Genomic DNA, 288,358 nt, shown 5'->3' with positions numbered 1-288,358 from the left:
TACTTTACTTTTATTTTATATTAGTCAGTTACAGAGGTGTTATACCTTTACTTTATATTAGTCAGTTACAGAGGTGTTATACCTTTACTTTATATTAGTCAGTTACAGAGGTGTTATATACCTTTACTTTATATTAGTCAGTTACAGAGGTGTTATACCTTTACTTTATATTAGTCAGTTACAGAGGTGTTATACCTTTACTTTATATTAGTCAGTTACAGAGGTGTTATACCCTTTACTTTATATTAGTCAGTTACAGAGGTGTTATACTTTACTTTATATTAGTCAGTTACAGAGGTGTTATACCTTTACTTTATATTAGTCAGTTACAGAGGTGTTATACCTTTACTTTATATTAGTCAGTTACAGAGGTGTTATACCTTTACTTTATATTAGTCAGTTACAGAGGTGTTATACCAGAGGTGTTTTACTTTATATTAGTCAGTTACAGAGGTGTTATACCTTTACTTTATATTAGTCAGTTACAGAGGTGTTATACCTTTACTTTATATTAGTCAGTTACAGAGGTGTTATACAGAATACCTTTACTTTATATTAGTCAGTTACAGAGGTGTTATACCTTTACTTTATATTAGTCAGTTACAGAGGTGTTATACCTTTATATTAGTCAGTTACTTTATATTAGTCAGTTACAGAGGTGTTTACCTTTACTTTATATTAGTCAGTTACAGAGGGTGTTATACCTTTACTTTATATTAGTCAGTTACAGAGGTGTTATACCTTTACTTTATATTAGTCAGTTACAGAGGTGTTTATACCTTTACTTTATATTAGTCAGTTACAGAGGTGTTATACCTTTACTTTATATTAGTCAGTTACAGAGGTGTTATACCTTTACTTTATATACCAGTTACAGAGGTGTTATTACTTTATATTAGTCAGTTACAGAGGTGTTATACCTTTACTTTATATTAGTCAGTTACAGAGGTGTTATACAGAATACCTTTACTTTATATTAGTCAGTTACAGAGGTGTTATAGAATACCTTTACTTTATATTAGTCAGTTACAGAGGTGTTATACCTTTACTTTATATTAGTCAGTTACAGAGGTGTTATACCTTTACTTTATATTAGTCAGTTACAGAGGTGTTATACCTTTACTTTATATTAGTCAGTTACAGAGGTGTTATACCTTTACTTTATATTAGTCAGTTACAGAGGTGTTATACCTTTACTTTATATTAGTCAGTTACAGAGGTGTTTATACCTTTACTTTATATTAGTCAGTTACAGAGGTGTTATACAGAATACCTTTACTTTATATTAGTCAGTTACAGAGGTGTTACTTTATATTAGTCAGTTACAGAGGTGTTATACCTTTACTTTATATTAGTCAGTTACAGAGGTGTTATTTACTTTATATTAGTCAGTTACAGAGGTGTTATACAGAATACCTTTACTTTATATTAGTCAGTTACAGAGGTGTGAATACCTTTACTTTATATTAGTCAGTTACAGAGGTGTTATACCTTTACTTTATATTAGTCAGTTACAGAGGTGTTTTACCTTTACTTTATATTAGTCAGTTACAGAGGTGTTATACCTTTACTTTATATTAGTCAGTTACAGAGGTGTTATATACCTTTACTTTATATTAGTCAGTTACAGAGGTGTTATACCTTTACTTTATATTAGTCAGTTACAGAGGTGTTATACCTTTACTTTATATTAGTCAGTTACAGAGGTGTTTACTTTACTTTATATTAGTCAGTTACAGAGGTGTTATACCTTTACTTTATATTAGTCAGTTACAGAGGTGTTATACCTTTACTTTATATTAGTCAGTTACAGAGGTGTTATACCTTTACTTTATATTAGTCAGTTACAGAGTGTGTTATACCTTTACTTTATATTAGTCAGTTACAGAGGTGTTATACCTTTACTTTATATTAGTCAGTTACAGAGGTGTTATACTTTACTTTATATTAGTCAGTTACAGAGGTGTTATTTACTTTATATTAGTCAGTTACAGAGGTGTTATACCTTTACTTTATATTAGTCAGTTACAGAGGTGTTATACCTTTACTTTATATTAGTCAGTTACAGAGGTGTTATACCTTTACTTTATATTAGTCAGTTACAGAGGTGTTATACCTTTACTTTATATTAGTCAGTTACAGAGGTGTTTACAGAATACCTTTACTTTATATTAGTCAGTTACAGAGGTGTTATACCTTTACTTTATATTAGTCAGTTACAGAGGTGTTATACCTTTACTTTATATTAGTCAGTTACAGAGGTGTTATACAGAATACCTTTACTTTATATTAGTCAGTTACAGAGGTGTTATACCTTTACTTTATATTAGTCAGTTACAGAGGTGTTATACCTTTACTTTATATTAGTCAGTTACAGAGGTGTTATACCTTTACTTTATATTAGTCAGTTACAGAGGTGTTATACCTTTACTTTATATTAGTCAGTTACAGAGGTGTTATACTTTATAGAAGTTACCTTTACTTTATATTAGTCAGTTACAGAGGTGTTATACCTTTACTTTATATTAGTCAGTTACAGAGGTGTTATACCTTTACTTTATATTAGTCAGTTACAGAGGTGTTATACCTTTACTTTATATTAGTCAGTTACAGAGGTGTTATACCTTTACTTTATATTAGTCAGTTACAGAGGTGTTATACCTTTACTTTATATTAGTCAGTTACAGAGGTGTTATACAGAATACCTAGTCAGTTACAGAGGTGTTATACCTTTTTATATTAGTCAGTTACAGAGGTGTTATACAGAATACCTTTACTTTATATTAGTCAGTTACAGAGGTGTTATACCTTTACTTTATATTAGTCAGTTACAGAGGTTTATTAGAATACCTTTATATTAGTCAGTTACAGAGGTGTTATACCTTTACTTTATATTAGTCAGTTACAGAGGTGTTATACAGAATACCTTTACTTTATATTAGTCAGTTACAGAGGTGTTATACCTTTACTTTATATTAGTCAGTTACAGAGGTGTTATACCTTTACTTTATATTTACAGAGGTTTTATATTAGTCAGTCAGTTTACCAGAGGTTTATACAGAATACCTTTACTTTATATTAGTCAGTTACAGAGGTGTTATACCTTTACTTTATATTAGTCAGTTACAGAGGTGTTTATACCTTTACTTTATATTAGTCAGTTACAGAGGTGTTATACCTTTACTTTATATTAGTCAGTTACAGAGGTGTTATACCTTTACTTTATATTAGTCAGTTACAGAGGTGTTATACCTTTACTTTATATTAGTCAGTTACAGAGGTGTTATACCTTTACTTTATATTAGTCAGTTACAGAGGTGTTATACCTTTACTTTATATTAGTCAGTTACAGAGGTGTTATACCTTTACTTTATATTAGTCAGTTACAGAGGTGTTATACCTTTACTTTATATTAGTCAGTTACAGAGGTGTTATACCTTTACTTTATATTAGTCAGTTACAGAGGTGTTATACCTTTACTTTATATTAGTCAGTTACAGAGGTGTTATACCTTTACTTTATATTAGTCAGTTACAGAGGTGTTATACCTTTACTTTATATTAGTCAGTTACAGAGGTGTTATACCTTTACTTTATATTAGTCAGTTACAGAGGTGTTATACCTTTACTTTATATTAGTCAGTTACAGAGGTGTTTACAGAATACCTTTACTTTATATTAGTCAGTTACAGAGGTGTTATACCTTTACTTTATATTAGTCAGTTACAGAGGTGTTATACCTTTACTTTATATTATCAGTTACAGAGGTGTTATACCTTTACTTTATATTAGTCAGTTACAGAGGTGTTATACCTTTACTTTATATTTAGTTACAGAGGTGTTATACCTTTACTTTATATTAGTCAGTTACAGAGGTGTTATACCTTTACTTTATATTAGTCAGTTACAGAGGTGTTATACAGAATACCTTTACTTTATATTAGTCAGTTACAGAGGTGTTATACCTTTACTTTATATTAGTCAGTTACAGAGGTGTTATACCTTTACTTTATATTAGTCAGTTACAGAGGTGTCTTTACTTTATATTAGTCAGTTACAGAGGTGTTTATACCTTTACTTTATATTAGTCAGTTACAGAGGTGTTATACCTTTACTTTATATTAGTCAGTTACAGAGGTGTTATACCTTTACTTTATATTAGTCAGTTACAGAGGTGTTATACCTTTACTTTATATTAGTCAGTTACAGAGGTGTTATACAGAATACCTTTACTTTATATTAGTCAGTTACAGAGGTGTTATACCTTTACTTTATATTAGTCAGTTACAGAGGTGTTATACCTTTACTTTATATTAGTCAGTTACAGAGGTGTTATACCTTTACTTTATATTAGTCAGTTACAGAGGTGTTATACCTTTACTTTATATTAGTCAGTTACAGAGGTGTTATACCTTTACTTTATATTAGTCAGTTACAGAGGTGTTATACCTTTACTTTATATTAGTCAGTTACAGAGGTGTTATACAGAATACCTTTACTTTATATTAGTCAGTTACAGAGGTGTTATACCTTTACTTTATATTAGTCAGTTACAGAGGTGTTATACAGAATACCTTTACTTTATATTAGTCAGTTACAGAGGTGTTATACAGAATACCTTTACTTTATATTAGTCAGTTACAGAGGTGTTATACCTTTACTTTATATTAGTCAGTTACAGAGGTGTTATACCTTTACTTTATATTAGTCAGTTACAGAGGTGTTATACCTTTACTTTATATTAGTCAGTTACAGAGGTGTTATACCTTTACTTTATATTAGTCAGTTACAGAGGTGTTATACCTTTACTTTATATTAGTCAGTTACAGAGGTGTTTATACCTTTACTTTATATTAGTCAGTTACAGAGGTGTTATACAGAATACCTTTACTTTATATTAGTCAGTTACTTTACTTTACTTTATATTAGTCAGTTACAGAGGTACAGAATACCTTTACTTTATATTAGTTCAGAGGTGTTATACCTTTACTTTATATTAGTCAGTTACAGTTATACCTTTACTTTATATTAGTCAGTTACAGAGGTGTTATACCTTTACTTTATATTAGTCAGTTACAGAGGTGTTATACAGAATACCTTTACTTTATATTAGTCAGTTACAGAGGTGTTATACCTTTACTTTATATTAGTCAGTTACAGAGGTGTTATACCTTTACTTTATATTAGTCAGTTACAGAGGTGTTTACAGAATACCTTTACTTTATATTAGTCAGTTACAGAGGTGTTATACCTTTACTTTATATTAGTCAGTTACAGAGGTGTTATACCTTTACTTTATATTAGTCAGTTACAGAGGTGTTATACCTTTACTTTATATTAGTCAGTTACAGAGGTGTTATACCTTTACTTTATATTAGTCAGTTACAGAGGTGTTATACCCTTTATATTTCAGTTACAGAGGTGTTATACCTTTTTATATTAGTCAGTTACAGAGGTGTTTATACCTTTACTTTATATTAGTCAGTTACAGAGGTGTTATACCTTTACTTTATATTAGTCAGTTACAGAGGTGTTATACAGAATACCTTTACTTTATATTAGTCAGTTACAGAGGTGTTACCTTTACTTTATATTAGTCAGTTACAGAGGTGTTATACCTTTACTTTATATTAGTCAGTTACAGAGGTGTTATACCTTTACTTTATATTAGTCAGTTACAGAGGTGTTATACAGAATACCTTTACAGAATACCTTTACTTATATTAGTCAGTTTTAGTCAGTTACAGAGGTGTTATACCTTTACTTTATATTAGTCAGTTACAGAGGTGTTATACCTTTACTTTATATTAGTCAGTTACAGAGGTGTTATACCTTTACTTTATATTAGTCAGTTACAGAGGTGTTATACCTTTACTTTATATTTAGTTCAGAGGTGTTATACCTTTACTTTATATTAGTCAGTTACAGAGGTGTTATACCTTTACTTTATATTAGTCAGTTACAGAGGTGTTATACCTTTACTTTATATTAGTCAGTTACAGAGGTGTTATACAGAATACCTTTACTTTATATTAGTCAGTTACAGAGGTGTTATACCTTTACTTTATATTAGTCAGTTACAGAGGTGTTATACCTTTACTTTATATTAGTCAGTTACAGAGGTGTTATACAGAATACCTTTACTTTATATTAGTCAGTTACAGAGGTGTTATACCTTTACTTTATATTAGTCAGTTACAGAGGTGTTATACCTTTACTTTATATTAGTCAGTTACAGAGGTGTTATACCTTTACTTTATATTAGTCAGTTACAGAGGTGTTATACAGAATACCTTTACTTTATATTAGTCAGTTACAGAGGTGTTATACCTTTACTTTATATTAGTCAGTTACAGAGGTGTTATACAGAATACCTTTACTTTATATTAGTCAGTTACAGAGGTGTTATACCTTTACTTTATATTAGTCAGTTACAGAGGTGTTATACCTTTACTTTATATTAGTCAGTTACAGAGGTGTTATACCTTTACTTTATATTAGTCAGTTACAGAGGTGTTATACAGAATACCTTTACTTTATTTAGTCTTTATATTAGTCAGTTACAGAGGTGTTTATACCTTTACTTTATATTAGTCAGTTACAGAGGTGTTATACCTTTACTTTATATTAGTCAGTTACAGAGGTGTTATACCTTTACTTTATATTAGTCAGTTACAGAGGTGTTATACCTTTACTTTATATTAGTCAGTTACAGAGGTGTTATACCCTTTATTTATATTAGTCAGTTACAGAGGTGTTATACAGAATACCTTTACTTTATATTAGTCAGTTACAGAGGTGTTATACCTTTACTTTATATTAGTCAGTTACAGAGGTGTTTATACCTTTACTTTATATTAGTCAGTTACAGAGGTGTTATACTTTACTTTATATTAGTCAATACAGAGGTGTTATTACCTTTCTTTATATTAGTCAGTTACAGAGGTGTTATACCTTTACTTTATATTAGTCAGTTACAGAGGTGTTATACCTTTACTTTATATTAGTCAGTTACAGAGGTGTTATACCTTTACTTTATATTAGTCAGTTACAGAGGTGTTATACAGAATACCTTTACTTTATATTAGTCAGTTACAGAGGTGTTATACCTTTACTTTATATTAGTCAGTTACAGAGGTGTTATACCTTTACTTTATATTAGTCAGTTACAGAGGTGTTATACCTTTACTTTATATTAGTCAGTTACAGAGAGGAATACCTTTACTTTATATTAGTCAGTTACAGATACCTTTACTTTATATTAGTCAGTTACAGAGGTGTTTATACCTTTACTTTATATTAGTCAGTTACAGAGGTGTTATACCTTTACTTTATATTAGTCAGTTACAGAGGTGTTATACCTTTACTTTATATTAGTCAGTTACAGAGGTTACTTTATATACCTTTACTTTATATTAGTCAGTTACAGAGGTGTTATACCTTTACTTTATATTAGTCAGTTACAGAGGTGTTATACAGATACCTTTACTTTATATTAGTCAGTTACAGAGGTGTTATACCTTTACTTTATATTAGTCAGTTACAGAGGTGTTATACCTTTACTTTATATTAGTCAGTTACAGAGGTGTTTATACCTTTACTTTATATTACAGTTACAGAGGTTTATATTAGTCAGTTACAGAGGTGTTTATACCTTTACTTTATATTAGTCAGTTACAGAGGTGTTATACCTTTACTTTATATTAGTCAGTTACAGGGGTGTTATACAGAATACTTTTACTTTATATTAGTCAGTTACAGAGGTGTTATACCTTTACTTTATATTAGTCAGATACAGAGGTGTTATACCTTTACTTTATATTAGTCAGTTACAGAGGTGTTATACCTTTACTTTATATTAGTCAGTTACAGAGGTGTTATACCTTTACTTTATATTAGTCAGTTACAGAGGTGTTATACCTTTACTTTATATTAGTCCTTTACAGAGGTTACTTTATATTAGTCAGTTACAGAGGTGTTATACCTTTACTTTATATTAGTCAGTTACAGAGTGTATTTAGTTACAGAGGTGTTATACCTTTACTTTATATTAGTCATTACAGAGGTGTTTACAGAATACCTTTACTTTATATTAGTCAGTTACAGAGGTGTTATACCTTTACTTTATATTAGTCAGTTACAGAGGTGTTTATACCTTTACTTTATATTAGTCAGTTACAGAGGTGTTATACCTTTACTTTTATTAGTCAGTTACAGAGGTGTTATACCTTTACTTTATATTAGTCAGTTACAGAGGTGTTATACCTTTACTTTATATTAGTCAGTTACAGAGGTGTTATACCTTTACTTTATATTAGTCAGTTACAGAGGTGTTATACCTTTACTTTATATTAGTCAGTTACAGAGGTGTTATACCTTTACTTTATATTAGTCAGTTACAGAGGTGTTATACCTTTACTTTATATTAGTCAGTTACAGAGGTGTTATACCTTTACTTTATATTAGTCAGTTACAGAGGTGTTATCAGTTACAGAATACCTTTACTTTATATTAGTCAGTTACAGAGGTGTTATACCTTTACTTTATATTAGTCAGTTACAGAGGTGTTATACAGAATACCTTTACTTTATATTAGTTCAGAGGTGTTAGTCAGTTACAGGTGTTATACAGAATACCTTTACTTTATATTAGTCAGTTACAGAGGTGTTATACCTTTACTTTATATTAGTCAGTTACAGAGGTGTTATACCTTTACTTTATATTAGTCAGTTACAGAGGTGTTATAATACCTTTACTTTATATTAGTCAGTTACAGAGGTGTTTATACCTTTACTTTATATTAGTCAGTTACAGAGGTGTTTATACCTTTACTTTATATTAGTCAGTTACAGAGGTGTTATACAGAATACCTTTACTTTATATTAGTCAGTTACAGAGGTGTTATACCTTTACTTTATATTAGTCAGTTACAGAGGTGTTATACCTTTACTTTATATTAGTCAGTTACAGAGGTGTTATACCTTTACTTTATATTAGTCAGTTACAGAGGTGTTATACCTTTACTTTATATTAGTCAGTTACAGAGGTGTTTATACCTTTACTTTATATTAGTCAGTTACAGAGGTGTTATACCTTTACTTTATATTAGTCAGTTACAGAGGTGTTATACCTTTACTTTATATTAGTCAGTTACAGAGGTGTTATACCTTTACTTTATATTAGTCAGTTACAGAGGTGTTATACCTTTACTTTATATTAGTCAGTTACAGAGGTGTTATACAGAATACCTTTACTTTATATTAGTCAGTTACAGAGGTGTTATACCTTTACTTTATATTAGTCAGTTACAGAGAATACCTTTACTTTATATTAGTGTTACAGAGGTGTTATACCTTTACTTTATATTAGTCAGTTACAGAGGTGTTTACAGAATACCTTTACTTTATATTAGTCAGTTACAGAGGTGTTATACCTTTACTTTATATTAGTCAGTTACAGAGGTGTTATACAGAATACCTTTACTTTATATTAGTCAGTTACAGAGGTGTTATACCTTTACTTTATATTAGTCAGTTACAGAGGTGTTATACCTTTACTTTATATTTCAGTTACAGAGGTGTTATACCTTTACTTTATATTAGTCAGTTACAGAGGTGTTATACCTTTACTTTATATTAGTCAGTTACAGAGGTGTTATACCTTTACTTTATATTAGTCAGTTACAGAGGTGTTATACCTTTACTTTATATTAGTCAGTTACAGAGGTGTTATACCTTTACTTTATATTAGTCAGTTACAGAGGTGTTATACAGAATACCTTTACTTTATATTAGTCAGTTACAGAGGTGTTATACCTTTACTTTATATTAGTCAGTTACAGAGGTGTTATAGGTGTTATACCTCTTACTTTATATTAGTCAGTTACAGAGGTGTTATACAGAATACCTTTACTTTATATTAGTCAGTTACAGAGGTGTTATACCTTTACTTTATATTAGTCAGTTACAGAGGTGTTATACCTTTACTTTATATTAGTCAGTTACAGAGGTGTTATACAGAATACCTTTACTTTATATTAGTCAGTTACAGAGGTGTTATATAGAATACCTTTACTTTATATTAGTCAGTTACAGAGGTGTTATACCTTTACTTTATATTAGTCAGTTTGTTATACCTTTACTTTATATTAGTCAGTTACAGAGGTGTTATACCTTTACTTTATATTAGTCAGTTACAGAGGTGTTATACCTTTACTTTATATTAGTCAGTTACAGAGGTGTTATACCTTTACTTTATATTAGTCAGTTACAGAGGTGTTATACCTTTACTTTATATTAGTCAGTTACAGAGGTGTTATACAGAATACCTTTACTTTATATTAGTCAGTTACAGAGGTGTTATACCTTTACTTTATATTAGTCAGTTACAGAGGTGTTATACAGAATACCTTTACTTTATATTAGTCAGTTACAGAGGTGTTATACAGAATACCTTTACTTTATATTAGTCAGTTACAGAGGTGTTATACCTTTACTTTATATTAGTCAGTTACAGAGGTGTTATACCTTTACTTTATATTAGTCAGTTACAGAGGTGTTTATACCTTTACTTTATATTAGTCAGTTACAGAGGTGTTATACCTTTACTTTATATTAGTCAGTTACAGAGGTGTTATACCTTTACTTTATATTAGTCAGTTACAGAGGTGTTATACCTTTACTTTATATTAGTCAGTTACAGAGGTGTTATACCTTTACTTTATATTAGTCAGTTACAGAGGTGTTATACCTTTACTTTATATTAGTCAGTTACAGAGGTGTTATACCTTTACTTTATATTAGTCAGTTACAGAGGTGTTATACCTTTACTTTATATTAGTCAGTTACAGAGGTGTTATACAGAATACCTTTACTTTATATTAGTCAGTTACAGAGTGTATTATACAGAGGTGTTATACAGATATTACCTTTACTTTATATTAGTCAGTTACAGAGGTGTTATACCTTTACTTTATATTAGTCAGTTACAGAGGTGTTAGGTGTTATACAGAATACCTTTACTTTATATTAGTCAGTTACAGAGGTGTTATACCTTTACTTTATATTAGTCAGTTACAGAGGTGTTATACCTTTACTTTATATTAGTCAGTTACAGAGGTGTTATACAGAATACCTTTACTTTATATTAGTCAGTTACAGAGGTGTTATACCTTTACTTTATATTAGTCAGTTACAGAGGTGTTTATACCTTTACTTTATATTAGTCAGTTACAGAGGTGTTATACCTTTACTTTATATTAGTCAGTTACAGAGGTGTTATACCTTTACTTTATATTAGTCAGTTACAGAGGTGTTATACCTTTACTTTATATTAGTCAGTTACAGAGGTGTTATACCTTTACTTTATATTAGTCAGTTACAGAGGTGTTATACCTTTACTTTATATTAGTCAGTTACAGAGGTGTTATACCTTTACTTTATATTAGTCAGTTACAGAGGTGTTATACCTTTACTTTATATTAGTCAGTTACAGAGGTGTTATACTTTACTTTATATTAGTCAGTTACAGAGGTGTTATACCTTTACTTTATATTAGTCAGTTACAGAGGTGTTATACCTTTACTTTATATATTAGTCAGTTACAGAGGTGTTATTTACTTTATATTAGTCAGTTACAGAGGTGTTATACCTTTACTTTATATTAGTCAGTTACAGAGGTGTTATACCTTTACTTTATATTAGTCAGTTACAGAGGTGTTATACAGAATACCTTTACTTTATATTAGTCAGTTACAGAGGTGTTTACAGAATACCTTTACTTTATATTAGTCAGTTACAGAGGTGTTATACCTTTACTTTATATTAGTCAGTTACAGAGGTGTTATACCTTTACTTTATATTAGTCAGTTACAGAGGTGTTATACCTTTACTTTATATTAGTCAGTTACAGAGGTGTTATACCTTTACTTTTATAGTCAGTTACAGAGGTGTTATACCTTTACTTTATATTAGTCAGTTACAGAGGTGTTTACAGAATACCTTTACTTTATATTAGTCAGTTACAGAGGTGTTATACCTTTACTTTATATTAGTCAGTTACAGAGGTGTTATACCTTTACTTTATATTAGTCAGTTACAGAGGTGTTATACCTTTACTTTATATTAGTCAGTTACAGAGGTGTTATACCTTTACTTTATATTAGTCAGTTACAGAGGTGTTATATACCTTTACTTTATATTAGTCAGTTACAGAGGTGTTATACCTTTACTTTATATTAGTCAGTTACAGAGGTGTTATACCTTTACTTTATATTAGTCAGTTACAGAGGTGTTATACCTTTACTTTATATTAGTCAGTTACAGAGGTGTTATACCTTTACTTTATATTAGTCAGTTACAGAGGTGTTATACCTTTACTTTATATTAGTCAGTTACAGAGGTACCTTTACTTTATATTTCAGTTACAGAATACCTTTACTTTATATTAGTCAGTTACAGAGGTGTTATACCTTTACTTTATATTAGTCAGTTACAGAGGTGTTATACCTTTACTTTATATTAGTCAGTTACAGAGGTGTTATACCTTTACTTTATATTAGTCAGTTACAGAGGTGTTATACCTTTACTTTATATTAGTCAGTTACAGAGGTGTTATACAGAATACCTTTACTTTATATTAGTCAGTTACAGAGGTGTTATACAGAATACCTTTACTTTATATTAGTCAGTTACAGAGGTGTTATACCTTTACTTTATATTAGTCAGTTACAGAGGTGTTATACAGAATACCTTTACTTTATATTAGTCAGTTACAGAGGTGTTATATACCTTTACTTTATATTAGTCAGTTACAGAGGTGTTTACTTTACTTTATATTAGTCAGTTACAGAGGTGTTATACTTTACCTTTTTATATTAGTCAGTTACAGAGGTGTTATACCTTTACTTTATATTAGTCAGTTACAGAGGTGTTATAGTCAGTTACAGAGGTGTTATACCTTTACTTTATATTAGTCAGTTACAGAGGTGTTATACAGAATACCTTTACTTTATATTAGTCAGTTACAGAGGTGTTATACCTTTACTTTATATTAGTCAGTTACAGAGGTGTTATACAGAATACCTTTACTTTATATTAGTCAGTTACAGAGGTGTTATACCTTTACTTTATATTACTTCAGTTAGGTGTTATTATATTAGTCAGTTACAGAGGTGTTATACCTTTACTTTATATTAGTCAGTTACAGAGGTGTTATACCTTTACTTTATATTAGTCAGTTACAGAGGTGTTATACCTTTACTTTATATTAGTCAGTTACAGAGGTGTTATACCTTTACTTTATATTAGTCAGTTACAGAGGTGTTATACCTTTACTTTATATTAGTCAGTTACAGAGGTGTTATACCTTTACTTTATATTAGTCAGTTACAGAGGTGTTATACAGAATACCTTTACTTTATATTAGTCAGTTACAGAGGTGTTATACCTTTACTTTATATTAGTCAGTTACAGAGGTGTTATACCTTTACTTTATATTAGTCAGTTACAGAGGTGTTATACCTTTACTTTATATTAGTCAGTTACAGAGGTGTTATACAGTTACAGAGGTGTTATACCTTTACTTTATATTAGTCAGTTACAGAGGTGTTATACAGAATACCTTTACTTTATATTAGTCAGTTACAGAGGTGTTTATACCTTTACTTTATATTAGTCAGTTACAGAGGTGTTATACCTTTACTTTATATTAGTCAGTTACAGGGGTGTTATACAGAATACCTTTACTTTATATTAGTCAGTTACAGAGGTGTTATACCTTTACTTTATATTAGTCAGTTACAGAGGTGTTATACCTTTACTTTATATTAGTCAGTTACAGAGGTGTTATACCTTTACTTTATATTAGTCAGTTACAGGGGTGTTATACAGAATACCTTTACTTTATATTAGTCAGTTACAGAGGTGTTTATATTAGTCAGTTACAGAGGTGTTATACCTTTACTTTATATTAGTCAGTTACAGGGGTGTTATACAGAATACCTTTACTTTATATTAGTCAGTTACAGAGGTGTTATACCTTTACTTTATATTAGTCAGTTACAGAGGTGTTATACCTTTACTTTATATTAGTCAGTTACAGAGGTGTTATACCTTTACTTTATATTAGTCAGTTACAGAGGTGTTATACAGAATACCTTTACTTTATATTAGTCAGTTACAGAGGTGTTTTATATTAGTCAGGTGTTACAGAGGTGTTATACCTTTACTTTATATTAGTCAGTTACAGAGGTGTTATACCTTTACTTTATATTAGTCAGTTACAGAGGTGTTATACCTTTACTTTATATTAGTCAGTTACAGAGGTGTTTATACCTTTACTTTATATTAGTCAGTTACAGAGGTGTTTATACCTTTACTTTATATTAGTCAGTTACAGAGGTGTTATACCTTTACTTTATATTAGTCAGTTACAGAGGTGTTATACCTTTACTTTATATTAGTCAGTTACAGAGGTGTTATACAGAATACCTTTACTTTATATTAGTCAGTTACAGAGGTGTTATACCTTTACTTTATATTAGTCAGTTACAGAGGTGTTTATACCTTTACTTTATATTAGTCAGTTACAGAGGTGTTTATACCTTTACTTTATATTAGTCAGTTACAGAGGTGTTATACCTTTTTACTTTATATTAGTCAGTTACAGAGGTGTTATACCTTTTATATTTAGTTATTACCTTTACTTTATATTAGTCAGTTACAGAGGTGTTTACAGAATACCTTTACTTTATATTAGTCAGTTACAGAGGTGTTATACCTTTACTTTATATTAGTCAGTTACAGAGGTGTTATACCTTTACTTTATATTAGTCAGTTACAGAGGTGTTATACCTTTACTTTATATTAGTCAGTTACAGAGGTGTTTACAGAATACCTTTACTTTATATTAGTCAGTTACAGAGGTGTTATACCTTTACTTTATATTAGTCAGTTACAGAGGTGTTATACTTTATATTAGTCAGTTACAGGGGTGTTATACAGAATACCTTTACTTTATATTAGTCAGTTACAGAGGTGTTTATACCTTTACTTTATATTAGTCAGTTACAGAGGTGTTATACCTTTACTTTATATTAGTCAGTTACAGAGGTGTTATACCTTTACTTTATATTAGTTTACAGAGGTGTTATACCTTTACTTTATATTAGTCAGTTACAGAGGTGTTATACCTTTACTTTATATTAGTCAGTTACAGAGGTGTTATACCTTTACTTTATATTAGTCAGTTACAGAGGTGTTATACCTTTACTTTATATTAGTCAGTTACAGAGGTGTTATACAGAATACCTTTACTTTATATTAGTCATACCTTTACTTTATATTAGTCAGTTACAGAGGTGTTATACCTTTACTTTATATTAGTCAGTTACAGAGGTGTTATACCTTTACTTTATATTAGTCAGTTACAGAGGTGTTATACCTTTACTTTATATTAGTCAGTTACAGAGGTGTTATACCTTTACTTTATATTAGTCAGTTACAGAGGTGTTATACCTTTACTTTATATTAGTCAGTTACAGAGGTGTTATACCTTTACTTTATATTAGTCAGTTACAGAGGTGTTATACAGAATACCTTTACTTTATATTAGTCAGTTACAGAGGTGTTATACAGAATACCTTTACTTTATATTAGTCAGTTACAGAGGTGTTATACAGAATACCTTTACTTTATATTAGTCAGTTACAGAGGTGTTATACCTTTACTTTATATTAGTCAGTTACAGAGGTGTTATACCTTTACTTTATATTAGTCAGTTACAGAGGTGTTATACCTTTACTTTATATTAGTCAGTTACAGAGGTGTTATACAGAATACCTTTACTTTATATTAGTCAGTTACAGAGGTGTTTATACTTTATATTAGTCAGTTACTTTACTTTATATTAGTCAGTTACAGAGGTGTTATACCTTTACTTTATATTAGTCAGTTACAGAGGTGTTATACCTTTACTTTATATTAGTCAGTTACAGAGGTGTTATACAGAATACCTTTACTTTATATTAGTCAGTTACAGAGGTGTTATACCTTTACTTTATATTAGTCAGTTACAGAGGTGTTATACAGAATACCTTTACTTTATATTAGTCAGTTACAGAGGTGTTATACCTTTACTTTATATTAGTCAGTTACAGAGGTGTTATACCTTTACTTTATATTAGTCAGTTACAGAGGTGTTATATACCTTTACTTTATATTAGTCAGTTACAGAGGTGTTATACCTTTACTTTATATTAGTCAGTTACAGAGGTGTTATACCTTTACTTTATATTAGTCAGTTACAGAGGTGTTATACAGAATACCTTTACTTTATATTAGTCAGTTACAGAGGTGTTATACCTTTACTTTATATTAGTCAGTTACAGAGGTGTTTATACCTTTACTTTATATTAGTCAGTTACAGAGGTGTTATACAGAATACCTTTACTTTATATTAGTCAGTTACAGAGGTGTTATACCTTTACTTTATATTAGTCAGTTACAGAGGTGTTATACCTTTACTTTATATTAGTCAGTTACAGAGGTGTTATACCTTTACTTTATATTAGTCAGTTACAGAGGTGTTATACAGAATACCTTTACTTTATATTAGTCAGTTACAGAGGTGTTATACCTTTACTTTATATTAGTCAGTTACAGAGGTGTTATACAGAGGTGTTATACCTTTACTTTATATTAGTCAGTTACAGAGGTGTTATACAGAATACCTTTACTTTATATTAGTCAGTTACAGAGGTGTTATACCTTTACTTTATATTAGTCAGTTACAGAGGTGTTATACCTTTACTTTATATTAGTCTTTACTTTATATTAGTCAGTTACAGAGGTGTTATACCTTTACTTTATATTAGTCAGTTACAGAGGTGTTATACCTTTACTTTATATTAGTCAGTTACAGGTGTTATACCTTTACTTTATATTAGTCAGTTACAGAGGTGTTTATACCTTTACTTTATATTAGTCAGTTACAGAGGTGTTATACAGAATACCTTTACTTTATATTAGTCAGTTACAGAGGTGTTATACCTTTACTTTATATTAGTCAGTTACAGAGGTGTTATACCTTTACTTTATATTAGTCAGTTACAGAGGTGTTATACCTTTACTTTATATTAGTCAGTTACAGAGGTGTTATACCTTTACTTTATATTAGTCAGTTACAGAGGTGTTATACCTTTACTTTATATTAGTCAGTTACAGAGGTGTTATACCTTTACTTTATATTAGTCAGTTACAGAGGTGTTATACCTTTACTTTATATTAGTCAGTTACAGAGGTGTTATACAGAATACCTTTACTTTATATTAGTCAGTTACAGAGGTGTTATACCTTTACTTTATATTAGTCAGTTACAGAGGTGTTATACCTTTACTTTATATTAGTCAGTTACAGAGGTGTTATACCTTTACTTTATATTAGTCAGTTACAGAGGTGTTAGTTACAGAATACCTTTACTTTATATTAGTCAGTTACAGAGGTGTTATACCTTTACTTTATATTAGTCAGTTACAGAGGTGTTATACAGTTACTTTATATTAGTCAGTTACAGAGGTGTTATACAGAATACCTTTACTTTATATTAGTCAGTTACAGAGGTGTTATACCTTTACTTTATATTAGTCAGTTACAGAGGTGTTATACCTTTACTTTATATTAGTCAGTTACAGAGGTGTTATACCTTTACTTTATATTAGTCAGTTACAGAGGTGTTATACCTTTACTTTATATTAGTCAGTTACAGAGGTGTTATACCTTTACTTTATATTAGTCAGTTACAGAGGTGTTATGTTATACCTTTACTTTATATTAGTCAGTTACAGAGGTGTTATATTACCAGTTTACTTTATATTAGTCAGTTACAGAGGTGTTATACAGAATACCTTTACTTTTATTATTAGTCAGTTACAGAGGTGTTATACCTTTACTTTATATTAGTCAGTTACAGAGGTGTTATAGAATACCTTTACTTTATATTAGTCAGTTACAGAGGTGTTATACAGAATACCTTTACTTTATATTAGTCAGTTACAGAGGTGTTATACCTTTACTTTATATTAGTCAGTTACAGAGGTGTTATACCTTTACTTTATATTAGTCAGTTACAGAGGTGTTATACAGAATACCTTTACTTTATATTAGTCAGTTACAGAGGTGTTATACCTTTACTTTATATTAGTCAGTTACAGAGGTGTTATACCTTTACTTTATTTATATTAGTCAGTTATACCTTTACTTTATTACAGAGGTGTTATACAGAATACCTTTACTTTATATTAGTCAGTTACAGAGGTGTTATACCTTTACTTTATATTAGTCAGTTACAGAGGTGTTATACCTTTATTTATATTACAGAGGTGTTTATACTTTATATTAGTCAGTTAGTCTTTACTTTATATTAGTCAGTTACAGAGGTGTTATACCTTTACTTTATATTAGTCAGTTCCAGAGGTGTTATACCTTTACTTTATATTAGTCAGTTACAGGGGTGTTATACAGAATACCTTTACTTTATATTAGTCAGTTACAGAGGTGTTATACCTTTACTTTATATTAGTCAGTTACAGGGGTGTTATACAGAATACTTTTACTTTATATTAGTCAGTTACAGAGGTGGTGTTATTAGTCAGTTACAATACCTTTACTTTATATTAGTCAGTTACAGAGGTGTTATACCTTTACTTTTATTAGTCAGTTACAGAGGTGTTATACCTTTACTTTATATTAGTCAGTTACAGAGGTGTTATACCTTTACTTTTTACTTTATATTAGTCAGTTACAGAGGTGTTATACCTTTACTTTATATTAGTCAGTTACAGAGGTGTTATACCTTTACTTTATATTAGTCAGTTACAGAGGTGTTATACAGAATACCTTTACTTTATATTAGTCAGTTACAGAGGTGTTATACAGAATACCTTTACTTTATATTAGTCAGTTACAGAGGTGTTATAACTTTACTTTATATTAGTCAGTTACAGAGGTGTTATACCTTTACTTTATATTAGTCAGTTACAGAGGTGTTATACCTTTACTTTATATTAGTCAGTTACAGAGGTGTTATACCTTTACTTTATATTAGTCAGTTACAGAGGTGTTATACAATACCTTTACTTTATATTAGTCAGTTACAGAGGTGTTATACCTTTACTTTATATTAGTCAGTTACAGAGGTGTTATACCTTTACTTTATATTAGTCAGTTACAGAGGTGTTATACCTTTACTTTATATTAGTCAGTTACAGAGGTGTTATACCTTTACTTTATATTAGTCAGTTACAGAGGTGTTATACCTTTACTTTATATTAGTCAGTTACAGAGGTGTTTATACCTTTACTTTATATTAGTCAGTTACAGAGGTGTTATACAGAATACCTTTACTTTATATTAGTCAGTTACAGAGGTGTTATACCTTTACTTTATATTAGTCAGTTACAGAGGTGTTATACCTTTACTTTATATTAGTCAGTTACAGAGGTGTTATACCTTTACTTTATATTAGTCAGTTACAGAGGTGTTATACCTTTACTTTATATTAGTCAGTTACAGAGGTTTATATTAGTCAGTTACAGAGGTGTTACAGAGGAATACCTTTACTTTATATTAGTCAGTTACAGAGGTGTTATACTTTACTTTATATTAGTCAGTTACAGAGGTGTTATACAGAATACCTTTACTTTATATTAGTCAGTTACAGAGGTGTTATACCTTTACTTTATATTAGTCAGTTACAGAGGTGTTACCTTTACTTTATATTAGTCAGTTACAGAGGTGTTATTTACTTTATATTAGTCAGTTACAGAGGTGTTATACAGAATACCTTTACTTTATATTAGTCAGTTACAGAGGTGTTATACCTTTACTTTATATTAGTCAGTTACAGAGGTGTTATACCTTTACTTTATATTAGTCAGTTACAGAGGTGTTATACCTTTACTTTATATTAGTCAGTTACAGAGGTGTTATACCTTTACTTTATATTAGTCAGTTACAGAGGTGTTATACAGAATACCTTTACTTTATATTAGTCAGTTACAGAGGTGTTATACCTTTACTTTATATTAGTCAGTTACAGAGGTGTTATACAGAATACCTTTACTTTATATTAGTCAGTTACAGAGGTGTTATACCTTTACTTTATATTAGTCAGTTACAGAGGTGTTATACCTTTACTTTATATTAGTCAGTTACAGAGGTGTTATACCTTTACTTTATATTAGTCAGTTACAGAGGTGTTATACCTTTACTTTATATTAGTCAGTTACAGAGGTGTTATACCTTTACTTTATATTAGTCAGTTACAGAGGTGTTATACCTTTACTTTATATTAGTTTATATTAGTCACTTTTACAGAGGTGTTATACCTTTACTTTATATTAGTCAGTTACAGAGGTGTTATACCTTTACTTTATATTAGTCAGTTACAGAGGTGTTATACCTTTACTTTATATTAGTCAGTTACAGAGGTGTTATACCTTTACTTTATATTAGTCAGTTACAGAGGTGTTATACCTTTACTTTATATTAGTCAGTTACAGAGGTGTTATACCTTTACTTTATATTAGTCAGTTACAGAGGTGGTGTTATACCTTTACTTTATATTAGTCAGTTACAGAGGTGTTATACCTTTACTTTATATTAGTCAGTTACAGAGGTGTTATAGAATACCTTTACTTTATATTAGTCAGTTACAGAGGTGTTTATACCTTTACTTTATATTAGTCAGTTACAGAGGTGTTATACAGAATACCTTTACTTTATATTAGTCAGTTACAGAGGTGTTATACCTTTACTTTATATTAGTCAGTTACAGAGGTGTTATACCTTTACTTTTATATTAGTCAGTTACAGAGGTGTTATACAGAGGTGTTACCTTTACTTTATATTTATATTATACCTTTCAGTCAGTTACAGAGGTGTTTATACTTTTTACTTTATATTAGTCAGTTACAGAGGTGTTATACCTTTACTTTATATTAGTCAGTTACAGAGGTGTTATACCTTTACTTTATATTAGTCAGTTACAGAGGTGTTATATTAGTCAGAATACCTTTACTTTATATTAGTCAGTTACAGAGGTGTTATACCTTTACTTTACTTTATATTAGTCAGTTACAGAGGTGTTATACAGAATACCTTTACTTTATATTAGTCAGTTACAGAGGTGTTATACCTTTACTTTATATTATATTAGTTATACCTTTCTTTATAGTTACAGAGGTGTTATACCTTTACTTTATATTAGTCAGTTACAGAGGTGTTATACCTTTACTTTATATTAGTCAGTTACAGAGGTGTTATACAGAATACCTTTACTTTATATTAGTCAGTTACAGAGGTGTTATACCTTTACTTTATATTAGTCAGTTACAGAGTGGTGTTATACCTTTTTACTTTTTATATTAGTCAGTTACAGAGGTGTTATACAGAATACCTTTACTTTATATTAGTCAGTTACAGAGGTGTTATACCTTTACTTTATATTAGTCAGTTACAGAGGTGTTATACCTTTACTTTATATTAGTCAGTTACAGAGGTGTTATACCTTTACTTTATATTAGTCAGTTACAGAGGTGTTATACCTTTACTTTATATTAGTCAGTTACAGAGGTGTTATACAGAATACTTTACTTTATATTAGTCAGTTTATATTACCTTTACTTTATATTAGTCAGTTAGAGGTGTTATACAGAATACCTTTACTTTATATTAGTCAGTTACAGAGGTGTTTATACCTTTACTTTATATTAGTCAGTTACAGAGGTGTTTATACCTTTACTTTATATTAGTCAGTTACAGAGGTGTTATACCTTTACTTTATATTAGTCAGTTACAGAGGTGTTATACCTTTACTTTATATTAGTCAGTTTATATTAGTCTTTATATTAGTCAGTTACAGAGGTGTTATACAGAATACCTTTACTTTATATTAGTCAGTTACAGAGGTGTTATACCTTTACTTTATATTAGTCAGTTACAGAGGTGTTATACCTTTACTTTATATTAGTCAGTTACAGAGGTGTTATACCTTTACTTTATATTATCACAGAATACCTTTACTTTATATTAGTCAGTTACAGAGGTGTTATATACCTTTACTTTATATTAGTCAGTTACAGAGGTGTTATACCAGAATTTACTTTATATTAGTCAGTTACAGAGGTGTTATACCTTTACTTTATATTAGTCAGTTACAGAGGTGTTATACCTTTACTTTATATTAGTCAGTTACAGAGGTGTTATACCTTTACTTTATATTAGTCAGTTACAGATACCTTTACTTTATATTAGTCAGTTACAGAGGTGTTATACCTTTACTTTATATTAGTCAGTTACAGAGGTGTTATACAGAATACCTTTACTTTATATTAGTCAGTTACAGAGGTGTTATACCTTTACTTTATATTAGTCAGTTACAGAGGTGTTATACCTTTACTTTATATTAGTCAGTTACAGAGGTGTTATACCTTTACTTTATATTAGTCAGTTACAGAGGTGTTATACAGAATACCTTTACTTTATATTAGTCAGTTACAGAGGTGTTATACCTTTACTTTATATTAGTCAGTTACAGAGGTGTTATACCTTTACTTTATATTAGTCAGTTACAGAGGTGTTATACCTTTACTTTATATTAGTCAGTTACAGAGGTGTTATACCTTTACTTTATATTAGTCAGTTACAGAGGTGTTATACCTTTACTTTATATTAGTCAGTTACAGAGGTGTTTATACCTTTACTTTATATTAGTCAGTTACAGAGGTGTTATACCTTTACTTTATATTAGTCAATACCTTTACTTTATATTAGTCAGTTACAGAGGTGTTATACCTTTACTTTTATATTAGTCAGTTATTAGTTATACCTTTACTTTATATTAGTCAGTTACAGAGGTGTTATACCTTTACTTTATATTAGTCAGTTACAGAGGTGTTATACAGAATACCTTTACTTTATATTAGTCAGTTACAGAGGTGTTATACCTTTACTTTATATTAGTCAGTTACAGAGGTGTTATACCTTTACTTTATATTAGTCAGTTACAGAGGTGTTATACCTTTACTTTATATTAGTCAGTTACAGAGGTGTTATACCTTTACTTTATATTAGTCAGTTACAGAGGTGTTATACCTTTACTTTATATTAGTCAGTTACAGAGGTGTTATACAGAATACCTTTACTTTATATTAGTCAGTTACAGAGGTGTTATACCTTTACTTTATATTAGTCAGTTACAGAGGTGTTATACCTTTACTTTATATTAGTCAGTTACAGAGGTGTTATACAGTATACCTTTACTTTATATTAGTCAGTTACAGAGGTGTTATACAGAATACCTTTACTTTATATTAGTCAGTTACAGAGGTGTTATACCTTTACTTTATATTAGTCAGTTACAGAGGTGTTATACCTTTACTTTATATTAGTCAGTTACAGAGGTGTTATACAGAATACCTTTACTTTATATTAGTCAGTTACAGAGGTGTTATACAGAATACCTTTACTTTATATTAGTCAGTTACAGAGGTGTTATACCTTTACTTTATATTAGTCAGTTACAGAGGTGTTATACAGAATACTTTATATTAGTCAGTTACTTTACCTTTATTAGTCAGTTACAGAGGTGTTATACCTTTACTTTATATTAGTCAGTTACAGAGGTGTTATACCTTTACTTTATATTAGTCAGTTACAGAGGTGTTATACCTTTACTTTATATTAGTCAGTTACAGAGGTGTTATACCTTTACTTTATATTAGTCAGTTACAGAGGTGTTATACAGAATACCTTTACTTTATATTAGTCAGTTACAGAGGTGTTATACCTTTACTTTATATTAGTCAGTTACAGAGGTGTTATAACTTTACTTTATATTAGTCAGTTACAGAGGTGTTATACCTTTACTTTATATTAGTCAGTTACAGAGGTGTTATACAGAATACCTTTACTTTATATTAGTCAGTTACAGAGGTGTTATACAGAATACCTTTACTTTATATTAGTCAGTTACAGAGGTGTTATACAGAATACCTTTACTTTATATTAGTCAGTTACAGAGGTGTTACTTTATATTAGTCAGTTACAGAGGTGTTATACCTTTACTTTATATTAGTCAGTTACAGAGGTGTTATACCTTTACTTTATATTAGTCAGTTACAGAGGTGACCTTTACTTTATATTAGTCAGTTACAGAGGTGTTATACCTTTACTTTATATTAGTCAGTTACAGAGGTGTTATACCTTTACTTTATATTAGTCAGTTACAGAGGTGTTATACCTTTACTTTATATTAGTCAGTTACAGAGGTGTTATACCTTTACTTTATATTAGTCAGTTACAGAGGTGTTATACAGAATACCTTTACTTTATATTAGTCAGTTACAGAGGTGTTATACCTTTACTTTATTTATATTAGGTGTTATACCTTTACTTTATATTAGTCAGTTACAGGTGTTATACCTTTACTTTATATTAGTCAGTTACAGAGGTGTTATACCTTTACTTTATATTAGTCAGTTACAGAGGTGTTATAGTCAGTTACAGAATACCTTTACTTTATATTAGTCAGTTACAGAGGTGTTATACCTTTACTTTATATTAGTCAGTTACAGAGGTGTTTACAGAATACCTTTACTTTATATTAGTCAGTTACAGTTACAGAGGTGTTATACAGAATACCTTTACTTTATATTAGTCAGTTACAGAGGTGTTATACCTTTACTTTATATTAGTCAGTTACAGAGGTGTTATACCTTTACTTTATATTAGTCAGTTACAGAGGTGTTATACAGAAATACCTTTACTTTATATTAGTCAGTTACAGAGGTGTTATACCTTTACTTTATATTAGTCAGTTACAGAGGTGTTATACCTTTACTTTATATTAGTCAGTTACAGAGGTGTTATACCTTTACTTTATATTAGTCAGTTACAGAGGTGTTATACAGAATACCTTTACTTTATATTAGTCAGTTACAGAGGTGTTATACCTTTACCTTTTTATATTATATTAGGTGTACAGTTACAGAGGTGTTATACCTTTACTTTATATTAGTCAGTTACAGAGGTGTTATACCTTTACTTTATATTAGTCAGTTACAGAGGTGTTATACAGAATACCTTTACTTTATATTAGTCAGTTACAGAGGTGTTATACCTTTACTTTATATTAGTCAGTTACAGAGGTGTTATACCTTTACTTTATATTAGTCAGTTACAGAGGTGTTATACAGAATACCTTTACTTTATATTAGTCAGTTACAGAGGTGTTATACCTTTACTTTATATTAGTCAGTTACAGAGGTGTTATACCTTTACTTTATATTAGTCAGTTACAGAGGTGTTTACAGAATACCTTTACTTTATATTAGTCAGTTACAGAGGTGTTTACAGAATACCTTTACTTTATATTAGTCAGTTACAGAGGTGTTATACCTTTACTTTATATTAGTCAGTTACAGAGGTGTTATACCTTTACTTTATATTAGTCAGTTACAGAGGTGTTATACAGAATACCTTTACTTTATATTAGTCAGTTACAGAGGTGTTACAGAATACCTTTACTTTATATTAGTCAGTTACAGAGGTGTACAGAATACCTTTACTTTATATTAGTCAGTTACAGAGGTGTTATACCTTTACTTTATATTAGTCAGTTACAGAGGTGTTATACCTTTACTTTATATTAGTCAGTTACAGAGGTGTTACAGAATACCTTTACTTTATATTAGTCAGTTACAGAGGTGTTATACCTTTACTTTATATTAGTCAGTTACAGAGGTGTTATACCTTTACTTTATATTAGTCAGTTACAGAGGTGTTATACCTTTACTTTATATTAGTCAGTTCAGTTTATACCTTTACTTTATATTAGTCAGTTACAGAGGTGTTATACCTTTACTTTATATTAGTCAGTTACAGAGGTGTTATACCTTTACTTTATATTAGTCAGTTACAGAGGTGTTAGTCAGTTACCTTTACTTTATATTAGTCAGTTACAGAGGTGTTATACCTTTACTTTATATTAGTCAGTTACAGAGGTGTTATACCTTTACTTTATATTAGTCAGTTACAGAGGTGTTATACCTTTACTTTATATTAGTCAGTTACATACCTTTACTTTACTTTATATTAGTCAGTTACAGAGGTGTTATACCTTTACTTTATATTAGTCAGTTACAGAGGTGTTATACTTTATATTATCACCTTTACTTTATATTAGTCAGTTACAGAGGTGTTATACCTTTACTTTATATTAGTCAGTTACAGAGGTGTTTATACCTTTACTTTATATTAGTCAGTTACAGAGGTGTTATACCTTTACTTTATATTAGTCAGTTACAGAGGTGTTATACCTTTACTTTATATTAGTCAGTTACAGAGGTGTTATACCTTTACTTTATATTAGTCAGTTACAGAGGTGTTATACAGAATACCTTTACTTTATATTAGTCAGTTACAGAGGTGTTATACCTTTACTTTATATTAGTCAGTTACAGAGGTGTTATACAGAATACCTTTACTTTATATTAGTCAGTTACAGAGGTGTTATACCTTTACTTTATATTAGTCAGTTACAGAGGTGTTATACCTTTACTTTATATTAGTCAGTTACAGAGGTGTTTATACCTTTACTTTATATTAGTCAGTTACAGAGGTGTTTATACCTTTACTTTATATTAGTCAGTTACAGAGGTGTTATACCTTTACTTTATATTAGTCAGTTACAGAGGTGTTATACAGAGGTGTTACCTTTACTTTATATTAGTCAGTTACAGAGGTGTTATACAGAATACCTTTACTTTATATTAGTCAGTTACAGAGGTGTTATACCTTTACTTTATATTAGTCAGTTACAGAGGTGTTATACAGAATACCTTTACTTTATATTAGTCAGTTACAGAGGTGTTATACCTTTACTTTATATTAGTCAGTTACAGAGGTGTTATACCTTTACTTTATATTAGTCAGTTACAGAGGTGTTATACCTTTACTTTATATTAGTCAGTTACAGAGGTGTTATACAGAATACCTTTACTTTATATTAGTCAGTTACAGAGGTGTTATACCTTTACTTTATATTAGTCAGTTACAGAGTGTGTTATACCTTTACTTTATATTAGTCAGTTACAGAGGTGTTATACCTTTACTTTATATTAGTCAGTTACAGAGGTGTTATACAGAATACCTTTACTTTATATTAGTCAGTTACAGAGGTGTTATACCTTTACTTTATATTAGTCAGTTACAGAGGTGTTATACCTTTACTTTATATTAGTCAGTTACAGAGGTGTTATACAGAATACCTTTACTTTATATTAGTCAGTTACAGAGGTGTTATACCTTTACTTTATATTAGTCAGTTACAGAGGTGTTATACAGAATACCTTTACTTTATATTAGTCAGTTACAGAGGTGTGTTATACCTTTACTTTATATTAGTCAGTTACAGAGGTGTTATACCTTTACTTTATATTAGTCAGTTACAGAGGTGTTATACAGAGGTGTTATACTTTATATTAGTCAGTTACAGAGGTGTTATACCTTTACTTTATATTAGTCAGTTACAGAGGTGTTATACCTTTACTTTATATTAGTCAGTTACAGAGGTGTTATACAGAATACCTTTACTTTATATTAGTCAGTTACAGAGGTGTTATACAGAATACCTTTACTTTATATTAGTCAGTTACAGAGGTGTTATACCTTTACTTTATATTAGTCAGTTACAGAGGTGTTATACAGAATACCTTTACTTTATATTAGTCAGTTACAGAGGTGTTATACCTTTACTTTATATTAGTCAGTTACAGAGGTGTTTACAGAATACCTTTACTTTATATTAGTCAGTTACAGAGGTGTTTATACCTTTACTTTATATTAGTCAGTTACCTTTACTTTATATTAGTCAGTTACAGAGGTGTTATACCTTTACTTTATATTAGTCAGTTACAGAGGTGTTATACCTTTACTTTATATTAGTCAGTTACAGAGGTGTTATACCTTTACTTTATATTAGTCAGTTACAGAGGTGTTATACCTTTACTTTATATTAGTCAGTTACAGAGGTGTTATACCTTTACTTTATATTAGTCAGTTACAGAGGTGTTATACCTTTACTTTATATTAGTCAGTTACAGAGGTGTTATACCTTTACTTTATATTAGTCAGTTATACCTTTACTTTATATTAGTCAGTTACAGAGGTGTTATACAGAATACCTTTACTTTATATTAGTCAGTTACAGAGGTGTTATACCTTTACTTTATATTAGTCAGTTACAGAGGTGTTATACCTTTACTTTATATTAGTCAGTTACAGAGGTGTTATACCTTTACTTTATATTAGTCAGTTACAGAGGTGTTATACAGAATACCTTTACTTTATATTAGTCAGTTACAGAGGTGTTATACAGAATACCTTTACTTTATATTAGTCAGTTACAGAGGTGTTATACCTTTACTTTATATTAGTCAGTTACAGAGGTGTTTATACCTTTACTTTATATTAGTCAGTTACAGAGGTGTTATACCTTTACTTTATATTAGTCAGTTACAGAGGTGTTATACCTTTACTTTATATTAGTCAGTTACAGAGGTGTTATACCTTTACTTTATATTAGTCAGTTACAGAGGTGTTATACCTTTACTTTATATTAGTCAGTTACAGAGGTGTTATACCTTTACTTTATATTAGTCAGTTACAGAGGTGAATACCTTTACTTTATATACCTTTACTTTATATTAGTCAGTTACAGAGGTGTTATACCTTTACTTTATATTAGTCAGTTACAGAGGTGTTATACCTTTACTTTATATTAGTCAGTTACAGAGGTGTTATACCTTTACTTTATATTAGTCAGTTACAGAGGTGTTATACCTTTACTTTATATTAGTCAGTTACAGAGGTGTTTATACCTTTACTTTATATTAGTCAGTTACAGAGGTGTTATACAGAATACCTTTACTTTATATTAGTCAGTTACAGAGGTGTACCTTTACTTTATATTAGTAGTTACAGAATACCTTTACTTTATATTAGTCAGTTACAGAGGTGTTATACCTTTTACTTTATATTAGTCAGTTACAGAGGTGTTATACCTTTACTTTATATTAGTCAGTTACAGAGGTGTTATACAGAATACCTTTACTTTATATTAGTCAGTTACAGAGGTGTTATACCTTTACTTTATATTAGTCAGTTACAGAGGTGTTATACCTTTACTTTATATTAGTCAGTTACAGAGGTGTTATACCTTTACTTTATATTAGTCAGTTACAGAGGTGTTATACCTTTACTTTATATTAGTCAGTTACAGAGGTGTTTATACCTTTACTTTATATTAGTCAGTTACAGAGGTGTTTATACCTTTACTTTATATTAGTCAGTTACAGAGGTGTTTATACCTTTACTTTATATTAGTCAGTTACAGAGGTGTTATACCTTTACTTTATATAGTCAGTTACAGAGGTGTTACTTTATATTAGTCAGTTACAGAGGTGTTATACCTTTACTTTATATTAGTCAGTTACAGAGGTGTTATACCTTTACTTTATATTAGTCAGTTACAGAGGTATTAGTTACAGAATACCTTTACTTTATATTAGTCAGTTACAGAGGTGTTATACCTTTACTTTATATTAGTCAGTTACAGAGGTGTTATACCTTTACTTTATTTATATTAGTCAGTTACAGAGGTGTTATACAGAATACCTTTACTTTATATTAGTCAGTTACAGAGGTGTTATACCTTTACTTTATATTAGTCAGTTACAGAGGTGTTACCTTTACTTTATATTAGTCAGTTACAGAGGTACCTTTACTTTATATTAGTCAGTTACAGAGGTGTTATACCTTTACTTTATATTAGTCAGTTACAGAGGTGTTATACAGAATACCTTTACTTTATATTAGTCAGTTACAGAGGTGTTTACAGAATACCTTTACTTTATATTAGTCAGTTACAGAGTGTTTACAGAATACCTTTACTTTATATTGTCAGTTACAGAGGTGTTATACCTTTACTTTATATTAGTCAGTTACAGAGGTGTTATACCTTTACTTTATATTAGTCAGTTACAGAGGTGTTATACCTTTACTTTATATTAGTCAGTTACAGAGGTGTTATACCTTTACTTTATATTAGTCAGTTACAGAGGTGTTATACCTTTACTTTATATTAGTCAGTTACAGAGGTGTTATACAGAATACCTTTACTTTATATTAGTCAGTTACAGAGGTGTTATACCTTTACTTTATATTAGTCAGTTACAGAGGTGTTATACCTTTACTTTATATTAGTCAGTTACAGAGGTGTTATACCTTTACTTTATATTAGTCAGTTACAGAGGTGTTATACCTTTACTTTATATTAGTCAGTTACAGAGGTGTTATACAGAATACCTTTACTTTATATTAGTCAGTTACAGAGGTGTTATACAGAATACCTTTACTTTATATTAGTCAGTTACAGAGGTGTTATACCTTTACTTTATATTAGTCAGTTACAGAGGTGTTATACAGAATACCTTTACTTTATATTAGTCAGTTACAGAGGTGTTATACCTTTACTTTATATTAGTCAGTTACAGAGGTGTTATACAGAATACCTTTACTTTATATTAGTCAGTTACAGAGGTGTTATACAGAATACCTTTACTTTATATTAGTCAGTTACAGAGGTGTTATACCTTTACTTTATATTAGTCAGTTACAGAGGTGTTATACCTTTACTTTATATTAGTCAGTTACAGAGGTGTTATACCTTTACTTTATATTAGTCAGTTACAGAGGTGTTATACCTTTACTTTATATTAGTCAGTTACAGAGGTGTTATACAGAATACCTTTACTTTATATTAGTCAGTTACAGAGGTGTTATACCTTTACTTTATATTAGTCAGTTACAGAGGTGTTATACCTTTACTTTATATTAGTCAGTTACAGAGGTGTTATACCTTTACTTTATATTAGTCAGTTACAGAGGTGTTATACCTTTACTTTATATTAGTCAGTTACAGAGGTGTTATACCTTTACTTTATATTAGTCAGTTACAGAGGTGTTATACAGAATACCTTTACTTTATATTAGTCAGTTACAGAGGTGTTATACCTTTACTTTATATTAGTCAGTTCCAGAGGTGTTATACCTTTACTTTATATTAGTCAGTTCCAGAGGTGTTATACCTTTACTTTATATTAGTCAGTTACAGAGGTTATACCTTTACTTTATATTAGTCAGTTACAGAGGTTTACCTTTACTTTATATTAGTCAGTTACAGAGGTGTTATACCTTTACTTTATATTAGTTACAGAGGTGTTATACCTTTACTTTATATTAGTCAGTTACAGAGGTGTTATACCTTTACTTTATATTAGTCAGTTACAGAGGTGTTATACAGAATACCTTTACTTTATATTAGTCAGTTACAGAGGTGTTATACCTTTACTTTATATTAGTCAGTTACAGAGGTGTTATACAGAATACCTTTACTTTATATTAGTCAGTTACAGAGGTGTTATACCTTTACTTTATATTAGTCAGTTACAGAGGTGTTATACCTTTACTTTATATTAGTCAGTTACAGAGGTGTTATACCTTTACTTTATATTAGTCAGTTACAGAGGTGTTATACCTTTACTTTATATTAGTCAGTTACAGAGGTGTTATACAGAATACCTTTACTTTATATTAGTCAGTTACAGAGGTGTTATACAGAATACCTTTACTTTATATTAGTCAGTTACAGAGGTGTTATACAGAATACCTTTACTTTATATTAGTCAGTTACAGAGGTGTTACCTTTACTTTATATTAGTCAGTTACAGAGGTGTTATACCTTTACTTTATATTAGTCAGTTACAGAGGTGTTATACCTTTACTTTATATTAGTCAGTTACAGAGGTGTTATACAGAATACCTTTACTTTATATTAGTCAGTTCAGTTACAGAGGTGTTATACCTTTACTTTATATTAGTCAGTTACAGAGGTGTTATACCTTTACTTTATATTAGTCAGTTACAGAGGTGTTATACCTTTACTTTATATTAGTCAGTTACAGAGGTGTTATACAGAATACCTTTACTTTATATTAGTCAGTTACAGAGGTGTTATACCTTTACTTTATATTAGTCAGTTACAGAGGTGTTATACCTTTACTTTATATTAGTCAGTTACAGAGGTGTTATACAGAATTTACTTTATATTAGTCAGTTACAGAGGTGTTATACAGAATACCTTTACTTTATATTAGTCAGTTACAGAGGTGTTATACCTTTACTTTATATTAGTCAGTTACAGAGGTGTTATACCTTTACTTTATATTAGTCAGTTACAGAGGTGTTATACCTTTACTTTATATTAGTCAGTTACAGAGGTGTTATACCTTTACTTTATATTAGTCAGTTACAGAGGTGTTATACCTTTACTTTATATTAGTCAGTTACAGAGGTGTTATACCTTTACTTTATATTAGTCAGTTACAGAGGTGTTATACCTTTACTTTATATTAGTCAGTTACAGAGGTGTTATACCTTTACTTTATATTAGTCAGTTACAGAGGTGTTATACAGAATACCTTTACTTTATATTAGTCAGTTACAGAGGTGTTATACAGAATACCTTTACTTTATATTAGTCAGTTACAGAGGTGTTATACAGAATACCTTTACTTTATATTAGTCAGTTACAGAGGTGTTATACAGAATACCTTTACTTTATATTAGTCAGTTACAGAGGTGTTATACCTTTACTTTATATTAGTCAGTTACAGAGGTGTTATACCTTTACTTTATATTAGTCAGTTACAGAGGTTTATTAGTCAGTTACAGAATACCTTTACTTTATATTAGTCAGTTACAGAGGTGTTATACCTTTACTTTATATTAGTCAGTTACAGAGGTGTTATACCTTTACTTTATATTAGTCAGTTACAGAGGTGTTATACCTTTACTTTATATTAGTCAGTTACAGAGGTGTTATACAGAATACCTTTACTTTATATTAGTCAGTTACAGAGGTGTTATACCTTTACTTTATATTAGTCAGTTACAGAGGTGTTATACCTTTACTTTATATTAGTCAGTTACAGAGGTGTTATACAGAATACCTTTACTTTATATTAGTCAGTTACAGAGGTGTTATACCTTTACTTTATATTAGTCAGTTACAGAGGTGTTACTTTATATTAGTCAGTTACAGAGGTGTTATACAGAATACCTTTACTTTATATTAGTCAGTTACAGAGGTGTTATACAGAATACCTTTACTTTATATTAGTCAGTTACAGAGGTGTTATACAGAATACCTTTACTTTATATTAGTCAGTTACAGAGGTGTTATACCTTTACTTTATATTAGTCAGTTACAGAGGTGTTATACCTTTACTTTATATTAGTCAGTTACAGAGGTGTTATACCTTTACTTTATATTAGTCAGTTACAGAGGTGTTATACAGAATACCTTTACTTTATATTAGTCAGTTACAGAGGTGTTATACAGAATACCTTTACTTTATATTAGTCAGTTACAGAGGTGTTATACCTTTACTTTATATTAGTCAGTTACAGAGGTGTTATACCTTTACTTTATATTAGTCAGTTACAGAGGTGTTATACAGAATACCTTTACTTTATATTAGTCAGTTACAGAGGTGTTATACCTTTACTTTATATTAGTCAGTTACAGAGGTGTTATACCTTTACTTTATATTAGTCAGTTACAGAGGTGTTATACCTTTACTTTATATTAGTCAGTTACAGAGGTGTTATACCTTTACTTTATATTAGTCAGTTACAGAGGTGTTATACTTACTTTATATTAGTCAGTTACAGAGGTGTTATACCTTTACTTTATATTAGTCAGTTACAGAGGTGTTATACCTTTACTTTATATTAGTCAGTTACAGAGGTGTTTACAGAATACCTTTACTTTATATTAGTCAGTTACAGAGGTGTTATACCTTTACTTTATATTAGTCAGTTACAGAGGTGTTATACCTTTACTTTATATTAGTCAGTTACAGAGGTGTTATACCTTTACTTTATATTAGTCAGTTACAGAGGTGTTATACCTTTACTTTATATTAGTATACCTTTACTTTATATTAGTCAGTTACAGAGGTGTTATACCTTTACTTTATATTAGTCAGTTACAGAGGTGTTATACAGAATACCTTTACTTTATATTAGTCAGTTACAGAGGTGTTATACCTTTACTTTATATTAGTCAGTTCAGGTGTTACTTTATAGGTGTCAGTTACAGAGGTGTTATACCTTTACTTTATATTAGTCAGTTACAGAGGTGTTATACAGAATACCTTTACTTTATATTAGTCAGTTACAGAGGTGTTATACCTTTACTTTATATTAGTCAGTTACAGAGGTGTTATACCTTTACTTTATATTAGTCCTTTACTTTATATTAGTCAGTTACAGAGGTGTTATACCTTTACTTTATATTAGTCAGTTACAGAGGTGTTGTGTATACCTTTACTTTATATTAGTCAGTTACAGAGGTGTTATACCTTTACTTTATATTAGTCAGTTACAGAGGTGTTATACCTTTACTTTATATTAGTCAGTTACAGAGGTGTTATACAGAATACCTTTACTTTATATTAGTCAGTTACAGAGGTGTTATACCTTTACTTTATATTAGTCAGTTACAGAGGTGTTACAGACCTTTACTTTATATTAGTCAGTTACAGAGGTGTTTATACCTTTACTTTATATTAGTCAGTTACAGAGGTGTTTACAGAATACCTTTACTTTATATTAGTCAGTTACAGAGGTGTTATACCTTTACTTTATATTAGTCAGTTACAGAGGTGTTATACAGAATTTATTTACTTTATATTAGTCAGTTACAGAGGTGTTATACCTTTACTTTATATTAGTCAGTTACAGAGGTGTTATACCTTTACTTTATATTAGTCAGTTACAGAGGTGTTATACAGAGGTGTTATACCTTTACTTTATATTAGTCAGTTACAGAGGTGTTATACAGAATACCTTTATATTAGTCAGTTACAGAGGTGTTTTACTTTACTTTATATTAGTCAGTTACAGAGGTGTTATACCTTTACTTTATATTAGTCAGTTACAGAGGTGTTATACCTTTACTTTATATTAGTCAGTTACAGAGGTGTTATACCTTTACTTTATATTAGTCAGTTACAGAGGTGTTATACAGAATACCTTTACTTTATATTAGTCAGTTACAGAGGTGTTATACCTTTACTTTATATTAGTCAGTTACAGAGGTGTTATACCTTTACTTTATATTAGTCAGTTACAGAGGTGTTATACAGAATACCTTTACTTTATATTAGTCAGTTACAGAGGTGTTATCAGTTACAGAGGTGTTATACCTTTACTTTATATTAGTCAGTTACAGAGGTGTTATACCTTTACTTTATATTAGTCAGTTACAGAGGTGTTATACCTTTACTTTATATTAGTCAGTTACAGAGGTGTTATACCTTTACTTTATATTAGTCAGTTACAGAGGTGTTATACCTTTACTTTATATTAGTCAGTTACAGAGGTGTTATACCTTTACTTTATATTAGTCAGTTACAGAGGTGTTATAGAACCTTTACTTTATATTAGTCAGTTACAGAGGTGTTATACCTTTACTTTATATTAGTCAGTTACAGAGGTGTTATACAGAATACCTTTACTTTATATTAGTCAGTTACAGAGGTGTTATACCTTTACTTTATATTAGTCAGTTACAGAGGTGTTATACAGAATACCTTTACTTTATATTAGTCAGTTACAGAGGTGTTATACAGAATACCTTTACTTTATATTAGTCAGTTACAGAGGTGTTATACTTTACTTTATATTAGTCAGTTACAGAGGTGTTATACCTTTACTTTATATTAGTCAGTTACAGAGGTGTTATACCTTTACTTTATATTAGTCAGTTACAGAGGTGTTATACCTTTACTTTATATTAGTCAGTTACAGAGGTGTTATACCTTTACTTTATATTAGTCAGTTACAGAGGTGTTATACCTTTACTTTATATTAGTCAGTTACAGAGGTGTTATACAGAATACCTTTACTTTATATTAGTCAGTTACAGAGGTGTTATACCTTTACTTTATATTAGTCAGTTACAGAGGTGTTATACCTTTACTTTATATTAGTCAGTTACAGAGGTGTTATACCTTTACTTTATATTAGTCAGTTACAGAGGTGTTATACAGAATACCTTTACTTTATATTAGTCAGTTACAGAGGTGTTATACCTTTACTTTATATTAGTCAGTTACAGAGGTGTTATACAGAATACCTTTACTTTATATTAGTCAGTTACAGAGGTGTTATACCTTTACTTTATATTAGTCAGTTACAGAGGTGTTATACCTTTACTTTATATTAGTCAGTTACAGAGGTGTTATACAGAATACCTTTACTTTATATTAGTCAGTTACAGAGGTGTTATACCTTTACTTTATATTAGTCAGTTACAGAGGTGTTATACAGAATACCTTTACTTTATATTAGTCAGTTACAGAGGTGTTATACCTTTACTTTATATTAGTCAGTTACAGAGGTGTTATACCTTTACTTTATATTAGTCAGTTACAGAGGTGTTATACAGAATACCTTTACTTTATATTAGTCAGTTACAGAGGTGTTATACCTTTACTTTATATTAGTCAGTTACAGAGGTGTTATACCTTTACTTTATATTAGTCAGTTACAGAGGTGTTATACAGAATACCTTTACTTTATATTAGTCAGTTACAGAGGTGTTATACCTTTACTTTATATTAGTCAGTTACAGAGGTGTTATACAGAATACCTTTACTTTATATTAGTCAGTTACAGAGGTGTTATACAGAATACCTTTACTTTATATTAGTCAGTTACAGAGGTGTTATACAGAATACCTTTACTTTATATTAGTCAGTTACAGAGGTGTTATACCTTTACTTTATATTAGTCAGTTACAGAGGTGTTATACCTTTACTTTATATTAGTCAGTTACAGAGGTGTTATACCTTTACTTTATATTAGTCAGTTACAGAGGTGTTATACCCTTTACTTTATATTAGTCAGTTACAGAGGTGTTATACAGAATACCTTTACTTTATATTAGTCAGTTACAGAGGTGTTATACCTTTACTTTATTTAGTCAGTTACTTTATATTAGTCAGTTACAGAGGTGTTATACCTTTACTTTATATTAGTCAGTTACAGAGGTGTTATACCTTTACTTTATATTAGTCAGTTACAGAGGTGGTGTTATACCTTTACTTTATATTAGTCAGTTACAGAGGTGTTATACAGAATACCTTTACTTTATATTAGTCAGTTACAGAGGTGTTATACCTTTACTTTATATTAGTCAGTTACAGAGGTGTTATACCTTTACTTTATATTAGTCAGTTACAGAGGTGTTATACCTTTACTTTATATTAGTCAGTTACAGAGGTGTTTATACCTTTACTTTATATTAGTCAGTTACAGAGGTGTTATACCTTTACTTTATATTAGTCAGTTACAGAGGTGTTATACCTTTACTTTATATTAGTCAGTTACAGAGGTGTTATACAGAATACCTTTACTTTATATTAGTCAGTTACAGAGGTGTTATACCTTTACTTTATATTAGTCAGTTACAGAGGTGTTATACCTTTACTTTATATTAGTCAGTTACAGAGGTGTTATACAGAATACCTTTACTTTATATTAGTCAGTTACAGAGGTGTTATACAGAATACCTTTACTTTATATTAGTCAGTTACAGAGGTGTTATACCTTTACTTTATATTTCAGTTACAGTCAGTTACAGAGGTGTTATACCTTTACTTTATATTAGTCAGTTACAGAGGTGTTATACCTTTACTTTATATTAGTCAGTTACAGAGGTGTTATACCTTTACTTTATATTAGTCAGTTACAGAGGTGTTATACCTTTACTTTATATTAGTCAGTTACAGAGGTGTTATACCTTTACTTTATATTAGTCAGTTACAGAGGTGTTATACCTTTACTTTATATTAGTCAGTTACAGAGGTGTTTATACCTTTACTTTATATTAGTCAGTTACAGAGGTGTATATACCTTTACTTTATATTAGTCAGTTACAGAGGTGTTATACCTTTACTTTATATTAGTCAGTTACAGAGGTGTTATACAGAATACCTTTACTTATATTAGTCAGTTATTAGTCTTTACTTTATATTAGTCAGTTACAGAGGTGTTATACCTTTACTTTATATTAGTCAGTTACAGAGGTGTTTACCTTTACTTTATATTAGTCAGTTACAGAGGTGTTATACAGAATACCTTTACTTTATATTAGTCAGTTACAGAGGTGTTTATACCTTTACTTTATATTAGTCAGTTACAGAGGTGTTATACCTTTACTTTATATTAGTCAGTTACAGAGGTGTTATACCTTTACTTTATATTAGTCAGTTACAGAGGTGTTTATACCTTTACTTTATATTAGTCAGTTACAGAGGTGTTATACCTTTACTTTATATTAGTCAGTTACAGAGGTGTTATACCTTTACTTTATATTTAGTTACAGAGGTGTTTATACCTTTACTTTATATTAGTCAGTTACAGAGGTGTTATACAGAATACCTTTACTTTATATTAGTCAGTTACAGAGGTGTTATACAGAATACCTTTACTTTATATTAGTCAGTTACAGAGGTGTTATACCTTTACTTTATATTAGTCAGTTACAGAGGTGTTATACCTTTACTTTATATTAGTCAGTTACAGAGGTGTTTACTTACCTTTACTTTATATTAGTCAGTTACAGAGGTGTTATACCTTTACTTTATATTAGTCAGTTACAGAGGTGTTATACCTTTACTTTATATTAGTCAGTTACAGAGGTGTTATACAGAATACCTTTACTTTATATTAGTCAGTTACAGAGGTGTTATACCTTTACTTTATATTAGTCAGTTACAGAGGTACCTTTACTTTATATTAGTCAGTTACAGAGGTGTTATACCTTTACTTTATATTAGTCAGTTACAGAGGTGTTATACCTTTACTTTATATTAGTCAGTTACAGAGGTGTTATACCTTTACTTTATATTAGTCAGTTACAGAGGTGTTATACAGAATACCTTTACTTTATATTAGTCAGTTACAGAGGTGTTATACCTTTACTTTATATTAGTCAGTTACAGAGGTGTTATACCTTTACTTTATATTAGTCAGTTACAGAGGTGTGAGGTGTTTATACCTTTACTTTATATTAGTCAGTTACAGAGGTGTTATACCTTTACTTTATATTAGTCAGTTACAGAGGTGTTATACCTTTACTTTATATTAGTCAGTTACAGAGGTGTTATACCTTTACTTTATATTAGTCAGTTACAGAGGTGTTATACAGAATACCTTTACTTTATATTAGTCAGTTACAGAGGTGTTATACCTTTACTTTATATTAGTCAGTTACAGAGGTGTTATACCTTTACTTTATATTAGTCAGTTACAGAGTGTTATTATACCTTTACTTTATATTAGTCAGTTACAGAGGTGTTATACCTTTACTTTATATTAGTCAGTTACAGAGGTGTTATACCTTTACTTTATATTAGTCAGTTACAGAGGTGTTATACAGAATACCTTTACTTTATATTAGTCAGTTACAGAGGTGTTATACCTTTACTTTATATTAGTCAGTTACAGAGGTGTTATACCTTTACTTTATATTAGTCAGTTACAGAGGTGTTATACCTTTACTTTATATTAGTCAGTTACAGAGGTGTTATACAGAATACCTTTACTTTATATTAGTCAGTTACAGAGGTGTTATACCTTTACTTTATATTAGTCAGTTACAGAGGTGTTATACAGAATACCTTTACTTTATATTAGTCAGTTACAGAGGTGTTATACAGAATACCTTTACTTTATATTAGTCAGTTACAGAGGTGTTATACCTTTACTTTATATTAGTCAGTTACAGAGGTGTTATACAGAATACCTTTACTTTATATTAGTCAGTTACAGAGGTGTTATACCTTTACTTTATATTAGTCAGTTACAGAGGTGTTATACCTTTACTTTATATTAGTCAGTTACAGAGGTGTTATACAGAATACCTTTACTTTATATTAGTCAGTTACAGAGGTGTTATACCTTTACTTTATATTAGTCAGTTACAGAGGTGTTATACCTTTACTTTATATTAGTCAGTTACAGAGGTGTTATACCTTTACTTTATATTAGTCAGTTACAGAGGTGTTTATACCTTTACTTTATATTAGTCAGTTACAGAGGTGTTATACCTTTACTTTATAGTCCAGAGGTGTTTACTTTATATTAGTCAGTTACAGAGGTGTTATACCTTTACTTTATATTAGTCAGTTACAGAGGTGTTATACCTTTACTTTATATTAGTCAGTTACAGAGGTGTTATACCTTTACTTTATATTAGTCAGTTACAGAGGTGTTATACCTTTACTTTATATTAGTCAGTTACAGAGGTGTTATACCTTTACTTTATATTAGTCAGTTACAGAGGTGTTATACCTTTACTTTATATTAGTCAGTTACAGAGGTGTTATACCTTTACTTTATATTAGTCAGTTACAGAGGTGTTATACCTTTACTTTATATTAGTCAGTTACAGAGGTGTTATACCTTTACTTTATATTAGTCAGTTACAGAGGTGTTATACAGAATACCTTTACTTTATATTAGTCAGTTACAGAGGTGTTATACCTTTACTTTATATTAGTCAGTTACAGAGGTGTTTATACCTTTACTTTATATTAGTCAGTTACAGAGGTGTTATACAGAATACCTTTACTTTATATTAGTCAGTTACAGAGGTGTTTATACCTTTACTTTATATTAGTCAGTTACAGAGGTGTTATACCTTTACTTTATATTAGTCAGTTACAGAGGTGTTATACCTTTACTTTATATTAGTCAGTTACAGAGGTGTTTATACCTTTACTTTATATTAGTCAGTTACAGAGTTATACAGAGGTGTTATACCTTTACTTTATATTAGTCAGTTACAGAGGTGTTATACCTTTACTTTATATTAGTCAGTTACAGAGGTGTTTATACCTTTACTTTTATATTAGTCAGTTACAGAGGTGTTATACCTTTACTTTATATTAGTCAGTTACAGAGGTGTTATACCTTTACTTTATATTAGTCAGTTACAGAGGTGTTATACCTTTACTTTATATTAGTCAGTTACAGAGGTGTTATACCTTTACTTTATATTAGTCAGTTACAGAGGTGTTATACCTTTACTTTATATTAGTCAGTTACAGAGGTGTTATACCTTTACTTTATATTAGTCAGTTACAGAGGTGTTAGTCAGTTACAGAGGTGTTATACAGAATACCTTTACTTTATATTAGTCAGTTACAGAGGTGTTATACCTTTACTTTATATTAGTCAGTTACAGAGGTGTTATACCTTTACTTTATATTAGTCAGTTACAGAGGTGTTATACCTTTACTTTATATTAGTCAGTTACAGAGGTGTTATACCTTTACTTTATATTAGTCAGTTACAGAGGTGTTATACCTTTACTTTATATTAGTCAGTTACAGAGGTGTTATACAGAATACCTTTACTTTATATTAGTCAGTTACAGAGGTGTTATACAGAATACCTTTACTTTATATTAGTCAGTTACAGAGGTGTTATATACCTTTACTTTATATTAGTCAGTTACAGAGGTGTTATACAGAATACCTTTACTTTATATTAGTCAGTTACAGAGGTGTACCTTTACTTTATATTAGTCAGTTACAGAGGTGTTATACCTTTACTTTATATTAGTCAGTTACAGAGGTGTGTTATAGTCAGTTAGAGGTGTTATACCTTTACTTTATATTAGTCAGTTACAGAGGTGTTATACCTTTACTTTATATTAGTCAGTTACAGAGGTGTTATACAGAATACCTTTACTTTATATTAGTCAGTTACAGAGGTGTTATACCTTTACTTTATATTAGTCAGTTACAGAGGTGTTATACCTTTACTTTATATTAGTCAGTTACAGGGGTGTTATACAGAATACCTTTACTTTATATTAGTCAGTTACAGAGGTGTTATACCTTTACTTTATATTAGTCAGATACAGAGGTATTATACCTTTACTTTATATTAGTCAGTTACAGAGGTGTTACAGAGGTGTTATACCTTTACTTTATATTAGTCAGTTACAGAGGTGTTATACCTTTACTTTATATTAGTCAGTTACAGAGGTGTTATACCTTTACTTTATATTAGTCAGTTACAGAGGTGTTATACAGAATACCTTTACTTTATATTAGTCAGTTAGAGGTGTTATACCTTTACTTTATATTAGTCAGTTACAGGGGTGTTATACCTTTACTTTATATTAGTCAGTTACAGAGGTGTTATACAGAATACCTTTACTTTATATTAGTCAGTTACAGAGGTGTTATACCTTTACTTTATATTAGTCAGTTACAGAGGTGTTATACAGAATACCTTTACTTTATATTAGTCAGTTACAGAGGTGTTATACCTTTACTTTATATTGTCAGTTACAGAGGTGTTATACCTTTACTTTATATTAGTCAGTTACAGAGGTGTTATACCTTTACTTTATATTAGTCAGTTACAGAGGTGTTATACCTTTACTTTATATTAGTCAGTTACAGAGGTGTTATACAGAATACCTTTACTTTATATTAGTCAGTTACAGAGGTGTTATACCTTTACTTTATATTAGTCAGTTACAGAGGTGTTATACCTTTACTTTATATTAGTCAGTTACAGAGGTGTTATACCTTTACTTTATATTAGTCAGTTACAGAGGTGTTATACCTTTACTTTATATTAGTCAGTTACAGAGGTGTTATACCTTTACTTTATATTAGTCAGTTACAGAGGTGTTATACCTTTACTTTATATTAGTCAGTTACAGAGGTGTTATACAGAATACCTTTACTTTATATTAGTCAGTTACAGAGGTGTTATACCTTTACTTTATATTAGTCAGTTACAGAGGTGTTATACCTTTACTTTATATTAGTCAGTTACAGAGGTGTTATACCTTTACTTTATATTAGTCAGTTACAGAGGTGTTATACAGAATACCTTTACTTTATATTAGTCAGTTACAGAGGTGTTATACAGAATACCTTTACTTTATATTAGTCAGTTACAGAGGTGTTATACAGAATACCTTTACTTTATATTAGTCAGTTACAGAGGTGTTATACCTTTACTTTATATTAGTCAGTTACAGAGGTGTTATACCTTTACTTTATATTAGTCAGTTACAGAGGTGTTATACCTTTACTTTATATTAGTCAGTTACAGAGGTGTTATACCTTTACTTTATATTATACCTTTACTTTATATTAGTCAGTTACAGAGGTGTTATACAGAATACCTTTACTTTATATTAGTCAGTTACAGAGGTGTTATACCTTTACTTTATATTAGTCAGTTACAGAGGTGTTATACCTTTACTTTATATTAGTCAGTTACAGAGGTGTTATACCTTTACTTTATATTAGTCAGTTACAGAGGTGTTATACAGAATACCTTTACTTTATATTAGTCAGTTACAGAGGTGTTATACCTTTACTTTATATTAGTCAGTTACAGAGGTGTTATACAGAATACCTTTACTTTATATTAGTCAGTTACAGAGGTGTTATACAGAATACCTTTACTTTATATTAGTCAGTTACAGAGGTGTTATACCTTTACTTTATATTAGTCAGTTACAGAGGTGTTATACCTTTACTTTATATTAGTCAGTTACAGAGGTGTTATACCTTTACTTTATATTAGTCAGTTACAGAGGTGTTATACCTTTACTTTATATACCTTTACTTTATATTAGTCAGTTACAGAGGTGTTATACAGAATACCTTTACTTTATATTAGTCAGTTACAGAGGTGTTATACCTTTACTTTATATTAGTCAGTTACAGAGGTGTTATACCTTTACTTTATATTAGTCAGTTACAGAGGTGTTATACAGAATACCTTTACTTTATATTAGTCAGTCACAGAGGTGTTATACCTTTACTTTATATTAGTCAGTTACAGAGGTGTTATACCTTTACTTTATATTAGTCAGTTACAGAGGTGTTATACCTTTACTTTATATTAGTCAGTTACAGAGGTGTTATAGTCAGTTACAGAGGTGTTATACCTTTACTTTATATTAGTCAGTTACAGAGGTGTTATACCTTTACTTTATATTAGTCAGTTACAGAGGTGTTATACCTTTACTTTATATTAGTCAGTTACAGAGGTGTTATACCTTTACTTTATATTTAGTTACAGAGGTGTTATACCTTTACTTTATATTAGTCAGTTACAGAGGTGTTATACAGAATACCTTTACTTTATATTAGTCAGTTACAGAGGTGTTATACAGAATACCTTTACTTTATATTAGTCAGTTACAGAGGTGTTATACCTTTACTTTATATTAGTCAGTTACAGAGGTGTTATACAGAATACCTTTACTTTATATTAGTCAGTTACAGAGGTGTTATACCTTTACTTTATATTAGTCAGTTACAGAGGTGTTATACCTTTACTTTATATTAGTCAGTTACAGAGGTGTTATACAGAATACCTTTACTTTATATTAGTCAGTTACAGAGGTGTTATACCTTTACTTTATATTAGTCAGTTACAGAGGTGTTATACCTTTACTTTATATTAGTCAGTTACAGAGGTGTTATACCTTTACTTTATATTAGTCAGTTACAGAGGTGTTATACAGAATACCTTTACTTTATATTAGTCAGTTACAGAGGTGTTATACAGAATACCTTTACTTTATATTAGTCAGTTACAGAGGTGTTATACAGAATACCTTTACTTTATATTAGTCAGTTACAGAGGTGTTATACCTTTACTTTATATTAGTCAGTTACAGAGGTGTTATACCTTTACTTTATATTAGTCAGTTACAGAGGTGTTTACAGAATACCTTTACTTTATTAGTCAGTTACAGAGGTGTTATACCTTTACTTTATATTAGTCAGTTACAGAGGTGTTATACCTTTACTTTATATTAGTCAGTTACAGAGGTGTTATACAGAATACCTTTACTTTATATTAGTCAGTTACAGAGGTGTTATACCTTTACTTTATATTAGTCAGTTACAGAGGTGTTATACCTTTACTTTATATTAGTCAGTTACAGAGGTGTTATACCTTTACTTTATATTAGTCAGTTACAGAGGTGTTATACCTTTACTTTATATTAGTCAGTTACAGAGGTGTTATACCTTTACTTTATATTAGTCAGTTACAGAGGTGTTATACCTTTACTTTATATTAGTCAGTTACAGAGGTGTGTCAGTTACAGAGGTGTTATACCTTTACTTTATATTAGTCAGTTACAGAGGTGTTATACAGAATACCTTTACTTTATATTAGTCAGTTACAGAGGTGTTATACCTTTACTTTATATTAGTCAGTTACAGAGGTGTTATACCTTTACTTACTTTATATTAGTCAGTTACAGAGGTGTTATACCTTTACTTTATATTAGTCAGTTACAGAGGTGTTATACAGAATACCTTTACTTTATATTAGTCAGTTACAGAGGTGTTATACCTTTACTTTATATTAGTCAGTTACAGAGGTGTTATACCTTTACTTTATATTAGTCAGTTACAGAGGTGTTATACAGAATACCTTTACTTTATATTAGTCAGTTACAGAGGTGGTGTTATACCTTTACTTTATATTAGTCAGTTACAGAGGTGTTATACCTTTACTTTATATTAGTCAGTTACAGAGGTGTTATACCTTTACTTTATATTAGTCAGTTACAGAGGTGTTATACCTTTACTTTATATTAGTCAGTTACAGAGGTGTTATACAGAATACCTTTACTTTATATTAGTCAGTTACAGAGGTGTTATACCTTTACTTTATATTAGTCAGTTACAGAGGTGTTATACCTTTACTTTATATTAGTCAGTTACAGAGGTGTTTACAGAGGTGTTATACCTTTACTTTATATTAGTCAGTTACAGAGGTGTTTACAGAATACCTTTACTTTATATTAGTCAGTTACAGAGGTGTATACAGAATACCTTTACTTTATATTAGTCAGTTACAGAGGTGTTATACCTTTACTTTATATTAGTCAGTTACAGAGGTGTTTACAGAATACCTTTACTTTATATTAGTCAGTTACAGAGGTGTTATACCTTTACTTTATATTAGTCAGTTACAGAGGTGTTATATACCTTTACTTTATATTAGTCAGTTACAGAGGTGTTTACAGAATACCTTTACTTTATATTAGTCAGTTACAGGTGTTAGGTGTTATACCTTTACTTTATATTAGTCAGTTACAGAGGTGTTATACCTTTACTTTATATTAGTCAGTTACAGAGGTGTTATACAGAACCTTTACTTTATATTAGTCAGTTACAGAGGTGTTATACCTTTACTTTATATTAGTCAGTTACAGAGGTGTTATACCTTTACTTTATATTAGTCAGTTACAGAGGTGTTATACCTTTACTTTATATTAGTCAGTTACAGAGGTGTTATACCTTTACTTTATATTAGTCAGTTACAGAGGTGTTATACCTTTACTTTATATTAGTCAGTTACAGAGGTGTTATACCTTTACTTTATATTAGTCAGTTACAGAGGTGTTATACAGAATACCTTTACTTTATATTAGTCAGTTACAGAGGTGTTATACCTTTACTTTATATTAGTCAGTTACAGAGGTGTTATACCTTTACTTTATATTAGTCAGTTACAGAGGTGTTATCAGAATACCTTTACAGAGTGTTATACCTTTACTTTATATTAGTCAGTTACAGAGGTGTTATACAGAATACCTTTACTTTATATTAGTCAGTTACAGAGGTGTTATACCTTTACTTTATATTAGTCAGTTACAGAGGTGTTTATACCTTTACTTTATATTAGTCAGTTACAGAGGTGTTATACAGAATACCTTTACTTTATATTAGTCAGTTACAGAGGTGTTATACCTTTACTTTATATTAGTCAGTTACAGAGGTGTTATACCTTTACTTTATATTAGTCAGTTACAGAGGTGTTTATACCTTTACTTTATATTAGTCAGTTACAGAGGTGTTATACCTTTACTTTATATTAGTCAGTTACAGAGGTGTTATACCTTTACTTTATATTAGTCAGTTACAGAGGTGTTATACCTTTACTTTATATTTAGTTCAGGTGTTACAGAGTCAGTTACAGAGGTGTTATACAGAATACCTTTACTTTATATTAGTCAGTTACAGAGGTGTTATACCTTTACTTTATATTAGTCAGTTACAGAGGTGTTATACAGAATACCTTTACTTTATATTAGTCAGTTACAGAGGTGTTATACCTTTACTTTATATTAGTCAGTTACAGAGGTGTTATACCTTTACTTTATATTAGTCAGTTACAGAGGTGTTATACAGAATACCTTTACTTTATATTAGTCAGTTACAGAGGTGTTATACAGAATACCTTTACTTTATATTAGTCAGTTACAGAGGTGTTATACCTTTACTTTATATTAGTCAGTTACAGAGGTGTTATACCTTTACTTTATATTAGTCAGTTACAGAGGTGTTTATACCTTTACTTTATATTAGTCAGTTACAGAGGTGTTATACAGAATACCTTTACTTTATATTAGTCAGTTACAGAGGTGTTATACCTTTACTTTATATTAGTCAGTTACAGAGGTGTTATACCTTTACTTTATATTAGTCAGTTACAGAGGTGTTATACCTTTACTTTATATTAGTCAGTTACAGAGGTGTTATACCTTTACTTTATATTAGTCAGTTACAGAGGTGTTATACAGAATACCTTTACTTTATATTAGTCAGTTACAGAGGTGTTATACCTTTACTTTATATTAGTCAGTTACAGAGGTGTTATACAGAATACCTTTTTATATTAGTCAGTTACAGAGGTGTTATACCTTTACTTTATATTAGTCAGTTACAGAGGTGTTATACAGAATACCTTTACTTTATATTAGTCAGTTACAGAGGTGTTATTATACCTTTACTTTATATTAGTCAGTTACAGAGGTGTTATACCTTTACTTTATATTAGTCAGTTACAGAGGTGTTATATACCTTTACTTTATATTTAGTCAGTTACAGAGGTGTTTTACTTTATATTAGTCAGTTACAGAGGTGTTATACCTTTACTTTATATTAGTCAGTTACAGAGGTGTTATACAGAATACCTTTACTTTATATTAGTCAGTTACAGAGGTGTTATACCTTTACTTTATATTAGTCAGTTACAGAGGTGTTATACAGAATACCTTTACTTTATATTAGTCAGTTACAGAGGTGTTATACTTTATATTAGAATACCAGTTACAGAGGTGTTATACAGAATACCTTTACTTTATATTAGTCAGTTACAGAGGTGTTATACCTTTACTTTATATTAGTCAGTTACAGAGGTGTTATACCTTTACTTTATATTAGTCAGTTACAGAGGTGTTATACAGAATACCTTTACTTTATATTAGTCAGTTAGAGGTGTTATACCTTTACTTTATATTAGTCAGTTACAGAGGTGTTATACCTTTACTTTATATTAGTCAGTTACAGAGGTGTTATACAGAATACCTTTACTTTATATTAGTCAGTTACAGAGGTGTTATACAGAATACCTTTACTTTATATTAGTCAGTTACAGAGGTGTTATACAGAATACCTTTACTTTATATTAGTCAGTTACAGAGGTGTTATACCTTTACTTTATATTAGTCAGTTACAGAGGTGTTATACCTTTACTTTATATTAGTCAGTTACAGAGGTGTTATACAGAATACCTTTACTTTATATTAGTCAGTTACAGAGGTGTTATACCTTTACTTTATATTAGTCAGTTACAGAGGTGTTATACCTTTACTTTATATTAGTCAGTTACAGAGGTGTTATACCTTTACTTTATATTAGTCAGTTAAAGAGGTGTTATACAGAATACCTTTACTTTATATTAGTCAGTTGCAGAGGTGTTATACCTTTACTTTATATTAGTCAGTTAAAGAGGTGTTATACAGAATACCTTTACTTTATATTAATCAGTTCCAGAGGTGTTATACCTTTACTTTATATTAGTCAGTTACAGAGGTGTTATACCTTTACTTTATATTAGTCAGTTAAAGAGGTGTTATACAGACTACCTTTACTTTATATTAGTCAGTTACATCTGCTGACACTTAAAGTAAAAATTCCCTGTCTTAGGTCAGTTAGGATCACCACTTTATTTTAAGAATGTGAAATGTCAGAATAATAGTAGAGAGAAGGATTTATTTCAGCTTTTATTTCTTTCATCACATTCCCAGTGGGTCAGAAGTTTACATACACTCAATTAGTACTTTGTAGCATTGCCTTTAAATTGTTTAACTTGGGTCAAACGTTTTGGGTAGCCTTCCACAAGCTTGCCACAATAAGTTGGTTCTATTTTGGCCCATTCCTCCTGACAGAGCTGGTGTAACTGAGTCAGGTTTGGAGGCCTCCTTGCTCGCACATGTTTTTTCAGTTCTGCCCACACATTTTCCATAGGATTGAGGTCACGGCTTTGTGATGACCACTCCAATACCTTGACTTTGTTGTCCTTAAGCCATTTGAGTGTAGGTAAACTTCTGACCCACTGGGAATGTGATGAAAGAAATAAAAGCTGAAATAAATCCTCTCTACTATTATTCGGACATTTCACATTCTTAAAATAAAGTGGTGATCCTAACTGACCTAAGACAGTGAATTTTTACTAGGATTAAATGTCAGGAATTGTGAAAAACTGAGTTTAAATGTATTTGGCTAAGGTGTATGTAAACTTCTAACTTCAACTGTAGGAATGCACTTATGTGGTGATGCTGTGCTGTGGTTTGCTGAGATGCAAGACAAATGCATTATAATTTTAACAATTTATTCCAACTTCATAGTGTGGTAATATACACTGAGTATACTTGTCACCAAAAGCACTCACAAACTTCTACAGATGCACAATCGAGAGCATCCTGGCGGGCTGTATCACCGCCTGGTACGGCAACTGCTCCGCCCACAACCGTAAGGCTCTCCAGAGGGTAGTGAGGTCTGCACAACGCATCACCGGGGGCAAACTACCTGCCCTCCAGGACACCTACACCACCCGATGTTACAGGAAGGCCATAAAGATCATCAAGGACAACAACCACCCGAGCCACTGCCTGTTCACCCCGCTATCATCCAGAAGGCGAGGTCAGTACAGGTGCATCAAAGCTGGGACCGAGAAACTGAAAAACAGCTTCTATCTCAAGGCCATCAGACTGTTAAACAGCCACCACTAACATTGAGTGGCTGCTGCCAACACACTGACTCAACTCCAGCCACTTTAATAATGGGAATTGATGGGAAATGATTTATAATATATCACTAGCCACTTTAAACAATGCTACCCAATATAATGTTTACATACCCTACATTATTCATCTCATATGTATATGTATATACTGTACTCTATATCATCTACTGCATCTTTATGTAATACATGTATCACTAGCCACTTTAACTATGCCACTTTTATTTACATACTCACCTCATATGTATATACTGTACTCGATACCATCTACTGTATCGTGCATATGCCGCTCTGTACCATCACTCATTCATATATCTTTATGTACATATTCTTTATCCATTTACATTTACATTTAAGTCATTTAGCAGACGCTCTTATCCCCCTACACTTGTGTGTATAAGACAGTAGTTTTGGAATTGTTAGTTAGATTACTTGTTGGTTATTACTGCATTGTCGGAACTAGAAGCACAAGCATTTCGCTACACTCGCATTAACATCTGCTAACCATGTGTATGTGACAAATAAAATTTGATTTGATTTGACAGTAGGAACATCTTCTTAATATTGAGTTGTACTGTAACGGTTTTCTTGAGTTGAAGGAGAGGCGGACCAAAACGCAGTGTGGTTATTATTCATGGTTCTTTAATAAAGAAACTATACATGAATAGACTAACAAAACAAGAAATGTGAAAAACCAAAACTGGTGCAAACACAGAGACAGGAACAATCACCCACAAAACCCAACACCAAACAGGCTACCTAAATATGGTTCCCAATCAAAGACAATGACTAACACCTGCCTCTGATTGAGAACCATATCAGGCCAAACATAGAAATAAGACAAACTAGACATGTAACATAGAATGCCCACTCAGATCACACCCTGACCAAACAAAACATAGAAACATATAAAGCAAGCTATGGTCAGGGTGTGACATGTACGCCCCCTTTTGCCCCCAGAAGAGCCTGAATTAGTCAGGACATGGACTCTACAAGGTGTTGAAAGGATGCTGGCCCATGTTGACTCCAATGCTTCCCACTGTTGTGTCAAGTTGGCTGGATGTACATTGGGTGGTGGACCATTCTTGATATACACGGGAAACTGTTGAGCGTGAACAACCCAGCAGCATTCTTGACACAAATGGGTGTGCCTGGCATCTACTACCATACCTTGTTCAAAAGGTAATAAACTATTTTGTCTTGCCCATTCACCCTCTGAATGGCGCATACACAATTCATGTCTCAAGGCTTAAAAATCCTTCTTTAACCTTTCTCCTCCCCTTCATCTACACTGATTGAAGTGGATTTAACAAGGGACATCATACAGTGCATTCAGAAAAAAATCAGACCCCTTCACCTATCCTACATTTTGTTACATTACAGCCTTATGCTAAAATTGATTAAATATTTTTCCCCCCCTAATCGTTCTACACGCAATAACCCATAATAACAAAGCAGAAACAGGTTGACATTTTTGTAAATCTATTAAAAATACAAAACTGGATTATCAAATTTACATAAGTATTCAGACCCTTTACTCAGTACTTTGTTGAAGCACCTTTGGCAGCGATTACAGACTCGAGTCTTCTTGGGTATGACGCTACAAGCACGGCACACCTGTATTTGTTGAGTTTCTCCCACTCTTCTCTGCAGATCCTCTCAATCTCTGTCAGGTTGGATGGGGAGCATCGCTGCACAGCTATTTTTAGGTCTTTCCAGAGATGTTTGATCGGGTTCAAGTCCGGGTTCTGGCTGGGCCACTCAAGGACATTCAGAGACTTGTCCCGAAGCCACTCATGCGTTGTCTTGCCTGTCTGCTTAGGGTTGTTGTCCCTTTGGAAGGTGGACCTTCGCCCCAGTCTGAGGTCCTGAGCACTCGCAACAGCATGATGCTGCCACCACTATGCTTCACCATAGGGATGGTACCAGGTTTCCTCCTGATTGGCATTCAGGCCAAAAAGCTCCAATTTGGTTTCATCAGACCAGTGAATCTTGTTTCTCATGGTTTGAGTGTCCTTTAGGTGCCTTAATGCTGCAGACGTTTTTTGGTACCCTTCCCCACATCTGTGGCTCGACACAATCCTGTCTCAGAGCTCAAGGGACAATTCCTTCAACCTCATGGCTTGGTTTTTGCATTGACATGCACTGCCAACTGTGGGACTTTATATAGACAGGTGTGTGCATTTCCGAATCATGTCCAATCAATTGAATTTACCACAGGTGGACTCCAATCAAACTCTAGAAATATCTCAAGCATGATCAATGGAAACAGAATGCAACGGAGCTCAATTTCGAGTCTCATAGCAAAGGGTCTGAATGCTTATGTGAATAAGGTAATTCTGTTTTGCATTTTTTATACATTTGAAAACATTTCTAAAAACCTGCTTTCACTTTGTCATTATGGTGTATTGTGTGTAGATTGATTAAAATGTGTGTAGATTGATTACAAGGCTGTAATGTAACAAAATGTGAAAAAAATGAAGGAGTCTGAATATTTTCCAAATGCACTGTAGCTTTCACCTGGTCAGTCATTGCCATGGAAAGAACAGTTCTTAATGTTTTGTACACTCAGTGTATATAAAACACAGGAAATCACATGTTTGACTGAACTGGGCCTTTAACATATTTCCATATTGGAATCCCCAAAGTAAATTATCTACCCCCTCTCCTACTGGTGGATCACTCCCACTGAAATTGAAAATACCAGTGGCCGATAGCGGGTCTCCGCCCTCAGCTGTGTCTATAAATGGCATGTCTGGGATCCTGGGCTTTTAACTTTGTTAATCATGTAAATAAATAAATAAATGAGGCGTTATTGGGCAAGGATCCCTGCTTCTAAATTAGATGCCCCCTCACCAATTAAGCCAATTGAACACAACAGAGTTCACTTTGGTAACTGTTAAAGACAATAATGCCATTTAATGAGAACGTCCCTTTTATATATTTTTCAAATGTATTTAACTAGGCAAGTCAGTTAAGAACAAATTCTTATTTACAATGACGGCCTACCCCGGCCAAACCCTAACGCAGGGCCAATTGTGCGTCGCCCTATGGGAATCCCAATCACAGCTGGTTGTGATATAGCCTGGAATTGAACCAGGGTCTGTAGTGACGCCTAACACTGAGATGCAGTTGCGCCACTCGGGAAACCCTAAGGTAATAAATGTTTACACCACTTTATCATAACAAGTTTTGCAAATCTGAACATGCCCCTCACACAACAAAACCATGCAGGCCAATGCTTAGTCCTGCACTAGTTGGTTGGAATTTCCAATGACTAAGATAAGGAGTAGCTACTGTAGACCTTTATACTGCACCATGAAAATGTTTAGAAGAAAATACACTATATATACAAAAGTATGTGGACACCCCTTCAAATGATTGGATTTGGCTATTTCAGCCACACCTGTTGCTGACAGGTGTAAACACATTTTTTTGAAAAATTCGAGCACACGGCCATGCATTCTCCATAGACAAACATTGGCAGTAGAATGGCCTTACTGAAGAGCTCAGTGACTTTCAACGTGACACCGTCATCAGATGCCACTTTTCCAACAAGTCAGTTTGTCAAATGTCTGCCCTGCTAGAGCTGCACAGGTCAACTGTAAGTTCTGTTATTGTGAAGTGGAGCAACAAAGCCCAAAGTGGTAGGCCACACAAGCTCCCAGAACGGGACCGCCAAATGCTGAAACGCGTAGTGTGTAAAAATTCTGTCCTCTGTTGCAAACTGCCTCTGGAAGCAACATCAGCACAATAATTGTTTGTCAGGAGTTTCATGAAATGGGTTTCCATAGCCAAGCAGCCGTACTCAAGCCTAAGATCACCATGCGCAATGCCAAGCGTCGTTGAAGCTCGCCGCCTTTGGACTCTGGAGCAGTGGAAATGAGTGATGAATCATACTTCACCATGTGGCTGTCCGCCGAACGAATCTGGCTTTGGCAGATGCCAGGACAACGCTACCTGCCCCAATGCACAGTGCCAACTGTAAAGTTTGGTGGAGGAGGAATAATGGTCTGGGGCTGTTTTCATGGTTCGGGCTAGGCCTCTTAGTTCCAGTGAAGGGAAATCTTAACGCTACAGCATACAATGACATTCTAGACGATTCTGTAATTCCAACTTCGTGGCAACAGTTTGGGGAAGGTCTTTTCCTGTTTCAGCATGACAATGCCCCGTGCAAAAAGCGATGTCCTTACAGAAATGTTTTGTCAAGATCGGTGTGGAAGAACTTGACTGGCCTGCACAGAGCACTGACCTCAACCCCATCGAAAAGCTTTGGGATAAATTGTAACACCTACTGCGAGCCAGGCCCAATCGCCCAATACGAGTGCCCGACCTCATTTATGTTCTTGTGGCTGAATGGAAGCATGTCCCTGCAGCAATGTTCCAACATCTAGTGGAAAGCCTTCCCAGAAGGGTGGAGGCTGATATAGCAGCAAAATGGGGACCAACTCTATATTAATGTCCATGATTTTGGAATGATATGTTCGACGAACAGGTATCCACATACTTTTGGTCATGTAGCGTATATCCCGTAACTGAAAGTTTAAGGTGAGGATTATCGGGTAATGGAAATGACAGTTGTGGCCAAATATATTGGCACCCTTGCACTTTTTTCAAATAATGCACCATTTCTTCCATACACCTGTTCAAATTTAAACATGTATTTTGGTATCCACATATGTATGTCTTCGGTGTGCAGGGGAACAAAACAAAATGTTAAAAAAAATATCTGAATCTTAGCTTATTCGACAAAGAAATCCTAAAATGGCCCAGATAATATTATTGGCACCATCTAGAAGTAGTGAGAAACAATTCAATTTCAAGCAGGTGATTCTCCATTACTTTCGATTTGAACTCACCTGTGGTGAGATGCAGGTGCCTACCATAGAAAAATCACTACTTCAACCAGTTTTGTCTCACTGTGTGTACCGAATTGAGCATGGAGAAAAGAAAGAAAACCAGAGAATTATCTGAGGATGTCAAAGTCAGACACAAGATTGTTGCCAAGCATGGACCACCTCAAGGCTACATGTCCATCTCCAGACGCCTTGATGTTTCTGTTTCCTCCGTACGTAATGTTATCAAGATGTTTAAGGCCCATGCCACTGTAGCCAACCTCCATGGACGTGGCCACAAGAGAAAACTTAATGGAAAATTGCAGCTAAGGATTGTTTGAACGGTGGAGAAAGCACCTCGGCGAACTGCCATGGCAGGAGACCCAGGAGGACCCCACTGCTGAGAGAAAGACACAAGAAAGCCTGACTGCAATTTGCCAACACATACATGAACATGCAAAATCCTTCTGGGAGAATGTCATGTGGACAGATGAGGCCAAATTAGAGCTTTTTGTTAAAGCACACCATCTCTGTTAACAGAAAACAAAATGAAGTCTTTAATGAAAAGAACACCTTCCCTAAAGTCAAACATGGAGGAGGTTCAGTGATGTTTCTGGGTTGCTTTGCCGACTCTGGCACTGAATGTGTGCATGGCATCATGAAATCAGAAGAATACCAAGACATTTTGGAGTGCATTGTCGGACCCGGTGTCAGAAAGATGGGTCTCCGTCGAAGGTCATGGGTCTTCCAGTAGGACAATAACCCTAAACACACTTCAAAAAGCAACCAGGAATGAGTTCAAATCTAAATCCCATTGAAAACTTGTGGAGAGATCTTAATACAGCAGTTGGGAGAAGGCACCCTTCAAATCTCAGTGAACTTGAGCAATTTGCACTAAAGGAGCAGGCCAAACTGCCAGTACAGAGGTACAGGAAGCTCATCGATGGCTATAGGAAGCGCTTGATTTTAGTTCTTTTGAACAAAGGTGGTGCTACCAAATATTAAGTTTAGGGTGTCAATTTTGTCAATGCCATTTATTTATTTTCAGATTTAAATGAATATATTAAGATCTGGATCAAAAACAAAGGTTCTTTAATATTAAAAGTGAAATAAAGAATTGTGGAGACCAAATATCTAGTTTAATTTCAACTTATTTTGGGGGGAAATTGTGAGTTACTTTAAAAAAGTGCAAGGGTGCCAATATTTTTGGCCAGGACTGTATATGGAATGGAATGATTGACAGACAGTTGACATGAAACTGTCTTGAATCAGATGGACCAGCCGAGAGCTCTAAATTCTAAATAAATCACTGACAGTGTCACCAGCAAAGCACCCTACACCATCACACCTCCTCCTCCATGCTTCACGGTGGAAACCACACATGCAGAGATCATCCGTTCACCTACTCTGCATCTCACAAAGACACAGTGGTTGGATTGACTAACCTTCATGTCTTAAAGTATTGATGGACTGTCGTTTCTCTTTGTGTATTTGAGCTGTTCTTGCCATAATATGGACTTGGTCTTTTACCAAATAGGGCTATCTTCTGTATACCACCCCTAACTTGCCACAACACTACTGCTTGGCTCAAATGCATTAAGAAGGAAATAAATGCCACAAATGTACTTTTAACAAGGCACACCTGTTAATTGAAATGCATTCCAGGTGACTACCTCATGATGCTGGTTGAGAGAATGCCAACAGTGTGCAAATCTGTCATCAAGGCACAGGATAGCTACTTTGAAGAATCTACAATCAAAACATATATTTTGATTTGTTTCACACTTTTTTGATTCCATATGTATTATTTCATAGTTTTGATGTCTTCACTATTATGCTGCAATGTAGAAAAAAAATAATAAAGAAAAACCCTTGAATGATTGTGTCCAAACGTTTTACTGGTACTGTAAATGTCAGTTGTTTTGCTCTAGGAAGCCCACAAGCTCCACAAGACTCATCTGAAGGTAGCCCGGTACCAGTTTAAAAAATGAATGGAAATATACAGTATATGGAAGTAGTTTAGTGCCAAAAACAAATTGGTTAAATATGGGTAAAAAAATGTATAATTATAATTCCATGATTTTCTTATATCTTTCAGAGATAGGACAGACACCTAAAAACAAACCATGTATGAATGTTATTTAATGCGTTTCTATGGGCTAATAGCAGTAAGGGCAAATTAATTTGTTAATGTTTTGTTTTTATACCTAAAGTGGTCCTAAAATTCTACATCAAATAGCTAAATGATCATTGGTATGACCATCTTAAAACAATTCCATATGTTAGCTTAGTAGTAGAACCATTTTTTTGTCATTTTCATTTTCCATACTTCACACTAATGTGTGGTATCATATCCCATGGTCTTATTAATATACCTGCTTGGTCAAAGAAACTGTGGTCTGATTCCATGGGGTTCCATAGCTGGCTATTGGCTTATTGAGGCCAGAACCAGGCTAAATAAATGCTTGTGTGGTAAGTTACCAGGGAACTCTTGCGAGTCAGTCTGGTCTAGCTGTCAGAACCTTTATAGAGCAGGGGGTTTAGTCAGTCAGAGGGATTTGGTATGTCAGATTGGTAGGTTATGGTAAACATCATCCACATGAGGGCCCACACACTGTCATGAGGAATAGTTGTGGACGGATTCAGACCTTCTTTAGACTGGGTCAAAGAGCCATCGGCTGCAACCTAAACGTTGACAAACAAAATCAAATCAGAGTCAAGGAAATGGGCCATGAAACAGTGATTGCACTGCACATAATGCCCCTTTATCAATAGCCTAGTTAAAGAAGCATGGGATTGTGCCCAGAGATGCTGACTTCACTGCAAACATGACAATTGGCTCCACACAATCGTGAGTGTATAATCAAATCAGGAACATTGATACAGGGAGTGTACACATATCTATCTGTAAGTTGGAACACTGGATCTTTGTTCCATATAAAAACTGAGAACAGCCATGGAATGGGAGAAGGTAGAGCACCTCTACGGGCTCTCAGAGGCTGTGCTCAGCTTGAACTTTTTTGAGCTTTTATTGGATAATTTAGACATCAGCAGGGCCCATTTAAAATTACTGTGAAAATGATTGTGAACATGTGCATTCCCACTGGGCAAAAAAAGGATTGAATCAATGTTGTTTCCACGTCATTTCAACCTAAAAAAAATCTAGGTGGAAAACTAATTAGATTCGCAAAAAGTCTAAAACGTAAGGGCATTTAGTCTTTTTTTCCACCAAACTTTTAACCTAAATCCAATGACATGGTGAAATGTTATGTTGATTACATGTTGATTTCACTTTAGTTTACAACTCAACCAAATGTAAATCAAAACTAGACGTTGAACTGACTGTCTATGTCCAGTGGCTTGTCACAGCAGGTTTGCCTAGGATTGATGGTGGAGACTAGCTCAACAAAGGAACATGTTCAAATGTAACTTGGGTATAAGTTATGAAATGACAAGAGCCCTTAGTTTCTGACAATGAGACAGACATCCTCTGATGAAGATTCTTGGTTTGAGAGAGACATCTCATAAGAAACACACTGCCTTGTCCATGATCTCTAATTACACCACTATACTCCATTGTCTTCAGTTGAGAGAGAGGTCAGCCAACCCCCCCACCCCAACACCTCACCCATATCATACTTGTCCCTGGGCATCCACTGCAAGACATATACATCTCTTTAAATCCCGGGGACGCCAATGATTTCCCTAACCGATGGTAATGGGTTACCCAAGAAACAAGGAAACTACATCTTGTGCTCTATCTAGAAGGTTAGTTCTCTACCATATCACCATGACAGACAGTCTTTGATGGCTATTATTGCTGGATGGTACGATAGCTTAGGGCTCTCTAGTGCAGGTGTGTCAAACATATGGCCCTAAAATTTAAAATTTAAAAATCAATATACTTTAAAATGACAAAAAACAAAGTTTCTTGACTGTCCATCTCACTAATAATCACTGTGCACAGCCAATGGACCTATATTCATACAGTTTCTTGAGTGTTCAGCTCGCTAATAATCCCTAGACAGTCAGGGAGCATCAAAAATTCCCAAAACGATTGATAGAGGATTCTTTTGTTCAAATTTTGACAGCAAGGAAATATAACCAATTTTCAGTGTAGCCCTCCGGACCTCGTTGAAGAACGAGTGCGGCCCCCAGGCAAAATGAGTTCGATACCCCTGCTCTAGTGGTAGTCACCCACATTATCTTAGTTTAAAAGCCCAAAGTAGCCAAACAGTGCACATTGAAATTTAAGGAGACAGTGGTGGAATGACTGTGGGAAGCTTTCAAGCTGAGGCTTGAAGCCAACAGAGAATGTTGGGGATTCCACTCCATGCTGATAAATGTCCTTTGCAAGTAGGCAGAGTCAGCGCACGAGGCCCCTGCTGCACAAGGCCTGGAACTGCCACCTCTACTGCTGGGCTGGCTGAATCTGATTACAGGCAGGCCCTGAGGACAGTTGGGTCATTGAGTGCCCAGAGATGAGCAAACAATAAGATATTATCTGAAGGAATCTCTAGCTTTCCAAAGGAAAATGGTCCTTCTCAGTGTCACATTGACGATAGGATCCTCAACCTGACATTGAATCAGTCATTTAAGAAGAATAAACACTGCCACCCATTCATAGATACTCACTAAAATAATGAGAGCTCTTTTTTCACCCTTGTTTAAGACATATAAAGGGAAACTCATGGGGCTTTGCAAGACAAGGCTGTGCAGAAATTGGAGCATGCAGCTGACTCACAGATGAATACGCCTTTACAATGATTGGATATTAACTTAACAATCCCTTGGTCTATCACCATGGTACTTGACAAAGCTATATAGAAAATCTAATATAAAGCAAATGTATGTGGTTTCTGCAATTGAGTGTGCGTGACTATGTAGTGTAGCCTATTGGCTAAATGATTTGCACATTTCAACAAAACCCTAACAACTTACATAACTGCTGTTTTGTATAATACAGAAGAAACAAAATACACTGAACAAAAATATAAAAACAACATGTTAAGTGTTGGTCCCATGTTTCATGAGTTGAAATAAAAGATCCCAGAAATGTTCCATACACACAAAGGTTATTTCTCTCCAATTTTCTGCATACATTTGTTTACATCCCTGTTAGTGAGCATTTCTCCTTTGCCAAGATAATCCATTTCAATTGACTGATTTCCTTATATGAACTGTAAGCCGGTAAAATCATTGAAGTTGCTGTATGTTGCGTTTATATTTTTGTTCAGTATAGAATGCATGCACATCTGACTCTATTCTACTCAAGAATGCAAGGCGAATATAGATCCACCATAAAATAGGAAATGGAGCTATATCCCAAAACTATAAATTCAAGGTGTTTATACATTTTTTTATTTATTCATACAAACTTTGGATCCACAAATATGTTTCTTTCCCCCAACAAATATTGTTGACAAACTGATAAGCTCAAGCTATGAGTACAGTTATGTTATTGGTGTGCATGAATCGTCAGATGTGTGTTTACTGTGTTAACTGTAGTGCTTTCCTTACCATCTTAAATAAGCATGTCCCATTCAAAAACATAGAACCAGGAACAGATATAGCCTTTGGTTCACTCCAGATCTGACTGCCCTTGACCAGCACAAAAACATCCTGTGGCATACTGCATTAGCATAGAATAGCCCCCGCGATATGTAACTTTTCAGGGAAGTTAAGAACCAATATACACAGGCAGTTAGGAAAGCAAAAGCTAGCTTTTTCAAACAGAAATTTGCATCCAGTAGCACAAACTCCAAAAAGTTCTGGGACACTAAAGTCCTTGGAGAATAAGAGCACCTCCTCCCAGCTGCCCACTGCACTGAGGCTAGGAAACACTGTCACCACCGATAAATCCACGATAATTGAGAATTTCAATAAGCATTTTTCTACGGCTGGCCTTGCTTTCCACCTGGCTACCCCTACCCCGGTGAACAGCCCTTTACCCCCCACAGAAACTTGCCAAAGCCTCCCCATTTCTCCTTCCCCCAAATCCAGATAGCTGATATTCTGAATGAGCTGCAAAATCTGGACGCCTACAAATGAGCTGGGCTAGACAATCTGGACCCTCTCTTTCGAAAATGATCTGCCACAATTGTTGCAACCTCCCTCTTCAAAGGGGGAGAGACTCTAGACCCAAACTGCTACAGACCTATATCTATCCTACCCTGCCTTTCTAAGGTCTTCAAAAGCCAAGTTAACAAACAGATCACAAACCATTTCGAATCCCACCGTTCTCCGCTATACAATCTGGTTTCCGAGCTGGTCATGGGTGCACCTCAGCCACGCTCAAGGTCCTAAACGATATCATAACTGCCATCGATAAGAGACAATACTGTGCAGCTGTATTCATCGACCTGACCAAGGTTTTCGACTCTGTCAATCACCACTTTCTTATCGGCAGACTCAACAGCCTTGGTTTCTCAAATGACTGCCTCGCCTGGTTCACCAACTACTTTTCAGACAGAGTTCAGTGTGTCAAATCGGAGGGCCTGTTGTCTGGACCTCTGACAGTCTATGGGGGTGTCTATACAGGGTTCAATTCTCGGGCCGACTCTTTTTCTGTATACATCAATAATGTCGCTCTTGCTGCTGGTGATTCTCTGATCCACCTCTACTCAGACGATACCATTCTGTATACTTCTGGCCCTTCTTTGGACACTGTGTTAACTAACTTCCAGATGAGCTTCAATGCCACACAGCTCTCTTTCCATCGCCTTCAACTGCGCTTAAATGTAAGTACAACTAAATGCATGCTCTTCAACCGATCACTGCCCACACCTGCCCGCCCGTCCAGCTTCACTGCTCTGGACGGTTCTGACTTAGAATACGTGGACAACTACAAATACCTAGGTGTCTGGTTAGACTGTAAACTCTCCTTCCAGACTCACATTAAGCATCTCCAATCCAAAATTAAATCTAGAATCGGCTTCCTATTTCGCAATAAAGCATCCTTCACTCATGCTGCCAAACATACCCTCGTAAAACTGACTATCCTACCGATCCTTGACTTCGGCAATGTCATTTACAAAATAGCCTGCAACACTCTACTCAGAAAATTGGATGCAGTCTATCACAGTGGCATCCATTTTGTCACCAAAGCTCCATATACTACCCACCACTGCGACCTGTATGCTCTCGTTGGCTGGCCCTCACTTCATATTCGTCACCAAACACACTGGCCCAAGGTTATCTATAAGTCTTCGCTAGGTAAAGCACCGCCTTATCTCAGCTCACTGGTCACCATAGCAGCACCCACCGTAGCACGCGCTCCAGCAGGTATATTTCACTGGCCAATTCCTCCTTCGGCCGTCTTTCCTTCCAGTTCTCTGCTGCCAAAGACTGGAACGAACTGCAAAAATCACTGAAGCTGGAGACTCATATCTCCCTCACTAGCTTTAAGCATCAGCTGTCAGAGCAGCTCACAGATCACTGCACCTGTACATAGTCCATCTGTCAATAGCCCATCCAACTACCTCATCGCCATACTGTTATTTATTTTGCTCCATTGCACCCCAGTATCTCTACTGGCACACTCATTTTCTGCACATCCATCACTCCAGTGTTTAATTTCTATATTGGCCTACGGCCTATTTATTGCCTTACCTCCCTCATCCTACCTCATTTGGACACACTGTATATAGACGTTTTCTATTGTATTATTGACTGTATGTTTGTTTATTCCATGTGTAACTCTGTGTTGTTGTTTGTGTCGCTTTGCTTTATCTTGTCCAGGTCGCAGTTGTAAATGAGAACTTGTTCTCAACTAGACTACCTGGTTAAATAAAGGTGAAATAAAAAAAGGCCCTTAAATCAGCTGGCTCTGATTATCCCTGAAGTAAACAGGGACATCTTGTGGACAGAGGTGTGGTTGATTAAGTTGTTGTGTGTGCGCCTGCTGGCTAAATGATTTCCCCTTTAAATGTATGCCTAGTATGGTTATTTTGTTTGAGCCCTCCATTAAAATTAATTTGAAAATGTTGTACCCACCTCATCCACATTTTAGAGTCAGAGTCTTGTTGGAAGGGGATCAGTCTTGTTGGAATAGGCTTGATGTTGAATGTCTTTGGCATAGTGGTCCAAACAGGATAACAACTTCGAAAACAATTAAATTAATGTTTGGTTCTTCTTATCCAGCTAATTATGCACAATAATAATCTGCACCACGCCTGACCAAAATAAATTACGAATCAATAATTACAAAATTATCAAAAGGATATAAATGTTCTTTCTAACAAAGGTATTGCAATCAATTAATCGATGGTCATGTGTAACTGCCTTCATTGTCAGGAGATAGGGTACTTAATGGCCTAAATGAATTTCAATCAAAATAACAAAAAATTGTCAGCTGCCCAATTAATTCCTTGTCTCGCGATATTCTGGAAATGCTCTCCAGCAGCAGATGCTGCCAGTGAGTGGAAGGAGAGAGGGGGGTGAGAAACCTAACAAAACCGCAACCTTCTACCGTGGAAACTGCAGTTTTATTCGAAAACACCACGATTGTTACATTATTTATATACACACAACGTGACTGGTTTGAAAAACATCGTAATTTAACCCAAGGTATCTGTGCCAAGTGTATTATAGACCCATATCTAATTAAACTAGCAATGGCGTTGAAAAGAATTCAAAAGGTGAGTTTTTGTTTGCTTATTTCTTCCTGCGTTGCAACTAGTCCGCTAAATTGTTAACTATGTTTACAATAAGTATGGTTCTCCAAAATAGTTTGCCACATTTCATGTAACAAGCACTTGTTTGTGCTCCCCTTGAAAATACTTGGCAGATAGACAGACAAAGACGAGAAACCAATGGTGGCCTTTTGCAATTGACGCATTTCATGCTGCCTATGCTAAGCTGTTAGCTTAAAGGGACATTATTTTTTTTGCTTGCTAGTTAGCTGTCCTCACTTAACGTTAGCAGCTAACTAATGTAACGGGCCTGTACCTACCTAGCGGCATTTGGTTGGGGTGCAAGTAATATGACCACCATGTGAGTGTAAAATAAATAAGCAAGTTAGTAATGTTTTTGTGTCTGGCGACCCGGGTGAGAAAGTACAATTTTGAAGCTAACGTTAGCTTGCTAATGGTACCTATCTTTTGCCATCTTGAATGAATGAGTGTGCTGGAAGGTAATGCGCACGCGTGACATATGACAGCTGTTTGCTTGTTGCCAAATGCTTAACCCCAATGTTGCCATATATGGAATAGCAAATGGGGCGCTGTGACAAGCAAGTGTATTTATAACAGAATGGACAGCGTTTTCATAAAATGTTAGCTAACTAGAATATTGAGAAAGTTTACTACTTTATGTACAACAAGTGATGTCATACTATATTACCTCAAATGGTACACGGTTAGTGGACCATAACATTTCAAATATGTCATTTTGGTGAACAGTTGAAACAACGGTGGTCTGTTTGTATTTTGTCTGTATTGTCAATGTATTAAAAGTTGAGTAGGGATACTTGGCATGGTGTAACAACTTCACAGTATGGTACAATTAAGTCAGGGCCTGTGTAGTGAAACCAACCTGGACTCGGGGATAGATGTGAAATGAAGCCCGAGACTCTCCAGTTAGTATATGTTACCGTTTGTATTGTATGTATTCATTTGTGGATGTCCAGCCATTTTGTACAAATTCGCAAAACGTATGTAATGTTAAGAATTCCAATTTGTTGTGGCTAGTGTTAGCTAGTGGTTAGGTTATAGGGGAAGGATTACATAACATGTTAAGTAGTTGCAAAGTAGCCAAAAGGTTAGTGGCTAATTAGTTATAATGCTAATGTTTTCCGTGATGAGATTTGAACACGCAACCTTTCGGTTGCTAGATGCTGGCGTTATATGCTCACCCATCCACCCCAACCAACCACCTTCTGTCTTATGTAGCCATATCAAACGTAACATGCAGTGCCTTCGGAAAGTATTCAGACCCGTTGACTGTTCCACATTTTGTTACATTACAGCCTTATTCTAAAATTTGCATCTTTTAAAAAAGATCCTCAGCAATCTAGACACAATACCCCATAATGACAAAGCGACCAAATGTTTGCGCATTTATTAAAAATATAGAACAGAAATACCTTATTTACATAAGTATTCAGACCCTTCGCCATGAAGCTCGAAATTGAGTTTAAGTGCATCCTGTTTCTATTGATCAGCCTTGAGATGTTTCTACAACTTGATTGGAGTCCACCTGTGGTAAATTCAATTTATTTGACATGATTCTAAAAGGCACACACATCTGTCTATATAAGGTCCCACAGTTGACAGTGCATGTCACTGCAAAAACCAAGCCATGATGTCGAAGGAATTGTCCGTAGAGCTCAGAGACAGGATTGTGTCGAGGGACAGATCTGGGGGAGGGTACCAAAAAATGTCTGCACAGTTGCCTCCATCATTCTTAAATGGAAGAGGTTTGGAACCACCAAGACTCTTCCGAGAGCTGGCTGCCCAGCCAAACTGAGCAATTGGGGAGAAGGGCCTAGGTCGGGGAGGTGACCAAGAACCCGATGGTCACTCTGGCGCTCTGTCAGACTTCCTCTGTGGAGATGGGAGGACCTTCCAGAAGGACAACAGTCTCTGCAGCACTCCACAAATCAGGCCTTTATGTTAGTGGCCAGACCGAAGCCAGTCCTCAGTAAAAGGCACATGAAAGCCCACTTGAAGTTTGCCTAAAGGCACCTAAAGACTCTGACCATGAGAAACAAGATTCTGACGAAACCAAGATTGAAAACTTTATCCTGAATGCCAAGCGTCACGTCTAGAGGAAACCTGGCACCATCATTAGGGTGAAACATCATGGTGGCAGCATCATGACGTGGGGATGTTTTTCAGCGGAAGGGATTGGTAGACTAGTCAGGATCAAGGCAAAGATGAACAGAGAGTACAGAGAACCTGCTCAGGACCTCAGACTGGGGTGAAGGTTCACCTTCCAACAAGACAACTACCCTAAGCACTCAGCCAAGACAATGCAGGAGTGGCTTCGGGTCAAGTCACTGAATGTCCTTGAGTGGCCCAGCTAGAGCCCAGGCTTGAACCCGATCGAACATCTCTGGAGAGACCAGAAAATAGTTGTGCCGCAACGCTCCCCATCCAACCTGACAGAGCTAGAGAGGATCTGCAGAGATGAGTGGGAGAAACTCCCCAAATACAGGTGTGCCATGCTTGTAGCGTCATTCTCAAGTCTTTTAATAGCTGCCAAAGGTGTTTCAACAAAGTGCTGAGTGAAGGGTCTGAATACTTTACATGTGATATTTCAGTTGTATTTCTTTTCACAATTCTAAAAACCTGTTTTTGCTTTGTCGTTGTGGGCTATTGTGTGTAGATTGATGGGAGGGGCGGACACACATACATTTTTAGAATGAGGCTGTAACGTACCAAAATGTGTAAAAAGTCCAGGGGTATGAATACTTTCCGAATGCGCTGTATTATACTAATTAGTGTCCCGGAATTACATTTACTATATTACGTCTAGTTTATGAGACGAGTCTGAATAAAACTGGTCATGTAAGCCTAAATGTCAAAGTTGAGGAGCGGCTTTGGTTGTTAATTTGGCAGTGACACCCTTCACCCCAACTCCGTGCTCAACCAGACAACTGTCATCAAACTGATGTAGGGTTAGCCTATTTATTTTTCCCTATCTGAATGTCAGTTTTGTCACATTGTTGCTCAGTGTCTGAATCAGGGTTATATTCACTACAAATAGACTGGAACTGGGAGGGACTACCTGAACTTGTGCAATAAGAAATGTGAATTTGTTGCAAAGCAACGGTGTGCACTAGTGAATATGACCCAGATGTGACTACCTATGCAATCTGTTTATAAAATGTATAGCAATGACAGTTATACCCTCTTTTACGCTACTGCTACTCTCTGTTCATCATATATGCATAGTCACGTTAACCATATCTACATGTACATGCTACCTCAACCAGCCTGACTAAGCGCTGTCTGTATGTAGCCTCGCTACTGTATATAGCCTCGCTACTGTTTTTCACTTTTTTTTACTGTTTTTATTTCTTCACTTACCCATTGTTCACCTAATACCTTTTTTGCACTTGGTTAGAGCCTGCAAGTAAGCATTTCACTAAGGTCTACCTACACCTGTTGTATTCGGTGCACGTGACAAATAAACTTTGATTTGATATCCATGACTGAATTTTCTACTTCCTGGCCACATCATTTAGTAGTGGATACAAAGGTGAATTTTAGACACTGCTTTTTATTTATTATTATTCTATCTCTTTAGGAACTGACAGATTTGCAGAGGGATCCACCTGCACAATGCTCAGCGGGACCAGTTGGAGATGATTGTAAGTAGGGATGAGCTAGGGAATAAATGCTTTATATTAATGTCATATTTGCCATGTCGGAATGTTTTTTTAGAACAGTTAGTTCTAGTCTGTCAGACATTCAGTATTGTGATTTGCACAGATGCACAATACATACATTTTAGGCAACTTTTGATGGGCAGCAACGTGATGGGCGAGGCTGTGACATTGCATTGTTCGGTATTAATTGTAACCCATTTGTAATTTTATTTAGTGTTTCACTGGCAGGCAACAATAATGGGTCCGGTATGTGATCTAACTTCCCTTTCTCTTATTAGCACATAGCTTAGCATCAATAAACTTTAAGGGTATTCTTATCCTCTTTCTAAACATGTTTTTATTTTATTTTAGAATGACAGTCCTTATCAGGGAGGAGTGTTCTTCTTGACTATTCACTTCCCTACAGATTACCCCTTCAAACCACCAAAGGTGAGTAAAAAATCACATAAGATCAGTTGACATTAGGAAACACAATTCATAGTGCTAGAAGTAAGTGCTGGTTTATAAAATACTTAATTAAATTGCAGGTTGCGTTCACGACAAAGATCTACCACCCTAATATCAACAGCAATGGAAGTATTTGTCTGGATATATTGAGATCGCAATGGTCGCCTGCACTCACTGTATCAAAAGGTAAGCCACTTTGAATATTGGTATAAGATCTGACATGGGGTTGGAATGTATCTTTATGTACATATTCTTTATCCCTTTACACTTGTGTGTGTATAAGGTAGTAGTTGTGGAATTGTTAGATTACTCGTTGGTTATTACTGCATTGCCGGAACTAGAAGCACAAGCATTTCGCTATACTCGCATTAACATCTGCTAACAATGGGTATGTGAGAAATAACATTTGATTGATTTTAATATTTCCTGTCATTACATGCAGTATAACTATATAGTCATATTATTCATGGACAATACATTTAAATATAATGCAGAGGACCATTGGTTTTCATATGACAGCCAGACAGAATATTATCCCTCTGTCTTATTTTAAAACTAAGCATACAAATTTAGGTGGTTTGTTAAAAAGCAGTCATTTTATATTTTTAAGATTTGGCCTAACATTTTAAAGAAACAATTGTTTGACCTAGTCAATGTCTCTCCTGGTAATAATGTACAAGACTACTAGGGATCAAATTCAGCAATCCATTATTGTTTTATTTTCTACTTCAAATAGTTGTCAGAATAATAAATGTATCATTTTTTACTTGAAAAGGGCAATCATCATGTGCCACTTTATGGCTCTCAGATAGAGGTGGTCAACAGTAATGGTTGTCATAGCAATATGGATGTGAGCTGTTGGTAGGTGTATTAAAGGCGTATCATTCCCCTTAAAGAACATGCATGGTTAATTGGTTTACTTTTTGGATAATAAAATATATTGGATATTTTTTGTTGACTGTTGTCATGTATGTCTGCAGCTGGAGGGGGTTTAGATGCAGCTATCTGAAGTTGATTGTTTTTATTTTCCATTCCTTATTAGTTCTCTTGTCAATCTGCTCTCTGCTTTGCGATCCGAACCCAGATGACCCGCTTGTACCAGAGATTGCACACACCTACAAAGCTGACAGGGAAAAGTGAGTGTGCCATACAGTATTTGATTCCCTTGCTTTGAAACTCCAGCATACTGGTATTCTTGAATAGGACCTAGTCCACAAACAATTAAATATCTTTAATTTCAAAGTTTTGGTCAATAGACATTAATTTCTTCCCAATGTTTCAGTCAACCCTGGTGAAGGTCTTTTCACCATAACATTGGTATTAGTAGATAGGTTTCCATCCAACTTGTGACAGATTATCATATGAATATTTTAAAATCTGCATAAAAACAATGTGAATTTTCCCACCAAAGATGTTTCCATCAAATTGACCTGTTGCGGATAGATAAAATTAACTTTTGTGGTTAAATTACCTGAATAATGTACTAAATAAAAAACACAAGTTAAATGGGTTTCCATTGCATTTTCAACTCTACTGATGTTTTTGTCAGAAAATGTTGCGTTACATTGCGAGTGTGCCCACGCTGGTCTTGGCACGTGCGCTCTAGCCAACAATTCGCAGATACGGTGTGGGTAGGATAGCCTTCATGATGAGATTATGGACAAAAGAGCAAGAATATTATTATTTCTTTTGTCAAACAGCAGCCAAGCATTGATCATCATGTCACCAGAATAAGACCCTCTATATTTTTGTAAAGGAGCATCATCACTCATTACCGTGCACTTTCACCACCCTGTGAAGTTCATTATAATTTATTTAATCTGTAGCGTCATAAACTGCATGCTTTTCCGAGTTGTAGTGGGAGGACCACACATATTGTGACTCCCAAGTTTACTTCAAGATGATGGTTATTATATCAATATTTGCACATAAAGGCATTGCCATCGTCTTCTCGCATAATTAATTTTAGACAGTAAGATCTCACCTTGTCTCGTGTTTTGTTGACATTTGGAATGTGTTTTATTTTTGGGGGCTGTTCCATCAGGCCTGTCTTGAGTTAAAGTTCTTTTTAAATCTGTACTTTCCAAAAAAGGTTGTATGGAAACCTGGTTAATGATGCATTAAATTATTTGTGGAATATTCAAGAATACAGGTGTGCTAGTTTTTTCTGGTATCGTGCAAACCTTCCATTTTGTTTTACAGGTACAACAGACTAGCAAGAGAATGGACACAGAAGTATGCAATGTGAAAATGCCTGTTAAATTAAAACACTAAAAGAAGAAAATAAACATGTTTAATATTAACCCAAGGCAAAGGAACAAGAGGGGAAACATAACTAGACACTCGGGTTGGAGAAGGAAGTGATAAAATAAGGGACAGTGCAACCTGGCTGCTAAGTGCTGAGCTGCTGCCATTTGCTGTTCTTCATGACTTGTATGGATCTGCTGAGGAACTCCTGAAAGCACTCCCTTATGGAATACTGGAACCTCCTCATGTTCCAAACCACCACACCCAGACTTTAACTATTACTACTTCTATTGTGACTATTATCAGTGTTACTATTCATACTCTTATTATGATCACTGTTGTCATTATCATAATGATTGTGTTCTACTGAATGCTGAAACATTGGGTTTGAATTTGGAGGGGACTAGTTAGCGGCTTGGTTCTCCCTCCTTTCAAAGGTACTTTCTTTGTCCCTCTGGATGTCTTGTTCATGTATTCAGTGGCCTTGCTGTATTATTGTAATAACCTCTTCTCAGATGTTAGCTGTGAAATTGAGGTGGAGTGCTCAGCACAATGGTGCATGGCTATATCCAGCAGCGTGGTTCTATTGCCCACAATCTTGAAATACGGTCTCGGGTTGGTCTCAAACCCAGACATAATGTAAGATAAGTAATTTTGCTTCCCCCTGAGCCAATTTTGTTTTCACTCAATGCATTTGGAAAGGTCCCAAATGCAGTGACAGGTGGTCTTTGAAGAGCCTGGAGAGAGGTGCAATCAAGGTGAGCTGGACTGGTATCTGTGCTCATGGGAAAGCGACCAGGGAAAAAGTTCTGAAACTGCCACTACTTTTATCACTTGTCATCTATGTCCCCTTTTCTTGTCCTAGATCCATCCAGGGCTAGCATCTTGCCATATAACATCCAACTGTAAAGACACTTAAACCCTGGTAAAGCTCATCTCTGAGATTAACTCCTCCCAGCCATACAATGCCACTTTCTAAATACAGTAGCTCAGGTATATATCCAACTCACCTGTCTGAAATGGCACTGTAGTGAGAGAAATGATCAGACCTGTTTTGCACAGTGAGTTACTGCTTTAATCCAGAAGTTGTGTTTTTGGATGTCTGACATGGGTCATTCATTAGCTTTCCCCTTCTCAATTTATCAAATTGTTTTACTGTACAACACTGATGTGAATGTTTTCAAACAGGTTTTGTTAATGCTTGGAGAGACTGCACATGCTTATGTTTTGGATATGCCATTGGTAAAAAAAATAAACTTTTTTTTAAAATCTCCATTAGATGGGAGCTTAAAGACTTCCTTTAATGAAAAACTGTTGCAGATTTATGAATAAACATTTAGTTTTGTTTTTAGTTTGACTAAATTCAGATGTATTTGTCAGCATGGTTTATTGTGAAGTTTCACAAGGTGTTTCACACGTTTCCTGTGCCTTTTACATCTTACATTGTAACAAACTGTAACATGAGCTCTAACCTGGATCTTGGCAGCTGCATATTTGTTTTAGCAGATGTCTGGAGATTTTGTTCTCATCATTGGAACCTTACTTTCGCTTTATTTTTCCAGAGGGTCTGCAACAGTGTGCGTGTGCAATGCATTAGTAAACTAGTATTCTGCAAGCTTGATTGTAGTTATGCCATTAGTGATTAATCTGCCATTAGTAATATCAAATTCAACGTCAACATAATCCTGTGCAGGTGCTGGATTATTTAGATTGCATCTGTGTTGCGCCATAGACTGATTAAAAATAAAGTATAACTGTCTTGCCGTGGAAAGGGAATAAAAAGTCATGGGGGGAGGGAGTATAAGACATTTGGCCGTTGACGTGTTAATAAATCGATTTCAAGAGGCGTTTTAAGATTCAGAAGAAACTTCAGGAACTTCCATATATGGGCATTGTCTTCTGTATTGGAATGTAGACTTCGAGCAGGAACTCCATATATGGGTACAGAGCTCATATTGAAATGTGGCCCTGAACAGGAATGCCACACATCGGCATCAACATTAATATTGCAATGCACCCCCTGAAGCAGGAACACCATATGGGCCCAGACACACATTGGAATGAGGCCATTACCAAAACTCCATATATGGACATAGAGCTGTGACCATCCCAATTTTCATCCAATCTTCATTAGCCACAACCTGAATCCCCTTGCTTAATCAACCACCCTCATAGTATTTAAATGACATCCATTGTCATGCCTTTACATTGGCCTAACAAACAGGCTGTACTGCAAGTTTGTGATGAGCCATTGGCCCGCCACACTGTTGAGTGGCTTCCTGCACAATGGTGGGCCAGCTCAACCCTGGTCCATGATGGGGTGCTGGCCCTGCCATCAGGCTCAGCACAACCACAGTTCACAACTAGGGGTTGACTCTATCGGGAAGCCAGGTACTAACCCTGATGCTGGCCTCCCTGTCAACAATCCACTACAAAACCCTCATACCAAACTCGATCAACTTACTATTCCTTCTGAAATGTTTGTCAGGTGGAGAGAAGCCAAACTTGTGAAATGCTTGATATTGTCGCAGTGACGGTCTTTCCATAGATTTAATGAAGGATCAGTTAGGTTGACTGGGCTGGAAAAACATGTTCTAGACTATAGACTGGTTTTTTACTTACTATGGAGCTCAATGCATACGTTCTCATTATGACATTTAGAATAGGGCATAAGGATATGATTTTGGCACAAAATGCCTTTTCAAAATTGTTCTACAATTTAGCTGCAATGGATTGAATATCGACTCTGAATACATCAGAATCATCTGGCAGTAAAACCAATTCTTAAAAAGACAGGCAGTCAGTAATGCCACTGGACAAAACTTGGTTGCTGATTTCGCTCTTTGTATTTGTTTGGTTATTTATTTATTCTTAATCTGTCTTCCAGTTGTCATTTTTTAGTGCAATCAGCATCGATCCATCAAATGTTCCTTTCAGAATAACATCTTGGTTTGATCTAAAGAGATACAGACTAGAATGATCTCAATGGAGGTCATGATAGGCAGCTTGGCATGCTTTGCAAAATGGAGAACCTTTTCACAGCCATTTGCCAGATATCAGGGATTTATTTCTTTACAATTAATTTGCCTGACACCTTTAATTAAAATCTTAGCCTTTACCATTTTGTGTATAGATAATGTAAATTGCTATCAGGGCTTGTTTTCCCCAAAGGGACATTTATTTAATTTGATCAGTAGATACTTGCCATGTAAATTGAAATACATCTACAATTTAAATTTTTTAAATGTACAGACTTGCTAACTTAAAATTCAGGACCAGCCTTTTGAAATAAATGCATCTCAAATGTAGTATCTGTATGTGATTTTGACTTTCCAACACCATAACTAATTTCTTGACTATAAAAATATTTAATCAAATCAAAGACCATTCTTGATACACAAACTGTTGACTGTGAAAAACCCAGCAGCGTTGGAGTTCTTGACACAATCGGGTGGCCCTGGTATCTACTACAATACCCTGTTCAGAGGAAAATAAATCATTCTTTAACTTTCTCCCCCCCTACATCTACACTAGGTATTCCCAAACTGGGGTACGCCAAATAAAAATGTGATTCACATTAACAAATATTTTTTATTTAAAAAAATAAAACATTTTCAAACAGTCCATTTATATTTTTCGAACGGGGCTATACATTTGGGTGAGTTTTTTCTCTCACCTTTAGTAGACTCGTTTCACTGCCAAAAATAAAATTAAACCATCTCGTGTTCAGCGAAGTAACAACACAATGTCAAATAATTGGGGCGGCAGGTAGCCTAGTAGTTAGAGCGTTGGACTAGTAATTGAAAGGTTGTAAGATCGAATCCCCGAGCTGACAAGGTAAAAACCTGTCATTCTGCCCGTGAACATGGTGCAGAACCATTATTGAAAACAATCATTTGTTCTTAACTGACCTGCCTAGTTAAATAAATGTATTTTTTTTTATGTACATCCAATCACATTAACTGTTACTCTCTCACGGGACTTCCACTAACAGTCCATATGTAGCCAAACGTAGCTGCTGCTCATGTTGGAATCTGTACTGATGGCGCAAAAGCCATGACAGGGAGACTGGAGTGGTAACGCGTGTGCAAGCAGTTACTCCCGACGCCACTTGGGTACACTGCATCATCCACCCGAGAGGCTCTTGCTGCCAAGCCTGACAGTTTGAAAGATGTTTTGGACACTTCAGTAAATGTGGTTAACTTTGTTAAAGCAAGGCCCCTGAACTTATGTATTTTCTGCACTATGCAATCGCTCTGGATAAGAGCGTCTGCTAAATATAAATGTAATATGGGCAGCGACCATGTAACGCTTTTACAACATACAGAAGTGAGCTGGTTATCAAGGGGCAAAGTATTGACACGTTTTCTTTACTGACCATAGTTTTCACTTGTCTGACCGGAGCACAACTGAGCAAGAGGACAAGTACATTCGTGTCTAGTTTGAGAAACGGGCGCCTCACACATCAACTGGCTGCTTCATTAAATAGTACCCGCAAAACACCAGTCTCGAAGTCAACAGTGAAGATGCGACTCTGGGAGGCTCGGTTCTTTTCCCCAATCTTAATCTTTTATTTTTATTGGCCAGCCTGAGATATGGCTTTTTCTTAACAACTCTGCCTAGAAGCCCAGCATCCCGGAGTCGCCTCTTCACGGTTAACGTTGAGACTGGTGTTTTGTGGGTACTATTTAATGAAGCTGCCAGTTGAGGACTTGTGAGGCATCCATTTCTCAAACTTGACACTCTAATGTACTTGTCCTCTTGCTCAGTTGTGCACGGGCGTCTCCCACTCTTTCTATACTGGTTAGACAGTTTGCGCTGTTCTGTGAAGGGAGTAGTACATAGCGTTGTACGAGATCTTCAGATTCTTGGCAATTTCTCCCATGAAATAGCCTTAATTTCTCAGAACAAGAATAGACTGACGAGTTTCAGAAGAAAGGTCTTTGTATCTGGACATTTTGAGCCTGTAATCGAACCCACAAATACTGTTGCTCCAGATACTCAGCTAGTCTAAAGAAGACCAGTTTTATTGCTTCTTTAATCAGAACAACAGTTTTCAGCTGTGCTAACATAATTGCAAAAGGGTTTTCTAATTATCAATTAGCCTTTTTAAAATGATCAACTTGGATTAGCTAACACAACGTGTCATTGGAACACAGGAGTGATGGTTGCTGATAATGGGCCTCTGTATGCCTATGTAGATATTCCGTTAAATCAGCAGTTTCCAGCTACAATAGTCATTTACAACAGTCTACACTGTATTTCTGACACATTTTGTTATTTTAATGGGCAACAAATATGCTTTCTTTCAAAAACAAGGACATTTCTAAATACCCCAAACTTTTGAATGGTAGTGTATGTATGCACAGTTGAAGTCAGAAGTTCACATACACCTTAGCAAAATATATTTCAACTCAGTTTTTCACAATTCCTGACATTTAATCCTAGTAAAAATTCCCTGTTTTAGGTCAGTTAGGATCACCACTTTATTTTAAGAATGTGAAATGTCAGAATAATTGTAGAGTGATTTATTTCAGCTTGTTCATCATGTTCCCAGTGGGTCAGAAGTTTACATCCACGCAATTAGTACTTGGTAGCATTGCCTTTAAATTGTTTAACTTGGGTCAAATGTTTCGGGTAGTCTTCCACAAGCTTCCCACAATAAGTTGGGTGAATTTTGGCCCATTCCTCCTGACAGAGCTGGTGTAACCGAGTCAGGTTTGTAGGCCTCCTTACTCGCACATGCTTTTTCAGTTCTGCCAACAAAATAATGTTCTATAGGATTGAGGTCAGGGCTTTGTGATGACCACTCCAATACCTTGACTTTGTTGTCCTTAAGCCATTTTGCTACAACCTTGGAAGTATGCTTGGGGTCATTGTCCATTTGAAGACCCATTTGTGACCAAGCTTTAACTTCCTGACTGATGTCTTGAGATGTTGTTGCAATATATCCACAATTTTCATATCTCATGATTCCATCTATTTTGTGAAGTGCACCAGTCCCTCCTCCGACAACGCACCCCCACAACATGATGCTGCCAACCCCGTGCTTTACGGTTGGGATGGTGTTCTTCAGCTTGCAAGCGTCCCCCTTTTTTTCTCCAAACAAAACGATGGTCATTATGGTCAAACAGTTCTATTTTTGTGTCATCAGACCAGAGGACATTTTTTTGTCCCCATGTGCAGTTGCAAACCATTGTCTGGCTTTTTTTAATGGCGGTTTTGGAGCAGTGGCTTCTTCCTTGCTGAGCAGCCTTTCAGGTTATGTCGATATAGGACTCGTTTTACTGTGGATATTAATACTTTTGTACCTGTTTCCTCCAGCATCTTCACAAGATCTTTTGCTGTTGTTCTGGGATTGATTTGCACTTTTTGCACCAACGTACATTAATCTCTAGGTGACAAAACGGGTCTCCTTCCTGAGCGGTATGACTGCTGCTTGGTCCCATGGTGTTTATATTTGCGTACTATTGTTAGTACAAATGAACGTGTTACCTTCAGGCGTTTGGAAATTGCTCCCAAGGATGAACCACACTTGTGGAGGTCCCAAAAAATAATAATCTGAGGCCTTGACTGATTTTCTTTTGATTTTCCCATGGTGTCAAGCAAAGAGGCACTGAGTTTGAAGGTAGGCCTTGAAATACATCCACAGGTACACCTCAAATTGACTCAAATGATGTCAATTAGCCTATTAGAAGCTTCTAAAGCCATGACATAATTTTCTGGATTTTTCCAAGCTGTTTAAAGTAAACTTCTGACCCACTGGAATTGTGATGCAGTGAATAAGTGAAATAATCTGTCTGTAAACAATTGTTGGAAAAATGACTTGTGTCATGCACAAAGTAGATGTTCTAACCGAGTAGCCAAAACGATAGTTTGTTAACAAGACTTTTGTGGAGTGGTTGAAAATCGAGTTTTAATGACTCCAACCTAAGTGTATGTAAACTTCATATTTCAACTATATATATATATATATTCTAATATATATATTCCCTTGTCTGTGTAGTTTTCCATGTCTGGTCTAACAGGCTGTGTTATCAGGGTTAGATCAACTTTGTTACTAATATCAGAGATTAGGGATGTTTCTACTTTGGGTCTGTAAAACCATTTTTTGGAACATAAACAATAATACGCTTATCTAGAACGCTTGGCCCCACTCTACATCCTGCTAACTGTAGCTGCCCCATAGAACTCAACATGTAAAGTTTATTTTACAAGCAGAAAAGTTAACAAAGTCTACTTTAAGACAAAAATTGGGGTTGCATGTAGCCTAGTCAGTGTATGGAAAAGAAAAACAGTATATACATTACTTGCATAAATGGTACAGAAAGAATACTGTAAACATGACCAGTTTCACGTCAATGTTCCATCAGAGGGCGCCTAGTCAGAGTGGATGAGGTGGAATGTTCTGTCAGAGAGGTCTCTGGTTCTGTTCATGTTATGAGACGAGTTTCCTGTGTGCTGAGCGCTCATTCAGAAGTGATTATATTCGACTTCCTCCATAAAGTAGCTAGGACGGGCGTTTCACAGCTAGCGCAAGTGTTTGAGCGAAAGAAAGATGGCAGTGAACTTAAGTAAAAACGGAATTTCCCTGACAAATGCTTACAAAGAGGTTGTAGATGAGAAATCCAACACCAACTGGTAAGGACGGTAGCTATCTTTAATTGCCTCGCCATAACATGTTGCATCCGCTATGTTTAAGTAGCTAGCTCCCTAGCTAACTTAGCTATCATATCAGTTAACTAACTCACAAGTTGTGCAATGAAAATTAATTGTGTTACAACGAAGCAGTATGATGATTATTGCCATGTTTCGTCGAGTTAAATCTGATGACCTTGTAGTCTGGCAATTTCCTTAGCTCGTTGAGTAGCTATCTAACGTTAGCTAACTAGTTCATGATGGTGCTATATAACATGACTTAGCCTATTTGAGTTACCTGTTTTATTTATTTTATTGGATTCATTCACATTGCAATGCCTAAACTTGTATGCAGCTAACTCATTTGGCTAATGTTAGCTAGCTACAGTAGCTAGTTAGTCCGAATTTGTACTAGAGAAAATACGTTTCTGGAGCATCAAGTTAATTTTCTGTGTCACTTCAAATAAAACCTGTTGGTGTAGGTGTTTAAAGATGACCTTAATTGACCTGCTTTAGTTGTCAAGACGGTTTATCAAACCCAGAGGGTTTTAGTCTTCGCACACATCCTGTTGCTGAATTAAAAGTTATTTAGCTCAACCATGGCATAGGGACCAGACTTGGCTAACTGAAAGAGGAAGCTCTCATAAGTGTTTTTTAGACATTTCTCACCATATAATTACACCGAACAAAAATAAACGCAACAATTTCAAAGATTTTTGGAACTTGAACATGCTGTTGTACACGTCGATGCAGAGCATGCCAAACATGCTCAATGGTTGACATGTCTAGTGAGTATGCAGACTATGAAACAATGGGGACATTTTCAGCTTCCAGGAATTGTGTACAGGGCTGTGCATTAACATGCTGAAACATGAGAGGATGACTGGCACGACAATGGGCTTCAGGATCTCATGGTATCTATGCATTTATGTTTCCATCGAATTAAAATGCAATTGTGTTCATTGTCCATAGCTTATGCCTGCCCATACTATAAAGCCACCATGGGGCATTCTGTTCACAACATTGACATCAGCAAACCGCTTGCCCACATGTCTGCCATCTGCCCAGTGCAGTTGAAACCGAGATTCATCTGTAAAGAGCACACTTCTCCAGCTTGTCAGTGGCTGTCGAAGGTGAGCATTTGTCCACTGAAGTCGGTTATGACACTTCAGTCAGGTCAAGACCCTGGTGAGGTCGACGAGCACACAGATGAGCTTCCCTGAGACGGTTTGACGGTTTGTGCAGAAATAATTTGGTTGTGCAAACCCACAGTTTCATCAGCTGTCCGAATGGTTGGTCTCAGATGATGACGCAGGTGAAGAAGCTGAATGTGGAGGTCCTGAGCTGGCGTGGTTACATGTTGTGAGGCCGGTTAGATGTATGCCAAATTCTCTAAAATGAGGTGACTTATGGTAGAGAAATGAACATTAAATTCTCTGGCAACAGCTCTGGTGGACATTCCTGCAGTCAGTATGCCAATTGCACACTCCCTCAGCTTTAGGCATCTGTGGTATTGTGATACAACTGCACTTAAAAAAAAAAAGTTATATTTTATTGTCCCCAGCACAAAGTGCACTTGTAATGATCATGCTATTTAATCAGCTTCTTGATATGCTACACCTGTTAGGTAGATGGATTATCTTGGCAAAGGAGGAAATGCTCACTAACAGGGATGTAAAGAAAATTGTGCACAACTTTTAAAGCAATAAGCATTTTTTGAGTATGGAACATTTCTGGGATATTTCAGCTCATGAAACATGGGACCAACACTTTACATATTTTTGTTTGGTATACATAGCTCTACAAAAGCTCTACATTTTGCACACTAAGTTGCACTAAGCTGAAATCGCTCCGCCATTTCCTGTTTGTCCAAATTCTAATAGTTTGCCTAATTTCAGTATATGTGACAATACAAGCAAGTATAGTGTACCATCTAAACCGAAAATATAGTATTTTCAGCTCTTTGAAGCTGATGTACAAAACCGAAAGTAAAAGATGCAAAAATGAAACTTAAGAACGGGAAGCATAGAAATGGCTCACATAGACTCCATAGTGGCGCAGTGGTCTAAGGCACGGCATTGCGGTGCTTGAGGCATCTTTAAAGAACCGGTTTGATCCCGGGCTGTGTCGAGACCGGGAGACCAATGAGGTGGTGCTCAATTGGTCCCGCATCACCCGGGTTAGGGGAGGGTTTGGCTGGCTGGGATGTACTTGTCCCATTGCGCTCTAGCAACTCCTGTGGAGGGCCTGGCACATGCATGCTGATTTCGGTTGCCAGTTGTATGGTGTCCTCTAACACATTGGTGCGGCTGGCTTCCAGGTTAAGAGATCAGTGTCAAGAAGCAGTGCGGCTTGGCAGGGTTGTGTTTCAGAGGATGTATGGCTCTCGACCTTCGCCTCCGTACGGGAGTTGCCGCGATGGGACAAGACTGTAACTACCAATTTGGCTATCATGAAATGGAACAGATCTACCGCTTCTTTGACTTGCTTTCAATGAGGATGATAGATCTATCTCACTTTTCAATGTGAATTTGGTGGGTCACCCAAAAAGTTACATATTGCAGCTTTAATGGTTCTGATCCGAAGTTATGCAGTTCAATCAAGTGTCATGTTTTGAGTAAGGCACATCACTTAGCTAGGTTGCTTCAGGATGCTATTCTGCAATAGCTTGCTAAGTTTGGTTTTGAATACTGATGCTGACGGTCTATTTAAACTGCTTATTAGGCTTCCAATGTACAATTTTGCAATTGTTGTGTGATCCTGTAACCTGGCGTTCTTCTCTGCAGGGCCTTGTTCACCTACGAGGGGAACACTAATGATATACGATTGGCAGAGAAGGGAGGTGAGTGTGGTAGACAGAATCCAAGAAAGGCTCCAACATGTAAATGTATTCTGTCTGGTATCGAGTCTGCAATTATGATCTCAGACAACACCCTCACTTAAGGTAGCAAAGGTAAATGTTAATCTTTTGCAGTAGTGACACATTTGTATTGTTTGGGTAAGTCTCCCAGACAGTTTTCTTTCAGAAGATAACTATTTGCATATGTGAAAAGAAAGATAACCAAGCATGTGTAATGTAGTAGGGGAAAACATTTACATTTTAGTCATTTAGCAGGCGCTCTTATCCAGAGCGACTTAGATTAGTTAGTGCATTAATTTTAAGGTAGCAAGGTGAGATGACCACATGTCAGTCATAGTAAGTTGGCAAAAAATGTCCTCAAATTAGCTATCATTAAGTAGAAAGTGTACCCAATCGCGCTTTAGCCAAGATTGAAAAATAAGAAAATCAGCTGCTTGACTGAGGTACATGAAAATCCCCAAAAGAATCCTTGCCCCAGGACACTTCAACAGGTGACTACAGGAATATAAAGAAAATGAGCACTCTGTTTCTGCATAGATCTGATAATTAATTGACGTGGTATACAAAAAGGCTTACGCTGGTGTATTCGCCTTTTCGGGGGGCAGGGGGATTAATCAAGATACTTACAACTATGGTTGCAAAGGGTTGGAGACTTTGCAGTAAAATTCCGGCCTGGAATTTGGGGAATTTTGCAAAAATTCATTAAAAAAAGTTAGCTTATAACAACAGTGAACCTTTTTTTTGTGGGATACACAAGGCAATTCTAGGTCTTGTGGCATATTTTGGTTAAACTATCCCCAATTCAATGGAATTGCAACCCTCTGCATGCACAGTGCATTCTTCCATCACATGTACAGCTGATTCTCAAGATCTTGCACACTGAGATGCTTTTGAGCCCACACTACTACACTCTTAGCCAAGGACTGCATGCTTTCTGGTAAGTTTTGATTACAATACTGGGTGGGGTGAATATATTTTATATGACATGCATGATTTTCTTTGCATGTCATAAATAGTAGCCTACAGCAAAGTGTGTTTAAATAATTTCTAACTTGTTAACAATTTCTGATGGTTAGTTTTTGCTACCATGTAGGTTTTTAGATTGATTGAGCCTGCTAATTGAGGAGTGTTAATTCACCTGTTTCCATACATGTTTCATTTTAAAACATTTTGCAAAGGAGTTGTTTAATCTAACTGCTTAACTATTTATCTGCATATGGAATTGTATTCAGGGTATTTTCACTCATTATTTTCATAATCTTTACAGGAAAATGCTGTGGCACCATCTGATGTGTGGAGACATTTCACTACAGCTAATGTAGAAGGAAAAGCTGTGTACATTTGCAAAAACTGTGCCAACTCGTATGTGAAGAATGCAAGAAAGATGCTGCATCATCTGGCCAAGTGCATCAAATTCCCTCAGTTCTCACAACAAGCGACCTCTGACAAAAGTCCCTCTACTCCTATTCGAGGTGAAAAGGATGAATCAGACACTTTATCGATAGCAACAGCTCATGGTTCTCCTAGAATCAGAAGGTTTTTTTCACTCAATGGAGGAACGTAGTCAGAAATGCTGATGAATGTCTTGCTTGAGCCGTGTATGCAACTGGTTCACCTCTGATGCTCACAGGCATGGTGTATTGGAAGAGATTTCTGAATGTTCTTTGCCCAGCATACACGCCTCAAACCAGACATGTGTTATCTACTCATTTTCTGGATGCAGAGTTCAACAGAGTTCAAGTGAAGGTCAAGCAAATCATAGAGAAAGCAGACTGTATTGCAATCATCTCTGGTGGGTGGTCAAATGGTCATGGACAAGGAATAATTAACTACATCTCCACACCTAACCAGTATTCTACAAGCGCACAGACACAAGGGACAATAGACACACCGGTCTCAACATTGCAGATGAGCTGAAGGCAGTTATCAATAACCTTGGACCACAGAAGGTATTTCCACTGGTGACAGACAATGCTGTGAACATGAAGGCTGCTTGGTCTAAAGTGGAGGAGTCCTACCCTCACATCACACCCATTGAATCTGCTCCTCTAGGACATCATGGCACTGAAAACAATGGATACACTCTACAAGAGAGCCAAGGAAATGGTTAGGTATGTGAAGGGTCATCAAGTTATAGCAGCAAAGTGAGAAGAATAAGAGCACCACATTGAAGCTGCCCAGCAACACCCATTAGGGTGGTGGTGTCATGTTTGACAGTCCTGGAGGGGAAGGCGTCTCCAAGAAAAGGTCATATCATAGTCTGCCGATATGGACAGGCCCATCAAGATGGATGATGTATTTTGGGAGAGAGGGGTAAGCAGCCTGAAACTCCTGAAACCTATAGCAGTAGCCATTGCACGGATTGAGGGAGACAATGCCATCCTGTGTGATGTTCAGAATCTGCTTGCAGATGTAAGAGAAGAAATCCGTACTGCCCTGCCCACTTCACTGTTGCTCCAAGCAGAGGAAACTGCAGTTCTGAAATACATCAAAAAGCGTGAAGACTTCTGCCTGAAGCCCATACACGCCGCAGCGTACATGTTGGACCCCAAGTATGCTGGCAAGAGCATCCTGTCGTGTGTAGAGATCAACAAGGCCTATGGTGTCACTTAATTTCATGAAGCTGCTAGTTGAGGACTTGAGATGTCTGTTTCTCAAACTAGACACTAATGTACTTGTTCTGTTGCTCAGTTGTGCACCGGGGCCTCCCACTCTTTCCATTCTGTTTGGCGCCAGTTAGTGCTGTTCTGTGAAGGGAGTACTACACAGCGTTGTACAAGATCTTCAGTTTGTTGGTAATTTCTTGCATGGAATAGCCTTCATTTCTCAGAACAAGAATAGACTGATGAGTTTCAGAAGAAAGGTCTTTGTTTCTGGCCATTTTGAGCCTGTAATCGAACCCATAAATGCTGATGCTCCAGATACTCAACTAATCTTATGAAGGACCGTTTTATTGCTTCTTTAATCAGAACAACAGTTTTCAGCTTTGCTGACATAATTGCAAAAGGGTTTTCTAATGATTAATTAGCCTTTTTAAAATGATCAACTGGGATTAGCTAACACAACGTGCGATTGGAACACAGGAGTGATGGTCGCTGATAATGGGCCTACGTCGCTATTCCAATAAAAATCAGCAGTTTCCAGCTACAATACAATACATTAACAATGTCTATACTGTATTTCTGATTAATTGTGTTATTTTAATGGACAACAAATGTGCTTTTCTTTAAAAGACTTGAATTTCTAAGTGACCCCAAACTTTTGAATGGTAGTGTATGTTGAAAACGTTTTTGGGAGATGTGACTGATCATTCAATATTCCCTTTCTTTTGTTCAGTGAAATCATCCCATGTGAATAGTCAACTCATTTAATTAAAAGTTAAAATTGTAACAATTTTTTTTCCCTATTGGAAGGATTTAATCATTTGCAATTATGTCTACTTATGATTAAGGTCAAATGTTTGTTTCTGTTGCCATATGGTAAATATATCAAATGCAAAAAAAACATATACATTTAAATGGTATTAATTCCCATGGAAAGTTTCCATCTCTGAATATTCCACAAAATCTGCAACCCTACTTACAACACACACTGTCAAAAATAGAGCATGTTGAAAAAGGGAGTCATTTGCCATATATTGTGTACATAATGTAGGCTATACACAGTCATGTACATGAGAGACTTTGCATAGAACATAAATTCTACAATGTTCCTGATACTGGTGTTTTCAGATGGTGGACTGGAGGAACTGGTGGAGGAACTTAGCAGCGGTAAAATAATGTACGCTTTCTGTCGTGTCGAGGACCCAAACTCTGGCCTGTGCAAATACGTCCTGATCAACTGGGTGAGTGCTGCACTACACTCCCTTTTCTTCCAAATGTGGCACTCCTCTGTATTTTGTAAATCATGTTGTCAAGTTGAATGAATCCTATGAGTATTTGTGTTTCAGACTGGAGAAGGTGTGAAAGACGCCAGGAAAGGACTATGTGCCAATCATGTCAGCTCCATAGCTAATTTTCTCAAGGTAATATAATTTGGCATGGTTTAGACCACTCTAACTCTGGACCTCGAAGCCAGTTCCAATGCATTTTTTAAATTATTCCCTTCAAATTAGAGACTGATTTAGACCTGGGACACCAGGTGTGTGCAATTCATTATCAGGTAGAACCGAACCAGCAGGCTCCGGACCTCATAGGCTAATAGTTGAGTACCCTTGGTCTAGGCATTTTCTCCATACAGACTGCTTATGTTTAGTTAATGATCAAAATCAACTACTTTTGGTCATGTAGTGTAATTCTGTAGTATGTGGACACCTGCTCATTGAACATCTCATTCCCAAATCATGGACATTGATGGAGTTGGTCTCCCCTTTCATGCTATATCAGCCTCCACTCTTCACGGAAGGATTTCCACTAGATGTTGGAACATTGCTGAGGGAACTTGCTTCCATTCAACCACGAGCATTAGTGAGGCCGGTTACTGATGTTGGACGATTGGGCCTAGCTCGCAGTTGGTGTTCCAATTCATCCCAAAGGTGTTCAATCGGGTTGAGGTCAGGGCTCTGCAGGCCAGTCAAGTTCTTCCATACTGACCTCGACAAATAATTTCTGTATGGACATCGCTTTGTGCACGGATTGCCATGCTGAAACAGGAAAGGGCCTTCCCCAAACTGTTGCCACAAAGTTGGAAGCACAGAATCATCTAGAATGTCATTGTATGCTGTAGCGTTATGATTTCCGTTCACTGGAACGAAGGGGCCTAGCCCAAACCATGAAAAACAGCCCCAGACCATTATTCCCCATCCATCAAACTTTACAGTTGGCACTATGCTTTGGGGCAGGTAGCATTCTCCTGGCATCTGCCAAACCCAGATTTGTCCGTCGAACTGCCAGATGTTGAAGCGTGATTCATCACTCCAGAGAATGCATTTCCACTGCTCCAGAGTCCAATGGCGGCGAGCTTTACACCACTCGAGCCGACGCTTGGGATTGCGCATGGTGATCTTAGGCTTGTGTGCGGCTGCTCGGCCTTGGAAACTCATTTCATGAAGCTCCTCAACGAACAGTTATTTTGCTGACGTTGCTCCTAGAGGCAGTTTGGAACTCTGTAGTGAGTGTTTCCACCGAGGACAGATGATTTTTACGAGCTTCAGCACTTGGCTGTCACTTATGTGAGATTGTGTGGCCTACCACCTCGTGGATGAACCATTGTTGCTCCTAGACGTTTCCACTTCACAACAGCACTTACAGTTGAGTGGGTCAGCTCTAGCAGGGCAGAAATGTGACGAACTGACTAGTTGGAAAGGTGGCATCCTGTGACGGTGCCACGTAGAAAGTCTGAGCTCTTCAGTAAAGCCATTCAACTCCATTGTCAAACATTGGCAGTATTCATGGCTGTGTCTTCGATTTTATACACCTATCAGCAATGGGTGTGGCTGAAATAGTCTAATCCACTAATTTGAAGGGGCGTCAACATACATTTGTGCATATATAGTGTATTTGTGTACACTTGCAATACTAACCTCAACAGGACATGAAATTAAGAACAATTGCAGGAATGACTGAGTAGACACCCCTGTTAGTGCCAGTAATAGCTTTTGAGTGTTTAAGAGTTCAGCAGAAGTTGGATGCTACTTATGGTAAATTATTGGTTGTGGTTCTGAATCAGCTCTTGAAGTGGTCTGTTATCAGTTGTTATCATGAAAGTCACCTTGCTAACTGCATGTCAACAAATCCTATGGGTGGTGGCTGTCAGATATCAAATATCCCTCCTATGGACAGCTCTTTCATGGCCTTATCTGTCTGTAATGTGTGACGCGTGTTTGTAGCTAAAATGTCTGCTGTAACTCCAGGGAGCCCATGTCACAATAAATGCCCGTGCAGAGGAGGATGTGGAACCTGAGGCTATTATGCAAAAGGTGGCCAAGGCCTCAGGGGCCAACTACAGCTTCCACAAAGAGTCCAACAAATTCCGAGACGCTGGTCCCCAGGGACCTGTGGTACGTACCAAATACATCATCTTATCCTTTTGGAAATTAAAATCAGAACATTTTAGTTATGCATTGAGTTTGTTTCATCAGATGTTAAGTGTCTGTAGAGATGTTTTGTACAGGCAGGTTGCACTGTTAGGCAAGTTGCTTTGTGGTCAGATATACTCTCATAGCTAATTTGTTTCGGTTAATAACTTGTCTGCCTGTGGACATTTTTGGTAAGATTCATTGCACAAGGCTGCGGATGAGAGATTGTCAGTGTGGGCTTGTTTCCAACATGTTGGATGTTGTGATGTGCAGAGCTGGTTGTTTACAATGACTCATGTGCAGTAGAATCCAGGGGCTTAGTTGAGCTCATGATTGTTGGCCAGGGCTGGAGCCAGAGAGGCCAGGCCAGGACAGGCTGTTTAAAGCCTGTTAACTCTGCATAATTAACCGACATGCTGTGTCAGTACTGGATCTAGGTGGGGGGTTGGTGTCTAGGAGTGCCAATTAGTTTTTTGTTGTGTTTAACTAACGCTTGTATTTTGTTGTGACAGGGCTCTGTGTATCAGAAGACTAACGCCATGTCTGAAATCAAACGGACCAATAAAGACAACTTCTGGGCGCAGGCAGAGGTGAGTCAGCCCCAACACCTTACTGCCACTACAGGGACTCCACGGTGTCCCCCTCCCAGAGTGCAAAGAACCTTGGCGTGGCTCCAGCAGGTTAATGCTCTACAACATCCGTAGAGTATGACCCTACCTCACACAAGAATGGCGCAGGTCCTAATCCAGGCACTTGTCATATCCCATGTAGAATACTGCAACTAACTCGCTGTTGGCTAGGCTCCCTGCTTGTGCCATCAACCTTCCTATGTTCTCCATGTCGCCACGCTCCTCCACACACGCCACTGGTGTCCAGTCGACGCTTGCATCATCTTCCAGACCCTGGTACTTGCCTACAGAGCAGCAATGTGAAGCCCCTCCTTACCTTCAAGCTATGCTCAAACTCTATATCCCAAACCGAGCACGCCACCTCTGGTCTCTTGGCCCTGCCACCCCTACAGGAGGGCAGCTCCCACTCAGCCAGTCAAAACTCTTCTCTGTCCTGGCATCCCAATGGTGGAACAAGCTTCCCCCTAAACTAAGGACAGCGGAGTCCCTGCCCATCTTTTAAAAACGTTTGAAAACCTACCTCTGAAGAGTATCTTAAATAAGTCTCACATGCTTTTTCTACTTGCACTGACTTTGCTCATGAGGGAAAATGTACTTGATACGATTGTGATGTTGTCTCACCTAGTTATCTTAAGATGAATGAACTATTTGTGAGTCGCTCTGGATAAGAGCGTCTGCTGAATTACAAAAATGTACATTTAAATGTAAATACTGGTTAGATTTGCTTGTGTTGCTCCGCTTGTTATGACAGTGCATACCCTAACCTGGTCTCGTGTTCTGTGTGTCTCAGAAAGATGAGGAGAAGCGGCAGCGGGAGGAGCGCAGCAAGGCAGATGAAGAGCGCCACAAGCTGGAAAAAGATCGGAAGGATCGAGAGGCCGAGGAGGCAACTCTCAGAGAGAAGAGAGACAAGGAGAGGGCCTCTATGATTGACCAGCAGAAGTGAGTAAAATGGTGGTTAGTAAACTTAGCTGGAGGTGGTTATCTTATCGAGTTGACCTTATTAAGACAGCCAGGTTTCCATTAAGTCTGCTTTTCCCATTTGTTTAACAGGAAGTACCAGCAGCAGCAGGAAGCTGAGAGCAGAGACAATGAAAAACAACAATGGGTGAGTTGTCTGCTGACTCACAGCAGGACAGGCCGGCTGACTGAGGAGAACTCAAATCAAATCCGCTATGTTTAACTGGTGTTTCATCCTCATGTAGGGGGCAGCAGATCCGTTTATGCAACATGCACCCTGCCAGAACTGGGTTCAAATACATGTGTATTTGTTATTTAAATAGGCCTACATATTTTCAGATAATGTAGCCTTACTCAATTACTTCTATTGGAATTATTTTCAAATAATTTCCTATAAATAGCCTACTATTTAAATGCATCTTCAAATACTATTTAAATACCTGGGTTAAAAGCATGGGAGTGTATTTCAGTCAGTATATTTTAAAATACATGTCTATACTTTCCAAGTGTATTTCCAAATGCATTCAAATATTAAACTATTAGTTTTTTCCCCCCAAAAAAATATCTGAACACTTTCTTTGAAATGTATATAAAAGTAATTGCGATATTTGAACTCAGGTCTGCACCCCACCTAAATGATCTGTTTTAAATGTCAAGGCACACATTTAGGACGCAGGTATAACACAAGAACAAACTATACAGAACCGGTAGGTGTAGCCTCGTGGGTAGTGTTGAATTATGTGTGGTGCATCATCATCAGGAGGAGCAGGAGAAGGACTTCCAGGCAGCTCAGAAGAAAGGGATGAAGCGTGGTGAATCTGTAGAGAAAGCCAATGTGAGTTAACTGTGGCCCCCTGTGGGTTTAATAATTGTTTAAAGGTTCCCTATACCCTGTGACTCAGAACCCTCTGTTTCCTGCTTCCCTTTCCATTGACACAACCAAATCTGCTCCTTGCTTGAATCTGAACTCCCCATAGCTTCACTTACCTTCATTTTCCTGTTTGTACATTCTTTCTGCTCTACTACCATTTACTGTAGTCATGACTTGTCATCTTTGAACATCATTCAGAACACCTTTATGCATACAGTAGATGGTATTGTTCCCTTTGAATAAAGAACACATCTGGAATGTTGCTATGGCAATACAATACCCAGTGTGTCTGTCTGACCACATGGTGTGTTTCAGGAGGCGGCCTCCCTGATCTCTCAGCGCTCTATGAACCCCAGAGAGATGTTCAAGCAGAGAGAGAAGGGCATGGCCCCCAGCACGGCAGACACCGACACCCCTGCTGCTGCCCACACCCCTGCCAGCCCCCAGCCAGGTATGCCACCAATTCAATACAACTGTTTGCTGTTTATATACATAGTGTAGTTCTTAAAATGTTTTTTTCCATGAGTGTTTCCTAGCTGGGCTTTCTAGCTTTGTCAGGTGGGGATGTGGTCTTGCAGCGAGATCAGGGGATTGTCTGGGCCATGTTGAAACATGCAGGAGGCGAATCTTGTCGCATTACTCTGCCTTCATCAACTTTAACTCATTGTCTCGTATCACATCTTGTCTCTAGTCCACATCTGCTTTGTGTTGTCTCTGCTCTGCTGGGTAACCTTCCCGGCCAACCTGTCTGTCTGCTCTGGTGTGTGTTTCTCAGGGCGTTTGAACAGCCCTTTTCTCTCTAAGCAACCATGCGAGCCCGAGCCGTCCCGCTTGCCCCTGCGCCAAGCCTCCCCTCTGCCCACAGGCTCCGCCTCTCCTGTCCCTGCTGCAGGTCTGAGTTCACTCATACTGCTGACACAAACTGACCCTTTCCCAACACACACACATACTTCACACGTAGGTGACTGAGTGACATACAATTGCTATGTTTGTGTTTTGGTCAAATACCTACCTGATGCTACTCGCTTTAAATCCATCAATCTAAATGATTGACCTGATGCTACTCCCTTTCATCTCTTGTTATTTCAATTTAACATCACCCTCATGACTCATAGGCCATGTCCATCATTAGATCACTGTACATCATCAATCTCATTCAGTGTCTTGTTGTTTTCCATGAGACTTGACAGATGGTTTTATAATTATTCAGTGTCTGAATATTTGAGTTCATGCTTTAGTATGTTTGTACACTGTGTGTATCTGTGCTCGTATATCATTTGTGTGTCATAATTGTGTCATAATAAGAACCCAGTGTGGATGAGACCGTTGTGGATGAATCCACTCCCAGTGTGGGTGAGCCATCCCAATCTGAGTGCTTGGATGAGCAGGATGCAACCCCTGAGGATCAGTGGCAAGATGAAGGTGGGCCCTGCTCCCCACACACCTCAGTCTGATCACACAACAGTCCGATTCATCTCATCTGTTTCATCATGAACCTTTCTCTGGACACATTTCATAATTACTTTGTACTCTGGATCCCTGGTGTTGCTGCTGCCACCTGTTGGTAGAGAGGTATTCCTTTTTGGATAAAGACAATGTACTTTTTCTGTTTCAGTGAAGGCAACAGCAGCTCCCACTGAGCACAACCATGCCACAGAGCCAGCCCAAAACAACCTCTATGAGGAGCCCCCAGAGGTAAATATTTGTCAGCACATGAGCAGTGAGATTCATTATTTGTAAACAGCAATAGTATACTTTTTTAAATTAGAAAATCCCTTATCACAATCATTATTGAAATACCATTTAAGTCCAGAGGACTTTGGTAAAAATGTGCGCTTGGACTTAAATGTGAAGAGCATTCTCAGAGGTATAGCACCCCTTGTTGTTCGCTCAGGTGGAAGAGAACACGAATGAGGTGGCTGCAAAGAAGACCGATCGAGGCGTCTGTGCCAGGGCTCTATACGACTACCAAGCTGGTAAGCATTGTTAGTCACAGCCTGCTGACAATTTACAGTAGACACTCTACCCACTGAACTGGTTCTCTGTGTGAACAATGTGTAACCGTGCTGTATTTCCCTTATGGAGAATGTGGGTGAAACTGCTAGATGGAAACTGGCAGTCAGTGAGCAGTAGTTACCCTAGGATTTTTTTCAACAACTGTGGCAAATTTGTGGGGGGCAATGGTTTTAGAGGCACTCTTCTTGGCCCCATAGACAATGTTTCTGTTTTTAAAGATAATTTCCTGAAATTCTACACATTTTTTCATGGGGCTGAGAGAAACTGCAGTTCAAAATTAATTTCCTGCACTTTCTACACTTTGCAATGGCTTATGCCTTGTTTTTATGCTATCTGGGTGACTCAAACATAACAAAATCAATGGGAGCCACATGCCATGACATTTTAGGAATTTCTGATTCTCTCATTTTTATTTTGGTGAGTTCTCAAATATTGTCTTATAAAATAATATATAGGTCCATTATCCTTTCTACAAACTTCCTGGTTTTTAAGTGGGGTTCACGAAATCAGGGAAACATTGGCGACGGAATAGACACCTTACAATAATACAGTAACAGATATCCGAATGGACATGGTGATCTAAGTTATTGCTCTTTTCTCAGCTGATGAGACAGAGATTTCCTTCGATCCTGATGACATCCTCAATGGCATCGAGATGATTGACGAGGGCTGGTGGCGGGGCTATGGCCCAGACGGTCATTTTGGAATGTTCCCAGCCAATTACGTGGAGTTGGTCTAAGTCCGTACCTTGCCCGCTCACTGGACCCCCCCCCCCCAGAAGAAAGAATTCGGCAGTAGGAAAACTTCTAGCTCCAGAACACAGCATGTCAGAAGTAACTCAACAGTGAACTTTTCAGAGTCAATTGCTGAACTGTATCCGTCACATTATGGACCAATGTATGAACAGTGACCAGGGGGTGCTCAAATCTATCCCTGTTGATGAGAGAAATTTCATTTATGTTGCGAGAACTTAGGTGGCATTGTTTAGGTTTTGATGAAATCCCAAACTGAATCTCTTTCCTTCTGTGATGCAGTAAATTGTCAGCCTTTTTTTAATGTTTCAATTCAAGATTCCATTGTGAACATTTAATAGCACTTGTACATCACATATCTTAAAAAGTGAAGCCAGTTTTGTTCCAGGTGTACTTGTTTTGTGTTATTTGTATCATTCACTCATGTCATGTTCAGGATAATAACATTTCATAGCTCACATAACGGTACCAAATATATATTTTTTGCCTTTTCCTCAGACTGACATTTTATGTGAGTTTGCTTAAATAATCCTGTGTGAATTTCAAACCATAGTTTGGTATTGCAGTTGAATATTAGAAAACCAAAATGTTCTATATTTGCTGTGCTCTCCTGTGTGGCTGACTTCAAGAAAAGATGGGGGTGAAAATGACACAATCATCATATCCTTGTGCAAAAGTATTATTATTTTTTTAAATATGTATTGATTATGCTACAGAGCTTGTCCCCATACCCTCCCTCCCTCTGCCCTCTTTTGCCCCTAGAGAATTCGAATGAATGACTGTTTCAGGGACCAGTTACACGAAACAAGGCATGAGTAATCTTTCCTATTGTCTTGTCATTATCTGTGTCTTAGGTTAAGCAGAGACAAATTGTACCCGTCTTTCACAGTCCAGCTTTCGTCCAAATACAGGTCTGTGAATGGCTTAATTTAGCAGGCTTAAGAGAGCAATGATCAGATGCTGTTATCATGTGAGAGTGCCAAATGAGGGTAAAGGAGTGGGGTGATGATGCTGTCCTCTGGAAAGTGCTTTCTCTCATTCTAATCTGTGTGGAAACTTCATAACTGTTATGCAACTTCCCTGCTTTTTTTTTTAACTTAATGAAATCATTGCAATAAAAAGTTTGTGGGACATTGTCACTTTAAATAAAGATTTAAAAAATGATTAAAAAGGGTCACTGTAATTTCAAGGTGCATGATATATCCGTTGTCCTTGTTTTTCAAGAGTATATTGTAATGCAAATACTTTCGTCATAATAAAAGAGTTCAAGTAAAATGTGTACAAGTCTTACGGCATCTTTTGTAAATGTTGGTTGTGGCGGCAGTAAGTTGATTTCAACATGGGAGGGCAGTAGTAGCTAGCTGATAGAATAGAATGGTGTGAATGGTGTGAAAGCATTGGGGACATTCAAGGAGCTGTTTGATATTGTTGCTACAGTTAGGAGTATCACTTTTAGTCTCATACATAAACCTTAGCTGTGATGTATATATATATATATATTCATTCTATAAGCAGTTTCCTGGAATGAGAACATAAAGGTAACTGCCGGGGATTTTTGTTATTACCTCAGTTTCAGTTTCACATGAACGGCCAGTTTTAAGTTAACGTTTTTTTTCCCATCGTTTAAGATAAGATCTCACTTTTTTTCCCTCAACTGAAAAGACATGCCTTAAAGCCTCACAAAGTGCACTTTCTAAAATTATTAGTTCATGTTACTGAAAATGGCTGAAACTTACAAGAAACCTGAAGTCACACGAAAAATGAAGAACTGAAAGCATAGGCCTATATTTGTTTTCTAACGGTAGAATACAAAGTGTAACTAGAAAGGCCATTTGATGATGGGTTCCAAACCTAGAGACTGTTCTGTGAGTCAAACCCAGAGACTGTGCTGATAGGAATGGCAAAAACAAATCTCAACTGTTTCTGTTAACAGTTTACTGACCCTCTTCACTGAAAGGCTGAGATAAATGTCATGGGATCTTTTACATCGAATTTCTCACTGTAAACGCTCAGTTTAACTTGGTATTAACATGAATATGTCATGTGGCATGCATTATGTCTCTAAGATTTACATGTACAGTGCATTCAGAAAGTATTCAGACCCCTTGACTTTTTCCACATTGTTATGTTACAGCCGTATTCTAAAATGGATTAAACTATTTTTTTCGCTAATCAATCTACACACAATACCCTATAATGACAAAGCGAAGAACATATTATTTTATGACATTTTTACAAATGTAAGACTATGTATTTGGATAGTGACACAATTTGCATCATTTTAGCTCTGTACACCACCACAATGGATTTGAAAGGAAACAATCAAGTTGTGCTTTAAGTGTAGAATTTCATCTTTAATTGAAGTTTTGTCTTTAATTGAGTTTTATCAAAATGATTGTATGAACCGTGTAGGAATTACAACCATTTTTATACATAGCCTGCCAATTGTAGGGGCTCAAAAGTAATTGGACAAACTAACAATCATAAATTAGATTGTGAGTTTTAATATTTGGTTGGTTCAGTCAAGGACTGCCTGAAGTCTAGAACCCATAGACTTGGAACCCAAGGATTGTTTTAAGGTGGAGATATGGTTCTTCTGTTGCAGTCATGCGCAGTATTCTTGGTTGGTCATCAATCGACAGGATAATTGAAAAAAACATGCTTATTTTATTTCATAATATACATCTTATAAAACGGCCTCCTGGAGGATATTCTTGATCTGGACAACTGTTGTTAAGGGGTTTTTATTCACCAGGGAAAGAATTCTTCTGTCATCCACCACTGTTTTTTTCTGTGGTCTTCAGGACCTTTTGGTGTTCCTGAGCTCACCAGTGTGCTCTTTCTTTTTAAGAATGTACCAAATAGTTGATTTGGCCACACCTAATGTTTTTGCTATCTCTGATGGGTTTGTTTAGTTTTTCAGCCTAATGATGGCTTGCATCACTGGCAGTGACAGCTCTTTGGACTTCATATTGAGGGTTAACAGCAACAGATTCCAAATGCCACACCTGATATCAACTCTAGACCTTTTATCTGCTTACTTTTAAATGAACTAATTAGGGAATAACACACACCTGGCCATGGAACAGCTAAGCAGCCAAATGTCCATTTACTTTTGGTCCCATATAAAGGGGGGACACATAAAAAGTGTTGTAATTGCTACGCTGTTCACCCGATTTGGATGTAAATACCCTCAAATTAAAGCTCAAAGTCTGCACTTTCAGCTCATATTCATTCAACTCCAATATGCTTTGGTATATGATGTTGTAGACAGCTAAAATAATAATAACTTGGTCAATGTCCAAATATTTATAGACCTGACAGTAAGTATTTAGACTCTCTGCTATAAGACTCGAGAAAGAGCTCAAGTGCATCCTATTTCCATGGATTATCCTTGAGATGTTTCTACAACTTAATTGCAGTCCACCTGTGGTAAATTAAATTGATTGGTCATGATTTGGAAAGGCACACACCTGTCTATATAAGGTCCCTCAGTTGACAGTGCATCTCAGAGCAAAAACAAAACCATGAGGTCGAAGGAGATCCGAGACAGGATTGTGTCAGGGCACAGATCTGGGGAAGGGTAACAAAAAATGTCTGCAGCATTGAAGGTCCCCAAGAACACAATGGCCGCCATCATTCTTAAATGGAAGAAGTTTAGAACCACCAAGACTCTTCCTAGAGCTGGCTGCCTGGCCAAACAGCAATCGGGGGAGAAGGGCCTTGGTCAGGGAGGTGACCAAGAACCACTCTGACAGAGCTCCAGTTCCTCTTTGGAGATGGGAGAACCTTCCAGAAGGACAACCATCTCTGCAGCACTTCATCAATCAGGCCTTTATGGTAGAGTGGCCAGATGGAAGCCACTCCTCAGTAAAAGGCACATGACAGCCCGCTTGGAGTTTGCCAAAAGGCACCTAAAGGACTCTCAGCCCATGAGAAACAAAAGTCTCTGGTCTGATGTAACCAAGATGAAACTGTTTGGCCTGAATGCCAAGCGTCACGTCTGGAGGAAACCTTGCACCATCCCTACGGTGAAGCATGGTGGTGACAGCATCATACTGTGGGGAGACTAGTCAGGATCGTGGGAAAGATGAACAGAGCAAAGTACAGAGAGATCCTTGATGAAAACCTGCTCCAGAGCACTCATGACCTCAGACTGCGGCGAAGGTTCACCTTCCAACAGGACAATGACCCTTAGCACACAGCCAAGACAACGCAAGGAGTGGCTTTAGGATAAGTCACTGAATGTCCTTGAGTGGCCCAGCCAGAGCCTGGAATTGAACCATTGAAACTCCCCAAATACAGGTGTGCCAAGCTTGTAGTGTCATGCCCAAGAAGACTCGAGGCTGTTATCGCTGCCAAATGTGCTTCAACAAAGTACTGACTAAAGGGTCTGAATTCTTATGTAAATGTGATATTTCAATTTATTTTATTTTTTATACCTTTGCAAAAAAATCTAAAAACCAGTTTTTTCTTTGTCATTATGGGGTATTATGTGTAGATGGATGAGGGAAAAAACGATTTAATCAATTTTAGAATTAGGCTGTGACGTAACAAAATGTGGAAAAAGTCAAGGGGTATGAATACTTTCCCAATGCATTGTATCTATTTGAGTTGTATCTATTTGAATGCTATCATGTATGTACAGTTGAAGTCGGAAGTTTACATGCACCTTAGCCAAATACATTTAAACTCATTTTTTCACAATTCCTGACATTTAATCCTAGTAAAAATTCCCTGTCTTCGATCAGTTAGGATCACCACTATATTTTAAGAATGTGAAATGTCAGAATAATAGTAGAGAGAATGATTTATTTCAGCTTTTAGTTCTTTCATCACATTCCCAGTGGGTCAGAAGTTTACATACACTCAATTAGTATATGGTAGCATTGCCTTTAAATTGTTTAACTTAGGTCAAACTTTTCGGGAAGCCTTCCACAAGCTTTCTGCAATAAGTTGGGTGAATTTTGGCCCATTCCTCCTGACAGAGCTGGTGTGACTGAGTCAGGTTTGTAGGCCTCCTTGCTCGCACACGCTTTTTCAGTTCTGCCCACAACTTTTCTATAGGATTGCGGTCAGGGCTTTGTGATGGCCACTCCAATACCTTGACTTTGTTGTCCTTAAGCCATTTTTCCACAACTTTGGAAGTCATTGTCCCTTTGGAAGACCCATTTGCGACCAAACTTTAACTTCCTGACTGATGTCTTGAGATGTTGCTTCAATTTATCCACATCATTTTTTCCCTCATGATGTCATATATTTTCTGAAGTGCACCAGTCCCTCCTGCAGCAAAGCACCCCCACAACATGATGCTGCCACCCCCGTGCTTCACGGTTGGGATGGTGTTCTTTCGGCTGGCAAGCCTCCCCCTTTTTCCTCCAAACAAAACCATGGTCATTATGGCCAAACAGTTCTATTTTTGTTTCATCAGACCAGAGGACTTTTCTCCAAAAAGTACGATCTTGTCCCCATGTGCAGTTGCAAACCGTAGTCTGGCTTTTTTACGGTGGTTTTGGAGCAGTGGCTTCTTCCTTGCTGAGCTGCCTTTCAGGTTATGTCGATATAGGACTCGTTTTACTGTGGATATAGATACTTTTGTACCTGTTTCCTCCTTCACAAGAGCCTTTGCTGTTGTTCTAGGATTGATTTGTACTTTTCGCACCAAAGCACATTAATTTCTAGGAGACAGAATGTGTCTCTTTCCTGAGCGGTATGACGGCTGCGTGGTCCCATGGTGTTAATACTTGTATACTATTGTTTGTACAGATGAATGTGGTACCTTCAGGCGTTTGGAAATGGCTCCCAAGGATGATCCAGACATGTGGAGGTTTACATTTATTTTCTGAGGTCTTGATTTATTTTGATTTTCCCATGATGTGAAGCAAAGAGGCAATGAGTTTGAAGGTAGGCCTTGAAATACCTCCACAGGTACACCTCCAATTGACTCAAATTATGTAACTTAACTTATCAGAAGCTTCTAAAGCCATGACATCATTTTCTGGAATTTTCCAAGCTGTTTAAAGGCACAGTCAACTTAGTGTATGTAAACTTCTGACCCACTGGAATTGTGATACAGTGAATTATAAATGAAGTAATCTGTCTGTAAACGATTGTTAGAAAAATTACTTGTGTCATGCACAAAGTAGATGTCCTAACCGACTTGCCAAAACTATAGTTTGTTAACAAGAAATTTGTGGATTGGTTGAAAGACGAGTTTTAATGAATCCAACCTAAGTGTATGCAAACTTCAACTGTATATACACTCTGTACAAAACATTAGGAACACCTTCTTAATATTGAGTTGCACCCATTTTGCCATCAGAACAACCTCAATTTGTTGGGGCATGACTCTACAAGGTGTCGAAAGGATTCCACAGGGATGCTGGCCCAGCAGCTTGCAGTTCTTGAAACACTCATGCCAGTGTGCCTGTCACCTACTACCATACCCTGTTCAAAGGCACTTTCTGAATGGCACACATACAAAAACCATGTGTCAATGGTCAAGGCTTAAAATCCTTCTTTAACCTGTCTGCTCCTCTTAATCTACACTGATTTGAAGTAGATTTAACCAGTGACATCAGTAAAGGATCAAAGCCTTCACCTGGATTCACCTGGTCAGTCTATGTCATGTGTTCCTAAGGATTTGTACACAATGTATTTTGTGTATAAAAAATGTCCATGTTTTCATCAGCTTAATAAAAGTAAATTGTGAGTCAAATTAAATATTTAATCAACTGACATCAATATCACAATTGCACGAACCAGTAACAATCGTAATAAAGTTATTACATATTACTTAACTATTTGATGTGACAAAAGCTAAGTTCTGTGAGAGCGCTCAGCACCTGCCCAAGTCATTAGTATATAAAATGGAAGAATTAATGTAGCGGGTTGAATCAAGGTAATTATTTTTCAACGGCAGTGAAACATGTGTTTTGTCTCAAAAAACTCCCTGTGAGATCCGGCCAGCCAACTGATAGGTTTGTTATTTTGACATTTAAAGGTTGAACATATATTCAAATGTCATACTCTATCTGCAACAAGTGGAAGACTACGGCCTATGCATTTCACTGAGATTTGAAACGTCTCTAGAGCAAAGCTGGATAAATAGTATCCTGCACCAATATTGACAGCTGTATTTGATTTGCTAGGTTTTTATTGAATACCTCCTAAGTTTATAGATACATTATGATTCAGCAAACCATTCCCATGGGTGAAATGCACATTTCAGTGTGGTAGAGACAGTTTAGTTGAAAAGATCAAAATATCAGATTTTGTTTAGGCTTATATGTATGCCTAATCTTAGCTCATTTCAATGACTATCTAGACAAAATGTTTTTATTGCTATTAGGTCAACATGTGGATTGAAATGAAATGATACTAGATTACTTTAGAATTTTTTTGGGCGTTGACTGATCAGATCAAATGATGACATAAAGAGCTGTTGTGTTGAAACGCCGTGCGATGTTTATTAACAGTGAGAATCGCAGAATGGTGAACTTACTAAATGACTGAGAGTTTGACTGTGTGATATTAGATTGCTTCATGTTGTAAATATTTTCTGTCTGGATTTTTAATGATTTGACTACAATGATCAAATATATAATCTGTTTTTGTTTTTTCATCTGTGTAGACTAGTCTAGTAAAACACATAAAATATTGCCTCAGGTAATCAATCTGAGAAAGGCTACATGAGAGTAAACAATTATTAAAACTGTGCTTCAATGTGCCTTGAGCCTGTTATTAGGTGTTCAGAAAGCTTCTTTCAAAAACTCTAACTCCCAGACTCACTTGCTGTCCCGCGAGACATGACGAACCAATGATGATCCACTGAAGACGTCTTATTTCGAGGTGTGCTGAATTAGAGGCGCTTCTTGAATAAATTGTGCTGAAACAAAGTAAACGATCTTCGGGATTCAACGTAATTGTTTTGTAATGAGTAAGTTTTTTTTATTTTTTATGTTAAGTACCATCAGCTTTCATTGTTTTAGTTGGAGAAGAATCTAAATGGTTTGGCAAATACACGTAGTTATAATGATGATGTAGGCAGGAAATTGTGGCACTGTTTAATAACATTTGCAATCAGACAACAGCCTATTGTTTTTAGTAACGTCGATCACACATTCAAATTTTAATAATACGAAATAAAATGTGATGGGAGGTTGTGAAATTGTGCTTAAGGTAGGCTACATTGCTTGGGGCAGGTAGGATATTGTAAGAATGCAAGTTAACTGACAAGTTTTTTTTAATAGAGACATAAATTACATGCATGTACGTACGTTCATACATGACAAGGGAAGTTTATGCAAATGTTATAATTTGTATACTAAATTAACTTTTTCGTTTAACAAAAAGCACTAAGCAGAAACATTTGAAATGCCTTATTCAAGCAATATAGAAATATTAGTAGCATTCCTAATTACTGGTTTGGAGCTCATAACACTGGAATACAACCCAGATATGGTCAATTGCAATTTATCAAGACTTAAGCAGGTTACTTTAAACTGTAGATTAATTTGAATGAGATAGAAAAATACTTGTGATTCATTGGAAGTACCTCAATTACATTTTTTCTTTAAAAAAGTCCTTCATACATTGACCAAAGTACATATTTGAACAGATGAAATAGAGAAGTTCTATAGAAAGCATGATTCATGCTGTAAACCACAGCTCAGGAAATGGCTGATCTCGAAAGAGAAGCATATATTGGGTGAGGAAGAGATAAGAATGTGGTTGTTCACAGTTCATGGACAATGACAAATACGTTTGACAGTTGTCAGGATGGAACATGGACCGATTCACTTTCAACCTTTTTATGTCTTATACATTCGGATCAGTAATACTGTTTTTCTCTGGCAGCTAACAAAGACATGTTGTACCTAAAAATGATGGAGCGGTTTGGTGTATAATCATTTGTTTTCATTTATTCACCAACACATGCAAATGAAAAACTGAAAACCAAATAAAACTGTATGCCTTTTACATTACATTTCTCATTTTCATTCATGTTGTAATGCTTTCATATCAGGAAGGGTACCACATAACTGCGGTTAGACTCATAAGCAGGAAGTGGTTTTGTAACCATGTGGTTTTATATTAGAACTGAATTTTCTTTTGTCGGTACTGGAGTGTGTGTTAGTTTACAAAATATTCAGTAATAGATCACAAGTCCACTCTTTCTTGCTGCTGGCACAGGACTGAAAATGCAACCATAGGGGAACTACAGAATCAGCCTTTCACATAGGTAGGGTTTTATTGTGTCTTGTTCTGGATCACCTGGTCTGCCTGATGATGAATATGGGACATACACCATTCTTTGCTTACAGTTCACACATGGCCTGTATGGAGTGGAGGATGTGTGCTCTCGCCTAGTTGTGACTGTTTTTTCCCCCTGTGTTCTGTGGCAGTATTAGATCCTGAAGGGGAGCGAGACACCAGTAAGAGACCAGTCAGGGAGGAGGGCAGAGGTGTGGAGGGGACACTGAACCAGGTGAGAAGGGACACTGTCATTTATCACTCATAAGGACTCCGGGCAGCTTGAGACACTTTCAGTACGCTCACATCCTTCATTTCTTATTTGTGTTTCATTTCCCCACTGCTTTCAGTTCTCTATTTCTTCAAAAATCAAATAAGCATATCAAATATTAAGCTTGTGTAAGGGGTGAATTTTCTCTGAAAAATTGTATGTTTTCTTCTTCTTTACAGAAGTTGTAAAATAACAAAACCACAAGTCACCTGAAGTCACATGCATGTCTTCTCTGATATGTCTGAATCCATGTGTGGCCATACAATTTAAAAACACAAATATATCTAAAGGGAATGATTTCTACAATTAGAAAATGAAATGGAATGTGAAGTACAGAGGCTACCGAAAGTCGAGTGTTTGTTATTGATGAGTGTATTTTATGTTTATGGTTTGCGTATGTTCATTGTGGCATAAATTCACAATTTTGTTTTGTCATCATCATAGGAAATAATATTGCTAAGTGTCATGTTGCAATATCACAAGTCTGAACGTTTCAGCTTTTTCACAAATGAGTAATAGGAGGAAGGTGATTATTTTATGTGGGAGTTAAGTGGGTGGTGTATTATGGAGTGTGAAAGAATATACGTACACATTTCCCTGTAATCTATCTACACATACAGAAACTGCAGGAGTTCCACTCAGACACAGTTCTGGTAATTGAAGATTTGAAAATAAAAGTTAGAGCAGAGAAGCATCAAATTTCCAAGACACTGATCTGAGATGAAAGACTGTGGTTTCTGTGGTGACAAGTGGACTGTTGATAGCATCAACCTGGCACCAATCAACGTGAGTCTTGTTGATACATTGACATCAACATCTCCTACGCCCTTTTCCAAAATGTGAATGTGGGGGAAATGTAGAGGCTGTTTACTGACAGTCTTTCACAGCGATATTCATGCTTATTTTAGTGTGTGGTTTACTGTGATGTGTATTGTATGCTGGGCTTCATGGCTCGGACTGCAGTGGTTTCCTGTATGAAACCAATGTCACATGGAGCTGACTGACATCTCTCTGTTTTGTGGTCCAGCCATGAATAGAATGCATTTATTCAATATAGTACACAAATAAATTAACAACTGGCTTGCTTATCTTATAGTACTTACTGTAAACCTGTTCAATAGTCATGTGCAACTAATGCATTACGTTTTTAGAAAAATACTATTGAATATTTTCTGGAAATGTATTGCCCTATATGACTAATCCATATTCCAGTCATACATGCTTTGTCTTTGTTCTTATGAAATTTGCATTGTAACTCATTGACTAACAGATTAGATGTGAAGATGGCTGTGTATGTCATTAACAATTATTCTACAACTCTGTAAAGTACTTAACCATTTAAAATTATATATTTAGTTGAAAATGACCTAAAACGCAACGTAACTCATCTATCCATAGCAAGAGAAAGAGTTGCAGCTGGCCAGTCAAGGCAGGAAGAAGAAAGTGAGAGAGCATTGCATGGTGTTAGTGGAGAAGCTCATGGATGAACGATGGGCTGTTGTAGCTAGGAACTGTATCTATGGGACAGCTGTAAAGAGCTGTGAGTCAGTCAGTGCTATCCCAAATAGGGGCCTACATCTTCACTATGACTCACCACTGGGTCCCGCTTCTCGGAACCAGTAACCACAGATAGGAACCTGATTCAATATGAAACTCTGGTTGACTTTTGCCTACAGTGCAGCATACACCACCGAAACAAAATAGTCTCTGTATTTGGTGATTCAGACTGGGATATTGTATTTAACATGTGTTTTCATTTTCTACTCTCATTTGATGTAAATGCAATAAAAAATATCAAACTTCTACACTATCTGTCCATAACCCTGTGCAAATTGAACCTGTATGAATGAACCTGTATACAAAACCAATATTTTCCCTTTCAGAATTTGGACTGTTGCCAAAAATGATATTTTTACAAGTTTTTGGGAATTTCAGCTTCCTAAACTTTTGTTATGTTAGTAAGTGTTAGTTTGATCAGTTTAACGTGTCATATACACTTCTCATCCTGACGAGTGCAGTGAATTTGAGGACATTTATTGGTGAGCACTGGGGTTAATTTCTGCTTGCCTCTACTGTTTCATTTCTCATTTGGTATCCACCGCATGTTGTGACTTTTCTACTCGTTAGTGTTTGCTTACACAAAGCTTAAATAGAGTTCATAATAATCAATTCCTGAAATATGCCTCTGAAAACAACTCTATGCTACACCAGTAGCACTACTGATAATTGCAAACAAAATTTTCTTACTTCACTTTTTTTTGCATGGAACAGATTCTAATCATGTGAACTACTTCCTACGCTACTCAGTCTTTGTCATTTCTAAATTACATTCATCCCATTCACTTCTCATGTTAGTGGAAAATATATGTATAACAAAGGGCTTGTGAGTAAAGGCTTTGTGGGGGAAAGAGGCCTTTTATACTGTGTAAAAAAAAAACGATTCATACCTTCATATTTGTTATTACCAGGTCTAGACCATATGTCTGTTGGTTTCCCTTTTGTACAGGATGTATGGTTACTTATTGAAAAGGGTGGTAAAAGCCAACTCAAATTCTAGTTGTCCAATAAAGGACAAGTAGTCTGAGAACAGACTTTGTGGCAATCAACAACATAAAAATGATTTCCTATTTTAAGATTGGTTTATTTGCTCATTGCAGTTCTGTTTTGAATAATTACATGTAAAGTAATAGTATGCATTCCTGGAATTGGATTTGCATTTCTATAATTTCTCTCCCTCTTTTGTTGATCTGGTGGTCTCTACTGCAGAGATGGAGATTTCTGACTCGGCCAGTGACTGTGAGGAGAGGCCCAGTTCTAGCCCAATGGAGACAGAGGAGAGGTCCTTCATGGCAGGTTTGCACTGTTTCATGAAGGACCGTGGCACACCCATCGAGAGGATACCACACCTGGGATTTAAGCAGAGTGAGTCCATGTTCAAAGCATATAGCCATAGCTTTATTACCCAATCTCTATCTGCATACATTATTATATAGATTAATTTCCTCTGCTCAGAGCACCTCAATCTCGAGCGTAGTTTGAAGTAAATGCATGTGTTAAGACCATCTCATCATACTGTAGGTTCATAGCGAACATTATTAATTATATCATTGTGCAATGTCCCCATGGAGTTCAAATTTCTACTTGCAGTTAACCTGTGGAAAATCTACAAAGCTGTCGAGAAGCTTAGCGGTTACGACGCTGTGAGTACACCCATATATAGTACAGAATCATTCAATATCTTCACCAGACATAGGTTGTTGCTGTTGATCATACATACAGAGATGGCAGTGGCAGCTACTCTCCTTGTATATATTTGTTATGTTGTCAAAGAGACCACGCAGCTTAGCATCTTGTGTGGCACATTAGCTTTAGTTGACAGGATGTTAACATGATTGTTCCTACCACATTAAGAGCCGAGTCCACACTAGGCTGCCAACATGAACCTGGCCATGTAGCCTACCGTTCTACTGCTTTGTTCTCTTTGGCTGAATGAAGTTTCCACTCTGTGGCATGTGTACACGCCCAATGCGCTGAGAGAGGAAGGGTTTCTCTGAAATGCCACTTGAGTCAGATTTCACAGGAGCTTGGCCAATAGGACCTGGTTCTCTATTTTAGTAATGGGCCATTCATTTAAGCTCCCTCCATATATTCTTAATTAGTTCCAAAAGACAGATTAAGCATTGTCTTATACTGTACGTCAAATATAGGAATAGTGATTCTGGATGAGTGTCTTAAAGGTGCATGTTTGCTCACTATGGTGTATGATCCAACAGGTGACATCGCGGCGGCTGTGGAAGAATGTGTATGATGAGCTGGGCGGCAGCCCAGGCAGCACCAGCGCTGCTACCTGCACTCGCAGACACTATGAGAGGTGAGGACAGATACTGCTTTGCTCCCGCTAACCTGTCAGTCAAATTACTCCATCTCTACCTGTTTTCATGGTGTCATCTGTTTGTGTTAAATACAGGCTTGTTTTACCCTTTGAGAGACAGTTGAGGGGGGAGGAGGACAAACCTCTGCCTCCAAGTAAACCGCGCAAACAGTATAAGAGGAGTCCAGACGGCAAGGGGAGCAAGTCTGAGGGCAAGAGGAAGAGACCCCATCTGGAAAAGGAGACAGACTCTGAGGTACCTCACCTTTTACCTGTTAATGGCCATTGTCATAACAAAGTCACTTCCTGTTCTTTATTACTCCTGCCTATGTACCCCACCTGTATGAGTGGAAATGACCTCTACATGTTGTCTTGTTACAGGGCCAGGTACATTCTACTCCATTGTCTCCATGGACTACTCCATCTGAAAGCCTCCACCCAGACCATCCTCCACCAATCAGTGAGACTACCGTGTGTGACGACCTCTCTTCCTCAGCATGCACCCTATCCCGCCCAGCCCAGGGCCCTACCTCATGCCCCTGGAGAGGAAGTCAGCTCCAGTCTGCTGCTGCAGATATCATCTCTCCTCTGGAGAAGAAGAAGCGTATGGCCCAGGCCAGCCTGAGCGAGTCCCAGGACTCACAGAGCGCCAGTGACTGTAAGGGCAGGCCCTCTGTGATCCACTGCTCCCAGTCCCCAGGGCTGTTCCTTCCCAGCCGGACACGCACTACCTCTGAGGGCTCTCCTCTCCCTCCGTCCTCCTCCTCCTCCCGTAGCCCGTCCCCCTACTCCATCTCTTCTGAGGACTGTCCAGCACTAACTGAAGACAGGCCCCCAGTACCAAAACCAGAAGTACCCCTTCATTTTTCCAGCAACCCTTTATCTGCCCACAGTGGGGTCCACAAGCCTCAGACCTGCAGCCCTGATGTCAAGGAATATGTTGGCTTCCCTGGAGGACAAAGAGATTTCCCTCCGGTCAGCCCCCTACCAGTTGAAACTGTCTCTATCAAAGGTCGAAGTAAAAACTCTGTATGGAGCCCTGTCTGCAATGGGAGTAACAGACATCCAGCTCACCAAATACCCCCACCAACGTCTTGTACATATACTGTTAGGTCTTGCTTGGTTCCATCCACCTCCAGTTTCACCAAGGTTTATCCCAAGTCTATGGAGTCTTTGCGGCCTATACCCTTTCAGCCAGGTTACACATTCCATCAGAACCCAAATAGGCCCATGTTGCATGATGGCCGTCTGATCTATAAGAAGAAACTACAGATGGTCCCTCGACATTATCAGACGGAGAAGAAGCAGAAGTCCAGGACAATGTTGCCCAAGCCACTTCCAACTCAACAGCCTGTGTTCCACCCTAATGCCAGCATCCCAGTGTCCTACCTCATCCCAGCCTATGACAGGACAAGGGGAGACTCTGGGCAGAAGCCACCTGTACACCCTCTCTTTATACCTACCCACGTCAGACTGTCCCAGTCCCAGACCAGCCCTATGTACCGCCATGTCCCAACGGGACACACACATACTTCCTCTTATGAGCCTGCTCTCTACTCCTATCCCTTTCACATTCCTATGTGTAATCCCCATACTGGATACAGCATCACTGGTGTGCATTATCCTCACACCAGGCTTTGATAGCCCCACTCTCAGACTCAAGGCCTATTGACAATGTGACAAGTCAAACAGAGATAATGACAGTACCTGCTTCGTTCTAGACATTTTCAAAACTTGCCTCGAACACTGCTGCATTCTATGTGAGTGATCAACAGGGAAACATTGTTGTGATTGTTATGCTGAGATGTGCTCCCCTCCATGGCAACTGACAGAATTGCACTGATAAAAAGGACTATACTTTCTGTATTTGTAACAATAACTTTGAGGTTTACTGCAATGCACATGTGCTTTTACGGTATGATCCAATAATTTTACATTGATATAATATATGAAACAACACAGATTTATTTTTCTATTTCTGAATAAAATCTAAAACTATTCCTGTCTCATCCTAGTCTGCATTCTTTGGTAAGTAACCATGGTCTTTTTTTCTACAATATTTTAATGACATTGGAGCCAAATTAAACTTCAAATTAACATGCTCCATGATAAATGTTTGAGAAATGGGACATAGCACTTGATCCATGGAAAGTAAACTACTGTTCATTAAATTAAATATTTCATAAATGTCCCTAGCACAGGGCAATGCCAGAGCTGAAATAAACATAGTTTTGCAAATAATACTTGTATTGTATTTACTGTAGGCGTAAACCAAACACTGCGCGTTTGTTGCGCACGTTTGAATGTCTCCGACGCCTTCACGCGTTGTATTCCGTTGGCGCGAACTTTAACCGGAAGTTTGTGGTTTTGTTTGTTGTTTCTGTGTTGTGCTGTCGAAATCGAGCTTTACAGTATTGTTATTTGTAGTTGTAATGTAGAATGTTAACATTCTGCGTAGCGTAGTTCAGCAGAGTACCAACGTTTTCTGGTCTGCCGTTGAATAATTATTGTAGAATTAAGCAAGTCGGCTGAAGAGCACTCATGTCGGATGCGATGTCTGATGATCATGATGCCAGTGACATGAGCGGAGGAGATGACCGCCAAGAAGATGTGATGACTCCATCGGAACTGATAAGGAAACTGGAAGAGGTAGATAACTAACTAGCTAGCTAGCAATGTTCACTATACTGTAGCCAGACACACATGTTTTGCAATGCACAGATCCTGTCAATACAAAAAAAGACCTTGTCACTGCTGCTACTCTATCATAAAGTGCGTGTGTATGTGTGTGCGCTCCTCTGTCCCCAGGCTTGGCTGAATGAGAAGTTCTCTCCTGAGCTTCTGGAGAACAAGTCAGAGAGGGTGGAGTGTGTGATGGAGCAGCTGACTCACATGGTAAATGGCGGTGGGGTGCAGCAGCTGTGTCTCTGTGAGCATGAAGGTTCCAGTAATAATAACAGGACTACTACCTTGTGTGATTCTGTTGACAGGAGGCCAATCTGCAGCGGGTTAGGAAGGGTGATATGAAAGCCAGTGTCCACCGCATGGAGATTGACAGGATTCGCTATGTCCTCAGCAGCTACCTCCGCTCTCGCCTCCAAAAGGTAACAACATCCCAGCATGGTGTTTGATGATGTTCTTATGAGAGGGACTATAAATCAACGCTCGGACTGACACCGTTCTCTGGTCCTTTGTTACCTATGTAGATTGAGAAGTTTTTCCCTCATATCCTGGAGAAAGAGAAGTCTCGAGCGGAGGGAGATGCTTCGTTCCTGTCTCCAGAGGAGTTTGCCTTTGCCAAAGAGTGAGTGTTTTGTTGACGTTGACGTTTGTGGTTATAATGACTGTAGCTGGACGAAAGTCTGTGCGTTGTTTGAATGTCTTATTTACTTCCATTATTACTATCGTATGTGCTGTGTTCCATCTCTTCCATTCAGATATTTGGCCAACACAGAGACCTATCTGAAGGCTGTAGCTCTGAAACACATGCCCCCAAATCTACAGACAGTGGATATGCTAAAAGCAGGTGAGGCCTGGCAAGGTATTATTTACTATAAACAATATTCTGATTGGCTGCTTGTAAAAAATATCAGTGGCATAATGTTTAATGTGCATGGATGGAAGCATTGTATTCACATGCCACATGATTAACTCCCATGTGTAATGGTGTGTACCCAGTGCCACATGATTAACTCCCATGTGTAATGGGAGTCCAGACAGTGCCAGAGCCCTGTCTGGACTCCTTTGTGTTCCTGCGTGTGAGGGCGAGACAGGAAAACATCTTGGTGGAACCTGAGACAGACGACCAGAGGTACACTATCACATATGAGCATTGGACTGATTGATGGGTGCTACAGCTTCACGAGAGCAGCTCCATTTTTACTTGGAAAGGCTTACTACTATCTCATTTTGATGACAAAGTATCAAGATTCAAGAATAAAGTCATGATTTGGATGTTATTTATGCAGCATATGTGGCAGAATGTCTGTATACAGTGCCTTGCAAAAGTATTCATCCCCCTTGGCATTTTTCCTATTTTGTTGCATTACAACCTGTAATTTAAATAGATTTTTATTTGGATTTCATTTACTGGACATACACAAAGTAGTCAATTGGTGAAGTGAAATGAAAAAAAATACTTGTTTCAGAAAAGAAAAATATTTTTAAATTAATAAAATAAAATAAACAACTGAAGTGGTGCATGCATATGTATTCACTCCCTTTGCTATGTAACTCCTAAATAAGATCTGGTGCAACCAATTACCTTCAGAACTCACATAATTAGTTAGATTGCACACAGGTGGAATTTATTTAAGTGTCACATGATCTGTCACATGATCTCAGTATATATATATATATATACACCTGTTCTGAATGGCCCCAGAGTCTGCAACACCACTAAGCAAGGGGCACCACCAAGGAAGCGGCACCATGAAGACCACGGAGCTCTCCACACAGGTCATAGACAAGGTTGTGGAGAAGTACAGATCAGTGTTGGGTTATAAAAACAATCTGAAACTTTGAACATCCCACGGAGCACCATTTAAATCAAATATTATTATTTTTTAAGTATATGGTACCACAACAAACCTACCAAGAGAGGGCCGTCCCACCAAAACTCAAAGACCAGGCAAGGAGGGCATTAATCAGTGTCAACAAAGAGACCAAAGATAACCCTGAAGGAGCTGCAAAGCTCCACAGCAGAGATTGGAGTATCTGTCCATAGGACCACTTTAAGCCGTACACTCCGCAGAGCTGGGATTTATGAAAGAGTGGCCAGAAAAACAGCCATTGGTTAAAGAAAAAAAATAAGCCAACACGTTTGGTGTTCGCCAAAAGGCATGTGGGAGACTCCCTAAACATATGGCCATCAAGGAAAATGCTATGTCTGGTGCAAACCCAACACCTCTCATCACCCCAAGAACACCATCCACACGGTGAAGCATGGTGGTGGGGATGTTTTTCATCGGCAGGGTCTGGGAAACTGGTCAGAATTGAAGGAATGATGGATGGTGCTAAATACAGGGAAATTCTTGAGGGAAACCTGTTTCAGTCTTCCAGAGATTTGAGTTTGGGACGGAGGTTCACCTTCTAGCAGGACAATGATCCTAAGCATACTGCTAATGCAACATGCGAGTGATTTAAGGGGGAACGTTTAAATGTCTTGGAATAGCCTAGTCAAAGCCCAGACCTCAATTCAATTGAGAATCTGTGGTATGACTTAAAGATTGCTGTACACCAGTGGAACCCATCTAACTTGAAGGAGCTGGAGCAGTTTTGCCTTGAAGAATGGGCAAAAATCCTAGTAGCTAGCTTATAAAGACATACCCCAAGACACTTGCAGCTGTAATTGCTACAAAAGGTGTCTCTACAAAGTATTGACTTTCTGCACGCTCAAGTTTTCTGTTTGTTTTCTTGTTTGTTTCACAATAACAAATACTTCAAAGTGGTAGGCATGTTGTGTAAATCAAATTATACAACCCCTCCAAAAATCTATTTTAATTCCAGGTTGTAAGGCAATAAATAGGAAAAATGCAAAGGGGGGTGAATACTTTCGCAAGCAACTGTATATGTGTTTTCTATTTACTGTTACTATCTGCAAGAATATACCAGCGTACTCCACAGACATTATTTTGTTATTTATTTATATTCCTGGTCTTTTACTATTTGACATTTTTTGTCCATTTTCTTTCAGAGAGTATGTTGTGGATCTTGACGAGGGTTCTCAGCATCTGATGCGGTATCGCACTATAGCACCTCTGGTTTCAAGTGGAGCAGTACAGCTAATTTAACTGTCAAGGTACTCAACTAATAGGCCACACTGATTTCCCTCATATCTAATCTATGACACACACACACATCCATACTGTGTTTTTAAAATATGTTGGAATGTGCATGATTCCAATCCAAATCTTACGTAATAGACTGCTTTGTACTGTCATCATTTTCATTTTTAGCCTTTGCTTTTTGCCCTGAACATGGTCTCTTGGCAGCATTACCAACACAACAATGAGGCAATTTGCCTCTGAACTGCAACACAACAGGCAGTATATTATGTTAGCACGTTTGCAGATCTGTCTCTGTATTAACATAGGCACACTCTATTTGGTCTGTTTTAGGTCCCTCTGTCCTTTGTTCAGTTCCACTTGTGATGGCTGATGACCAGAGGAACACTGACTCCCTTCATTGAACATTGCCTATATTGATTGAAGTACATTGAGGAGGGCTATATGGGCGTTATTTGTGGACTACCAACTCTTCAGGAGCCGGGCATGAACTGGAATGTCTTTTAAATATGTTACTGATTTACGTACCTGTTGACACTCATATCTCTCACATGAAGCCTGCTTTGAGTTGTAATGGTGATCATTGGATATATAGGAGGCTATAAGTGAGAGAGACTTGAGGATGACAGGAATACAATCATGTTATCTACATGTACATTATAAGGTTGAGTGGCACAAACAAATATAGGGAGTGTGTTTGTTGCTTGTACAATAAATGTGATTTGAATGGTGTAGAGAATGTCTCAGTGGTCATGTACAGTGTACACATATAATTGCCATTTGCAATTATATGTGAGAATACTCTTGCTTTCCAACCACGGTGCAAGCATGCCATTGCCATACATGAATTTGTATTTAGCGTGCTGTTGCTGCCTTGGTCTTATGATGTGGTCTATTTCAAATCTGGGTGTGTGAATTGCTTAGACCAATAGAAATAAAGATGTAGATTTATGTTTATAGACAGACTGATATTAATACTATGACTCCATGGTATGATGTCAAGTCCCCTGTTTTGGGTACCTTTGTGTTTCTGGTGCCGGTTCCGATCGCTTAAATCACAATGTGGACACAAAATGGCTTGCATTGAGCGGCAGCCCTGATTCTCACGCATAGGAGTGTCTCTTCTGCCTTTGTGAAGCATGATAAGAAATCTGACACCACTTGAAGCTGGGATATCCCTCCTACCATTTAATTTGGTCTTCCGACTGTCAACTCCTGCCTGAACCCTAAGTCACAGCCACTAACAATGCATATTCCTGGAATCCTTACATCGTAACGCAGCAGGAGAGTGGATTCGTCTCTGTAGCACATTCAGAAGTCGATTTATAGCCAGCAATCTAAAGTAATTCATAGATTTCTGTTTGTCATAGATGGACAAGATTAATATGAGATGAAAGGTGAGTTCCTAACGAGTTCTGGAAGACAAGCTAGAGCTCTGAGATGTTCACAATGATGGGGTCAGACGTTTAGATCGAGAGAGACCTTTAGAAAATATGTACACTTTCTCTAACACTAAATATAAAAAAATGTATTTTACAGTTATACTATAGTTAGAAAAAGTACATGTCATTTCAAGTCTTGTGCATACAGTTTTGTGGAATAGGAAATGTATCATATTTGTACTGTGTATTTGAGCTTGTGCCCTCAACTGACTACACCTAACTATTTTTACCAGGAAGGTGAGATTTGAACCTTTCTTGGAGTATGCAGTGTTATTGTTTATGGCCCTCATGATAAATCATTACTTTTGGGAATTACGTAGAATACATTGTCAGTTACATTTAATAGGACCTTGTCTCACGTTGCCCCCTAGTAAATAATGGTTGATCAGCCATAAGCTGTGCACCAACGGTCCACAAAGACACAAGCTGTTTGTAGGTGAGAAGAACACGCCTGCATCATTACATGCATTAATCTTACACACTTCCAATAACACCCAGAATCCCTCTTTCTATGCATCAGTAAAAACATCTCAGTTGTGTGATCATTTATGAAAGGTCATGCACATACAAACTATGTACTGTACAGTACCTTCAGGAAGTATTCATACCTCTTCACTTATTCCACATTTTGTTGTGTTACAGCCTGAATTCAAAATGGTTTAACAATACCCCATAATGACAATGTGAAAACATGTTTTTTGAAAATGTTAGCACATTTTTTGAAAATTAAATGCAGAAATGTCTCATTTACACAAGTATTCACACCCCTGAGTCAATACTTTATAGAAGCACCTTGGCAGGAATTACAGCTGTGAGTCTTTCTGGGTAAGTCTATAAGAGCTTGCCACACCTGGATTGGGCAACATTTGCCCATTATTCTCTGTCAAATTGGTTGTTGATCATTGCTAGACAACCATTTTTAGGTCTCCATAGATTTTCAAATACATTTACACTGAGTGTCCAAAACATTTTGTGACACAGACTGACCAGGTGAATCCAGGTTAAAGCAATGATCCCTTATTTATGTCACCTGTTAAATCCACTTTAATCAGGGGAGGAGACAAGTTGAGACACTTGAGACATGGATTGTGTATGTGTGCCATTCAGATGGTGAATGTATAAGATGAAATATTTAAGTACCTTTGAATGGGGTATGGTAGTAGGTGCTAGGCACACCGGTTTGAGTGTGTCAAGAACTGCAACACTGCTGGGTTTTTCACACTATCAAGAGTGGTCCACCACCCAGAGAACATCCAGCATACCTGACCCAACTGTAGAAAGCATTTTAGTCAGCAAGGCCAGCATCCCTGTGGAACGCTTTCGACACCTTGTAGGGTCCATGCCTCAACGAATTGAGGCTGTTCTGAGGGAAAAAGGGCGTGCAACTCAATATTAGGAAGGCGTTCTTAATGGTTTGTACACTCAGTGTAAGTCAAAACTGTAACTCATTCACTCAGGAACATTCACTGTCTTCTTGGTAAGCAACTTCAGTGTAGATTTGGCCCTGTCTTTTTAGGTTTTTGTGCTGCTGAAATAAAGGTGGATTCATCTCCCAGTGTCTGGTAGAAAGCAGACAGAACTAGACCTCTAGCATTTTGCCTGTGCATAGCGCCATTCTGGTTTTTTTAAACCTAAAAATAATGTCCTTAATGATTACAAGCATATCCATAACATGATGCAGCCACCAGTATACTTGAAAATATGGACAGTGCTACTCAGTAATGTTTCATTTTGGATTTGCCCCAAACAGAACACTTTGTGGTCTGGACAAAACGCTACTTGCTTTGCCGCATTCTTTTGCAGTATTACTTTAGTACCTTGTTGCAAACAGGATGCATGTTTTGGAATATTTTTATTCTGTATACAAGCTTCCTTCTTTTCACTCTATCAATTGGGTTAGTATTGTGGAGCAACTACAATGTTGTTGATCCATCCTCAGTTTTCTCTTTTCACAGCAATCAAACTGTTTTAAGATGACTATGGGCCTCATGGTGAAATCCCTGAGAAGTTTCCTTCCATTCCAGCAACTGAGTTAGGAAGGATGCCGTATCTTTGTAGTGACTAGGTGTATTGATACACCATCCAAAGTGTAATTAATAACTTCACCATGTTCAAAGGGATATTCAGTGTATGCTTTATTTTGTATTTTTACCAATCTACCAATAGGGGCTCTTCTAAGTGAGGGCATTGGAAAATCTCCCTGCTCTTTCTGATTCAGTCTGTGTTTGAAATTCATTGCTCGACTAAGGGACCATACAGATTATTGTGTGTGTGAGGGGTACAGAGATGAGGTAGTCATAAAAAGAATAATGTTAACCACTAGTCTACATGGAACTTATGTGACTTGATAAGTAATATTTTACTCCTGAACTTTCACTGAACAAAAATATAAATGCAACATGTAAGGTGTTGAAATAAAAGATCCCAGAAATGTTCCATACGCACAAAAAGCTAATTCTCTAAAATGTTGTGCAAAAATTTGTTTACATCCTTGTTAGTGAGCATTTCTCCTTTGGCAAGATAATCCATCCACCTGACAGGTATGGCATAGCAAGAAGTTGACTAAACAGCATGATCATTACACAGGTGCACCTTGTGCTGGGTACAATGAAATTCCACTCTAAAATGTGCAGTTTTGTCACAAAACACAATGCAACAGATGTCTAAAAATTTGAGGGAGTGTACAATTGGCATGCGGACTGCAGGAATGTGCCATTCATCTGCAGCCATCACCTCATGCCTCAGCATGATAATGCACGGCCCCATGTCTCAAGGATCTGTACACAATTCCTGAAAGCTGAAAATGTCCTAGTTCTTCCATGGCCTGCATACTCATCAGACATATCACCAATTGAGCATGTTTGGGATGCTCTGGATCAACGTGTACGACAGCGTGTTCCAGTTCCCGCCAATATCCAGCAACTTCGCACAGTCATTGAAGAGGAGTGAAACAACATTCCACAGGCCACAATCAACAGCCTGATCAACTCTATGCAAAGGAGATGTGTCGCGCTGCATGAGGCAAAAGGTGGTCACACCAGATACTGACTGATTTTCTGATCCACGCCCATACCTATTTTTTTAAGGTATCTGTGACCAACAGATGCATATCTGTATTCCCAGTCATATCAAATCCATAGATCAAGGCCTAATTATTTTTTTTAAATGGACTGAGTTCCTAATATGAACTTAAACTCAGTAAAATCTTTGAAATTGTTGCATGTTGCATTTATTTTTTTATTGAGATTATTTATGCTTGTCATAACAAAGGGGTTGAATATTTATTGACTCAATTTAAGCTTTTCATTTTTAATTCATTTGTTGAACTGTCCAAAAACATAATTTCACTTTGAGATTATGGGGTATTGTTGTGTGTAGGCCAGTGACCAAAAGCTAAATTTAATCCATTTTAAATTCAGGCTGTAGCACAACAAAATATGGAAAAATTCAAGGGGTGTGAATACTTTCTAAAAGGCACTGTAGTTTCACCCACTATATTTGGACAAATATTGAATCATACATTGCCATTAATGCTGATATTGCAGGGCTTAAATGCTTGTGATTAAATATGAACTGAAGGTGATGCAAGTTAGAATGGGTCATGTTTAATATCTCAGTTTTTAGTAGTCATGGTTTTTCCGGTTATTAGGCTACATCTGGTTGACTCAATATCATCAGCTCAGGGTTCTTTATGGCTCATTGGAAAGATAATCAACCAAGGGTTGTAATTGCATCAGCGTCACAGTATGGGGAACTGCAGCTCATCCTCTTTTAAATAACTAGGTCATTGAGTAATACTGTGTGCGTGAGATAGTTTTGTTGGGGAAATGGTATGTCCCTAAGCAAAACCTTCTGAAGAGATAGACATAGTGTTTTTTTTATAGGAAGGTAGTGTTGCATCATTTTGTTTTTTCTGAAGCATTTCAAAAGTAATATATTTTCATTACATCACCAGTTGAACTATTAAACTTTAATACTATGAGCCAGGGATCATCAAATAGATTCAGCCGCGGTCCGTTTTTTCATGACAGGATGGTCGGGGAACCGGAAAACCTAATTACAAATCATTTGTAGACTGCAAATTGACTGCAAGAAGCCAAATCAGATATGTTTGACTAAAACAGAATAATTTCTAACCTTGCTTACATTTGCATACAATCACGCCTCTCTGTTATGCATGGGAATACTTGGTAACAGATTTCTTAAGTTAAAATCACTTAGAACTAATTTCCTGTGGGTTTTACAGTCTTATGTCCAACAATACAAATTCCACAAAAAAAAGAAATCATTTTTTTAATTTGATTTTTTCCCCAGAAGACTTGGGGGGCCAAATAAAACCACTCGCAGGCCAAATTCAGTTGGGGAACCCTGCTATAAGTCATACCAGGGTGGCGTGGCTGGAATGATGTCCTTCAAAGACTGAATTATTTGATGATAATAATGATAGGTTGGCTTCTTCTTGGCTTACTAATTTTAACAGCTGAAAGAGAAGGGCTCACACTGCCATGCCAGTGAGCTCATGGTCTTTGAGACAGAGTTTAGCTATGTGCTGCAGTACATGCCACAACACATTATTAGGCTACATCTGGTTGACTCAATATCATCAGCTCAGGGTTCTTTACGGCTCATTGAAAAGATAATCAACCAAGGGTAGTAATTGCATCAGCGTCACAGTATGGAGAACTGCAGCTCATCCTCTTCTAAATAACTAGGTTATTGAGTAGTACTGTGTACGTGAGATGGTTTTGTTGGGGAAATTATATGTTCTGGGGTTTACAGAGAAAATCATCACTTGTTTTTTCTGAAGCATTTCAAAAGTGATATATTTTCATTACATCACCAGTTAAAACCACCAGCGGGCCAAATTCAGTTGGGGAACCCTGCTATAAGCCATACCAGGGTGGCGTGGCTGAAATTATGTCCTTAAAAGACTGAATAATTTGATCATAATAATGATAGGTTGACTTCTTTTTTGACTTACCAAGTTTAACAGCTGAAATGAAGGGCTCACACACATTGCCAAATCAGTGAGCTCATGGTCTTCCAGACAGATTTTAGCTACCTGGTGTAGTATATGCCACAACATCTCATCTGGAAACCTGACCTGTGCAGTTGCATATACAGTGGGGCAAAAAGTATTTAGTCAGCCACCAATTGTGCAAGTTCTCCCACTTAAAAAGATGAGAGAGGCCTGTAATTTTCATCACAGGCACACTTCAACTATGACAGACAAAATGAAAAGAAAAAAGTCCAGAAAATCACATTGTAGGATTTTTAATGAATTTATTTGCAAATTATGGTGGAAAATAAGTATTTGGTCAATGACAAAAGTCTATCTCAATACTTTGTTATATACCCTTTGTTGGCAATGACAGAGGTCAAACGTTTTCTGTAAGTCTTCACAAGGTTTTCACACACTGTTGCTGGTATTTTGGCCCATTCCTCCATGCAGATCTCCTCTAGAGCAGTGATGTTTTGCGGCTGTTGCTGGGCAACACGACTTTCAACTCCCTCCAAAGATTTTCTATGGGGTTGAGATCTGGAGACTGGCTAGGCCACTCCAGGACCTTGAAATGCTTCTTACGAAGCCACTCCTTCGTTGCCCGGGCGGTGTGTTTGGGATCATTGTCATGCTGAAAGACCCAGCCACGTTTCATCTTCAATGCCCTTGCTGATGGAAGGAGGTTTTCACTCAAAATCTCACGATACATGGCCCCATTCATTCTTTCCTTTACACGGATCAGTCGTCCTGGTCCCTTTGCAGAAAAACAGCCCCAAAGCATGATGTTTCCACCCCCATGCTTCACAGTAGGTATGGTGTCCTTTGGATGCAACTCAGCATTCTTTGTCCTCCAAACACGACGAGTTGAGTTTTTACCAAAAAGTTATATTTTGGTTTCATCTGACCATATGACATTCTCCCAATCTTCTTCTGGATCATCCAAATGCTCTCTAGCAAACTTCAGATGGGCCTGGACATGTACTGGCTTAAGCAGGGGGACACATCTGGCACTGCAGGATTTGAGTCCCTGGCGGCGTAGTGTGTTACTGATGGTAGGCTTTGTTACTTTGGTCCCAGCTCTCTGCAGGTCATTCACTAGGTCCCCCCTTGTGGTTCTGGGATTTTTGCTCACCGTTCTTGTGATCATGTTGACCCCACGGGGTGAGATCTTGCGTGGAGCCCCAGATCGAGGGAGATTATCAGTGGTCTTGTATGTCTTCATTTTCCTAATAATTGCTCCCACAGTTGATTTCTTCAAACCAAGCTGCTTACCTATTGCAGATTTAGTCTTCCCAGCCTGGTGCAGGTCTACAATTTTGTTTCTGGTGTCCTTTGACAGCTCTTTGGTCTTGGCCATAGTGGAGTTTGGAGTGTGACTGTTTGAGGTTGTGGACAGGTGTCTTTCATACTGATAACAAGTTCAAACAGGTGCCATTAATACAGGTAACGAGTGGCCTCTTAAAGAAGAAGTTACAGGTCTGTGAGAGCCAGAAATCTTGCTTGTTCGTAGGTGATCAAATACTTATTTTCCACCATAATTTGCAAATAAATTCATTAAAAATCCTACAATGTGATTTTCTGGATTTCTTTTTCTCATTTTTGTCCGTCATAGTTGAAGTGTACCTATGATGAAAATTACAGGCCTCTCTCATCTTTTTAAGTGGGAGAACTTGCACAATTGGTGGCTGACTAAATACTTTTTTGCCCCACTGTAGATATTCCATTGAAAATCAGCTGTTTCCAGCTACAATAGTAATTTACAACATATTTTCTTAGCTTTATTTAACTAGGCAAGTCAGTTAAGAACAAATTCTTATCTTCAATGATGGTCTAGGAACAGTGGGTTACCTGCCTTGTTCATGGGCAGAACGACAGATTTTCTACCTTGTCAGTTCGGGGATTCGATTTTGCAACCTTTGGGTCACTAGTCCAACGCTCTAACCACTAGGCTATGCTGCTGTCTACCCTGTAGTTCTGATCAATTTTATGTTATTTTGACGAACAAAAAAAATAATTTTCTTTCAAAAACAAGGACATTTCTAAATAACCCCAAACATTTGAACGGTAGTGTACATGTTACCTCAATTACCTCGACTAACTGGTGACTCTGTACCGGTACCCTCTGTATATAGCCTCGCTACTGTTATTTTACTGCTGCTCTTTAATTATTTGTTACTTTAATTTTTTATGTTTTACTTATAAATGTTTTACTTAACACTTGTTTTTCTTAAAACTGCATTGTTGGTTAAGGGCTTGTAAGTAAGCATTTCACTGTAATGCCTACACCTGTTGTATTCGGCACATGTGACAAATAAAATTGGATTTGATTTGATATGGTGTGTGGTCTTCCCACTACAATTTGGGAAACCATGCAGTTTATTAGGCTGTGGATGAAATAAATGAGGATGAACTTCACAGGGTGGTGATAGTGCACAGTGGTCTTGATACTCCTTTCCAATAAATATCAAAGGTCTTATTCTGGTGACATGGATGCTTGACTGCATTTGACAAATAAAAATATTCTCACTCTTATCGATAATAATTTCATGTACACTAGCCTACTCGCACGGTATCTGCAAACTGTTGGCTAGAACGCAAAATGCCAAGTCCAGAGTAGTCATATTTGTTATTTAACGCAACAGGTTTTGGGACAAACTATCGTTAGAATTGATGCGATGGAAACACATTGAACTTTAGATTTTTAGTCGGTACATAAAAACTTAAGAGAAAAAGTACATTTTGTGTGCACTATGTTGTCACACACTGATTTTTATCCACGATATGTCCATTTGGTGAAAACACACCACTGGTGGGAAAACTTTCATATTTTATTTATGATTCTAGAATATTCATGTGAAAATCTGTCACTAATTGGAAACCAAGCTGCTGTTCTGTAAATTAGTCATAAAACTCATCACTATTGGCTAAGAATGATAAGGAAGTTAATTTCATTGGTCAGGAGAGTCAAGAACATTGGATACATGAGATGTCATGATGATTAAGGAGGTATATAGTGGCAGGCACTACTGAAACTAGGTTCACAGTGCAGGACCAGGAAGGAGTGAAGTGAGAGATTGGATTTTTTTGAATAAACCTTAAATTACAGCGTTTTTAGATTGACTGTTGCAATTACTGTTTTTAACTCACCATATATAGGTCCAAGGCTGCTTCATGAAACGTCTGATGTTTTTTCTAATTAAAAGTCTTAAAAAATATATTTTTTGCAAATTCTAAAATCTGAATGTCTATGACTAATTGCTGTATTTTATAGTGTCATTCTAACTGACATCTATACCTTTATGATCTTCTTACTACAGAATATATCCCAAAACAACAGAAGATGGCCTGTACAACAGAATAATTATTATATTATCTTCATGTTAATGATTTATCATGAATCTGTAGAAGATTGTTCTTTTGTATTGCCTTTCATCTTTATCCTTCATAGGGTATTAATTATGAATGTTTGGTGATCAGTCCATGCCTTAGTCTGTGGGACCTCTGGATATTGCTGTAAGGCTGTGGGACCTCTGGACATGGCTGTAAGGCTGTGGGACCTCTGGATATTGCTGTAAGGCTGTGGGACCTCTGGACATTGCCGTAAGGCTGTGGGACCTCTGGACATTGTCGTAAGGCTGTGGGACCTCTGGACATTGTCGTAAGGCTGTGGGACCTCTGGACATTGCTGCAAGGCTGTGGGACCTCTGGATATTGCTGTAAGGCTGTGGGACCTCTGGACATTGTCGTAAGGCTGTGGGACCTCTGGACATTGCTGTAAGGCTGTGGGACCTCTGGATATTGCTGTAAGGCTGTGGGACCTCTGGATATTGCTGTAAGGCTGTGGGACCTCTGGACATTGCCGTAAGGCTGTGGGACCTCTGGACATTGCCGTAAGGCTGTGGGACCTCTGGACATTGTCGTAAGGCTGTGGGACCTCTGGACATTGCTGTAAGGCTGTGGGACCTCTGGACATTGCTGTAAGGCTGTGGGACCTCTGGATATTGCTGTAAGGCTGTGGGACCTCTGGATATTGCTGTAAGGCTGTGGGACCTCTGGACATTGCCGTAAGGCTGTGGGACCTCTGGACATTGCCGTAAGGCTGTGGGACCTCTGGACATTGTCGTAAGGCTGTGGGACCTCTGAACATTGCCGTAAGGCTGTGCTGGAGCCAGTGTCCACCCCTGTGTCAGCTCTTTTGTGCATCCTCTCTGAACCACCTGAGACCCTGCATCAGAGCCCCTGTGCCAGAGCAACTCTCCCAGAGCAGCCTAAGCCCTACACACACAGGAGACTGGTGAGGATGAAGTCAAGGCTAAGACTCAAAAGGGTTGTCCCTAACAGCAGTCAATGTCTTCTCTGAGATGGAGCACTGGATGTACCCACAGCCATCACGCCCAGAAAGGGACCAGGAAACGACAGAGGGTGGTTCGAACTGCACCGTCAGGAATTTCAGTGAAGAGAGCAGGCTGCATATGGGCTTCCCACAGCCCTCTGCAGACTTCCTGTGTTTCCGTGCCAGGCTGAAGGAGTTCATGGTTCTCCTGGAGAACTGCAGTGTGATTGCACTGGCCCTACACGGAACAGTCCGTATGAAGAACCTGAGCTTTCAGAGTGCTGTGTGCATCCCAATCACCTTTGACTCTTGGCACAGCCACCAAGAAGTGCCCTGTGATTTCCTGAAGGAAAGCTATGGTGTACCTGACACAGACATTTGAATTTGACATCACCCTGCCCAAGCTCCTAGATGAAAATATAGAATGATGTGTGTCTTATCTACCTGATAGGTACAGAACCCCATTCTGGGAAAATAACAATGGACAGAATTACAGCATCTTTGTCTCTGACAAGTCTAAGGCACACTGGGGCATAATCTGGACAACAGAAAGACTGCACTAGATTACTCTGAACCTCACAGTAATATTTCTGTTTAGACCCCAAGGTGAACTTTAATATGCTAAAATGTGAAAAAGACCTGGCTACTGCACTACATCTTATCAGCTTATTAAATAAACTATTTATGTTTGAATTATGTGGATTTTCATATTTTTCACAGCGTGTGCTGCTTGTTTTCTGGAATAAAAGTAATTTGAATAGAATAGTATTGGAGATGGCTCTGTGCTTATTCCGTTTTAAACAATCATTGAAAACTTTTATATTTGCAATATTTCCAACATGGCTGGAGGGAAAGCCTGATATTTTCTAGTCTTCTATACTTCTGTCAGTGTGCAATGCAATTCAATCCCCCCTTCCCCAAAACACTTGTGAATATTGGACTATATATAAATTGTGCGTTCCTGTATTATACTTAAGCTCAAATGTTTATTCTATTCTACTGAGCCATGTACTTTATGTTTGTATTCTTATATTTTATTATTTCTTATTGTTGCATTGTCGACAAGGAACCAGCAAGTAAGCATTTAGTTGGACCATGTGTACATACTACTAATAAAACTTTAAACTTGGAACAATTTGATCCCTCTCAGGAGAGTGAGATAATCTTATCCCAGTATTGTACTCTCTAATGCCCACATGACCAAAGCCTGGTATCATACGCTATAGGGATCAGGTATTGTTCCTGTGGTATTATCCTTCCATAGATCTAGACAGCCAGAGACACAATATCGTTACTTATCGACTAAAAGACAAAAGGAATGATGGCATAGGCAAGCTGTGACTGGACATGCTGCCCACTCAGAATGGATCCCTGTGTACATGATGACCAGTGTTCTAAAGTACTTAAGTAAAAAATACTTTAAAGAAATACTTAAGTCATTTTTTGAGGTAACGGTACTTTACTTAAATTTTTATATTTTTGACAACTTTCACTTTTATTTCAGTACAATCCTAAAGAAAATTATATAATTTTTACTCCATACATTCTCCCTGGCATCCAAAGTACTCGTTACATTTTGAATGCTTAGCAGGACAGAAAATGGTCCAATTTGCACACTTATCAAGTGAATATCCCAGGTCATCCCTACTGCCTCTGATCTGGCGGACTCACTAAACACAAATGCTTTGTTTTTAAATTATGTCTGAGTGTTGGTGTGACCCTGGCTATCCGTAAAAAATAAAGAAAATTGTGCCGTCTGGTTTGCTTAATATAAGGAATTTTTAATTATTCTTACTATTACTTTTGATACTTAAGTATATTTTAACAACTACATTTACTTTTGGTACTTAAGTACAGTACAGTGGGGCAAAAAAGTATTTAGTCAGCCACCAATTGTGCAAATCACATTGTAGGATTTTTAATGAATTTATTTGCAAATTATGGTGAAAAATAAGTATTTGGTCAATAACAAAAGTTTATCTCAATACTTTGTTATATACCCTTTGTTGGCAATGACAGAGGTCAAACGTTTTCTGTCTTCACAAGGTTTTCACACACTGTTGCTGGTATTTTGGCCCATTCCTCCATGCAGATCTCCTCTAGAGCAGTGATGTTTTGGGGCTGTTGCTGGGCAACAACTCCCTCCAAAGATTTTCTATGGGGTTGAGATCTGGAGACTGGCTAGACCACTCCAGGACCTTGAAATGCTTCTTACGAAGCCACTCCTTCGTTGCCCGGGCGGTGTGTTTGGGATCATTGTCATGCTGAAAGACCCAGCCACGTTTCATCTTCAATGCCCTTGCTGATGGAAGGAGGTTTTCACTCAAAATCTCACGATACATGGCCCCATTCATTCTTTCCTTTACACGGATCAGTCGTCCTGGTCCCTTTGCAGAAAAACAGCCCCAAAGCATGTTGTTTCCACACCCATGCTTCACAGTAGGTATGGTGTTCCTTTGGATGCAACTCAGCATTCTTTGTCCTCCAAACACGACGAGTTGAGTTTTTACCAAAAAGTTATATTTTGGTTTCATCTGACCATATGACATTCTCCCAATCTTCTTCTGGATCATCCAAATGCTCTCTAGCAAACTTCAGACGGGCCTGGATATGTGCTGGCTTAAGCAGGGGGACACGTCTGGCACTGCAGGATTTGAATCCCTGGCGGCGTAGTGTGTTACTGATGGTAGGCTTTGTTACTTTGGTCCCAGCTCTCTGCAGGTCATTCACTAGGTCCCCCCGTGTGGTTCTGGGTTTTTTGCTCCCCGTTTTTGTGATCATTTTGACCTCACGGGGTGAGATCTTGCATGGAGCCCTAGATCGAGGGAGATTATCAGTGGTCTTGTATGTCTTCCATTTCCTAATAATTGCTCCCACAGTTGATTTCTTCAAACCAAGCTGCTTACCTATTGCAGATTCAGTCTTCCCAGCCTGGTGCAGGTCTACAATTTTGTTTCTGGTGTCCTTTGACAGCTCTTTGGTCTTGGCCATAGTGGAGTTTGGAGTGTGACTGTTTGAGGTTGTGGACAGGTGTCTTTCATACTGATAACAAGTTCAAACAGGTGCCATTAACACAGGTAACGAGTGGAGGACAGAGGAGCCTCTTAAAGAAGAAGTTACAGGTCTGTGAGAGCCAGAAATCTTGCTTGTTTGTAGGTGACCAAATACTTATTTTCCACCATAATTTGCAAATAAATAAATTAAAAATCCTACAATGTGACTTTCTGGATTTTTTCTCTCATTTTGTCTGTCATAGTTGAAGTGTACCTATGATGAAAATTACAGGCCTCTCTCATCTTTTTAAGTTGGAGAACTTGCACAATTGGTGGCTGACTAAATACTTTTTTGCCCCACTATATGTTTCAACAAAATACTTTAAGACTTTTACTCAAGTAGTATTTTACTGGGGGACTTTCACTTGAGTCATTTTCTATTGAAGTATCTTTACTTTTACTCAACTATGAGTATTGAGTACTTTTTGCACCACTGTACATGATTCACAGCTGTTGTTTCACTCTGAAAATGGTTTAGTAATGTCTGATCACAGGAATCATAACACAGCTGTTGTGGGCATTGGTTTGGGGGCATTTTCTTTTTGACCAAATGACATCCTACAGTCAATTCAAATCTTTATTATTCACTTATCATAAGCATTGACTCAATAACAATGTTTGAACATTTTCAAATAGTAATTCAGTTGACAGTGTGTTTTAACGTACAAGAAATATTGGAATCATCTAAGACCAACAGGTACTGTAAGGAAAAGATGGAAATATCATACGAATATATATCATACGAAATGTTATTTGACAAATACAGTGTTACACAATGTGTACATCACAGTTTCCTCTAGCAATGGAGGATCTCAAACATATGGTCCTCTGTATCAAACTGTAAGCCCAGAATCTATCGTGCCTTTCTTTGGGTCCACATGATGATTGATGATTTTTGAGATTTTGAATACTAGTAGCGACGGAGCGGGATGGGGCAGCCAGCATGCACATACCCCAAGAGATGGGCTGTCCCAGTTGTGTTACTTTACCTTACACTATGAGATAGATGAAATCGCTCTGCACATTTCTCTACATCTGCAGCTATGCCTACACAAATCCTCAGTGTTCTCTAAAGCCTGTCAGTCCAACCCGTTCTCTCAGCGGCCCACACTGATGTTGCACACCTTGCAGCTGGGGTCCTTCTTGGCGTTGGCCGTCGTCTGGCTCATCTGGTGATGGCCACTGATCTTCACCACACTGCCCTGCTCCAGATGTATCGGCTCTGTGTACAGCACCTCCAGGATGACATCACTGGCGTGGCAGAACAGGGGGTCTTCTCCCTGCCTCTGGGGGGGGATGTATGTCAGGAAGGGGTTGGCAGTCAAGTCCAGCAGGGGGAGACTGGTATGGCAGAAGTTATCCCCCTCTGAGCCAGCAGGGGCCAGTACCAACACCACATAGTGATAGGCTGTGTACATACAGTAGAAGTCAGCAAAGTAAAGATTAGTGTTGCGATTCAGCAGGTTCCCGGCCGGGATCTGGAAACGCAGGGGGCCGTAAGGGGAGTCGTTTGGAGGAAGACCTGTGTCAAACTCAGTGTTGCAGCTGAGGAAGACTCCCTGCAGTTTGCTGTTGATAGGAGAGCCATGGCTTCCACTATTGTCTTTCATGGCTGGGCGCATCAGCCCCCCACACTCAGTTCTAACAGAAAAGGAGAAACATTTGTAAGTTTTGTTATTGAACTTCACAGCACATCCATATATACCTGTGTGTATTTACAGAGAATTGTGTGGAACTGACCTGACATATTGAAAATAATCAGGGTGCTGGTTGCGATAAAATACAGAGAACCTTAGCAATCTTCCAGCAGAACCCTTCGCTTTGCCAAGGAGCTGTTTGAGGTGGTCCATGGCATAATCTGTGTCAAACAACAACTGTCAGTTATGAAGTTCCTGCTTCAAATCCTTTTTTTGGGCAAATTCAATTGAATCTCTAAAGCTGGTTATACTGTATGTATGTAAATACTGTATATACAGTTGAAGTCGGAAGTTTACATACACGTTAGCCAAATACATATAAACTCCGTTTTTACAATTCCTGACATTTAATCCTAGTAATAATGCCCTGTCTTAGGTCAGTTTGGATCACCACTTCATTTTAAGAATGTGAAATGTCAGAATAACAGTAGAGAGAGACATTTATTTCAGATTTGGTTTCTTTCATCACATTCCCAGTGGGTCAGAAGTTTACATACACTCAATTAGTATTTGGTAGCATTGCCTTTAAATTGTTTAACTTGGGTCAAACGTTTCAGGTAGCCTTCCACAAGCTTCCCACAATAAGTTGGGTGAATTTTGGCATGACAGAGCTGGTGTAACTGAGTCAGTTTTGTAGGCCTCCTTGCTCACACACGCTTTTTCAGTTCTGCCCACAAATTTTCTATAGGATTGAGGTTAGGGCTTTGTGATGGCCACTCCAATACGTTGACTTTGTTGTCCTTAAGTCATTTTCCCACAACTTTGGAAGTATGCTTGGGGTCATTGTCCATTTGGAAGACCCATTTGCGACCAAGCTTTAGCTTCCTGACTGATGTTTTGAGATGTTGCTTCAATACATAATTTTGGGAGCAATTTCCACACTTGAATGTACCACGTTCGTCTGTACAAACAATAGTATGCAAGTATAAACACCATGGGACCACACAGCCGTCATACCGTTCAGGAAGGACGTCTCTGTCTCCTAGAGATGAACATACTTTGGTGCGAAAAGTGCAAATCAATCCCAGAACAACAGCAAAGGACCTTGTGAAGATGCTGGAGGAAACAGATACAAAGGTATCTATATCCACAGTAAAACGAGTCTTATATCGACATAACCTGAAAGGCCGCTCAGCAAGGAAGAAGCCACTGCTCCAAAACCGCCATAAAAAAGCCAGACTATGGTTTGCAACTGCACATGGGGACAAAGATCGTACTTTTTAGAGAAATGTCCTCTGGTCTGATGAAACAAAAATAGAACTATTTGCCATAATGACCATCATTATGTTTGGAAAGAAAAGGGGGAGGCTTGCAAGCCGAAGAACACCATCCCAACCGTGAACTACGGGTTTGGCAGCATCATGTTGTGGGGGTGCTTTGCTGCAGGAGGGACTGGTGCACTTCACAAAATAGATGTTATCATGAGGAATGAAAATAATGTGGATATATTGAAGCAACATCTCAAGACATCAGTCAGGAAGTTAAAGCTTGGTCGCAAATGGGTCTTCCAAATGGACAATGACCCCAAGCATACTTCCAAAGTTGTGGCAAAATGGCTTAAGGAATACAAAGTCAACATATTGGAGTGGCCATCACAAAGCACTGACCTCCATCCCATAGCAAATTTGGGGGGCAGAACTGAAAAAGCGTGTGTGAGCAAGGAGGCCAACAAACCTGACTCAGTTACACCAGCTTTGTCAGGAGGAATGGGACAAAATTCACCCAACTTATTGTGGGAAGCTTGTGGAAGGCTACCCAAAACGTTTGACCCAAGTTTAACAATTGAAAGGCAATGCTACCAAATACTAATTGAGTGGATGTAAGAATGAAATAAATTAAAGCTGAAATAAATAATTCTCTCAACTATTATTCTGACATTTCACATTCTTAAAATAAAGTGATGATCCTAGCTGACCTAAAACAGGGAATTTTTACTGGGATTAAATGTCAGGAATTGTGAAAAACTAAGTTTATATGTATTTGGCTAAGGTGTATGTAAACTTCCGGCTTCAATTGTGTATATACACAGTACCAGTCAAAAGTTTGGACACACCTACTCATTCAAGGGTTTTTCTAAATTGTAGAATAATAGTGAAGACATCAAAACTATGAAATAACACATATGGAATCATGTAGTAACCAAAAAAGTGTTAAACAAACAAAATATATTTTATATTTGAGATTCTTCAAAGTAGCCACCCTTTGCCTTGATGAAAGCTTTGTACACTCTTGGCATTCTCTCAACCAGCTTCAACTGGTATATATATACACAGACGCCTCACAAGTCCTCAACTGGCAGCTTCATTAAATAGTACCCACAAAACACCAGTCTCAACGTCAACAGTGAAGAGGCGACTCCAGGATACTGGCCATTTTGCCCATCTTAATCTTTTCTTATTATTGGCCAGTCTGAGATATTTTTTTCTCTTTGCAACTCTGCCTAGAAGGCCAGCATCCCAGAGTCGCCTCTTCACTGTTGACGTTGAGACTGGTGTTTTGCGGTTACTATTTAACGAAGCTGCCAGTTGAGGACTTGTGAGGCATCTGTTTCTCAAACTAGACAATATAATGTACTTGTCCTCTTGCTCAGTTGTGCACCGGGGCCTTCCACTCCTCTTTCTATTCTGGTTAGAGCCAGTGTGCGCTGTTCTGTGAAGGGAGTAGTACACAGAGTCGTACCAGATCTTCAGATTCTTGGTAATTTCTCACATGGAATAGCCTTCATTTCACAGAATAAGAATAGACTGACCAGTTTCAGAAGAAAGTTATTTGTTTCTGGCCATTTTGAGCCAGTAATCGAACCAACAAATGCTGATGCTCTGAATACTCAACTAGTCTAAAGAAGGTCAGTTTTATTGCTTCTTTAATTAGAACAGCAGTTTCAGCTGTGCTAATATAATTGCAAAAGGGTTTTCCAATTAGCCTTTTAAACTTGGATTAGCTAACACAACGTGCCATTGGAACACAGGAGTGATGGTTGCTGATAATGGGCCTCTGTATGCCTATGTAGATATTCCATTAAATATCAGATGTTTCTAGCTACAATAGCCATTTACAACATTTACAATGTCTACATTGTATTTCTGATCATTTTGATGTTATTTTAATGGACAAAAAATGAGCTTTTCTTTCAAAAACAAGGACATTTCTAAGTGACTCCAAACTTTTGAATGGTAGTGTATATGGACCCCAGTCTGGGTCTCAACTTATTATTGAGAGTAAGAATAGTAGAATACACCATGTGCATTTTCTAAATTTGGTTGTGGATCAGCAGTTTTTCTCTTGTTATGTCAGTCACTGACAGTCACTTAATTAGCCATGTCAGCTAACAATGTTTTGACTTGTAGTAATAAACTTGTAGTAATCATGGCCAAATATTGACTAGTCACGCAGGGCATGTGTCCAGGGGCCCTGACCTCCATGGGGCCCCCATTGATTTTGTTAGTCATTCTCACTCGGATCATATTTGTATTTGTTTAACCCTTATTTTACCAGGTAAGTTGACTGAGAACGCATTCTCATTTACAGAAACAACTTGGGGAATAGTTACAGGGCAGAGGAGGGGAGATTAATGAGACAATTGGATGCTGTGGATGATTAGTTGACCATGATGGTATGATTGACACGTTGGGAATTTAGCCAGGACACCGGGGTTAACACCCCTAGTCTACAATAAGTGCCATTGGATCTTTATTGACCACAGAGAGTCAGAACACCCGCTTAACGTCTTATTGAAAAGACGGCACCCTACACAGAGCAATGTCCCCAATCATTGAGCTAGAGTGCCTCCTACTGGCCCTCGAACATCAATTCCAGCAGTATCTGGTCTCCCAACCAGGACCAACCCTGCTTAGCTTCAGAAGCAAACCAGCAGTGGGACGTATGGTGGTGTGCTGCTGGATAAACATGGCAAAAGTCATTACTTTAAAATGGCAAAAGTTCTCTCTCCGTCCCATGGCAAAATGTGTGGAATTGCAGAAAACTTTCTGTAAATCTGCAACATTTTCTCTACGCCCCTTGGCAAAATGTGTAGAATTGCAGGAAATGTACTTATAAAACTGAGTTTTTTCTCTTCACCGTCAAGAGGGGTGCCACTAAAATGTTTTGCCGCGAGGTGAGGTGCCCCCCAACTAAATCTTGCTTAAAGGCTAGAGCCGGGCCTTTGTGCTACTATAAAAACAATAATAGATTTATTTTATATAGTGCTTTTCATACCAAGTACAATCTCAAAGCCACTTTAAAAACAAAGAAACGTAACTTAAACAAATGTAGGGATCTGGCAGACATACCCCCTGTGCAGAACTCGACCACCTGGCTCCAGTCAGACACCAGGTACTCTCCATCTGCCTGTCTTACTGCTGTCTGCACAGCAACACAGTACTCTGTCCGCGGGCTCAGGAACCAATGGCCTCTCACTGCCATGGGTAAGGGCACCGCCTTGGCCACCAATTTGGTGGGCACATCCTAATGGGTGAAACAGGGATACATGTTAATTCAAGTGACTCATTAGTTGAATTACAAGAGTACAGCAATTCATTGATACAAATGCCATTTTCGGTAGTTTCTAAATGCTTATTATGTAATCATACTCGTGAATTTGACATTTCTGCCACATATTGTGGTACAAACTGGTCTAGCTAAGCTGCTGTATATCTAACCAAATTAGTGGCTTTGTTTTGGCCAGGGGCTCTAAGACGCAACAAGCTCAGAACTAATTGCAACAAGCTCAGAGGGGCCACATATCCATGGCAACCACCCTGGTGCAAATTTGTTTGTGTCACTTTGATTCCTGAGTGATAGAAACACGCTTCCAATCAAGTACTCGGCACAGCTCTGGACAACGGAAATCAGGAGTTTTTGTAAAGGCTGAGTATATTCAGCACAGAACAAATCCAGGACACTAACTGATCAGAAATGAAGAAAAATTAATACCTTGCATTGCTGACTCAAATGTGTGAAATACGGAAAGGACTTATGAGATAGAAATTACAATAAATAGAGAACCTTACCAAAGTAGGTAATCAAGTATCTAACGTGTGGATAGAGTAGGTGTAGAGATAAGTAAAGCTCAGAAGCACCCATTTAGGGTTGACTGAGCATGACATCTTTTATTTCAATCATTCAAATTCTCCCTCTGTCACAAGATAAGAGATTACCTCAAATAATAGCCATAGGTCCTTCCAACAGTAAGGCAATTGAATCTGCTGCAAATGCATAATTTCTGTCTGTTAGGAAGGATCCCATTGTAAATCATTTTCTATTTCAAACATTCTTGTATTTTATATAATGATTGCAATTAGCTAAGCCTATATATTTTTTACCCCCAACATGTTGTTAAGAAAATAAAAGGAAATTATGGGTAGTGTAGAGTAGCTCAGTTCAGCGATCGGTCTGGAATAAAATCACAGTTCATAGCGAAGAGAACAGAGCTGCAGTTTTTAGGCTTCGTCAGTTTTTAGCCATTGAAGAGGAAAGAAATGTGACAATGAGCTGCTTGCCCGAAGCTGTTTTGCAGCACACAATAGACACTGCACAGACACTGTCTCATGCAAGGCCATCTGGTTATATCAAAATATATCACATCCCATGTTGTAGTGAAATGTCTTTTATTGGAGAACAGGATGGAATGACGTAAAAAACATGGCTCTAGACAGTGGGAGTCAGAGTCATGATGGTAATGGTCATTAAGTTAAGGGGGAAGGATGGGGGGCCGGGGAAGGTTTTATGAGGGAGAAAAGCAGTGACAGTCAGTCAGACAGACCCTGTGCTTGAAGCGGTTGGGATCCCCGCCCTCCTTGCGGCTGAGGTCAATGAAGAAGTGTGTGGCCTTGGCAGTATCCTCAGGGGTCATGTCCCAGCCGATGCGGAAGGAGTCGCAGGTCACCTCACAGATCTGGATATTATGGGGGGTGGAAAGGGCTGTCTCCATGGTTGTTAGCTGCTGAACAAGAAGAAAAAGGAGATCAGATGGGATCAGATTGTAACATTGTGATAAAGAATTATAGGTACAGGACTGAGAACATTTTATAGAATAAAAAAACCTCCAGTGAAATAGCTACGTTGCAATATTTTCCCATGTCCAATCTCAATTCCTTCCTTTCAAGCTATTTTTGATCATTCTATATCCATTGTGACTTTTAATACTAATCAATGAATCACGATTGGATGCATTGACTGTTAGATTAGTTTCACTTTCTCAACTTCCTCATCATGCATAGAGGGCTGGGACAAATACTGTGCTAAAACACCAAGATGGAAAGATTAGACAACAATGACACTGCCAGCTACAGAACATGCCTCAGACCAAATTCAATTAACCTTTAGTTAGGGGACCTGTCTGTGGCCACATCTCCTCTCCTCTGCCGTATTTGCTGCCCTTCTCTCTCTCTCCTCCCACCCTCTTTCGCCCTCCACTGGCTTTTCCTTCATCACAATATACAACCCTATATTACGCCCACAGCCAATTGACTGGTCTCTGCAGGTTCTCCTTATTTCATAATCCACCAACAGCAGTCGCCTGGCAACCAGGCAGCATCGGCCACCATGTTCAACCCTCTAGTTTTACATTACCTCATTTACCTCATCTGCAAGTCTAAGGAAATGGTCCTACAGTCAGAGCTTAAAGGTCCAATGCTTAAAGGTCCAATATCAAATAATTTCTGGGTAACAATTAAGTACCCTCCTGTGATTGTTTTCAATCAAAATGGTAAAAAAAAAAAAAAACATCTTAGTAAAGAGCAATTTCTCAAGCAAGGATTTTGCAAGGACTGTCTGGGAGTGGTGTGGGGAGGGGAAAACTGAAAACTAGCTGTTATTGGCAGAGAGGTTTGAAACTCTCTTTCTTATTGATCTATTTAACTCATTTACCTCCTGGTGATGTCACCAGGCAGCCCAAAACTCCATCCCGTCAAAACAGGCTGACATTTCAGGTGGTCTTTTCCAACAGCTCTTACACTAATAGGACATTATCATAATTTTCACAATTTCACAATTTTATTCCAACCTCATAGTGTGGAAATATATACTGTGCATTCAGAAATTATTCAGACCCCTTGACTTTCACATTTTATTAGGTTACAGCTTTATTCTAAAATGGATCAAATAGATTTTTCCTCTAATCAATCTACATACAATACCCCATAATGACAAAGCAAAAACAGTTACTTTTATTTAATTGTTTTGCTAATTTATTCAAAATAAAAACGGAAATATCACATTTACATAAGTATTCAGACCCTTTACTCAATACTTTGTTGAAGCACCTTTGGCAGCAATTATAGCCTTGACTGTTCTTGGGTATGACGCTACAAGCTTGACACCTGTATTTAGGGAGTTTCTCCCATTCTTCCCTACAGATCCTCTCGAGCTCTGTCAGGTTGGATGGGAGCGTTGCTGCACAGCTATTTTCAAGTCTCTCCAGAGATGTTCGATCAGGTTCAAGTCCGGGCTCTGGCTGGGCCACTGAAGGACATTCAGAGACTTGTCCCGAAGCCACTCCTGTATTAACTTGGCTGTGTGCTTAGGGTCGTTGTCCTGTTGGAAGGTGAACCTTCACCACACTGAGGTCCTGAGCACTCTGGAACAGATTTTCATCAAGGATCTCTCCGTACTTTGCTCCACTCATCCTGACTAGTCTCCCAGTCCCTGCCGCTGAAAAACATCCCTACAGCATGATGCCACCACCACCATGCTCCAGCGTAGGGATGGTGCCAGGTTTCTTCCTGACGTGACGGTTGGCATTCAGGCCAAAGAGTTCCATCTTGGTTTCATCAGACCAGAGAATCTTGTTTATCATGGTCTGAGAGTTCTTTAGGTGCCTTTTGTCAATCTCCAAGTGAGCTGTCATGTGCCTTTTACTGAGGAATGGCTTCCATCTGGCCACTCTACTATAAAGGCCTGATTGGTGGAGGGCTGCAGAGATGGTTGTCCTTCTGGAAGTGACCATCGGGTTCTTGTTCTCCTCCCTGACCAAGGCCCTTCTCCCCCGATTGCTCAGTTTGGCCGGGTGGCCAGCTCTGGGGAAGAGTCTTGGTGTTCCAAACTTCTTCCACTTAAGAATGATGGATGCCACTGTATTCTTGGGGACCTTCAGTGCTGCAGAAATGTGTTGTTACCCTTCCCCCTATCTCTGCCCCGACACAATCCTCTCTCGGAGCTCTACGGACAATTTCTTAGACCTCATGGCTTGGTTTTTGCTCGGACATGCCCTGTCAACTGTGGGACCTTATATAGACAGGTGTGTGCCTTTCCAAATCCTGTCCAATCAATTGAATTTACCACAGGTGGGCTCCAAGTTGTAGAAACATCTCAAGGATGATCAATGGAAACAGGATGCACCTGAGCTTAATTTCGAGTCTTATACCAAAGGCTCTGAATACTTACGTAAATAAGGTATTTTTGTTATTTATTTTCATAAATTTGCAAACATTTCTATAAACCTGTTTTCGCTTTGTGATTATGGGGTATTGTGTGTAGGTTCATGATGACATTTCTTTTTTTTTATAAATCCATTTTAGAATAAGGCTGTAATGTAACAAAATGTGGATAAAGGCAAGGGGTGTGAATACTTTCCGAATGCACGGCATAAAACAAGAAAATCACGTTTTTGAATGCATTGGGCCTTTAACAGAACTTCTGAGTAAAATTGAATAAAACTTTTATTTTCTAAGTTGGATGTCATCTCTGATTGAATGTATTTCCTATGGTGCTCAGAGCTCTATGAAAGCTGAGCAAGCAGAACGAGTGCAACTCAGGGGATATGGCATGTGACGTGTTGGAAGAAATAGAAAAACCGTGAATTGACAGGATAAGGTTATCTATGTATGGTCTTATTTATTTGCCCATAACAGCCAGGGGATTCAGGCTGGTGAACATAGCCTTGAAGACTGGAGTGTGTGTAATCTGTCGGTTAGCCTATTGTTTTTGATTAGCTGTCACATTCCCTCTCCTGAATTGATGATGCCATTGGTGTGCCTTCCAGGGTAAAAACAATTATCTCCCTCTCCGGTCCTGGCTGCTGTGAGTATGAAAGACAGGCAGGGAAGGCATCAACTTGTGAACTCCATTCTTTTCAGTTGCATGTTTTCACCCTCAGTAATTCCTGAGAGGAATTATCATTATATAATTATATAAATGTTAATGTCTCCTCACCAGGATCCTTGACCTGGGGAAAGGTTATTGGGTTTCATGTATGTTCCCGAGTAAAAAAAAAAATGTAAATGATTTTTTTTAACCAGGCAAGTCAGTTAAGAACAAGTTCTTATTTTCAATGACAGCCTAGGAGCAGTGGGTTAACTGCCTGTTCAGGGGCAGAATGACAGATTTATACCTTGTCAGCTCGGTGGTTTGAACTCGCAACCTTCCGGTTACTAGTCCAACGCTCTAACCACGAGGCTACCCTGCCGCCCTGAGTTGTCTTTGAACTAGCCTTGTAATGTAATTAAGTTTTATGCAGACCTAGCAGTTGGATTAAATATTAATCATCGAAATGAGAAGTTGTTCGGTTCATCTTTATATCCATGCCTTACACTTAGAATATAATGTATCTTTTTGTATCTCTGTCATCCTTCTTTACCTTCTTTGTCCTATTTTTCTCCCGTCTCATAATGCCAATAGCTTGGTACAACACGACATATGGCCCATTTCCCTGATTATAAGAACAGACACATGTAACATGTGCTGTAACAGTTTGATGCTCAGCAGTATGCGGCTAGCAATAAACAGTAGTAGTACAGACAGCATCTCTGTTATATTGTGTGATATTTGTTTATTAGTGAGAGTGGATGTTACAGTGAGTGGATGGTGGTGAGACTGTGGTGAGGTTCACTGTGTCACACATGGGTGTACATACTGCTTGGTCCTGTAGTGCATCAATTTACCTAGGGCTGAGGCGGTCATTAAATATTGTCAGCCGGTTATTGTCATGCAAAAGCCTGCTGGTTTCACGGTAATTTACTGTTAATTAACATAAACACCTATAGCGTCTCCAGGCCTCCACGCATACAAGCCGCATACAAGCCTCTGTCGTGCGCCTTTGAAAAATCTACATTAGAAAATAGTCTATTAAATCAATTGAATATACACCATCACAATAAATCTATTTCAGAAGAACAGAATATGAGTTGGACTACTGAATGTTATCCTGCCATGCCATAGGCCGTAGGCTTGTTCATTTAGCATACAATATGTCATTATAAGTCCTGTACCATTATTATATTGTATATTATATGATTTTATAGGAAGAAGAATCTAGTTGAACTTAGCTGAATAAAATAGAAAGGATATTTTTCCCATTCTGGAGCGAGTGCTCATATGAAGCCGCTATGGTGAGAATAAACCTGATCATTTGAAACAGGACCAAAAAACTAGATTTAGAGTTTAGTTGTGAATGATACAATAGAACGCTTTAGAAATCAAAAAATAAATGGCCTGCATGAAGCTACTAGGCTATTGATGATTTGAGAAAGTCGCAAAAAAAGCTTGTCATCTGTTCCTTGCCTCAGGGTGCACATACTATTCTCTGATCAAGTGATGATATTTTCACCCATCAGACTATTGTCAATTTAATCTTGTCTTTACTAATACAGTACAAGTCAAAAGTTTGGACACACTTACTCATTCAAGGGTTTTTCTTTAATTTTACAATTTTCTACATTGTCGAATAATATCGAAGACATCAAAACTATGAAATAACACATATGGAAACATGTAGTAACCAAAAAAGTGCATTTTATATTTGAGATTCTTCAAAGTAGCCACATTTTGCCTTGATGGCAGCTTTGCACACTCTTGGCATTCTCTCAACCAGCTTCACCTGGAATGCTTTTCCAACAGTCTTGAAGGAGTTCCCACATATGCTGAGCACGTGTTGGCTGCTTTTCCTTCACTCTGCGGTCCAACTCATCCCAAACCATTTCAATTGGGTTGAGGTCGGGTGATTATGGAGGCCAGGTCATCTGATGCAGCACTCCATCACTCTTCTTCTAGGTCAAATAGCCCTTACACAGACTGGAGGTCTGTTGGGTCATTGTCCTGTTGAAAAACAAATGATAGTCCCCCTAAGCACAAATCAGAATGGATGGCGTATCACTGCAGAATGCTGTGGTAGCCATGCTGGTTAAGTGTGCCTTGAATTCTAAATAAATCACTGACAGTGTCACCAGCCACTCATCACACCTCATCAGCCATGCTTCACAGTGGGAACCACACATGCGGAGATCATCCGTTCACCTACTCTGCGTCTCACAAAGACACTGCGGTTAGAACCAAAAATCTCAAATTTGGACTCATCAGACCAAAGGACAGATTTCCACAGGTCTAATGTCCATTTCTCATGTTTCTTGGCCCAAGCAAGTCCCTTCTTATTATTGGTGTCCTTTAGTAGTGGTTTCTTTGCAGCAATCCGACCATGAAGGCCTGATTCACGCAGTCTCCTCTGAACAGTTGATGTTGAGATGTGTCTGTTACTTGAATTCTGTGAATAATTTATTTGGGCTGCAATCTGAGGTGCAGTTAACTCTAATGAACTAATCCTCTGCAGCAGAGGTAACTCTTGGTCTTCCTTTCTTGTGGCAGTCCTCATGAGAGCCAATTTCATCATAGCGATTTATGGTCTTTGCGACTGCACTTGAAGACATTTTCAAAATTCTTAAAATGTTCCATATTGACTGAACTTCATGTCTTAAAGTAATGATGAACTGTCCTTTCTCTTTGCTTATTTGAGCTGTTCTTGCCATAATATGAACTTGGTCTTCTACCAAATAAGGCTGTATACCACCCCTACCTTCTCACAACAAAACTGATTGGCTCAAATGCATTAAGAAGGAATGGAATTCCACAAATGAACTTTTAATTGAAATGCATTCCAGGTGACGACCTCATGAAGCTGGTTGAGAGAATGCCAAGAGTGTGCAAAGCTATCATCAAGGCAAAGGGTGGCTACTTTGAAGAATCTCAAATTTAAAATACATTTAGATTTGTTTAACACTTTTTTGGTTACTACATGATTCCATATGTGTTATTTCATCGTTTTGATGTCTTCACTATTATTCTACAATGTAGAAAATAGTAAAAATTAAGAAAAAACCTGGAATGAGTTGGTGTGTCCAAACTTTTGACTGGTACTGTTTGTAAAATTGGTTGAGATTCAGAATGGCCCATTATGAAATGGGCAGGAACAGGGGCAAGAGAAAAAATACATATCATCCTTATGCACTCGATTAGCGAATAGAGGCCATCTTCCCACCGGTTCATTTCACTCATGTCAGGTAAGCTACTCCAGTTATTTTGTTGTGTGATAGGTGATATTTCTCCTAAACTCTGTATGCCATGGACATCTCCAACCCTGTTCCTGCAGGTACCCCGTGCTTAATTTAGGAATCCAAGTGAAATCTCTCCGGGAACATCAATAGTAACATGACACATATTTCATTGAACTGTTGACAGCCCCTCACACTGCGTGCTGGAAAACGGAATGAAGGAGCGAGGAGAAGATGGAAACGCACAGTGGTGAGATATTCTGTAGCTAAAGGTAATGTGTCAGCCTAGTATAAAAAATGCCTTGTTACTATGCCCTATTTTTCAAAATCAAATACAACTGCAATATAGGCTCTCTCTGAATTAGTTTAATTTAGGCTAGACCAATTATGTACCAAAGATATCTTAATCAGTATTTTTTTGTTTTTTTTCTATCTGTTTTTTAGGGTCGGGCTCATTTATATAGAGTTGGAGTTTACATACACATTAGCCAAATACATTTAAACTCAGTTTTTCACAATTCCTGACATTTAATCCAAGTAACAATTCCCTGCCTTAGGTCAGTTATGATCACCACTTCATTTTAAGAATATGAAATGTCAGAATAATAGTAGAGAGTATGATTTATTTCAGCTTTTATTTCTTTCATCACATTCCCAGTGGGTCAGAAGTTTACATACACTCAATTAATATTTGGTAGCATTGCCTTTAAATTGTTTAACTTGGGTCAAATATTTCAGATAGCCTTCCACAAGCTTTCCACAATAAGTTGGGTGAATTCTGGCCCATTCCTCCTGATAGAGCTTGTGTAAATGAGTCAGGTTTGTTGGCCTCCTTGCTCGCAAACACTTTTTCAGTTCTGCCCACAAATGCTCTAAAGGATTGAGGTCAGGGCTTGTGATGGCCAGTCCAATAGCTTGACTTTGTTCTTAAGCCATTTTGCCACAACTTTGGAAGTATGCTTGGGGTCATTGTCCATTTGGAAGACCCATTTGCGACCAAGCTTTAACTTCCTGACTGATGTCTTGAGATGTTGCTTCAATATATCCACATCATTTTCATGCCTCATGATGCCATCTATTTTGTGAAGTGCACCAGTCACTCCTGCAGCAAAGCACCCCCACAACATGATGCTGCCACACCCGTGCTTCACAGTTGGGATGATGTTCTTCGGCTTGCAAGCCTCCCCCTTTTCTCTCCAAACATAACAATGGTCTTTATGGCCAAACAGTTCTATTTTTGTTTCATCAGACCAGAGGACATTTCTCCAAAAAGTACGATCTTTGTCCCATGTGCAGTTGCAAACCATAGCCCGGCTTTTTTATGGCAGTTTTGGAGCAGTGGCATCTTCCTTGCTGAGCGGCCTTTCAGGTTATGTCAATATAGGACTCATTATACTGTGGATATAGATACTTTTGTACCTGTTTCCTCCATCTTCACAAGGTCCTTTACTGTTGTTCTGTGATTAATTTGCACTTTTCGCACCAAAGTACGTTCATCTCTAGGAGACAGACCGCGTCTCCTTCCTGAGCGGTATGACGGCTGTGTGGTCCCATGGTGTTTATACTTGAGTACTATTGTTTGTACAGATGAACGTGGTACCTTCAGGCATTTGGAAATTGCTCCCAAGGATGAACCAGACTTGTGAAGGTCTACAAATTTTTCCTGGGGTCTTGGCTGAGTTCTTTTGATTTTCCCATGATGTCAAGCAAAGAGGCACTGAGTTTGAAGGTAGGTCTTGAAATATATCCACCTCCAATTGACTCAAATTACGTCAATTAGCCTATCAGAAGCGTCTAAAGCCATGACATCATTTTCTGGAATTTTCTAAGCTGTGTAAAGGCACAGTCAACTTAGTGTCTATAAACTTCTGACCCACTGGAATTGTGATACAGTGAATTATAAGTGTAATAATCTGTCTGTAAACAATTGTTGGAAAAATGACTTGTCATGCACTAAATAGACTGTAGTTTGTTCGTAAGAAATTTGTGGAGTGGTTGTAAAACAAGTTTTAATGACTCCAACCAAAGTGCATGTAAACCTCCGGCTTCAACTGTTTGGACAATGTATTTGCATAAGCTCTAATATGCATATAGTTGTTTTGAATTAATCATCAGGTTAGAAAGCACTGTCCATTTAGTTGTGTTAGGCTTTGAAACAACATCCACAAGTTCCATGTTTTCCACTCAGTTTCAACCTTTTTTAAATTTGATCAATCACGGTGAGGTATGTTTTAAAAGCACCTACTATTTTGATGATGTGTTTAATGTGATTTTAGATTGTATTTGCATTGATGTCAGAGTGGTTAGAGGGACAATAGAGCCCTTAGTACCAGACCATTAGCACCCTGACTATCATTAGTGAGTTGGGTACTACTTACACATGTCCAGAGTGCATAAGAGATTACCATGACTAAATGGTCACATAGAACACTATGACTCATGACTGCCGGTGTGGCGGTAATATGGTCACCGCAACAGCCCTATGTGTACCAGAGGGAGCTGGTGGGAGGAGCTATAAGAGGACAGACTCAATGTTATGGCTGGAATGGAATAAATAGAACTGAGTCAAATGTGATTTCCATATGTTTGATACCGTTCCTTTTATTCCATTCCCTTATTTACAATGTGCCTGTTCTCCTACCAGCCCCCTCTACTATGCACTGTATGTGGCCTGCAGAGCCATTGTGTTCTGGTCCACCTCATGATGGCGGCAGCTCATTAAAGCCACAGAGCTGTGAAATGTGTGAGCTAGCTTGTTCACACCAGGGATGAGGGAGCTGGCTGTGGCACCACACACATTCCCTCCCTGGGTCTCCTGTGTTACCCAGCTGCTGCCTGCCTGTCTGCTCCTCTCCCTCTTTTCACACACACAGAATTTAGGGCAAGAGGAGATTCTCATAGAGAAAACCATCAAAGCCTCCTAATTTCCAGTTGTGCTTGCTCCACTTTCTGACTGAATATGTCTGAACACAGTTCAAACGCAAGTCCCCCACATCATTTAAATAGTCCTCCCTAAGCTCTTAATTATATATCAGTATGCTAAATAGAGAGATATTTCATTCCACTGTCTTTCCCCTATCTAATTGCCCATAATCAGCTAATTAGATCTGCAAGAAAACAGACTATTGAACTACATAGATCAATTCCACTCTTGGGTAAAGCAATTGAATATAATAATAATAATAACATTATTCTTGCCTCTGGTCTTTGATAGTAACACATTTGACAGTTTGACTCATAGATTTGTTTGTTATGCAAATATGTGATGTGTTCACAGTGGGAACTGTGAAGGGCATATTACTCATTCTCATTCTCCAGTGATCTAGAACCCTGATGCATACATTATCACTACACCAAAAATGAATAGTGTATGCACAGTAAGCAGCTCCATGCCTCAAAGGCTGCATTCATACAGGCAGACCAATTCTGATATTTTTTTCACTAATTGGTCTTTTGACCAATCAGATCAGCTCTGAAAAAGATCTGCTGTGAAAAGATCTGACGGGATTGGGGAAAAGATCAGTTAGTGGAAAAAATATCAGAATTGGTCTGCCTGTGTAAACACAGCCTTTGACATTTTTCTACTAGAATAGTGGGTATCAGGTGCATATAAGATACAAGTCATGGGATGTGTCCTATAAGGTGGAGGGTCATACATATGTGACAGTCAGTTGACTGAGGTTGAGGAAATGAAGCAACAGAGAGGCAAGTTTAGCGTGCCTTCTGCTCCACATCAGGTCATGGTAGAGGGACTGTGTGATCTCAAATTAACTGTATCCTCTGTCTACACCATATGGTGAGCTCTACACTGAATCACTGTGTGGTAATCACTGTGTGGTAATCACTGTGTGGTAATCATTGTGTGGTAATCACGGTGTGGTAATCATCGTGTGGTAATCATTATGTGGTAATCACTGTGTGGTAATTACTGTGTGGTAATCATTGTGTGGTAAACACTGTGTGGTAATCATTGTGTGGTAATTACTGTGTGGTAATCATTGTGTGATAATTGTGGTAATCATTATGCTATCAACAAAAAGGATCCTATTTGCACAGTGGTTCTTGTAATCTCTCAAAGCTCGTTTGTGATTGTGACTGTTTAATACATATTTCAGCCAGGTTATTAATGACTGTCAGTCATAGACAGATCTCTACACATGGGCTGATGATAATCACACCTGCATTGGGGCAAATTCTAAATGCCTGTACCACAGCTGAGACTCAAAACAGTTTATTACAAGATCATTGGCTTGACATAATGCACTAACTGCAAAAACACTGACTGACTGATAGCATAATATAAGAATTCTTTCTACCTCAATAATAAGAAATGTAAACAGGTATTCTAACACTAAGCACACTCACATTATCAGTGGTTCAATGTATCTACAGTACATAGTGTAGAACAGTAAATGGAGAATGCCCTGGTAATAAGCATGGAAGAAAGAGCATGCAATTTCCAGCATATAAATGAACAAACTGTCATCCTATTTACTGTGGCTCTACAATAGGTGTTGTTTACCTTCTGAACACTTGATGCATTAAGAGACTGACTTGAAGAGAAATCAGATGGAAATATAGCCTTACCTCCGTGCGGTAGGTGAGTGTCTATGCAAACAAAATGCAATAGGTCCTTAACCAGAGAAGATGACTGCAGAAATCTATTCTATTTTACCCCTTTATTTTCTTCTGCAGTCGTTGATAGATTCCCCCAAGAAAACCGACTAGGAAGTCAAATGAACACTCCTTTTCTCTCACTCTTATTCTCACTTGATCTTCCTCTACTCTCCCTCTCTCATTCTCTCGTTCCCTCTCATTCTCTCTCTCTCTCTATCACACACACTCCCTCCCTCTCTCTCCTCCTCTAGCTGGGCTCTGATAAGGATATTTACTGGACTGCTGTACAGCTGCATCGCCTAATGCGAAACAACTGCTGATGCTGAGAACACAAACAAGAGATTTGCAACTGAGGTGCATGAGCAATTGGGATAAGCCATTCACCGACATCAGCACCAACTTGCTGACAAATGGCAACACAATTACACATCACCGACGAGCATGCCTCTAATGGGACAGGGACAGCAGCTGTACATAGCTGACAGTAGCTGACAGAGAAATCATCCTACATCTGACTGCGCAGACTCATACTGTATATCCGATGATGCCAGGAGGGGATGGAGGGGGTTCTGAGGATGCATGTAGTCCAGTGCTTAAGCTCACAGAGTTACACCATATGGGCATCCTCCACAGTACCTCCACCCTTGGTAATCCATAGGACAGGAAGAGACTGGTACTGGATGCTTGCAAAGAAAAATATTATTGAAGATAGAGATGTGCTTGCATATTCAATTTTTTTTTGTTGGTCCGGCTGTAAGTGGAAAGAGCAACCTAACCCTTTGAAGAAATCAAATGAAAAGGCTGATATTGCCACAGGCCTATATTATGTGGCCGTTTGAGGCTGAAATAACACATATGATCATTGAATCATAAAGACAGCGTAGGACTAAATGGAATCTGGACAAATATGTGTAGACAGCCTTAGGTGAGGTGAATAAGTGCATATTGGACATTCATAAAAGCTGTTCATTCTCTCTAGGGCATTGTTGACTAAATACTGTTTGCTGCAGCATTGTCTTCATTTAAAGATACACTCTGTGATTTCCCAGGACTGGACTGTGTGAGTTATCACCCAGCACCCAGGCTCTTTTATAAGGCTTGCCAGCCACAACTTACTGATTCCATCAAAATGCAATCATTCATCATTAGACATTCCAGCCATGCAAGGGCAAGATGGAGGGGGCTGGAGCAGCAGGGGGAGGGAGCAGGGTCACAACACAACTTATGCCTCATTTACATGCTAGTCGGAACTAGGAAACTGACATTCGACTTGCTAACTGCTTGAACATAACACAGCACGTATACTACAACCAGTTAGCAAGTTGGAGTTTCCTAGATTCCAAAAGGACATGGACACAGCATTAAGGCGTTTAAACGCTTCCCAGACAAAACTGTAAGAGTTTGTGCATATATTGTAACGACATGTAACGTTTGTTGGTTTGGACTTTAGTAAAGTTTTTTCCGGCTGATCGGACACACATTTCTTCTGAGGCTAGCAGAAGGGAGCCAAAGACTGTCATTGGTCAACCTTAGAGATTCTTCAATTAAGTCTTTGTTGACTCATTTTCATGCACATTTTGCACATCAAAATGAATACAGTTTCTTGAGTTATTTTAGCTTAATTCTGACTCCTTTCAGGATGTGTATACTGGCTACGGCTTCTCAAAATGGACAAACAGTAGGCCTACTTTTGCACTTCTTTCTAGTTTTACTAAGCAAAGGTTTTAAGGGAGTATGCAAGCACACTTGTTCGGTTCACCAAGCCCAGCCGAACTGAAGCATGTTGAGGCATAGGCCTACTGTCACGATCATTATATAAATAATCGGACCAAGGCCCAGTGTGAGTAGTGTTCCACATATTTATTACAGTGAATCTTCACCACAAAGACTTCACGAACATGCAGTACGTAGCGCACATAGATACAAAAAAAAAGAAAAAAACAATATCAGGTGGGAAAAATGACAACCTAAGTATGATCCCCAACTAGAGGCAAAGATATTCCGCTGCCTCCAATTGGGAACCATACTCACACACCAACATAGGACTAAAATGACTAGAAACCCCCCACTAGTCACGCTCTGACCTATTACACCATAGAGAACCCCAAGGGCTCTCTATGGTCAGGGCGTGACATCTACTGCAAATGTTGCAGGCTTGTTAGACTATTATTATGTATTCATGTGTCACGTTCTGACCCTAGTTATTGTGTTAATTGTTTGTTTTAGTTGGTCAGGACGTGAGTTGGGTGGGCATTCTATGTTTTGTGTGTCTAGGTTGTTTTTCTGTGTTCGGCCTAGTATGGTTCTCAATCAGAGGCAGGTGTCGTTAGTTGTCTCTGATTGAGAATAATACTTAGGTAGCCTGGGTTTCACTGTTGTTTTGTGGGTGATTGTTTCCGTGTCTGTGTTTTACACCACACGGTACTGTTTTCGGTTTTGGTTATTCACGTTACGTTTATTGTTTTTGTATGGAGTGTTCAGTTTATGTGTTTAAATAAACAACTATGGACACTTACCACGCCGTATATTGGTCCTCCAATCCTTCTCGCCTCTCCTGTTCAGACGAAGAGGAGGAAAACCATTACAGAATCACCCACCAAACAATGACCAAGCGGCGTGGTAATGAGCAGCAACAACGGCCGAAGACACAAGACTCCTGGACGTGGGAGGAGGGGGAGTTTGTGCATATACTCCAGGGGAGTGTCGCCGTCCCAAGGTGCAGCAGGAGAAGCAGCAGCGGCAGGAGCAACAGCAGCAGCAGCAAAAGCAGCAGCAGGAGAAGCAACAGAAGCAGCAGAGGAAGCGGCAGCAGCAGCAAAAGCAGCAGCAGGAGAAGCAACGGAAGCAGCAGAGGAAGCGGCAGCAGCAGCAAAAGCAGCAGCAGGAGAAGCAACGGAAGCAGCAGAGGAAGCGGCAGCAGCATCAAAAGCAGCAGCAGAAGCAGCAGCAGCAGCAGCAAAAGCAGCAACAGGTGGAGGCATTGAGGAGAGCAGAGGCAGCCGGAGAGAGGAGCCATCGATACGAGGGAACGCGACTGGCAAGGAAGCCCGAGAGGCAGCTCCAAAAATGTATTGGGGGGAGGCACTTGGAGCTGTCGGCGAAGCTGAGGGCTGAGTCTGAAAGGGTCGCGGAGTTATTGGACAGATTGGAGGAGAGTGAACGGATGGGAGATGAGGAGACACTCGAGGAGTTGTTCATAGAATTGGAGGAGAGTGAAGAGAGAGAGCTGTTGATTTGGCGTAGTATGCAAGGCATTCGCCCTGAGGTGCGTGTCCCCAGCCCGGTACCACCAGTGCCGGCACCCCGCACCAGGCTGACTCTCCGTCCCATCAATACAGGTGCTCCCGCCTGTCCGGCGCTACCAGAGTTTCCGCCCCTCAGTCCAGAGGCGCCAGAGCCCCTCAGTCCAGAGGTGCCAGAGCCCCTCAGTCCAGAGGCGCCAGTGCCCCTCAGTCCAGAGGCGCCAGCGCCCCTCAGTCCAGAGGCGCCAGAGCTCCTCTGTCCAGCGCTGCCAGAGCCTTCCTTCTCTCCGGCGCTGCTGGAGTCTCCCGCTTGTCCGGCGCTGCCAGAGTTTCCGCCCCTCAGTCCAGAGGCGCCAGAGCCCCTCAGTCTAGAGGCGCCAGAGCCTCCCGTCTGTCCAGAGCCGCCAGAGTCTCCCGTCTGTCCAGAGCCGCCAGAGTCTCCCATCTGTCCAGAGCCGCCAGAGTCTCCCGCCTGTCCAGAGCCGCCAGAGTCTCCCGCCTGTCCAGAGCCGCCAGAGTCTCCCGCCTGTCCAGAGCCGCCAGAGTCTCCCGCCTGTCCAGAGCCGCCAGAGTCTCCCGTCTGTCCAGAGCCGCCAGAGTCTCCCGTCTGTCCAGAGCCGCCAGTCTCCCGTCTGTCCAGAGCCGCCAGAGTCTCCCGTCTGTCCAGAGCCGCCAGAGTCTCCCGTCTGTCCAGAGCCGCCAGAGTCTCCTGTCTGTCCAGAGCCGCCAGAGCCATCAGTCAGCCTAAACTACCCCACAGACCTGAGCTACCTCTCAGTCCTGAATTACCTCTCAGTCCTGAGTTACCCCTCAGTCTGGTGGGCCTGTTGTTTAGGGTTCCCAGGTCAGGGTCGGCGGCAAGGGTCGCCGTTCCTAGGAGACCACAGAGGCGGACTAAGACTATGGTGGAGTGGGGTCCACGTCCAGCGCCAGAGCCGCCACCACGGACAGATGCCCACCCAGACCCTCCCCTATAGGTTCAGGTTTTGCGGCCGGAGTCCGCACCTTGGGAGGGGGGGTACTGTCACATTCTGACCCTAGTTATTGTGTTAATTGTTTGTTTTAGTTGGTCAGGACGTGAGTTGGGTGGGCATTCTATGTTTTGTGTGTCTAGGTTGTTTTTCTGTGTTCGGCCTAGTATGGTTCTCAATCAGAGGCAGGTGTCGTTAGTTGTCTCTGATTGAGAATAATACTTAGGTAGCCTGGGCTTCACTGTTGTTTTGTCGGTGATTGTTTCCGTGTCTGTGTTTTACACCACACGGCACTGTTTTCGGTTTAGGTTATTCACGTTACGTTTATTGTTTTTGTATGGAGTGTTCAATTTATGTGTTTAAATAAACAACTATGGACACTTACCACGCCGTATATTGGTCCTCCAATCCTTCTCGCCTCTCCTCTTCAGTTGAAGAGGAGGAAAACTAATTCCTGAACTATATAAAAATAACACCCAAAAACAAACAAATTGTTTGTTTATAAATAGTATGTTGATCTATGGCTTTGTAAATGTACATATGTTTTCTGTATTCAAATAGTCTTACCAAACTCAAATCCTGCGCACAAAAAGAGAGACCATGTGTAAGGTTATGTATTCATTTTCTTAGTCAACCTTGTGTTGTGTTTCGTTGTGTTCTTGAACGTAGCCCTGTCTTTCATTTTTGTTCATTGATTTCACCTGTGTTAGTTACTCACCTGGTCTCATCAGCTCCTTATTTAGTTCAGTTCATTCTGTTTGTAGCTTTGTGAGGTATTGTTCATTTTGACTCTGCTAAGCCTTTGCCTAGCCCATTTGTAAGAAACAGTTATAGACTTAATTCCCAGTTTTGATACACCTGCCTGTTTGTCTACCTGTGTATGACCATTGCCTGCCTGTGACCACTATTCCTGCCTTCTGTGAAGGCAAAATAAACACCTGCTGCGCTTTGCGTGTGAATCTACACCTTTTTCTTCCTGAGTATTCATTACACCATGTTATTGAAAGTACTGGTGCTTCTAGTACAGAGAGCGTGAAGAGAGTGATGGTAGGGAACAAGAGTAATGATGTATGTATTGTGGAAAGTTGTGATGGTGTTTGATGTCACCACAGGGCCGCATCCTCAACCTATCCGATTAACAAATTACATAAAGAAAGAGGTGATGTAAAACTAGCCCGGTTCATTGGAAATGGTAGACTGCTAATATTTTGTGTTAGTCATGCTCAACAAGGGAAGATTCTTCAAATGGAAACTCTCAATGGGAAGAAGATCAAAAGCCATGTCCCTGGAGCTTATGCTAAGTTGAGGGGGAAAAAATGTGCCAACCCACTGGGTACAGAGGTCAATTCAACTACTAGTTTTGATTTACATTTGGTGGATGCCAGGTGCAGAGAGAGGCTAGAGAGGCCCAGGGATATAGAAACAATCATGATGTCGCATATGCAGAGGCTGTAAGACCGATTGGTGGAACTACTAGGTGGACAATGGAGCTACCATGGCTGCTCTCCTAGTAAATGGACCTTCTGTCAGAACTGATGCTTCTACTAAGGCCTGTTCAGAAATCTTGCTCCCATATTTGTGCTGTGTCAAAGGACACTGATTGTAAATAAAATTGACTTAATAGCATTCATTGGAAAAGTTATCAACACAACTTGGATTGTGGGAAGCAGAAATGCCAGGTTAAAGATGATTGTAGATATGTCAAAGGCGTTATTAGGGTAACAGATGTCATTGGTTGACATGATTTTTGAAATGCTGAATAATCCTAAGGATGAGTCTCAGCATGATAGAGATCATGTTTGATGAGGTTGGAAGGGTTTTGTGGAGGGGGAAGGTTTGTTAGAAGTTATTAAGTATTTATTTATTTATACTGAAGAAAAATAAATAAACGCAACATGTAAATTGTTGGTCCCATGTTTCATGAGCTGAAATAAAAGATCCTAGAAATGTTCCATAAGTACAAAAAGCTTATTTCTCTCAAATGTTGTGCACACATTTGTTTACATCCCTGTGAGTGAGCATTTCTCCTTCGCCAAGATAATCCAGCCACCTGACAGGTGTGGCATATCAAGAAGCGAATTAAACAGCATGATCATTACACAGGTGCACCTTGTGCTGGGGACAATACAAGGCCACTCTAAAATGCGTTGTTTTGTCACACAACACAATGCCACAGATGTCGCAAGTTTTGAGGGAGCATGCAATTGGCATGCTGACTGCATGAAGGTCCACCAGAGCTGTTGCCAGAGAATTTAATGTTCATTTATCTACCATAAGCCACCTCCAATGTCATTTCAGAGAATTTGGCTGCACGTCCAACTGGCCTCACAACAGCAGACCTCTACAGCAGGTTTCTTCACCACAACCAAATCATTTCTGCACAAACTGTCAGAAACTGTCTCAGGGAAGCTCATCTGCGGGCTCGTCATCCTCACCAGGGTCTTGACCTGGCGTCGGCGTTGTAACCGACTTCAGTGGGGAAATGCTCACCTTTGATGGCCATTGGCATGCTGGAGAAGTGTGCTCTTCATGGATGAATCCCGGTTTCAACTGTACCGGAGCAGATGGCAGACAATGTGTATAGCGTTGTGTGGGCGAGCACTTGCTGATGTAAACATTGTGAACAGAGTGGCTGTGGGGTTATGGTATGATCTGGCATAACACAACAGACAATGAACACAATTGCATTTTATTGATGGCAATTTGAATGCACAGAGATACCGTGACGAGATCCTGAGGCCCATTGTCGTGCCATTGCCTCATGTTTCAGCATGATAATGCACAGCCCTATGTTGCAAACACAATTCCTGGAAGCTGAAAATGTCCCAATTCTTCCATGGCCTGCATACTCACCAGTCATGTTACCCATTGAGCATGTTTGGGATGTGCTGGATTGACGTTTACGACAGCGTGTTCCAGTTCCCGCCAATATCCAGCAACTTTGCATAGCCATTGAAGAGGAGTGGGACAACATTCCACAATCAACGTCATGATGAACTCTATGCGAAGAAGATGTGTAGAGCTGCATCTGGCAAATGGTGGTCACATCAGATACTGACTGGTTTTCTGATCCACGTCCCTACCTTATTTTGTTTGTTATCTGTGACCAACAGTTGCATATCTGTATTCCCAGTCATGTGAAATCCATAGATTAGGTCCTAATGAATTTATTTCAATTGAACGATTTCCTTATCTGAACTGTAAAATCTTTGAAATTGTTGTTTATTGCGTATATACTTTTGTTCAGTGTATTGTCTTTGTTGTACAGAATTAGGCAACCCATGATTGGGGCGGCAGGGTAGCCTAGTGGTTAGAGCGTTGGACTAGTAACCGGAAGGTTGCAATTTCAAACCCCCGAGCTGACAAGGTACAAATCTGTCGTTCTATGGGGCAGTTAACCCACTGTTCCTAGGCCGTCATTGAAAATAAGAATTTGTTCTTAACTGACTTGCCTGGTTAAATAAAGGTTTAAAAAAAAAAAAAAAGATTGATCGCACAATCCAGCACAGTAGAAGGCAGCATGCACATTAAACGGTTGTTTGTATAGCACCTTTATACCATAGAAGAAGAAGAAATCCTACGCATGTTTGATCCGCAAAAATACACGAGATGCAACGTCACGTCTATCTGTCATGGCGCTGTACAGCAGTCAATGTTGACTTTTTGAGTAGAACACTGGCTGATGAAATTGACACGGTTTTACTCATAGAAGGGGTACAGTACATTTAAACGCAATCTTGGTTTGGTGAACATCTATAGAAGTAATCAGGTAATTGTAATAAGACAACAATATCTAAACGCAGTCAGTCCTTGCTAACTAATGTAACCAGCATGCATTGTTGCCATGTGTTGACAACTTCTTGATTCTCAGTTGTGGTAGCTATAACTTTGTCTAACTACCAATAGCATAGGCTCTATAAAACTTGAAGAATGGTCTCAAAGACAAATATAAAGCTATGCGCATTCCATCCAATTATTTATATAAGTTATACAATAGATGACGCTACGTTGAAGCCTCCATCTTGGCACTCCCCTACCATTATAGTTTTTGGAACGTTTATTCTATCGCGGACACCATAATGTACATGTATCAAACTAATTCCACAGATGGCCGAGTGTCTGCGGGTTTTCGCTCCACCCTTGTACTTGATTGATGAATTAAGGTCACTAATTAGAACTCCCCTCACCAGGTTTTCTAGGTCTTAATTGAAAGGAAAAAACAACCTGCAAATCAAATCCAAATCAAATCAAATGTATTTATATAGCCCTTCGTACATCAGCTGATATCTCAAAGTGCTGTACAGAAACCCAGCCTAAAACCCCAAGCAGCAAGCAATGCAGGTGTAGAAGCACGGTGGCTAGGAAAAACTCCCTAGAAAGGCCAAAACCTAGGAAGAAACCTAGAGAGGAACCAGGCTATGTGGGGTGGCCAGTCCTCTTCTGGCTGTGCCGGGTGGAAATTATAACAGAACATGGCCAAGATGTTCAAATGTTCATAAATGACCAGCATGGTCGAATAATAATAAGGCAGAACAGTTGAAACTGGAGCAGCAGCACAGTCAGGTGGACTGGGGACAGCAAGGAGTCATCATGTCAGGTAGTCCTGGGGCACGGTCCTAGGGCTCAGGTCCTCCGAGAGAGAAAGAAAGAGAGAATTAGAGAGAGCATATGTGGGGTGGCCAGTCCTCTTCTGGCTGTGCCGGGTGGAGATTATAACAACATGGCCAAGATGTTCAAATGTTCATAAATGACCAGCATACCTGCAGACACTCGGCCCTCCGTGGAATGAGTTTTGACACCTCTGTCTTCATGTAATACTTTTTAAATTACATAATAAGCTAAACAAAAATATATAAAATTTTCCTTAAAGTATAAGTTTTAGAAATGACTAATGATACTGTCCCCACTACCAAAAAAACAATAAAAATTATATTTGGCCTTAATATTTAATAGAAATACTGTAGAATTCCATTAATTCCTATGGAGGACTGCTCCTACTGGGGAGTGTTATTGAGAACCCAAGGGGGACTTTCAACACGGGGACCCCTCAAGGGTGTGTGCTTAGTCCCTCCCTGGTCACCCACGACTCCAACACCATCAAGTTTGTTGACGACAAGACGTGGTAGGCCTGATCACCTTTGGCAATGAGACTACAGGGAGGATGTCAGAGACTTACATGCTGACCACACCGGCTCGCGTCGCATGGGTGAGCGTTGCAAAATAAATATACACATGTTATTCAGTCATTGCACCCACATTGCTCGCAAGCGTCTGCGTAGCCAGGTGCTAAAATAGAGCTTGGTTCTATTTGTGACTCTTAACGCTCTGCAAATCCCACCTCTCCCAACTCCTCATTGGTTTTTAGGAGTTTATACCTACGTGGGTGATTGAAAGATGAACTGAGGTGCACGCTCCAGTTGGTAGTGGTTATGCACCTTAAAGTTGGTTGCCAACTGCCATATAAAGTCCAAAGAAGAAGCCTGAAGGAGGAGAGATTACTAGAAAACAAACTTTTACCCTTTTATCTGTGGATTAATTGTCGGAGTAGAGGACCTTGTGCATTTCAGGTAAAATAACAACCCAATGTTTGTATCCCAGGACAAATTAGCTAGCAACAGCAAGCACGCTAGCTAAATTGCCATACATGTTTAATGCTTTTTGACAAGTCCACATATTAATATAGGTGGTTCAGAGTTTGTTTGATATTTCAACCTGCTTGTCCTGATTGCGCCTGGTGTGTGGGGACAAAATCAACATGCGCGTGATGGCTCAGCATTTTAGTAGTGTGGTACCAGGATAACAACCTCTCCCTCATCGTCAGTAAGACCAAGGAGCTGATCGTGGACTATAGGAGAAAAGGGAGAGCTCTCCCCCAACCACATCGACAGGGCTGTTGTGGAGTGTGTCGAGCGTTGTATCATGGTATGGCAAATGCACCGCCTTCAACTGCAAAGTGCTACAGAAGGTGGTGCTGACAGCCCAGTACATCACTGAGGCCGAGCTCCCTCCCATCCAGGACCTCTATATCAGGTGGTGTCAGAGGAATGCCTGAACAATTGCTAATCATTCTAGTCACCCAAACCATAGACTATTCACTCTGCTACCGTCTGGAAAACAGTACCGGAGCATCGGCTCTCGGACCGACGAGCTCAGAAACAGCTTCGACCTCCCCCAAGCCATAAGACTGCTAAATAGTCAATTAATGGTACCTAGTGTGTGGGAAATGTGAATGTGTGTGGGAGTGTCAATATAGTGTGTGTATATGGTGTGTATATATAGTCTAGTGAGTGTGCGTAGGGTCAGTGCAAGATAGTCAGTGCAGATAGTTTGGGTGCCATTAATACGCATACACACACACATATCAATGCAACACAAACATACAAATTACGCACACACATTCCCACTTTTACTCATCAGTAGCTGCTGCTACTCTCTTCTTTATTTGACTCCTTTCTATCCTGATGCCCAGTCAATTTACCCTGCCTTTATGTACATATTTACCTCAAATACCCCGCACCCCTGCACATTGATCTGGTACTGATACTCCCTGTATAAAGCTCCATTCTTGTGTATTTTATTCCTCTTGTGTTATTATTTTTAAACGCTGCTTCGTTGGGAAGGGCTCATAAGCAAGCATTTCACAGTAAAGTTTACACCAGTTGTATACGGCGCATATGACAAATACAACTTGATTTGAAGGCCAGTGGGTCCCCCTCTTGGATTCTCAGCTGAAGGTATGGACCACAGCTGGCTCCATGTGAACTACAATCCTGACGCTCTGTTTTAATGTTTAGAAACGTTATTAATTCTTGCTAGTGATACGGTTTTGGAAACCTTTTGGAACTTTATATGTTTATTGCTCGCATACACAGTTTAGCAGCGGTTATAGCAGGTGTAGTGAAATGCTTATGTTACTAGCTCCTAACAATGCAGTAAATGTCACAGATACACAAATAATAAATACACATTTTGTAGGCAGTTTGGACCTTGTGGCTGTGGAATCTGACTTTGGCTGTGTTATCTAGTGGACACTTGCGCAAAGATTGTTATTTTAATACCTCAATGGCTAAAAGAGAATCTGGCACGAGCAAAGGACCAGTGAGAATTTGCAATCTGTGAGCTTTATCATGCTGCGACTTTACAATCACAAGCGTAAAAAGAAAGCTAATCATTGATTGTGAGCCATAGCCGCGGGAAGTAGTTCGGGGGTCGGGGTGCTGCGATTTATTAACTTATTTTTTCCCCGCGGTATTTCACGCTGTGAACTTTTTTACATGATATCGGGCAGTGTCACATCAGGGCATTTACCTCAGGCAGCATATAGATATGTGGAATGACCCAATGGAATTGTAGTCATGATAAGGGCTACATGCAGATATACTGTAGGTGTTCTTGTGAAGACTTATTGAATGAAGCCGTGTGGATAGTTATCCATTTAGCTTTCCTATACAATTTTCTCCCAAATTGCTTTGTCCAGGATGGCGGAGCCAGGCTCAAGCGACCCTGGTGGCCCCTCTAGCACTCCAGCAACGCCTGGAGGGAGTGGCAGGGGATTGGTGATGGGACGCCGGCTTCCAGCTACCCTCTCCACCAGCCGCTTCCCTTCCATGCGCACCAAAGACCTCACCTTAGGAGGGGTGAAGAAGGTAGGCTCAGTGAATTGTATGGAGTGTTTTTAATGGTCTATCACCAGCACTTGTGTATTTATTTAACTAGGTCCATCTTGGCTTCAATGTTTTATATTTCAGAAAACCTTCACCCCTAACATTATTGGCAGAAAAGCTAAAGAAGAGTAAGTTCAGTTGTTCTGTCTGTGACAATATATGTGATTGCATGATACTGAAATGTTTTCCAGCACATACTAAAGGACCATATGTTGTTAACAGAGTTTTACTTTCTTATACTATAGGCAGAATGTTGAGGCTGGGCAAAGGAGGGAAAGGAGAGAGAATGATCGGGGTCGTGAGCGAGGTGGTAGGGGTGGTCGGGGCCGGGGACGTCCAGAAGTCATCCAGTCCCACTCTATCTTTGAACAAGGGCCCGCAGAGATTATGATGAAGAAAAGAGGTAGAATCAGGGTCATTCAGCTGTAATTCCATAACATTTGTTATATGGTATCATTACCATAATGATGTATCATTTCATTTGAACTTTCTTCCTGTGCTCTATTCAGGCGGCTATGAAGGTGAGAGAGATGCACCAAGTGTGGGTCCCTCACCCATCATCAACATTAAGAAGGAGAAGAGGGAGACAGAGGAAGAGACCAAAGAAATTTTGCGCAATCTGGAACGAGACAATGTGAGTCTTCCATGTACCTATGTCTCATCATACTGTCTGTCTGTACAATAATTGTCTAGTTTGTTGTCCACTTATGAGTAATTTACAACTAATTTCCACCAGTTCCTGGATGACCCTCACCTAAGGAGTGATGTAAGGAGCTGCCCTGTTCAGCTGCCCCTGGCTGTGTCAGGGTGGGGATTCAAGGAGGAAAGTGATGTCACTGATCTAGCCTTCAAACCAGACAAGTCTGAGGAGGACATTGAGGCCATGGAGGGAACAAATGCAGTCAAAGGTAACTATAATCACAGCTCTTACATCGCCAACGTTCATGTCAGTTCAAATGAAACAGAATGGCAAAACAATCTACTATAACTGTCCCTCCCTCCCTCTCTTCAGTGAAGCAGGAGCCAGAAGATGCTCCAGAGGTCAAGAAGATGGAACCCACTTTCAGACGACCTCCACTCCCTGAGCCTGAAGTTTTACCTGAACTGCTGGACACCTGGAGTCAGAGCAAAGTGGAGGAGCTGTTCTTCATCCAGCTCCCCGACTCTCTACCAGGGCAGCCCCCCACCCGAGAGGTCAGGCCAGTGAAGACAGAGATGCAGTCAGAGGATGGACAGTCCATGCTATTGAAAACTGAATCTCAAGTAGGTATTCAGGTGTATTAAATATGTGGTTCAGAGAGCAAGGCTTCTGTGTACTCTGTATATGATCAGTTTGTTTGTGTATGTGTCCTCTGTGGAATAGGAGGAGCAGCAGGAGGAGAACAGTTGCCATCTGAGAGACCTGCAGGAAGGTCTGGTGGGACGACTGTTGGTTCGGAAGTCTGGTCGGGTGCAGCTCATACTGGGGCATGTCACACTAGATGTGGCTCTGGGAACCTCATGCGCTTTCCTCCAGGTCAGAGAAAACACAACCTTTGGCAGCTCATAGTTGGTTGAAATTAGTGTCTACGGATGATGTCACCGGAAACACTTATCTTTTTCTATTTTGTTTTACTACAAAACATGGAAATCTGATGTTTTCATATACACTATATATACAAAAGTATGTGGACACCCCTTAAAATAGGGGATTCGGCTATTTCAGCCACACCCGTTGCTGACAGGTGTATAAAATAGAGCACACAGCCATGCAATCTCCATAGACAAACATTGGCAGTAGAATGGCCTTACTGAACAGCTCAGTAACTTTCAACGTTGCACCGTCATAGGATGCCACCTTTCCAACATGTCAGTTCTTAAAATGTCTGCCATGCTAGAGCTGCCCCAGTCAACTGTCAGTGCTGGTATTGTGAAGTGGAAACGTCTAGGTGCAGCAACGGCTCAGCCGCGCAGTGGTACCACACAAGCTCACAGAATGGGACCGCCGAGTGCTGAAGCATTTAGTGTGTAAAAATAAACAACGTCTGTCCTCGGTTGCAACACTCACTACCTAGTTCCAAACTGCCTCTGGAAGCAACGTCAGCACAAGAACTGTTCGTCGGGAGCTTCATGAAATGGGTTTCCATGGCAGAGCAGCCACACACAAGCCTAACATCACCATGCAGAATGCCAAGTGTCGGCTGGTCGCCGACATTGGACTCTGGAGTAGTGGAAACGCGTTCTTTGGAGTGATGAATCAAGCTTTACCATAATGGTCTGGGGCTGTTTTTCATGGTTCGGTCTAGGCCCCATTTAACGCAAAAGCATACAATGACATTATAGATTATGTGCTTACAATGTTGTGGCAACAGTTTGGGTAAGGCCTTTTCCTGTTTCAGCATGACAATGCCCCTGTGCACAAAGCAAGGACCATACAGAAATGGTTTGTCGCGGTCGGTGTGGAAGAACTTGACTGGCCTGCACAGAGCCCTGACCTCAATCCCATCTAACACATTTAGGATGAATTGGAACGTTTACTCTGAGCCAGGCCTAATCAGTGCCCGACCTCACTAATGCTCTTGTGAGCTGAAATAGAAGCAAGTCCCTGCAGAAAAATTCCCAACATCTTATGGAAATTCTTCCCAGAAGAGTGGAGGCTGTTATAGCAGCAAAGCGGGGACCAACTCCATATTAATGTCCATGATTTTGGAATTATATGTTCAATAAGCAGGTGTCCACATACTTTTAGTAATGTAGTGTATGTTGATGTTGGTGATGAATTTGATGTTGGAAAAAGGGTGGAATTTCCCTTCAAATCTTCACTTCCCTGTAGTTGTATGTAAACATACAGGTGTGGCCAATTAATATGGGCTCCTTTGCACTTTTCTTAAATAATTCCCTATTCTAAAATAAGTTAACTTGGTCACACTTGTTATCGGATTTTCAACATGGCAGAAACAATTACATTTTTTAACTTAGTCTTTATATTTTTTTATTCAAATTGTAAACTTAAGGGAATGGACTAAATGATTGCCATCCCGGAGCTAGTACTTGGTTGCACAGCCTTTGGCCAAAATATCTGCAGAATTATACTTATCGTAGCCATCAATAAGCTTGCTTCACCTTTCTACTGACAATTTGGCCCACTTTTCAGCAGCAAACTGCTCTAATTCTTCAATATTTGATGGGTGCCCTCCATCAACTACTGTATTCAGAGCTCGCCATAGGTTTTGATGTGATTCAGATCTGGAATCTTCGCTGGCCACTCAAGAACAGTCCAGCATATCCTCTTAACAATTCCTGTGTGCTTCTTGGTGTGTGTTTGGGGTCCTTGTCATGCTGGAAGATCCATAACCTTCAAAGGAGACATTGGACCACAAAACACCTGACACTCTGCTGATTTCATGATGCCTTTTCAAATTAAACTTATTTTAGACAAATTAGGAATTATTAAAGCAAAGTGCAAGTGTGCCAATATAATTGCCTCTCCCCCCACCCCCTTAGGAGCTGGTGTCAATTGGAACAGGAGAGGGCCGAACTGGTGACTTGTCAGTGCTGGGTCACATCAAACACAAATTGGTCTGCTCGCCAGACTTCGAAGCCCTGCTGGAGAACAGAGTATGACAAACCAGGACAGGACTAACAGGACAAATATAAGCACCCACCATTAGGCCAGGGTTTCTACAGTACAGTGGGGACCGTGCAGCGCTGTATAAGGTCTATAAGGACAGTAGTACCACAAGCAAACATGGCACCCAAAACCTATACATGTTTTTTCCATTGTTGTAACTTGGCCCTGGATAGTTTCAGAATGCGAAATAGAAAGTCTTGTAAACAGATTTCCTACCACTAGTTTGTAAGAAAAGCTGGCTTGTTTACAGAACATTTGATTTATTTTTCTCTGCTGAAAGTGATGGGGAAAGATGACCTTGTTTGAGATGTGTGCTAAATGACTCTAATAAAGGGATGGTACAGTATTCTCTCATTAAAAATGATTAGCCTACATGAATGTGCCAAATTCCAAATGTCCTATTTAGTGATGTAGTGATAAAGAAAATAGGTGGGTAAACTGATTGCCGGTCGTGCTGTAAAAATGAACGGGATCTATGCTTCCATTTGAATTTTCTTACTGTCATACAAAAAAAGGTCGGTAAACTGTCACATGAAAGGTAGGTAAACTGTCTCACAAAGGTGGGTAAACTGCATTTACTTGTGTTTACCATCCACTACACCACTGGTCCTATTCCAGTTTTGTAAGCAGATCACACTATCAGGTCTAAGCTTGGGAGGGATAAGTAGAGCAGTAATATTTCCCATGTGGTATCCTGTAAACCCATACCTAAATGACTGGATGTAAGATGAATAAAAATAACTAAAGTTCCTGTGTGCTTTATGTATTCATATACTTATATTAGCACTGAAGCTCTAAGGTAACTTGTTATACTTCAAACATTTTCATTGTGATATATATATTTTCAACTTTACATGATGTGAGATGAGGATTTATCAGGGTCTAGCGTGGATTGCATAAGTATTTTTACTTAAGTATTTTAAGTATTTTTACTTAAGTAGTTTTTTGGGGTATATGTACTTTACTATTTATATTTCTGACAACTTTTACTCCATTGCAATCCTAAAGAAAATAATGTACTTTTTACTCCTTACATTTTCCCTGACACCCAAAAGTACTCGTTACATTTTGAATGCTTAGCAGGACAGAAAATGTCTAATTCATGCACTGATCAAGAGAACATCCCTTGTCATCCCTACTGCCTCTGATCTGGCAGACTCACTAGACACATGCTTCATTTGTAAATTATGTCTGAGTGTTGAACTGTGACCCTGGCTATCTGTAAATTTAAAACAATTGTGTTGTCTGGTTTGCTTAATATAAGACATTTTAAATTATTTATACTTTTGATACTTAAGTACATTTAAAACCAAATACTTTTAGACTTTTACGCAAGTAGTATTTTACTGAGTGACTTACTTTTAATTGAGTCATTTTATTTGAAGGTGTCTTTAACTTTTACTCAAGTATGACTATTGGGTACTTTTTCCACCACTGCATTTACGCAACTATATCATATGTGTGATTGCCCTCACTGGGCCTACTGTGATGTATTTTATATACATGTATTTTGTGTTCAGCGTTAAGTAATGCGCCTGTTCTTCCACGTCCTACCACCAGATGTCAGTTTAGAGACGAGGAAGAATGTTTTTGTTCTTGCTGAAAAACGAGACCACAAAACCGACGAGATTCTCGCAGGAACATCTGATGCGCACCATCATCGTTCCATCACCTTACGTCTATGCCGCTGTCCGTTGGCCACGGGTGGAGACAACAATGTTAGGTGAGTACATTAATGTAGCTATCTACCCACGTTTCAGGAAATTGTATCTCATCTTCCATGATAGAAAGCTAACGTAGCACAAAAAAAATCGACTTCTTGATATTGTTTGTGAATAGATGGTGTATAGCGTCAATGGTTACCACAGCCACAAAGTGATCGTCTAAACCCCGCCTATTTCTACAATTGTCTTAATGTGATTTTTAACCTACAATTGTCTTCATGTGATTTTTAACCTAACCATAACCACCCTGCTAACCTTATGCCTAATCTTAAATTAAGACACATAAGTAAAGTTTTGTTTAATGAATGTGTACTATATAGCTAGCCAATATTTACTTTGTGGCTGTGGTAAATAGTGACAGAGTACAGCAGGTTAGAACTAAGAGCATTTTTTGTTAACCATAACCCTTTTCTTAACCTATTTATCATAAACTGCTATGTTACTTCTAAACTAATGTGTAATTTCTAAAGTGCTAAGAAAAAGTCACTTCTGGTCGTAGCTGCATTCCACCTAGTCAGAGTACTCAATACTAGCCTAGCTAGCCATGCCGACTCAACTCTATGATTTAAGAATAGCCCGCAATTAATGTGTAAATGCAGGCTATTTGGCTGCTGAAATCCAGCCCGCCCACATCCGTAGCAGCTCAAGTCCGTCGTAATTTGTTGAGTTAATCAATTTATTGTAATTCGTGGAGTTTAGTTTAATTGGCTAGCCTAAAAGTGTGATACGGATTGAATGCATAAATCTTGACACATTATTAGCTAGAATCCGTGTAATTTCTCCCTTCCTGGTCTGCTTGAGTTGGTGTTAAATGATTGCAACAGTCAGAAAATGTACGTACATAATTTTCTCGATTCTCATACTGTGCAATAGCAAGCCCCTCACCAAAATGTTATCAGCCAGCCAGCTACCGTTACGTAGCTAATTTGCCGGTTTCAGATGTTATAATAACATGTCGTGACTGGAGCGAGGAGTGATGTTTCGTGGAAATAGTAGCGTATTTCTTTTTAAATATTATATAGTGGCGTTAGTACTTGCAACTAGCTACAAAGAACTAACGTTAGCTAACTAATGTTACGAAGAACAGACTTGGCTGGCCTGACCATCCTAACATTTGAGTCATCATAATCTGAAGGAGAGAGACGCCACGCCAGCATCATGGTCGTGTCCATCATGCGCAGTTAATTTTATTTTACATTATTTGCGTAAAGCTTCATATTGGTTGATTATGATACTTCCCAAGTGGGGGACACATTTCTACAACGAGTTAGCAAATCAGAAATCTCCGACCTTCCTAGTATCGACCAGCACTTAGGCCTGACCTTGTGTTTTTGTTTACATCTCTTTCAGGAACATGTGATACTCAACTAAACAGTTGCAACTTTTGGATTCTTTCAATGCACAATATTCTCAAACCCTTTCCGGCTCCATAAAAAAATGTTTGGTAGTGGAGTTAGTGGAGTTAAGTTAAACCCAAATTCATTGTAGACCAATGCCCCGCAATAAGTTTGAATGATAAGAAGCTACAGAAAACAACTTAACTGATAGACTGGAAGGCCCAGTTGCTATAACATATCTATAAAGCTGGGAGACAGCAGCAAGATGCTGTCCTCTACAGACATTGATTCACTGACCAGTGTGAGGAGGAGTCTGGTCCCTCAGATGTCTTAATGAAGGCACTGCTCTGACTGAGACTGAGTCCTAAAAGGCGGACAAGTGCGACACTGTCTCCTGCTTTTGGGTAGCCTTTATATTCTGTGTAGTAGGATCTCCCCATTGCCCCCTAAAGCCTCAAGATGGGCCCATTCTTAGACTTCAACCCTTTTGATAACCTGCTGTGCATTCTCTTGGGCATCTCCTTCACTGTGTGGTTCACCCTACTGCTCGTCTTCATCATCGTGCCTGCCATCTTTGGAGTGTCCTTTGGCATTCGCCGGCTCTACATGAAAACCTTACTGAAGATCTTTGAGGTGAGTGGGAACCATTTCACTGTTTGCTGGGGTTCACAGATGTTATCAGTTTGTGGTCAGATAGGACATCACATCAGACATTTGCACATGCATAATTCATTTGAATGATCGAGAATAGATGGTAGGCATATGTCACACAACATTTATGACTGACATAGACTTGAGTGGAGTGCATGAATTATACAAATCAAAATCAAATCTAATTTATTTGTCACATACACATGGTTAGCATGTCTATGTGATTTTATTTATACTCACTGTGTGCAGTGATGTGGTACTTCCTTGTTTGACAGTGCACCTGACCCAAACTGGGATTTAGCAATGGGAATTTAGTTTATTGTAGGTCATGTGCACCTCCCCACCTTCAATCCCTCCCTTTCGACATCAACTCTCTATTGCGTGAGTTCAGTTCAGGTCCATATTTACAATGTGCTTCACATGAAGTCACGACAAGCACCTTTGTTGTCACAGAGATGCCGAAGCAGGACATGTAATATAATATGGGTATAATGAGTGTGTAATAGCAATAGCACACAAGCATAAAGTTAGCACCACTCTAATCAATGACTCAACAATATAATGGGTCACTGCCAAGAGAGTCAATAAAAACTTTGCTGGCTGGCCACTATAAGTCAATTGTTAGTGGCACTCTTCACAACTCTGGCTTCACAGTGACCTTTTATCACTAGTACCCAGACAGCCGTGCATTCAGTGGTTGTTGGGTGGAGATTACATGATGGCCAGGGGCCCTGCCTCTCCCTCATTATGTAACTATGGAGAGACCAGAGAGAACGGTACAGACCTGGGTACTAAAAGTCTTTATCTGGCTACATGTTTATGGTATGAACATGACTTTGTGGGATATGTGCTTCTGACCCTACATTATCAACATTCACTTTCTTGTTTGGTCTGCTGATGGGATCAAGTGTCTCTCAATATGATTAATCAAAGGTTTCAATGGTTGTTGGGAGTTAGCCTAGCTGTCTGTTCACCTCTCACTAGTGAGATGAAACCAGAGAAGGTTATCTCCCTCTGTCATCTTCTGCTTTATGTGCTGACAGTAAGCCTGTGAGCAGTTTCCAGTCAACCCCTTTGAGAGAAAGTTCTAGTGGCAGAAATAATTGGGCTGGAGGGAGATGGCTGGCGATAAGAGAGGTTTCTCAGCTCGCAGTAGCGCCAAGCCTAGTCTACCAGCATTTTTATGAGAGAAATAAGCTTACAGGCTGACCACACCGCTCACGTTGCAAAATAAATGTAGGAATCTATGTTATTCAATTATTGCACCCACACTGCTTTTGCACGCGTCAACGAGCGTCTGCCTTGCCAAGGGCTAAAATAGAAGTCATTCCTATTTCTGATGCAGATCGCGCTGCAAGTCCTGCCTCTCCCATCTCCTCATTGGTTTATAGAAGCTGGTACCCACGTGCAGTCTCCTCATTGGTTATACCCACGTGGGTGATTGAAAGACGAACTGTGCTGCCGGTCGGTGTAGTAATACTATGAAAGTTTAGATGCCAATCACCATATAAATTCAAAGATGAAAAAGCCTGCAAGGAGGAGAGATGACTAGAAACGATTCGGTTGACTGTTTTATGTGTGGATTAATTGTCAGAGTAGAGGACCTTGTGCATTTCAGGTCAAATAAAAATTCAATGTTTATATCCCAGGACAAATTAGCTAGCAACAGCAAGCTAGCTAAATAGGACAAATTAGCTTGCAAGTGCAAGCTAACTAGCTAAATTGCCATAAATGTATAATGCTTTTTGACAAGTCAAATTGCATCAACTGCAGTGTTAGAGAATGGGAAGGAGAGAATGAACAAGGAGGACCCTGTAACTTCTACTCAATCTAGGCTATGAAGTGAGTGTAGAGGTATCACACACCAGCTCTTTTTTTTGGTTAGTATTATATAATCCTGTGCTACCACACCCCTTTGTCCTAAGCCATGTCCTGGCCTTGATTTGCCCTGTTCCAGTTCAGACTCAACAAGATTGCTATGTTCGTCATCTACTAGCCTAAACCAAAGCAAACACATTTGTGTCCCTATAAGCTGCACTTTAGTCTTATGATTCACATGTAATGGTATTGTCATGTCAGTAAGGATTTTGTTGAGGCCAACCAACTGTAAAGTCTCCCCTCGGTGAGCAGTGTTATCATTTCAAAAGGTGGGATGGTCAATTTCAGTTTCTAAAGAGAACTGTCCTTCGTCCTGTAGTGTTGTTGACATTGGCCTGGCACTGCTAAGTAGCAAAGATGCTTTGCCTCTTACTATGTTGTTGTGCTCCTGCCCACAAGTGGTCAGTCTTGTAAATGTCCAGTTTACCTATCCTGTCAGAGTAATGTTGTGAAGTTGATCAGGTGAACCTTAACTGCTGTCAAGGCCTGTTGCCTAGTAAAGCCTTTTAGAATGTGAACACAGTCTATACACTTTTTTTTTTTTTTTTTTTAGCTAGGTGCCCTGATCTACTTCCATTAGCCATTTGGCTCAAATAACTGTATTGGAGTGTAATGTATGTGTAAGATAGATGCTTGAGCAGATTGTAATGTTCTGGCAGCAGAATTCTGCTCCTCTTCGCCCTGTCTGTGAACATCAGGATCCTATAAAGATGTGATGTGTTGTGTGAACTTGCACCCAGCTCAGTGCCTGAGGTTAAAGTAAAAGTTTGAGAACAGTGGATCCCCTCCCTCTTCCTCCTCTCCTCCCTGCTCTGCCTGTTGTTGCTAAGGTATGTGCAACACTGTCCATTTCCAGCCTCATACTTTAGTGTTTGTCTAGGTGTGCAGACACAGTATGGACATCTGCACTTCATTCAGCTTAGGTGAGCATGGTCTTTTAGGCCTACATAAAACGGACAATTACTAAAAAAATAGAGAAAACAAATCATTCTAATGATTTCCATGGGGACAGACTCCTCTCATAATCGCTAGCTGCCCTGGAATAGTAATATCAAACTAATAGCAAAATAACATATCAACCTAGTAGAATTAACTGCTTTATGTTATACTGTGTTTGTCTTGTGCAATATCGGCCTATTGGAAATGGCACTTGTTGATAACATGTCCGCAATTTACTGCACATCTTTATAAACTCAAGTGTTGTAGATAAAATATAATGGACATATCAATGTAGGCCTATCTGTAATTGTATTATCTAACCTGTCAAACTGCCCCATAATTCCCGTAATAAAGCATGAAGCTGTTTTGGTCATTTTATGTGAAATAAAGTAAAAATGGAAAGTCTATTATTTAGAATTTGATTATTGTCTGAAGGAGGTTGAGGCAGAATGTTTCTCTAGGAAGTAACGGGCTAACACCTGCAGGAGCTTTTCTGGATCAAAAGGGGGTTTAGGTGGGCGTTGCAAGGGGTGTGGAAATTGGCGCTGTGTAAATGTTTTTTTTCTCCTTCATTTTTGGCGGTGTCGAGAATTGTGTTCATTTCCTGCTATTCAAAACATTTCTCCATGGAGCTGAGACATTTTAGCAATTTCGAAGGTAATTTCCGGCAATTGTACATGTTCTGTCATGGAGCTCAGAGAATGTTGCCGTTTTAAAGCTTATTTCCTGAAATTCAAGTCATTTTTGCCTTGGCTAATGCTGTTCTTTTGCTCAAACATAACAAAATCAATACTGCTGAATTCATTGTTTTTGGAATTAAGTTCTCCGTGACTAGCTTTTATTTAAATTTTTCCAGTATTATACAGTAGGGGTTTTTCTTTTTTTTACTATTTTCTACATTTGTATAATAATAGTGAAGACGTCAAAACTATGAAATAACACACGGAATCACGTAGTAAGCAAAAAAGTATTAAACAAATCAAAATATTTGAGATTCTTTAAAGTGGCCACCCATTGCCTTGATGGCAGCTTTGCGCACTCTTCACATTCTCTCAACCAGCTTCATGAGGTAGTCACCTGGAATGCATTTCAATTAACAGGTGTGCCTTGTTAATTTGGAATTTCTTTCCTTAACGCATTTGTGCCAATCAGTTGTTTTGTGACAAAATAGGGTTGGAATACAGAAGATAGCCCTATTTGGTAAAAGACCAAGTCCATATTATGGCAAGAACAGCTCAAATAAGCAAAGAGGAACAACTGTCCATTACTTTAAGACATGAAGGTCAGTCAATCCGGACAATGTCAAGAACTTTGAATGTTTCTTCAAGTGCAGTTGCAAAAACCATCAAGTGCTGTGATGAAACTGGCTCTCATGGGGACCGCCACAGGAAAGGAAGACCCAGAGTTACCACTGCTGCAGAGGATAAGTTCATTAGTTACCAGCCTCAAATTGCAGCACAAATAAATGCTTCAGAGTTCAAGTAACAGACCCATCTCAACATCAACTGTTCAGAGGAGATTGTGTGAATCGGGCCTTCATGGTTAATGGTTAATGCTTCATGCATTAATGGTTAATGGTTAATGCTTCATGGTTGCTGCAAAGAAACCACTACTACTAAAGGACACCAATAATAAGAAGAGACTTGCTTGGGCCAAGAAACACGAACAATGGACCTTGGGCCTGACGTTTCCAAATTTGAGATTATTGGTTCCAACAGCTGTGTCTTTGTGAGATGCAGAGTTCGTGAACGGATGATCTCTGCGATGTGTGGTTCCCACCGTGAAGCATGGAGGAGGTGTGATTGTATGGGGGTGCTTTGCTGGTGACACTGCCTGTGATTTTTATTTAGAATTCAAGGCACACTTAACAAGCATGACTACCACCGCATTCTGCAGTGATATGCCATCCCATCTGGTTTGTGCTCAGTCCCACTATCATTTATTTTTCAACAAGACAATGACCCAACACACCACAGGCTGTGTAAGGGCTATTTGACCAAGGAGAGTGCTCCAGCAGTTGACTTGGCCTCCACAATAACCTGACCTCAACCCAATTGAGAGGGCTTGGGATGAGTTAGACTGCATAATGAAGGAAAAGCAGCCAACAAGTGCTCAGCATTTGTGGGAACTCCCTCAAGACTGTTGGAAAAGCATTCCAGGTGAAGCTGGTTGAGAGAATGCGAGCAGTGTGCAAAGCTGTCAAGGCAAAAGATGACTACTTTGAATAATCTCAAATATTTTGATTTGTTCAACACTTTTTGGGTTACTGCATGATTCCATATGTGTTATTTCATAGTTTTGATGTCTTCACTATTATTCTACAATGTAGAAAATAGTAAAATAAAGAAAAACCCTTCAATGAGTATGTGTCCAAACTTTTGACTGGTAGTGTATATATTTTTAACTACAGTTTGGACTTAGGCAACCTAAAATTACAGAAAAATCCCTGACCTGTCTACTTTACTTTTCTTGTAGTGGGCCACGCATAGAATTGAAAGAGGAGCCAAGGATAACAACCATCTCTTGTACAAGCCCTACTCGAATGGTGAGTGATAGGCTGTGTGTTTTGAGTGTGTTCTGTGTTGTTGATGAGTTTGTCTGGTGTATAGGTGTTAACCATTTCCCATGTCTCCCTGGGGCATTGCAGCCATCATTGCCAAGGAGCCCACCTCCCTGGAGGAGGAGATTAATGAGATCCGGCGCCGTGGCAGTAACCGGGACCTGGACTCCGCTTCTGAGTTTGAGATGTCTGACATCTTCTACTTCTGCCGGCGAGGAGTGGAGAGCATCATGGACGACGAGGTGACCAAGAGGTTTTCTGCTGAGGAGCTGGAGTCATGGAACCTGCTGACCCGTAGCAACTATAACTTCCAGCACATCAGCCTGAGGCTGACGGTCCTGTGGGGGCTGGGGGTGGTGATCCGCTACGGCTTCCTGCTGCCTCTCAGGTAAGACAGGGTCCAGGTTAGCTCAAGGGATCAGATGGGGAGCTGGTTGGTTCAGTAATAGTACTCTCTGTTTTCTGACATGTGGAAACAAAGGTGTTTGATAGGCTAACATAAATCACTTCTCTATGTTTCTTCCTGAGAAGAAAAAAACAAACAAACATTTGGCCATAGGCAGTGCTCTAACTAATAAAAGTAAGGAACACAACATAGAACTTTAGAAACCAGAATTTTTATTTTTATCGATTGATCTATACAGTAACCTATTGTATGGTGTTCACCCATAAAATGAATAATTCTTTCAAGGTTTATAAAAATGTCCATTCAATAGGTATTTGTGTCCGAAAAACAATCGTCCAAACCCCACGTCTCTACCATACAGTACGTTCCGAAAGTATTCAGACAGCTTGACTTTTTCCACATTTTCTTACCTTATTCTAAAATGTATTGAATCGTCTTTTCCCCCTCATTAATTTACACACAATACCCCATAAAAAGCAAAAACAAGTTTTTCAAAATTGTAGCAATGTATGAAAAATAAACAACTTATTTACTTAAGTATTCAGACCCTTTGCTATTAGACTTGACAGTTTGCTCAGGTGCATCCTGTTTCCATTGATCATCCTTAAGATGTTTCTACAACTTGATTTGGAGTCAACCTATGGTAAATTCAATTGATTGGACATGATTTGGAAAGGCACACACCTGTCTATATAAGGTCCCACAGTTGACAGTGCATGTCAAAGCAAAAGCCAAACCATGAGGTAGAATAAATTATCCATAGAGCTCAAAGACAGGATTATGTTGAGAAACAGATCTGGGGAAGGGTACCAAAAACTTCCTGCAGCGTTGAATGTCCCCAAGAACACAGTGGCCTCCATCATTCTTGAATGGAAGAAGTCTTGGTGGTTCCAAACTCTTCCTAGAGCAGGCTGCCTAGCCAAACTAAGCAATCGGGGGTCAGGGAGGTGACCAAGAACCTGATGGTCACTCTGACAAAGCTCCAGAGTTCCTCTGTGGAGATGGTTGTCCTTCTGGAAGGTTCTCCCATCTCTGCAGCGCTTCACCAATCAGGCCTTTATGGTAGAGTGGCTAGGCGGAAGCCTCTCCTCAGTAAAAGGCACACGACAGCCCGCTTGGAGTTTGACAAAAGGCAGCTAAATGACTCTGACCATGAAAAACAAGATTCTTTGGTCTGATGAAACCATGATTGAACTCATTGGCCTGAATGTCAAGCACGACTTCTGGAGGAAACCTTGCACCATCCCCACGACCATCTCTACGGTGAAGCATGGTGGTTGCAGCATCATGCTGTGGGGGTGTTCTTCAGTGGCAGGCACTGGGAAACTACTCAGGATCAAGGGAAAGATGAACGGAGCAAACTACAGAGATCCTTGATAAAAACCTGCTCCAGAGCACTGGGACCTCAGACTGGGTTGACGGTTCACCTTCCAACAGGAGAATAACCCTAAGCAAACAGCCAAGACAACGCTTGAGTGGCTTCAGGATACGTCTCTGAATGTCCTTGAGTGGCCCAGCCAGAGCCCGGACTTGAACCCGATCAAACATCTCTGGAGAGACCTGAAAATATCTGTGCAGCGATGCTCCCCTTCCAACCTGACAGAGCTTGAGAGGATCTGCAGAGAAGAATGGGAGAAATTCTCCAAATACAGGTGTGCCATGCTTGTAGCATCATACCCAAGATTCAAGGCTGTAATCGCTGCCAAAGGTGCTTCAACAAAGTACTGGGTAAATGGTCTAAATACTTATGTAAATGTGATATTTCAGTCTTTTTATACATTTGCAAAAATTTTTGCTTTGTCATTATGAGGTTTTTGTGTTGTTTATTTTTAAAATCCATTTTAGAATAAGGCTGTAACCTAACAAAATGTGGGAAAAGTCTGTCTGAATACTTCCGAATGCACTGTATATGGTTCAAAAGTTAGACTATTTACTCTGAGAATTTAGCATTAACTTAACTCTGGCACTGCTCCGTGACAACGGGACTGACTTTGAACATCAACTGACAACCTAACTGGCTGCCGGTTTGTGATCGACATGGGCTTTTTCTAAATGAAATCTGCAGAATGCAAAATAAGGACTAAATATATATTTATTTCCAAAGCTAACAGAATGAATTTTAATATCCACCCCCTGAAGACAGTATTCCTGTTTTCATATTGTATTTCTGATTCTTTCCCTTTAAATTGCCATAGAAACTCTCAATGTAGATTGATCGCCAATGAAAGCTATGGATCTGGACATAAATATGACATGGGTATCAAGTTGATTTTAATTGGTCCAACCATCGGTAACCCACCCAAATGGTTCCACCTCCAAATGCTGGATAAACAGTAAAAAATTATCTGCAATTTTTTAAAATTGTGGCTGAGCTTTCGGTCAGTGGACCTTCATCAGAGCACCTCCCATAGCCAAATATGAAAGAGATTACAACCAAGAGCGACGAAAGTCTATACTAGCAACGGTCAAAGCAATTTAAATGTCTTATTTCATCAACACTATCAAGTACAAGTATATTAAATTACAATATTGTAGAGAACAATGATTCATTTCTTGATTTATAAAGACAGGGAAATAACTGTTTTGAGATTCATTTCATAGCATCCTCTGGAATTGCCCCTTTCTCTACATTCTAGAGAATTGAGTGAATGTACAGTACCAGTCAAAAGTTATACATTGAAGAATCTCAAATATAAAATATATTATTCTACAAAGTATCCACCCTTTGCCTTGACGACAGCTTTGCACACTCTTGGCATTCTCTCAACCAGCTTCATGGGGCAGTCACCTGGAATGCATTTCAATTAACTAATCTAGGGTAGGGGGCAGCATTGGGAATTTTGGATGAAAAGCATGCCCAAATTAAACTGCCTGCTACTCTGCCATAAAAGCTAGAATATGCATATTAGTTTATTAGTTAATAGATTTGGATAGACAACACCCTGACGTTTCTAAAACTGTTTGAATGATGTCTGTGAGTATAACAGAACTCATATGGCAGGCAAAGACTTGAAAAACAATCAAAACAGGAAGTGGGAAATCTGAGGTTTGTAGTTTTTCAACTCTTTGCCATTCCAATATACAGTGTAAATGGGGTCATATTGCACTTCCTAAGGCCTCCACTAGATGTCAACAGTCTTTAGAACCTTGTTTGATGCTTCTACTGTAAAGGAGGGGGGAATGGGTCAGTGGTCTGGCAGAGAGGCATGAGCTGGCAACGCGAGTTCACTTGAAAGTTAGCTTGCATTCCATTGCAATTCTACAGACAAAGGAATTCTCTGGTTGGAACATTATTGAAGATTTATGTTAACATCCTAAAGATTGATTCTATACATAATTTGACATGTTTCTATGGACTATAAAGGAACTTCTTGACTTTTCGTCTGCACCTAGTGATCGCGAGTCATGAATTTGGATGACTGGGCTAAACGCGCTAACAAAAAGGAGGTATTTGGACATAAATGATGGACATTATCGAACAAAACAAACATTTATTGTGGAACTGGGGTTCCTGGGAGTGCATTCTGATGAAGATCATCAAAGGTAAGTGAATATTTATAATGCTATTTCTGACTAATGTTGACTACAGAGAGCTAATAATTATATGCATGTCAATCTCTGCTGGCTGAAAGTGGAGGAGATTGACTTCATCACTACTTTTATTTATGCGAGGTATTGACATGTTGAATGCACCGAGCTGTCTGTCTAAACTACTGGCACACAGCTCGGACACCCATGCATACTAGAGGTCGACCGATTTTTCAAGTTTTCATAACAATCGGCAATTGAATGATGTCTGTGAGTATAACAGAACTCATATGGCAGGTAAAAACCTGAGAAAAATCCAACTAGGAAGTGGGAAATCTGAGGTTTGTAGTTTTTCAACTCTTTGCCATTCCAATATACAGTGTAAATGGGGTCATATTGCACTTCCTAAGGCTTCCATTAGATGTCAACAGTCTTTAGAACTTTGTTTCAGGCTTTTACTATGAAGGGGGAGAGAATGAGAGGGGATTGTGCCAGGTGTCTGGCAGAGTGCCTGAGGCGCAGTCACGAGAGTTAGCTCTCATTCCATTGCTTTTCTACAGACATAGGAATTCTCTGGTTGGAACATTATTGAAGATTTATGATAAAAACATCCTAAAGATTGATTCTATACTTAGTTTGACAAGTTTCTACGACCTGTAATATAACTTTTTGAACTTTTTGTCCGACGTTCGTCTGGCCCTGAACGAGCAGATTTGTTTCCCGAACGTGCGTTTTGGATTTGTTTCCCAAACGCGCTTTTGGATTTGTTTCCCGAACGCGCGTTTTGGATTTGTTTCCTGAACTCCCTAACAAAAAAAGCTATTTGGACATAAATGATGGACTTTATCGAACAAATCAAACATTTATTGTGGACCTGGGAGTGCATTCTGATGAAGATCATCAAAGGTAAGTGAATGTTTATAATGCTATTTCTGACTAATGTTGACTACACAATATGGCGGATATCTTTTTGGCTGCTTTGTTGTCTGAACGCTGTACTCAGAATATTGCATGGTTTGCTTTTTCTGTAATGTTTTTTTGAAATCTGACACAGCAGTTGGATTAAGGAGAAGTATATCTCTAATTCCATGAATAACACTTGTATATTCATCAACATTTATGATGAGTATTTCTGTAAATTGATGTGGCTCTCTGCACAATCACCGCATGTTTTAGAACTACTGAACGTAACATGCCAATGTAAAAGGAATTTTTTTGATATAAATATGCACTTTAGCGAACAAAACATGTATTGTGTAACATGAAGTCCTATGAGTGTCATCTGATGAAGATCATCAAAGGTTAGTGATTTAAGTTTATTTCTATGTGCTTTTTGTGACTCCTCTCTTTGGCTGGAAAATGGCTGTTTTTCTGTGACTTGGTGGTGACCTAACATCGTTTGTGGTGCTTTCGCTGTAAAGCCTTTTTGAAATCAGACACTGTGGCTGGATTAACGAGAATTTTATCTTTAAAATGGTGTAAAATACTTGAATGCTTGAGGAATTGTAATTATGAGATTTTTGTTGTTTTGAATTTGGCGCCCTGCACTTTCACTGTCTGGTGTCATATCATCCCGTTAACCTCTTCGGGCCGCAATCGCGTTATCCTTTTCACATGTGAGTTCCATATATCGCTAACGGTCGCCCCCAGCGCGAGTTTTATGCACGTGATGTCAGAATGCACTCACTGTTCCAAAATGTGATTGTTACTGTTACGGATACAGGTATCCTGTGTGTGTGTGTGTGTGTGTGTATCCTGTGTTCTTTTTCTCCTTCTCCCCTCACAGGTGAAAATGATCACTCCCCAATCAGTCAACAATCAATCAGAAGACACACCTCCTCCTGTTTCCTACCCAATCACCCTTTCCCTTGGTTTAAAAACCCTGTCAGTTGTTTGCTCTAGAGCTCAATCTCTCTGTAAATGCCATGTCTGTAGGTCTCTGTGTTTCACTCTCTCTTTGTGTATTAACCTCTCTTTTGTTTGAGCACCTCCATAGCACTTTGTCATCACCTGTGAGTATTGTTTTTGGTTATGGTGTTTGTGTTTGATTGCTGGTGGGAAAAGGGGAAACCAAGACAAGTCGCCCATGGGCATACACTACCCGTAGGTAGACTTTGTTAAATACACTAGTTAGAACTGGGCGGACCACCCACTGTATTTTTGGTTAGTTAGCTGTTGTTACAGTAGGCTAGTCTAGTTTAGGGGTGTTTTTGAATACTTATTGTTTCTTTCCTTGGGTCCAGCTCAGCCCCTTTTCCTGCTCCCCCCATTACCGTGTGTTTATTAATAAACCCTGAGTTTGACGGTAGATTTCAGTAGTCGTGGTTATTTCGTTCTCACTTTTACTTTGTCACAATTATAATTTGCATGAGTTATGTTACGGGTCTCATTACCATCCCCCCCTAGACTGTCGGGCCAAAAGGGATTCGTAACAGTTACGCAACAGGACAGTTAACCCGCACTGCCCGCTAATTATCTATAGGTTTTAACTTGTCAAATTTATAATTATTTTCTAACACGAGTTTGAATTGAGGTGTGTTCTGCCTCATTAATTCACAGAAGTAGTCAATTTCAGTGATGTGAACAACTTATGTTTGAGACTTTACTGAGTAAGACTTCACTCTTCGAGGAGAGCCCTTCCGCATTTTCCCCACATATCAAGTATGCCGACATTTGTGCAGTCCTGCACAAACTGGACTTTTTTGATTGGCGCTCGCATTGTTGTTTTCCTTACAAATAATAACTTTGGATATGTGTGCGTTCCAATCAAAATGTGTTATTTTCTGTATACCATGTCATTTCTACTGTATCATCATACAGTATTGTATGTAAACTCAGCAAAAAATAAACGTTCTCTCACTGTCAACTGCGTTTCTTTTCAGCAAACTTAACTTGTGTAAATATTTGTATGAACACAAGATTCAACAACTGAGACAAACTGAACAAGTTCCACAGACAATGTGACTAACAGAAGTGGAATAATGTGTCCCTGAACAAAGAGGGGGGGGGGGGGTCAAAAGTAAGTCACGATCTGGTGTGGCCACCAGCTGCATTAAGTACTGACTGCAGTGCATCTTCTCCTTATGGACCACACCAGATTTGCCAGTTCTTGCTGTGAGATGTTACCCCACTCTTCCACCAAGGCACCTGCAAGTTCCTGGACATTTCTGAGGGAAATGGCCCTCACACTCCGATCCAACAGGTCCCAGACGTGCGCAATGGGATTTAGATCCGGGCTCTTCACTGGCCATGGCAGAACACTGACATTCCTGTCTAGCAGGAAATCACGCACAGAACGAACAGTATAGCTGGTGGCATTGTCATGCTGGAGGGTCATGTCAGGATGAGCCTGCAGGAAGGGTACCACGAGGGAGGAGGATGTCTTCCCTGTAACGCACATCGTTGAGAATGCCTGCAATGACAACAAACTAAGTCCAATGCTGTGTAACAGCGCCCCAGACCATGCTGTAAATCGGTCAGTTATTGTCGCCATCCTGTACCTGTTCCGCAGGTGTGATGTTCAGATGTACCGATCCTGTGCAGGTGTTCCTACACGTGGACTGCCACTGCGAGGACGATCATGCTGTCCATCCAACATTCCTAAGGCATGTTCACGCAGATGAGTTGGGACCCTGGGCATCTTTCTTTTGGTGTTTTTCAGTCAGCAGAAAGGCCTCTAGTGTCCTAAGTTTTCATAACCGTGACCTTAATTGCCTACTGTCTGTAAGCTGTTAGTGTCTTAACGACCGTTCCAAAGGTGCATGTTCATCAATTGTTTATAGTTCATTGAACAAGCATGGGAAACTGTGTTTAATAAACCCACAGTGAGCTAATTTAGGTCAGTGGTCTGAGTCTGTTAGCCTCATTCACCTCCTGACATACACACACCTTTCCTCACGTGATGTGGAGTTAATGAGCTCTGATAAATCTAAATCTGCACCTCCTTTATCCAGCTTTGTGTGTAGTGCGGATTCACCTGGATTAGACCTGCTGCCTCTGTCTGCCTGCATGCCCGCCAGCCAGGGAAAGTGGAGACAGACTTGGTGTAGGATAACATGGCTCTTATTAATGAAAGTTTCAAAAAAGTTTCAACGTTACGCAACGTAATTTCGTATCCAGAGTAATCCATGTCCACTTGGCATTTATCATTAGAGAGAGTGAAAGCATTGCCGCAACTGTCTGTTAAAGACACTTTGAAAATGTCGAATGTTGTGTGATATGCACATGAGCTCAAACACAGAAATCATATGATTAGAATGGGCTGTACTGAGCTGTGTTTGACTGGAGCTCTGTGTGTTCTCTGACAGGGTAACTCTTGCCTTCACCGGGGTGGGTCTTCTCGTCGTTCTCACATCCATCATCGGGTTTCTTCCAAATGGGAGGTAAGGATTTCTCATTAACACTTTCCTTCTACCTGAGTCATAACATAGTAATTACGGTAGTTAACAACATTGGTGTTGCCAGGTACCAAGCTGTTTCCTGTGTTCTTCCTGAAGGATGAAGAACTTCCTCAGTGAGCAGGTGCATCTGATGTGTTACCGGATCTGTGTCAGAGCGCTCACTGCCATCATCACCTACCACGACAGGTAAGCAGCAAACACTAGGCATACACATGGAAAGCATGTTGCTGCATCTGGCCGTGATTGGGAGTCCCATAGGGCGGCGCACAATTGGTCCAGCATTGTCCGGGCCGTCATTGTAAATAGGAACTGACTTGCCTTGTTAAATCAAGGTTACACACACACACCACTGACCAAAAGTTTTACCCCCTTTTTCTCCCCAATTTCGTGGTATCCAATTGTTAGTAGCTACTATCTTGTCTCATCGCTACAACTCCCGTACGGGCTCGGGAGAGACGAAGGTCGAAAGTCATACGTCCTCCGATAAACAACCCAACCAAGCCGCCCTGCGGAACCCGGGTTGGAAACACCGTTCACCTGGCAACCTTGGTTAGCGTGCACTGCGCCCGGCCCGCCACAGGAGTCGCTGGTGCGCGATGAGACAAGGATATCCCTACCGGCCTAACCCACCCTAACCCGGACGACGCTAGGCCAATTGTGCGTCGCCCCACGGACCTCCCAAAAAGTTATTTTGTTGGCATTTACATATGTCCCCATTACCAGTAAAACATAATCAAAACCTATTTCTTTCACTTACTTGCTGTGCTGTTCCGTTCAGTCGTTTCATTCTCAACCAGGATTTCTATGGAACGCCGTTTGGGTCTTGGCGTGTCAAAAAAGATACGTGTCAAATAACACTATTCCACTATTGTGCCTAATCCGTACTGTGGCTAGCTTCACAACCCGGTCCGGTCAAGCCTCACTAGACAGACGCTAGCTGGCTGCTTATAATGTTAGCTTTGGGCAACAGGGTTAAGGAGCTGGCTAGCTTTTTATTTTTATGAACTGAAGATCAATTTCAATAGGTGAACAACAGGTGCCAACCTAGCTAATACTTACACACACAAGGATTCCTAAATCATTGCTAAGAATAATGAAAATTACTCCGTTTCTACTGTTCATTGTTATCAGGCTGGTTGTATTGGTGCTAGCTAGCTACCCCAGAAATTGCGGTTGAACAAATTATGCTTTATTACCAACGCGGTATTGTAAACGCATCGTTCGTGGCCGGTGTTTGCAGACCTTTTTGTGCAGCTTTGACAGTGCTACTGTATCTTTTTGGTCATGCAAATACCCAAACGGCGTTCCACAGTATGTATGTCGTGAAGCTAATAGCAGTGACGCTATTACTGTGTAACTCCGGTAGGGCAACATCTGAAAAATAGTGCAGTTGGTAGTGTGTACTGGTGCTCGACCAGTCGGCGAAAGCCAACATCACCCACAATAGAGAACGGCTGATTGTCAAGGGCAATGAATTCCATTATCTTGGCGTTTTAATGGATTTTGCCTTTTGAGTTGTCTCGCTGAAATGTTCTTACTCTTTCAAATGACTGCTCGACTTGTTGACCGCTCGAGCCACACAGCAGACATTGTGTGGGCTAGGTTAGGAATGCTGTGTTGCACGTGTAGTGCAACATTTTACGTGGCATCATTACGTCATGTAGGTATGCATGTTAGCTTTGACATCGGTTTTTAACATCGACGTTAAACTAGACATCGGGCCGACACCGATGTTGGCATTTTTAGCTAATATCGGCTGATTCCGATATGTTCACCGAATTTATATCGTACATCCCTGGTTAGTGCAAAAAGGGTAAATGCAGATGGTTAACTGGACTAACTATTTAGCCATCTTATGGCTTGGGGGTAGTAGCTATTCAGGGTCCTATTGGTTCCAGACCTGGTGTATCGATACCACTTTCTGTGCGGTAGCAGAGAAGTCTATGTCTTTGACAATTTTTAGGGCCTTCCTCTGACACTGCCTGACACATATAGAGGTCCTGGATGGCAGGGAGCTCGGCCTTAGTGATTTACTGGGCTGTAGGCACTACACTCTGTAGCGCGGTCGGATGCCAAGCGAGAGAACAAGATGCTCTCAATGGTGCAGCTGTAGAACTTTGAGGATCTAAGGGCCCATGCCAAATCTTTTCAGCCTCCTGAGGAGGAAGGGGCATTGTTGTGCCCTCTTCACGACTGTGTTGGTGTGTGTGGACCATGATAGATCCTGAGTGATGTGGACACCGAGGAACTTGAAGCTCTCGACCCACTCCGCTATTCCCACTGTCAATGTGAATGGGTGCATGCTCGGCCCTCCATTTCCTGTAGTCCACGATCAGCTCCTTTGTCTTGCTGACGTTGAGGGAGAGGTCATTGTTCTGGCAGCACACTGCCAGATCTCTGATCTCCTCCCTATAGGCTCTCATTGTCGTCGGTGATCAGGCCTGTGTTGTCGGAAAATGTAATGATGGTGTTGGAGTCGTGCGCAGCCACACAATCGTGGGTGAACAGGGAGTATAGGATGGGACTAGGCACGTACCCCTGAGGGTCCAGCGTGGCGGACTTGTTGTTGCCTACTCTCACCACCTCAGGGCGGTATGTCAGGAGGCCCAGGATCCAGTTGTGGAGGGAGTTGTCGAGACCCAGGGTCCTTAGCTTAGTGCCCTCCAAGCTCATCACTATAGTGTTGAAAGCTGAGCTGTAGTCAAAAAACGGAATTCTCACATAGGTGGCAAAGAGCAGTATGGAGTGCAATAGAGTGTCATCTGTGGATCTGTTGGGTTGGTATTGGAGTGGGTTCAGGGTGGCTAGGATGATGGTGTTGATGTGAGCCATGACCAGCCTTTCAAAGCATTTCATGGCTACAGATGTGAGTGGTCCAGGGCAATAGTCATTTAGACAGGTTACCATGGCGTTCTTTGGCACAGTGACTATGGTTGTCTGCTTGGGACATGTTGGTATGACAGACTAGGTCAGGGAGCAGTAGAAAATGTCAGTGAAGACACTTGCCAGCTGGTCAGCACATGCTCTGAGTAAGCGTCCTGGTAATCTGTCTGGCCTTGCAGCCTTGTGAATTATACCTGTTTAAAGGTCTTACTCACATCCACTACTGCGAGCGTGATCACACAGTCATCCGGAACAGCTGGCGCTCTCATGCATGGTTCAGTGCTGCTTGCCTCAAAGCAAACACAGAAGGCATTTAGCTCTTCTGTTAGGCTTGAGTCATTGGGTAACTCGCGGCTGGGTTTCCCTTTGTAATCCGTGATAGTTTGCAAGCCCTGCCACATCCAACGAGCGTCAGAGCCGGAGTAGTAGGATTTGATCATAGTCCTGTATTGTTGCTTTGCCTGTTTGGTGATTTGAACGAGGCAATCACATTTAATCTAGGTCTGGGGTAGACTACCCTGAGAGGAACCCAGCACAAACTGTTGCCACGGACTTTACCAGGCTAGGTGTCACTAAAGGCACTAGCGCCAGAGAAACATCAGAAAATCCTTCATTGTTTGGGCATTAAAAACCCGATGTTCCCACCCGGTGGAAATCTGTTAATTAAATAAATCCATCCCACTTCTGCATATGCTGTCAAAGGTAACAGTGAGCAGTGTTTGTCAGACCATGAGACATCCCGAAAATTGGTCTTCTCACAAAATTGTCTGTGATGTCCGAACAGTTTGGCCTATAAACTATTATGACCCCTCTATGGAAAGACTCACGAGCGGTCAAAATAAATAATGGAAGTATAGTGCATTCAGACCCCTTGATTTTTTCACCCAGATTTTGTTACAGCCTTATTCTGAGATTGATTGATGTGGGGGGAAAAAATATTTCATCTACACACAATACCGCATAATGACAAAACAAGAACAGGTTGACATTTTTGCTCATTTATATAAAAAAAATTGAGTATTCAGACCTCTTACTTAGCACTTTGTTGAAGCACATTTGGCAGCGATTACAGCCTGCAAGCTTGACACACCTGTATTTGGGTAGTTTCTCCCATTCTTCTCTGCAGATCCTCTCAAGCTATCAGGTTGGATGGAGAGCGTTGCTGCACAGCTATTTTCAGGTCTCTCCAGAGATGTTTGATTGGGTTCAAGTCCGGGCTCTGGCTGGGCCACTCGGGGACATTGAGACTTGTCTCGAAGCCACTCCTGTTTTGTCTTGGCTGTGTGCTTCGGGTCATTGTTCTGTTGGAAGGTGAACCTTGGCCCCAGTCTGAGAACATTCGCCACAATCTGCTCCATAGCGCTCAGGACTTTGTTAAGGATCTCTTTGCGCCGTTCATCTTTCCCTTGATCCTGAGTAGTTTCCCAGTCCCTGCCGCTGAAAAACTTTTCACAAAGTCTGCTGCCTCAGTTTGTATGATGGCAATTTGCATATACTCCAGAATGTTATGACATGAATTGCAATTAATTGCAAAGTCCCCCTTTGCCATGCAAATGAACTGAATCCCCGAAAAACATTTCCACTGCCTTTCAGCCTTGCCACAAAAGGACCAGCTGACATCATGTCAGTGATTCTCTCGTTAACACAGGTGTGAGTGTTGACAAGGCTGGAGATCACTCTTTCATGCTGTTTGAGTTTGAATTTATTATTATTTTTATTTTTTTTACCTTTATTTAACTAGGCAAGTCAGTTAAGAACAAATTCTTATTTTCAATGACTGCCTAGGAACAGTGGGTAGAACGACAGATTTGTACCTTGTCAGCTCTGGGATTTGAACTTGCAACCTTTCGGTTACTGGAAGCTTGAAAAGGAGGGTGGTGCTTGGAATCATTGTTCTTCCTCTATCAAACATGGTTACCTATAAGGAAACATGTGCTGTCATCATTGCTTTGCACAAAAAGGGCTTCACAGGCAAGGATATTGCTGCCAGTAAGATTGCACCTGAATCAACCATTTAACGCATCAAGAACTTCAAGGATAGCGGTTCAATTGTTGTGAAGAAGGCTTCAGGGTGCCCAAGAAAGTGGGACAGACTGATATTCTGCACAAGGTACAGGGATTGGACTGCTGAGGACTGGGGTAAAGTCATTTTCTCTGAATCCCCTTTCTGAATGTTTGGGGCATCCGGAAAAAAGCTTGTCCAGAGAAGACGAGGTGAGCGCTACCATCGGTCCTGTGTCAGTAAAGCATTCTGAGACCATGTGTGGGGTTGCTTCTCAGCCAAGGGAGTGGGATCACTCACAATTTTGCCTAAGAACACAGCCATGAATAAAGAATGGTACCAACACATCCTCCGAGAGCAACTTCTCCCAACCATCCAGGAACAGTTTGGTGACGAACAATGCATTTTACAGCATGATGGAGCACCTTGCCATAAGGCAAAAGTAATAACTAAGTGGCTCGGGGAACAAAACATCGATATTTTGGGTCCATGGCCAGGAAACTACCTAGACCTTAATTCCATTGAGAATTTGTGGTCAATCCTCAAGAGGTGGGTGGACGAACAAAAACCCACAAATTCTGACAAACTCCAAGCATTGATTAAGCAAGAATGGGCTGACATCAGTCAGGATGTGGCCCAGAAGTTAATTGACAGAATGCCAGGGCAGATAGCAGAGGTCTTGAAAAAGAAGTGTCAACACTGCAAATATTGACTCTTTGCATCAACTTCATGTAATTGTCAATAAAAGCCTTTGAAACTTATGAAATGCTTGTAATTATACTTCAATATTCCATAGTAACATCTGACAAAAATATCTAAAGACACTGAAGCAGCAAACTTTGTGGAAATTAATATTTGTGTCATTCTCAAAACCTTTGGCCAAGACTGTACTTTCCGAATGTGGGGACTGTTTAGTGCCAAAATACATGTAAAAATATATATTTTTTTCTAAACATCTTTCAGATATAGGACAGACACTTCAGAACAGACTTCCTTTTAGATTTCTGTTCCATGTAGTGAATCTATTATTCAATGTTTGTATGGGCTAATAGCAGTAAGACCCTACATTTATTTATCATACTTTTAAAAATATACTTTCAAGGGGTCTTTAAATTCAAAATCAAATAGCTGAATGGTCCTTGGTATGACCTGATTTTAAAACAATTCCATATAACTTAGTAGAACCCCTCCCCCAGCTTAGACAGGGCTTAGACTGTTATGGGTTTAACACCCACAGTGTTGTAGCCTGTGCTCTGGGGGAACTGTTTGTCAAGAGACCCATGGTGAGAGCTACTGTTCAGGCTGGCTGGCCCAGCTCCGCAGGAAGTAGTACAGGAAGTTAATCAGATTATTTATATTTACCTGACTCTACATTAGTATATGCTACAATTTGTGTTTGATTAGTCTAAATTCAAAAAGCACAAAGTGGACATTCCCTTTGACATGATGCAGGCTGTTTGCCGACAGTTCCAATGTCATCTGAGTTGATTTTATTGACACTCAGTTTCTGTGGTGTGAGGCAATGCCAGACAGTGCCCAAAGCCTTGGCTTGATGTGTTGATTTTAATACATGCTGGAGAGTAACACTCTACAAAACCATTAGTCACATTTATTTGTCAAAGCCCTTACTAGCCAAATGCTCATGTTAAAGAAGAAAATTATGGGAAATGTTGCAAAAGAGATGTCTCAATCAGATGAAGAAATAGTCCTTACCACCAACTCTAAGTCAGAGAGGGAACTTGTCATATGTATATGTCATCAATATAGCCTTTGTTTTGCAGTAACATTTGATTTTACATGAGCCGCCATAGTCAGGGACTGTATTTAACCCGTAGGCCTACTCATTCAAATAAATAATTATTTCCAAGACCACGAGGGTTCGTCTTTGTCCATGAAATTGGCCCTAAGTGCAAATGTTTTCAAAGACTTCAAATAACTGCTCATAAACATGTTTCTAATAGGCCAAACTGTCTAAGAATGTGGTGTATTCAGTATGGGTTATGTCCCCTGAAGGAATCTACATATAGCGCTGGGCCTGTTACAGCAGGTTCCTCTGCCTTGTCTGGGGGCAAGAAATACTGAAGTGGTGTAAGAGGGGCTCTGTTTTGGTAACAATACAACATGATCACCATTTATCTCCTGAATGTAACCTCGTACTCCAGTCCAACATGTTCAGGGGGTCAGGCTTTGGATGCCAACATAATTTGTCTTCTCTCACGTTCATGTTAATTAGGGAGGGGTGAGGGAGAGGGAGCCTGGCTTCTCCCTCAAACCCATTTTCCATCATCCACAGGTTTCTTAGGATCTAGTTTACACTGGAATGGTCATTTCCTGATAATGTCTTGTTTACTGATACTCATCCTGTCCTCTCTCTATCTATCCTCCCAGTGAAAACAAGCCCAAGAATGGAGGGATCTGTGTGGCCAACCACACCTCACCCATCGACGTCATCATCTTGGCCAGTGATGGCTGCTATGCAATGGTAAGGCCCATGATGAACAGCAACAGCAGTCAGACAATGCTACCTACCACAGCACTGAATGACTGCTGTCAATCATTGAGTTAGTGTCAAAATTAGAAAGTTACTGGTGTGCTACATACTACCATAACACAAAATATTTTAGAAGCAAGCTCTCACATTTTCTTACTGAGAATTTACCAAAAAATGTAGAATTAAAATAGTATTTTAAAGAGGCAAGTGTGAGATTGTTGACCTGTATCATCAGATGTTTGTTAAACCACACATGTGTGTGCGTCTATTCCAGGTTGGGCAAATCCATGGTGGTTTGATGGGCGTAATCCAGAAGTCTATGGTGAAAGCCTGTCCACACATTTGGTTTGAACGCTCTGAAGTCAAAGACCGACATCTAGTGGCCAAAAGGTAGTAATGCACATCTGCACTTTTGGGTTGGAAGTCACTCCGCTCGAGTCTGGTAGGTACCAAACTCGGTCCTCCTGACTAGAGTTTCGGAAGCTGCTTGATGTCAGCAGGATGCGTCAATTATAAAGGGGGCTGTGCATTTACTGGTTGGTTCAGTCTTTCCCACTCAAAAAAAAGTCTATCCCCTTGTAAAAAAAAAAAAAATAAGTTTGAGAAAACCAATCAAAGCTCGCTCTATTTCTAAGCAAATACATACGCACAAAAAAGAATCCTGTGCAGACCTGTGGGGGGCACAGCTCAACCTCGCTGTGTACCACGTTAGTCGGGTCAGCCAGGCTAACTCAGCTGTACCTTAGCTAAGACCTAAAGAATCTATACTGAACAAAAATAAATGCAACATGTAAAGATCCCAGAAATTTTCAGAATGTATAAACTTATTCTCAAATTTTGTGCACAAATTTGTTTACATTCCTGTTAGTGAGCATTTCTGCTTTGCCAAGTTAATCCATCCACCTGACAGGTGTGGCATATCAAGAAGCTGATTAAACAGCAAGATCATTGTACAGGTAGGTGCACCTTGTGCTGGGGACAATAAAAGGCCACTCTAATTTTTTTAGTTTTGCCATACAAACAAAATGCCACAGATGTCTCACGTTTTAAGGGAGCATGAGATTGGCATGCTGACTGCAGGAATGTCCACCAGAGCTGTTGCCAGAGAATTGAATGTTATTTTCTCTACCATAAGCCACCTCAAACGTCATTTTAGAGAATTTGGTAGTACGCCCAACCGGCCTCACAACCACAGATCACATATAACCAGGCCAGGAACTCCACATCTAGCATCTAGACCAGCCACCTTGACTGAGTATTTGTCTGTAATAAAGCCCTTTTGTGGGGAAAAACTCATTACGATTGGCTGGGCCTGGCTTCCCAAGTTTGTGGGCCTATGGACTCCCAGGCCCACCCATGGCTGCGCTCTTTCCCAGTCATGTGAAATATATAGATTAGGGCCTAATGAATTTATTTAAATTGACTGATTTCCTTATATGAACTGTAACTCAGTTGCATGTTGCGTTTTTTTGTTAAGTATAAATAGATAATTGACAAATCCATTGACGGTTTACTGTGACCATGTTTTGATTTAACGACTATTTTGGGTTTAGTGTTTGTATTGGTAAAGACTAGTCAAGCTGTATCTAATCAATATACTGTACACTAGAGCTGGGACAATAAATCTAAAATTTGACACCAACCAAACCGACCACTCATCGAAGACATTTTACTGATAACGATAAGTACTAGAGAAATGTACTAGAGAAATGTGAAGTTTGAAATAAGTCTTTAATTTGGGCAATTGCTAACTACAACATTCAAAGTAGTAGTAGCAATTACAAGTACCGTATACAAAAGTAACTGGTGCACATTATTGTTAAACTTATTGTTCTATCATGAGAATTCAGTTAATTTATCGGGATATAGATTTGTCCATATAGCCCAGTTCTACTGTACACTTACAACACCTCTTGTGTTGCAGATTGAGTGATCATGTAGAAGACACAACTAAACTTCCTATTCTCATTTTCCCCGAAGGTGAGTCGTTTTTGTTTTTCCTTAGTTACTGCTTTGAACACAAGTTAGAGTAGTGTTGATTACTGCATTTCTGTTGTGGAAATGTGACTATAAGTTAGCTTTAATATAATTTCCTATCCCAATTTGTTACCATTGACTTTTCCCCATAGGCACCTGCATCAACAACACTTCAGTAATGATGTTTAAAAAAGGCAGCTTTGAGATTGGCTCCACAGTCTACCCTGTGGCCATCAAGGTGAGTGTGTGTCGTGAGCGCTTGCGTGTGATGTTTTTACCGGTCTCCCAGTATTACTCAATGTCCCTGTCCCTCCGGTCCCAACAGTACGACCCCCGCTTTGGAGATGCCTTCTGGAACAGCAGCCAGTTTGGGATGGTCAACTACCTGCTGAGGATGATGAGCAGCTGGGCCATTGTGTGCAGTGTGTGGTACCTGCCACCCATGACCAGAGAGGTTAGTCTGGGAACAACTTCACCGTTTTCTTTTTAAAATCCATCTTCTTGAAAATATCTCTAAAAGGCTTAAGGGTTGCTTCGACATTGATTCAAGACCCTAAGCTCAGTGGCGTTTTTGACTGGCAATTGTGCGTTGTTTAATGATGGCTGGAACATGATATTTGATTAGCACACTCTAGCCCCAGTAAAATGAATACTGTAAAGCACGACCCATTTCAAAAAATTTAGAACCAGGAATAGATATAGCCCGTTGTTCACTCCAGACCTGACTGCCCTTGACCAGCACAAAAACATCCTATGGCATACTGCATTAGCATCGAATAGCCCCGGTGATATGCAACTTTTCTGGGAAGTTAGGAACCAATATACACAGGCAGTTAGGAAAGCTAAGGCTAGCTTTTTCAAACATAAATGTGCATCCTGTAGCACAAACTGCAAAAAGTTCTGTAACACTGTAAAGTCCATGGAGAATAAGAGCACCTCCTCCCACTGCACTGAGGCTAGGAAACAGTCACCACCGATAAATCCGTGATAATTGAGAATTTAAATAAACATTTTTCTACTGCTGGCAATGCTTTCCACCTGGCTACCCCTACCCCAGTCAACAGACCTGTACCTCCCCACAGCAACTTGCCCAAGCCTCCCCCATTTCTCCATCACCCAAATCCAGTCAGCTGATGTTCTGAATGAGCTGCAAAATCTGGACCCCTACAAAGCAGCCGGTCTAGACAATCTGGACCCTCTCTTTCTAAAATGATCCGCCAAAATGTTTGCAACCCCTATTTACTAGCCTGTTCAACCTCTTTCGTATCGTCTGAGATCCCCAAAGATTGGAAAGCTGCGGCGGTCATCCCCCTCTTCAAAGGGGGAGACACTCCAGACCCAATCTGCTACAAACCTATATCTATCCTACCCTGCCTTTTCTAGGGTCTTTGAAAGCCAAGTTAACAAACAGATTGACCATTTCGAATCCCACCATACCGTCTCCGCTATGCAATCTGGTTTCCGAGCTGGTCATGGGTGTACCTCAGCCACGCTCAAGGTCCTAAACGATATCATAACCACCATCGATAAGAGACAATACTGTGCAGCTGTATTCATCGACCTGGCCAAGGCTTTCGACTCTGTCAATCACCACATTCTTATCGGCAGACTCGACAGCCTTGGTTTCTCAAATGACTGCCTCGCCTGGTTCACCAATACTTCTCAGAGTTCCGTGTGTCAAATCAGAGGGCCTATTGTCCGGACCTATGGCAGTCTCTATGGGGGTGCCACAGTGTTCAATCCTCGGGCCGACTCTTTTCTCTGTAAACATCAATGATGTAGCTCTTGCTGCTGGTGATTCTTTGATCCACCTCTACGCAGACGACACCATTCTGTATACTTCTAGCCCTTATTTGGACACTGTATTAACTAACCTCCAGGTGAGCTTCAATGCCATACATCTCCCCTTCTGTGGCCTCCAACTGCTCTTAAATGTAAGTAAAACTAAATTCATGCTCAATTGATCGCTGCCTGCCCGTCCAGCATCACTGCTCTGGACGGTTATGACTTGTGGACAACTACAAAACCTAGGTGTCTGGTTAGACTGTAAACTCTCCTTCCAGACTCACATTAAGCATCTCCAATCCAAAATTAAATCTAGAATCTGCTTCCTATTTCACAACAAAGCCTCCTTCACTCATGCTGCCAAACATACCCTTGTAAAACTGACTATCCTGCTGATCCTTGACTTCAGAGATGTCATTTACAAAATAACCTCCAACACTCTACTCAGTAAATTGGATGCAGCCTATAACATTGCCAACCGTTTTGTCACCAAAGCCCCATATACTACCCACCACTGCGACCTGTATGCTCTCGTTGGCTGGCCCTCACTTCATATTCGTCGCCAAACCCACTGGCTTCAGGTCATCTATAAGTCTTTGCTAGGTAAAGCCTCGCCTTATTTCAGCTCACTGGTCACCATAGCAGCACCCACTCGTAGCACACGCTGCAGCAGGTATATCTCACTGGTCACCCCCAAAGCCAACTCCTCCTTTGGTCGCCTTTCCACTCCAGTTCTCTGCTGCCAATGACTGGAACGAATTGCAAAAATTACAGAAGCTGGAGACTCATATCTCCCCCACTAGCTTTAAGAACCAGCTGTCAGAGCAGCTCACATCACTGCACCTGTACATAGCTCATCTGTAAATAGCCCATCCAACTACCTCATCCCCATACTGTCATTTTATTTATGTTGCTCCTATACACCCCAGTATCTCTACTTGCACACTCATCTTCTGCACCTCCATCACTCCAGTGTTTAATTGCTATATTGTAATTACTTCGCCACTATGGCCTATTTATTGCCTTACCTCCCTTGTCCTACTTCATTTGCACACATTGTATATAGACTTTTTCTGTTGTATTATTGACTATGTTTGTTTGTTCCATGTGTAACTCTGTGCTGTTTGTGTCGCACTGCTTTGCTTTATCTTGGCCAGTTCGCAGTTGTACATTTGATTTGTATTTGTATTTTTTCACCTTTATTTAACCAGGTAAGCTAGTTGAGAACAAGTTCTTATTTGCAATTGCGACCTGGCCAAGATAAAGCATAGCAGTTCGACACATACAACAACACAGAGTTACACATGGAATTAACAAAACATACAGAAGAAAAAAAAAGAAAAAGTCTATATACAGTGAGTGCAAATTAGGTCAAATAAGGGGGTTAAGGCAATAAATAGGCCATGGTGGCGAAGTAATTACAATATGGCAATTAAACACTGGAATGGTAGATGTGCGAAAGATGGATGTGCAAGTAGAGATACTGTGGTGCAAAAGGAGCAAAATAAACAAATACAGTATGGGGATGAGGTAGATAGATGGGCTGTATACAGATGGGCTATTGACAGGTGCAGTGGTCTGTGAGCTGCTCTGACAGCTGGTTCTTAAAGCTAGTGAGGGAGATGGGAATCTCCAGCTTCAGTGATTTTTGCAGTTCGGTCCAGTCAGTGGCAGCAGAGAACTGGAAGGAAAGGCGACCAAAGTAGGAGTTGGCTTTGGGGGTGACCAGTGAGAAATACCTGCTGGAGCGTGTGCTACGAGTGGGTGCTGCTATTGTGACCAGCGAGCTGAGATAGGGCGGGGCTTTACCTAGCAGAGACTTGTAGATAACCTGTAGCCAGAGGGTTTGGCGACGGGTATGAAGCAAGGGCCAGCCAACGAGAGCGTACAGGTCGCAGTGGTGTGTAGTATATGGGGCTTTGGTGACAAAACGGATGGCACTGTGATAGACTACATCCAGTTTGCTGAGTAGAGTGTTGGAGGCTATTTTATAGATGACATCGCCGAAGTCAAGGATCGGTAGGATGGTCAGTTGTTGCAAAATAGGAAGCCGATTCTAGATTTAATTTTTGATTGGAGATGCTTAATGTGAGTCTGGAAGGAGAGTTTAGTCTAGCCAGACACCTAGGTATTTGCAGTTATCCACATATTTTAAGTCAGAGCCGTCCAGAGTAGTGATGCTGGATGGGCGGGCAATGATCTGTTGAATAGCATGCATTTAGTTTTATTTGCGTTTAAGAGCAGTTGGAGGCCACGGAAGGAGAGCTGTATGGCATTGAAGCTCGTCTGGAGGTTAGTTAACACAGTGTCCAAAGATGGGCCAGAAGTATACAGAACGGTGTCGTCTGCGTAGAGGTGGATTAGAATCACCAGCAGCAAGAGCGACATCATTGATGTTTACAGAGAAGAGTCGGCCCGAGAATTGAACCCTGTGGCACTCCCATAGACTGCCAGAGGTCCGGACAACAGGCCCTCCGATTTGACACACTGAACTCTATCAGAGAAGTAGTTGGTGAACCAGGCGAGGCAATCATTTGAGAAACCAAGGCTGTCGAGTCTGCCGATGAGGATGCGGTGGTTGACAGAGTCGAAAGCCTTGGCCAGGTCGATGAATACAGCTGCACAGTAATGTCTTTTATTGATGGCGGTTATGATATCGTTTAGGACCTTGAGCGTGGCTGAGGTCCACCCATGACCACCTCAGAAACCAGATTGCATAGCGGAGAAGGTACGATGTGATTCAAAATGGTCAGTAATCTGTTTGTTAACTTGGCTTTCGAAGACCTTAGAGATGTAGGATAGATATAGGTCTGTAGCAGTTTGGGTCTAGAGTGTCTCCCCCTTTGAAGAGGGGGATGACCGCGGCAGCTTTCCAATCTTTGGGAATCTCAGACGATACGAAAGAGAGGTTGAACAGGCTAGTAATAGGGGTTGCAACAATTTCGGCAGATAATTTTTTGAGAGGGTCCAGATTGTCTAGCCCTGATGATTTGTAGGGGTCCAGATTTTGCAGCTCTTTCAGAACATCAGCTATCTGGATATGGGTGAAGGAGAAATGGTGGGGGCTTGGGCGGGTTGCTGTGGAGGGTGCCGGGCAGTTGACCGGGGTAGGGGTAGCCAGGTGGAAAGCATGGCCAGCAATAGAGAAAAGCTTATTGAAATTCTCAATTATAGTGGATTTATCGGTTGTGACAGTGTTTCCTAGCCTCAGACCACTGGGTAGCTGGTATGAGGTGCTCTTATTCTCCATGGACTATACAGTGTCCCAGAACTTTTTTGAGTTTGTACTGCAGGATGCACATTTCTGTTTAAAAAAGCTAGCCTGAGCTTTCCTAACTGCCTGTGTATAATGGTTCCTAACTTCCCTGAAAAGTTGCATATCACGGGGGCTATTCAATGCTAATGCAGAACGGATGTTTTTGTGCTGGCCAAGGGCAGACAGGTCTGGAGTGAACCATGGGCTATATCTATTCCTGGTTCTACATTTTTTTTTAATGGGGCATGCCTATTTAAGATGGTGATGAAGGCACTTTTAAAGAATAACCAAGCATCCTCTACTGTCGGGATGAGGTCAATGTCATTCCAGGATACCCCGGCCAGGTCGATTAGAAAGGCTCGCTCGCAGAAGAGTTTTAGGGAGCGTTTGACAGTGATGAGGGGTGGTCGTTTGCTCGCAGTGATGAGGGTAGGTCGTTTGCTAAATGAGAACTTGTTCTCAACTAGTCTACCTGGTAAAATAAAAAAGCATTTGTGTAGTCAAGCTAACCTCCCTGAAGTTGGCTGTTTTATGTGGTTGATATTATTGCCATTGCACAATCTATCATTTCAATACACCAGTAGGTCATATTGAATGGATGCATATGATGCACACCTTCCTTTGACCTTAACCTAGGTAAATCATGCAAGGCTATGTTCAAGCTACCCAGAGTTTGCATTTGGTGATGCAAATAAATCCTGCTCTCAGTGGGTTTTCAAATCAGCATTCATCTCATGAACATTTTACGGTTGATAGCCTCTCAGCTTCCACCCCTGATTCTAAGGAAATATGATTCAAATCAGTATTTTGAGATGCTAGTATGGCTGCCTCTAGACGCGCTGGCTTATGCACTTGTTGGTTTGTTTCATGTTAGGTTGTCTTTCACAGTACATTCATGCTGATTGCACAACCAGAGCTTGACCATTGTGTGTGACTTGGTATAATGATTTTAGTATTTTGAGCCGGGTGTGGATGTGAACTTGGTCAGACCTCGCTCATGAATAACAGGAAAGAGTTGAGTACTACCACCCACTTCTAAAACAACATGTTCAGCGGCAGGGGTTGGCTAGCTTTGTGGCCCTGGCCATTGACCGACGACTGTCCCATTTTGATGTAGAAAGCAGAGGGAGGGAAGATTGGGACATTTTTCTTTAAATGTCAGAGTTGAAGAAACTTGGGCTGTGATCCAACTGGTCCTCAGAGGTGTCCTGCCCTTTGAATACATTTTCCACTTGCTGCTTGAAGGGAAACTAGTACTTGGTGCAGACATTTGGAGCAGCCATCTTCTCCAGTCTCTTTGTAACCTGGAGATCATAGTCACACAGAATCAGAACACTCCATTTTTAGAGATTCTTCTGTCCTCTTGATGCATGGCCCATGAATTGCACTGTGCTTGATTTGATATCCCAGTTTGTCAATTTACTTGATACTATACTACAATATGCCAATTTTGCCTGTTAGTGGCTGTAGCCATTGAATAGGATAGGTCCTTCATACATTATGTGCACTGAGACCCTTTCCAGCACATGTCTGATGCTCAGGTGGCCCAGTCCCCTTTGTGTATCAACCTGGTCTTCATCTTTGTTTTCCTTTCTGAACAGGAAGGCGAGGATGCAGTCCAGTTTGCCAGTCGGGTCAAAGCAGCTATCGCCAGGCAAGGAGGGCTGGTGGACTTGCTATGGTGAGTAACCCATAGCAAACATCTGTGAACATATGTACACATGGGTTATAGGCTTATAATATCAGGTCTGTGTCATTGTTAAACCCAGCTTAGTTTTGCTCAGCTGTATCCCTGTGTGAGCATCACAGAGTACTGTGTAATGGATTTGTGAATGATGTTGCTTTGTAGGGATGGCGGTTTAAAGCGAGGGAAAGTAAAAGATACTTTCAAAGAGGAGCAACAAAAGTTATACAGCAAAATGCTAGTGGGAACCCAAGAGGACCGCAGTCGTTCTTGAAGTGAAACGTACAGAGTATGAGATGATCAGAGACCCACCTGTGGACAACAGAGTGGACAGTCTTCTGCACCCTTAAGGATTTTTTTAACCTGGAATACTCCAACCCTCATGTCAGGAATTCTTCTCTTGGCTTCCTCGGTCAGTGCCTCAGCTTGGCATATTAAGTTCTTATTGCTGTTACAGCCCATTCTGGTCACTGTCCTCTGATTCTAATGATTTGACAATGGACTGGCCTCTACTGCACCAGCCTGTCATGATGCTGTGCACTAAAAGTTCTCTCACCATCAGGGAAGATAACACACTCTTTTGAGTGACTAATATATTTATGACCTTCGTTGAGTTAATGTATATGTTTTGTTTTTATCCGGTCTCTCTGTTTATTGTTAATAGTATTATTATCATAATTGTTCTTTAAGTTACAAGTGATCTGCCAGGGGACATAGCAGTGCAGCATAGAGAATTATTGGAGAGCTTGTACTGAAGGGGAAATCTGACCATGTTGTTCCCAACAGACTGAGATGGCAACGTACCACGTGAATGTTTCTAATACTTTTTTAATTGTTTTTTTTTCAATGAAAACCTTTTTTATTTTAAACATTGTATTCACGTGTAAAATATAGGAGTTATGTTAAAGTGGAGCTTGGGTTTTGTTTTTTGTTTCTGTTCTTGTGTTCATGGAATGTGGAAGACTGTTCACATTATGATGTGGAGAATATACATTCTCAGTGACTGAGGGTTGTTGAAGTGTAGTAGATACCCCACCTTCGTCTCATCTAAACACTCACGTCTGCCTCCCATCCTAATTGACCATGAAGCTTATTTCTGAGCGGTCTGCCTCCTCACGATAGATGTGGTTTAAGCAGCATTCTGTGCTTTTACTTACTTACAGTGGCTTGCAAAAGTATTCACCCCCTTGGCATTTTTCCTATTTTTGAATTTCCAACCTGGAATTTAAAAAAGGGGGGGGTTGTTTCATTTCATTTATCCAGCATGCCTTCCCCTTTGAAGATGCATATTTTTGTGTGAAACAAATAAAAACAGAACTTGAGCATGCATTCACCCCCAAAGTCAATACTTTGTAGAGCCACCTTTTGCAGCAATTACAGCTGCAAGTCTCTTGGGGTATGTATCTATAAGCTTGGCACATCTAGCCACTGGGATTTTTGCCCATTCTTCAAGGCAAAACTGCTCCAGCTCCTTCAAGTTGGATGGGTTCCGCATTGAGGTCTGGGCTTTGACTAAGCCATTCCAAGACATTTAAATGTTCCCCTTAAACCACTCAAGTGTTTCTTTAACAGTATGCTTCGGGTCATTGTCCTGCTGGAAGGTGAACCGCCGTCCCAGTCTCAAATCTCTGGAAGACAAATGGGTTTCCCTCAAGAATTTCCCTGTATTTAGCGCCATCTTTCAATTCTGACCAGTTTCCCAGTCCCTGCCAATGGAAAAACATCCCCACAGCATGATGCTGCCATCACCATGCTTCACTGCGGGGATGGGGGTCTCGGGGTGATGAGAGGTGTTGGGTTTGCGCCAGACAGTGCTTTCCTTGATGGCCGAAAAGCTCAATTTTAGTCTCATCTAACTAGAGTACCTTCTTCCATATGTTTGGGGAGTCTCCCACATGCCTTTTGGACACCAAACGTGTTTGCTTATTTTTTTTCTTTGAGCAATGGCGTTTTTCTGTCCACTCTTCCGTAAAGCCCAGCTCTGTGGAGTATACAGCTTAAAGTAGTCCTATGGATAGATACTTCAATCGACGCTGTGGAGCTTTGCAGCTCCTTCAGGGTTATCTTTGGTCTCTTTGTTGCCTGTCTAATTAATGCCCTCCTTGCCTGGTCTGTGAAGTTTGGTGGGTGGCTCTCTCTTGGCAGGTTTGTTGTGGTGCCACATTTTTTAATTATGGATTTATTGGTCCCCCGTGGGATGTTCAAAGTTTCAGATATTTTTCATAACCCAACCCTGATCTGTACTTCTCCACAACTTTGTCCTTGACGTGTTTGGAGAGCTCCTTGGTCTTCATATTGCCCCTTGCTTGGTGGTGCCCCTTGCTTAGTGGTGTTGCAGACTCGCCTTTCAGAAAAGGTGTGTGTGTGTGTATATATACTGAGATCATGTGACACTTAGATTGCACACTATTTAATCAATTATCTAACTTCTGAAGGTAACCGGTTGCACCAGATCTTATTTAGGGGCTTCATAGCAAAGGGGGTGAATACATATGCACGTACCACTTTTCAGTTTTAAATTTTTTTGAAACAAGTAATCTTTTTCACTTCACCAATTTGGGCTATTTTGTATATGTACATTACGTGAAATCCAATTTAAATTACTGGTTGTAATGCAACAAAATAGGAAAAGTGCCAAGGGGAGTGAATACTTTTGCAAGGCACTGTAGGTATGCCACGGATGTTCAAAATGCCTTGTTCCCTTGCTGCTGAATCTATTAATATTTCTATGAAAGCTTCTCATCTACTGTGGGAATCCTCTTGCCAAATTCACTTCATAAAGTGACAGCTGTTAGCTGTCATGTTTTTTGAATCAACTATCTTCCCATAGCTTGGCAGCTTATTTGAAGGAGCCTTACGGAGAGGGAGTGCAGATGCAGAGTTAGTCTTACGCCCTGCTAGGTTGCAGTGCAAGCCTAGTGGAAATCCTTGGCCCTCGACTTCCTCAAACTCCTGTTTTGGTTCTTTCATCCCAGTACTGTACCAGGGGTATAAACGTTCCAGCGTTGACCAATAAAAATCCCTGGATGAAGACATCAAACTTGTACAAGTTTAGTTGATGTAGAATGAGCTATTGAGAGCACTTGTCAACGCAAGCATATGCCATAATTTTTTTGTTCTATACAAGAATACACACTTGGACAGGCTCGTTGAAAAGTGGCCTTTGTCCTCTGGAACCCCTAAGAAGAAGGATTCCATCAGAATTCAAAGCATGAAGCTGGCATTCAGGTAAGGAAGGTGGCCGGCTGTGGGCCTGCTGGCCGGCAGTGGGTATGTTGGCTACATTTGACCCTGTACCAGGTTCCTTTCAATATTTTGTTGGCTGCCTGACTGATATTGCTTTGTGTTCTTGATGCTTCACAGTAGTGTTATTCAAGTATTCCTGTTTCTGAATGTCATCCAAAAAACGAAGTGTTGCTTTAGTAATGGTTGATGGGGTTGAATAAATCATTTATATGTGGAGATCATTTCAAGTTCCTTTTAAGACTGGTATTCCCAAACTGGGGTACTGGGGGTACACCAAATAAAAATGTGATTCACATTTAAAAAAATATTTTACATTTCCCAACGTGGCTATACATTTTGGTGAGTTTATTTCCCCTTGCCTGAGTAGCCTCGTTTCACTGCTAAAAATATAGTTAAACCATCTAGTGTTCAGCGAAATAACGTCAAATATAGGTAGCCTAGTCAAATAATTAACATCCAGTCACGTTAACCGTTACTCTCTCACGGGAATTCCACTAACGGTCTGTAGCCAAACATTGCTGTTGCTCATGTTGGTATCTGTACTGATGGCGCAATAGCCATGACAGGGAGACGGAGTGGTAACGCTCGTGCAAGCAGTTGCTCCCGACGCCACTTTGCTACACTGCAGCATCAGAGGCTCTTGCTGCCAAGGGAATGCCTGACCGCTTGAAAGATGTTTTGGACACTACAGTGAAAATGGTTAACTTTGTTAAAGCAAGGCCCCTGAACTAGTGTGCATTTTCTGCACTATGCAATGATATGGGCAGTGACAATGTAACTCTTTTACAGAGACAATGTAATGCTTTTTGCTGGTTATCAAGGGGAAAAGTATTGACATGTTTTTGTTTTAAATTGAGAGATACGAGCTTAGTTTTTACTGACCGTCATTTTCACATGTCTGACCGCTTGCATGATGAGTTTTATACGACTAGCCTATCTGGGTGATATTATTTTTCGCCCAAATGATCTAAATCTAGGATTACAGGGACTCCGCAACTATATTCAGTGTGCGGGACAAAATTGAGGCTGTGATTAAGAAGTTGGAGCTCTTCTCTGTCTGCATTAACAAGGACAACACACAGGTCGTTCCATCATTGTATGATTTTGTGTGCAAATGACCTCAAGCTTATGGACAATGTCAAATGTGATAGGTGCTTCGCTATGAGTGAGATGGGTGTGCAATTACGCAGGTACTTTCCAGAAACCGATGACAAACTGGATTCGTTATCCCTTTCGTACCCTGCCTCTAGTCCCCTTACCGATATCTGAACAAGAGAGCCTCATCGAAATTGCAACAAGCGGTTCTGTGAAAATTGTATTTAATCAGAAGCCGCGACCAGATTTCTGGATTTCAAATCAAATCAAATTGTATTTGTCACATACACATGGTTAGCAGATGTTAATGCGAGTGTAGCGAAATGCTTGTGTTTCTAGTTCCGACAATGCAGTAATAACCAACAAGTAATCTAACTAACAATTCCAAAACTACTGTCTTATACACAGTGTAAGGGGATAAAGAATATGTACATAAGGATATATGAATGAGTGATGGTACAGAGCAGCATAGGCAAGATACAGTAGATGGTATCGAGTACAGTATATACATATGAGGTGAGTATGTAAACAAAGTGGCATAGTTAAAGTGGCTAGTGATACATGTATTACATAAAGATGCGGTAGATGATATAGAGTACAGTATATACATATGAGATTAATCATGTAGGGTATGTAAACATTATATTAGGTAGCATTGTTTAAAGTGGCTAGTGATATATTTGACATCAATTCCCATTATTAAAGTGGCTGGAGTTGAGTCAGTGTGTTGGCAGCAGTCACTCAATGTTAGTGGTGGCTGTTTAACAGTCTGATGGCCTTGAGATCGAAGCTGTTTTTCAGTCTCTTGGTCCCAGCTTTGATGCACCTGTACTGACCTCGCCTTCTGGATGATAGTGGGGTGAACAGGCAGTGACTCGGGTGGTTGTCCTTGATGATCTTTATGGCCTTCCTGTAACATCGGGTGGTGTAGGTGTCCTGGAGGGCAGGTAGTTTGCCCCCGGTGACGCGTTGTGCAGACCTCACTACCCTCTGGAGAGCCTTACGGTTGTGGGCGGAGCAGTTGCCGTACCAGGCGGTGATACAGCCCGCCAGGATGCTCTCGATTGTGCATCTGTAGAAGTTTGTGAGTGCTCTCGGTGACAAGCCGAATTTCTTCAGCCTCCTGAGGTTGAAGAGGCGCTGCTGCGCCTTCTTCACGATGCTGTCTGTGTGAGTGGACCAATTCAGTTTGTCTGTGATGTGTATGCCGAGGAACTTAAAACTTACTACCCTCTCCACTACTGTTCCATCGATGTGGCTAGGGGGGTGTTCCTTCTGCTGTTTCCTGAAGTCCACAATCATCTCCTTAGTTTTGTTGACGTTGAGTGTGAGGTTATTTTCCTGACACCACACTCCGAGGGCCCTCACCTCCCTGTAGGCCGTCTCGTCGTTGTTGGTAATCAAGCCTACCACTGTTGTGTCGTCCGCAAACTTGATGATTGAGTTGGAGGCGTGCGTGGCCACGCAGTCGTGGGTGAACGGGGAGTACAGGAGAGGGCTCAGAACGCACCCTTGTAGGGCCCCAGTGTTGAGGATCAGCAGGGTGGAGATGTTGTTGCCTACCCTCACCACCTGGAGGCGGCCCGTCAGGAAGTCCAGTACCCAGTTGCACAGGGCGGGGTCAAGACCCAGGGTCTCGAGCTTGATGACGGGCTTGGAGGGTACTATGGTGTTGAATGCCGAGCTGTAGTCGATGAACAGCATTCTCACATAGGTATTCCTCTTGTCCAGATGGGTTAGGGCAGTGTGGTTGAGATTGCATCGTCTGTGGACCTATTTGGGCGGTAAGCAAATTGGAGTGGGTCTAGGGTGTCGAGTAGGGTGGAGGCGATTATGGTCCTTGACTAGTCTCTCAAAGCACTTCATGATGACGGAAGTGAGTGCTATGGGGCGGTAGTCGTTTAGCTCAGTTACCTTAGCTTTCTTGGGAACAGGAACAATGGTGGCCCTCTTGAAGCATGTGGGAACAGCAGACTGGGATAGGGATTGATTGAATATGTCCGTAAACACACCAGCCAGCTGGTCTGCGCATGCTCTGAGGGCGCGGCTGGGGATGCCGCCTGGGCCTGCAGCCTTGCGAGGGTTAACACGTTTAAATGTTTTACTCACCTCGGCTGCAGTGAAGGAGAGTCCGCATGTTTTGGTTGCAGGCCGTGTCAGTGGCACTGTATTGTCCTCAAAGCGGGCAAAAAAGTTATTTAGTCTGCCTGGGAGCAAGACATCCTGGTCCGTGACGGGGCTGGGTTTCTTTTTGTAATCCGTGATTTGATCTGCGTTCAGAGTATCCTGCCCTTGGCAAATCGCTCTGTTAAGACATTGATGCCCTTTGCAACCACGTACCTATGCGAGAGTGGATTCTCAGCCCTCACTAGCATGAAAACTAAATACAGGCACAGACTGTGTGGAAAATGATTTGACTGACACACTCTCCAATACAACCCAACATTGCAGAGTTATGTGCATCCTTTCAAGCACACCCTTCTCATTAACATTGTTCGATAAACAAATAAGGTTTAATATAGAAGATGTTAAATAATGAGCCCTGGTCCTATAAGAGCCCTGCCACTTCCCACGAGCCAGGTTGTGACAAACTCGCACTCATTCTTATGTTTAGTGTGTGGCAGGCTTCCAATGATGGCAAAAAAAACATTTGCAAGTGCGCTGACTCTGGTGCTAGAGGGGGTATGCAGCTGGATTGAATGTTTTGAAGGGGTACGGGACTAAAGTTTGGGAACCACTGCGTTAAGGGATACATTAACCAATTAACACTAAAATAACTAGTTTTGAGTCTCCGGAGGTATTGCAGGTGGTGTGGGATATTTTCTTTAAAAAAATATTGTGAATATGAATATCGCTAGCAACAGAAACCAATTGAATTAAATACAGTAGAAAAGAGAATAAAACTGCTGGTAAGCTTTGACATGGGTATACACTTTTGCCAACCCATGACTGAACTTTGTTAAACCAGCTAAAAAACTGCTCTTAGTGAAAACGTGTTTGGAGTTACCTTTCTAGCTCAAGGAGTACCGGTACTGAGTCAATGTGCAGGGGTATGATGATGTTGAGTTAATATGTACATGTAGGTAGGGGTAAAGGTGACTAGGCAATCATGATAGACAAACCATAGCAGCAGCGTATGTGAAAGTGTCTATCTGCAAGTGTCTCGTGTGTGTGTGTGTTGGAGTGTCAGTGTGGTATGTATGTATGTGTGGGTAGAGAGTCTGTCCAAAAAAAAGGGTGTCAATGCAAATAGTCAGTTAGCCATTTGATTAACTGTTCAAGCCATAAGACTGCCGGGGGTAGAAGCTGTTCATGAGGTTTTTGGTCTGAGACTTGGCACTCTGGTACCGCTTGCCGTGCGGTAGAAGAGGGAGAGAACAAGATGCTCTCAATGGTGCAGCTGTAGAACTCTGAGGATCTGAGGGCCCATGCCAAATCTTTTCGGCCTCTTAAAGGGGAAGAGGCGTTGTGGTGCCCGCTTCACGATTGTGTTGGTATGTTTGGACCATGATAGGTCCTTAATGATGTGGACACCCAGGAACTTGAAGATATCAACCCACTCCACTATAGCCCTGTTGATGTGAATTGGGGCGTTCCCGTCACTCTGTTTCCTGTAGTTGACGATCAGCTGAAGCGTTACAGATACTGCGCTAGAAATGTAAAGGTCATTTCCAATTTGAGCTGAGATATGTAGCATTTACTCGTCGTCAACGAAGGTGTTAGAGTTGAGTGGGGCCACGCAGTCGTGGGTGAACAGGGACTACAGGAGGGCTCTAAGCACACACCCCTGAGGGGCCCCCGTGTTGAGGGTCAGTGTGGCAGATGTGTTGTTGCCTACCCTCACCACCCGTCAGGAAGAGGGAGGTGTTCAATCCCAGAGTCCTTAGCTTAGTGATGAACTTGGAAGGGCACTATGGTGTTGAATGCTAAACTGTAGTCAATGAACAGCATCCTCATGTAGATGTTCCTTTTCTCCATGTGGGAAAGTGAAGTGTGGCGTGCAATAGCAATGGTGTCATCTAGATCTGTTGGGGCGATATGTGAATTGGAGTGAGCAGGGCAAGGGTCTCCAACCTTCTAGCAAGAGAGCTACTTAAAAAAAGAGCGCTTACAAGCTACAACTTTTTCCCCTAGCGTTCAAATAGTCACATTCTTCTCTTTGCTTCACCCCTGCAACTCTTACCTGGGTCCTTAGTGTACAATAGAAAGTAGGGCACTGTTTTCTGTCAATATACCTGGTAAAATGGTTAATAAACAACTCTAAAGGGGGCCGTATAAAATCTGTTACACCCCCCCCAAAAAATGGTATATTTTCCCAAATGATGTACTGTTTTTTTTTTTTTTTTACTCTCAAAATTACAATTACCCAAGGAGAAAGAGCAAAATTGCATGTTCTGACTACATGGCAAGACATTTCTTTTTAGGTCTGGAAGAAAACTAACATTTTCATTCTTCAGTGTAATTGCGCATCTAGCGAGTGAGGAATGTGCCTTCTAATGTTCAGGTCTAATGATGGTTCTGTACTGCTGCTGCTCATTTCCTGGCAAAGCTAGAAAATAACATACTAGATACAAATGATACTTCTGCCAGGTAAGCCTACTTTGCAGTTAACATTTAGTTGAAGGTTTTAGGTAAAGTATTTCTGTCAATCAACAAGACGGTTATCACATCAACTGGCTACACAAGAAGTGATGGACAAATGCATGCACCACAGACAGACGGGCAATACTGCTGGAAATGAATTGCCAGATATTGTGTTACGTTTAGCTTTTTAAGCCAATAGTGGCTAACCAGGGGTGGGATAATGTCAATGTTGCATTGATTAGATAGTAGCTGGGAGCGTGCGGTGTCTAATATTTGTGAAATTTATGGTAGTTTGCAGTGGAACGTGTGAATTGCATGTAGTGTACTTTCAGAATTGTTTGGCGAGCTACTCATAAGTGTGCTGGTAGCTCGCGATCGACCTGTTGGAGACCCCTGGTCCAGGGTGCCTGGGATGAGTGTGTTGATGTGAGCCATGACAAGCCTTTCAAATCATTTCATGGCTACAGATGTGAGTGCTATGGGGTGATAGTAATTTAGACAGGTTACCTTGGCATTCTTGGGCACAGGGACTATGGTGGACTGTTTGAAACATGTACATGTCCTGGTAATCCGTCTGGCCTTGTGGCCTTGGGAATGTTAACCTGTTTAAAGTTCTTACTCGCATCACCTATGGAGAGTGATCACAGTCGTCCGGAACCGCTGGTGCTCTCATGCATGTTTCGGTGTTGCTAGCCTCCAAACTAGCATAAGACATTTAGTTCGTCTGGTACGCTCACGTCACTGGGCAGTTCTCGTGACTGGGGTTCTCTTTGTAATCTGTGATAGTTTGCAAGCCCTGCCACATCCAACGACCGTCAGAGCCGGTGTAGTAGGATTTTTATCTTAGTCCTGTATTGACGCTTTGCCTGTTTTTCGGAGTATCTTAAAAGTGTCGCAATAGGCTATGGTAGTTGACTTTCTCTTCCAATTATAATTTAGGATGTGAAAATAATGATTACTTCTCCTTTCCATTCAGTCATCTAATGAAAAGATAATTGTGCTAACGTACGATGGTTTGCCTTGGAGGGGGTCCCTGTTCTATATTGATTCATTATCTTGCCATGCACTCAGTGACATGTTGTCCAGCCAGGACTCCTTTCAGCCAGGGTAAATTATTGCCAGTGATTCTGCTGAGACCCCATCCAGTACCCAGGTGGCATCCCAACAGTGAGGAACTGCCTCAGTAGCCTTTCAGGGGAATTTCCCTTTTAGGTGGCATTGTTTCCACTGCTGATGGACAGGGCAGCATTTATGTTCTGCCTCTGTGTGCTGCAATGGCTTCAAATGGATAAATTGTCCAGCATGCAATACACAGAGGAGCAAGAGGAAGCAGTGTGAAAGCCTCAAACCATGGCATGGTTTACACAACCAACCTTTATCAACTCGTTGCAAGCACTATGGAGAAGATGTTTTCGGCCTCTGCACCCTTTCAGTGCTTTACTATTTTGACTCGTTCTGTGCAAATTCAGACTGAGACAAGTTCAAGACCAAAATAATGGTTGCAACCCCACTTGGAAGAAAAATACATGGTTAGGAACTGTGAAAGCAACTTTTTGTAGAATGTACTGCATTTAATAAAGATAGAGCTTCACCTAATCCTTGAATTATCTGGCCTATTCACCACAAGGTTAAACATTTTATCTGACCTTCCCCATAGGCCTATGCCATTTTTATGCACTTCCTTAGGTCTGACCGGGTTATTCAACAGCTCACCATAATAAGTGGGGTGTTGTTTATCCTGTTATCATGTAAGCCCAATAGAGTAGGCTGTGAGGTCTATGACAACATGAGGTAGTGGCAGAATTCTGCTCTTTCACAATATCAGTGTATCACTCAAGAATGTGGCTGTTTTAGTGCAGAACTGTCAATGTAGTGTCTGCTCAAAGATCATAGCATATTGTAAAGCCAAAATGGATCATATTCAGTCAAAACACTTGAAAAACATAATAGTTCTGCCTTGTCAGGCATGGTGGCAGAAAGTGGTGGGCACATGTCCAAATGGAGCTAGTCACGAATAAAAGGATGGTGAGATGAGCTCAATCCAATTAAAAGTACACCGCTCTGCTCTTTTGTTTCCATCATTGAAAATAGTCAACCAGTTATGTTTTACAACAACAGTGTCTGAGTTTGATGGATAATTTAAATCAGAGAACTGCGTCTGGTCTTTCATCTTCTATTCTTTGAACATTTTGCCAGGCCACTGATAATAACAGAATGAACATGATCCACAATCTCTATAAATTAATAGGTTACATGTATATTAATGTTGCTTAATTGTTTATTTTGTTATTTGTGAAGTTGTTTAATATCTGGTTTTTGATAGGCCCAACCATTCATAATAATTTCCCCCAGTCTCAGACATACACGTGTGGGTTATATGTTAATGTTGTAACCTAATGGGCTACTATCTGTATAAATGCTACTACTAGCCTATTGTTTTTAGGGACTGGATGTGGTTTTAGTTAAACTTGACTAAGAAAATAGGTAGGCATTAAAGTCCACCCACTGGGTACAGACATCAATTCAACGTCTATTTCACGTAAATTCAACGTAATTTCGTTGAAATTATGTGGAAACAACGTTGATTCAAAACACCGTCTGCAGAAAAGAAGTACTCTGAGTGGACTTTTTAGTCCGACTTAGGAGGTGCGCACAACATCCACCGCTTCAGAGTATATTACTCGCTAATGTTCAACACTGGATTAAAAAAAGGGCAGGGGTGTATGTTTCATGATTATGTCATGACGTTTGCCTGGGGGTAGGTTTATGAATACCTCTTCCCCCCTTTTTCCTCTCTGCCCTACTGATGTTACATTTGCAAACACCTTGGTTAACATAGAGATTCTGGGAACATCAGAATGGGGGAAATGAACCATATTCTGGTAATCCGACCAATTGAACATATGTGGTGGTACTTAATAAATATGATGTCAGTTCGGTTGTCATCTGAGACGTTCTCATCAATGATAAGATGACAAACTCTACAGTGGAAAGTCTACACATAGTTATCGGATTCACATGGAATTGTTGTTCAATTTAAATGTTTGAATATGAAATTATTTGATGGGATGAAATGTGATTTTAGCTTCTAAAATGTGAGAATTGTTTTTTTTATAAGGTTAGGGCTCTGCTCAATCAGTGGCCCGCCCCTGTGAAGAGACATGGGCTATAAAACTTTTCAAACACGCCCTCTCCCTTCCTATATAAAGCCTTGACGACAAAAAACCTGCTGTTCCGAGGATGTGAGGACGACTGTTCAGATAACTACAGAACGAAGCCAACATCAGCGTGAGCTTTGGTTGCGAATGGTATGAACTTTGAACTCTTATTCACTATAGAAGTGATACCTCCTAGCCGTTGAGTTAGCAACAGCAAATGCAGGTTAGGAAGGAACAGACAGTATCCCATCTACCACACTAAAACTACTACAATGTATCCAATTTACCAGCAGAGACATTCTTCAAAGGACTCGGTTGTGCAACACGGCCTTCCATCTACCGAAGCGCAGCTCAGAGTAAATATTTATTGCATTTTCCTTTTCCAAATGGGCGGTAATTTAGAATGCATAAGATTCTGTATTTAAGATAGCACAGCTTCGCCCTTTGTTCCTCAGTCTTCCCGCTCTTTCACTCAAACCCAGCCCTTTTCTTTTGTGTAACCAGCTGTCATATCTGTTCCGCTCGCTAGGGACGTTTTCCTTTATGTCATTTGTAATCAAGTTATGATTTAATTATGTGTATGTGTAATTCTGTGTGATTTAGTTTTAGGTATTTAGTAAATAAATAATTAAACCCAATTTTGTATTGCTGATTCAACTTGTTAGCCAGGGTTTGTGCAGATAACCAAGAATTTACAACTTTCAGATGAGACGGAATTAAGATGACGATTAATATTGACTGCTATTGATGTAAAATATTACTAGGTCTTTAAGAGTTTATCCGGAAGATAACAGCTCTATAAATATTATTTTGTGGTGCCCCGACTCTCTAGTTAATTACATTTACATGATTAGCTGAATCAGGTAATAGTAATTACGGAGAAATTATTTTATAGAATAGCATGTCATATCACTTAATCCGGCATAGCCAAAGACACGACAATTAACTACTCATGGTGTGATTGTGATAACATACAGGAACTTAAGTCCTTTTGTTCACCCGACCTAGAATACCTCAATCAAATGCTGACCATATTACCTCCCAAGAGAATTCTCTTCGGTTATAGTCACAGCCACGTATATTCCCGCTCAAGCAGATACCACGACAGCCCTCAAAGAACTTCACTGGACTTTATGCAAACTTGAAACCACATATCCTGAGGACGCATTTATTGTAGCTGGGGATTTTAACAAAGCAAATTTGAGGAAAACGTTACCGAAGTTCTATCAACACATTGACTGTAGTACTCGCGCTGCTAAAACACTTGACCACTGTTACTCCAACTTCCAGGATGCCTACAAGACCCTCCCTTTGGCAAATCAGATCACAACTCAATTTTGCTCCTCCCTTCCTATAGCCAGAAACTCAAACAGGAAGTACCCATGCTAAGGACAATTCAACACTGGTCTGACCAATCGGAATCCACGCTTTAAGATCGTTTTGATAACGCGGACTGGGATATGTTCTGTGTTGCCTATGAGAACAACAAACTCAGTCATCGTATCAGTGTGTTCGTCTATCAGGAAGTGTATAGGTGATGTACCCACTGAATATTAAAACCTACCCTAACCAGAAACCGTGGCTAGTTGGCAGCATTCACGCAAAACTGAAAGCGCGAACCATCGCATTTAAACATGGCAAGGTGACTGGGAATATGGTCGAATACAAACAGTGTAGTTATTCCCTCAGTAAGGCAATCAAACAGGCAAAACGTCAGCATAGAGAAAGTGGAGTCGCAATTCAACGGCTCAGACACGAGACGTATATGGCAGGGTCTACAGACAATCACGGACTACAAAGGGAAAACCAGCCACGTCGTGGACACTGACGTCTTGCTTACTGACAAGCTAAACACCTTCTTCGCCTGATTTGGGGATAACAGTGCCACCGATGAGGCCCGCTACCAAGGACTGTGGCCTCTCTTTCTCTGTGGCTGACGTAAGACATTTAATCGCGTTAACCCAGACGGCATCCCTAGCCGCGTCCTCAGAGCATGTGCAGACCAGCTGGCTGGAGTGTTTACAGATATATTCAATCTCTTCCTATCCCCACATGCTTCAAGATGTTCACCATTGTTCCTGTAACCAAGGAAAATAAACTAAATGACTGTCGCTCGTTGCACTCACTTCTGTCATCATGAAGTGCTTTGAGCGGCTAGTTAAGGATCATATCACCTCCACCTTAACTGACACCCTAGACCTACTTCAATTTGCTTACCGCCCCAGTAGATCTGCAGATGATGCCATCACACTGCTCTATCCCATCTGGACAAGAGGAATACCAATGTAAGAATGCTGTTCATTGACTATAGCTCAGCATTCAACACCATGGTACCCTCCAAGCTCATCATTAAGCTTGAGGCCCTGGGTCTGAACCCCACCCTGTGCAACTGGGACCTGGACTTCCTGATAGGCCGCCCCCAGGTGGTGAAGGTAGGAAAAAACACCTCCACTTTGCTGATCCTCAACACTGGGGCCCCACAAAGATGTGTACTCAGCCCCCTCCTGTACTCCCTGTTCACCCATGACTGCATGGCCATGCACAGCTCCAACTCAATCATCAAGTTTGTAGACGACAACAGTAGTAGGCCTGATTACAACAATGACGAGACAGCCTACAGGGAGGAGATGAGGGCCCTGGGAGTGTGGTGCAAGGAAAATAACCTCTCACCCAAAGTCAACAAAACCTAAATGGAAACAGCAGAGGTAGCACCCCCCTATCCACATCGACGGGACCGCAGTGGATTAGGTGGAAAGCTTCAAATTCCTCAGAGTACAAATCACTGACAAACTGAAATGGTCCACCCACACAGACAGTGTGGCAGTGACAGTGTGGTGAAGAAGCCTCAGGAGGCTGAAGAAATTTGGCTTGGCAACTAAAACCCACAAACTTTTACAGATGCACAATTGAGAGTATCCTGTCGGGCTGGATCACCGCCTGGTATGGCAACTGCACCGCCCGCAACCGCAGAGCTCTCCAGAGGGTGGTGTGGTCTGCCCAATGCATCACCGGGGGCAAGCTACCTGCCCTCCAGGACACCTACAGCACCCGATATCACAGGAAGGACAAAAAGATCAAGGACAACAACCACCCAAGCCACTGCCTGTCCACCCCACTATCATCAAGGAGAGGTCAGTAGAGGTGCATCAAGGCTGGGACCGAGAGACAGAAACAGCTTCTATCTCAAGGCCATCAGACTGTTAAATAGCCATCACTAGCCCACTAGAGGCTGCTGCCCTGTACACAGACTTGAAATCACTGTCCATTTTAACAATGGAACACTAGTCACTAATAATGTTTACATTTTGCATTACTCATCTCATCTGTATATACTGTATTCTATCCTATTCTACTGTATTTTAGTCTATGCCGCTCTGACATTGCTTGTCCGAGTATTTATATATTCTAATTCCATTCCTTTAGATTGTGTATATTGTTAGGTGGGGTGGGGTGGGGGGCATTCCTCTTTTGTTCTCCACCTCTCCTCTACTGACAGGTTGGTTGTTTAGCTACAAAATCAACGCCAAAGATTTGTATAACTAACCCAAGATAGACCACGGCATGTTGTTTCCAATAGGAGCAAATGAATCATAGTGGGCAGAGCCAAGCACGAGCTAGCGAAAGCCTGTTGGCGTGTTCTAGCATGTATTTGCATATTTCTGTAAGGGAACGCCTACTCTGAAGCACTCAATTCGGCCTTGCACTACTAAACAAATCAATTGTTTAAAGCTTTCGCAAAGGGTAAAGTCTACAAAACAGAAAATTTTATTGAGATCAAATGTTTAATCGATTAGTAAATTAGCATCTCACTCCATCTTCTCCCACTGCCGGCCACTGAGTTTCCTCTCACCACCATATTTGGTAATGAGTAGAAACGCCAACAGGATTTCTCAGTTATACATCTGGTGAAATATCTACCATTGTATCTGTACTGACTGACGCGTGCGAACTATGGGGCAAAACAGACGGGTGGCTTAGATTGTTGACAATATGTAAACTATATTTCTTCGCCGATGTTTATTGAAAACAGATACATTTGCACAATGAGCACTTGTCTTTCAAATACATCGTTACAGTTGTTGGTTACCTAGCAAGTGCATTTGTGCCAAATTAGCATTGACATGAAATCAGTCAAGAAGACATGGTATCAATAACTAGCTGAAACGAGGTCACTTACGATTCCTCACATGGCAGTTTCTTGTCATTGTTGGTAGCTATCTGGCCATCCAGAATTACAACTCACGAACTTCTGCCCCATTGAAGCGTGCACATCGTTGTGATATATGTCATCTAACCCATCAGTTCATGCAAGCAAGCGGGAGACGGATGACATGAGACTCAAAGAGGGCCCCATCAGACCAACAACTCCTTGAATGGCCTACTACTCCATGAAGTTTGCACTTGTGCCTAAAGAAACACTTGCTCAAAACACATTGTTTTACCATAGTGGGTGTACATTACTGTATTTACACCTGGGATATTGTTTTTCAGAAATAGTTGGAATGTGTCTTTAATAACTGGGTGCCGTGGGCGGAGCTCCGAAGTTCATGACACAACATTGATAACAACTGCTTGATCTGGTCGCGCGGGGCAGAAGGAACTGTTCTGGCGCAGGCAGCAGGTATAAATCCAATTACAACGAAGATGGATAGAAATCCTGTCCTGCTATTTCTCAGCAGACATGGAAGATAAGTCTATCTTTGAGCCGGAATTAAGACGACAGACTACTCCCGCCATCAACCAAAAGCGGGCAAGTTAAAACAGCAGAAACAAATGATCAAGATGAATTATACGACCGACTTCTTCAGCGACATATACAATACAGCACCGTATCAGTAAGCTGTTTGTAACACACGCAGAGGATTTTGCCATCGCGTCTAACGGAGTTCTTCCCGCGGACTATTTCTGGAATTCGATCGTTATCATGGAAATGTACACTGACGTCCTACTTGTCACTGCAAATGTTGGATCATTATTCGACAATGTAAGTATTAAACACATGTTTACTTGACTATATACTGTTTTTAAGTCACTTTGATTGGCGATTATTTATTTTTTCAGTGGAACAGTGATATTACTATGTAAGCAGTTAGATCTGCCGGAGAACACTAGAACCGTACAAGACCAAATTCTACTGCCTGTAACAACATTCCATAGATTCGAATGAAGACAAATTCAAATCCCACAGTCTGTCATCGGGCATGCGATCCAATCCACTATTTAAATGGATCCTTAATAGGCCTTATAAAATGAGTTATTTTTCAACATCAGGCTTCCTTTGACTATTCATTTTCATCATGAAAACCATTATTTATGTAGTCTAAATGGTTTATTTTCAATCGATATGTGGATCATAACTTTGAAGTCACTTCACGCGCTGTAGCTGCGCCTTGGGACACTGTTATTGCGGCTTCTGACGACATAATTGTTTTGTTATTTACTTCGTTCGGCCTATACAACTGCAAGTCCTCTGCCTAGTTATCCTCATTCCGTATTTATCGAGGTTTTTTGCGGCATGATTATTGAGGTTGCGTGAGTGTTCTCACATCAGATCCGCGGAGAGAACCATTAAGCAACAACGGGTCCAAGACAGTTTAAATCAAACAGGAAATTGATGGCGTGCAACAACGTCACATTTAAAGGAGAAGTTAACTTTTTATTTAAAAATTTTTTTTTAGAACTTGATGTTTGACTCACCCTGAAAGTAGTCTATGGGCCAGGATAGTCTATCGTTCTGTTTTTGATAGGGCAATATTTAGATTTCTGCCTAAAATAGATGTAACTATTTTTCATGGTCATAAATAATAACTGGCAATGTTGCATAATTTTTTAGAAAGGTCTAGTCAGGAACTCACCTTTCTGGTAAAAAATAGTTCACACATTGCTGAGATGTACTCACTTTTGAAGACACAAGCTCAAGTACATAGTACATATATTATGAAAAATCATGATTCCCCTATTCAACAGAAGTGGGGCAATAGGGCTTGAAATGACAAATGCGTTCTAAATACAGTAACAATAAAATGATAAACAACTTACTATAAGATTTCACCTTTCTTATAACTGTCAAATATGATCATAAAGTACAATATTGGCACCATTTCATATAACTTAAAACAGAGAATTTTCTCAAACATCCACTGAGCACTGCAGACACCATTGAAATGTGTGCAGGCTTGTCACAACTGGGCAATTCCATGGTAATGGAATGAGACTCCGATTTTTCACTTAAAATGTATGCCAAACAAAAACCAATGATTTTAAAGTTTAACAAACCATACAGCTCAATGCACAATAACTACTTTTAACCATTTTCACTGAACATTTTACAAGACACATTTACTGAAATAAATTTGCATTTGCAAAGTTTTTCGGTAAAATCTCCCTTCGTTTGTTAAGTTACCAGATTATCGAAAACCTTAAATATCTGCTTTGAATTAAGATTCAAAGATGTCTGCAGAAAGAATAAGGTGCTAGCTATGACATGACACCTTGAGTTTGAAAAAAATAATATTTTGGTTATTAAACTACAGTAAGGGAAGTGGATTTATACCAAGTAACAGCGGTAACAGAATGTTCTTCATGGGTCCCTGATCTGTACTACACAGAAATGCATAATTATGGATATAAATTTAATTATCTTCATGGTGGTGTATCCTAAATAGGTAGAAATATGCAATATCCTTCTTTGCATATTTGGGTATTATTCCACACACAGGCTATTATTTTAATGAGCTCTGCCACCAAACGACCAAATTTGTTTGGTCTGAATTGGACCAAATATGAACCAATCAAAGACGTCCATGTTTCACTAGTTTGGACATCAAAGTACAGCACAGTAGAGCTCAGTATAGTACATTACAGCACAGTAGAGCTCAGTATAGTACATTACATCACAGCACAGCAGAGCTCAGTATAGTACATTACAGCACAGTAGAGCTCAGTATAGTACATTACAGCACAGTAGAGCTCAGTATAGTACATTACAGCACAGTAGAGCTCAGTATAGTACATTACAGCACAGTAGAGCTCAGTATAGTACATTACAGCACAGTGGAGCTCAGTATAGTACATTACATCACAGTAGAGCTCAGTATAGTACATTACATCACAGCACAGCAGAGCTCAGTATAGTACATTACAGCACAGTAGAGCTCAGTATAGTACATTACAGCACAGTAGAGCTCAGTATAGTACATTACAGCACAGTAGAGCTCAGTATAGTACATTACATCACAGCACAGCAGAGCTCAGTATAGTACATTACAGCACAGTAGAGCTCAGTATAGTACATTACAGCACAGTAGAGCTCAGTATAGTACATTACAGCACAGCACAGCAGAGCTCAGTATAGTACATTACAGCACAGTAGAGCTCAGTATAGTACATTACAGCACAGTAGAGCTCAGTATAGTACATTACAGCACAGTAGACAGTATATACATTACAGCACAGTGGAGCTCAGTATAGTACATTACAGCACAGTAGAGCTCAGTATAGTACATTACAGCACAGTAGAGCTCAGTATAGTACATTACAGCACAGTAGAGCTCAGTATAGTACATTACAGCACAGTAGAGCTCAGTACATTACAGCACAGTAGAGCTCAGTATAGTACATTACAGCACAGTGGAGCTCAGTACATTACAGCACAGTGGAGCTCAGTATAGTACATTACAGCACAGTAGAGCTCAGTATAGTACATTACAGCACAGTAGAGCTCAGTATAGTACATTACAGCACAGTGGAGCTCAGTATAGTACATTACAGCACAGTAGAGCTCAGTATAGTACATTACAGCACAGTAGAGCTCAGTATAGTACATTACAGCACAGTAGAGCTCATTACAGCACACAGCTCAGTATAGTACATTACAGCACAGAGCTCAGTATAGTACATTACAGCACAGTAGAGCTCAGTATAGTACATTACAGCACAGTAGAGCTCAGTATAGTACATTACAGCACAGTGGAGCTCAGTATAGTACATTACAGCACAGTAGAGCTCAGTATAGTACATTACAGCACAGTAGAGCTCAGTATAGTACATTACAGCACAGTAGAGCTCAGTATAGTACATTACAGCACAGTAGACAGTATAGTACATTACAGCACAGTGGAGCTCAGTATAGTACATTACAGCACAGTAGAGCTCAGTATAGTACATTACAGCACAGTAGAGCTCAGTATAGTACATTACAGCACAGTGGAGCTCAGTATAGTACATTACAGCACAGTAGAGCTCAGTATAGTACATTACAGCACAGTAGAGCTCAGTATAGTACATTACAGCACAGTAGAGCTCAGTATAGTACATTACAGCACAGTAGAGCTCAGTATAGTACATTACAGCACAGTAGAGCTCAGTATAGTACATTACAGCACAGTAGAGCTCAGTATAGTACATTACAGCACAGTAGAGCTCAGTATAGTACATTACAGCACAGTAGAGCTCAGTATAGTACATTACAGCACAGTAGAGCTCAGTATAGTTCAAGTCAAATGTTTGACCATTTTAATGGAAAACAATCACCAGAGGGTACTTCATTGTTACTCAGAAATGATTTGAAATTGAGCAAGTCTGCATCGGACTTAAGAAACATCAAACCAAATATGGAGTTGATTTCAGTTGTTTTGGACATTACAACATGACATTTAGCAGATGCTTTTATCCAAAGCAACTTTTTCCCCCCCTTTTTCATATGGGTGGTCCTGGTGTCGAACCCACTTTCTTGGGTTCCACTGTCTCCTATTCCCCTATCCATGCTCTACCAACTGAGCTACAGAGGACTATCTATCTTCCATTTATTTTTAGCTAGCGGTGGCAAAAGTTAGCTGAACTTTTTAATGGATGTTTAAGGAACTGAACCATGGATTGCCTTTGCTCCTGGCCCATAGACTATTTTCAGGTTTTGGTACCATCTACCATCAAGTTGTAAAATAGTGCACTTCTCCATTTAAGTTATTGCAGCGAAAGTGCAGTGCATAACTTTTTCAGTCACCAAGCTCCCTCTGCTTCAGCTACTATATAATTTGTAACCTAGGCTACAGTGTTGGCAATTAGATTCGTTTGCCTATAGCATATTGTTTCAATAACGTGGGTCTAACACCTGCTATTACTGTGTAACAACATATCAAAAACAATGCTGGTACCAGAGTAGGCTTACAGTGTAACATATCAAAAACAATGCTGGTACCAGAGTAGGCTTACAGTGTAACATATCAAAAACAATGCTGGTACCAGAGTAGGCCTACAGTGTAACAACATATCAAAAACAGTGTAACAACATATCAAAAACAATGCTGGTACCAGAGTAGGCCTACAGTGTAACATATCAAAAACAATGCTGGTACCAGAGTAGGCCTACAGTGTAACATATCAAAAACAATGCTGGTACCAGAGTAGGCCTACAGTGTAACAACATATCAAAAACAATGCTGGTACCAGAGTAGGCCTACAGTGTAACATATCAAAAACAATGCTGGTACCAGAGTAGGCCTACAGTGTAACATATCAAAAACAATGCTGGTACCAGAGTAGGCCTACAGTGTAACAACATATCAAAAACAATGCTGGTACCAGAGTAGGCCTACAGTGTAACAACATATCAAAAACAATGCTGGTACCAGAGTAGGCCTACAGTGTAACATATCAAAAACAATGCTGGTACCAGAGTAGGCCTACAGTGTAACAACATATCAAAAACAATGCTGGTACCAGAGTAGGCCTACAGTGTTACTACATAATAATTTTACACATGTATAGACTGAAATGTAGTAGACTGATCATGGTCAGCATGGAATTGGTCAGACTTGGGTATGTTGGGTGTACTCACATTATGCACACTGTGCAGTAGCCTAATGCAATTACCTCTGTTCCCTAGACAACATTTATTGTGAATTTACTTATTTCCTTTCATTCTGAGGAAGGCAGAGACAAACACTGCGAGGCTAAAATGTTTGCACATTTTATTTTCTTTGAACTAATTCTGATTTTCCACTAAATCTGGCCAAATATTTCAAGAGACTAGTGGTGGGAACACTAACACTAAGGTAACCTGCCTAAATGACTAGCACTTACATTTGTAGCCATGAAATGCTTTGAAAGGCTGTTCATTCCTCACATCAACACCATTATCCCAGAAACCCTAGACCCACTCCAATTTGCATACTGCACCAACAGATCCACAGATGACGCATTCTCTATTGTACTCCACACTGCCCTTTCCCACCTGGACAAAAGGAACACCTATGTGAGAATTCTATTAATTGACTACAGCTCAGCGTTCAACACCATAGTGTCCTCAAAGCTCATCACTAAGCTAAGAACCCTGGGACTAAACACCTCCCTCTGCAACTGGATCCTGGACTTCCTAACGGGCCGCCCCCAGGTGGTAAGGGTAGGTAACAACACATCCACCACGCCAATCCTCAACACGGGGGCCCCTCAAGTGTGTGTGCTCAGTTCCCTCCTGTACTCCCTGTTCACTCATGACTGCATGGCCAGGCACGACTCCAACACTATCATTAAGTTTGCTGATGACACAACAATGGTAGGCCTGATCACCGACAATGACAGCCTATAGGGAGGAGGCCTGACCATGTGGTGCAAGGACAACAACCTCTCCCTCACCGTGATCAAGACAAAGGAGATGATTGTTGACTACAGGAAAAGGAGGACTGAGCACACCCCCATTCTCATCGACGGGGCTGTAGTGGAGCAGGTTGAGAGCTTCAAGTTTCTTGGTGTCCACATCCCCAACAAACTATCATGGTCCAAGCACACCAAGACAGTCGTAAAGAGGGTACGACAAAAGCTATTCCCCCCAGGAGACTGAAAAGATTTGGCATTGGTCCTCAGATCCTCAAAATATTTTACAGCTACACCATCGAGAGCATCCTGACTGGTTGCATCACTGCCTGGTATGACCACTGCTCGGCTTCCGGCCGCAGGGCACTACAGAGGATAGTGCGTACTGCCCAGTACATCACTGGAGCCAAGCTTCCTTCTATCCAGGACCTCTATACCAGGCGGTGTCAGAGGATAGCCCTAAAAATTGTCAAAGACTCCAGCCACCCTAGTTGTTGACTGTTCTCTCTGCTACTGCACGGCAAGCAGTACCGGAGCGCCAAGTCTAGGTCCAAGAGGCTTCTGAACAGCTTCTACCCCCAAGCCATAAGACTCCTGAACAGATCATTAAATGGCTACCCAGACTATTTGCACCCCCCCCCCCCCTTCTACGCTGCTGCTATTATGCATAGTCACTTTAATAACTCTACCTACATGTACATATTACCTCGACACCGGTGCCCCTGCACATTGACTCTGTATAGGTACCCCCTGTATATAGTCTACATTTTTTTTGGGGGGGGGGGTATTTCCTTAACTGCATTGTTGGCTTGTAAGTAGGCATTTCACTGTAAGGTCTACACCTGTTGTATTTGGCGCATGTGACAAATAAAATTAGATTTAATGGCCAGTGGGGGCCATGCTGAATCTGATGTTGGGTCATGATCTAGAGTTAGGCTACTATGCTGGAAGATTTTATTCACATACTCTGCTTGTAGGCACCAGGAACCCTTGTTGTCACAATTACCTGTAATATAGACATTTACCTATCTGTATGATCTTAAGCATCTCAGATACCTTCCCAGCTGACACACTGATAGTGATAGGCTACTGGAAACACCACTGCCACAGCCTTATTAGTCACATGGTGTGTATTGTGATTTGAAATCATGGAGACGGTTGCCTTAATGATACGATACTTTGTGTGTGTGGAAATAATAGTAAGGAATCAATATAATATATGAGTAGAGAGTGATTCCTCATGAAACCCAGGACAAAAAAAAGGCTAGGATTTGGGGGATTTTCACGAAATGTAGAATAGTAGAATAGTCCTTTGGAGGAAGAATTGTTGACACAATTGTATCTAAAAGTATAATTGTGAAATAATTTATCAAAGTTGGCATATTTATTAAATTTTGGCCTTCCACAAGCTCATTGGCTCATTTATTAGCATTGGTCAGAAAATGTTGCCAGCATGTTATGTAGTTCAACCAAGTGGATTATTTTTCTCTTCACTCCAGTCACTTAGTAGCCGAGGCCTACTCCTGACCAAAACCCTGTGACGTGTCTTAATCAATCAATGTGATTTTGTTTCACTGAATCTCTGTCAGTATATTTGGTTAATTCTATGGCGGGGCAAATAAGTGGAAGTGGTGTAGCTCATCTATTTGTTTGCTCATCTATCACTGATCAGAAACATGTAGCATGTAATAATGTAGCCTAAATCTAGTGTAGGTCTATTATTTTGCTGGGTCGCGTTTAGGAAACTCCACAAGCCTGCGGAGGTTGTGAAATATGAACGAGACTTCAGTGCTTCAATATAGATTGCTATTATTTTCTGTCAGTATCATTATGAAGATACTCTCAATGTTAGACCCTACACCTGCTCTCTAACAAAGCAGAGTGAAGGTAAGAAAGATATGAAATGTGGATCAAAAAAAGTATGGTTATGCCTTGGGCTCTATTTTCAAAATATATCTTTTTTTTTATGACAGCGGTTGCCATGATGCAAGTTGTGTGGTAAAAATATAATTTGTATTTGAGTTATTTCATTATATTCTTAACCTAGTATGAAATATGAGTTTGTTGACTGTGATCGGGGTAGCCTAAGTGTGTCTTGTCTGTTTAATTAACAAAATAACTATTGAGTCCATGCTGCAGCCATATAGTCTGCACAGACCAGTAACATCATCAGTAACATCATCAGTAACATCAACTCAAAATGTGCCAATCTATTCTTTTGAAAATACATTTTATTAGTCTTATAATGTTTCTTGGGAATTTCCTAAAGAAATTCATGGATTTATTTTTGATGGTGTATATTCTCAATAGATTTATTAAAATAGACGCCCACCCACATCTGCACTCCACTAATACCATTCGTTGCCGGCATGCTCATGGGAGTTATAAAGTATGGTAATAATGGGCCTGTTTGTAAGGAGGTCATATAAACATTGCCCAATTTGTTTTACAAGTGAAATACCATAAATCCTATCTGAAAGCAGTATCATATTACAGAGCAAGTGGTAAATCTTCATATGACACCAATGTTTGCTTTGTAACACCAACAGATGGAACACTATGGAGTCTTAAAGGAGGCCTGGGTAAGGTGAAAATGTCATAAATGTGCCATGGTCTTTCCACTTCAAAAAGCACAAGAAAGAGGATTTGACACCCATCGTCTCAGATTGTTCTGAAATAGTTTCTGTTAGAAACAGATAAAATGAGCATTCTTGCAACAATATTTTGTTAAAATATAATTTGATCTCTGACAAATGAAGCTAATTTATTGCATCCAAATGGGCCATTTTAAATTGATAGGATTCATATAATATTCAATAATTATAGTACCTGACATAGTACTTGTACCAAACATCTAACAGTGAGTTTTAGACATGTGGAATCCAGAGGAATGGTGAAAAGCTACCCATGGACCCCCTACACCAATCCCACCCCAACAACAAGTATATAGTATCAGTTATCTGTGTCTGACAAGTAGTAGGGAGCTGCGGCTCAAGTATTGTTGTATGTAATGTATTCTCAGTGATTTTGGTGATGCTGTTCAGAGAAATTAGTAATTGAAGTTGTTAGCTGTATGTCCCATCCTACATCCTGATATTACCCATTTCTGACCACTAGATTGTGCAGTAACTGCTATTAGTTGAAAAGTTTGAAGCCCCCCCCCCATTTTAAAAAGATTTTTCACCCAAATTACAAAATGACAATGGTTTCCTTACCCAGTAAGCAGTCTATTGACAAAGTATGACAGCAAGCCATGATTTGGTTTTTGGTGGCCACTGTTTTAAATGCTAACTTTTTGGCATTTGTAGCAGAAATCCAATGTAAGTCAATGGTACCTACAGTATGAGTCAAAAGTTTGGACACCTACTCATTCCAGGTTTTTTCTTTATTTTGACTATTTTCTACATTGTAGAATAATAGTGAAGACATTAAAATGATGAAATAACACATATGGAATAATGTAGTAACCAAAAAAGTGTTAAACAAATCTAAATATATTTTGTATTTGAGATTCTTCAAAGTAGCCACCCTTTGCCTTCATGACATCTTTGCACACGCTTGGCATTCTATCAACCAGCTTCATTCTGTAGTCATCTGGAATGCATTTCAATTAACAGGTGTGTCTTGTTATTTTGTTGAATTTATTTCCTTCTTAATGCGTTTGAGACAATCAGTTGTGTTGTGACAAGGTAGGGGTGGTATACAGAAGATAGCCCTATTTGATAAAAGACTAAGTCTATATTATGTGAAGAACAGCTCAAATAAGCAAAGACAAACAACAGTCCGTCATTACTTTAAGAAATGAAGGTCAGTCAATCCGGAAAATGTCAAGAACTCTGAATGTTTCTTCAAGTGTAGTTGCAAAAACCATCAAGTGCTATGATGAAACTGGCTCTCATGAGGACCGCCACAGGAAAGGAAGACCCAGAGTTGAACACTTTTTTGGTTGCTACATGATTCAGTATGTTATTTCAATGTAGAAAATAGTAAAAAATAAAATAAAACCCTTGAATGAGTAAGTGTGTCCAAACTTTTGACTGGTACTGTATATTAGCATTTTCACACGTCATGTTCAAATCATCCTAAAGTATACAACAATAGATTGTGTAACTCAATGTTACTTATAGATGGTTTGGATATAAAACGCCCAAATTATTTAGTTACCATTGACTTGAATTGGATTTGTTCCACAAATGCTCAAACGTTAGCATTTGAAACAGTGGCCAGGGAAACAAAACCAAAGCATGGGTTGTTGTCATACCTTTCCATAGACTGGAAACACATTTAGGTCATTTAGTCATTTGCTTTAACTATCCCTTTAACATTGAGAGATTCTTTTTTTTAAATCTAGTGGTCAGAACTTGGTAATATCAGGATGTAGGATGGGACATTCACCTAACAACTTCAATTTCTCTGAACTGGAGGGGGAAAATACATTACATAGGATGAAGAAACAATACTCCGAGCCGCAGCTCCATACTTCTTGTCAGACATTGAGAACTGATACTGTATACTCATTGTTGGGTTGGGATTGGTGTGGGGGGTTCGTGGTTGACCATTTCTTTGGATTCCTCATGTCTTTATCATTTTTATAATTTGTTTTGGTCCAAATCGGATGTTCTTTATTTATTGAATATTATATGAATCCTATGAATTCAAATGTCTGATTTTGGTGCAATCAATTAGCTTTATTTCTCAGAGAGTAAATAATATTTGAACAAAATTACGTTGAAGGAATTCTAATCTTATCGGATTCTAACTACTTAAATAAAGGTTAAATATATATTTTAACTAGGCAAGTCGGTTAAAAACATTTTAATTACAATGCAGCCCACACCAGACAACGCTGTGATACAGCCTGGATTCGAACCAGGGTGTCTGTAGTGATGCCTCGAGCACTGAGATGCAGTGCCTTAGACCGCTGCGCCACTCGGGAGCCCCAACTACAGAAACGATTTCATAATAATCTGAGATGGTGGGTGTCATGGCTTGCTGAAACAACCCGCCAACTTTGATAAATTATTTTGAATTTATGCTTTTAGATGCACATGTCAAATATAAGTCAACAATCCTTACTCAAAGACTATTCTATGGATTGCATTATATGAAAACCTCAGTCTTTTTTTTTGGTCTGGGTTTTGTGAGGAATCACTCTAGCCCTACTTTAGGTGTTTGTGCTCTGATAAACTCCATGTTCGTTAGTCTTTAGTTTTGGGCTGTGATGTTTGGGAAAAAGGGGCTTGGCTGTCATTGTGACTGAGGGGGAGGGAGGAACTTACACTCATGGAAATTTGGCTCAGGACCATGTTTCCGGTTGCCGTATCTGGCACTGTTGAAAACATGTTAGATCCCATTGGCTGGCCTCGCTTTTTAGGGCCTGTTTACATGAAGGAAAAAAGTGAGGGGTCTGCACTGGAACTCAAGATTTGTTGGGGCTAATGTGTACATTTAAATCAAATCAATGCACATGAAAGTCACCAGGCCATGAAATGAAAGGACATTTTGTTGTTGAGGAGAACAGTATAAATCACCTCTAGGTTTAGAATAATTTTTATGTTGGCTGACTTGTCTTTAGAGGGCATGATGGAGCAGAGATTGATGGTTGTACAGGACATGGATGATGGGTCAGGATCAATTACAGGTTTTTGCTATTAAACATGCCTGGTGTTGTTGCCTCTGTCTGCAGACATCCTGTTGGCACAGTATACAGTTAAGGTCATAGCAATGGAAATAATATAATTACCCTGGTCAGAAAAACAGTCATTGTTATGGATGGACATAGGGTCGGAAACTTTGCGGTAAATTTTCCATGGGAAGTTAAGCCCTAGAATTTGGAGAATTTTGCTTAAATTCATAAAATAAGTTAGCTTATAACAGTGAACCTTTTTTTGTGGGATACACATGGCAATTCTAGGTCTTGTGGCATATTTTGGTTAAACTATCCCCAATTCAATGGAATTGCTCTGCATGCACAGTGCATTCTTCCATCACATGTACAGTTGATGCTCAAGATCTTGCACACTAATGAGATGCTATTGAGGCCACTACTACACTGTCTGAGCCAAGGACTACATGCTTTCTGGTAAGTTTTGATTACAATAATGGGTGGGGTGAATATACACTGCTCAAAAAATAAAGGGAACACTTAAACAACACAATGTAACTCCAAGTCAATCACACTTCTGTGAAATCAACTGTCCACTTCGGAAGCAACACTGATTGACAATAAATTTCACATGCTGTTGTGCAAATGTAATAGACAACAGGTGGAAATTACAGGCAATTAGCAAGACACCCCCAATAAAGGAGTGGTTCTGCAGGTGGTGACCACAGACCACTTCTCAGTTCTATGCTTCCTGGCTGATGTTTTGGTCACTTTTGAATGCTGGCGGTGCTTTCACTCTAGTGGTAGCATGAGACTGAGTCTACAACCCACACAAGTGGCTCAGGTAGTGCAGCTCATCCAGGATGGAACATCAATGCGAGCTGTGGCAAGAAGGTTTGTTGTGTCTGTCAGCGTAGTGTCCAGAGCATGGAGACAGGCCAGTACATCAGGAGATGTGGAGGAGGCTGTAGGAGGGCAACAACCTAGCAGCAGGACCGCTACCTCTGCCTTTTGTGCAAGGAGGAGCAGGAGGAGCACTGCCAGAGCCCTGCAAAATGACCTCCAGCAGGCCACAAATGTGCATGTGTCTGCTCAAACGGTCAGAAACAGACTCCATGAGGGTGGTATGAGGGCCTGACGTCCACAGGTGAGGGTTGTGCTTACAGCCCAACACTGTGCAGGACGTTTGGCATTTGCCAGAGAACACCAAGATTGGCAAATTCGCCACTGGCGCCCTGTGCTCTTCACAGATGAAAGCAGGTTCACACTGAGCACATGACATAGTGACATAGTCTGGAGATGCCGTGGAGAACGTTCTGCTGCCTGCAACATCCTCCAGCATGACCGGTTTGGCGGTGGGTCAGTCATGGTGTGGGGTGGCATTTCTTTGGGGGGCCGCACAGCCCTCCATGTGCTAGACCTCATGTGGCTGGAGTGTGTCAGCAGTTCCTGCAAGAGGAAGGCATTGATGCTATGGATTGGCCCGCCCGTTCCCCAGACCTGAATCCAATTGAGCACATCTGGGACACCATGTCTCGCTCCATCCACCAACGCCACATTGCTACACAGACTGTCCAGGAGTTGGCGGATGCTTTAGTCCAGGTCTGGGAGGATATCCCTCAGAAGACCATCCGCCACCTCATCAGGAGCATGCCCAGGCGTTGTAGGGAGGTCATACAGGCACGTGGAGGCCACACACACTACTGAGCCTCATTTAGACTTGTTTTAAGGACATTACATCAAAGTTGGATCAGCCTGTAGTGTGGTTTTCCACTTTAATTTTGAGTGTGACTCCAAATCCAGACCTCCATGGGTTGATAAATTTGATTTCCATTGATAATTTTTGTGTGATTTTGTTGTCAGCACATTCAACTATGTATAGAAAAAAGTATTTAATAAGAATATTTCATTCATTCAGATCTAGGATGTGTTATTTTAGTGTTCCCTTTATTTTTTTGAGCAGTGTATTTTATGACATACATGATTTTTTGTTAACCAGTAAATAGTAACCTACAGAAAAGTGTTTTAAATCATTTCTAACTTGTTAACCATTTCTGATGGTTAGTTTTTGCTACCATGTGGGTTTTAGCTTGCTTGAGCCTGCTAACTGAGGAGTGTTAATTCACCTGTTTCCATACATGTTTCATTTTTAAACATTTATCTTACAAAGGAGTTGTTTAATTTAACTATTTATCTGTACATGGAATTGTATCTGTTTTTTTTTTTTTACAAAAAAAATTATAATCTTTACAGGAATATGCCACAGGCACTCTAATGTTGGGAGACGTTTCACCGCAGCTAATGTTGAAGGAAAAGCTGTATACATTTGCAAATACTGTGCCAAATCATATAATATGTGAAGAATGCAACAAAGATGCAGAATCATCTGGCCCAGTGCATAAAGTTCACTCTGCACTCACAACAAGCAACCTCTGCCCAATATTCCCTCTACTTCTATTTGAGGTTAAAAAAAAAAGATGAATCGGACACCTTATCAATAGCACTTTGACTCAATGGAGGAACGTAGTCAGAGAAATGCTGATGAATGTCTTGCTCAAGCTGTGTATGCAACTGGTTCACCGCTGATGCTCACAGGCAATGTGTATTTCTGAATGTCCGTCACCCAGCATGCACCCCTCCAACAAGACATGCTTAATATACTCATTTGCTGGATGCAGAGTTCAACAGAGTTCAAGTCAAGGTCAAGCAAATCATAGAGAAAGCGGACTGTATTGCAATCCTCTCTGATGGGTGGTCGAATGTTTGTGGGCAAGGAATAATTAACTTCATCTCCACACCTAACCAGTATTCTACAAGCGCGCAGACACAAGGGACAATAGACACACCAGTCTTTACATTGCAGATGAGCTGAAGGCAGTTATCAATAACCTTGGACCACAGTAGGTATTTCCACTGGTGACAGACAATGCTGCGAACATGAAGGCTGCTTGGTCTAAAGTGGAGGAGTCCTACCCTCACATCACACCCATTAAATCTGCTCCCCTAGGACATCATATGGCACTGAAAACAATGGATACACTCTACAAGAGAGCCAAGGAAATGGTTAGGTATGTGAAGGGTCATCAAGTTACAGCAGCAATGTACCTCACCAAGCAAAGTGAGAAGAATAAGAGCGCCACATTGAAGCTGCCCAGCAACACCCGTTGGGGTGGTGTTATCATGTTTGACATTCTCCTGTAGGGGAAGGAGTCTCTCCAAGAAATGGCCATATCACAGTCTGCTGATATGGACAGCCCCATCAAGAGGATCCTCCTGGATGATGTATTTTGGGAGAGAGTGATAAGCAGCCTGAAACTCCTGAAACCTATAGCAGTAGCCATTGCATGGATTGAGGGAGACAATTCCATCCTGTCTGATGTTCAGACTCTGCTTGCAGATGTAAGAGAAGAAATCTGTACTGCCCTGCCCACTTCATTGTTGCTCCAACTTGAGAAAACTGCAGTTCTGGAAAACATCAAAAAGTATTAAGACTTCTGCCTGAAGCCCATACACACCACAGCGTACATGTTGGACCTCAAGTGTGCTGGCAAGAGCATCCTGTCTTGTGCAGAGATCAACTAGGTCTATGGTGCCATCACTACCGTGTCTCACCACCTTGGCCTGGATAAGGGCAAGGTTCTTGGCAGTCTGGCGAGGTACACTTCCAAGCAAGGGCTTTGGGATGGAGATGCAATATGGCAGTCATGCCAACATATCTCATCAGCCACCTGGTAGAAGGGACTTTGTGGATTTGAGGCTCTTTCCCCTGTTGCCTTCATCATCCTCCAAATCCCACCAACATCAGCCACCTCAGAGAGTAACTGGTCCTTGTTTGGGAACACACACCAAAGCACGCAACAGGCTGACCAATACAAGGGTTGAAAAATTGGTGGCCATCTGGGCAAATTTGAGTTTTTTTGAGTCTTACAACAAGCCATCCTCAACAAGTGACAGTGAAGATAAGGCCTCAGAGTCTGATGTTCAAGAGGTGGACATTGATGAGGTCCAGGGAGAAGACACGGAAGCCTGAGAGGAAGGCAACCAATCTTTAGTTTCTAGACTATTGTTTTACAGATGTATGTTGAAAATGTTTTTTGGGAGATGCGATGAATGAGTCAACTCATTTAATTAAAGTTACATTTAATTAATATTTTACATTTGATTTCTATTGGAAGGGTTTCATTATTTGCAATTATGTCTACTTATGATAAACATTTTACCTTATGTTTCTGTCTCCCTATGATATGGTAAATATATCCAATGCAAAAAACATCTACATTTGAAATGGTATTAATACTAATTCCCATATATTCCCGTTAATTCCCACAGAAAGTTTCCACCTAAATATTCCCTGAAATGTGCAACCCTAGATGGACATACATTTATCTTGGCGTTCTCTACCTTTTAAAGAGCATTGTGTCAATTAATATTGTGTTTGGATCAGAATAGGGAAAGTTTCACTTTCTGTAGCAAACCCTTTCTGTTACTTCGAAAGGACTTCAGATCAAGATCAGAGGGATTTACTAGAGTGCCTTGGATCCTTTTGTTTGTCATTTCATACGATCTTTGGGTGGGTTTTCAGGATTTAGAATTTTTACCTTGTTACATCTTGCTGTGTCTGTATAAAATGTTCTACCCTAAGAAACAGAAGAACATGGAAATACAGCACTGTAATGAAATGTTGGTTCAGACACCAAACCTTCAATAAAAAGCTTTGCAATTTGAAATTGTATCTCAGCATCTGTTAGACCCAACTATTATGTTTTTATGGATGAGTTTCGCTGGACAAAGATAATACTGTCCCATGAAGCATGAGGTCACATGCAGTTGGGCTTCTTCAGTCAGACACCTGTATTATGGATGAGCACCCCTCCTGTCAGGTCTCATAGCCTGGGTACGGTGGGCAGCAGCAGTCATTCAGCCATGCAAATGCCCTATGCAAAGCCAGTGTGGTGCTGCTACTACTCTGGCAGGTTGGCCTGGATCAGGCTGGCCCTGGAAAAGACAACACCATCTGTATTCTGGTCTGGCATTGCGGGGAAACACCAAAACACCCACAGTACTCTGGATACTCAGTTGCTCACAGGGTTTCCCTGGAAATGTTTCACTGAATAACAGTCATTAACCTCTTGGATGCAATTGCGAAATGTTGATTTCCGCCTAAATAGACACCCCAAAATAACTGCTATTTGACACTTGGTATATTTGGAAAGATGAGATCTGGGTGATTGAGGAAATGATAAGAATATAGGAGTTACATAGTTCAGAATACACAAGACCAAGCACACACAAAATAACAGTTATTTTATTTTAAAAGTAATCTAAGTGCTATAAGTGAATTATTTATGCCCAGAGCTGGAAACGCATCAGATGGCTTCCACAACATGTGAACAATATCAGAAGAAAAATGGGATTGATAGACCTAACAACTAGAAATGGGATTGATAGACCTAACAACTAGAAATGGGATTGATAGACCTAACAACTAGAAATGGGATTGATAGACCTAACAACTAGAAATGGGATTGATAGACCTAACAACTAGAAATGGGATTGATAGACCTAACAACTAGAAATGGGATTGACAGACCTAACAACTAGAAATGGGATTGACAGACCTAACAACTAGAAATGGGCAGATGTTTTAGTAAGTGGTGTCCCTAAACCTTTCCAAAGTGGGAAATGTCTAAACTAGATAATTACAGTGCTATTACATATTCGCAATCCCTAAATGCTATTTGTTCAGTATAAAAACACCATATCAATCTCACTCATACATTGTGGTGGTGTTATGGTGTATGCAGGATACATTCAAGTGTCCTTTCAACTGCTTCAAAGTGTCTGAATGTGGTAATGGCACTGTTTTTGCACTCTGGGTGTGCCTAAAAGTTAGTGTTCACTATAAAAACAAAATTCTACAACATCACCCTCTCTCAAACATCGTGGTGGTGTCGGGGGACATACAGGGGATATCCAATAGTGTTTTTAAAACCTCTCTCAAACATCGTGGTGGTGTCGGGGGACATACAGGGGATATCCAATAGTGTTTTTAAAACCTCTCTCAAACATCGTACAGGGGATATCCACTAGTGGTGTGTGTCGGGACATACAGGGGATATCCAATAGTGTTTTTAAAACCTCTCTCAAACATCGTGGTGTCGGGGGACATACAGGGGATATCCACTAGTGTTTTTAAAACCTCTCTCAAACATCGTGGTGGTGTCGGGGGACATACAGGGGATATCCAATAGTGTTTTTAAAACCTCTCTCAAACATTGTGGTGGTGTCGGGGGACATACAGGGGATATCCACTAGTGTTTTTAAAACCTCTCTCAAACATCGTGGTGTGTCGGGACATACAGGGGATATCCAATAGTGTTTTTAAAACCTCTCTCAAACATCGTGGTGTGTCGGGGGACATACAGGGGATATCCAATAGTGTTTTTCCAACCTCTCCAAAGTGCCTGAATGTTTAGCCTAGACATGTCCAATGTATTGGTCCCACATACAAATGAACTGTTAACAAAAACAATATAAAAGCAACAGAGACATAAAAAATATATATAAGCATGTTTTATCAAACACAAACTTGGTTACACACGTGTCCTTCACTAAAAAAGGTGCAAATATAGGAATAAGCTGAACTATTTACAAATGGCATTCGTGTTCGTTTTACATTCCAGGTGTAGACGATTATATTTCACTTTCAACTTAGCTTGTGCATGTCTTGATAGTCTTTGAAGCAGTCCCTCTCTGCCAGGAAACAAAAAGCAAACTGGCATTTCGGACAGAAGATCAGTCATTTCACCCCCCCATGTGTTTTGTGCAATGCTTTCAGTTCTTCCTTTTCTCTTTTGGCATGTGTGTTGGATAGTGGCGCTCACCTTGAGTGGGGGATATTGTGATGGTTGCTTTGGTCCCCCAATTCAGCCATTTCCAATACCAGCTGCTCTTGGAAGGCCAACTGGGAGAGAGGGTTTTGACCTTTTGCTTTGGCCATCTGCTTGTGGAGAATGGAAGCATTTACTGTTGCAATGTCCACAAAGTAATAAAAAAAAGTCATACCTCTTCCTGGTCTTGTGGAGGACCTGGTAGTAGCCTATCGGAGCATCAGATAGGTCGACATCCCCCATGCTGGCATTGTAGTCCTTCACAAGAAACAGGACTGGGGACATTCTTCCTTTTTCACCCTCCTTGAGACATGGTTGTTATTGAATGCCTTATGCTGTGTGGTCAGCATGGTTACTTTCCTAGTTTCCTTCCATTTCACAAAAAGCAGCTTGTTAGTCCTGATCCAACGTATGGTCCCCCTCTCTGCTGTCTTTGTCATGTCTTTTACCTTGGTCTTGGGGAACCCGATTCTGTTAGGACGAATGGTGCCACAAACACCATTTTCTTTTTCAAGAGGTCTATGAAAAGTGGATGGAGAACCATCAGACGGGGTGATTGACATAGGAGTGGGGGGTATAAACCTGGACCGTTGGGGGCGCTTGCTGAGAGAGGTGGCTCCCAAACATCACCATCTAAATCATCTGCATTCTCCACTCTGTGGTGAATAAAAAAGGGATATTGTTGTAAGACACACAGAATTACAGTTGACAAAATTTACAAAATGACATTTAATAAAAAATTAAAAAAGCCTAAACTTTATCTATACAGTGAGTGATGATGGTGCCGGAGGAGATGGTTGCCGGTTTATGGGCTCCTCACCAATTGTGCTTTTGTGTGTGTTTTTTTCGCATTATTTGTAACTTATTTTGTACATAATGTTTCTGCCACTGTCTCTTATGACAGAAAAGAGCTTCTGGATATCAGGACAACGATTACTCACCTCATACTGGACAAAGATTTTTTCTTTAACGAGTCAGACGTGGAGGATTTACTTCAGACACCTGACAAGGCCCAAATCCCCGTCATTCGCATGAAGAAGAGACAGAGATATCAGGGATGTAGGTCGGGGTGCCTTGTAAGGATCTGACGGCGAGTGAGTAATCCCCCTCTACCATCAGTCCTATTAGCCAAAGTGCAGTCATTGGATAACAAAATGGACGAGCTCCGATCAAGACTATCCTACCAACGGGACAGTAAAAACTGTAATACCGAACGATGACATAGATAACATACAGCTGGCAAATCTGACCATAACTATCCTCCTGATTCCTGCTTACAAGTAAAAACAAAAGCAGGAAGTACCAATGACTCACTCAATAAGGAAGTGGTCAGATGACGCAGGTGTTAAGCTACAGGACTGTTTTTCTAGCACAGACTAGAATGTGTTCCGATATTCTTCCGGTGGCATTGAGTACACAACATCAGTCACTGACTTCATCAATAAGTGCATCGATGAGGTCGTCCCCACAGTGACTGTATGTACATACCCCAACCAGAAGCCATGGATTACAGGCAACATCCGCACTGAGCTAAAGGGAGCGGGACGCTTATAAGAAATCCCGCTATGCCCTCCGAGGAACCATCAAACAGGCAAAGCTTCAATACAGGACTAAGATTGAATCGTATTAAACCGGCTCCGATGCTTGTCGGATGTGGCAGGGCTTGCAAACTATTATGGACTACAAAGGGAAGCACAGCCACAAGCTGCTCAGTGACATGAGCCTACCAGACAAGCTAAATGCCTTCTATGCTTGCTTCGAGGCTAACAACACTGAAGCATGAGAGCATCAGCTGCTCCGGACAACTGTGTGATCACGCTCTCCGTAGCCGATGTGAGTAAGACCTTTAAACAAGTCAACATTCACAAGGCCGCAGGGCCAGACGGATTACCAGGACTCAAAGCTCATCACTAAATGAAGGACCCTGGGACTAAACACCTCCCTATGTAACTGGATCCTGGACTTCCTGACGGGTCGCCCCCAGGTGCTAAGGTTATGTAACGACATCTGCCACGTTGATCCTCAACACAGAGGCCCCTCAGGGATGCGTGTTCAGTCCCCTCCTGTACTTCCTGTTCACCCATGACTCCAACACCATCATTAAGTTTGCTGACGACACAACCTGATCACAGACAACGATGAGACAGCCTATAGGGGAGGTCAGAGACCTGGCAGTGTGGTGCCAGGATATCAACCTCTCGCTCAATGTGCTCAAGACAAGGAGATGATGTTGACCACAGTAAAAGGAGGACCGAGCATGCCCCCATTCTCATCAACGGGGCTTTAGTGGAGCAGGATGAGAGCTTCAAGTTCCTTGGTGTCCACATCACCAACAAACTATCATGGTCCAAATACACCAAGACAGTGGTGAAGAGGCCATGACAATGCTTATTCCCCCTCAGGAGATTTGGCATAGGTCCTCAGATCCTCAAAAAGTTATACAGCTGCACCATGAAGAGCATCCTGACTAGTTGCGTCACCACCTGGTATGGCAACTGCTCGGCCTCCGACCGCAAGACACTACAGAGGGTAGCGCGTACGGCCCAGTACATCACGGGGTCCAAGCTTCCTGCCATCCAGGACCTCTATACCAGGCAGTGTCAGAGGTTGGCCCAAAAAATTGCCTAAAGACTCCAGCCACCCTAGTCATAGACTGTTCTCCCTGCTATTTCATGGCAAGTGGTACCGGAGAACCAAGTCTAGGTCCAAAAGGCTTCTTAACAGCTTCTACCCCCAAGCCTTAGGACTCCTGAACAACTAATCAAATGGCTACCCGGACTATTTGCATTGTCCCCCCCATCCCCATTTTTACGCTGCTGCTACAGTCTGTTTATTATCCATGCATAGTCACTTTACCTCTACCTATCAGTACACATTAGCTCAATTACCTCACCTAACCGGTGCCCCCACACATTGACTCTGTACTGGTACCCCCTGTATATAGCCTCGCTACTGTTATTTTATAGTTGCCCCTTAATTGTTATTTTTCTTTTCTTTTTTTACTTCAGTTTATTTTAGTAAATCATTTCTTAACATGTTTTTCTTATCTGTATTGTTGGTTAAGGGCTTGTAAGCATTTAAAATGTACCTTTTGTATTCAGCGCATGTAACATATACAATTTGATCTGATTTGACTCGCATAGAAGGTGGTAAGCACACACGCACACATTGCAAACAGTAACACTTTGGCGACAAAGGCAGAGGTGAGAACCACAAATAAACAATGGCCATGAGAGTGTAATGGTCTCCAAAGATAAAAGAATTTAACTAAGAACAGTGAACTAATATGAAACATGGACAGTAACTACTTTGGAATTATATAACATTGAAATGACTTATTACATAGGCCTATAAACTAAATCTAAAGCACAAAAATCAGACAACATATTAAAAAAAATGAAATAAATATAATGAATTAGCTATTTAAAGTTATGAAAATAACTTTGATCCAATCCTTCTAGAAAACAATCTTCGTCGGCCGAGTCGAAATCCTCGTCCAAATCATTCCCCTGATCCGAGTCCAACTCCAGTATACATTTTCATAACTGCCTCTTTTTAGCTTCCTGTTCGATATTCTTAGTTTTTACCTTTTTTTTCCCCTTGAGAAACCATCTTTTATGCTAAAATTATGAAATTAAAGCTATGAAATCTGTTTACAATGTAATGTAGCGTGCCCGATGCGTCTCGTCTCTGAGTCAGGTAGCAATGGTTCGCATTACACTTCGATCACACCGACAGCATCATTGCATTTTGGTACATCAGAATTACATTAATTTCCAATGAAATGCTGCGTTTGCCTTGCAGCATTGCGTTGCAGTTGTAGAGTGGTGCATACTTTAGATTTATCGAACATATGTGTCAAACTATATGTGTGACGGCTTGACAGGAATGATAGCAGAAGGTGAATGTTTTACTTTTGTTGCATACATATCTAGATGATGCTGCGTACTATTTTGCGCAAGGATGCTGTCGGTGTAATCGAAGCGTTACACATAAGGTTCTAGGCCTTGCTTTGTCCCACCCAGGTCAACTGCATATCCCTGGAAAGCTTATCTCATTGGCTACAAGACTGTCAATGTGCCATAGTAGCCAATCCCCTGCGTAATGGATGGCTACGCCACGTAAGCAGGACACATCATATTTTTCATGCGCTAAGATAATCACTCGGTGGACATTGGATGTTGCCATTAAGTCATACATCATCAGATAATATTGGAAATATGTTAGATTTGTTCCTACCAACCTAAGGATTAATTTCATAACCCCATGTAGTTATAGCTCAAACACAGACCAAATCGAAGCTTACCTTGTAAGATGTTTGCTGTTTGATATAAACGTTGTGTAAAATAAACATTTTGACTCTCAATACAGTAGGTCACAAGCAGACAAATAAGACATCCTCATGATCTGTGGAGTCCCGGCTTTCGGTGTGAATAAACGTATTTCCTGTTTATTTCGTTCATGCTTCACAACGCTAACCGGAATGTAGGTAGCAGCCATCTTGAAATGAGGTCATCTGCTCTGCGTGCCCTTATACATTCATATGCCAATATATGGTAGTAAATCATACCAAAGATTAAGGCACATATCAATAACCAAGACACTCAGCTTTCCGCATACACCCTGCTTTTGCAGATAGGGGCTACTGTTCTCATACCAGACTGAATTGAATTTTTAAAAACCTAATAGGGTCCCCAAATATGGGGACTTCACATTTAAGAGGTGAAACAAAATGGAAGGACAAATAGCTAGTTTAATCTCGCATTAACGTTGTGTATTGCATTAGTTAAGTGTTCAACATATAATCTTACCTGTTTGATTAATCATGGTGGGTGTCTGCCTAAATCTTACTGTATTTCCCACCAAAATGTTTCACAAGACTGTGTTGTGTTTATCCACCTTTCTGCATGTTTTAAATCCCCCACTGTCAAATGCTAATATATTATTAAACGTGGAGAGGAAAGGTGCCTGGTCAGGTTGATTGGTACACCTGGGTTGACATGATAACTTCCGGGATCTCATTTAAACCATTATGTTTATGCCCTTTGTGTTGTATGTCTCAACTGTTCAGTTATTATATTTGACTGTAGGCTAAGTGGTAGAAACCATGTGTGAATAAAAAATAAAAAAATGTTTTTAAACCAACAGGTGGGTGAGATTGAGAGTGACTGGATGCGAGAATTCTTTGGGGTGAGTTTGGATCCCTCTCAAGTGTCCACTATAGAATGGATCCTCAAGTAAAACAAATATCTCTGTGACTCTTCCTTACTGTTACTACGTAGGTCAGCTGTTTTACTGTTCAAATGCAAACACCTTAAGTCACTCACTCATTCTGTGACCAAACCATGAGCACTCCTGGATGGTGGACTTTGACCAGATATGGGCATTATAAACTGTCCTTGCTACTCAAGCTTTTCAATATCAGTCATTAGATACTGGCTCCATTCCCAAAGAGGTGGAAAAGACACTTTCTACTATTTAGCCAACACATTATGCCTCGTAAAAGTCCAAAGTTGTAAAAGTAATCTTAAGAAATAATATTTACTTACCAGAATTCAGTAGCTAGCCCCACACTTACCACGATTATGGCACATGATTGTGGTAGATTGACAGCCTGTCTGATGTCTCTGTTTTTTCACAGACAGTCCAGAGTCACAAACCACGCTTCATCGCCCTGCATTTCCAGGAGGTTGGAGGGAAGGACTACATGGTCAACATGGGCCATGCAGAGAACTTCTTTTGGTAAGATATCACTCACATCACTGTGCCAAACTCCATGGTTCATGTGCCAAAGTATTCATAAATGCTGCCTAGACTCATTATAGTTTTCTGACTATATTATCTGATCAGCAGTATAACAATCATAATTTATCTGGCAGGTGATGTGCCAGAAGGGATTTGAACTGTGAACATTTTTATTAAATCTGTGTGAAAGACTATATGATGTTATCATAACCTCAGACATCTACTGTCCACACCTCCCACCAGACAATCAAGTCCCTAAAAAGTAATGATACTGTGATATTGTATGCAGCAATATGTTCAGCCTATTCTTCTCTCCTCTGGTCTTCAGTAACATTGAGTCCAATGAGGAGATGAGGGACTTTGACAGGGTCTGCACCTATGTGGACAACCACTTCAAGAACGTGGACAGCTTCACTGTAAGTTCTACAGTGATCAACCGACTGCAGTTGAATTGTAACCACCATGCTTGGTCTAGGGTTACACCAATTTCAGTTGTTTGACATGAACATCGATATAGTAATGCAGTGGAGCTTGATGGACATGAGGCCTAGGTAAAGCAATGACATGTTGTGTAAATCCTTACAAGAGTTACCATTGGTGTCTTTGTCTTTAGGGCTCAGACACACTAATAGCATTTGCTGGCCGAGATGACTTAGCACCTCTGAACATAATTAGTGATCTGAGTTTTACATGTATAATGGTGTGAAAATGAGGCTGTCAGACATCTACAGCGGGTGATCCCTAAAACACAGTGCGGTGAACGATCAGTAGATAAATGCTAGATCCATATTCGGTGGAATGTGTGCCAGCCTTTAGAAGAGCTTGTATCTCCTACGACAGTCAAATGATTGTTCAGACAGCAGTGTACCTCTGTGGCCACAAGGTGGGGCCCTGCTCCATACTACTGCTCTACTGAGGGCCAGAGGCCCTTTATAAATGCCCTGTTGTTTATTTTTAGACTGAGAAACAGAGGGAATATTGCATATTAGAATATCAATATACATTCTATGCTTGCCAAAGCAAAATGCTATCTTCAGGACATCCGTTCTGTAAAGGTCTTACTTAAATAATTTGACATTTCTTTTCAAGCACACCTGATACACTCACCTTGTTGAACATGATATGAGTATTTTAAACATGATCATAGGGTGAGGCTTTACATTATTGTTTCATTACATAGACAGGGTAGCCATATTTATTTTACAAAAAGCTTGTCATTAAATATATAAGTATCTGCTTTTCTCAATAGTATAATCTGAGGACCAAGCTTCAACAACATGAAGGCAGTCAATGGTGGTGGACCCTAACCCACCGGAAAGCTCAGGTTTATCATCGACTTAGGGTCTCGCAGTTTATTTGACCATTGAAACTAGGATGACTGAACAAAAATTTTAAATGCAACATGTAGTGTTGGTCTCATGTTTCATGAGCAAAAATAAAAGATCCCGGGAAATGTTCCATACACACAAAAAGCTTCATTTCTAAAATTTTACATTGGATAAATGTAGAGACGCCGAGCTAGAAAATGGTATGTCATACACGGCAGTTGAGGAACAATGGGAAAGTAATTCTGCTGTAACCCCACTTTTGAGAAAATGTCCCTTGAATGTTTTGGTACACCTACAGGAGAGCTCTTCTTTGTCTACACCCATTCCGCATCGTTCACACCCTCTTAAGCCTTAGCCCCACCCATCTCTTTAAGGATTTACATGTGAGGCCATCTGGTAAACACATACTATGTCAATAAAATGACATAGTTTATGTCAAGTTTATTTGTCACATGCACAGGATACAGATGGTGTAAACGGTACACTGAGATGTTTACTTGCATAATAGCAATATCAAAATAAGAAAGTGTCCAGATCAAAATATTTGATACATATTTTATCATCATTAGATTATTACCCGACACACTTGTCTAAATTGATGGGTCATGTGAAGGAAATGCTATAACCGCCCCCCAGCCACATCTAGCTAAGTGGATGGGTCACTATTGTCTAGACATGTATACATGTTCATAAAATGCAATAGATGGCCATAATCACACCTGGCTAATTTGATGGGTAGTGTAATAATCCGGACGAAGTTGAGTATTTTGTTTAGACATGTAGCTAAACAATGAACCGGCACAATCCCAACTCATACTACTACCAATACAAACATTGTCATAAATAGCCCACCCAATTCTACCTACCTCATCCCCATACTGTTTTTATTTATTTACTTTTCTGCTCTTTTGCACACCAATATCTCTACCCGTACATGACCATCTGATCATTTATCACTCCAGTGTTAATCTGCAAAATTGTAATTATTCACCTACCTCCTCATGCCTTTTGCACACAATGTATATAGACTCTCTTTTTTTTCTACTGTGTTATTGACTTGTTAATTGTTTACTCCATGTGTAACTCTGTGTTGTCTGTTCACACTGCTATGCTTTATCTTGGCCAGGTCGCAGTTGCAAATGAGAACTTGTTCTCAACTAGCCTACCTGGTTAAATAAAGGTGAAATAAAAAAATGAAAAATAGGTGTAGTATGAATCTGCAGGTAGCTAAAGCTAACAAACTAGGTTCAATTTTAGCTAGCTAACATTAGGCTATAACTAGCAATGCAAATAGATTTCTGATTTGAATAATATTACTACACAGATCATACATGTAACGTTAACTCGCGAGCCAGTAAGCTAACATTCGGTAGCTAAATAACAGTACACTTTAACTTGCAATAAAAATGCATTTCTGACAAAATTAGAAACTTATATCTGAAAATGTAGCTAGACTCTTACCCATATACATGGATAAACGCTTCACAGCAGACTGGAATCATTTAACTCCGTTTTGTTTGTAGCTACATCTTGTTTGGCCAGCATTGTGTCAAGTCACTCCGATTCACACTGACCGTGACATGTGCAGAAAGCAGAGGTGGGACCAAGTCATTGTTTTACAAGTCACAAGTAAGTCTCAAGTCTTAGCTCTCAAGTCAAGTCCGTCAAGTCTCAAGTCTTTAACTTTGAGTTTCAAGTCCTAAACAAGTCATAATGTGCTCTTTTTTTTCACCTTTATTTAACCAGGTAGGCTAGTTGAGAACAAGCTTGCATTTACAACTGCGACCTGGCCAAGGTAAAGCAAAGTTCGACATACAGTTCGACACATACAACAACACAGAGTTACACATGGAATAAACAAACAGACAGGCAATACAGTAGAATAGTTCATATACATTGTGTGCAAATGAGGTAAGATAAGGGAGGTAAAGGCAATAAATAGGCCATGGTGGCGAAGTAATTACAATATACCAATAAAATACTGGAGTCATAGATGTGCAGGTGATGAATGTGCTCTTCACCAAATGTAATACCATTTCATATTTTTAACAAGAGTAATAGTTAGTACAGTTAGTATATTACATTATTATATATTATATATGTTACATATATCCACATAATTTTCCTTCCTTTGTGAAGTGCACCAGTCCCTCCTGCAGCAAAGCACCCCCACAACATGATGCTGCCACCCTGTGCTTCACGGTTGGGATGTTCTTCGGCTTGCAAGCCTTCCCCTTTTTCCTCCAAACATAACGATGGTCATTAGGCCAAACAATTCTATTTTTGTTTCATCAGACCATAGGACATTTCTCCAAAAAGTACGATCTTTGTCCCCATGTGCAGTTGCAAAGCATAGCCTGGCTTTTTTATGGCGGTTTTGGAGCAGTGGCTTCTTTCTTGCTGAGCAGCCTTTCAGGTTTTGTTGATATAGGACTCGTTTACTGTGGATATAGATACTTTTGTACCTGTTTCCTCCAGCATCTTTACAAGGTCCTTTGCTGTTGTTCTGGGATTGATTTGCACTTTTTGCACCAAAGTACGTTCATCTCTAGGAGACAGAACGCATCTCCTTCCTGAGCGGTATGACGGCTGCGTGGTCCCATGGTGTTTATACTTGCGTACTATTGTTTGTACAGATGAACGTGGTACCTTCAGGCATTTGGTAATTGCTCCCAAGGATGAACCAGACTAGTGGAGGTCTAACATTTTATTTCTTATGATTTTCCCATGATGTCAAGCAAAGAGGCACTGAGATTGAAGGTGTATGTCAACTTGTGATACAGTGAATTATAAGTGAAATAATCTCTGTAAACAATTGTTGGAAAAATTACTTGTCATGCAAGTAACCGACTTGTCCTAACCGACTTGCCAAAACTATAGTTCGTTAACTAACAAGAAATTTGTGGAGTGGTTGAAAAATGAGTTTTAATGCTTCCATCCTAAGTGTATGTAAACTTCCGACTTCAACCGTAGGTAGCAGCCTCTCCGTGTTAGTGATGGCTGTTTAACAGTCTGGTGCCCTTGAGATAGAAGCTATTTTTCAGTTTCTTTGTCCCAGCTTTGATGCAACTCTACTGACCTCATCTTCTGGATGGTAGTGGGGTGAACAGACAGTGGCTCAGGTGGTTGTTGTCCTTGATGATCTTTTTGGCCCTCAATTGTGCATCTGTAGAAGTTTGTGAGGGTTTTAGGTGACAAGCCACATTTCTTCAGCCTCCTGAGTTTGAAGAGGCGCTGTTGCGCCTTCTTCACCACACTGTCTGTGTGGGTGGACCATTTCAGTTTGTCCGTGATGTGTACGCCAAGGAACTTGAAACTTCCCACCTTCTCCACGGCTGTCCCGTTGATGTGGATAGAGGGGGGCTCCCTCTGCTGTTTCCTGAAGTCCATGATCATCTCCTTTGTTTTGTTGACATTGAGTGAGAGGTTGTTTTCCTGACACCACACTCTGAGTGCCCTCACTTCCTCCCTATAGGCTGTCTCATCGTTGTTGGTGATCAAGCTTATTACTGTTGTGTTGTCTGCATACCTGATGATCGAGTTTGAGGCGTGCATGGTCACGCGGTCATGGGTGAACAGGGAGTACAGGAGGGGGCTGAGCACGCACCCTTGTGGGGCCCCAGTGTTGAGGATTAGCGAAGTGGAGATGTTGTTTCCTACCATCACCACCTGGGGGAGGCCTGTCAGGATGTCCAGGACCCAATCGCACAGGGCGGGGTTGAGACCCAGAGCATCAAGCTTAATGATGAGCTTGGAGGGTACTATGGTGTTGAATGCTGAGCTGTAGTCAATGAACATAGGTAGTTGAAGTGTACCTATGATGAAAATTACAGGCCTCTCATCTTTTTAAGTGGGAGAACTTACACAATTGGTGGCTGATTAAATACTTTTTTGCCCCACTGTAAGTATTCCCAGTCATGTGAAATCCATAGATTAGAGTCTAATGAATTTATTTAAATGTCCTTATATGATCTGTAACTCAGTAACATTTTTGAAATTGTTGCTTGTTGCCTTTATATACAGTGTCTGTTCAGTATAGTTTGACCTAGGGTTGCAAAATTCCTGGAACTTTCAATAAATTCCCTGGTTTTCCCTAAATCCCAGTTGGATGTTTCCCTGGTTTTGATCTCCGTGTGTGATCTCCGTCTGGTTTTGATCTCCGTCTGTGATCTCCGTCTGGTTTTGATCTCTGTGTGTAGGCAGGACCTTGGGTTACATGCTGAGCTTGTATATTTGACCTGTGAAAGGAATAGAAAAACCAACACACTTAACTGTTGTATCCTTTTGTAGAGTTCATTGCAACGTGACAGTATGTGGGTGGGAATCTTTCTCAAAGTTATAGTATGATGAACTGTATATTCTGAAAGTTACAAAGTGTGAGTACACACAGAGGCCATGTGTTTAAAGGCTGGTTTATACACTTGGTCTTGGCTCTATCCTCTGGCCCCCCACCTCTCTCTAAATGTAACTACAGTATATGACTGTGCGTCAGTACAGCACTAAACTGCCATTATAGAGCTGTAGGAGGCTGTCTCTGTCATGGACGCTGTCTCAATCTCCACACCTGTCATACTGCCAGCTCTCAGACCAACTCTATCTTCAGCCTCCTTTCCAATGGCCTCTGTACCTGAAATAAGGACTGTTTGCCAGCGTTTTTTAATTCTGAGCCACATTGTAACTGTCATAGTAGAGCCTGGTTCCTAATGGTCTGGCAGGTCAACACAGTAGTTGTTGTATAAATCCAGTCTTGGGAGGGTCCATCCCTATCACGTGCAGAGTGTGATTAACCCTAACCCCACCCAGGTGAGACCCTAACACTGGAGCCCTGACAGTGGGGGTCAATGGATCTGTCCACACTCAAGAGTGTGTGAAGTGGAGGGGAAAGTCAATGGCCAGGTGTGGGGAGACAGGCCAAAGTCAATAAATTTAACTCTAGATTAAAACTATTGATCCCAGGCCATTTGTAAACAATAAATAAGGGCTGAGGGGAGTGGCGGACAGCTGGGACTATGTTTCCGCTGTGCTGGGGTGTCTGCGCCCCTCCTCCCCTGCCCTAAGAGGGCTGCAGCCCCCAATGCCTCATTCTCATTTCTCCTGTGCCACCCACATTGATTTTCAATTTGTTTCTCTTTGGCTGTGGATCATCAGCTCCCTGGCCAGGAGAGGCTGAGGGATAGGGGGGAGGGGTCTCTGTTCAAAGGGGCTGTGAGGAGGGAGGCAGGCATGCAGGCATTCCCTGTACAAATGGTGTTTTGATAAAAAATCACTTGTAAGTCGATAGTTTTTTATTAAACTGTGCACAAACCTGATTGATGAAGATAGGTGGTTGGCAGAGTATGTGGAGGAGAACCTTTCTGTGTGTGTGTGTGTGTGACATTAAGGTTTTTGAGAAAAGGTACAGCAGACGTTTACAGTCATAAAACAGTTTTATGGTTTTAAGAATATCAACAACAAAAACATCCAATGCTACTGATACCTTCACTATATATACAATACATTATACAATGTTTCTTAGGTCGGTAAACATTCTTAAAACTGCCACCATGTTTTCTTCAAAACTGAGCTAATGCTCAAGCAAAATAAAATGTGATGTAATTTAATAACCGCTATAACCAAGGGATTCAGTTTAATTAGTCGATGTTAGATCGAATTTGCGAGACCCTCCATTTAGTCCGTACCCCCTCTCTCTCCTCTAACCCCCAGCTAACCCCCTTCCTCCCCCAACATAACATGTACAGGTCTATCCCTAATCGCTGGTCACCCGGGCTAGTTGGAGTAGGGACAGCTCCATCCCATTAAATGAGGATTGCTCTGGCAGTGAAGATGAATGGTCTCTTCAGGGAGAGATCTCTCTTGCCGTCACGCCTGAGACCCTCTGGGTGCCGCCATATTTTTCTTCGTCCCCGAGTCGCAGCCGCCAAGGCGGCAGTCAGCAGCCATACTGCTTAATACCTTTTAAATTGTTTTAATTTTCTGTCTTTATTGATCTCAGGGTTTGATTAATCAGATCATTGAAGCAGGCAGTTAGTACAATCAAAATTGTCAGCCCATGTCAGGGATGATTAGGTGCTAAAGTGTGTTTGTGTGCTTGCGTGTGTGTATATGTGCGTGTGTGTATATGTGCGTGTGTGTATATGTGCGTGTGCCCGTTTGAGTGTGTACTGCGTACATGTTATTGCAGTCAGACTGTATGTTTCTGTGGAGAAGAGTGAGTTGAGCATAATATAATTGCTTGAAAAAAGGGGAGGATTGAAGGCCGGGTGTGTGTGGCAGGAGACTAGATCTACTGTAGATTGGGATGGTTCATGATAATAATGGAATCAGAATCAGATCATGTTGGATGACTCAGACATTGGGTTGTTTCTTTAAGTCATTATGACTGTATTTTACCACTGAAGCCTGAGTGCTGCGTCTGACCAACATGGTCTAGCATGTCTCCTGAGCATGTCGAAGTGAATGAAGCTGTTTCGCAAGAAATGATAACGTTGAAACTTGAAATAACTATTTGGCATGGATTCAAACTATAAGTGAGAACTGTACAAGGTATTTCTTGAAGGATGCAATATTGGAAAATCAGACATTCTATATTCACTAACAGGAAATAAAAATCTGTACCTGTACTGTACTAGCTAATGTACATAATAAAATTGCAACCTTAAATCAAACTCTATACTATCATCAATACAGCAAACTGACATTCTCAGCGATTGTTTAAATGAGCTTGTATTTTATTATTTGTCCTTACAGGCCTTGGGAAGCATGTACTTCATCCATAAGTCATTGAAAAACATCTACCAATATGATTTTAATGGTAAGGACATTACAATCATATCTGTATGACATCATTATTGACTTTGAATAACAAAAGATGAATGACATTTTGTTATCACCTTATGATGGATCACTTCCATTCAGGCCCTGCACATGGCGATAATTTCAGAACATCTGCATCAGTCCTGGTGTGCAAACTTGGCCCTTTGTAATATATCATGATTATAATATAATTAGAGTTTGGCACAAAAGAGTTTAGGAGGAAGCAAGATCAATTTTGTATGTCAGTCTGGAGATTCCTGTCTGTATTTTTATACAATGTGTCTGAGCATCTTTTGAATGTCGCCGGGGGATGGACACCTCTTTTGGCCCAGACATATCAGTGAATCTCAATTGAAAGTGGGATGTATTATTTTCTTGTTGCATATTCCAGTCACGTTAGGCATGGAAAAAGCTCTTCAGAAAAGGCTTATGGAAGAGCCATTAACATCCCAGGCCTGCCATGTTCTGTGTCGCCAGTCAGATCAGTGCACAGTGACCAAACACTGCCTAATGGCCTGATTATAGGTTCTCTGATCACATATGGTGCTGTTATAAGCTGAACGTCACTTTATTGATTAGTGTTTGCATGTTTTCTCACTATTTTACCTTTCCACGCCTCTCTCCCCCTCACAGTTAAGGATTTCAAAGCAGTGTCTGGACAGAACAAGTATGTAGGCTCCCTGGATGAAGTAACCACAGTGGAGAAAGAAAAATTCCTGAAGAATTTCTGGCCCGATGTAAGTGTGTGTGTGTGTGTGTGTGTGTGTGTGTGGGCTGGGAGAGGTCAGGGTGGGCCGGGATGTGTTGGGACAAATGGGTCTATAGGGGCTGAAGGGGGAGTCTGCCCAATCTGACAGGGATATGAGACAAATTGTATTGAATAATCAATAATTACCAGAATGGCCCTCCAATGAGTTAGTTAAATGGTGCTATTTGTTGAACATTTCACATACAAAACATTCATCGGTATAGCATCTGTTGTGTGATGTGTTTTGCAGTTCAAATGGTCTAGGAAGGGCTTTATGAGGACCCGGTGGATCATTCACAACCAGTACGTGCTCTACTCTACTCTACATTACTCTACTCTACTGTCTACTATCACAGCTCATCAATAGACAGGGACCCACAGAGAGAGAGGCTGCTCGAACAGTCACAGCCAGCTGTCAGCCCATTGCTCACTGCTACTGCAGTGGTTGAAGCTGAAGCTCAGCAAACACCCTCGGTTTCCTCTGCACAATAGTTACTATTTGCCCTCCTGTGTCACTACCACCGGGTCTTAGACAAAAGGAGTTCATGGGCAGAGTGCTACAAGGTCACCCTGTAAGTAAACACAGCCTGCCAGTTGTATGCACATTAATTGTGTTCAGGTGGCAGCAGCAGAAAAGGAGTTAATGCTTGGCACAGGAGACAAATGTGTTTCTTTGTGGACTAGCATGGATGTCGAGTGCACTCACTAATAAGTAAGCTCTTCATAACTACCACTGAACAGTTCCCACACATACACACGTGTAGATTTGATAAAGGCAATAACAAATATCTTCCCAATAATTTAGTTTTTTCATAGATCTGCCTGCCACTTCTCACTTTGTGTGTGTGTGTGCGTATGTGTGTGCTCTCGGCAGGGGTCTGGACCTAGTCAACGTACACCTCTTCCACGATGCCTCCAACCTCATTGCCTGTAACACCAGTCCCTCCATTTACTCAGACAACCGCCAGAAGGCCCTGAGATATGTCATCAACAGGTAGGCCTGTCCATTCTCAGCTTTGAAGAACAACTCAAGTGCAACTACTTGAGAGATATATATAAGGCTTTTGCATTGAGCCCACTTCGATTAATACCACTGTCGTTTCCTTCCAGGATATCAGACAGCAGCTACACCCCACTCCCCTTCTTCCTGTTTGGGGATTTCAACTTCCGCCTGGACACCCTTAGCCTGGTCCAGGTATTATTACATGGCCCACTTCCTTAAGAATTTCACGAGAATCTTTACTAATGGTTAGATGACTATTGAGTTTTAGTTGACCGAACTGTGTGTGTGTTCCAGAACTTGTCCACTTCAGCAGTGGTGCAGACAGTGAAGAAGGACAGCAGTAATGAGGTGGAAAAAATTATCTGTGAGCAAAAGGACAATGACCACAAGGTGAGTCTCCACACCCATCAACTTCTTCCATCCTACTGTTTCCCTGTTGTTATTCAGATTCGGAGGTTTACTCTATCCCCTGTTCCGCCATCTCAAGGTTCTTCTCCATATTGAGACCAAGATGTTTGCCTACCTGCACCAGGCAGTGTTCACAGAGGACAACGGCAGAGCGGTGAGAACATTATCTACTGTACACATCAACCCCACCCATATTAATCTCATGGGCTACCACTCGCTGCCTTGACAGCAATCATTAATGCCTTGGCGCCGATGACGTGGATGTCGTTTAAGGCAGCACCCCCCCCCCCCCCCGCCCACCCACTTCTCTGATTCAGACGGGTTGGGCTGAATGCGGAAGACATATTTCGGTTGAATGCATTCTGTATCCAACTGACTAGGGAGCCTATTTCCCTTTCCCGTCCCTACCAGTTCTAAACCGAAAACAACCACAGAAAATACTTCATTAAATGGGGGCTGAACTTCCTGATTTGGCCTAATTTTTTGGCTTGGTCATTAAGAAATGCAGCAGCCATGACTGAAGCCACACGTCTTGTGATGTGGTTTAATTTGGGTGTCTCGTGTGTGTGTGGTTGCACATGGCAAGAGTGTGTACATTCACTCTGTCAAAACAGTACACAGTTAGTCACTCACCCTTCTAGATAACTTGAAACAGTCTAACCAGGTCTTGTCTTGAAGTCACCTAGGCTAGCTAGTGCTTGCCAACTTCTTTCACCAATTAGCTTCAGCCGGCTGGTGTGCAACGGTGGCAAAGTTGGTTTGACATTGGGTAGCCTATCTCTAGGGCTAGTTGGGAACAATCAATAAATTACACTGTATGTAAATGGGACAATATTTTCATGTTGCACATCTTTTAGTTGTCTCATTAAATGCTTTCAATATTTGTATATGAACTTTGACAATTTATAGTTGGTTTTAGGTTTTTAAGTCGTTGAAATTTGGAGCTATTGACAAAAAAATATATTGTCCCATGTATATTGTGTAATTTACTGATGGTCCCTAACTAGCCTGATATGGATATCGAATGTCAAACTAAATTGACCATGGGCATTATGATTGAGTTGGGTTCAGCTGCACCTGACCCAATCACTTGGATGCTGCCAGCTGTGGGCATGTGGCCAGGATTGAAATGAACCCAACCTAATGAAAACTGTTATGGTAGACTTCATGCTGAGGAGTATTTCTGTCTGTAAAAAAGCCATTTTATGAGTAAAAACTCATTCTGATTGGCTGGGCCTGGCTCCCCAGTGGGTGGGCCTGGCTGCCAAGTGGATGGGCCTATGCCCTCCAAGGCCACCCATAGCTGCACCCCTGCCCAGTCATGTGAAATCCATAGATTAGGGTTTAATGAATTTAGATCAATTGACTGATTTCCTTTATATGAACTGTAACTCAGTAAAACATTTGAAATTGTTGCATGTTGCGTTTAAATATTTTTGTTCAAGTAATGGTGAATTCTAGGTGAAATTCAATATTCACATTATGCAGATCTTTATGGATGTTTTCAGACCACCAGTAATTGTTAATCCTTCTATATCCCTCAGATTCTGAAGTATGACAAGGAGATCTTAGCCTTTCAAGATGTCATTACAGAGGAAGACATTCTGTTTCCACCCAGGTAAGCCTCATCCCTGGCAGGCCTGGCACTATTACGATCAATCCCTGTTACTATGCCTAAGGAGTGTTACTGCTGACACTATCACTGCCATGCTGTGTGTCTGTCTGTCAGTTACCCATACTGTGAGGACTACACTAAACCCACCCAGTACATGAACACTCGCTGCCCCTCCTGGTGTGACCGCATTCTCATGTCTCACACTGCCCAAGATATCATCCACAGGGTGAGTCACTTGGCAACACTCTGCCATCCACACTTCATGGATTAATTGATGTATTTACCATAGATCCATGTTCTACAGGCCTATTAAACAGCTGTGTGCTTCATTTTAGAGAGATGATGGAGCAAGCAGTGTTGTTTACAACACAATGGGCCCTAATGTCTGCATGGGAGACCACAAGGTATTGTTTTTTAAAATATAATGTAACATGTCTGGTCTTGAAAATGGCCCTTGATAAACAGAAGGAAACTTATGTACCATTGTGTATTCCTCCTTTTTTCCTAGCCTGTTTTCTTGTCCTTTGCACTGAAGACGAATGGCCATTGACAAGGATCCTGCTCAATGGTAAGAGTATATGTGCTAGTGAGTGTGTAGTATATGTTGTGTAGGTATACAGGACCATAACCAGGGGGTCACTCTGAAAGAGCGATTACAGGCCAAAATCATTTCCAGTTCCTGGGCCTTATTCCCCAGAGAGCCAAAGGCCAGGCTGGTCCAGTGGAGTGCTGTGGGGATGAACTAAGATGAAGTGGCTCTGTGGACAAACTGTCTCCTTTGTGCATAATGTAGTTTAATGTCACTTCTGTTGATCTATGTCTATAGAATGTTCTCTTCTGTCACTGTGTGTAGCTACACCAAGCCCAATGTGGGACCTCTGTTCATTCATTACCAGACAGATCGCCGGCCAGAGAGACATGCATCGTGCAGAGCAGTGTATTGGCATTTTTACGCCTGTGATTTTGTTTTGCTGCCTGTTATATGGCTTTTTCATAGGATGGTTCTCTCCTCTATGAGGATTCCTCTTCAGGAGGATCTAGAGGTGATGAAAGCCATTTCAGAAAGGAAACACCACATAAAAATATGTTTAACCATTTATTAAAGAATTAATAATGCAAGTTTTGGCGATATAGGCTCTGCTCCTTCAGGGTAGCTCACAGCCCAAGCAAAGCATCAATATATAAAATGACCTACAAGCAGTGAGCGTGGATGGCTATACCAATCCACCATCAGGAAAACAGAACCTAACAGGTGGAAGCTGGTTTGGTGGTGGGAGCAAACGCATACTAGCAGTAGCAGCAAGCGGCAGTAGGATGTTTGAACAGAACCTGTCAGTTTAAATGGACCGCCAAATAAGGTAAGCGGGATTGTTACTAGCATCTAATTAGATGCACTCAGGTTCCCTTTCTGAACTGGCTTTGCTTTATGCATCGGAAGAACTTAGGCCTGTCAATTAGCTTTTCAATGAGATGGACAGCATTCCAAATCATATGTGATGATCTGGTCTGCCATGCCTCTCCTGGTTCCATCTATGAATCCAGTAGGATTTCACCCAATTTGGACTTTTATGTTTTATTTTTTTGTAACTCCTTAAACCAATCTTATATCATTAATTTACACATTGAAATAACAAATGATTTATAGATGTTATGTTTTCCTTGTGGATGATAAAGAGTGTATTAACTTTTCTCCCTTTAGGTATGCCAGTATCTATCCAACACAAGTCCCACTGGCCATCACCATCACACTCCCACTCCACTATCTGTACCAGAGGATAAACAGAACAGCTCCTAGCCAGTCACGGGACCCAGTCTCTCCCTGATGTACATGCAGTCAGTCAGTATCCACCCAACCAGGTTTCTCATGTTCTCCTCTCCTCTCACTCCAAGTTATTGATTGCCATGGCTTGGGTGACATCACCACAGATTTGATCATCAGCATTATGGATTTTTTTTGACGGACAATTTGCTCTGTCCTGTGCTCGGCCATATATCTTAAATCGTCTGACCCCAAAATACACAGAGATGCAGGGGCATTTTCTGGAGTCCTACCTTCAGTGCTCGACCATTGGAACCAGAGTATGTGTGGCAGTTTGCTGGATGGAATAGGGCCAACGAAAAGACGATGGGACTGCTGGTCTTGTCATGGAGGGCACCGGTCTGTCCCAATGGGATTAAAGAGACATGTGAGGACACACACACTGGCATCTTGCCAAGTAAATACCCGAACTTCAGCTGATCAAACGGTTTTCAAGTGTCAAGGGTCTACGGTTAAGTATTCCTTCTGACATCCCTGAATGGGATATGCATGCATGCATTTCAGTTGTATTTTAGTAGTCTTTCATTTTACCTATTTATTTTCTAACTTTTAACTGGTTACTATCAATATAAGTATGCTTAAATCAAATATTCAGAAACACAATAAACAAAAGCTACTACAGTATTTCGATGCAGCCTCAGCATGTTTGGCCAGGTTGCGTCCCTCTTCAGAATAGAGCAGTAGCATAATACACATTTCTCTGTGCATTCTCATGTTGTGTTGTCTTTTGTTAAAAACATACATTTCACCAGTACATACAGTGCCTTCAGAAAGTATTCATACCCCTTGACTTATTATGACTTTCATTCTTCAAGCTCTGTCATGTTGATTGTTGATCATTACTAGACAGGCGCTATTAAGTCTTGCCATAGATTGTCAAGCCGTTTTAAGTCAAAACTGTAACTAGGCCACTCAGGAACATTCAAAGTAATTTTGGTAAGCAACTCCAGTGTAGATTTGGCCTTGTGTTTTATAAAAAATAAATACCTTTTAACTCTTTTTTTCTCCCCAATTTCGTGGTATCCAGTTGGTAGTTAGTCTTGTCTCAACGCTGCAACTGCCGTACGAGAGTCGTGCATCCTCCGGAACACAACCCAGCTATGGTGCTAGCAAAGACTTATAGATGACCTGGAGCCAGTGGGTTTTGTGATGAATATGTAGCGAGGGCCAGCCAACGAGAGCATACAGGTCGCAGTGGTGGGTAGTATATGGGGCTTTGGTGACAAAACGGATGGCACTGTGATAGACTACATCCAGTTTGCTGAGTAGAGTATTGGAGGCTATTTTGTAAATGACATCGCCGAAGTCAAGGATCGGTAGGATAGTCAGTTTTACGAGGGTATGTTTGGCAGCGTGAGTGAAGGAGGCTTTGTAGCGAAATTGTAAGCCGATTCTAGGTTTAATTTTGGATTGGAGATGCTTAATGTGAGTCTGGAAGGAGAGTTTACAGTCTAACCAGACACCTAGGTATTTCTAGTTGTCCACATATTCAGAAGTCAGAACCGTCCAGAGTAGTGATGCTAGTCGGGCGGGCGTGTGCGGGCAGCAATCGGTTGAAGAGCATGCATTTAGTTTTACTAGCATTTAAAAGCAGTTGGAGGCCACGGAAGGAGTGTTGTATGGCATTGAAGCTTGTTTGGAGGTTTTTTAACACAGTGTACAAAGAAGGGCCATAAGTATACAGAATGGTGTCGTCTGCGTAGAGGTGGATCAGAGAATCACCAGCAGCAAGAGCGACATTATTGATGTATACAGAGAAAAGAGCCGGGCCCGAGAATTGAACACTGTGGCACCCCCATAGAGACAAGATTAGTATTGTGGAGTGAGTATAATGTTGTTGATCCATCGTCAGTTTTCTCATATCACAACCAAAATCACAAAAATCCCTGAGTAGTTTCCTTTCTCTCCTCCAACTGAGTTAGGAAGGATACCTCTATCTTTTTAGTGACTGGGTGTATTAATACATCATCAAAAGCCTAATTAATAACTTCGCCATACTCAAAGGGATATTTGACAGCGTCTGCTTTTTATTTTTTTATTTAGGCTTGCCATAACAAAGGGGTTGAATACTTATTTGACTAAAGGCATTTCAACCTTACATTTATTATTAATTTCAAAATAATTATTTTAAAAAAAAAAATCAATTTTGACATTATGGGGTATTGTGTGTGCATCAGTGACACAAAATCTAAATGTAACCTATTTTTAATACAGGCTCTGACAACAAAATGTAGAAAAAGTAAAGGGGTGTGAAAACTTTCTGAATGCACTGTACATACTATCCCAGCTCATCCCTCGAACAGTCTACTTTTCTTTTTTTTAAATGCCACGCTGAGGTCTCTTTTCCTAACCTCCTTCCATAACTATGGTTATAACTCAGCTTAAATCAATAAGATCATGTAAAAGACCAGTGGGACCAGATTCAGGCTGGGAGCCCATCAGGTCAGTATGAAAAACGGAAATGCCCTCCCTCCCCCATCGGACCTCTAACTTGGATTCCCACAGACTCTAAAGTATAACATCTACATGCTGCTGAATACTGATTATCACTGGGCTTTGCCTGCCTGCTACTCCACTCTGCTGGGTGTGCTCTCTGGCGGGTTGTACATTGACATATTATGGGGTGGGCCCATGTAATGGACAAACTTATTATGGTTCAACTGTAAGGTTAGTCCCTACTCTACAGGACATTAAGTCAGGACACCATGATAGCTGGCAGTTATGTAGTCTGTTTTCATTTCTGATGTGTATTGCCTGTGGTACGCAGCTACGTTGTTACCATCAAGTGCTTTATTCCACAAACTATGGGCTAGTCCTTTAAAGTAGCTCCTCAAAGTTTCAAATATTTGTTAGTCTTTTTAGAGAGTTGAGGAATGTGCTAATAGAGATTTATCTTGTTCAGGGGAACTGGCCGAATGTTATTTTGTTTTTAATGATGCATTCACCTAATTTTAACATTCTGTCATAAAGAGCACATGATCAACGTAATAAAAAACACAAACATCTCAAGAGGTTTAATAAAACAATTACTATAGAAAGCGCCTATTAAGTGCCAAATAAAGTAACAGGGTTGACAATTTAATCTTACAGTGGCAAGAAAAAGTATGTGAACCCTTTGGAATTACCTGGATTTCTGCATAAATTGGTCATCAAATTTGATCTGATCTTCATCTAAGTCACAACAATAGACAAACAGTGTGCTTAAACAAATTAATGTATTTTTCTTGCCTGTATTGAATACATCATTTAAACATTCACAGTGTAGGTTGGGGAAAGTATGTGAACTCCTAGGCTAATGGAGTCAGCTAACCTGGAGTCCAATCAATGAGACGAGATCGGAAATGTTGGTTAGTGCTGCCTTTACCCTATAAAAAACACTCACAAAATTTGAGTTTGCTTTTCTTCGCAATAAGCATTACCTGATGTGAACCATGCCTCGAACAAAAGAGATCTCAGAAGACCTAAGATTACAAGTTATTAACTTCCATAAAGCTGGAAAGGGTTTCAAAAGTATCTCTAAAAGCCTTGATGTTCATCAGTCCATGGTAAGACAAATTGTCTATAAATGGAGAAAGTTCAGCGCTGTTGCTACTCTCCTTAGGAGTGGCCATCCTGCAGAGATAACTGCAAGAGCACAGTGCAGAATGATTAATGAGGTTAGGAAGAATCTTAGAGTGTCAGCTAAAGACTTACAGAAATCTTTGGAACATGCTAACATCTCTGTTGACGAGTATACGATACGTAAAACACTAAACAAGAATGGTGTTCATGGGAGGACACCATGGAAGAAGCCACGGCTGTCCAAAAAAAACATTGCTGCGCGTCTTATGTTCCCAAAAGTGCACCTGGATGTTCCACAGCGCTACTGGCTAAATATTCTGTGGACAGATTAAACTACGGTTGAGTTGTTTGGATGGAACATACAACACTATGTGTGGAGGGTTCACATACCCTGCACTGTGAATGTTTACACGGTGTGTTCAATAAAGACATGAACAAATATCATTGTTTGTGTGTTATTTGTTTAAGCAGACTGTGTTTGTCTATTGTTGTGACCTAGATGAAGATCAGATCAAATTTTATTACCAATTTATGCAGAAATCCTGGTATTTCCAGAAGGTTCACATACTTTTTCTTGCCGCTGTAAATCAGCCGCAAATCCCCTTGTGACGGGGAATATAAGCTTGTTGTGTTCAACAGAGTGGAAATTGAATGCAAGCTTCACCCAAAAAATGTAATTTAAAAAAATGTAGACTGTCTATATGTGGGTAACAGGGTTGACGTGTTGTTCTCGACCCGCTCAGTTCTCCACCACAAAACACCAGAAAATGGACAAAAAGAGTAGAACCAGCTCAACTGCTTTTACACTGATATGAAAATTAGATGTTCATTTTTCTTTTGGAAAAAATATATTTAAAAATGAGTAGTTTAACCATATTAAATGAAGAGTTCAGTTCACGTAACAGGGTTGGCCTTAAAATGAGTAACGGACATAAATGAATTACTAATCACATTAAATATATTATCTTCAGAAATGACTGTCAAAGCAACAAAATAGCTAGGGCTTTACAATGATGGTGAAAACTTGGAGAAGTGTTGGGGTTAAGTGGGTTAATCTTCCTAGAAGTCACAGAGGGTACACGGAGAGATGTTTAGAGAGTCTTTACTCATCTGATTTATTGACTTATCTGTGTGGTCTATATTAAAGGGCACTTCATTGAATATAACTGGCTTTTAAAATGAAATATTTGTGCATCATCTATTCTAAAAATATCAAATGGACGCAAAAGGCACTCATTTCGTGGAACGACCCATCTATTGTTTTACTGTTTCAGTTACTGTGATCAGTTTAACTTCTGCCAAATCACTATAACTTGTTTACCATACAATTATTTTAAATGAATGTGTCTGGAATGGATGTCTGATATCACAGCCACACACAAAATCACATGCACACCCAGGCACATGCACACCCAGGGACATGCACACCCAGGCACATGCTCACACAAACACACGCAAAGTTCACAACATTTTAAGCTTGAAACCACTATATTATTTTGGTTGAAGTTATTTTATTGATTTGATCTATTTTCCGTGTTCTATGTTGATTTGTGCTGCAGCAGATCTTTGTTCATTGTCCATCCTCTGTATTTTCTATGAAGTGGATGGCTGGTTTGCATCATTTTGTTTTATTACAGACTAATTCAAAGACTTTTAATATATAATCATGGTTTTCATATTATTTTATAGTTGTATGTGTTATTCAGAATCCACAATGCATATTAATGACTTATTTATTTGACTGTTATACTCCCTATATTTTGAGGTAGAAAATGCATAATTTGTAATCAATCTTCCTCTAGTATGTGTTGACTGATTTACACTCAATCTGCTGTGAAGTAATTGTAGACTGATAATACCAGGATTCATTAGTTCAAATGTATAGATCCTTTTAATCTGTACCCTCTCAAATTTCCTTACGTTTGTTTACAATTAATGATTGATGTGTCTGCGTGGAAAGTGCAAGGCCCACCTGTCAATAACATATTTGTAGTAGTTGATTCATGGTATGGTCAACATATTCTAATAATGCCCTCCGGGGAATGCTCTTGGTTTGGAGTTCAACATGAGGCCAGTAGTATTGTTAGATGGAGTGGACTAATGTTTGTCATTTCTGGTCGAACACAAACAAACACTACATTCTTGTAATGCTTCCAGTTTTGTAAATAAATGTTGACCACTGCAATTACAATACTGTATAACTCTCCCTTCATGAGATTCTACCTTTGAAAAATCCATATCAATTTTAGAGCTACTAGCTTGTTTCTTTTCAGTTGGCATTCTACTTCCAATTTATCTTAGAGTTGTGCAAGGCTTTTCCTTTTGGCAGGTAACTCTGATCACTATTGGGCTTTCTCTTTCAGTCACAACAGGGCTCTGCATAACACAACCATTGCCATGTGATTTCAAATAAAGCTCCTTATGTATGGTTTCACTCCAATGCTTATCGACAACACTGGATGCAGCTGGTTTGTAACATACCACCGACGACGTACCACTCCTTTAATGTAGGGCCTAATGCATGAAACGAGAATGCCTGGACTCTCCCATGCTCGTGGTGGAGTGTCCTTAAACAGTTCCCATCAACTGGGTTACAATGGGTTATATTTGCAGTCAGGGAGGAACACACACAGATCACTGCAAGGTGTTTTGGAGAGGTCATGCTGAAATAGGTCAACTTTTATTTGATTATTCTCATGCTAAATGTCCATCTGGACCTTACACACTCAACTTGAACTTATTATGGCCATGTTATTTATTTCCATTCTATGGTTGGAGAATCCAGCCCAGCCTGAGACTTGCCTCTTTGGTTGGAGAGAGAAAGTGAAGCTGCGTATTGATAGGACTTTGTGTGAAGTAGATGGGATATTAAACGTGCCCTCTCAAGGTGGAATGGGCTGGCTGTTTTCGGACAGTCAGAACTGGCCAAGTTGTTTCGATCAATACCCTTTAAAACTCCAGAAAGGAAAAGCCAACTGAAATTGTGAGTTACTCTGAATCCGATCCTCACAATTATTGCATTTTGGAGGACAAATGTTGATCCAATACCGTTGCCTTGGATTTATCAAGTGCTAGGCAAAATAATCAGCAGAAAAAGTACAGTCTGCAGTCAGCAAATGTAAAATGCGCACCAAAAACAATGGAAATGACCTGTCCTGGCCTAGATGCTGAAAGATTTAAGTAAAGCAGATTCCATGAATATGCAAGTCTCATTTATGAAGAGCTTTTGCAGTTTCACAGAACTGGGCTCTTTGAAATCTTTCTTTTTTTTTCTCACTTTCATACGAAGCTGCACAAAAACTGAAGTGTTCTGAGAGTTTCCTAGATTCAGTGATACAGCACAGGCTTTGTTTCCCAACCATGCCAAGACTGATATCAATGTTGCTCTTCAGCTTTTCTCAGAGATGGGTTTCCCTGCCTTTTCTCTCCTGTGTATAGGACTTTTAGTAGTAGAAAGGTATCTGGTATAGCATATTCATATGGTTATATTCTCTAAGTTTGTAGTCTGTATGCTGTTGCTGTTAACATATCTCTATCCTGAACTGTAGAGCGACCTAACTCTTGACGTTAGCGTCTTGTTAGTCTCAGAAATCCCAGACCTGGAGCATTGTTCACATTGTGGGAGGCAACCCGTCTGCCTAGGGAGACTAGCATCTTGTTGATGTTTAACTATCAACAATTGCATAATTGTTTCAACAGTACAACAAGCACAATGCATATTTTCCCTGGTGCTGGGCACACCCTCACACACTTCCGTAGCATCTGTCTTAATGACAAACAGCACTGAGCTGCAGGGGCCAGGGGTGAGAGATATTCAATTAGTGAATGAAATAGAATAGTAGCATTGATTTTGTGATGGCGTGGATGGGTCTGATGGCTTTGTCTTCTACACAGAACAGTTCAGCCAGTCCAATTCCAGCACCCTGGTAACTACATAGATCACCTTGGGATTGGCCTTTGACCCCTCACTTCTACTCAATGATTGTGCCTTTCTACCCACCATCTGTCTAAACTGTCACTTTTAATGTATTAACAACTCTATTGCTGATATAGACTTCAATGTATGTTTAGATGTCAGATACAGCACAGTATAAGTTGTTTGTTTGGGGATTGTTGTCTTTTATATGAAAACAATTACTGAAAAACCAAGGCATGACACAATCATTGTACCATTGTATTCAATAAATAATTCACAATAATTTATTGTACAATTAAAAATGTCATCATTCATTTACATTATCCTTATGCAACTTAATTTGGATACGCAGAAACCCTCAAATGTCATGAAAGCGTGCATGTCTTCATGACATTAGCTAACACATTAGTCAAAATAAAAGGTCAAGACTTATCTTGATATGTGTACCCTCAACGCCAGTGTTAAAAAACAAAAACAGCATTGCCAGGCTCTCAATTAAATGAATCCGAGTTAATAATAGAAATATTCTGTGTTCATTAGTACAGCAGTTGACTGAAACAAGTTGAAATGGACATTCAATATTCAGAGTACAACAAGCAAATTCATTTAATGAACTGAAACAAAAAGTCCTTGACCTGAAGTGTTTATTCTACTCAAATAAAACAGGTACTGTCAACTGCATTATCCATGGTTTACATATCTATTTAGCTTTGGTCTGCTATAATGTGTATGTACACATGAGAAACTATTTCCTTTCGCGTTTGATGCAACCATCATGGTGCAGCTGAGGATAATAGGTCATGATGGGTTTCCTACAAAACAGTTAACCATTTGCCTCATTGAAAGTCATTGATGAATTCTATTTTCAATTTAAACTGTTTCACCCATCATTTAATGGTAACATCTTCCCTCTGTTTCCATTATGGTTACAAATATGGTACGTCAAGGCATTACTTCACGTGAACCGTTACCCTTTTTTCTCCTTAAACTTACTGTATTATAAATGTGCCTTATTTTGAACATGCTTGAATATTTAGTTGTGTGTCTGTACTACAAAATGTGTTTAATGCTACCCCTTGCTACAACATGCACATCTGATGTGTGTGTCTGTGTGTCTGTGTGCGTGGCAGCTTTTGTGTTTATGTGTCAGACGTGATGTGGTCCAAGGCGGAGTACAGAGAAAGCCCGGCGGTGTTTGCGCAGCAGCAGTCGTATCTTTTCGTCGTCCGAGTCGGGATCCAGAGGCTTGTTGTACTCCTCATCTTCCACCTCGTTCTCCGAGGCCTCCCCTCCCTGCTCACCCCGCATCGCCTGGGTGGAGCTGGGCTCTGAGGCACTCTTCTTCCTCCACTTGGTGCGGCGGTTCTGGAACCACACCTGATTTAAATAATTTCTTTACTTAGTGGAATTTCTTATTTTAATTAACCAGCATACATTCAGTTATACAATACTGTAATCCTTTTTACTAAATTAATTCAGATGAAGTGTATAGTCAGTGGATGCATTTAGATCTGTCTATATGGGGACTTTTGCTTTACCTTGACTTGTGACTCTGTCATGCCCAGTGAGTAGGCCAGTCTAGCTCTCTCTGGCCCGGCCAAGTACTTGGTCCGCTCAAAGGTTTTCTCGAGGGCAAATATCTGATGTCCACTGAATGTAGGTCTGGTGTGCTTCTTCCTGCCTGAAATATCCTCTAGATGCCCAATGTCTGGAAATGAAGTATGCATTACACTTATTTTCAATTTACGTCACTTGGAGACTGCAGTGAGGTAAATAATGATGGTCAATTACATATATATTTTTACATATCTGTAAAATATTAGTAGTAGTTAGTCAAATACTCATATTGGAGGAATAAAAATGAATATACAACCAATTGTACAGTATTTTTGGTGTGTTTGTATTGCAGAGATGATCCGATATAATATTAGATACATTTCTCAATACAAACTTTTTTCACATCTTAAAATGTTTTGTGACCTATGCAGCATTATCCTTGCATAGCATGTCATCAGATTCCAGATATTTGTATGTTAAGTGAATGAGTCAGACAAATTCTACGTACACTATCTTTACTGAAAGACTGAATGGTTAGTGATAACCAGTATTTAAACAATGACACATCAAATTACATTATAGATTACAATAGACTGCCATACACTTTATACAAAAATATATTTACACCTTTAACTAACAGAACCTTGATTTAAAAACTTATGAGAAATTAAGTTATTCAAATGTTTTAAGATATTTGTTTTTTAATTCAACAGAGGAGTTACAAAGTAATTTACACCAAATATATTCATTTGTTTAAGCTTTGAGAAAAAACATGATAAGAATCTAGCTAATAATACAGTTCTCTGAGTATTATGGATGGGTGATATAAGCCTTGCCTCAGTCAGTTGGTGTGTGAGTCGTGTGATGTTTAGGTGACTATAGTGCGGAGTTACTCACTGTTATTGCACTGCTGCCTCCCTCCTCTCCACTCGTACCCACTCTCTACCCAGCAGCTGCCACTGCGACCCTTCACGGGGCACTCAGCGCCAGGCTTGGTGAAGCCGCCCAGTGAGGGGTTGTAGTCTGCACGGTTGTAGTAGACCCCCGGGGTGGCCACGGTGCCAAAGCCCCCCATGGTAGGGTATCCAGAGAGCAGGGTAGTAGTGCCCGTAGCACCCATCATGGAACGGCTGAGGATGTCACTGATGCCGTGGGGTGTGCCTGCTGCCTGCAGCTGGCTGTTCAGGCCTGGGTTTAGCTTGTAGTAGGAGTTGGGCACTGAGTACTGACACACAGGTGCCTTTAAGTCCGAGGAGAACTGGTTCAGGCTGTTGTTGAACAGAAAAGACCCCGGAATGTTGGAATCCATGAGAAGTGCCTCCACTTTTAGATTTCACCAACTCACCTAACAAGGTCCAGTCATGAAAAGACCCAGTGCGGCCCACAAAGGTTCACGTTTACCTCTCTCACCAAGACTGGATGAATACGGGTTCGTTGATTGTGTTCTTATTTCTTAATCCAGTCTGTTGATGTTCAAATGATGCTGATGCCAATGTCCCCTATCTGAGGACTAGATTACACCAGGTCACTGGTATCTGCAGAGGTGTCTCTCTAGCTGGCTATGACAGCAGAGGGCTGGTGCCAGCATAAAACCTCTTCACTGTCTTCCTTCACCTGCTTTGTACCATAGTACTGAAGGTGACAGTTCCAAAATCAACATCAGGTGTTGTGAAACCTGAGAAACAGTGTTCACAGTTGCTCCTTAAGACAAATATCTCCTCCCTGCTCTCTCCTCGGGGGTCATAAATAAGCAATATCTTGAAGTGGAGTGGCACCTTGATAAAGAAAGGACATATTAGAATGCTGCCTTGGATTGGTCGGTCCCGCAGCTCTCGTATTTCTATTGGCTCCCGGGACAAAGCCAAGCCTTCTATTGGAAGGCTGCAGATTAATAGAGTTTTGAACAGGTGGAGTGGGAACAAGTTGCTTTTTGATGACCTGCCATGGCTGGCTCTCTGTGGTGCTGAGGCAGAAGCAGCTTCAACACACAGGTTTAGAATTCTTCTGTTTTAGTCCATAGTATGGCGTATGAACGCTAATTTGGGAAAGACTGATATTGTGATGGATCAGCTTTATCGTAAAACAATAGCTCTGTATCATCTTTACCTTTTTTGTAAGATATTGTGAACAGTGGTTATTATAAAATGTATTGATGCACAAAGGAATCATTGGATTTCTCTTTTGCAGTAAGTTTGATTATAATGTTGATACATTCAGTGACTACCCTCTGTCCATTTTATGCATCATATTTAATGGTGTTCTGTATCTCTTCATACTAATTTGATGAATAGATACAAATACATTAGTTTGTCCTTTGTCTATATTGGAATGTATTTAACGCTCTATGGAAATATAAATATAAACATTGAATTTATTAAAAGAGATTATTTCAATCCAACTGTGCATATAAATTCAAATCCTTACTACATGTAGTAGGGTATATTTATTTCAGAAAGTAACAAACAAATTATTATCATCATCATTAACTGGTGTATTTGTAATATGCACACATATAGCTCTGATTTCTGTAGCTGTCTATATAGGCACATTCAAAACACTTTGCTCTTGCCAGGGAAGATGAAAAAGTCAGGGGGAAATGCCAAGGGCATTGCATATTATTGTGTAATCCTGAAGTTTAGAGTTGTCCTGGGGCAATTTAGTGGGAGGAAAGATATAACATGTGACATGTAGATCACTTTTTTGGTTACTCTTTCTCTTTACTATAAATCTGCCAAGTACTTTCCAAAAAAAATTGATTTTAGAACGTACTGTAAATGGTCTGTATCCTGTCACACATAATGCTGAACCTGCCAATTCCACAACCTCTAAAGATACAAGATGTAACTTTTTGGGCAACCCGACCAAATTCACATAGACCTGTTCAATGTAAGTTATTTTTATGCTTCCCGTTCTTATGTCACAGGAAGGCCATAAAGATCATCAAGGACAACAACCACCCGAGCCACTGCCTGTTCACCCCGCTATCATCCAGAAGGCGAGGTCAGTACAGGTGCATCAAAGCTGGGACCGAGAGACTGAAAAACAGCTTCTATCTCAGAGCCATCAGACTGTTAAACAGCCAACACTAACATTGAGTGGCTGCTGCCAACACACTGACTCAACTCCAGCCACTTTAATAATGGGAATTGATGGAAATTGATGTAAAATATATCACTAGCCACTTTAAACAATGCTACTTAATGTAATGTTTACATACCCTACATTATTCATATCATATGTATATGTATATACTGTACTCTATATCATCTACTGTATCTTTATGTAATACATGTATCACTAACCACTTTAAACTATGCCACTTTGTTTACATACCCTACATTACTCATCTCATATGTATATATTGTACTCGATACCATCTACTGCATCTTGCCTATGCCGTTCTGTACCATCACTCATTCATATCTCTTTATGTACATATTCTTTATCCCTTTACACTTGTGTGTATAAGGTAGTAGTTTTAGAATTGTTAGTTAGATTACTCGTTGGTTATTACTGCATTGTCGGAACTAGAAGCACAACATTTCGCTACACTCGCATTAACATCTGCTAACCATGTGTATGTGACAAATAGATTTGATTTAAATGTGTTTTTTTGCATCTTATACTTTCAGTTTTGTACACCACCTTCAAACACAATCTTTTGGGTTATGGAAAATATATTTCACAGCGGTTTAGATGGTATAATGATTCTCTACACTATGAGTGCTTGTTTTGTCACAAACTGAAACTAGGCAAACTATTAGAATTTTAGCAACTATGAATTGGAGAAGTGATTTCTGCATTTCTACACACCACCTCAGTCACCAGATGACTTCCAGCCAGAACATGAGGCCTACCCATCAGGCAACACACCACCTCAGTCACCAGATGACTTGCAGCCAGAACATGAGACCTACCCATCAGGCAACACACCACCTCAGTCACCAGATGACTTGCAGCCAGAACATGAGGCCTACCCATCAGGCAACACACCACCTCAGTCACCAGGTGACTTGCAGCCAGAACATGAGGCCTACCCATCAGGCAACACATCACCTCAGTCACCAGATGACTTGCAGCCAGAACATGAGACCTACCCATCAGGCAACACATCACCTCAGTCACCAGATGACCTGCAGCCAGAACATGAGGCCTACCCATCAGGCAACACATCACCTCAGTAACCAGATGACCTGCAGCCAGAACATGAGGCCAACCCATCAGGCAACACACCACCTCAGTCACCAGATGACTTGCAGCCAGAACATGAGGCCTACCCATCAGGCAACACACCACCTCAGTAACCAGATGACTTGCAGCCAGAACATGAGGCCTACCCATCAGGCAACACACCACCTCAGTCACCAGATGACTTGCAGCCAGAACATGAGGCCTACCCATCAGGCAACACACCACCTCAGTCACCAGATGACTTCCAGCCAGAACATGAGGCCTACCCATCAGGCAACACACCACCTCAGTCACCAGATGACTTGCAGCCAGAACATGAGGCCTCACCAGATGACCCATCAGGCAACACACCACCTCAGTCCAGATGACTTGCAGCCAGAACATGAGACCTCAGGCAACACACCACCCAGATGATCAGGCAACAGGCACCACCTCAGTCACCAGATGACTTGAACAGCCTACCCATCAGGCAACACACCACCTCAACAGATGATGAGGCCTACCCATCAGGCAACACACCACCTCAGTCACCAGATGACTTGCAGCCAGAACATGAGGCCTACCCATCAGGCAACACACCACCTCAGTCACCAGATGACTTGCAGCCAGAACATGAGGCCTACCCATCAGGCAACACACCACCTCAGTCACCAGGTGACTTGCAGCCAGAACATGAGGCCTACCCATCAGGCAACACACCACCTCAGTCACCAGATGACTTGCAGCCAGAACATGAGGCCTACCCATCAGGCAACACATCACCTCAGTCACCAGATGACTTGCAGCCAGAACATGAGGCCTACCCATCAGGCAACACACCACCTCAGTCACCAGATGACTTGCAGCCAGAACATGAGGCCTACCCATCAGGCAACACACCACCTCAGTCACCAGATGACCTACCCATCAGGCAACACACCACCTCAGTCACCAGATGACTTGCAGCCAGCAGCAACACACCACCTCAGTCACCTTGCAGCCTGAACATGAGACCTACCCATCAGGCAACACACCACCTCAGTCACCAGATGACTTGCAGCCAGAACATGAGGCCTACCCATCAGGCAACACACCACCTCAGTCACCAGATGACTTGCAGCCAGAACATGAGGCCTACCCATCAGGCAACACACCACCTCAGAACATGAGGCCACCCATCAGATGACTTGCAGCCAGAACATGAGGCCTACCCATCAGGCAACACACCACCTCAGTCACCAGATGACTTGCAGCCAGAACATGAGGCCTACCCATCAGGCAACACACCACCTCAGTCACCAGATGACTTGCAGCCAGAACATGAGGCCTACCCATCAGGCAACACACCACCTCAGTCACCAGATGACTTGCAGCCAGAACATGAGGCCTACCCATCAGGCAACACACACAGTCACCTCAGTCACCAGATGACTTGCAGCCAGAACATGAGACCTACCCATCAGGCAACACACCACCTCAGTCACCAGATGACTTGCAGCCAGAACATGAGGCCTACCCAGTCACCAGATGACTTGCAGCCAGAACATGAGGCCTACCCATCAGGCAACACACCACCTCAGTCACCAGATGACTTGCAGCCAGAACATGAGGCCTACCCATCAGGCAACACACCACCTCAGTCACCAGATGACTTGCAGCCAGAACATGAGGCCTACCCATCAGGCAACACACCACCTCAGTCAGATGACTTGCAGCCAGAACATGACCCATTGTCACCAGATGACTTGCCAGAACATGAGGCCTACCCATCAGGCAACACACCACCTCAGTCACCAGATGACTTGCAGCCAGAACATGAGACCTACCCATCAGGCAACACATCACCTCAGTCACCAGATGACCTGAACAGCCAGAACATGAGGCCTACCCATCAGGCAACACATCACCTCAGTCACCAGATGACTTGCAGCCAGAACATGAGGCCAACCCATCAGGCAACACACCACCCAGTCACCAGTCACCAGATGACTCAGTCACCAGCCAGAACATGAGGCCTACCCATCAGGCAACACACCACCTCAGTCACCAGATGACTTGCAGCCAGAACATGAGACCTACCCATCAGGCAACACACCACCTCAGCAACACACCACCCTCAGCAACACACCACCTCAGTCACCAGATGACTTGCAGAACATGAGCCAGAACATGAGGCCTACCCATCAGGCAACACACCACCTCAGTCACCAGATGACTTGCAGCCAGAACATGAGGCCTACCCATCAGGCAACACACCACCTCAGTCACCAGATGACTTGCAGCCAGAACATGAGGCCTACCCATCAGGCAACACACCACCTCAGTCACCAGATGACTTGCAGCCAGAACATGAGGCCTACCCATCAGGCAACACACCACCTCAGTCACCAGATGACTTCCAGCCAGAACATGAGGCCTACCCATCAGGCAACACACCACCTCAGTCACCAGATGACTTGCAGCCAGAACATGAGGCCTACCCATCAGGCAACACACCACCTCAGTCACCAGATGACTTGCAGCCAGAACATGAGGCCTACCCATCAGGCAACACACCACCTCAGTCACCAGATGACTTCAGCCAGAACATGAGCCTACCCATCAGGCAACACACCACTTGCAGCCAGAACATGAGGCCTACCCATCAGGCAACACACCACCTCAGTCACCAGATGACTTGCAGCACCTCAGTCACCAGATGACTTGCAGCCAGAACATGAGGCCTACCCATCAGGCAACAGTCACCAGATGACCTGCAGCCAGTCACCCATCAGGCAACACACCATGACTTGCAGCCAGAACATGAGCAACACACCACCTCAGTCACCAGATGACCCAGCCAGAACATGAGGCAACAGGCAACACACCCTCAGTCACCAGATGACTTGCAGCCAGAACATGAGGCCTACCCATCAGGCAACACACCACCTCAGTCACCAGATGACTTGCAGCCAGAACATGAGACCTACCCATCAGGCAACACACCACCTCAGTCACCAGATGACTTGCAGCCAGAACATGAGGCCTACCCATCAGGCAACACACCACCTCAGTCACCAGATGACTTGCAGCCAGAACATGAGGCCTACCCATCAGGCAACACACCACCTCAGTCACCAGATGACTTGCAGCCAGAACATGAGGCCTACCCATCAGGCAACACACCACCTCAGTCACCAGATGACTTGCAGCCAGAACATGAGGCCTACCCATCAGGCAACACACCACCTCAGTCACCAGATGACTTGCAGCCAGAACATGAGACCTACCCATCAGGCAGTCACCAGATGACTTGCAGCCAGAACATGACACATCACCTCAGTCACCAGATGACTTGAACAGCCAGAACATGAGGCCTACCCATCAGGCAACACACCACCTCAGTCACCAGATGACTTGAACAGCCAGAACAGATGATGAGGAACCTCAGGCAACACACCACCCATCAGGCAACACACCACCTCAGTCACCAGATGACTTGCAGCCAGAACATGAGGCCTACCCATCAGGCAACACACCACCTCAGTCACCAGATGACTTGCAGCCAGAACATGAGACCTACCCATCAGGCAACACACCACCTCAGTCACCAGATGACTTGCAGCCAGAACATGAGGCCTACCCATCAGGCAACACATCACCTCAGTCACCAGATGACCTGCAGCCAGAACATGAGACCAACATACCACCTCAGTCACCAGATGACCTGCAGCCAGAACATGAGGCCAACATACCTGCCCCTAACTTACCTGCCACTGATGCACACCCTGATACCCCTTCCTCATCGTCTGCAACAGGAATGAGAAGTCAAATACTTGATGGAAGGAAAAAGGTTGGAAGAGGTCGCTCAAAAACACACAGAGATCGTTGCATGGCAAATGTCAAACTTGATAAAACTTTACGGAAAGCTGAAAAATACCCCAAAAAAGGTATGATCCACTGATGAAGAAAATGGAGAGACAAGATTCCCCAAAGACAAAGACAAAACAGCAAATGAAGGGAACTCCTAAGAACTTAAGAAGGAATTTCTTGTTTCAAAATGCCATCATTGCAGAGTTAAAGCAAAAGTATCAAAAACTGTGCAGTTGGCTTCAAAAATGCTCAGAGGCAACACCCTGAGAAAGTATGGCCTGGTCAGAGGGCAAATGAAAACAGGCCAACAAGTTTTCAACACTCCATGAAAAAGCAGTGTAACATAATTAGCACAGCCACAGAAAATAAAAAAAATCACTAGATTCTGTGAACGTGATGTCAACAGTAGAGTAACAACAGGAAAAAAGGACACACTAACGAGGAACAAGAAAAAGCAGAAGCGCTTATTGAATGGCACAATTGAGGACCTTTATCAGAATTTTAAGAGTGACAAATCTGAGATTAAAATGTACAACTATGAATTCTGCAAAATAAGTCATTTTTGGGTTGTCAAGCCATCAATCCAAGATAGGGACACATGCCTCTGCAAAACCCACGCCAACCTCCAGTTCATGGCGGACAAACTACAGCATCACAAACTGATCAGCTGCAGAAACATTGAGAACCTTATTGCATATTTGTGCTGTGAGAACCTGAAGAAAGAGTGCATGTACACAGAGTGCTCCTTTTGCCAAGCAAAAGAGCTTAAAACATCTGACTGTGATGCTGATGAGCAGACATGGTGGTTTGAGTAGGAAAATAAAGCTGAAGAGAGAGAAGGAAAAACAAAGAGGGAAACATGGAGAAGTTCACTGTCCATTTGACAGTAAAAGAAAAAGTGTGTGGCACACTGAATATTCTACTGGAGGACTTCTCCAAAGGATTAAAAGAGAAGTTGGGGAAACACGTGTACAACATGCGACATCAATACTCCAAACTAAGGGAATTAAAAGAGAATCTGCAGAAAGAGTAGATCCTCATGCATATTGACTTTGCAGAGAACTACCTGTGTAAATACACCAGTGAAATCCAGGCAGTTCACTTTTGTGATTCTCGCAAGCAGGTGACCCTCCACACCTGTGTTGGCATTCCACAAATGATACAGTTTCACTTTGCTCACTGAGCCCTTTTATGTGGATGACCCCTATGCAATCTGGGCCCATCTCTCAAAAACACTGGCCTACTTCATTGAGCTCTGCCCATTGGCTACTTTTGGAACCTTACTTTGGCTTAAATTAATTAAATGTCTAACAATAGTTGTTGTTCAAAATGTTTGCAATAAAATATTGTTTTCATACATTGTTTTTACATAAATGTCCTTGAAAGTCTGAGGTGAAATAAATGCTGGCAAGCTACTTAGCATAAGAAAATGTCTGCTAGCATAGCTAGCTAAACCCCAGTTAGCAGGGTTAGGGTCAGGGGTCAGTGTTAGAATAGGGGCCAGGGTTAGGATTAGAATAGGGGTTAGGGTCAGAATAGGGGTTAGGGTTAGGTTAGGGCCAGAATAGAAGTTAGGGTTAGATTGGTTTTTAGGAGCATATACCCATGTGGGTAATTAAAAGATGAACTGAGATCCACACTCCAGTCCAGTTGGTAGTGGTAATGCACCTTAAAGTTGGTTTCCAACTGCCATATAAAGTCCAAAGAAGAAGAAGCCTGAAGCAGGAGAGATTACTAGAAACACACTTTTATCCTTTTATCTGTGGATTAATTGTCGGAGTAGAGGACCTTGTGCACTTCAGGTGAAATAATAACCCAATGTTTATATCCCAAGACAAATTAGCTAGCAAAAGCAAGCTAGCTAGCTAAATAGATATAAATGTTTAATGCTTTTCGACCTGTCCCCAAATTTGTAAGTTGGTTCAGAGTTCGTTTTGACATTTCAACCTGCGTGTCCTGAACGTATCCGGTGTGGGTGGACAAAATCGACATGCACGCACGTGGACGCACGCACACGAGCGGTCTGGTCAGCATATTAGGAATTTGTGAAAATTCTATAGTGATGTAGAGTGGTAAACGGCCATGCGTTTGGACAATTAATGGACACTGAAGTAAATAAAACATCGGTCTTGTCCTGGACCGTGCCATAGCCAATCAAATCTACAGTAGGCCTGTATACTAATAAACCATTTGCAACATGGGCCTGCCATCATTCCCTTTGAACTGGACTGTGTGTTTACAGGCAGTAGCAACAGCACGACTTTAGATCATTAGATCACAAAAAAATACACTAATGGATTTCTGCAAATATGTAAATATCATAGGAGTCCTCTTTTTATTATTTTTTATTTTATTTAACGAGATAATTTGGGATCTTACATTTGGGAACTTCACAGTCCTTCCTATTGATCAAACAATCATGAAAAGATAGGCTCTCTTTCAGTTGCTTATGCATATCAACAACTAATGCTAGCCAGAGCTAGATGAGCCACAATCTAACAAAGGAACAGTAGATAAACCCTCTCTAACTTTTTAAGATAGTTGGCCGTCAAAATGCCACTGATAAACGATGGGGAATATTAGCCTGCTCGTCCTACTGCAGCTTGCCTGCCAATGCATGCTTGTCCCAACCCGCGTTTTGACAACAGAATGGGAACTTGCCTGCCTGCCTGCCTGCCAAAAACATTTGATTGACAACTAAGAGATATGCTAACTGTGGATAACAGTTATTCAAGTTAAGCATGATGTCATAAGCATGATGACATCAAAAGCAAAACATGCATTCAAATCATTTTAGAGAGCAAAATTCTATGACAGATGATTAAATCAATTATTTGAAAATTAATGCAAAAACATATTTTCAGTTCAACTTTCCCAACAACCAATCCTATTGAATCCACTTTACCTACACTCTAGCCACTGCCAGCCATAGTGAAAGATTTGACTGTATGTTTGCCCAGAGTGAGTGTGAGTGAGTCTGCATATGTCCTCACAGGTGATGGGGAGGCACATTATGGAGAAGCTCCTGTACAGATTGCAGCAGGCCATGCAACACCTTCCTCTGGATCTTGATTACTTACAGTTTGTCTACACCATTGAGATTATATTTATCAGCTCACTAGAAAATCAAGTAGACTTGCCTCGAGGTAGTGCAGGGCCTCTCCAACCTTTATAGTGTAGTTAATACTGAAATGGAAGAAATATGTGCACCATCAATTGTTGTTGATGAGTTGGATGGCGAAATGGGACTTCCTTTTAAACTGTCAGAACAGCACCTTCGACAGCTGATTGAAATGGATCTGCCTGTACCTTGCATCGCCAAACTGCTTGGCATCTCAACACAAACTGACCAATGCAGAATACAGGTATACGGTATCGTGGTGAGGGGAAGATAAAGCCAAATGATAGATGAGGAGCTGGAAAATCTGGTGGCCACAATCAAGTCAAGTTCACCACAATTAGGATGGTGAGAGAATGTCTGAAAGCACTGGGTCATCGAGTCCAGTGGACCCGAGTATCGGACTCAGTTATCGTGTAGATGCTGCAGGAATTACAGGAAAGAATGGCACAACTTGGATGTGTTGTCAGAAGAACACACTCTGTTCTGGGTCCTCTTTCCCTCATACATGTGGACACCAAACAGAAGTTGATCAGGTAAGCTTAGACCCCCTTCAGTTCGGGGGTACACATTTAGTCATGTAACTCATAGCCCATACAATGCTGCCTATGTTATATTTTACCGCAATATGGCTGATTTGGCGAGTATACAAAACTGTCCAAAATGGTCTTTCAACAGATATGGCTTTGTAATATTTGGTGGTATAGACAGCTTCTCAAGAAAGGTAACCGATTGATCTCCCATCGTAATGTTTGTCTGACTCAATGTGGATCACCTAACATTTACTTATTGTTTTGTATTACACAATCAGATTATTATTATTATTACTTATTGAGAATTTCAATAAGCATTTTTCTACGGCTGGCCATGCTTTCCACCTGGCTACCCCTACCCCGGTCAACAGCACAGTACCCCCCAGCAACTCGCCCAGGCCTTCCCCATTTCTCCTTCTCCCAAATCCAGTCAGCTGATGTTCTGAAAGAGCTGCAAAACCTGGACCCCTACAAATCAGCCAGGCTAGACAATCTGGACCCTTTCTTTCTAAAAATTATCTGCCGAAATTGTTGCAACCCCTATTACTAGCCTGTTCAACCTCTCTTTCGTGTCGTCTGAGATTCCCAAAGATTGGAAAGCAGCTGCTGTCATCCCCCTCTTCAAGGGGGGGGAACTCTTGACCCAAACTGCTAGAGACCTATATCTATCCTACCCTGCCTTTCTAAGGTCTTCAAAAACCAAGTCAACAAACAGATTACCGACCATTTTGAATCCCACCGCACCTTCTCCACTATGCAATCTGGTTTCAGAGCTGGTCATGGGTGCACCTTAGCCACGCTCAAGGTCCTAAACGATATCTTAACCGCCATCGTTAAGAAACAATACTGTGCAGCCATATTCATTGACCTGGCCAAGGCTTTCGACTCTGTCAATCACCACATCCTTATCGGCAGACTCGATAGCCTTGGTTTCTCAAATGATTGCCTCGCCTGGTTCACCAACTACTTATCTGATAGAGTTCAGTGTGTCAAATAGGAGGGCCTATTGTCCGGGCCTCTGGCAGTCTCTATGGGGGTGCCACAGGGTTTAATTCTTGGACCGACTCTCTTCTCTGTATACATCAATGATGTTGCTCTTGCTGCTGGTGAGTCTCTGATCCACCTCTACGCAGACGACACCATTTTGTATACTTCTGGCCCTTCTTTGGACACTGTGTTAACGACCCTCCAGACGAGCTTCAATGCCATACAACTCTCCTTCCGTGGCCTCCAATTGCTCTTAAATACAAGTAAAAACTAAATGCATGCCCTTCAACCGATCGCTGCCTGCACCTGCCCGCCCATCCAACATCACTACTCTGGACGGTTCTGACTTAGAATATGTGGACAACTACAAATACCTAGGTGTCTGCAGTCTATCACACTGCCATCTGTTTTGTTACCAAAGCCCCATATCCTACCCACCACTGCGACCTGTACGCTCTCATTGGCTGGCCCTTGCTTCGTCGCCAAACCCACTAGCTCCAGGTCATCTACAAGACCCTGCTAGGTAAAGTCCCCCCTTATCTCAGCTCGCTGGTCACCATAGCAACACCCACCTGTAGCACGCGCTGCAGCAGGTATATCTCTCTGGTCACCCCCAAAACCTCTCCTTCCAGTTCTCTGCTGCCAATGACTGGAACGAACTACAAAAATCTCTGAAACTGGAAACACGTATCTCCCTCACTAGCTTTAAGAACCAGCTGTCAGAGCAGCTCACAGATTACTGCACCTGTACATAGCCCATCTATAATTTAGCCCAAACAACTACCTCCCCCCTACTGTATTTATTTATTTTGCTCCTTTCCACCACATTATTTCTATCTCTACTTTGCACATTCTTCCACTGCAAATCTACCATTCCAGTGTTTTACTTGCTATATTGTATTTACTTTGCCACCATGGCCTTTTTTTGCATTTACCTCCCTTATCTCACCTCATTTGCTCACATTGTATATAGACTTATTTTTTTCTACTGTATTATTGATTGTATGTTTGTTTTACTCCATGTGTAACTCTGTGTTGTTGTATGTGTCGAACTGCTTTGCTTTATCTTGGCCAGGTCGCAATTGTAAATGGGAACTTGCCTACCTTGTTAACTTCTTGCGTCGAGCCATCCCGGATCCGGTATCGTGACTACAGCCTCAAGCTCATTACCATAACGCAACGTTAACTATTCATGAAAATTGCAAATGAAATGAAATGAATCTATTTGCTCTCAAGCTTAGCCTTTTGATAACAACACTGTCATTTCAGATTTTCAAAATATGCTTCTCAACCATTGCAAAACAAGCATTTGTGTAACAGTATTGATAGCTAACGTAGCATTTAGCGTTAGCATTCAGCAGGCAACATTTTCCACAAAAACCAGAAAAAGCATTCAAATAAAATAATTTACCTTTGAAGAACTTCAGATGTTTTCAATGAGGAGACTCTGTTAGATAGCAAATGTTCCGTTTTTACAAAAAATATTATTTGTGTCGACTAATCGCTCCGTTTTGTTCATCACATTTGGGGAGGGAAAAAAAAAATATATATATTAAGTCATTAAAACGCGAACTTTTTTCCAAATTAACTCCATAATATCGACAGAAACATGGGAAACCGATGTTTAGAATCAATCCTCAAGGTGTTTTTCACATATCTATCGACGATAAAATCCATCGTGGCAGTTTACTTTCTCTTCTGAAGAAATGGAACGCGCATGGACCTACAGATTATGCACACAGGACACCGGGCGGGACACCAGGTAAATGTAGTCTCTTATGGTCAATCTTCCAATGATATGCCTACAAACACGTCACAATGCTGCAGACACCTCGGGGAATAGACAGAAACCGCAGGCTCATTCCTGGCGCATTCACAGCCATATAAGGAGACATTGGAACACAGCGCCTTCAGAATCTGGGGCATTTCCTGTATGAAACTTCATCTTGGTTTCGCCTGTTGCATTAGTTCTGGGGCACGCACAGATAATATCTTTGCAGTTTTGGAGACGTCAGAGTTTTGTCTTTCCAAGGCTGTCAATTCCATGCATAATCGAGCATCTTTTCGTCACAAAATATCGCGCTTAAAACGGGCACGTCTTTTTATCCAATAATGACATAGCGCACCCATAGATTGAAGAGGTTAAATAAAGGTGAAATAAATAAATAAAAGATTCATAATGATATCCTACAAAATCAAATCAAATCAAATTGTATTTGTCACATACACACGGTTAGCAGATGTTAATGCACGTGTAGCAAAATGCTTTGCTTCTAGTTCCGACCATGCAGTAATATCTAACAAGTAATCTAACAATTTCACAACAACTGCCTTATACACACAAGTGTAAAGGAAGTGTAAAGGAATGAATAAGAATGTACATAAAAATATATATGGATGATCGATTGGCGAACGGCATAGGAAAGATGCGGTAGATGGTATAGAGTACAGTATATACATTTGAGATACATTTATTACATCCAATTTTTAATTATTATTATGTACCTCGGTGCAGCAACCAATAACAAAGCCTCAACTGCCATTGGTTTCTTCCTGGAGTCTGTAGAGAAGCATGACTTTCCATTAAAGTAACAGCATTCCCTAAGTAGTGCTGTGTGGAATCAGGCATTTGTATATGGACACCGTTGGTTGCTTTGTATATGGTCTCGAATCAGACCATATGCCAGGTCTGCCTGAGGCCTTGTCTATCAAGACAAATATATATTTATGTTGACCAAATTTGACCAAATAGAAGAGCGTGATTGAATTACACCTTGAATTATGATGAACAGTTGTCTTGATTATAATCCTAGTGTCTGTCTGTATGTCAACATCTAGGGTGAGAGCAGACCAAGGCATGGAGAATGTGGACATCGCAAGATGCATGTTTCATGTTCGTGGTCGTGGCAGGGGAAGCTTTATCTCAGGTAAGAGTGTTCACAATCAACAGTAATTTCCACCACTTTGTGTGTGCTGAATACATAGATTATGACCACATATTATTGAAATTTGAACGGTGCTACACTTTCTAGAGTCTAGTTAGGCAGGTGGTTTATACCTCAATTATAATCCCTGCACTGAGTAGAGTAGACAAGCTGTGATGTTTCATGCATAACTGGAGATTAAATGCTTTGCAAAAGAGTGCGTTATTCAATCAAGGAGTGCCTCATAGTCCACGATTCCATTCACATTTTTTAGGCAAGTAAAGTCATACCTTAAAAAAGAATGACAGCTGTGATGGAAACAGTAGGTTTTGGTACAATTTGATAAATGCCGACATATCATTTGTTCGTTGGACATGGTGCAATCTTTTTGCGAGAAATGGCGGTGGAAACGCCTTTATGTGCAAATATTGCTATAATAGCCATCATATCGAATTAAACTTAGTCACGTGATGATACAGTATGTCCACAGTATGTCTGTGGTCCTCCCACTATGCCTCGGGAAACCATGCAGTTTATTAGGCTACAGATGAAATAAATGATGAACTTCACAGGGTGGTGAAAGTGCACAATGATCTTGACTCTCCTTTCCAATAGATATTTAGGGTCTTATTCTGGTTACATGATGATCGATACTTGGCTGCCATTTGACAAATAAAAAGAATCTCATTCTTATCCATGATAATCTCATCATCTAGTCTAGCCTACCCACACAGCCTACAGTGTGTGAAGTTGTTGCAAGCTGTTGGCTAGAGTGCACGTACCAAGACCAGAGTGGGCACGTTTGCTATTTAATGCAACCATTTGTTTAAAAAACCTTCGGGTGAGTTGAAAATGTGATGGATTTTGTGTAGAGTGCGTCATCACGCACTGATTTCGTATCTTCAACAAGTCATTTTGGAGGAATCACCACCGTTGGACAAATTTGCATATTTTCTTTATGCAGAATTTAGAATATTTGCATGAAAATTTGAATGGAAACCTAGCTATAGAATCCAATGTCAATTTAGAAACCGTTAAATTCAACAGGAGACGGTAAAGTAGAAATGCAACGTGCTTTAGAATACTTTGACCAATTACATCTTCTTATGCTTAGAAAGGTTAAAATAATAGTAATGACTTGTATAGGACAGAGGACTGGGTATGATGTTGAATGTTATGTTGCTTCAAATGTTCTCTCATATGCTTACAGATTTGAACAGTTATGGCGGAACGTGTGGATGACCGTGTCAAACCTATTTTACAATGTCCTACACAGTTGCTCAACAGCCTTCACCTATTCTGGGCGCACTGTATTCCTCTCGCACCTCCAAGCAGACAGACACCTTTACTAATGGATGGGATAAACATTCTTTGCACACCGAACAAAATCTGACCCCCAATCAGATATGGGAAATGGGACAAGCACAGAATCCTGTCACCTTCCCTGGCAATGTGGAGGTATAAATTTAAGGAGCCACTATGAAAAATGTAATGAAGTCTTATCTTAAAAAATGTGGTTGTTTGTATATTAACATGATTTTCCATGTTTAGGATTTTGTCACACCCTAATCTGTTTCACCTGTCTTTGTGCTTGTCTCCACCCCCCTCCAGGTGTCTCCCATTTGCCCCATTTTCCCTGTGTATTTCTATCTGTGTTCTGTTTGTCTGTTGCCAGTTTGCCTTGTCTCATTAAGCCTACCAGCAGTTTTCCTGTACTCCTGTAGTCGCACGGGTCCTTGGTTTCTTGTTTTCCCGGTTTTGACCATTCTGCTTTCCCTGAGCCTGCCTGCCGTTCTGTACCTTGTGACACTGCCCTGGATTACTGACGCCTGCCTGCCCGAGCCTGCCTGCCTGCCTGCCCCGCTGCCCGCCCCCGAGCCTGCCTGCCCGCCTCCTGCCCCGCTGCCTCCGTCCGCCCGCCCCCCGAGCCTGCCTGCCTGCCTGCCCGCCCGCCCGCCCGCCCCGAGCCTGCCTGCCTGCCCTGAGCCAACACTAAATTTGTTAGTGTTAATATTTGTATGAAAATAGCGTTGAACAGTTCGATAGCTTGATGCTAAACAAAGTTAGCTTGGCTAAGTGCTATAGTATTTAGCTCTAGCCTAGTTGGTTTTATTCAATGTCAGCTTAATGTGATTGTTGTAGCATTGCTTCGCATAGGTGTCCAGTAATTTAGAGGGTTTTTTCTCTCTAAATTGAGAAATAGTACAGTGAGTTGTATGTATGGTGACTTCACGTTTGGATGAACGGATCAGCGGGACTGCATGGGCAAGTCCCTTGACAGGTACCAGGAATGGTGGAAGGACAATCTGAAGGTAATTATCTTTGCACACAGCAGTGTCCAGGCCTCCCGAGTATTCACTCTAGCTGCTGCTAATGGGGATCCATAATAAATACAAATAGCCTAGATCACTTTATATAATCTGGACTGTTGTTTTTTCTAAGGCTAAGCAAACAAGGGGAAGCATGTGCTTTTTTGCCCGTCTCTAAATCAAATCAGGTTAGGCCTAAATCCTCACATAGCCCCTCAATTCAAGCCCTGCTTTTAACCATAAGACATCTCCACAGAAATGTATAGCCTAAGGATTGCATGGTGGCAGTGATTGTGTCTGTTAAACCAGTAAACTGGGAATTTGGGGAAAAACGTGTACATGTCACATGACATGCGCGTGACGTGAACACGTCGGCAGTTTGACGCTTTAAAAGAAACTTGTCTCCATTGACAGTTCATGTTAATTCATGACGGTATTTTATGGCAGGAAGACGTTAGGTGACTTGGTGAGAGGTATCAGTAGCTTCACTAGGCTGAATTCTGGCCTCAATCACTCCCCATAGAGCACTGCAGCAGAACAGCTTAATCCGCTATTGGCACAATCACATGAGTGAGAGTAGACAGACAGAGCTTCATAACACATTTTTACCCGTTGTAGGTAGGCTATTTAGATTGTATTAATGGAGGCAAAACATATTAGCACAGTAGAACTGATGAACATCAAGAAATAATGACAACAAAGCAATGGAAAACGACTTTGGGCGCACTAGAGGACATTAGATAAATTCGCTCGGAAGTGGTTTAAACCATGTCAACTTCGCTTATGGAAAACTGTTTTATGCATGCTCAGTTCTTGGGTCTCGCCGACTGCACAAGTGCCAATTTGTTGCACAAGTGCAAGGTTATGGAAGTGGAAGTCCCTCGCGTGCATCTTTTATGAGGAAAAGTCCTCAGTGAAACTGACGTTGAATATGGATAAGGATACATTTGCACCTGTTGGCCATTGAGTAGCCTATTAATTTATATGCCGTTGTAGGCTACCATTTGATACAATAAATATATTGAAATGAAGATATCACTGGAGTTATTGCAAATCAATTTGAGCCACTTGTGTAGCCTACCTAGAGCTGGCAAACTGATTTAATAAATAGCCTATAACATCAGTTTATTGTTGTTGTAGCTGGCTCCTTTGTAAGCTTGAAGTGAAGTTTCGTCAAATGAATGGCCATGTTTAGTTAAATAAATTGGAAGTTGCCAAAGCTCTATTGCAATTACCGATCAGGGAACAGTCCGTCAGATTAGGCTACAAAAGAAACACTGGCAGTTGTTGACAAGCATATTCAGTTCATATATCTATTATTAATATTTAATTCAGTGATTAAAATTACGACCTCATCCTCTGTAGACTATTCCAGCGTGATATTGGGAAACACAAGCAATTCTTACTACCTCAAAATAAATTAGAACTAAGCAAGCTGCTAAATCGGAAGTTATGAATGTAACTATGGTTCTAGGAATACCTGGAAGACAGTCAGTACGGTTGAAAGTATAGATTATATTCCTCGTGGTCCGAGCAGGTCGAGTAATAATGACGACAAAGTCACCCCGTTGATGTGAAACCTTGGGAGGACAAGCCCCTACAGTTCATATAAAACCATGCATCAAACCACGCACTGTCTCAGAGAATTTTCTCGCCCAAAGTTTCCAAGTGACAGGAAAGTACTGTCACTTCCAGGTATTTGTAGAACCATAGTTACATTCGTAACTTCCATTTTACTTCATACCTTATAGACCTTCAGGGGGACGCCTCTCCCAGGATGTGGTGACACTTCTGGTCGAGTGACATATCACACCTTCTAAGACAGGGAGCCTTACACCCTTGTAGGCCTGAGAGATGACATTCACAAACTAGCCTCTGTGTGGCCTTTTTACTTCCCACTGAAGCACAGAAACATCTGGTCTGACTTCCTGTAGTGCTCCAAATCTTGCATATAGCATTCAGCCACGGGGCAAAAAAGCAGTCCGGGGACCACTGGGAGCTTTCTCAGCATCCATTTGGAGTCATCGGACACTGGGGCTTGGGCGAGCCAGACCTGGCAACGAATCACAACTAGGGTTGACATGAGTATGACTAGCTCTAGGTCATGAACTCAAATGCTTGAAGAGATGCATCGTTCAAGTTGCAGAGGTCCAGGTCTGCGTGCTCTGGCTGGAGCACCCTCTTCTGTTCTAGCATGACAACTGAGAGAGTTCCCAATGCGGGCCGCTGTGTCGTAGGACCGTGACAGTAGCTCATCTGTGGCCCTGCACTGTCATCCTTCAGGGCTTCATCTGGGGAGAACATCAGCTCTGCTATGCATTCATCCACCTTAGGCATATGGTCCAGCTCATGTTGTTTTGTGTTGCGCATGGCAAATAGCATCATACTGTCCTTGCTGTGGTGGGCGAGAGCCAGCAGGTCGGCCCAGCATCTCTGAAACGAAGAAAAGTTGGTGAAAGTGCCTCACTGAACTGTGTAGCTGCCATGGCTGTGGCTTGAGGGTCATCAAGCAAGCTCTAGCCTAGCTAAGGCCACACAGGACAGAGTGTAGGGAAGCAGAGCGTTCTTTTGACTCTGTGTGATCAGACCCTCGGAATGACTCTTCTAACCCATCTTTAGCATAGAGACTGAATGTGTCCACAACACTGGTTAGCACCTCCTTCGCCATGTTGGGTGTGTCGCCATCCTGGTCACTAAAGTGCCGTTTGGATGCCCGAGTGGAGAGCAGGTCATCATCACGGCTATCTGAGTCCTCTGTTGCATCCCCCATGTCTGAAGGAAGTGCTATAGGGCCCCAACTCAGGGCTTGAAGGAGCGCAAAAGCGTTTTTTGCTGCTCTATCTCAGAGGATAAGGAATCGACCTTCCGTGTGAGGATCTTATTTTTGAAGTTTTTCACCGGGGAGGCACCATCGGTTTCGTGGGCATTCCCTCTTTTGGTGGCTCTAGGTGGGTCCTGGCGAATAATGCCGCACGCTGTTAAATTATCTGTGAAAACCAGGCCTTCAAATCTGTCTAGCCGCACTTCCCTCACCTTCATAGACAGGAGGGGTCAGTAAGGGCATCATGCAGGTGGCCAACAACTAGGCAGGCAGGGCACAGGTCATGACCATCTTCTGCTCATAGTTCAGCTCCACAAGAGGAGGAGCCGTGCATGCCTAGCATCATGTTGATGTGGGTTTCTCTCAGCTCAAAATTTGAAGATTTTTTGAAAATATATATTTCTTATGCAATATACTGATGAATCAAATGAACTAATATAATAGTAACCAGAGACTGTATTACAACAGCTACCACAATACACAGTAAAGGTAGAGAGCTACAATAATCTGATGGGAGTTGTACAGCACCCACCAAATAATTTTGGGTGAGTTATGACCACAGGGCTGGAGCGGGAGAGATATCAAATATGCGAAACATGCATGAATGGCTGTCATTTGATAAGCCAAGCTGACAACACACAGTGGCAGCTAGGTGGAGTTGGTAAGCTAGCTGACGCCACACAGTGGCAGCTAAGTTGAATTGGTAAACTAGCTAGATAGCTTGTAGCATGCTAGTATTACCAGGGAAGAGGGATGCCTAGGGGAGGTAATCCGAATCTCAGGTCTTATAGCTGGCTAGGCTAACAACCTTCCTAGACTCTGTTATCTAGGGAAGTGACCAGTTCCGAGTTTGTATTTATTATAGATCCCCATTAGCTGCAAGGTAACAGCTACTCTTCCTGGGGGTCCAGCAAAATCAAGGGAGTTTATAAGATTTTAAAAACATTACAATAAATTCACATATTTCATAACACACTGTGTGCCCTAAGGCCCTTACTCCACCACTACCACATATCTACAGTACTAAATCCATGTGTACGTGTGTGTATAGTGCGTATGTTGCTGTGTGTGTGTTTATGCATGTGTCTGTGCCTATGTTTGTGTTGCTTCACAGTCCCCGCTGTTCTATAAGGTGTTTTTATCTGTTTTTTATATCTAATATTATTTTATTGCGTCAGTTACTCTTCACAGTCCCCAAGTCAGTCAGTTGATGTGGAATAGAGTTCCATGTGGTCATGGCTCTATGCAGTACGGTGCGACTCCCATAGTCTGTTCTGGACTATGGGAAGACGACTGTGAAGAGACGTCTTGTGGCATGTCTTGTGGGGTATGCTTGGGTGTCGGAGCTGTGTGCCAGTAGTTTAGACAGGTGCATTCAACATGTCAATACCTTTCAGGATTACAAGTAGCAATGAAGTCAATCTTTCCTCCACTTTGAGCAAGGAGAGATTGACATGCATATTATTAATATTAGCTCTCTGTGTACATCCAAAGGCCGGCTGTGCACCTGACCACACGACTGAACAGCAGTTAAGGTGCAACAAAACTAGGGCCTGTAGGACCTGCCTTGTTGATAGCGTTGTTAAGAAGTGTCACGAAAATGTTCAATCCCAATGATGATAACAATCACTATAGCTTTGACCAATTCCCCCTAGGTTGTAAAGCTAGGGTTAATAAGAATTAGGCAAAGATTTCCCAGATTTCTGCAGAAGGTTGGTTCTTTATTCAGAGAACGTTCTAAAGTCAACCAAAATGTGAACAGTCTTTATAATCCCCCCACACACACACACACACACAAACAGTAGGTGGGTTGTATCTTTTTCCACAGTTCACATTCCTCGTTTATCACTATTCTACCATCCTGGCAGTTCCTCGCTGTTTCCTCCCTAGATTAGAGGGACCTTGGAAGGAGCCTCTTTCCCGTTGTCCTTTGTTCTCTCAACTCTCACATTGCTACATAGTAACACAATGGTCTAGTCACATATATTATGGAATTATGACTCTTAACACATTTCATACAATTATATGATTTCGGGGTGGAATCCTTTAGTCATCACTGTTATCAAGAAGGCCTCGATGATCAAGGCCTCGATGATCAAGGCCTCGATGAGAAGGCCTCGATGAGAAGGCCTCGATGAGAAGGCCTCGATGAGAAGGCCTCGATGATCAAGGTGGCCTTAATGATGAGCACAGCAGTGGGGGATCTTGACAAGGTTAGCACAGGAATGCAGTCTTAAGATCTTGCACATAACAATGGCGCAATTGCCAGAAAATAGCCTAACATTAGTTTGTTTTAAGTTCGTTCAAGTGTTTCTTGCTCAGAGATTGAGATCCTCTGTTCAACTTTCATCACTCAAACTATTCTCGGATTTATCTATAGTTATGCACGTGCAAAATAGATTTATTTACAATTATAAACCGTGTTTGAGCCCGGTATGCTGATTGGCTGAAAGCTGTGGTATACCAGGGGTATGACAAAAAAAACATTGTTACTGTTCTAATTACGTTGATAACCAATAGCAAGAAGGCACCCCGGGGATTTGTGGTATATGGACAGTATACCACAGCTAATGGCTGTATCCAGGCACTCCACTTTGCATCATGCTTAAAAACAACTCTTAGCCGTGGTATACTGGCCATATACCATACTCCCTCGCCCCATGCCTTATTGCTTAATCATTATCAGGAATCACATAAAATGTGTAATGTTTTAATATTCCAACAGGGGCAGGCAATAGACAAGTCAAGGCAGGCAGGGGTCAGTAAACCAAAGGTGGGGCAACGGTACCGGATGGCAGGCAGGGTCAGGGTAGGCAGAGGTCAACAATCCAGAGGTGGGGCAAAGGTACAGGTCGGCAGGCAGGCTCAGGGTCAGGGGCAGGCAGAGTGGTCAGGCAGGCAGGCTCAGAGTCAGTACAGGCAAGGGTCAAAACCAGGAGGGCGAGAAAAGAGAGATTAGAAAAATCAGGAGCTGGGAACAAAAACGCTGGTTGACCTGACAAAACAAGATGAATTGGCAGCGGACAAACTGAGAACACAGGTATAAATACACCGGGGATAATGGGGAACATGGGCGACACCTGGAGGGAGGTGGAGATAATCACAAGGACAGGTGAAACAGATCAGGGTGTGACAGTACCCCCCAACTCTAGGGGCACCAGCTGGCATCCTATCTGGGCACACACCTGGTTTACCAGGGTGTCGGAGTTGAAAATACGCGATGAGGCCTGGGTCCAGTATGTCCCTGGCGGGGACTCTGCACATTTCCTCTGGGCCATAACCCTCCCAGTCAACCAAGTACTGGAACCCCCTGCCCTGAGGTTGAACTTTCAGGAGACGCCTCACAGAGTAAGCTAGTTGGCTGTCAATGAGACAGGGGAGAGGGGTGGGCCTGGAAACAGGAGACAAAGGACTGTGAGACATAGGTTTGACTCTGAACACATGAAAGGTGGGATGTAAACAAAGGGTACGGGGCAACAGAAGACAAACAGCAGAGGGGCTAATCATCTTGGAGATGGAAAATGGACCTATAAACCGGGGGGAGAGTTAGCCGGATTCCACCTGGAGGGGCAGATCCCGGGTGGATAGTCATTCCTTTTACCCGAGACGATATCGGGAAGCCGGAGTCCGATAGCAATCCTCTTGTCGTCAATACCTGGAGGTAGTCTTAAGGAAGGCCGACTGGGCTCTCCTCCCGGTACGACGACAGCGGCAGACAAACATCTGGGCAGAAGGTACGCCGACCTCTTCTTCCTGCTCGGGGAAGAGCGGGGGCTGATACCCCAGGGAACACTCAAACGGAGATAGACACGTGGCAAATGGAGATAGGCATGGAGCAGGGAAGGGTGTTGGGGGCGTACTCGACCCACACCAGCTGCTGGCTCCAGGAGGTGGGGTTGGCAGAGACCAGGCAGCTGGTTGGCTTGCGCCGACTGGCCATTGGACTGGGGGTGGAACCCAGAGGACGGGCTGGCCGACGACCCAATGAGGGCACAGAATGCCTGCCAGAACCGGGACGAGAAATGAGGCCCCCGGTCAGACACCATGTCCACGGGCAGTCCATGGATCCAGAAGACATGCTGCACCTCTTTGGCCGAGGGTAGTTTGGGAGAGAGGAATGAAGTGAGCGGCCTTGGAAAACCGGTCGACCACAGTCAGGATGGCAGTGTTGCACTCAGACGGGGGGAGACCTGTGACAAATCCAGGAATATGTTGTTACCAGGGACGATGAGGGACAGGCAGTGGTTGCAGAAGACCAGCCAGAGCTTGCCGAGGAGTCTTATTCTGAGCACAGACCTTGAAGGTGGAGGCAAACATGGCGACATCCAGAACCATCATAGGCCACCAAAAGTATTGTCGCATGAAGGCCAGGGTCCGACGGGAGCCCGGGTGGCAGGCAAGCCTGGAGGAATGGGCCCACTCCAGGACCGCAGAGCGGACAGCGTCAGTGACAAACATCCGATTATCAGGGCCCCCTCCAGGGTTCGGCTGTGACCGCTGTGCCTCCCAGACCTGTTTCACTGTACCCCAGTTGAGTGCCATCACCAGGCACGAGGTAGGAAGGATGGTCTTGGGCTCCGGGGTTGTACCTGTGGGACTATAGTGGTGGGACAGTACATCCAGCTTGACATTCTCGGCACGAGAGGGAGAAGTTGAACAGTGTGAAAAGCATAGCCCATCTTGGTTGCCTGGAGTTGAGACGCTTGGCGGTGCAGAGATGCTCCAGGTTCTTGTGGTCGGTCTACATGATGAATGGGTGTTCCTCCCCCTCCAGCCAGTGCTGCCATTCCTCCAATGCCATCTTCACCGTGAGAAGCTCACGATTCCCCACATCGTAGATCCTTTCCGTGGCGTTGAGGCAGTGGGAGAAGAAGGTGCAGGTATGTAGCTTGAGGTCCAGGGCAGTACGCTGGGACACGACCGCCCCCATTCCGACATCAGAAGCATCAGCCTCCAGCACGAACTGACGGGAAGGGTCAGGATGAACCCAGATGGGAGCTGCGATGAAGCGATGTTTGAGGTCCTGGAACGCCCGGTCAGCAGCTGGAGACCATCTGAACGAAACCTTGGACGAGGCGCTACAAGTTACAGGGGACTCAAGCTACAGGGGGGAAGCTAGGGTGCTGTAACTCTGGATAAAGCGGCAATAGAAGTTGGCGAACCCCAAGAAGTGTTGCAGCTGCACCATAGAAGTAGGCTGGGGCCAATCCACCTTCCCGGGATCCATTTTCACACTCCCTGCGGTGATGTTGAAACCCAGAAAAGGGATGGTGGAACGATGGAACTCGCTGGTTCTCCAGGAGGCGTTGGACAACCTGTCAGATGTGTAGCACATGTTCTTGGGTGGAACAGGAGAAGATGAGGATGTAATCTAGGTAGATAGAGACAAACCGGTTCAACATGTCACGGTGAACATCATTGACCTGAGCCTGGAACACAGCAGGGGCGTTGGAAAGTCTAAATGGCATGACCAGATACTCGTAGTGACCACTGGCCATGTTGAAAGCGGTCTTCCACTCGTCCCCTTCTCTTATCCGCACCAGGTGGTAGGCGTTCTGTAGATTCTGCTTGGAATACACAGTGGCCCCCTGGAGCGGCTCGAAGGCAGAGAAGATGAGTGACAGCGGTTCTTCATTGTTATGTCGTTGAGACCCCGGTAGTCGATGCACGGGCGCAGGGTCATGTCCTTCTTCTCCACAAAGAAGAACCCTGCCCTGGCGGGAGAAGAAGAAGAACGGATGAATCCTGCAGCAAGGGAGTCCCCAATATAGGTCTCCATCGCCTTGGTCTCTGGTCCCGACAGAGAGTACAGTCATCCCCGGGCAGAGTCGTGCTGGGGAGAAGGTCAATCCCGCATTCAGAAGGTCGGTGCGGTGGGAGCGAAGTTTTCCGGGTCTTGCTGAACACCTCCCGGAGGTCCTGGTACTCCGCTGGAATGACGGAGAGGCCAGGGGCACCATCCGAGCCCCCAGGAAGATGTCCCAGGCAGGTTGTGCTGACTTCAGGCAATGGGCATGGTAGAACGGGCTCCAGCCCATGATGGCACCAGTAGAAAAGTTAATGAGGGGATTGTGTAGCTGGAGCCAGGAGAATCACAATACTACGGGAATCTGAGCGGATTTGATGAGTAGGAACTGGATAGCCTCGCTGTGGTTCGCTGACACACGTAGGTTGATGGGAGTGGTGTTGTGGGTGACTCGGCCTATAGAGCACCCATCCAGTGCTCTAACATCCATGGGAATGGAGAGGGGCTGAGTGGGGATGTTCAGCTCAGGCACCAGGGTAGCTTCCAAAAAGCTCTCGTGGGCCCCAGAGTCAATGAGAACCCAGAGAGATTTGGACTGGTCTCCCCACAGCAGAATGGCATGAGCAAGGGAAGCAGAAAAGTTCTCCATATAGCCCACCAGAGTACTCACTCCTACCGGTGAGCCTGTTTTTTTTAAACGACAAAAGGACATGAAATGACCAAGAGTCCCGCAATACAGACAACTCTTCATGTCAATACTGCGTTGCCATTCCGCTGGCGACAGCCCAGCTCTGCCTCGTGGCATAGGCTCAGGAAGCGATGACTCGGCCGTCTTCTGCAGCCCTCGGGGCAGGTCGGGAAGCCTCGGTTTCTCTCAGCAATGAGACCGTCGGTAGCTTTCGGGATGACTTGGAGGTAAGTTGGGATCCCTGGGCATGCGAGCGAAATCCAATTTCCTCTCCCTCCGTTGTTCCCGTAAACGCCCATCGATATGGATGGTCAAAGCAATGAGGGAATTGATCTCAGTAGGTAGCTCCTGGGCTGAAAGCTCATCCTTGACCTCCTTCAGTACACCGTGCAGGAACATATCAAACAGTGCCTCTTGATTCCAAGCACTCTCCATTGCCAATGTGCGGAAATCTGCCGCATAATCAGCTACACTGCGGGAGTCCTGCCGATGCGATACGAAAAGATGCATAAACTGCGTTTACGTGAGTGTACCCTCCACTACATCCCTGATTACATGTACTTTTTAGTTGATTACTTCTTTTGTGAATTTTACAATTGTCAAGTAACTGTTGCAAATGTTCTTCTTCCTATGAACAAAAATTGTGTGGTGGATATGGTAATATAAATAAAGTGGCACCAACAATGCAGCCTTGTTCTTGCAAGAACAACAACAACACAGGAGCTAGACAAAAAGTGGATCCAACATAGAGGAGGTAAACCCCCATGTTCTTCACCTGTCCCATAGATCCTAGATAATCTCTATCAGTGGAAATTCCATCTGGGCTCCTGACACAGCCGTAGATGGTAGATCTTGATCATCTCATCCCAGTGTGAACCAGGTATGTGGAGTATGCTCCAGGTATGAACAGCATTGGTACCGCTGATTCAACTGCTTTAAAAAATACTTGTTTGAAACAAACGATTCCCCACAGTTTTTATTCAACCAATGCCTATAGTGGTTTGCATTGTAGGTAGCACCCATACTTTACATGTTTACTTATTTGACTTGGGGGAATTCATTATTGTAGAAAGACTGTCATTTCTGGTTAAGCAGTCATTTTAAAATTGTGTCTGATTTGTAACATGATTCAGTGCCTTCAGAAAGTATTCATACCCCATGACTTCTTCCATTTTTTGTTGTCTTACAGCATGAGTTCAAAATGGTTTAAACATCTACACACAATACCCCATAATGACAAAGTGAAAATGTTTTCACATTTAATGAAAATGAAATACAAAACTATCTAATTTACATAAGAATTCACACGACTGAGTCAACACCTTGTCGAAACACCTATGGCAGCGAATAAAGCTGTGTCTTTTGGGGTAAGTCTCTTTGAGATTTGCACACCTGGATTGTACAATATTTTCTCATTATTATTTTTTAAATTCTTCAAGCTCTGTCAAGTTGATTGTTGATCATTGCTAGACAGGCATTATCAAGTCTTGCCATAGATTGTCAAGCCGATTTAAGTCAAAACTGTAATTATGCCACTCAGCAACATTGAATCTCATCTTGGTAAGCAACTCCAGTGTACATTTGGCCTTGTGTTTAGGTTATTGTCCTGCTGAAAGGTGAATTCATCTCCCAGTGTTTGTTGGAAAGCAGACTGAACCAGGTTTTCCTCTAGGATTTTGCCTGTGCTTATAGCTGTATTATGTCTCTTTTCATCCTAAAAAAAACTCCCTAGTCATTGCCAATGACAAGCATACCCATAACATGATGCAGCCACCACAATGCTTGAAAATATGAAGAGTGGTACTCAGTGATGTGTTGTGTTGGATTTGCCCCAAACATAATGCTTTGTATTCAGGACAAAGTTAATTTCTTTGTCACATTTTTTTGCAGTTTTACTTAAGTGCTTTGTTGCAAACAGATTGCATGTTTTGGAATATTTGGATTCTGTACAAGCTTCCTTCTTTTGGCTCTATCATTACATTACATTACATTATCATTACATTCGGAAAGTATTCAGACCCGTTCACTTTTTGTTACGTTACAGCTTTATTCTAAAATGGATACAATTATTTTTTACCCTCATCAATCTACACACAATACCCCATAATGATGAAGTGAAAACAGGTTTTTAGAAATGTTTTCAAATGTATTAAAAATGAAAAACAGGTACCTTATTTACATAAGTATTCCGACCCTTTGTTATGAGAATTGAGCTCAGGTGCATCCTATTTCCATTTTTTTTAAACCTTAAACCTTTAAATTAGGCAAGTCAGTTAAGAACAAATTCTTATTTACAATGTAGGCCTACCCCAGCCAAACCCTAACGACACTGGGCCAATTGTGCGCTGCCCTATGGGACTCCAATCACGGCCGGTTGTGATACAGCCTGGAATCAAACCAGGGTCTGTAGTGACGTCTCTAGCACTGAGATGCAGTGCCTTAGACAGCTGTGCCACTCGGAAGCCCATTGATCATCCTTGAGATGTTTCTACAACTTGATTGGAGTCCACCTGTGCTAAATTCAATTGATTGGGCATGATATGGAAAGGCACACACCTGTCTATATAAGGTCCCACAGTTGACATTGCATGTCAGAGCAAATACTAAGCCATGAGGTCGAAGGAATTGTCCGTAGAGCTCCGAGACGTGATTGTGTTGAGACACAGAGCTGGGGAAGGGTACCAAAAATGTCTGCAGCATTGAAGGTCCCCAAGAACACAGTGGCCTCCATCATTCTTAAATGGAAGAAGTGTGGAACCACCAAGACTCTTCCTAGAGCTGGTCGCCCGACCAAACTGAGCAATCGGGGGAGAAGGACCTTGGTTAGGGAGGTGACCAAGATCCCGGTGGTCACTCTGACAGAGCTCCAGAGTTCATCTGTAGAGATGGGAGTACCTTCTAGAAGGACAACCATCTCTGCAGGACTTCACCAATCAGACCTTTTACAGGAGAGTGGCCAGACGGAAGCCACTCCTCAATAAAAGGCACATGACAGCCTACTTGAAGTTTGACAAAAGGCACCTAAGGGACTCTCAGACCTCACCTGGCCAATACTATCCCTACGGTGAAGCATGGTGGTGGTTTGCTTTGGGGATGTTTTTCAGTAGCAGGGACTGGAAGACTAGTCAGGATCGAGGGAAAGATGAATGGAGCAAAGTACAGGGAGATCATTGATGAAAATCTGCTCCAGAGCACTCGGGACCTCAGACTGGGGTGAAGGTTCACCTTCCAACAGGACAATGACCCTAAGCACACAGCCAAGACAATGCCAGAGTGGCTTTGGGACAAGTCTGTGAATGTCATTGAGTGGCCCATTCAGAGCCAAGATCTTAAATCTCTCTGGAGAGATTTAAAAATAGCTGTGCAGCAACACTCCCCATCCAACCTGACAGAACTTGAGAGGATCTGCAGAGAAGAATGGGAGAATCTCCCCAAATACAGGTGTGCCAAATTTGTACCATCATAACCAAAAATACTCTAGGCTGTAATCGCTGCCAAAGGTGCTTCAACAAAGTATTGAATAAAGGGTCTGAATACTTATTTCAATTTTTTTTTTTTTTTTTTATAAATTAGCAAACATAAAAATAAAAAAAACTGTTTTTACTTGGTCATTATAGGTGTATTGTGTGTAGATTGATGAGGGGAAAAAACAATTGAGATTGAACTTCACTCAACTTTCTAGAGTTTTCCCCTTTAGTCGTCACTATTAAGGTTTCACTCTACTGTGGGAATTGTGCTAGAATCAACACAATATTAGCCATTTTCAATGTAACATACCAAAACAAAACAAACTATGCAAGACTTATTGTGCAAACCTAACTGTGCAAGAGATTTTCTTGTAAGCAGCGAACATTGGAGTAGGATTCTACTCTATTGACAGGCAGGATTCAGGCCTGTACACAGACCATTGTGCTGCACTGTTGGAGCTAGGAACACAAGCATTTCACAAAATCCACAATAAAATCAGCTAAATATGTGTATGTGATCAATAACATTTTATTTTATTTAATCAGAGCTGCAGTAGGCTTATATGCAAATAGCCATTGCCATATATCACTGTCTGGTACGGCAACTGCTCGGCCTCCGACCGCAAGGCACTACAGAGGGTTGTGTGTACGGCCCAGTACATCACTTGGGCTAAGCTGCCTGCCATCCAGGACCTCTACACCAGGCGGTGTCAGAGGAAGGCCCTAAAGATTGTCAAAGACCCCAGCCACCCCAGTCATAGACTGTTCTCTCTACTACCGCATGGCAAGCTGTACCGGAGCGCCAAGTCTAGGACCAAAAGGCTTCTCAACAGTTTTTACCCTCAAGCCATAAGACTCCTGAACAGGTAATCAAATGGCTACCCAGACTATTTGCATTGTGTGCCCCCAACCCCCCAACCCCTCTTTTTACGCTGCTGCTACTCTCTGCTTATTATATATGCATAGTCACTTTAACTATACATTCATGTACATACTACCCCAATTAGCCCGTCTAACCGGTTGACCCCACACATTGGCTACCTGGACTATCTGCATTGTGTCCCGCCACCCACCACCCGCCAACCCCTCTTTTACGCTACTGCTGCTCTCTGTTAATCATATATGCATAGTCACTTTAACTATACATTCATGTACACACTACCTCAATCATCCCGACTAACTGGTGCCTGTATATAGCCTCGCTACTGTTATAACCTCGCTACTGTATATAGCCTCGCTACTGTTATTTTTCACTGTCTTTTGTACTGTTTTTATTTATTTACTTATCTATTGTTCAACTAATACCTTTTTTTAACTTAAAAATTGCACTGTTTGTTAAAGCCTGCCTGTAAGTAAGCATTTCACTGTAAGGTCTACCTGTTGTATTCGGCGCACGTGACAAATACACTTTGACTTGATTTGATATGTGCTTCACTTTGAACTGGACTGTGTTTATAGCATGAGTGGGCACGATTAGATGCGCTTGTTTTGATATCAAATCAAAAGCTGCATTTAGCCAGCCGCCTCTACACATTTGT

At 40.0% G+C, this 288,358-nt stretch overlaps 9 protein-coding genes across 21 annotated transcripts; 7 read left to right on the top strand and 2 right to left on the bottom strand.

Annotated features, from left to right (window-relative positions):
• The first annotated feature begins 63,558 nt into the window (after positions 1–63,558).
• LOC115140049 (ubiquitin-conjugating enzyme E2 D4) lies at positions 63,559–71,576 on the top strand. Its single transcript, XM_029678090.2, has 7 exons — positions 63,559–63,821; positions 67,435–67,498; positions 67,731–67,762; positions 67,868–67,945; positions 68,044–68,149; positions 69,006–69,099; positions 70,166–71,576. Exons 1-7 carry the CDS (start codon positions 63,798–63,800, stop codon positions 70,209–70,211), a joined length of 444 nt encoding a protein of 147 aa, XP_029533950.1. The 5' UTR covers positions 63,559–63,797; the 3' UTR covers positions 70,212–71,576.
• Positions 71,577–77,645: 6,069 nt separating this feature from the next.
• Positions 77,646–93,236, top strand: LOC115140048 (drebrin-like protein B). Of its 7 annotated transcripts, XM_065026640.1 has the most exons (16): positions 77,646–77,851; positions 80,635–80,690; positions 84,440–84,552; positions 84,658–84,732; positions 86,560–86,706; positions 87,237–87,314; positions 88,144–88,295; positions 88,407–88,461; positions 89,074–89,148; positions 89,500–89,635; positions 89,960–90,076; positions 90,490–90,506; positions 90,543–90,606; positions 90,800–90,879; positions 91,079–91,160; positions 91,803–93,236. In XM_065026640.1, the coding sequence occupies exons 1-16, from the start codon at positions 77,769–77,771 to the stop codon at positions 91,937–91,939; spliced, it is 1,467 nt and encodes a 488-aa protein (XP_064882712.1). In that variant the 5' UTR covers positions 77,646–77,768; the 3' UTR covers positions 91,940–93,236. The 7 variants fall into 7 exon arrangements, with proteins under 7 accessions (XP_064882712.1, XP_029533947.2, XP_064882714.1 ...); XM_029678087.2 differs by having other exon boundaries at positions 90,490–90,606; XM_065026642.1 differs by lacking the exon at positions 89,960–90,076 and having other exon boundaries at positions 77,648–77,851.
• A 6,552-nt stretch (positions 93,237–99,788) lies between these two features.
• Positions 99,789–107,348, top strand: LOC115140046 (AT-rich interactive domain-containing protein 5A-like). 4 transcript variants are annotated; one of them, XM_065026636.1, is made up of 8 exons: positions 99,808–99,891; positions 101,148–101,196; positions 101,360–101,442; positions 104,245–104,400; positions 104,626–104,678; positions 105,252–105,349; positions 105,446–105,605; positions 105,731–107,348. In XM_065026636.1, the coding sequence occupies exons 4-8, from the start codon at positions 104,247–104,249 to the stop codon at positions 106,988–106,990; spliced, it is 1,725 nt and encodes a 574-aa protein (XP_064882708.1). In that variant the 5' UTR covers positions 99,808–99,891; positions 101,148–101,196; positions 101,360–101,442; positions 104,245–104,246; the 3' UTR covers positions 106,991–107,348. The 4 variants fall into 4 exon arrangements, with proteins under 4 accessions (XP_064882710.1, XP_064882708.1, XP_064882709.1 ...); XM_065026638.1 differs by lacking the exon at positions 101,148–101,196 and having other exon boundaries at positions 99,789–99,891; positions 101,360–101,457; positions 104,247–104,400; XM_065026637.1 differs by lacking the exon at positions 99,808–99,891 and having other exon boundaries at positions 100,857–101,196.
• Positions 107,349–107,679: 331 nt separating this feature from the next.
• Positions 107,680–112,110, top strand: LOC115140047 (DNA replication complex GINS protein SLD5-like). Its single transcript, XM_029678086.2, has 8 exons — positions 107,680–107,998; positions 108,158–108,244; positions 108,340–108,453; positions 108,556–108,653; positions 108,787–108,875; positions 109,070–109,160; positions 111,045–111,149; positions 111,469–112,110. Exons 1-7 carry the CDS (start codon positions 107,891–107,893, stop codon positions 111,139–111,141), a joined length of 684 nt encoding a protein of 227 aa, XP_029533946.1. The 5' UTR covers positions 107,680–107,890; the 3' UTR covers positions 111,142–111,149; positions 111,469–112,110.
• Positions 112,111–125,547: 13,437 nt separating this feature from the next.
• LOC115140581 (phytanoyl-CoA hydroxylase-interacting protein-like) lies at positions 125,548–143,724 on the bottom strand. 2 transcript variants are annotated; one of them, XM_029678921.2, is made up of 5 exons: positions 143,507–143,724; positions 132,424–132,603; positions 130,952–131,126; positions 126,706–126,823; positions 125,548–126,606 (listed from the first exon to the last, which is right to left on the bottom strand). In XM_029678921.2, exons 2-5 carry the CDS (start codon positions 132,589–132,591, stop codon positions 126,063–126,065), a joined length of 1,005 nt encoding a protein of 334 aa, XP_029534781.1. In that variant the 5' UTR covers positions 132,592–132,603; positions 143,507–143,724; the 3' UTR covers positions 125,548–126,062. The 2 variants fall into 2 exon arrangements, with proteins under 2 accessions (XP_029534781.1, XP_029534782.1); XM_029678922.2 differs by having other exon boundaries at positions 132,424–132,600.
• A 7,622-nt stretch (positions 143,725–151,346) lies between these two features.
• Positions 151,347–159,774, top strand: LOC115140045 (DNA-directed RNA polymerase III subunit RPC4-like). Its single transcript, XM_029678079.2, has 9 exons — positions 151,347–151,518; positions 155,227–155,395; positions 155,498–155,541; positions 155,659–155,816; positions 155,923–156,047; positions 156,150–156,321; positions 156,426–156,676; positions 156,777–156,929; positions 158,897–159,774. The coding sequence occupies exons 2-9, from the start codon at positions 155,228–155,230 to the stop codon at positions 159,014–159,016; spliced, it is 1,191 nt and encodes a 396-aa protein (XP_029533939.1). The 5' UTR covers positions 151,347–151,518; position 155,227; the 3' UTR covers positions 159,017–159,774.
• A 72-nt stretch (positions 159,775–159,846) lies between these two features.
• Positions 159,847–193,436, top strand: LOC115140043 (glycerol-3-phosphate acyltransferase 4). The gene is made up of 13 exons (XM_029678076.2): positions 159,847–160,746; positions 162,098–162,717; positions 168,028–168,097; positions 168,200–168,500; positions 176,354–176,428; positions 176,543–176,632; positions 183,720–183,813; positions 184,097–184,212; positions 185,747–185,802; positions 185,952–186,037; positions 186,125–186,253; positions 192,442–192,521; positions 192,690–193,436. Exons 2-13 carry the CDS (start codon positions 162,544–162,546, stop codon positions 192,796–192,798), a joined length of 1,380 nt encoding a protein of 459 aa, XP_029533936.1. The 5' UTR covers positions 159,847–160,746; positions 162,098–162,543; the 3' UTR covers positions 192,799–193,436.
• A 15,738-nt stretch (positions 193,437–209,174) lies between these two features.
• On the top strand, positions 209,175–252,923 carry LOC115140042 (inositol polyphosphate-5-phosphatase A-like). Of its 2 annotated transcripts, XR_003865189.2 has the most exons (17): positions 209,175–209,591; positions 232,841–232,882; positions 233,334–233,434; positions 233,766–233,853; positions 241,513–241,576; positions 242,212–242,315; positions 242,577–242,629; positions 243,201–243,320; positions 243,437–243,521; positions 243,624–243,719; positions 243,817–243,891; positions 245,282–245,355; positions 245,467–245,578; positions 245,688–245,756; positions 245,861–245,920; positions 246,206–246,710; positions 247,052–252,923. XR_003865189.2 is itself a non-coding variant. In XM_029678075.2 (16 exons), the coding sequence occupies exons 1-15, from the start codon at positions 209,532–209,534 to the stop codon at positions 245,900–245,902; spliced, it is 1,185 nt and encodes a 394-aa protein (XP_029533935.1). In that variant the 5' UTR covers positions 209,175–209,531; the 3' UTR covers positions 245,903–245,920; positions 247,052–252,923. The 2 variants fall into 2 exon arrangements, 1 of the variants encoding a protein (XP_029533935.1); XM_029678075.2 differs by lacking the exon at positions 246,206–246,710.
• Positions 252,924–254,916: 1,993 nt separating this feature from the next.
• nkx6.3 (homeobox protein Nkx-6.3) lies at positions 254,917–257,952 on the bottom strand. 2 transcript variants are annotated; one of them, XM_029678073.1, is made up of 3 exons: positions 257,103–257,952; positions 256,187–256,356; positions 254,917–256,025 (listed from the first exon to the last, which is right to left on the bottom strand). In XM_029678073.1, exons 1-3 carry the CDS (start codon positions 257,512–257,514, stop codon positions 255,795–255,797), a joined length of 813 nt encoding a protein of 270 aa, XP_029533933.1. In that variant the 5' UTR covers positions 257,515–257,952; the 3' UTR covers positions 254,917–255,794. The 2 variants fall into 2 exon arrangements, with proteins under 2 accessions (XP_029533933.1, XP_029533934.1); XM_029678074.1 differs by having other exon boundaries at positions 254,917–256,013.
• Positions 257,953–288,358: the final 30,406 nt, after the last annotated feature.

The sequence above is a fragment of the Oncorhynchus nerka genome, linkage group LG13 (genome assembly GCF_034236695.1).
Source record: "Oncorhynchus nerka isolate Pitt River linkage group LG13, Oner_Uvic_2.0, whole genome shotgun sequence".
NCBI lineage: Eukaryota > Metazoa > Chordata > Actinopteri > Salmoniformes > Salmonidae > Oncorhynchus > Oncorhynchus nerka.
This window is presented reverse-complemented; position numbering and strand designations above follow the sequence as displayed.

What these genes read in the sequence shown, in the direction of transcription:
- LOC115140049 (XM_029678090.2), top strand. Translation starts at nt 63,798, where the DNA reads ATGGCGTTGAAAAGAATTCAAAAG. An exon ending in CGTTGAAAAGAATTCAAAAG is followed by an intron (nt 63,822 to 67,434) that starts GTGAGTTTTTGT and finishes CTATCTCTTTAG; the next exon opens with GAACTGACAGATTTGCAGAG. An exon ending in TACAAAGCTGACAGGGAAAA is followed by an intron (nt 69,100 to 70,165) that starts GTGAGTGTGCCA and finishes TTTGTTTTACAG; the next exon opens with GTACAACAGACTAGCAAGAG.
- LOC115140048 (XM_029678087.2), top strand. Translation starts at nt 77,769, where the DNA reads ATGGCAGTGAACTTAAGTAAAAACGGAATTTCCCTGACAAATGCTTAC. An exon ending in ACGATTGGCAGAGAAGGGAG is followed by an intron (nt 80,691 to 84,439) that starts GTGAGTGTGGTA and finishes TGGTGTTTTCAG; the next exon opens with ATGGTGGACTGGAGGAACTG. An exon ending in AATCTGTAGAGAAAGCCAAT is followed by an intron (nt 89,149 to 89,499) that starts GTGAGTTAACTG and finishes GGTGTGTTTCAG; the next exon opens with GAGGCGGCCTCCCTGATCTC.
- LOC115140046 (XM_065026638.1), top strand. An exon ending in AGCTTAGCGGTTACGACGCT is followed by an intron (nt 104,679 to 105,251) that starts GTGAGTACACCC and finishes ATGATCCAACAG; the next exon opens with GTGACATCGCGGCGGCTGTG. An exon ending in AAAAGGAGACAGACTCTGAG is followed by an intron (nt 105,606 to 105,730) that starts GTACCTCACCTT and finishes GTCTTGTTACAG; the next exon opens with GGCCAGGTACATTCTACTCC.
- LOC115140047 (XM_029678086.2), top strand. Translation starts at nt 107,891, where the DNA reads ATGTCGGATGCGATGTCTGATGATCATGATGCCAGTGACATGAGCGGA. An exon ending in TGATAAGGAAACTGGAAGAG is followed by an intron (nt 107,999 to 108,157) that starts GTAGATAACTAA and finishes CTCTGTCCCCAG; the next exon opens with GCTTGGCTGAATGAGAAGTT. An exon ending in CCTGAGACAGACGACCAGAG is followed by an intron (nt 109,161 to 111,044) that starts GTACACTATCAC and finishes ATTTTCTTTCAG; the next exon opens with AGAGTATGTTGTGGATCTTG.
- LOC115140581 (XM_029678921.2), bottom strand. Translation starts at nt 132,591, where the DNA reads ATGGAGACAGCCCTTTCCACCCCCCATAATATCCAGATCTGTGAGGTG. An exon ending in CCAACCGCTTCAAGCACAGG is followed by an intron (nt 131,127 to 132,423) that starts GTCTGTCTGACT and finishes TTCACCCATTAG; the next exon opens with GATGTGCCCACCAAATTGGT. An exon ending in GATTATTTTCAATATGTCAG is followed by an intron (nt 126,607 to 126,705) that starts GTCAGTTCCACA and finishes CTTTTCTGTTAG; the next exon opens with AACTGAGTGTGGGGGGCTGA.
- LOC115140045 (XM_029678079.2), top strand. Translation starts at nt 155,228, where the DNA reads ATGGCGGAGCCAGGCTCAAGCGACCCTGGTGGCCCCTCTAGCACTCCA. An exon ending in GGCAGAAAAGCTAAAGAAGA is followed by an intron (nt 155,542 to 155,658) that starts GTAAGTTCAGTT and finishes CTTATACTATAG; the next exon opens with GCAGAATGTTGAGGCTGGGC. An exon ending in GATTATGATGAAGAAAAGAG is followed by an intron (nt 155,817 to 155,922) that starts GTAGAATCAGGG and finishes TGCTCTATTCAG; the next exon opens with GCGGCTATGAAGGTGAGAGA.
- LOC115140043 (XM_029678076.2), top strand. Translation starts at nt 162,544, where the DNA reads ATGGGCCCATTCTTAGACTTCAACCCTTTTGATAACCTGCTGTGCATT. An exon ending in CCTTACTGAAGATCTTTGAG is followed by an intron (nt 162,718 to 168,027) that starts GTGAGTGGGAAC and finishes CTTTTCTTGTAG; the next exon opens with TGGGCCACGCATAGAATTGA. An exon ending in GTACAAGCCCTACTCGAATG is followed by an intron (nt 168,098 to 168,199) that starts GTGAGTGATAGG and finishes GGGGCATTGCAG; the next exon opens with CCATCATTGCCAAGGAGCCC.
- LOC115140042 (XM_029678075.2), top strand. Translation starts at nt 209,532, where the DNA reads ATGGAAATGTACACTGACGTCCTACTTGTCACTGCAAATGTTGGATCA. An exon ending in TTGGATCATTATTCGACAAT is followed by an intron (nt 209,592 to 232,840) that starts GTAAGTATTAAA and finishes TTAAACCAACAG; the next exon opens with GTGGGTGAGATTGAGAGTGA. An exon ending in GACATTCTGTTTCCACCCAG is followed by an intron (nt 245,356 to 245,466) that starts GTAAGCCTCATC and finishes TCTGTCTGTCAG; the next exon opens with TTACCCATACTGTGAGGACT.
- nkx6.3 (XM_029678073.1), bottom strand. Translation starts at nt 257,514, where the DNA reads ATGGATTCCAACATTCCGGGGTCTTTTCTGTTCAACAACAGCCTGAAC. An exon ending in GAGGCAGCAGTGCAATAACA is followed by an intron (nt 256,357 to 257,102) that starts GTGAGTAACTCC and finishes CTTCATTTCCAG; the next exon opens with ACATTGGGCATCTAGAGGAT. An exon ending in TGACAGAGTCACAAGTCAAG is followed by an intron (nt 256,026 to 256,186) that starts GTAAAGCAAAAG and finishes TATTTAAATCAG; the next exon opens with GTGTGGTTCCAGAACCGCCG.